The sequence below is a fragment of the Pan troglodytes genome, chromosome 4 (genome assembly GCF_028858775.2).
Source record: "Pan troglodytes isolate AG18354 chromosome 4, NHGRI_mPanTro3-v2.0_pri, whole genome shotgun sequence".
Taxonomy (NCBI): domain Eukaryota; kingdom Metazoa; phylum Chordata; class Mammalia; order Primates; family Hominidae; genus Pan; species Pan troglodytes.
The window spans coordinates 108,653,151-108,941,508 of NC_072402.2; the positions used below are offsets into that span (position 1 = coordinate 108,653,151).

General features: G+C 37.3%; 2 protein-coding genes, 1 long non-coding RNA gene and 4 pseudogenes across 11 annotated transcripts; 2 read left to right on the forward strand and 5 right to left on the reverse strand.

The window, feature by feature from the left end:
- Positions 1-29,873: 29,873 nt before the first annotated feature.
- LOC461988 (bcl-2-associated transcription factor 1-like) lies at positions 29,874-34,578 on the reverse strand (annotated as a pseudogene).
- A 30,637-nt stretch (positions 34,579-65,215) lies between these two features.
- Positions 65,216-67,880, reverse strand: LOC737142 (KICSTOR complex protein ITFG2-like; annotated as a pseudogene).
- Positions 67,881-94,771: 26,891 nt separating this feature from the next.
- On the reverse strand, positions 94,772-153,974 carry LOC107966608 (uncharacterized). Of its 3 annotated transcripts, XR_010156968.1 has the most exons (6): positions 153,736-153,947; positions 152,568-152,649; positions 100,714-100,851; positions 97,422-98,079; positions 97,253-97,302; positions 94,772-95,188 (listed from the first exon to the last, which is right to left on the reverse strand). It is a non-coding gene; the product is annotated as an uncharacterized LOC107966608 (long non-coding RNA). The 3 variants fall into 3 exon arrangements; XR_008548045.2 differs by lacking the exons at positions 94,772-95,188; positions 97,253-97,302; positions 152,568-152,649 and adding exons at positions 133,122-133,262; positions 134,336-134,561 and having other exon boundaries at positions 153,736-153,914; XR_010156967.1 differs by lacking the exons at positions 94,772-95,188; positions 97,253-97,302; positions 152,568-152,649 and adding an exon at positions 133,122-133,262 and having other exon boundaries at positions 153,736-153,974.
- A 52-nt stretch (positions 153,975-154,026) lies between these two features.
- TSLP (thymic stromal lymphopoietin) lies at positions 154,027-160,820 on the forward strand. Of its 4 annotated transcripts, none has more exons than XM_016953612.4 (5): positions 154,027-155,398; positions 155,930-156,066; positions 156,891-156,935; positions 157,515-157,649; positions 159,962-160,820. In XM_016953612.4, exons 1-5 carry the CDS (start codon positions 155,323-155,325, stop codon positions 160,088-160,090), a joined length of 522 nt encoding a protein of 173 aa, XP_016809101.2. In that variant the 5' UTR covers positions 154,027-155,322; the 3' UTR covers positions 160,091-160,820. The 4 variants fall into 4 exon arrangements, with proteins under 4 accessions (XP_016809101.2, XP_054540500.1, XP_063666607.1 ...); XM_054684525.2 differs by having other exon boundaries at positions 154,032-155,751; XM_063810537.1 differs by having other exon boundaries at positions 154,059-155,457; positions 155,940-156,066.
- Positions 160,821-175,499: 14,679 nt separating this feature from the next.
- On the forward strand, positions 175,500-213,810 carry WDR36 (WD repeat domain 36). 4 transcript variants are annotated; one of them, XM_517870.7, is made up of 23 exons: positions 175,500-175,945; positions 178,248-178,275; positions 180,405-180,505; positions 182,048-182,165; positions 183,897-184,029; positions 185,646-185,700; positions 187,088-187,220; positions 187,479-187,654; positions 187,999-188,119; positions 188,597-188,662; positions 189,359-189,445; positions 190,595-190,740; positions 193,508-193,622; positions 194,108-194,273; positions 194,490-194,598; positions 196,392-196,471; positions 202,326-202,433; positions 203,807-203,904; positions 204,307-204,452; positions 207,124-207,243; positions 207,427-207,508; positions 208,926-209,113; positions 210,052-213,810. In XM_517870.7, the coding sequence occupies exons 1-23, from the start codon at positions 175,616-175,618 to the stop codon at positions 210,199-210,201; spliced, it is 2,856 nt and encodes a 951-aa protein (XP_517870.2). In that variant the 5' UTR covers positions 175,500-175,615; the 3' UTR covers positions 210,202-213,810. The 4 variants fall into 4 exon arrangements, 2 of the variants coding, with proteins under 2 accessions (XP_517870.2, XP_016809100.1); XM_016953611.3 differs by having other exon boundaries at positions 208,926-209,006; positions 210,052-210,296; XR_010156969.1 differs by lacking the exon at positions 207,427-207,508.
- Positions 213,811-234,481: 20,671 nt separating this feature from the next.
- LOC100615197 (proline-rich nuclear receptor coactivator 2-like) lies at positions 234,482-235,205 on the reverse strand (annotated as a pseudogene).
- A 36,778-nt stretch (positions 235,206-271,983) lies between these two features.
- LOC461990 (small ribosomal subunit protein eS1-like) lies at positions 271,984-272,868 on the reverse strand (annotated as a pseudogene).
- Positions 272,869-288,358: the final 15,490 nt, after the last annotated feature.

The following is a 288,358-nucleotide window of genomic DNA, read 5'->3' on the forward strand; positions in this document are numbered from 1 at the left end:
TGTTACAATTAATAAACCAATATTGATATATTACTGTTATTAGCTAAATGTCATACTTTATTCCTATTTTCTTAGTTTCTACCTCTTTTTCTGTTGTAGGATTTTATCCAGGATACCACATTACATTAAGTCATCAGGTCCCCTTAGGCTGTGACAGTTTCTCAGACTTTACTTCCTTTTGGTGACCTTAACAGTTTTGAGGATTATTGGTCAGTTATTTTGTAGAATGGCCATCTATTGGGACTTATCTGATGTTTTTCTCATGATTAAACTGGGGTTATGGGTTTTGGAAGGAAAACCACAGAGGTATTGTGCTATTTTTATTATATCACGTCAAGGGTACATGCTATCAATGTGACTTTCCACTGTTGATGTTGACCTTCATGACCTGGTTGAAGCAATATTTGTCAGGTGCCTCCACTGCAAAGTTACCCCTTTTTCCCTTTTCATGCTGTATTCTCTAGAATGTGCACACAAACATTTTTTTAAAGAAATGCTTTCCTCAATTCAGCTCCAGTCCCTTACATGGATACTTCATTTAGCAATAAACTTTACAGTTTTTTCAGTCCACAAGACTTAGAAGTCACTTCAGCAAACATCTGTTGTGACTTGAGCATGCCCTTGGGGGTCTCGCTCTTGAACATTTATGAAATACCCCTTTCAGCCATAAGGAGTGTGCTCCCCAAGGACTTCAAAGAAATGCAGTTTCTCTCCATCATTTTTCACCTTTCCAGTTCTGCCATGTTTCTGTGACAGCTGAGTATCCTCTGTAGAGTGACTCCCAGGAATGCATGGCTGGGCACACAAGTAGACCCTTCCTAGAGGCCTGTCCCTCCCACCCTTGCACCACACCTTCACTCTGATGCCTCACAGAACTGCTGACGTCCCAGCTAGAGGCCCACCTCTCAGTGCCAGGGTGTGGCCAAGTCCCCACTGCCACCCTGTCTTGTGGACCATAGGATCTCTCCACCATCATGGTTTTTGGCCGCAGCTGAATTTGGAGTGGACTAAATCAAGTTAAATCAATTTCCTCTCTTCTGCTGTGCCCTGGGAATTGTAGGGTTTATTCCTCTTGCCACTCTTGCAGCAAACTGGTTCCATTTCTTTCTGCCTTGTTAACCATCCATCCTCACTCATTGACACATTTTTCTCTTCTCTACAAGATATTATTGATACCCTTTTAACGCCTTGTCAGGAAACTTGTGAGGAGCAATATCAAATTATTTTCTGTTTCTTTGAATTTCCTCAGAACTCGGCCAAAGCTGTTTGGCCCCTCCTCCTCTTCATCCCTTAATAGTCACATGCATGCAGTAAATCCTACAGAACAGCCATAAGGTCCCAAAGCCCAGGATCAGTGGAAATGGTCTCTGGATTAATCAAGTAATAATTTTCAGGGGAATAAAGTATGTTTGTATGCTGGCCCTCCTTAAAAAAACATTGTTCATTAAAATCTGACATCTCTGTGGCTGAACTAAATGTATGAGCCTCACCCTCACCCCAATAGCAACTTGATATTGAGAACAAACAATTAACCTCTTGTGTGCAGATAATGCTTTTATGGTCTCATTCTGTGTGTGGTCTTAGCAAATAGTTGGCCCTTTTATCTAATGATTGTCTACAGAGAAAAATATAATTGTATTTTGTTTGACTAAATCACAGGTTAAACTTTTCAGTTTTTGGATTATGGATAATAATCTCATGTTATCGAATCGCTTTGGCATACATAGTAATTTCCAGGTTATTGTTGAACACATATTATAAGCAGTAATGTTCTTAAGTATCCTTTAGGTGTTTTATGGTGAACATATGGGCTGAATTTGCCACCATGCTATGTGAAATCTTCTACTTCTGTCAGATATGAACCTCTGTGGCTCACCTAAATCTGCAAGATTCTATATGTACCCTATGGTTGGGAAGTCCTCATATCTCACGTGTCCAAAACAGGATGAAATAAGGATTTCCTGCGTTCTGAGAATCTTAGTGGTTTATGGGAGTGACATGGGATCTAAATTGACCCCTTCCTGCTAATTTGTCCTACTGCCTTTTAAGAAAAGCATATCTGAGATCATGTTCAGCCTATTTCTGGGGACTTTAAAAATAGCATACCAAGTGTATAAGGAAGTAGCAGTTTTTTACAGTTGGGTGTTAAACGTAAGCAGGTTTTTGAATTTATTTTCATACCTATTATCAACATATAGCTTTTACCCATTCATTCAGTCCAGATAATTTCAGAGAATTTTAGAAACATTTTGTTAACTGTGGAACGTTAGTTAGGTAATATAACTTTATGAAAAATATCCAAAATACTTTTTTTCAGTAGGGTTTTCTTTGCCTTGTGAGCGAAACATAAATGTCTAAAGTTGATAAAACGTTTTTTAAAAGTTTATACTTAAGGAATTAGACATATTCATGTGTCTTGTTGAAATATTCAATTTAATTTTTCTTTCAGATAGTTTTAGGTTTAAAACGTAATTTCTCTGAAGTTTTAATGTTGAAGGCTCACAATTGGGTTATGTTCGAATCACTCCTGGCAGGATTTCTAGATAAGCCTCTTGATTCTCTTGATTTATTGTAACTCCATGTTACCTTTGCCTTGTCCTTGAAATTTCCAGCTCCTTGTAAACTAATATTATTTTACAGTGAAAGTGAAAGAGGTTTAAAGCCAATGATTTTTTACTAAATTTTATTTTGAATTAATTTTAAGTTTGCAGAATTGCAACAGTAGTTCTCATATATAATTCACTCAACTTCTACATTACATAGCCATGATGTATTTATCAAAGCTAAGAAATCAATGTTAATACAGTACTATAAACTAAACTTCAGACTCTATTCTGATTTTGCCACCTTTCCCCCCTAATGTCCCTTGTCTATCCCAGGATGCAATTCAGAACCGCCCACTACGTTTAGGTGCCACATCTTCTTAGTCTCTTCTCACCAAATAGAGTTTCTTGGTCTTTCCTTGTCTTTCACACAATTTTGAGGAGTTCTGACCAGGTATTTTGTAGACTATCCCTCACTCTGTGTTTGATGTTTCCCCATGATTAAACTGAGGTTGTGGATTGAGGGAAGAAGACCATAGTGCTCTTCTCGTTATACCATTTCAGGAAGTACGTGATATGGACATGACTCATTACAGGTGATATTAACTTTAATCACTTGATTAAGGTGGTGGGTGCCCAGTTTTCTCCATTCTATAGCTACTATCTTTGTTTTTCCATATTCTATTTATTAAAGGAAAGTCACTCAATCCAATATGCTCTCAAGGGAAGGAAAATTAACTCCACCTCTTGGAGAAAGCAGTATCAAAGAATTTGTGGACATTATTAAAACTTCGTAGGAGGTACTTTAAGGCTGTGCAAATATCCTGTTTCTCCTTAAAACTGTGCTTTCTAACATTAGCTTCAGCTGTGGATTTTCCCTGCTGCAATTATTCCAATGGTGTTCTAATGATGATTTTCTATTCCCCTCTACATTTACTAAGTAGAATTCTTCTGTAAGGAAAAATCTGTTCCTTCTTCCCCACTTATTCATTATTTATTTATATATTCAATCACAAATTTATATAAATAAGGACTCTGTGAGGTTTATTTTATCTTCTGGGTTATAATTCTGTGTCATTTTTATATATTACATTGCCCAAGTTTTTCCAGCTTTGGCCATTCCAGCCATTTCATAATGGCTCCTGTGTCCTCTTGATGTACCCTTACTTTTCCTTTTTCCTTTTCTTTCAGCACTGCTTTACTTTCTGGCACTATAAGATGCTCCAGGATCATCTTATATTTTCCCTGTCCCAGATTAAAGTCAGCCATTTTTCTAGGGGGTCTTGGCTTCTTTTATTGGAGAATGACATATAGAAACTATAATCTAAGCTTTCGGTGTTTTTGTTGTTACTAGAGTGTGTCACTTTTTAAGGCCCTCTTAATAGAGAGACCTAGGAAATTTATGCATGTATACCAACCCATATATACACACATATCTATGCTTATATAGTTACACGTTAATATGCATATATTCATATAACTGTGTATCTGTTAAAATAAATGAGTTCATTCCGACATCTCCAACTCTAATGCAGCACCAGAGGGTTCATTCTAGCCTTCCCCTGCACCTCTCCAGCTTATTGTAACTTCTTTCTCTGGCAGTGAGAAACCTGGCTCTCATTATCTACAATACATTTGTTTGTTTGTTTATTCCGTATACAAATTGAGTAGTTTCCAAATTTCCAACACATACTACTGTAAAAAACAAATATACCAACTAGAGTACTGTGTTTGTAAGGAATTCTTTTTCTGTCTTTAGCTATATAGTATTTAGTCCAAACACTATTTTCCAAAGATTTTTAGGTTGGCCCCTTTGTTCCTCTGCCCTTGCTGTGAAATTATGTCATATATTAAAAACACAGTTAAATTCATTTGTCACAGACTGGGTTCTTACAAAGTATTGGTTGATTTTTTTTTAATTCTATAAAGTTCCCTCTTTAAGGTATACACTTCTATAGGTTTTGACAAATGCATAGATTAATGTATCCACCACGGCAGTGCCATATAGATTAGGTCCCTCATGCTAAAAGTCCCCTGTGTGTTTGGAGCCCACCATTTTCAAATATCATCTGATAGTACAAGCCTTGTTCTTAGACAGAGTTCTAATAGTAGCTTGAAGCTCAAAAAGCTGTACAGTAGCAAACATGCTTCACAAGAGTAAAATAAACAGAAAAATGAAGAACAAACATATTTCACAAAAATAATGGCCGAGTTTACCTGAAAATGAACTAAGATTCCACTGATAAGATTGTGTTGACATGTTTCTTGTTGGCCTGTGCAGTGGAGAATGCTCTAAATAGGACCTTAGGTGGTATATACACATTCAGGGAACTGCCAGAGATAACAATTTTGATCCACAGCTTTCCAAATTAATGTATACCTGATTGAAGTCTGGGAAGCTGATTCATAAAACCTAACTTCTTAATCCTCTTTTGTTCCCCTATTCTTATTGTCTAGATTCAGCTGCTTCTCATAACTGGTTTCCCTCAGGCAACTATCTCCTAACTGTAAACCCCCTTCCCATATACTCTCCAAATTTATCTTTTGAAAATGCTCATCTGATTATATTTTTCCCTAAATAAAAAACTCATGCTAGTTTGCCATCAGGATGATCTGCACACTCCTTTACATGGCCCACATATCATTCCCACCTGACACTTCTAGTCAAATCTGTGCACCTTGCAAAGCCACTCTGAACACACAGAACTCTTTCCCACCCCCCACATGATCTGCTTCCTCCTCTATGTCTTCCCTTTTTTCTTCTCTCTTTGAAAGCACTAACCCATCCTTCAAAACCCAATCAAATTCCACTTCCTCTGGAATCTTTCACCACTTCTCAAGTGAATTCAATTCTTTCCTTCTTTCTGTACATCCAGGGTTTTTTTTTTTTAATACCATGTCATGTTGTTTGTATTTGTTTATATTTGTCTTTTTGCAAAGTTTGAGCTCCTTGAAGGAAGGATACTGCCCCACACCGTTGGTACTATCCCTAAGACCTAGAAAGTGCATGGCTTATTAGCTGGTATTTGGTAGATATTTGTGGTGTGAGTGAATGGTTGTTAGGCTAGAATGTGAATTTAGACAATCATACCAATGCCAAAAATAAATTGGCAGAACTGCCTGGAAGGCTTTCATGGGCCTGCTAGTTCATTTTCTTCCCTTAGGTTTCTTGTTAAATCAGATAAATGAGAACTGGATGATCATGGGATAGAATATTAAGGCTTAAAAGTCAGCTCCATTGCAAAAGTATATCTAACAAGAAGTCCAGAAACACAGTAGTCACTCAGAGATGCTCTCTGTTGCATCATTCTGCACCTTATGGTGTATTATATACCATTGAACTAGCTTATAATTACTTTTAGCATTATTTTCTTTTAATCTGAGATTAAAGGTAGAAGATATCTTAGTCTAATCAGCCACATATTAAAATCATCTATTAGAATGTGTTATTTTAGAGAAGATTTTAGCAATGACTTACCTTGAACATTTCAAGTCAGGCTAATTGAAACAAAAGATCATATTTTCTTACCTTGTCTCGGTTAATTTCGGTCTTCTAGAAAGCTGCAGTCTCTTCCTCATACACGTTTTTTTCTATTTGTGAGTTAAATAAATGAACATTTATTAATGTTAAATAAATTCAACATTAATTGAATGTTTAAATTATTCCCGCTAAATTTGACTTTATTTCAGTCAAGTGTTTCAGCCTACATAGAGCCCTTTGGATTCCAATACTTTCATGAATCCTATTAAGATTCCTTTCATAGCTTTGTATCACTGCATATTTGATTCCAAATATCTGATTTCTATATCTTCTTCTAAACTGTTGATAAAAATTTTGAGAAGCATAGAGAAAACAATAAAGCCTTATGGAATATACCTAAAGATGTTTCTCAAATCATTTTGGAGCATTATTTAAACTGGTATAACTGCATAACCAGTAATGAACTCATCTGAATCAGCAATCCCCAAAGGGTAGAGAAATTGTGTTGTTTCAAGTATTGCCCACGGGTGCACACATAAGTCTCAGCAAGAAGTGGGAGCATGTGTGAATTTTAGAACTCCGAAAGTGATTCTGATCTATAACCTCTACCTACCAGTCTCCCACCAATTCAATAAGACCTTCATGTCCATAGTAATTGTTCAGAAAAATGTAAGTCCTCACACTTTTATCAGTTAAACTATGTAAATGAACAATTTTTTAAGTTAAAAAACTTCATATTATTTCTGGGTCACAAATACTGCCTGAGATACATGTTCCTATGGACAAGGCATTCCACACTCTATAAATTTTAAATTTTAAACATATATTCAGTCACGTGTACATGTCCAATGCTAACAGGTTTCTATGTTCTCTTGTGCACTGGACACAATATCCTTAGAGTGCCTAGGTTTGGAGAGCAACTCAGGGACTCCAGAGAGAGGCTTCAGCTTTAAAAAAGAGGCCTATTGGGCAGCCAACTTTGCAGGGGGAGAAATCTACTAGCACAAAAGGAAAATGAAGAATACCATGATTCATCCTGTGATTTCAACACAGAGAGATAATGTATTTTCCTGGCTCTAGGTCTTCTGAAATGATCTGGGACTAAGTGCAATATCACCACTGCTTCCTACAGAAACTGTTACACACCAAAGAAAAAAAGTTTTACATGAGAAAATGACACTATCTGAGGCTAAATTAAAACATAAATTGTGATACATTTAAAAATCGCTAAATATTTTTTAATGCACCACGTAGAATCTGTTTTTCAAGGTTTGGAGACATTCAGTGTGAGGCAGGAAATTCACCCTGGAGCTTCTCCATCCTACTTCTGATCCTCAACAAACACACACTAATGGGAGAACCACATTATTTTCTTGTCCAATTCGATTTCATCAACAACCCCTAAAATTCAAGACTAAAAGCAAATACTGCTCTTTGCTATGGCTATACATTATCAAAAAAGAAGATACCCCCATGCTGGTGGGTCTTCCTGGGTGACTGTGGGCAATACCTTGGCAGTGATGTAACTTTGAGCCCCTTTCACTCAGCCTTAGCAAGAGCACAGAGTAACCCTGGCTTATCCTGCTTCCTGTGCTATTTTTTCCTAGGAGTTATTTTTAGCCAGTTATTACTTTTGAATACTGTTATGTTAAAAAATGTTACTGCCTTCTGAATAGGGCCCCCCAAAGTAGTCTAAACATCCATAAACTCATCAAATCTTCCACCACCTAATGAAAAAAGTCACCAACATAACTGGTTTATGATATCTTTTGCATTATTGCTTGTGTAATATTTAAATTTTCATGCATATTAACTTTGTCTCTAGACAAAATTGGACTAACTCTTTGGATTAGAGACCATACATTATACTCATCTTAGAGCCACAACCACAATGGCTTCTAGCAGAGCAATATAATACTATTTGATAACTATTTTTTAGGAATGAGCCAATTAATTAATACTACCCATTGGTTTTATTTAGTAGTTGTCACCATATCTCCCACATCCTGAATATTCACTTTTTCCCGTGTGTATGACCTGAGACAGATAAGAGGATAAACAAGTGGGATCTGCAGAAGGCTGTGGGTCTTATACACGTGACTGCAAAAATACTCACAGTACTCCCTTTTATATCCTCATCCCCTCCCTACAACATGGGCCTCTATGTGGGGTCATTGTACTCAGGTTGAGTAGTGAGGTAAACATTTATTTAAGGAAGCTATGAATAGGCCTCAAGATTAGAGAGATAGATAGTACACTCTGCCCAAATTGATCTTCAGGTGAATTTACATATTAGATAAATATTTCACTTTTTTAAAGAAAAATTTTAAACGTTTATTGTGCGTACAAAATAACAATTCATGAACCAGGAGAATTCAACCCAAGGTGATAAGAAGCTCCACTCACAGCAATTATAACATAGTTTATAAAACATAAAGGAGGAAGTATTTGACCTTTTCTGTGGCTGGCTATTTTTATCATTTTGTTAAGGCAACCAGAACTCTTCAAGCTGAATGTCTATAGCTGATGGTTTAATTTCACTGACCCATGCTGAAAAGGACATAAAGCTTGTGTTTATGATTTTGTGTTTTGTTTATGCTTAGAGCTAGTATTTCTGGGAAATCAGGATGATGTAAGTTTTGGCTGTGTGGTTACAGGTGTTTGGCTTTGGGGTATAGCTACACTGTGGTCTCCATTTTTGTTTTTTATTAATGATATATAGAGTGTTAAAAATTAAAACTCAGAAAATTTTAAAATATCAACGTTTTACAATAATAATAAACCTATTTGATTAACATAAATAGCACATTTTAGGAAAAATAACTATATTTTTCCAAACAAAAAATATCTGAGAAGAGCAGCATTGTTTTATATATCATAACTGTCTTTAGAGTCTAGCTTAATAGATAGTGGCTGGATTCTCATATCTACTTCTGCATTCAATCTAGTTTTTTTTTATTTCCAGCTTTTAAGTTCAGGGGTACATGTGCAGGATGTGCAGGTTTGTTACATAGGTAAACTTGTGCCATGGTGGTTTGCTGTGCGGATCATCCCATCACCTAGGTATTAAGTCCAGCATTTATTAGCTATTCTTCCAATGCTCTTCCTTCTGTCACCCACCCACTCTCTGACAGGCCCCAGTGTGTGTTGTTCCCCTCCATGTGTCCATGTGTTCTCATCATTTAGCTCCCACTTATCAGTGAGAACACGTGGTGTTTGGTTTTCTGTTCCCGTGTTAGTTTTCTGAGGATAATGACCTCCAGCTCCATCCATGTCCCTGCAAAGGACATGATCTCGTTTCTTTTTATGGCTGCACTGTATTCCATGGTGTATATCCACCACATTTTCTTTGTCCAGTCTGTCAGTGATGAGCATTTAGGTTGATTCCATGTCTTTGCTATTGTGAATAGTGTTGCAATGAACATACCCATGCATGGATCTTTGTAATAGAAGAATTTATATTCCTTTGATTATCTATCCAGTAATGGGATTGCTGGGTAGAATAGTATTTCTGCCCATAGGTCTCAGAGCTATCGCCACACTGTCTTCCACAATGGTTGAACTAATTTACACTCCCACCACCAGTATAAAAACATTCCTTTTTCTCCACAACCTGGCCAGCATCTATGGTTTTTTGACTTTTTAATAATAGCCATTCTAACTGCTATGAGATGGTATCTCATTGGGATTTTCATTTACATTTTTCTAATGATCAGTGATGTTGAGCTTTTTTTCATGTAATTATTGGCCGTATGTATGTCTTCTTTTGAGAAATGTCTGTTCATGTCCTTTGCCCACTTTTTAATGGGGTTGGTTTTTCTATGTGAATTTAAGCTGCTTATAAATGCTGAATAATAGACCTTTGTCAGATGGATAGATTACAAAGATTTTCTTCCATTCTCTAGGTTGTCTGTTTACTCTGATGATAGTTTATTTTGCAGTGCAGAAGCTCTTTTGTTTAATTGAATCCCACTTTTCAATTTTTGCTTTTGTTGCAATTACTTTTGGCATTTTTGTCATAAAATCTTTGCCACATCTACCCTTCGAGTGGCATTGCCTAGGTTTTCTTCTAGGATTTTTATAGTTTTGCATTTTACATTTAAATCTTTAGCACACCTTGAGTTGATTTTTGTATAAGGTGTAAGGAAGTGGTCCAGTTTCATTTTTCTGCAAATGTGTAGTCAGTTCTTTCAGCATCATTTATTAAACAGGGGATCCTTTTCCCATTGCTTGTTTTTGTCAGGTTTGTTGAAGATCAAATGGTTGCACATGTGTGATCTCATTTCTGAGTTCTCTATTCTGCTCCATTGGTCTATGTGTCTGTTCTTATACCAGTACCACACTGTTTTGGTTACTGTAGCCCTGTAGTATAGTTTGAGGTCAGGTAGCGTGATGCCTCCAGCTTTGTGCTTTTCACTTAGGAATACTTTGGCTATTTGGGCTCTTTTATGGTTCCATATGAATTTTAGAATAGTTTTATCCAATTCTGTGAAATATGTCTGAGACTTTGCTAAAGTTGCTTATCAGCTTAAGAAGCTTTTGGGCTGAGACAATGAGGTTTTCTAAATATAGGATCATGTCATCTGCAAACAAAGATAGTTTGACTTCTTCTCTTCCTATTTGAATACGTTGTTTGTTTCTTTGTTTCTTTTTTTTTTTTTTTTTGAGATGGAGTCTTGCTCTGTTGCCCAGGCTGGACTGCAGTAGCACAATCTCGGCTCACTGCAACCTCCACCTCCTGGGTTCAAGCGATTCTCCTGCCTCAACCTCCTGAGTAGCTGGGATTACAGGTGTGCACCACCATGCCCAGCTAATTTTGGTATTTTTAGCAGAGATGGGGTTTCACCATGTTGGTCAGGCTGGTCTTGAACTCCTGACCTCAGGTGATCCACCCACCTCAGCCTCCCAAAGTGCTGGGATTACAGGCGTGAGTCACCGCGCCCAGACTGAATGCCTTGTTTTCTTTTTCTTGTCTGATTCCTCTGGCCAGAACTTCCAATAATATGTTGAATAAGAGTGGTAAGAGAGGGCATCCTTGTCTTGTGCTGGTTTTGAAGAGGAATGTTTCCAGCTTTTGCCCATTCAGTATATTGTTGGCTGTGGGTTTGCTCTTATAATTTTGATGTATGTTCCTTCAATACCTAGCTTATTGAGAGTTTTTAACATGAAAGAATATTGAATTTTATCAAAGACCTTTTCTGCATTTATTGAGATAATCATGTGGCTTTTGTCTTTAGTTCTGTTTATGTGATTAATCATATTTATTGATTTGCATATGTTTAACCAACCTTGCATCGTAGGGATGAGGCCTACTTGATCATGTTGGATAACCCTTTTGATGTGCTGCTGGATTCAGTTTGCCACTATTTTCTTTTTTGTTATTATACTTTAAGTTCTGGGATACATTTGCAGAATGTGCAGGTTTGTTACATAGGTATGCATATGCCATGATAGTTTGCTGCACTCATCAACCCATCATCTACATTAGGTATTTCTCCTAATGCTATCCCTCCCCTAACCCCACCCCCCACCCTCTGACAGGCCCCGGTGTGTGATGTTCCCCCTCACTGTGTCCATGTGTTCTCATTGTTCAACTCCCACTTAAGAGTGAGAACATGCAGTGTCTGGTTTTCTGTTCCTGTGTTAGTTTGCTGAAAATGGTGGTTTCTAGCTTCACTATTTTGTTGAGAATATTTGCATCAATGTTCATCAAGGATATTGGCCTGAAGTTTTCCTTTTTTGCTGTATCTCTGCCAGGTTTTTGTATCAGGATGATGCTGGCCTCATAGAATGAGTTAGGGAGGAGTCCCTCTTCCTCAATTTTTTGGAATAGTTTTAGTACCAATGGTACCATCTCTTCTTTGTATCTCTTGTAGAATTCAGCTGTGAATCCATCTGGTCCTGGGATTTTTGTTGTTGTTGTTGGTAAGCTATTTATTACTGCCTCAATTTTGGAACTCATTGTTGGTCTATTCATGGATTCAGTTTCTCCCTGGTTCAATCTTGGGAGGTTGTATGTGTCCAGGAATTTATCCATTTCTTTTAGGTTTTCTAGTTTATGTCCATAGAGGTGTTTATAGTATTCTCTTATGGTTGTTTGTATTTCTGTGGGGTCAGTGGTGTATCCCCCTTATCATTTCCGACTGTGTGTACTTGAATCTTATCTCTTTTCTTTTTCATTAGTCTAGCTAGTGGTCTATTTTATTTATTTATTTATTTTTTCAAAAAACCAGCTTCTGGATTCATTAACTTTTTGAAGGGTTTTTTTGTCTCTATCTTCTTCAGTTCAGCTCTAATCTTGGTTATTTCTTGTCTTCTGTTAGCTCTGAGGTTTGTTTGCTTTCGCTTCTCTAGTTATTTTGGTCGTGATATTAGGTTGTAAACTTGAGATCTTTCTAGCTTTTTGATGTGGGTATTTAGTGCTGTAAATTTCCCACTTAATACTGCTTTAGCTGCATCCCAGAGATTCTGGTAAAGTTCTCCTTAGTTTCAAAGAATTTTTTATTTCTGCCTTAATTTTTTTATTTACCCAAAAGTCATTCAGGAGCAGTTTGTTCAATTTCCATGCAGTTGTATTGTTTTGAATGAATTGTTTAATCTTGAGTTCTAATTTGTGCTGTGGTCCGAGAGACAGTTATTAATTCAGTTCTTTTGCATTTGCTGAGGAATATTTTACTTCCAATTATGTGATGAATTTTAGAGTAAGTGTCATGTGGCAATGAGAAGAATGTATATTCAGTTGTTTTTGGTTGGAGAGTTCTGTAGATATATATCAGGTCCACTTGATCCAGAGCTGAGTTCAGGTCCTGAGTAGCTTTGTTAATTTTTTGTCTCAAAGATCTGTCTAATATTGTCAATGGGATGTTAAAAATCTCCCATTATTATTGTGTGAGAGTCTAAGTCTCTCTGAAGGTCTAAGAACTTGCTTTATGAACCTGGGTGCTTCTGTGTTGAGTGCACATATATTTAGGATAGTTAGCTCTTCTTATTGAATTGAACTCTTTACCACTGTGTAATGCCCTTCTTTGTCGTTTCAAATTTGTGTTGGCTTAAAGTCTGTTTTGTCAGAAACTAGGATTGTAATCCCTGCTTTTTTCTGTTTTTCATTTGCTTGGTAAATGTTCCTACATCCCTTTATTTTGAGCTTATATGTGTTTTGGCATGTGAGATGGGTCTCTTGAAGACAGTATACCAATTGGTCTTGGTTCTTTATCTAGCTTTCCATTCTGTGTGTTTTAATTGGGACATTTAGCCAGTTTACATTTAAGGTTCATATTGTTGTGTGTGAGTTTGGTCCTGTTATCGTGATGCTGACTTGTTATTTTGCAGGCTTGTTTATGTGGTTGCTTCATAGTGTTGCTGGTCTGTGTGTTTTTGTAGTGGATGGTAATGGTTTTTCCTTTCCATATTTAGTGCTTCCTTCAGGATCACTTGTAAGGCCAGTCTGGTGGTAACAAATTCCCTCAGCATTTGCTTGTCTGAATAGGATATTATTTCTTCTTCACTTATGAAGCTTAGTTTGGCCAGATGTGAAATTCTGGGTTGGAAATTCTTTTCCTTAAGAATGAATATTGGCCCCCAATCTCTTCTGGCTTCTAGGGTTTCTGCTGAGAGCTCCACTGTTAATCTGATGGGCTTCCCTTTGTAGGTGACCTGGCCTTTCTCTCTGGTTCCCCTTAACGTTTTTATTTTCGTTTAAACCTTGGAGAATCTGTTGATTATCTGTCTTAGGGATGATCTTCTCATGGAGTGTATCTTACTGGGGTTCTCTGCATTTCCTGAATTTGAATGTTAGCCTGTCTTTCTAGGTTGGAGAAGTTCTCCTGGATAATATCCAGAAGTATGTTTTCCAAATTGGTTCCATTCTCCCTCTTTCAGGTACTATAGTCAATCATAGATTTGGTCTCTTTACATAATCCTGTATTTCTCAGTTTTTGCTCATTCATTTTCCCTTTTCTCAATTCTGTCTGCCTGTCTTATTTCAGAAAGTCTTCAAGGCTCTGTGATTATTTCTCCACTTGGTCTACTCTTGCTATTAGTACTTACGATTGCATTGTGAAGTTCTTGTAGTATTTTTTCATCTAAATCAGGTCAGTTATGTTCCTCTCTAAACTGGGTATTTTGGCTGTCAGCTCTTATATTGTTTTATCATAATTCTTAATTTCTTCGCATTGGTTTACAACATGCTCCTTTAGCTCAGTGAAGTTCATTCTTATCCACATTCTGAAGCCTACTTCTGTCACTTCAACCATCTCAGCCTCAGCCCAGTTCTGAGCCCTTGCTGGAGAGGTATTGTGGTCATTTTGAGGAAAAGGGGCTCTTTGGCTTTTTGAGTTTTCAGTGTTTTTGCTTTCTATCTTTGTGAGCTTATCTACCTTTGTTCTTTGAGGTTGCTGACCTTTGGATGGGTTTTTTTGGTTTGTTTTCTGTTTCTTTTTCTTTTAACAGTCTGTTCACTCATCTATAGAGCTGCTGTGGTTTGCTGGGCATCTACTCCAGTCCCTAGTCACCAATTTTTTTTTGGTACCTGAGAGTTATCACCAGGGAAGGCTGTGAAACAGCAAAGATGACAGACTGCCTCGTCCTCCGGAAGCTCCATCCCAATGGGGTACTGACCTGTTGCCAGCCTGTATGCATCTATAGAAGGTGGCTGGAGAACCTGGTTGGAAGGTCTCACCCAGTCAGGAGAAACAGGATCAGGGATTCACTTAAAGAAGAAGTCTGGCTGCTTTTTATTATAGCAGCTGTGCTAATGTCGTAGCCTGCCCCACCCCCCAAGCACTCCATCCTGGGGAGAAATTAGAGTTCTGTCAGTCATAGAACACAGGTGGGGATGGCTGAAGGTCCCAGCTGGAAGACCCTCCACACAAGGAAGAGGGGAATGGGTTCCCACTTAAAGAAGCAGTATGGCCATGCCTTGAAAAAACAGTCATGTAGTGCTGAGGAACTGCATCTGCCCATGTCAGCTTGAACTCTCCAAAGCCTGCAGGCTGGAACAGCTGAGTCATCCCACCAAACAAGGTGGCACCCATCTGCTCTCCTGGGCACTCCATCCCAGGGACAGAGCAGATACATGCAGGTGAGGGTGGCTGGAAGGCTTGGCTGGGAGGTCCTGCCCAGAGAGCAGAAATGGATTGGGGACCCCTTAAAGAAGTAGTCTGGCCATGATCTGGCAAAGCACCCATGCTACACTGGGAGGACCCTTCCTCGTCCAGTTTGGACTCTCCAAAGCCCACAGGCTGGAACAGCTGAGCTAACCAAACCACTGAGATGGCAGCCTGCCCCTCCCTGCAGAGGCTTCATCCCAGGGAGAGATCAGAGCTCTGTCTCTTGAGAATCTGTAGGGATGACTGGAGGCCCCCAGCTGGGAGGTCTCACCCAGTGAGAAGAAATGGATCAGGATCTCACTTAAAGAAGCAGTCTCGATAGAAGCCAAGATGGCCGAATAGGAACAGCTCCAGTCTACAGTTCCCAGGGTGAGCAACGCAGAAGATGAATGATTTCTGCATTTCCAACTAAGGTACCAGATTCATCTCACTGGGGATTGTCAGACAGTGGGTGCAGGACAGTGGGTGCAGCGCACCAAGCCTGAGCCGAAGCAGGGTAAGGCATCGCCTCACCCAGGAAGTGCAAGGGGTCAGGGAATTCCCTTTCCTAGCCAATGAAAGGGATGACAGACGGCACCTGGAAAATCGGTCACTCCCACCCTAATACTGCACTTTTCCAATGGTCTTAGCAAACGGCACACCAGGAGATTGTATCCTGCGCCTGACTCAGAGGGTCCTATGCCCACGAAGCCTTGCTCATTGCTAGCACAGCAGTCTGAGATCAAACTGCAAGCTGGCAGTGAGGCTGAGGGAGGGGTGCCCGCCATTGCCATGGCTTGAGTAGGTAAACAAAGTGGCCAGGAAGCTCGAACTGAGTGGAGCCCACTGCAGCTCAAAGAGGCCCGCCTGCCTCTGTAGACTTCACCTCTGGGGGCATGGGATAGCCAAAAAAAAGGCAGCAGAAACCGATGCAGACTTAAATGTCCCTGTCTGACAGCTTTGAAGAGAGTAGAGGTTCTCCCAGCAAGCAGCTTGAGATCTGAGAATGGACAGACTGCCACCTCAAGTGGGTCCCTGACCCCTGAGTAGCCTAACTGGGAGGCACCCCCACAGCAGGAGCAGACTGACACCTCACATGGCCGGGTACTCCTCTGAGACAAAACTTCCAGAGGAACGATCAGGCAGCAACATCTGCTGTTCACCAATATCTGCTGTTCTGCAGCCTCCACTGCTGATACCCAGGCAAACAGGGTCTGCGTTGGACCTCCAGCAAACTCCAACAGACCTGCAGCTGAGGGTCCTGACTGTTAGAAGGAAAACTAACAAACAGAAAGGACATGCACACCAAAATAATATCTGTATGTCACCATCATCAAAGACCAAAGGTAGATAAATGATAAAGATGGGGAAAAAACAGAGCAGAAAAACAGAAAATTCTAAAATCAGAGCACCTCTGCTCCTCCAAAGGAATGCAGCTCCTCACCAGCAACGGAACAAAGCTGGATGGAGAATGACTTTGATGAATTGAGAGAAGAAGGCTTCAGACTATCAAACTACTCCGAGCTAAAGGAGGAAGTTTGAACCCATGGCAAAGAAGTTAAAAACCTTGAAAAAAGATTAGACGAATGGCTAACTAGAATAACCAATGCAGAGAAGTCCTTAAAGGACCTGATGGAGCTGAAAACCATGGCACGAGAACTACGAGATGAACGCACAAGCCTCAGTAGCTGACTCAATCAACAGGAAGAAAGGGTATCAGTGATGGAAGATGAAATCAATGAAATGAAGCAAGAAGAGAAGTTTAGAGAAAAAAGAATAACAAGAAATGACAAAGCCTCCAAGAAATATGGGACTATGTGAAAAGACCAAATCTACATCTGACTGGTGTACCTGAAAGTGACGGGGAGAATGGAACCAAGCTGGAAAACACTCTGCAGGATATTATCCAGGAGAATTTCCCCAATCTAGCAAGGCAGGCCAACATTCAGATTCAGGAAACACAGAGAATGCCACAAAGATACTCCTCGAGAAGAGCAACTCCAAAGACACATAATTGTCAGATTCACCAAAGATGAAACGAAGGAAAAAATGTTAAGGGCAACCAGAGAGAAAGGTCGGGTTACCCACAAAGGGAAGCCCATCAGACTTACAGGTGATCTCTTGGCAGAAACTCTACAAGCCAGAAGAGAGTGGGGGCCAATATTCAACATTCTTAAAGAAAAGAATTTTCCACCCAGAATTTCATATCCAGCCAAACTAAGCTTCATAAGTGAAGGAGAAATAAAATACTTTACAAACAAGCAAATGCTGAGAGATTATGTCACCACCTGGCCTGTCCTAAAAGAGCTCCTGAAGGAAGCATTAAACATGGAAAGGAACAACCGGTACCAGCCACTGCAAAAACATGCCAAATTGTAAAGACCATCAAGGCTAGGAAGAAACTGCATCAACTAACAAGCAAAATAACCAGCTAACATCATAATGACGGGATTAAATTCACATATAACAATATTAACATTAAATGTAAATGGACTAAATGCTCCAATTAAAAGACAGACTGGCAAATTGGATAAAGAGTCAAGACCCATCAGTGTGCTGTATTCAGGAGACTCATCTCATGTGCAGAGACACACATAGGCTCAAAATAAATGGATGGAGGAAGATCTACCAAGCAAATGGAAAACAAAAAAAAGCAGGGGTTGCAATCCTAATCTCTGATAAAACAGACTTTAAAGCAACAAAAATCAAAGGAGACAAAGAAGACAGTTACATAATGGTAAAGGGATCAATTCAACAAGAAGAGCTAACTATCCTAAATATATATGCACCCAATACAGGAGCACCCAGATTCATAAAGCAAGTCCTTAGAGACCTAAAAAGAGACTTAGACTCCCACACAATACTAATGGGAGACTTTAACACCCCACTGTCAACACTAGACAGATCAATGAGACAGAAAGTTTACAAGGATATCCAGGAATTGAACTCAGCTCTGCACCAAGCGGACCTAATAGACATCTACAGAACTCTCCACCCCAAATCAACAGAATATACATTCTTTTCAGCACCACACCACAGCTATTCCAAAATTGACCACATTGTTGGAAGTAAAGCACTCCTCAGCAAATGCAAAAGAACAGAAATTATAACAAACTGTCTCCCAGACCACAGTGTAATCAAACTAGAACTCAGGATTAAGAAACTCACTCAAAACCACTCAACTACATGGAGACTGAACAACCTGCTCCTGAATGACTACTGGGTACATAACGAAATGAAGGCAGAAATAACGATGTTCTTTGAAACCAATGAGAACAAAGACACAACATACCAGAATCTCTGGGACACATTCAAAGCAGTGTGTACAGGGAAATTTATAGCAATAAATGCCCACAAGAGGAAGCAGGAAAGATCTAAAACTGACACCCTAACATCACAAAAATTAAAAGAACTAGAGAAGCAAGAGCAAACACATTCAAAAGCTAGCAGAAGGCAAGAAATAACTAAGATCAGAGCAGAACTGAAGGAAATAGAGACACAAAAAAACCCTTCAAAAAATCCATGAATCCAGGAGCTGGTTTTTTGAAAGGATGAACAAAATAGATAGACTGCTAGCAAGACTAATAAAGAAGAAAAGAGAGAAGAATCAAATAGACACAATAAAAAATGATAAAGGGGATATCACCACCGATCCCACAGAAATACAAACTACCATCAGAGAATACTGTAAACACCTCTATGCAAATAAACTAGAAAATCTAGAAGAAATGGATAAATTCCTCAGCACATACACCCTCCCAAGACTAAACCAGGAAGAAGTTGAATCTCTGAATAGACCAATAACAGGATCTGAAATTGAGGCAATAATTAATAGGTTACCAACTAAAAAAAGGCCAGGACCAGATGGATTCACAGCCAAATTCTACCAGAGGTACAAAGAGGAGCTGGTACCATTCCTTCTGAAACTATTTCAATCAATAGAAAAAGAGGGAATCATCCCTAACTCATTTTATGAGGCCAGCATCATCCTGATACCAAAGCCTGGCAGAGACACAACAAAAAAAGAGAATTTTAGACCAATATCCCTGGTGAACATTCATGCAAAAATCCTCAATAAAATACTGGCAAACCGAATCCGGCAGCACATCAAAAAGCCTATCCACCATGATCAAGTGGGCTTCATCTGTCGGATGCAAGGCTGGTTCAACATACACAAATCAATAAATGTAATCCAGCATATAAACAGAACCAAAGACAAAAACCACATGATTATCTCAATAGATGCAGAAAAGGCCTCTGGCAAAATTCAACAACCCTTCATACAAAAAACTGTCAATAAATTAGGTATTGATGGGACATATCTCAAAATAATAAGAGCTATCTATGACAAACCCACAGCCAATATCATACTGAATGGGCAAAAACTGGAAGCATTCCCTTCGAAAACTGGCACAAGACAGGGATGCCCTCTCTCACCACTCCTATTCAACATAGTGTTGGAAGTTCTAGCCAGAGCAATCAGGCAGGAGAAGGAAATAAAGGGTATTCAATTAGGAAAAGAGGAAGTCAAATTGTCCCTGTTTGCAGATGACATGACTGTATATCTAGAAAACCCCATTGTCTCAGCCCAAAATCTCCTTAAGTTGATAAGCAACTTCAGCAAAGTCTCAGGATACAAAATCAATGTGCAAAAATCACAAGCATTCTTATACACCAATAACAGACAAACAGAGAGCCAAATCATGAGTGAACTCCCATTCACAATTGCTTCAAATAGAATAAAATACCTAGGAATCCAACTTACAAGGGATGTGAAGCACCTCTTCAAGGAGAACTACAAACCACTGCTCAATGAAATAAAAGAGGATACAAACAAATGGAAGAACATTCCATGCTCATGGGTAGGAAGAATCAATATCATGAAAATGGCCATACTGCCCAAGGTAATTTATAGATTCAATGTCATTCCCATTAAGCTACCAATGACTTTCTTCACAGAATTGGAAAAAACTACTTTAAAGTTCATATGGAACCAAAAAAGAGCCCGCATTGTCAAGTCAATCCTAAGCCAAAAGACCAAAGCCGGAGGCATCATGCTACCTGACTTCAACCCATACTACAAGGCTACAGTAACCGAAACAGCATGGTACTGGTACCAAAACAGAGATATGGACCAATGAAACAGAACAGAGTACTCAGAAATAATGCCGCATATCTACAACCATCTGATCTTTGACAAACCTGACAAAAACAAGCACTGGGGAAAGGATTCCCTATTTAATAAATGGTGCTGGCAAAACTGGCTAGCCATATGTAGAAAGCTGAAACTGGATCCCTTCCTTACACCTTATACAAAAATTAATTCAAGATGGATTAAAGACTTAAATGTTAGACCTGAAACCATAAAAACCCTAGAAGAAAACCTAGGCAATACCATTCAGGACATAGGCATGCGCAAGGACTTCATGTCTAAAACACCAAAAGTAATGGCAATAAAAGCCAAAATTGACAAATAGGATCTAATTAAACTAAAGAGCTTCTGCACAGCAAAAGAAACTACCATCAGAGTGAACAGGCAACCTACAGAATGGGAGAAAATTTTTGCAACCTACTCATCTGACAAAGGGCTAATATCCAGAATCTACAATGAACTCAAACAAATTTACAAGAAAAAAACTAACAACCCCATCAAAAAGTGGGCGAAGGACATGAACAGACACTTCTCAAAAGAAGACATTTATGCAGCCAAAAGACACATGAAAAAATGCTCACCATCACTGGCCATCAGAGGAATGCAAATCAAAACCACAATGAGATACCATCTCCCACCAGTTAGAATGGCAATCACTAAAAAGTCAGGAAACAACAGGTCCTGGAGGAATAGGAACACTTTTACACTGTTGGTGGGACTGTAAACTAGTTCAACCATTGTGGAAGTCAGCATGGCGATTCCTCAGAGATCTAGAGCTAGAAATACCATTTGACCCAGCCATCCCATTACTGGGCATATACCCAAAGGATTATAAATCATGCTGCTATAAAGACACATGCACACGTATGTTTATTGCAGCACTACTCACAATAGCAAAGACTTGGAACCAACCCAAATGTCCAACAATGATAGACTGGATTAAGAAAATGTGGCACATATACACCATGAAATACTATGCAGCCAGAAAAAATGATGAGTTCATGTCCTTTGTAGGGACATGGATGAAGCTGGAAACCATCATTCTCAGGAAACTATCGCAAGGACAAAAAACCGAACCCCACGTGTTCTCACTCATAGGTTGGAATTGAACAATGAGAATACATGGACATAGGAAGGGGAACATCACACATCGGGGCCTGTTGTGGGGTTGGGGGAGGGGGGAGGGATAGCATTAGGAGATATACCTAATGGTAAATGACGAGTTAATGGGTGCAGCACACCAACATGTCACATGTATACATATGTAACAAACCTGCACGTTGTGCACATGTACCCTAAAACGTAAAGTATAATTTAAAAAAAAAAAAAATCAGTCTCGCCATGATCTTGCAAAGCAGCTGTCCTGTGCTGAGAGGACCATTCCTCGTCCAGACAGTTTGGACTTTCCAAAGTCCACAGGCTGGAACAACTGAGTTGACCAAACAGCAGACATGTGGCCCACCCCTTCTTCCCAGAGACTTCATCCAGTCTCAGGCCGACTTCACTCTCTTGATAGTGGCTGGCTGGAATTCCAAGCCAGTGAGTCTTATCTTGAGAGGTGCCAGTGGAAGTGGGGCCTGCAGAATGATGCTGCTTGACTCCCTGATTCAGCCCTCTTCCTAGGGGTATGTGCAGACTTCCTACCTTGCGTCAGTTGCAGGCATGTTTGTTGGAGATCCCAGGGCTGGAGTATGTAAAGCTCCTGGGTCTCTGCGCAAGCCTGAGCAGCTGTTCTGCCAAGACTCCCCACAGCTCTGTGTTTTGGATCCAAGGCCTTGGTGGCATGGGCTTATGAGGGGATCTGATCCATGGATTACAAGGATCCATGGGAGAAGTGTGGTTTCCCAGGGTCGCACCATTGGTCACCGCTTCCCTTGGCTGGGGATGGGGGTTCCCTTGGCTCCATATCACTCCTGGGTGGGTCATTGCCCCACCCTGCTTTGCTTTGTTTTCCATGAGTCGAGTTGTTTCCCTGAGCAGTCCCAATGTGAGTACTTGGATATTTCAGTTGAAGGTGCTGTATTCACTCGCCCCTTTCATTCCTCTCTATGAGTGCCTCAGACTGCAGCTGCGTTCTAATCGGCCATCTTGGCCCCATTCTCAACATTTCAGTTTTAAATATCCAACTCCTGCCCAAGAGCAATTGTTTTCAAACTATCCAAAGAGGAAGTCTCCTATCTGATTTTCCCCTTGCTTTTCTACTACCTTGGTCACCTACCCCACTTACAGCTACTTAAAATTACCATCTAAACTGTCCGTAATTAGTGTACAGGACTCCACTTAAAACCTCTAAACTTCAGAATAGTTATCCATACAATATCTGAAAAAATACCATCCTTTAGGGAGATTAGTCATCTATTATTATTTTAAAATAAAATTAAGATATATAAGAGAAAAAATATTTTAAACTGTAAAACCTAAAACGTCAAACTTCTGATGAATGACACATTGTCCAACAGAAACACATAGTTTTGACACTTGGGTAATGTATGCATCTGATTCAGGAATATTTAATATACAAAGTACAAACACAGGAAAGTTATCTTATTCACATTGCCTCAAGAGGCTGACCTTCTTAAAAGTGTTTCATGATAATGAAATGTTAATAAAATGAAATGCTTCTGAAATTTTGCCTTTTTATTCTGTACTGAAACTGAAGGTCACTTATCTTTTCTCCCAGACAAATTAAAGTAAGTGAACACTGCCGCTTCCCCCTTGTTAAGTCTACCCATCTTCATCCTACGTCATTATTAGCTGCAGTGTCCTTGGTCCTGTAGAAGAACATCTAAAGAATTTGGACTTTTGCTTATTTTCTTAGGTATTTCAGTTTGGGCAAAGTCAAAAGTGACTTGAAAACCTGAGCCATGTGTGAATTATAGGTTAAAAAACAACCTGCTTATAATGGGTCTAAGGAGGAACAAAGACCTCCTCAGGTCTGTGTGCTGCTGCGTGGGCTTGCTATTCCCTTGCAGCTCCAAGAAGTGTTGCACAAATTCCTTGAAAAAATCACATCACACTACACTTGCCATTAAGAATTGATGACAAGTTTAGAATTTTGAGCTTCTTAGGAAAAATGCTTTGTAAGTAAATGTAAATATTCCTACAGTGCATTACTGTGAGATTGGCTGTCTAATCCCTCTCCCATTTTGGAAACTGCTTTCCCTTTTCCCCAATCATATGCCTGTAGGAAGAGACCCATTACCTCAATACTGAGTGATGGTCTGGGATTTAGCATTTTATTTAAAATGAATCAATAAATTTCTACCCTGGTATTTTGTAACTGGGAGCTAGAATTTAATCATAACATATACTCCATGTGTCAATTTTCTTCCCAATTTACTGTTATCTATCTCAAGTCTGTGTACAAGCAGGATTTTCTCATGTATTTCCTTGCATTGTCCACATAGCCATTACATCACAGTTCTCACAGTAGTCCACCTTGATATTCCTAGCTCCTTCCTAAGAAAACTTCGCTTTCCTGCTGGTCACCTCCCATATGCCTTGATGTAGTCACCTTAATAATGTACTCTGTCTCTGCACTGGAACCAGCAAAATGGTTAATCTGTTCCAGATACATTTTCTGTACTGCCTACTCTTTAATCCCATGCAGCATTGCTACATAAGGTTGAACAGCTATATTGGCCTTTACAGACAGATTGAAGTAACTAAAGAACATTAAAACATAAAAAGGGAGAAAATTAAATAATGTAACCTCTACCACAGTGTTCTGTAACTCCATATGGAGATGTCCAGACCACAAAACCTACAAAGGTGATCATTCAAAAATATGAATAATCTAATTATGTTACAGATGATTTATTTTGGATCAAACACATATTCTGATAAACTAAATGTGCTTAAATATGTCTTGTGTCATTGAACATTGTAACTAGGAAGGTGCCTCTGATACTCAAGAGGGTTTTAGACAATGGCAAAGGAAGGTGAGGAATGGTTTCTCATGCTTGCAGCAAATACTCTTGTAGGTCACTCCATATAGCTGAAATCTGGGTCTGCTGGCCTATGAACCCCTGTGGGACTAAGGAATATGTAGGTATCTGCTCTGTGTTCTATACCCATCCTGGTCTCACATGACACATTTTCTCATTTCTTCTCTAGACAGATATTTTTTAAGCTAAGTATAGATATTTAGTTAGTAAGTATAGAAGCTAGTAAGATATTTTGAAGCTAAGTCTGTGATATTTGTTGACTGTCATATGCTGTGTACACCATCTAAAATAAAATAAAAGCAATCAAGAAGTTTAAAATGTATAGGGTAGCCTCTCATGAACACCTTTTTCCCTAACCTTATGCCCCCCTTCTCAGGTCTGTATCTCTGTCTTTCCCTTTTTTTTTTTTTTTTTTTTTTTTTTTTTTTTTTTTTTTGAGATAGAGTCTCACTCTGTCACCCAGGCTGTAGTGCAATGGCGGGATCTCAGCTCACTGCAATCCGCCTCCCAGGCTCAGCTGATTCTCCTGCCTCAGCCTCCTGAGTAGCTAGGATTACAGGTGTGTGCCATCACGCCTGGCTAATTTTCAGGTCTGTCTCTCTTTATGATGCTACACACACCTTTTGGGATACTATGTCCCTACCGATAGGAAACCTTTGCTGTATGATGCATTTGACTTCTCTCTGTGGAATATTTTTACAGGTCTGAGTGATTCAGCCTAAAATAACAACCCAAGGGTTCTAAAAGTCTTTGTACCAGTGGTTGTCACAGAACTTGTCCAATTATCATTCTAATTTCCAGTAGGTAGTGGTGGAAACATACACACTCACATGTATATATGGAAAGTATAAATATTGGTTTTTATAAAACAGCTTAATTTCAACTCATAAGGAAGAGAAGAAATGTTCTTACCAGCCACAGGCTTTGCAAGGCTAGCAATCTCACAATGACATACTTAATATTGTCATTATGTAGATCAGTGCTAATTCCTTTCCTTTATCCCCAAATTATACTTTCAGTTTTATCCTGTTGTATCTGCTGGGAATGGAAAACAAACTCATTGTCAAACACATATCTCTTAAGGGCTGTTCCTTTCACTGTACGAAGTTCCAGTAAAAGCTCTGAAATTTATTATTTTAAGGTCTAAAATAAATTTTTGTCTAGGAGATATCCCGCTTAGATTGTCTTTTCCTTCTTCCTTTTCCATGAGGGAAGGGGAACATAATATCTTTCAATTACAAAGTTACACTTAGGAATTAGTGAGTGGTCATGTTTTCTATCACACAGAGCAAGTCAATCTATAGAAGTAAGGAAAAGAGTGAATGGACAGAGGAAAAGAGCCATGAGGCATTGTAGAGCCTGGGACTAGCAGTTCTCAAGACCCAGCTGTACTTCTGCCCTTCTTAGGACTGGACAGTTCTCTTCCTTTTATTTCACCAAGATATCATAGTATCTCTCCAATCAATTTCCTTACTAATTAAGGTTAATTCAAATTTGCTATATGTCACTTGCAAGCAAAGGAAACCTCAGTAGAAGACAAAACTAATCAAGGAAATGCATTGTGGCCTCATACCATTTGGTCCTATTTAAGAAAAGGTAAACATAATGATTTAGATAGGTGTTGTAGCATGCTAGCTCAGAATGTGAATATGGTTGCTTCCTGTGCATTTTGCTCCCTCTTAACATTTACTGCTATCCAAGAGCTGGGTTTCCTCCTCTTGCCTATAACAAAGCAGATGGAAAGTCAAATCCAAAAGGAAGATTCTGATATCTAGGCTTGCAGGGCCAACTTTCCCATCTCATAGACTAGAGGAGTTGTCGGAGGGTAGCACAGAAGTAGAGTATCTCCAACATAGAGCAAAGAGATATGGAAGAATAAAACCAGCGGTCTTCGAGGAGGGAAGGAGAAGGAATACTATCTGTCACAAATACCAATAAGCAGAGTGGAAGGAAAAGCAGTTACCAAATGGATTGAAGAATTGGCACAACCTATGTCATCAACCTAAAGAAAACCGAGGGTTCAATAGTCTTGGGAACTTCCTAGCCCCTAAACAGGAGGAGGGGCATTTTGACACCTTGTATGAGGATGGAGGCATGCAGGAGAGCATCTTGCCCCTGATCAATGGGGAACAGAACAGAACCAGTTGGATGTATCTGTATATTGGGACATCAACCAACACACAACTCCTTTTACAGAGGACAGCCAGTGCCCAATGCAAAAAGAAGAACCCAAGATTTCAACCACTTATTTGTGAAACTAAAATCTTGCACAACAGAAAACTTAGAGTTTACCCCTGAAAAACTACAACTTCCCAGAAAAAGAGAGAGAAATAAATAAGAGCTGTTTTCAAAACAGAAACCTACCAATTCACAGTTGGTTTCCGCTTCTTACGTTTCTGTTTTCCTGATTATCTTTACTACCCACTGTCATGGAAGAGTTAACTATAATATCAATTATTCAGACATTGAAAGTCTAATCTCCTTCCTTCATCCTGCCTTTCTTGGGATTTCCCAAGGCCCCTTATTTACTTGTCATCTTGAAATAACACAAACATAGAGTTTTGTGAGATCATTCAAAGCATGGCTTGCTCTTCACACCACCAAGGGCAATGAAACCACATGGAATCTCCCCATGCGACAAATTTCTACTTTGCTGTGACTTATATAATTTGTATACACAGTAAACAGGAGATATCACAGCAAGGTCAACCTTGCTGATACTACTGAAAGGTCTGTATTTCAGCATCTTAATTTATTAGTGGCAAGTTCCTCGGAGCTCTAGATTTTATGCTGGACAACTCCTCCTTTTCCAAAAATGACATCTGAACTCTTTTGTTTACCTCTCTTTTCCTGCCAACTATTTTTCTCTACAAACTTTCTTTCTAACTTAGATCCCTGGAGCCTATTACCCAAGATCAGCAGCCTAAAGACCATGTTTATTCTCTGTCCTGAGGCATTTGTGTTGGTGGCCAGAAGAGTGTCAAGAATGGTTTAGTTGAGCTGATCCTACGTATGGGAAAGTAATAGGAAAGATGGTAGCACGTTGTTAGAGCAGGTAGTCAGACAGACATGAGCAGGCCAGGAGAGGGACCCCCACAACCAGGAATGTCAGGCAACCATCAGGGGATGGTCAAGAGGTTGTTAAACTGTTTCTCTAAAATAATAATTGGTTGCAGCCAGTGTCAGGGAAAGGCAGTCTTCCAAAAAAAAAAAAAAAAATAGAAAACTGAAGCTTGTGATCAGCAGCTTCCAGTTAAGATCTCAGGAGTTTAATGAGCAGCCTCAAGAATGAGCACTAAAAGGCAAAATTGCAGAGTTTAACTGGTCTATAACTTTCTAGGAACACATGATTGGTAAAGGAAAACACCTCAAATGAGCATGTGCACAACTTCAGTAAACACACTGTGCATGCAGCCCCACCCCAGTGCTGCCAGGCCACTGTGCATACGGACAGCCTGCCCAAAGAAAAAATCAAGGGAGGAGAGACACAAATCCAAGAACCATGCCAGTGTATAAAACCTCAAGTCAAGTGTCAAACAGCGAACTTGGAGTTCTAAAGTTACCTGCTTGGCCCTTTTCCAAGTGTACTTTACTTCCTTTCATTCCTGCTCTGAAACTTTTTTTTTTTTTTATGTCTAACCAAGTAACTGTTATGTACTTATTTGTATACAATAGAAGGTCATGAAAATTCTGTGTTGGGGATCACATCCCTGTTGCTTTCACACATAAATAAGTATTATTCTGAACAGGAGAATATTAGTTATGTCCTGATTAATGCAATACATACTTCCTTTGGCAGGTATTTCCTCTGCTTTAATAGACAATTTCATAAAGACATGATAAGGTTGGAAAATCACACAATATTAAGGATCTGAGGACCATAAACATCACATATGTTAAGTTTGCTTTTAGTTTTGTTTCCAACAGCTCTTACCCAATGTCCCTGGCTGTAATCTAGGTGCCAGAAGCATTGCAAATCCTTGAAAGTGTTTAAGATGAAAGAGCAATACACTTAAGATCTTCAAAAGTTTACATTAACAGAATAAGCATTAGCTCCTTTTAACACACACAACTAAATTAACAAATGAAATGTGTCTACTTTTATATATGCCCATAAAGCAGACAGACTTAACATTGAAATTTACTATTTTAGATTTTCACTCCTTTAAGAGCTATCAATATAGACACAAAAGATAATTCACATTTGAAAAATTATCTACCTGAAGAGTAGAACCCTTAAGAGGAAAAAGAAAAAGCCATTTTACAAAGTGCAACTGAAATAGGGGAGAAAATAAAAGTTAGATCAATGTGGCAACAAGCTTCCTGCCAAAACTTTTACTGGTGACATTTGAAAAATAATTTTCTTAAAATACTATTAATGAACGTAAGTTTTGTTTCTCTATTTTTACTAATAGTTACACTACAAACTAATGCTCAGCTCAAATAAATATGTAAGATATGAAATCAGGTACTAATGTATCAACTTATTCTGCAGGATAAACCTCCTCCATACCAACCCCAGGATTACAGTTTTTCTTCTGTTTAAAACTAGGATGTTCAGTAGAAATGGGGTTTCCATTTGCAGAATTATTACAAACCAGTTTCCTCTTGCAAATAGCTAATATCTAAGACCATGACTCAAACTATCAAAAAGGAATAGAAAGAGAACACTCAGTTTTGAATGCAAATAGAAAAGGCTCCTAAGAATGTTATTTATAGGCCACTGCTTGCTTTCAGTAAAAATAACATTTTCTTAAAACTTTTCAATCTAATTTTTAATAGCTTGTACTTTGTAGCTATTGGCAAAGCTTTTTTATTCCTTCTTAAGTATTTGCTTAAGTGTTAAACTAGCTTAGTTTACCAAAGTAACAACTTTTTTTCTGTGGTATACTTCAAAAATTAGTCACCCTACAATGTAGTGTGTTCAAATTAAACAGATGTATACAGTTAAAATAATTAGTGTAGTCTCTATAAACAATTTCTGTTCTGGGATTTATATGTAGAGCTAACGTTTGCTTCAGAATAAAACATTGACAAACAGGGAAGGAAGAGAATCAGAACTTTCACAGAGCTGTACTTGACCATATCTTATAGACAAAGCAGAATTACAATGCATGTAACAAAAACGTTAAAAGTTTTTTTTTAAGTTGATAGTTACAAATATGGTATGCAACAATTTTCTACTTTATTGCAGTACAATTTTCAACATACAGTCTACTATTTCTCAAGATATTTGAAGACTTAAAACAAAATTCCTATAGACTACTTGCAAACAGTAAAATTTAAGTAAAATGCTTACATTCTTATTTGAAAATGAAAATCAGGTAAAAAATATGGTGGGTACAACTTCTGCTCTGCTGTAATCTTACTTCATACTTATTATTCCTTTTCTTCCTTGCATCTGTCATTCTTTTCTTCATTATTTTCCATGGTCTCTTCTTCATCTCCAACAATCCCATCCCCTTGGTATTTGTCATGAGTCCATTTAGGACTGCTACCTGATTTTTTGAAGTTACAGCACCCTCTGCCACGTTGAAAAGTACCACTACCTCTTCCTCTTTTGGTCTAATAATCCACACCATCATCTCTGTCATGATGCAAGAAATACTTCTTGCTCTTTGGGATATATTCTGGATCCCATTCCTCTTCCTTCGGTCTCTTTTAAAAAGTAGTATTTGAGTAGTATTTGTCCCAGCAAAAACTCCTCTGTCTCTTCCTCTGCCTCTAATTCGAAAAAAGGTTCCTCATGGTTGGCTAACTCCTGCAAAGCCTGAGTATTCTTTCATTTCATGGTGAGTTTTAAATTCTTCTTCTCTTTCCTTCTTACTCGCCTTTTCTTCTCTAGAACTGGGAGAAGAAGGTGATGGTGAAGAGGATGAAGATCGAGAATGATCTTGCTCTCTATTTTTATGTTTACTGTCATCTTTGTAAGATTTGTATTCCTTGTAATCTTTTGGAGTTTTTTCCTGCTTTCTTGATCCACTGGTTTCCCTGGGGCCCTTGGAATTTCCCCGTTCTTTACTTCTTTCTTTTCTACGGCGATCAATGTCATGCTGAAGGTCAGCAGAGTCACACCTTAATTTTTTTTTATCTCCCTTTTGATTTTCTTCTTTAAAAACTCTCTCGTCCCCTGCTAAATGGGTATGCTTCCTCAGGGTACTTGGTGAGATGTCAATTCTCCTGTGTATTTCAGGGCTCTTTTGCCGAGTACTATGTTCTTCAGTGGCTTCCTGATGGGAAGTAAACCGCTTGTTTAGGGTCATTGCAGCTGACCTGAAGTATTGCTCTTTAACATGATGAACCAAGAACACAATGTGTTAAATAAATGACTCTGAAGTGCTTTTGCTGGCCTGTGGCAACTTAATGTGGTCAAAGATGGATGAGAATTCTTGCTCCTTCTTGACAGAATGGACAAGTGTACTAGCAAGCCGCCTGTCTTTAGTCAAGGAAGCAGGTCTGTTAGAATCATCAAGAGGAACAGGTGCCATTTTGAGTTTGACTTCAGGACGATGAGAATCACTTGCTATCATTTTGATCCTAAGTGGGCTTTCCTCTCTGAAGGTAGACTTTCTCATGCATCCAGATTCTTGTGTAGAGGCGGATTGTAATCAAAGAGGTCTTTGAGCTTTTCAGACTTTACCTGCTCAGGTGACTGAGTTTCTTTCTTTACTGTTATTCTTTCAGAATTTTTGTCTTCCTCTTTGTGCTTATCTTTTGTAGTGCTAGGCCTTTCCACTACATATCCAGCTTCTTTAAGTTCATAATTTTTTCCTTCTCTAAATCCACCACTTTCTCTATTGCCTTTCAGTGAAACTTTGGACTTCTACTTGAGTCCTTCCTCCTCAGTATTCCGGTGAGATGCAGTAGCAAAACTTTTACCTTGATCTGTGAGGACTGACTTCCTGAGCTGTCTATAATCCTCTGTCTCCTCTGTGCCATCCCCTTCTGAATCATTAAACTTTGTTTTCCAGACTCTTTATCACTGAAGTAATCTAGAGCTTCCTGATCTTCCCATTCTCCCTCTGCCCTCCCTTTCTCTGATCCTTTCTCTTTTGAAGCCTCTTTATCCCTGGCATTACCCCTATCAAGCAGGAATACTCTAGACTCTTCATCTATGAACCTTTTTAAGAACTTCCCAGTCTTTGCAGTTTCCTGATCTCCATTATCAGGATAAAATGAGGAACGGCCCCTAGACTCATCTCTTGGAGCATTCTGTGGTGCGATTGTCTTTGCAGGACTTCTTCGTGAAGGGATGTGATGAACTGGACTATTCTGAGAAGGACTGTATGGACTAGATCCATTTCCAACAGAACCAGACCCAGACCTTTCAGGACTATGCTGAATGGATTTTGAATGCTGAGAAGGAGTATTTTTTGCAGAGTGAACTGTACTGAGCATGGGAGCATCAGAGCAAGATGAACTCTGACTAGGTGGTGTAGCAATAGGTGAAGGACTATGGGGTGATCTAGGACTATTATTATAAGCTGTAAGGCCAGGCCAAATATCACCGGATGTGGCTGATGACTTACTAAATTCATCGATAGACTCAGATGGATCATGTTCAAATGTATCTTTCAGTTCCTCCTGTGATTTAGTTTTCAACGGACTCTCTTCTTGGGGTTCCCCTTCAGCTTTTTTGGCTTGTTTTTCCTGAGACCCTTGTCTTTTAGAAACAGGAGATTTTCTATATGGAGATGAAGAACGAGAAGAGAATGATCTTGGAGACCTAGAAGAGCTATATGACCAGTGAGATCTGCTTCTGGATCTTTGAGAAGAAACGGATCTTCTTTTTGGACTCCTGGAATGTGAACGACCTCGTCTAGGACTCCTAGAGTGCCTTCTATTCCAGACAGGTCTATAACCACCTAGATGATATCTACCTCCTCCTCCTTGATAATACCCTCTACCCCTTCCTCTGTACCCATAAGGTCGCTTCATTCCTCTATTATTTCTGTACTCACGACGATCATCTCTAGAATACATACGATCTCTACTCCAAGACCTTGAATATGTTCTGGAACAAGACCTAGAACTGTATCGCTTCTTTCTAGAATGAGATCTTGATCTTGATCGAGAACTAGACTGTCATCTAGACTTTGACCTTGAAGAATGTGATCTAGAATTGGAGCGACCCGTTTCTTTTCTCCTTGGGTTTATGTAGGATCAAGGAGTCAAGTGAAATCTTTGAGATACTGTAAAAATTCTTCCTGGAGAGAATACTCTGAGAAATTAAACTCTAAATTCAAATTCCTCACACACTGAATCGCGGTTCCGGGGATTTATTTCCATTGCAACTACACAGCGGCCATTTCCCAGCTCAAGAAAGCGAGGAAAACCATAGAGGCACCTTTGACGCGCTAGCTCGGCTCTGTCACTTCCTCCTGCTCTAAAACTTTTTAATAAACTGTCACTCCTGCTCTAAAACTTGCCTCAATCTCTTCCTCTGCCTATGCCCTTCAGTCAAACTCTTTCCTCCTAGGAGGCAAGAACCAAATTGCTGCAGACCTGTAGGTATTCACCACTGGTAACAATGTGACATTATTTTCCCGTGGTTAACAGGAGCATATGGGAAAATACAATGCTCTCTGAGCTAGAAGATATGGGTTCTCTTCCTCAATCTACTACAAACCAGCTGTGGCCTCTAGAAAAGTGTGAAATTTCCCTAGGCTTCATGGAATCATATACATTTTGAGCTAGAATAACCATCACATTTTGTCATTGAGACCCAGAGGCCTAAAGTGATTTGCTTGAACTCTTACCACTAGACAAAGGGAGAATAAATTCATTCCAAAGCACGTAAAGGCTTGGAGGTGACAGAGTATGATTCATTTAAAAAACAAATCTCTTGTTATTCTGCCAACAGCCAACTACCTGAAGTCAGATTGGGCATGAAGGCCAATTCCATTAGTTATGAAACTTGGATAAATGTTTTGCTGCATGTGATAACAAATGAGTAACTGAATTCTCTAAAATATGTTTAAACTTACCTAGGTTAACATTCAAGTAAAATATCCTGAAGACTGTGAGAAGGTTTCTAGTGCCCATGAAAAAACTGAACCACCAATGCACACATCACAGATTTCAAAATGGGAAAATGAATCATCAAAGGGAAGGAGTTCAAGAAGAAAGTCTAAGACAATACTGAATTTTGATAGGCAGAAGCAGAAACTCTCAAGAAAACTAGAAATCATTATCAGAAAAGTAATAAAAAGAAAGTAACCAGAAAAGAAAGCAATCAAAAAGAAAGACAGAATCTACATTTGCTGGGCATTTACCATGTGTCAAGTATCACGTTTTACACTTTCTTGTGTTTTCTCATATAATATTCAAAGCAACTTAAGAGGTTCAGATGGTCAACCTCACTTTGTAAATGAAAAACATAGTTAAGAGAGGTAAAGTGACTTGTCTAAGGTCACAGCTATTATCTGGCAGAGCCATTATTCAAATTCAGATTCGTCTGTTTGACGCAAAATACTATGGTTTTGCACAATAACTCTCTTGCATTTAGAGCCAGAAGGGGTAGAACTGGTTAAACACTGGTTTAACTTTTTTTATTTCTTGTTGATATTTCTATTAATAGCATACAGCTCCTTTCTTCTTCAAAATATGTTTATATACTTATTCAATCTTTCTTCTTTTTCCCTCTGTCCATCTTCCTAAACATACCTGCATTTTTATATTACTCCTTTATATTTCTCCAAAAATTATTCTTTCTTCTTCCTCCTTCTTCACTCATTCAAGATTTAGTAGCTTGGACTTCTTTTTAAGAAAAGAAGATACTATAACCATATTGACAGTTTAGTAACATTATTCTGAATACAATAATCTCAACAGTGACTACAAGTAGAATATTAGACAGAGGGATATTTCTTTTTATACTCTTCCTGAATGCTATTAAACTCTAAATGTTTGAGTTTCATGCTCACCAAGATAACATCAGTTCTTTTCCTGGCTACCTGATAGTCAGGTATGTCCAGAGATCCTTAGCCTGTTTTCCTTGGTTTCTGCTAAGTAAGCTTTTAGACTGCTGTATTCTCCCTACTTCCCTCTTTATGCAATTTCTCTTTCATAATCCAAATTCCCACTATTGCTCTCATTACTCAATCTTTCTTTAGGAATTCCCATTCCAAGATTAATAAGCTAATATCTTCATAATCTTTACTTTGTAATTTCCTCAGTGCTTATAATTTACTATAGTTTAGTTCTTCCCAGGGAAAATGGCTTCCATGAATTGAATCATTTTCCAATATTCCAAGCATATGAAGACCCTAGGATGGCATCAGGATCCTCCTTCCTCTCCACCACCATTTCTAGACAATTACTCTTCTCTTCTCTTGTTAAACCTCACCTCCAACCCTTTCTCAGTCATTCTCACTTATTATTTATTAAAACCTTTGGCCTTTCCTTCATCTTCAAATCCTGTCATCACCCTGAGGAAACACATAACTGATTTATCTTAAATTTTTTCTGTTTAGATTTCATCACCTCCTTATACCTAGGGATCTCTTCTTAGCTCTATTTCGGGCACTCGCTTCCATGAACACATTCTGGGCATGGTTGTCAAATGCAGCTACTTCACTACTGAAATAATAAATGTAGTACCTTTAGGCCGGGCGCAGTGGCTCACGCCTGTAATCCCAGCACTTCGGGAGGCGGAGGCGGGCGGATCATGAGGTCAGGAGATCGAAACCATCCTGGCTAACATGGTGAAATCCCATCTCTACTAAAAATACAAAAAATTAGCCAGGCGTGGTGGCGGGCGCCTGTAGTCCCAGCTACTTGGGAGGCTGAGGCAGGAAAATGGCATGAACCCGGAAGGCAGAGCTTGCAGTGAGCCGAGATCGCACCACCGCACTCCAGCCTGGGTGACAGAGCAAAACTCCGTCTCAAAAAAAAAAAAAAAAATTAAATAAATAAACGTAGTACCTTTAAAACAACACTTTCCTATCCTTCCAACTTGCTTTGTCTTTTACACCCAACACATCATCAAGATCTTTGTTCAAGTCTATCAATTCCTCTCATTTTGCCTATCAATCATTCTTCTCTTCTCTCACTACTGTCCTTAAATTGGAAAATTATGTTGACCAGACCTAAGGAAAAAAACATGTAAATCTGAAATGGAGTTTTCTTCCCTGGGAGATAACAAGCAAGTTAACGGCAACTCCTTCAATTTCTCTGGCACCAAAGCCACGGGCCCTGAACTCTATTTCCTGCCTTCCCTCCTGCACAATACAAGAATTGTGTGATAAATTCTATGCTTTCTTGTCTTTGCAAAGAACAAACACCTATAATTACCCATTTTTACTTTTGTATTATCAATGTCTAGATTAAGCTCTTCACTGGATTAATCCCAACTACAAGCACATGTGACCTTCCATCTTTCACCTTTAAACATCTCGGGCCAGGCGCAGTGGTCGTGCCTGTAATCCCAGCACTTTGGGAGGCCAAGGCAGGCAGATTATGAGGTCAGGAGATTGAGAGCATCCTGGCTAACACGGTGAAACCCCATTTTTACTAAAAATACAAAAAGTTAGCTGGGTATGGTGGCAGGCACCTGTAGTCCCAGCTACTCGGGAGGCTGAGGCAGGAGAATGGCATGAACCCAGGAGGCAGATCTTGCAGTGAGCTGAGATCATGCCACTGCACTCCAGCCTGGGCAACAGAGCGAACCTCTGTCAATACAGTTGACTTCGTCCATCTTAAGACACTTTTTTGTCTTAGTCTCTGTGACTATGTAATCTCATAGTTTCCCTTCTTTCTCCTTTGCTCTCATATTCTCCTCCTCTAGGTTCCAAATATTGGAAAGCCTTGTATCTTCGTCCTAGGCCCTTTTCTCTTTTTAACCTAGATACTCTCCTGGGGTAATCTTACCTACTGTCATGATTTTAAATACCTTTCATAAACTAAAAACTTCCGTAACTTTATTACTAACCCCTGACATTTCCTTTTGGATTTCAAAGAAGCATCTCAAACTTAAAATTGCCAAACCACAGCTCTTGATTTTCCCCTTGTGTATTAAAGGGTTAACTCAGCTGACCTGGACTGCTTAAACCCTGCACATTTCAAAGATCTTCAGGTCTGGTTCCTGGGATGTACCTCTGAGTCCTTGGAATATTCTGCCTAATAAGAGTGTCTCTGTATACCTGGAGCCCTGGGACATGCTATATCAGCCTGAACTTGGTGGGGCAAGGGTGAAGGCTGGACACTGAATAACCAAGCCATGTGGGTGCCCCATGACTATGTGAATGAACTTGTCCAACCCTGGACACAAGGCTTAGATGAGCCTCCCTGGTTGGCCATACTTTATATGTGTTATCACACATCATTTATGGGAGAACTAAATACTGTTCATGTAACTCCACTGGGAGAGGAAAAGTAGAAGCCTATGCCTGGTTTCTCCTAGGCCATACTCTATGCTCCTTTTTCGTTTGCTGATTTTAATCTGTATCTTTTAGCTGTAATGGATCACTGCTATGAGTGATGATAATAACTCATCTGATTTTGGGGAGGCCTTATGGCAAATCACGGAACATAAGAGTGGTCTTAGGAACCCCCCAACACATCTCTGAAACTTATTTCTCCCCATTTTTCTCATAGTAGTAATTACCATCATGTACACCCACTTGCTCAAGCCAAGAATCCTCAGATAACATCATTGAATCCTTTTTTCTTATCCTACACGTCTAATCTATCACCAAGTCCTTATGGCTCCAGATTCAAAATACATCCTGAATCTATGTGCTCCTCTCCATCTCAGTTATTACCATTCCAGCCCAAGCCACAAGCCATATTTTGCCTAAACTATTGCAGTGGTCTCCTAGATGATCTCTTTGGTTCCACACTTGGAACCCTACAATTCATTCCCCACGAAGCACAAAGAGTGACCCTCCATTTACATTCCCCAATGGTTTCTCCTTGCACTTAGAGTAAAATCCAAACAGCTTTACTTGACATACAAGCCTATATGATTTATCCTATCTATATAATCTTCTACCACTCTTCTCACTCACACTGCTCAAGCCTTTTAGCCTTCTTTCTATTCATCCAACATTCCAAACTCATTCCTGCCTCAGGTTAGTTATACCTATTTTTCACTGGCCTGAAATATTCTTCCTTAATATTACAACTTGGCTTAACTATTGAGAACTCAATTTGAATGTCACCTCCTGAAATTCCTTTCCAGGCATATCTAACACTCCCCATAAGAGCACCATCACTCTTGGTCACATATTGTTGTGTTTTTCTTAATCATTTTTATCATGATCTGAAAGTCCCTTTTATTTTTTTAGTGACTTCTTGTACATTATTGTGTCTCCTCAACTATAATATGTACACCATGAGAGCAGGGGTCTTATAGTCTTATTCTTGAATAGAGCCTGAAATTTTCCAATATGTATTTGTTGAATGGTAGCACTTAGCCTACCATGGAAGTTAGAAAAGAGAGTCACAAGGGCAAATATTGATGATACCTGTTCAAACCCTAACTGGGTAGGATAAATTTAATTACAAATTGTGGTATATCTCTCATTTGCAAGATCATCCCTACAAAGAAATATATGTGTCAGGCTACATTTGTCTGATTCAGATAGATGTATCTAAATCTCTTCCTTCTAAGTCCACGCTTTTTAACTAGATCTTCACAGACAAAACGGGTGATGGCCTTAAGCTATTGATGGCAGCGGCGGCCCATCTGGAGTGGCTGCTGCCAAGATGCCAGCTGCAGTGGGGTGGGAGGTGCAGCCAGGGCTGCATGCTCCCAGTAGCCGGCAGGAGCTGGGAACAGGTGGAAGCCCCGCCCCCTTCCAAGTTGGAGGGGCAGGAGTCCCGCCCTCTCGGGTGCAGCTGCAGCCGGCCACCTAGCCATGGCTGCAGACCCAGGCATCTCTGCACTCTCAGTGGCCCGGGAAGCCCCCACGTCCGCGCAGGCTGGGAACTCCCACTGCCTGGCCTCTCCCTGCTCCCAGCGCCCACTCCGATTTCAGACCAAAGTTGTGGCCAAGCCCAGGTGCTGTCAAGACCCTGCCAGGTGTGCGTGCACTCAGGGCAGCGCGGACAAGCCAGCCCCCTGCTGTCTCAGGCACCGACAAGCACGAGAGGGAGGCCAAGGGGGTGCTGAGTGTGGTTCCGCAAGGGCTTGCAGGTGGTGTCCCTCGGCACAAACAGCCTGGGGGCTGGGGATGGCAGGTTGGTGGCCGCCAGAGGCAGACAGGCTCCTGGGCAGAAAAGGACAGGTCCTCGGTGAAGCCCCACCTTCAGGCCTCAGATGGCCTGAAGCCTGGGGGCAGGGCTGCCAGTTCCGCCGCCTGAAGTGAGAACTTATGGTGCTTTTTCTGGTCCCACCGATGGCCACCCATGGACCAATCAGCATGCACTTCCACCCCTCTGAAGACCACAGAAACCCCAGACTCAGGCAGACTCAGACAGAGGCCGGGACGATCTGCCTGCAGAGAGGAGCTATCCAGTATGGGTCTCCTCTCTGCTGAGAGCTGAACAAACATCAGGACACCCTGCCTGTGAAGAAGAGCTACCCACTGCAGTCTCCTCTCAGCTGTTCTGTCGCTCAATAAAGCACCTCTTTGCCTTGCTCACTTCACCCTCCACTTGTCCATGTACCTCATTCTTCCTGGATGTGAGGAAAGAACTCGGGACCTGCCAAATGGTGGGAATGAAAGAGCTGTAACACAAACAGGGCTGAAACACACCCCTTGCTCACCACATTGCAAGTGACAAGGAGAGAAGAGAGAAGGTGAGAAAAGCTGTGGCCCTTCAAGAAGCCCAGACCTAGGAGCTCCCCGAGCCAGAGCTGTGACACCCACTTTTGGGCTCTGCGGTTCCTGGCATCTCCAAGCTTCTGGGCACCACTGCATTTCCCGGTGCCAACCACCGAAGCTGCTTGCAGAACACCTGGTTCAGCCACAGCCATGCAGGGAGCCGACACCCATGTCAGCACCTGAAGCTGCCCACCCTGCCACAACCAGCATACCTGGCTGTGCTTAGTGGCCAGACCCCATGCTCGCTTGCTAACACACCCCTTGCCACTCCGCTCACTTTTGCCAGGTGTGGGATCCAGGCTGGTAGCATGAGCCAAGAGCAGCCTGCCAGGCCAAGTGGGCAGAACAAGCCCAGCAGGCCCAAGCAAAACTTGGGTGAGGTTTCTGGCCAGAAGAGATACTCCAAGGATCCTGTGACACTATGTCACATAATTCATATAATAAATTAATCTATATTCTGATTTTGTAAGAATGTAAATAGTATTTTTCTAATGGGATATAGCTGATATTGTCTATAATATTTGAATTTTTATTTCATCCTTCTTGACACTCTCCATGCTCTAGTTGTTGAATTCTCTCTTCTTCTCTGGCCTCTTGCCTATCTCCACTTTATCATTTCAAGTCCTAAATTAGAAAATAGGATTTCAGTTCCTGGCCTTCTGAATTTCTCAATCTATACTCCTTCCTACACATTACTCATCATTCCTAACTCAAAGGTCTCAGTTACACTCAGACTTCAATAAAGACCAAACATGAATCTGACTCACTTTGGGAACTTAATAAATTGATGATGAAATCAACTTTTATTCTAATATGTCTAGTTTTCATGTCTGACTAACAAACATTTCACTCAGATATTTTGCCATTTTGTTCACCTTCCACTGTTTCAAAGTTAAATTTTCATCATTTCTCAAAATTGACATTTTTCTTTCTGAATTTTCCTATTTTTCTTAAAGGTGACTTTTTTTCTTCAATTTCTTAGGTTTGAAAGTATGCAGTCAATCTTAACTTCTTCCCCTCTCCATCAATCATACTCCTAGAACTAAATAGAGTTTACCCTTAAATTGTTCAACTTAAGAATCTTTTTTTTTTTTTTTTCTGAGATGGAGTTTCACTCTTTTTGCCCAGGCTAGAGCGCAATGGTGCAATCTCGGCTCACTGCAACCTCCGCCTCCTGGATTCAAGCAATTCTCCTGCCTCAGCCTCTCAAGTAGCTGGGATTACAGGCATGTGCCACCATGCCCAGCTATTTTTGTATTTTTCGTAGAGATGGGGTTTCTCCATGCTGGTCAGGCTGGTCTCAAACTCCTGACCTTAGGTGATCCACCCACCTCGGCCTCCCAAAGTGCTGGGATTACAGGCGTGAGCAACTGCACCCAGCCCAACTTAAGAATCTTTAATGAAAGAACTACTTTTAGAGGTATGGGCAAGTTGCAGAAATAAACTAAAGATAGTGATGGATTTGGAGACTGTCAATAGTAGGAAGCTTTTAATAGCTCTAGAGATAAAGGGCCAGGGATCAGAAGCTCGATGAGACCTTGAACTGTGTAGAAAGGACCACCCAATAGCACTATCCTTATAAAAGGATATAGTCATTGCCAGAGTATAGATCCAAAGTAGGGAGAATACAGGAGGAAAGACTCCCATCTTTATCTCCTTCCACCCTCAACTCTATTGTTGCTCCTCCCACTCAATGAACCCAACTGGAAGCCAGGTGGCATGGGAGCCCAGGTGAGGCAGTTCCTCCGGGTCAGTCTTCCATGGCACAGAGCAGAGCAGAGAAGGAAAATAATGGAGAAGAAGGGGAAGAAAAGTCAGAACCTTCTATTTTCCCACTTCATTCTTATACCCCCAATTTTAATGTTGCATCAGTTGCTAAATATGAATAGTCTTCCTTTTAAAATACCTTTTTAAAAATAAATACTTTTCTTTATTTGCAATTCTATTGCCATACTCTTTTATAAGCTCAGATCACTTCACTTCCAGAGCACTAATGTAGTTTCTTTCCTGAAAAAATCCAAACTACATACCACTACCAGATTGGTTTCCTTAAAGCAGACCTTATTCATGTTACTCTCTGGGTCAAACACTTTTGCTGAGTTTCTCTGCCTGGGTCTTCCTGGCAGAGAAACATCTCCATACAGTTTTCTAGTCTTAAATCTCATTCATGACCAACACTTACTAATTAATCACTTACTATGTTCCAGACACTTTCCTAGGTATTGGAATTCAGAAATACACATTTTAAAATGTCCTAATCTCCTGGAGCTTTATCTAGTTGGGAGAGACAATAACCAACCACACAAAAATGCATAAATTATACTAGATCTTAGAAGATAATAAATCGTGCAGAAGAGAAATGAGGAGTGTCAAGGAATCCTGTAATTACAAAGTTGATCAAGACAGGCCTCATCAAGTAGAAGTCATCTGAACAAAGACTTGAAAGGCATATTGGAGTAAGTCACATGAATATCTAGAAGAAAAGCATTTGGGACAGAGGGAACAGCAAGTGCCAAGGCCCTGAAGCTGATGAATGTCTGGCAGGTTCTTGGACTGGCAAAAAGACAAGACTGGCTGGCATGGGAATGAGTGAGACAAAAACTGGAAGGAGATGAAGTCAGAGAGGTGATGATGACCAGCTCATGTACAGCCTCGTAGGCCATTATAAAGAATGCTCTACCCTAACCACACTGGTCAACACCTACATTTTCCACATGTACACAGCCATTTCTGCTTCCCACAGATTGCCTTGTCAGGATTCCTGGACTGGAAAAATTTTCTTATTTCAGTCTGTTCATCTAAAGCCTACAAGATCCAAGTCATAGCTCCCTTCCTTTGTAATACCTTCCATGACTACTGCAGTCTACAATGACTTCATATTTTATCTCACAGTTGAAACTCGATGTATTAGTCTTTTACATGGACACAGGGAGGGGACATCACAGACCAGGGCCTGTCAGGGGGTGGGAGGCTAGGGGAGGGATAGCATTAGGAGAAATACCTAATGTGGATGACAGACTGATGGGTGCAGCAAACCACCATGGCATGTGTATACCTATGTAACAAACCTGCACGTTCTGCACATGTATCCCAGAACTTAAAGTATAATAAAAAATATAATAAAATAAAATATCTCCCTAACTTGTCTATGTCTTTGTGATAACATCACAGCTTGAGGATGATGATAATGATTATGTGAACTCATAATGATCGTGATGGTTGTACCAAGAGCAACAAGGAATTGTTGCTTCCTTGACATTTTAGTTTTTGTCTTCCTACCCTTCCAATGAGAGGTAAAATTATTCCTATAATTGGAGTTAATACGAAAAATGCCTGACATCTAATATGCATGTAATAAATAGCAACTTTTGTTATTCATATCCCATAATTATTTATCACTATTATTATATCTAACTTGGAAGTGATGAAGACCAACTTTTTTTTTCATTGTTAAAAATACCTTCTAAATATGAGTGATTATTTGACTAATTCATGGTGATTTCTCTTTAAGTATTCACTAAATAGCTGAACTACTCAAGCCCCACTAAATCATAGGCAAGCTTTGTATATCTCTTGTATTAGTTCATTCTCACAATGATATGAAGAAATGTCTGAGACTGGGTAACTTATAAAGGAAAGACTTTTAATTGACTCACAGTGCTGCATGGCTGGGGAGGCCTCAGAAAACTTACAAGCATGGTGGAATGGGAAGCAAACACGTCTTTCTTCACATGGCAGCAGGAGAGAGAAGCACATAGCAAAGAGGGGGAAAGTCCCTTATAAAATCATCAGATCTCATGGGTACTCACCATCATGAGAACAGCATGGGGGAACCACCACCATGATCTAATCATCTCCCATGAGGTCTCTCCCCCAACATGTAGGGATTACAATTCAGATTACAACTCAAGATGAGATTTGGGTAGGGACACAGAGCCAGACCATGTCATTTGTATTCTTATTTTACTCTTATTATATTTATTTTCACAAATTTATCTCTTGCCTTCTCAACTAAACAGCAAGATCATGGGCAAAATCTTATGTCTTGTGTATCTGTGCACGCACCCCAGCATTTCACACTGCAAGTATTGTAGAATGGGTGTGGTAAAATGGAAGATATTCTTGGTCCACGTTCTGTGTATGTTTTCCACAACATCCTCACTTCTCTGTTGAGGGAACCCCAAAGGAAAATAATTTACATAGTGAATTAATATTGTTTTTATCAACTTCAGATGAGGTCGACTCCTATTATATAAGCCAAAACTGGCTTTTTGCCATGCTGGTCCTTCCAAGAAGTGGCAGGTGATGGCTTTTACCTACAGCAGGGGTTTGTCCGGCCCTAAGCTGGTTGGTAGTAGTAAGAAGATATCTTATTTCTATTTTTATCTTAGATATGTTGGAAGATGGGAAAAACAAGTATCAAGATATTTGGTAAAAAACAAAAACAAGAATATTAGACTTCTCAAGGAACCAGAAAGGATAATTTTTCTCATCTCAGACCCTAAGCATGACCTTGCTAAATAAAAGACTACAGAAAAAGGTTGGCTTACAGTTGAGTAAACTTAAGGCTGAGAGAAGTAAGAGCTCATGAAGTATCACCAGTTAGAAGGAGGTAAAAACAGGTAACACAGAGCTCAGCTACTGTGACTCCTATTCAGTGTTCTTCCTATGCCCTCTCAGTGTCTCTATGTAGATGGAGCAATGGCACATAAGCAACACACTAGTTGGTTTCAAAAAGTTAATTGTGCTAAAAGGAAGCACATTAAATAGGATTTTCATATTACTACCTGAAATTACAGAAGCTTACAGTTCATGATAAGAATGATATTCAGATTATTTTAAACCAATTTCCGTAACTATACCTTATTAGAAATGAATCATGGTGCAGGTTCTTTTTTTTAATTTAAAAAAAAAAAAGGTTTTAGGTGGACAGACATCCTGAGATACTCTGTGAATTACTGTTATCAGATATGGCATTTTGAGCCCAGAGTTCAAACAGACCTTAAAATCTCTTCCACATGAATATAGAATTTAATTATTAATGAAAATTAGCGGGGGAGACAACTTGATCTTCAGATAACTTGCCCTTCGATGTTATTGCAAGTTAGTAAATTAGCTAAGGGCTAATTCATATTGTTCCACAATTATCTCCATTGGCCTCATTTTCTTATGCTCCAAACACCTTACAAAAGGTAACAGTTTATGGAGATTTAAAAGAGAGTGGTGGACATTTATTGTGTTACCCATTCCCAGATGATAACATTACTCATCTTGTTTTGGGAAGCTGCTTCTCTTCCACTCCAACCCAGCGGTTTTAATAAGGCCTGTGTTCCCTCACACCCAGTAACTACATGAGCCAAGCCAGATCCCTTAAAGTCCTGTAATTTCTAAAAAAAAAAAAAAATAGCTAAAGAAAGCTTCTTATTTTTTTTAGCAACAAATGTGTACGTAGCTGATGGTCCTGGTTCTAGACACAAGGAGGAATCTTTCTGAGAGTGGCTTCAACTAAGAAGAAAGCAAACAGAGACAGTAAACTGCCCTTTTTGTCCAAGCTTGGGTTTGTGTTGGGTTTATTTACTTGCAACCAAATTAATGCAAACTACTACTAAGAAAATGCCTTAAATCATAAATACAACTTTTTTCAAGGCATGAGCTGAATGTTTTGTATACTGTTATCATTATTTCCACCCAATGCAGCATCAAGCACATAGTAATTGCTTTTAAAAATTCTTGTCAGTGTTCACTAAAGAGAATAACTCTAACTATTTGAGGCCACAAGATAGATTGCTGCAGCCTTGGAGAGAGAGAAGGTATTTTGATCAGGAGGAAAAGAGTGTGTCCCTCAATTCATTCTGCACAAGCAAATCTTTAGGCACAGTCCTGGCCCTAGTAGTGTATGGTCAGACCTTACCAAATACAACCTACAGTTTCAAATCATAGTCTTGTAAATAAAAAAAGACTCCTTTTTAATAGAAAAGCTCCTCTTAGGTTATTAACTTGATATAAACTTTTCTTCTCTTTGGCTAAAACTGGTTGATGTCAGGATGTCTATATTGAAAAGAGATATTTAAATTTTATTTAAAAACTTGGGATACATGGTAAATAAACATGGCTGCTGTATGATTTCTCTAACTGGGAATACACAGTATGATGAGCTAATGACTGGGAAATAGCCTCACAAGATCAAATCCTGAAGAGGTCCGTGACCACTGACTAAAACATGTTTACAGAGGCCATTTATGAAGAAGATTATCTCCAGATCAACATCCTCAGCATCTGACCTTTATTCTTACTCCCATTAAAGGCCTGTCTCCAGCACTTGGCTTCTTGCCTCATCACCAAATGCATACTGATTTTCCAAAAGATAAATACTTATAGCCTAAGAAACACATGTGCTTTGCAGAATGCAGAAAGCTAATGGCTAGACATTACTAGTGTTTTAATTTGCTGAGAGCTTCAGGAACTACTTTAACAGACATCGTCTCAACCTCATATTATTTAAGAACCAACAGGAAACAAAACAATGTCACTAATGGAAAATAGAAGTACAAAAGTGTAGTGATGGAAAAAAAAGAGGTGAGAGATTGTGTTGATAAGTGAGAAAATACACTGCACAATAATAGCAGCTACTGAGCGATTATTGCATGGCAAATACTGTGCCTCAAAAACTTCACAATATATGTAGAGTTGCCCTCCTTGAAGGGAGGAGAGAACTGCAGGTTAAGGTTAAATGATTAGTCAGAGCACCATATAATTAGGAAGTGGCAGAGCTGGGATTCAATCCAGGTGTGTGCCCAACTTTTAATCAATTGTTTAATTGCTCTTATTCCCTGACTCTGCAGCAGACTACTAGCACCTTCTATTCCTTGCCTCTTAGTACCAATTTTCCATTTCAGATCCTTCTAATTCACAGCCTAGGTAGTTTTCTACTTATAACGCTCCTTTTGAATCCCAAATGTTTCCTAAATGAGCATACGTGTCTTCTACTCTGTCTACATTCCTCATCAAAACAGAAAGGAAATGGGTTAAAGAATTTTAGGTATTGGTTTAATCTTTGCTGTTACCTCCTCATCTAACCATATACATCCACAAACATATACAAACACACGGACACATCCATCGGACCTCAATTGACAGGATACATTTTTGGCAAGTGAGACACACAGCTGGAATAGTAGTAGCAGTAGTTACAGCTCTCTGTCGGAGCACGATAAATGATGGGGACCTCAGACAAAGGGTCTTTCAAGGTCAGGTGTGGCTCCAGTAGAACGTAAAGGACTACTTTGCCATTATACTGGTTGTGCTCCTTGACAAATATCTCTCTAAAATGTCCATCATTCCAACGTCTAAGAAGTACAACTAGAGGTGCTTAATAAATAGGTGAGGAGGGAATGAAAGAATCTGAGATGCATTTGACCTTTTCTTAAGCCTGTGCTTCAAATGGAGTCCCAACAAGAAAAAGATGGTTCACTCCAAGAGGTTAACTGACGGAGGAGACCTTATTACCTAACACAGAGGTACCCGGGGACTTTCAAAAGCAAGAAACTTCCATTCCTAGGCCTGAGATCAAAAGGAGAAATGATCTTACAGGAGCATAAGGAGAGTTGAAGCCAGGAAGGGACCCACATGACAGAACCTGCCATGGTGGAGGAACGTAGAGGAATGCAGCTTTAACAGCAGAAGGGCAGAGAGTGAGCAGGAAAATACACATAAGATTAACCTCTTACCTGCATTTCCCATTGTTCAAACCTGAGCAGAAGCCAGGGAGTAAGAGAGTCCAAGTGATATGATCCATCAAGGTCAGACTTTCAGAGCACAGAGCAAAGACAGAGACTGGATCTAAGGAAGGCCATATTGGAAAGGCAGGGGCAAATACAGAGTGACTATGCTTTTGGTGGGGAAATGAGTCCTTATTTTATTATCTAATGTATAAGAAGAATAACAAAAATATTCTTCATGAAATAATAACATGTCAGATTTCATCTTCTAAGGTTGGCAACTCTTAAGTTTTTTTCTGCTATCCCCAGATAACTCTCTCAAAGAAACTGCATATTTAAAGATAGGCCAGGGACAGCCTAGGGCTGATGGTGAAGGACACAATTTTCACCACTTTTCTCACTCTGTCTTCTGTAAAAGGGAGTTGTCTGACTAAGGAAAACAAGGAAAATTAGAGAACAGTGTGGACAGAGATTTGCAGGACGAAGGAAGTTTCTCATCAGAATGTTTCAGGGTTTGTAAGAAAAATCAGCAGTTGAAAACGTGACATGAATCCAGTGGCACTAAAAGTCTTTACTATTGACCTGCTACATACCTGACATCCCTCACAGCTATGCCTTCCTTCCGGTCCTTTATATACACATGCTTTTTAAACCAAGTTTTTAACCACAAATCAATAAGATTAAAAATAAATCATCAGACATTTAATGAAGTCATGATTAGTTATCAACATGATTACTAATATGCACTGGCTCAGCAGAAAAACATTTATTCAGAGTGAGATTTTGAACAAATTGGTTTTGATAAGATAGGAGGCTGAGATGAGTATTCCCAAGAGAAGATATTTGGAATAAATACCATGCAGAAAAATGAAAAATTGAAGTAGGCCTTTCACTCATATGGTAATTTTTATCATCTTGTTTTTCTCAGACAGTATTTCTCAAATCAAGTCAAAAGAGTTTCTCTGACCAGTAACAACATGTAAAAATATCTTCTGCTAACGTGAAGTCATTTTTTAAAGGCTAGTACAGTCATCTACTTAAATCTGTCTGCCTGAACCACTGCCAATGATACTCCTTTATCCATGGTGATAAAACCGATTAACAGTGCTTTAGGGGAAATTCTCTCCAAATTTAACTAAGGCACAGAGTTAGGGGAGTTGCTATCCCAGTGCCAAATTGGGACTGAGAGCAGAGGCAGCTCTGAAGCCTCAGAACTACATCCAGACAAAGCATGGCTGTGGGAGCATCTGAAGGTGTACCCCAGGGCATATCTTCCCTACTTCCTGTCCTCAAACAGACCTGCCAAGACACTGCACCCCAGGCCCCACACACCTTCCCTGCCCCATCATCTCACCTGAGCCCTTGCCAAGAACAACATATTGTCTTTTTCATCCCATCGGAAAATTCTTGTTTATCAAATCTGAAAAATTGTGTCTTTGGAAGGTACATACATTCTGTCCTACATAAAGACTATATACTGATAATAGTTTCTGATGGATAGAACAGGACAATCCCAAAATTCCTATAGCAAGCAGGAAGTGTGATGGCAAGAACAGAGAATAGGCCCAGGACAGGTAGTTCAGAGGAGGACTACAGCAGTTATCCTATTCCACCATATTCTTGGGATGCTTTCCTGAGAAGCAGGTATGGAGAATGGGAAGAGGCTGCCAGACTTCCCCTGAGGCAGACTTTTACCTATGAGCTGACCTCCCATGGTGGTGATGAGAAGGGCCAGAACACAGATGAGCTGCCTCCCATCCATGCTGTCTGCCCAATACAAGGAGCCTCAACCCACACTGATCACAACACTTCAGATGTGTCTGATCGGCAGCTAGGAAGGCCCAGTTACTTCTCTATTTCAAGTTACTCTGCCTCTGTTCATGCAGCTTAAGCTTTCATTACCTTTTTGGTAAATTGCAAATTCATAGTGCTTTCCCTTCCAGCCAATCAAATCTTCAACATGTAAATGTTTTTACTGGGTCAATTGACACATTGATAAATTGAAGTTCGTAACTGTTCCATGGTTAAGAAAACATTGTTAAACATCTCTGAAGTTTGGAGAAATTTAGTTTGTATGATAATAAAAATAAAATGCTCAAACTCTTGGATGTTTCTGATTTTTAAAATATTACTTCTGATACATACTTCTAATTGACACTAAATATTCATTCTATGATTCCTTAGTAATCAAAATATAGGTCTCAGTTGAACACTTAATAGAAGATTCTATTTCTCATCTTCCCTTGCAGCTAGATTTAGTCATGTAACCAACATCTGGCCAATAAAATAAAAGTGAAATGTTATGTGAGACTTCTTGTAAGTCTCCTTTAAAAAAAAAACTATGGATATAATGGCTAATGCTCCAGCCACCATCTTGGTCCACCATGCAATATGCAAAAGAAGCCTAGAGCAGGAAGTCAGAAGGAACCAGGGTTCCTGATGGCCATGGCACTGCTCTACCAGTCCTGTGCGCCCTACCTCCAGACTTGCAGATAAATAAAACTATTGATTACTGAGGATTTTCTGCTGTATGCAACTAAATCTAACCCTAACTAATACAGAACCCTTCACCACCACCATCACCAAATATGGAGCACCTTTACTTTTTTTAAGCAAAGGTTTTTACTCTGCTTGTTCCTATATGAGAAGCCACAGTAAATTTGACATTCTGCCTGGGGTAACATTTTGTAGGGAGAGCTAGATCATGCTTGGCAAGGCATTTGCCCAAAGTTGTTCTTGGGTCAAGCAACTCACCACAGCCATACTTCAAATTAGTTTATACCAATCATTACCCTATATTACAATCCATTGATTTGTCTTCAATTTCTAAAGTACAATTGTTTAATCCTTTCCTTAGATAAATGTAACACACACATCCTGGCCTCTACCCACAAATATTTGCAAGGACATGGCTGGATGTTAATACTGATCAGAGTTCGTGGCTATTGTCCATGTTGGCATGAGCAGTCAATGGCAAGAAAGGAGTTATCAGACGCTGTAAACTGTGCTTTTCACCTGAGTAAATAGTCTCTGATTTCTAGACCTATTCATGCAGATGCTTGGAACTGTAGTGCCAGCCTAGAGAAGTGGCAGCCATCACTGGGAGAAATAAGATTAGGAGAAACAAATAGGAAATGGGAATATCAACTAAAGGTTTGCAGCCAGCTTTCTCTGGTTGCCTCAGATTCTAGTTTTCCCAGAAAGGTTATATCTGGGTGAGCACCTGAATTTGTTTTCTATTTAATGGTCTATCCTTTTTTTAGTCATAAAATAAATATGGGAAGTCAAAGTCTACACCATTCCTTCTGAATCACCCCGATCCAAATGTCATTGGTGATGATGTTAATTCAATATTTGAGTTAGGCTAAAAGACACTGTTTAAATCATACTCATCAGATTATGACTTGGTGTAGAGGAATTTAAATATCCCTGCAGCAGCATAACAGAAAATAAACTTCTAATCCTGCCAAGTGAAGGCAAACTGCTCTTGAGAATTAAAATGTATCGTTCTTGAAAAGAATATTTTCACTTACCAACTAAAGGTGATTTTAGATATTTTCCTGATTAAAAACCACATCAAGCACACACAGCCTTATGTTTGGCACAGTTTTCTTTAGTTTCCTTAATTTCTTAGTTAATGCTTTACCTAGGAATATTCATGGCCAAATGGGAGGATGAATAGAATGCTGTTGGGAAAGATCAGCACCCACTCAACCTCTCGATCCACCTATTTCCCCAATTTCCCTACCGGAGTGCCCACTTCCCCAGGAATCTGAAACTGCTTCATATTTGCATTTTGGTGAGTTGCTCCAGACCTTCAAATTTGGTGTAGCTACTTGCCAGTGCTCTGCACTGTATGAGTTCTACTCATTCAGGAGGGCCACCTTCTCTAAAAACATAAAAATTAATTATAGTAATATACTCAGGAGGGGGTGAATTATCCTAAGAAATTTCTTTAGTCCTCTGTATAGCACAACCTTGTAATTGAAGTACTTTTTCTCCATATCCTTCGATGATCAGATTAGTCCTCATCAGAACCAAGTTTCCTGGAATTAAAATTAACTTTGTAATTCCTGAAATTCTCAAATATTATTGTTTTTATTAAATGTCTATACTAAGTTTTAGAATGTAAGACCTCCCTAAAGACTTGCAATCTTGTAACACTTCTGAAGGAAAAGGATTTTGGAATTATTAGGCCAACTCTCTTAAAATTTAGATAGATGAGAATACATGTTAAATACATGTTAAAAAACCTTAAGCAGTGATTTTTTTTAATGAAGTTTTAAGCATCTCTGCTTAATGGTTTGGTAAAGAAAGAACATCTCCCTTAAGATTTTCGACCTCTTTTTCCTGGTGTTCTTTCTCAGTCTCAGAAATTTGGACTGTTCAAGTAAACAGTCTACCACGATGTTGGTTCTGGTTTCTGCACTTCAGTAGTTGCTATTGTTGCCAAGAGTATCATTTTTCCAGTGCTGCCTCAATCTCCTTTGTAATCTTATTGATTCAAAACTAGGTTTACTGACGATTTGAAGTGCTAGTATTACACAACCCATTAGCCATATTCAGCCACATTATCTCCATTCAGACTAGATGACTGCTATGTAAACAGCAAAACATTGACTACTTAAAGTCTTTCTCATCATTCTTTACACTAGCCCTGTATCAATCAAAAGCTATACTAAATCTCTGGTAACAGTAAAGAAGCCAATTTCTCTGCATGTGAATGAGAATCAAATTATACGGGTGACTGAGGAAACCTATTCTGGCTGATGTGAATAGTAGATATAAATGCAGAGATTCTCTTTACTGGCTTCCCTGACTCCTTATTTTATAGTTTGTTTTTGTTTTTGATTTTTGTCTAGGGTTTCCCTACATCACTAAATTTCGACCATCATAAACTCATTTACGAACTTTACATATAAACAAAGTTCTAGTTTCCTAAAATGTACCCAACTCTTACAGGGCCACATTCATGGGGGTTTTCTTACCAAGATTCCCTATCATCCTAGTAACAGACTCTCCAGGGATTTTGCTATCTGTTAAAACTTGGCCCTGATAGTTACATTTCAGAGAGCCCCTGGTTTAGGAGAGACAGACAAATCATGGATATAACCTGGTTTCTCTCGCCCTCTTTTAAGGTGATTTGCTTATCTCATTTATACCTAAGTTGATTGACAGAGATTGTATCTGATGATAACATTTCCTTTCTCATTAAGGAACAAAGATGTTTATTTCCATTATTTTCTGACAGAGATATAAAATAAGCAGTAAAAAATATACTGACATTAAAATGTATTGACAATACATTTTACAAAAATGTATTGACATAAAAAGTTTATTTCCATTATTTTCTAACAGAGATATAAAATAAGCAGTAAAAAATGTATTGACATAAAAATGTATTGACAATACATTTTACAAAAATGTATTGACAATACATTTTACAAAAATGTATTGACAATACATTTTACAAAAATGTATTGACATAAAAAGTTGATTGACAGGTTGTATCTGATGATAACATTTCCTTTCTCATTAAGGAACAAAGATGTTTATTTCCATTATTTTCTAACAGAGATATAAAATAAGCAGTAAAAAATGACCCTGATAAAGCATAGAATGTTAAGGCAAAAGAATATTGCATATACTTGTCCTGTATCTTAGTTATAGCCTACAGAAATCATCCTTATCTTGTGGAAATAGAATGGCTTAATCCACGCCTTCTTGACTATTTCTTAATATTTTGCTAGGTCCATAGGCTCAGCGTGTAAGGAAAAATTGTAACTTGCCATGATGGCCACAAAATCCCCTTGGTTTGCTGAGGCATGTCTTAAGGTCCCATAAGTTGTTGAGTGCCTAATTTCTTAGCTTTCCTCTACTACAAATCTGAACCAAGTAATAAATAGAACAGAAGCCAAATGTGAGTTAAAATTTGTTACCCATTTTATTCCTTTGCAAAGTTGAATTGTAGGGTATATCTTGGGATTGGTAGCGAACATAGAGACCTCTTACCACCTTTTATAATTTCAAGCCTAGATCTTGAAGTTCACATATGGGAAGAAGTGAAACACAGAGCATCTTGAGCATATCAGACATCAAAGACCTAAGGGAAACAAGGATTCTATCCTGTCTGAACCTAAGAATGAAGAGAGAAATCCATCAGGCTGGAACATAATTGTCCAGGTGCTAACCCCACTCAATCAGAATGAGGCTCTTGTCAAATTGTGTGTGCCTCTTGACAAAGAGACAGTAATGAAGACAGTAGGTAGAGGGACCAGAAGCATTTCACTAATACTGACTCCACCTGGGCAGTAAAGTGAACATTTTCTCTCATCTATGGAAATGCGAGATGCATTGCACTAAACCATTTTCCCTAACAAAAGAAGAACAAAGCAGAGTGTTGGAAGCCAATGAGTTAAGAAAATGAAATATCAAGTAGGCTGAGGTGCAACTTGCAAAGAACAAAGGGATACCAGAGGTCAATTCTATTAGATATTAACAGCATGCCTGCTGGCTTTGGGAAAAAAAAAAAAAAAAAAAAAAGCTGTAAATAGGTGGCCAGTTGCAAAATCTGGTCAGAAAAAGTTTTGTTGGTGGTTTTTGTTTGTTTCTTGTTTGCCCAGACACAGTACAGTTTATTTTGTATGATTGCTGCTTGAATTTGAATAACTTGAGCAAGGCATGTTTCTCTACTGCCTCAGTCACCATCACTTCTTGTTATCTATTCCAGGTTCAATCCACCAATATATGTACTTATCAAACTTCCATAGGCATTGGAATTGGTGACTGTTTGCCTTTAATGAAACGTACTACCACGACAGAAACTTTTATTTATTATGCAATACAACTGGTTTTCCCTGTTGACTGAAGAATTCTTTTACTCAATATATTAGATTTCATCTTATTATTTATAAATTATTCATAACTCAATGTGTTGTTCTAGTTTATGCAGTGAATACATACTGTTTTTAAGGAAGGCCTAAACTTACTTTTCCTCCAAGAAAAATGATAATCTACACCACTGCCCATTATCAATGTCATAAAATAATGCTCACAAATTACAAAGAATGATTATTAACTCCTTCCTGCTCCTGGAAAGAAAAGTCAGTTATTTGGGTCTCAAATGTTACCTTCCCTTGCCATGAAATGCCATTAGTCACACAGAATGTGGTAGTCAAAACCTTTTTTAGCAAACATTTAATGCATGGTTATTACATGGTTATTAGTGCTATAATAGTAAATAATTCCAACAGATTTCCTTCTTTTGACTGCAGACATTTGCCAGTATCAATCAATATTTAAAATGAAAGAGGGAATATCCAGAGCCTATAAGGAATTCAAGTCAACAAGACAAAAACAAAAATAACCCCATTAAAAAGCTGGCAAAAGACATGAACATTTTTCAAAAGAAGATGTACAAGCGGCCAGCAAACATATGAAAAAATGCTCAACATCACTAGTCAGAGAAATTCAAATTAAAATGGCAATGAAATACTATCTTACACCAGTCAAAATGGCTACTATTAACAACCCAAAAAACAATAGATCTTGGCATAGATGTAGAGAAAAGGGAACTCATATACTGTTGGTAGGAATGTAAATTTGTACAACCTTTATAAAAAACAGTATGCAGATTTCTCAAAGAACTAAAAATAGAACTACCCTGATCCAGCAATCCCACTACTGGGTATCTATCCAAAGAAAAATAAATCATTTTGTCAAAAAGACACATGCATTTGCATGTTTGTCACAGCACTATTCAAAATAGCAAAGTCATGGAATCAACCATGTGTCCATTGATGAATGACTGGATTTTAAAATGTAGTATGTATATCATGGAATACTATTCAGCCATAAAAAAGAATAAAATCATATCTTTTGCAGCAACATGGATGGAACTGAAGGCCATTATCCTTAGTGAAATGACTCAGAAACAGTAAGTCAAATATCACATATTCTCACTTGTAAGTGGGAGATAAACAATGGGGACACACAGACACACAGAGTGTGAGAGAAAAAGAAGATAGAAGCAGAAACAAGAGATAGAGGGGAACAAGTCATAGTTGGATGACAGCTTTCCACTTTTTCATTGCACTGCAGTATTCTGTTCTGTCAGTTCCCCAGATATCTGTCTAATAATTTCTACTTTTTTAGTTTAAACCAGCTTGCTTTGTTGATTATTTGTGATTAAAAGGAACTTGAGTAGGACTTCATCATTTTCCTGCTCACAATATACTTTATTTTCAGGTCCAGTACTCAGAAGGAAGTTAATCCGTTTAAATGGTAACTCTATACACCAAAACGACTTTTTATGCCATGGAACTTTACAATCAGAAAGAGAAGAATATGTCATATTCAGTTTTAATCTGAAGAGCTTGACACAGTTCTTGGCACATAGTAGGCCCTTAAAACCAGTTTCTGAATGAAAAGAATTGGATATGTGCTCATCAAATTTACAGATAACCCAATGGTGAGAATTCTCCTTTGGATTTTGTGGAGTAGGATCCGAAGCTAATCTCATAATTCACTGAAAGAAAAAGAAAGCTATTAGACAACAGCTTTCTCATGTTACCAACACCAATCTATAAACCAATCTGAATCTGTGCCTATCCTCTCTGAACTTCCCCCAGTTTCAATGGAAGACGAGTCCTTCCTGTCATTAAAACCACATAACTCCCCCTAGGGGTCCCTCCTCAGACTTCTCTCTGAAAAGCTGGCCACTTTTTGATGAATGTTTAATTGCACTCTCTCTACTGGATCATTATCATCAGTTTGCACACATGCCCTTTTGTCTTAAGAAGCACACAACTACACTCACACACTAACTTGACTTCATATCTTTTGGAGTTACCTACTTGTTTCTCAATTCTCTTCATGGGAAAACATTAGAAAATTTTCTATACTCTCTGTCTACTTTTCTACCTAACTTTCACTCTTAAGCCATTGCAATTGGGCTCCATCCCCAATGCTCTTTGAGACTTCTCATCAAAATTATCAACAATCTTCCTGTTACCAATCCAAAACATGATATTTTTTAATTTATTCAATAGCAATTCACTTAGTTGACCAATCCCTCCATCACATTCTGTGACAGTACATCATTTGTATTTTCCCACCATCAGTAGCAACCCCGAGCAAGCTCCTTTATTGGTACATCTGATCTACCTGACATCTAAATTTTCGACTGCTTTAGTATCAAGTCCAGGGGTTCTTTTTTTATCAACCTATAAAAAAAGTGTTCTAGTTTGTGTTATTCAATGCCTACTGACAATATCCATCAAGAAGCATTAGCTAAATGGATGAAATCGTTATACTCCCTGTATAACTCCCTCTTCTATCTGTTGCCTTTGCCATTAGTTCTGACAGTGCAGCCAGATCTGTGGGTATATGCTAGATCAAAAAGAAACACTTTTAAACTGTCTCTTGAGGGAACACTTATTTTAGGGATCAGTGAAAGACAGTGAGCTGAGCACTAACATCTACAGTTACCATTACAGGCATCAGAATTTTGAGGCAGCAGTCAACATCAAGAAGGTATCCAGAGGTAGAGCAGAGAAAAATATCGGATGGTCATGACAGTCAAGTGTTTTTTTCCTGGGAATATTTGAGATCTCCCCAGGGTACTTTCTGAAATATGTGAAGAATTTTGAAAGGGAGGCTAGAGTGTCAGCAATTTCTATGGTGGATAATAAAAATGAGCAAATAACACAACTGAAATTATTGCCACCCCTACCTCTTGATTAGTATGGCCTGAAACATAATGATATATCTCTTATTTAAGTTCTTCATCACTTGATTATACTTGCTTGAATCTCTGACATAAAGCACAGTTCTGGTCAATTTGCTTTGAGATTGCAACATATTCAACAGCTAATATTAGATTTTATAAATCTAATTCTATTATTCTCCTTAACTAAAAGAGCTCTAAATATCTATCACATCCTTAACAATAATAAATATTTTGGTAACAAATATGGGCTTGAAATAGTTGTTGGTATTATTAGAAACAACACCAAGAATTTAAAAGCAAACAATAAAAAGTTTATATTTTAGTAAGTTTTATTTACAAATTATAAAACAAAGCCTAACAAATCATACCACTAAAGTTTTTTAGTGTGTAGGAAGATTCAGTTACCAAAGATCCTTGACTTTTCAGATGAAGGTTTAAAAGGATACTTGGTGTATTAGTCCATTTTTATGTTGCTGATAAAGACGTACTCAAGACTGGGCAATTTACAAAAAAAAAAAGAAAAGAAAAAAATGGTTTAATGGACTTACATTTCCACATGGCTGGGGAGACCTCACAATCATGGAAGAAGGCAAAGAGGAGCAAGTCATGTCTTACATGAATGGCAGCATGCAAAAAGTGAGAGTTTGTGCACGGAAACTCCTGTTTTTAAAACCATCAGATCTTGTGAGATGTATTCACTATCACGAGAACAGCACGGGAAAGACCTGCCCCATGATTCAATTACCTCCAACTAGGTCCCTCCCACAACATATGGGAATTCAATATGAGATTTGGGTGGGAACACAGCCAAACCTTATCATTCCACCCCAGCCCCTCCTATATCTCATGTCCTTATATTTCAAAATCAGTCATGCCTTCCTAATAGTCCCCCGAAGTCTTAGCTCATTTCAGCATTAACTCAAAAATCCACAGTCCAAAGTTTCATCTGAGACAAGACTAGTTCTTTCTGCCTATGAGCCTGTAAAATCAAAAGCAAGTTATTTACTTCCTAGATACAATGGGGGTACAGGCATTGGGTAAATACAGCTATTCTAAATGGGATACATTGACCCAAAACAAGGGGATACAGGTCCCATGGAAGTCAGAAATCCAGCAAGGCAGTCAAATCTTAGAGCATCAAAATGATCTCCTTTGACTCCACGTCTCACATCCAGGTCACGTTGATGCAAGAGGTGGGTTCCCCTGGTCTTGGGAAGCTCTGCTCCTTTGGATTTGCAGGATATAGCCTCCCTCACAGCTGCTTTCACAGGCTTGTCTTGAGCGTCTGCAGCTTTTCCATGCACATGGTGCAAGCTGCCAGTCGATCTACCATTCTGGGGTCTGGAGAATGGTGGCCCTCTTCTCACAGCTCCACAAGGCAGTGCCCCACTAGGGACTCTGTGTGCGGGCTCCAACCCAACATTTCCCGTCTGCACTGCCCTAGCAGAGGTTCTCCATGAGGGCCCCACCCCTGCAGCAAACTTCTTCCTGGGCATCCAGGCATTTCCATACATCTTCTGAAATCTAGGTGGAGGTTCCCAAACCCAATTCTTGACTTCTGTGCACTTGCAGGCTCAACACCACATGGAAGCTGCCAAGTCTTGGGGCTTGCACCCTCTGAAGCCATGGCCTGAGTCTACATTGGCCCCTTTTAGCCATGGGTAGAGCAGCTGGGACTCAGAGCACCAAGTCCCTAGACTGCACACAGCCCAGGGATGCCGGGCCTGGCCCATGAAACCACTTTTTCCTCCTAAGCCTCTATGCCTGTGATGGGAGCAGCTGCTGTAAAGACCTCTGACATGCCTTGGAGACATTTTCCCCATTGTCTTGAGGATTAATATTCAGCTTCTCATTACTTACATGTATTTCTGCAGCCAGCTTGAATTTCTCCTCAGAAAATGGGATTTTCTTTTCTATCACATTGTCAGGCTGCAAATTTTCTGAACTTTTATGCTCTGCTTCCCTTATAAAACTGAATGCCTTTAACAGCACCCAAATCATCTCTTGAATGTTTTGCTGCTTAGAAATTTCTTCCAGCAAGATATTCTAAATCATCCCTTTCAAGTTCAAAGTTTCACAAATCTCTAGGTTGGGGGCACAATGCCACCAGTCTCTTTGCTAAAACATAACAAGAGTCACTGTTGCTCTGGTTTCCAACAAGTTCCTCATTTTCATCTGAGACCCCTTAAGCCTGGACCTTATTGTCCATATCACTATCAGCATTTTGGGAAAAGCCATTCAAGAAGTCTTTAGGAAGTTTCAAACTTTGCCACATTTTTTGTCTTCTTCTGAGCCCTCCAAACTGTTCCAACTTCTGCCTGTTACCCAGATCCAAAGTCGCTTCCATAATTTTGGGGTATCTTTTCAGCAGCACTCCACTGCTGGTACCAATTTACTGTATTAGTCCATTTTTGTGCTGCTGATAAAGACATACTCAAGCCTGGGCAATTTACGTAAGAAAGAGGTTTAATGGACTTACAGTTCCACATGTCTGGTGAGGTCTCACAATCACGGCAGAAGGCAAAAAGGAGCAAGTCATGTCTAACATGGATGGCAGCATGCAAAAAGAGAGAGCTTGTGCTGGGAAACTCCTGTTTTTAAAACCACCAGATCTTGTGAGACTTATTCACTATCACGAGAACAGAATGGGAAAAACCCACCCCCATGATTCAATTACCTCCCACTGGATTCCTGCCCCCGCCAATAACATCTGATAATTCAAGATGAGATTTGGGTGGGACACAGCCAAACCATATCACTGGGATGGTTTGAGTTTGAAATGCCTATCTTAACCTCTCTGTTGCCGATCACTACATTTTTACCACCTACCATGTCCCATTATTACCACCTCCCTTAACCCACAAAGACGTAAGGGAAAGGGGGCCAAATAGAAAATAGAAAACAAGAAGAAGAGCTAGTGTAAGACTATTTGTAGTCCCTAAAAATAAAGGAGATACCTTTAAGACTTAAGAAAAATAGGATGGGAGGGGAGGCAAGACAATGAGGTGGAAGTGGAAGAAGAGGGAAAAAAAGAGTTAAGACAGGAAATAAATCAGCAGGAAAAATGAAGAAAAGAAATAGAGGAAAAAGGAAAGAAAGTAGAAGACTGAGAATATTGGTAAGAGGAGGCTGATAAATGGAAAGGAAAAATGAAAGGAAAGGAAGGTAGAGAAGGAGAAGAAACTTTAGCAATCTCTAATGCAAAACTTTAGCAAGAACATAAATGCAGAATTCCACTGGTGTCTCTGTGGGAACAAGAGTAGTGAGAAATGTGAGTTAATAAGGTTATGTTTGTCACAGGTCTATTCTTGGAAATTGTACTCCAATATGTATATTTCAGTTTATAATCTTAGTCATCCGCTTGAAGAGACAAAATAAACCACAGCACATTTATAGGAAACTGTTCTGTCCTGAGCACCATGAAAAAGAATTGTTGTCCACAGTAACCATGAAAACCAAAATGAAAAAAAAAGTATAGTTTTTATTACATTATTGGGTGTACAACTCCTGAATCTTAGTCTGAAATCCAATGAAACCCACTGGACTGTAGTAAAATAAGAACAACAAAGACATAGGGACATTTTTATTAAGTTAAATGTATACCAATTGAAGTAAGGTCCATAGTTTTCAGAATGTGCCCTTTCTATTTTTTTTTTGCCAATTGATAAATAAAATTTTTATATCTTATTGTGTACAACATGATGTTTTGTAATATGTATACATTGTGGAATGTCTGGATTGAGCTCAATAATTAAAAATAGAATTACCATATGACCCAGAAATCTCACTCCTGGGTACATATCTAAGGAAATGAAATCAGTATATTGAAGAAATAACTGTACTCTCGTGTGCATTGCAGCATTATTCACAATAGCCAAGATATGGAATCAACCTAGGTTTCTATCAACAAATGGATGGATAAAGAAAATGTGATACACACATACACCCTGAAATACTAATCATCCTAAAAGGAAAAGGAAATCCTGTCATTTGCAACAATATGGATAAACCCAGAGAACATTTCAGTCATTCTCCTTCACAACTGTAATAAAATCCACACTGCCATGGTTTATAAGACCCTTCTTCATCTGGATCCCATACTCTCTCCCCTTATTTACTGTACTGGCACTTGTTCCTTGGGCCCAAGAAGGACCTTAGATCCTAGTTCTCTCCACCCAACAAGCATGCCCTCGCTCAAGGATCTCTTCCATAGAGTTGCATTACTGACCCCTCACATAATGTATACCCTTAACCTCAAATACATCAAATCTCATTATCCTATTTTATTTTCTTTAAAGCTTTATCACTATCTGGAAGTATTTTGTTCATTTATGTAGTTTCCTTGTTAATCCTCAGCATCCCTCAGTAGAAGATAAAATCTATGAGGCAATGACCACTATTCTTAAATTCTATAACAATGTTTGACCCATAATAAGAATGGAAGATATATTGATTGAATGAATAAATGAGTGAAAAAATTAACCATAACCAAAAACAAACATTTAGTAATAATTATTTAATTATTCATTGTAAAGTAATGAATGTACATGGAATTAAAATTTTAAACATCATAGAAGCCATTAAATTTAAAGTAAAATTGAAATAAATAATTAAAGTTAATTTCTCTCTCCCCATGCTTTGCTCCTGGTCCCTTTCTTACAGGTGGATTTTTTAAAATGTTTTCCCTTTTTGGTTTTTATTACCTCCATTAATCTAAATAATATCCTTATAACTGTATGTTTTGAGTTTTAAACTTTCCTGGGTGATTACTAAACTTTATTAGAGATTATTTACCTGATTTAAATCTGGGAACAATTTGTCCCAGTGTTTGGGTTTTAGCGGGTAACACACGGACAGTTCTTTAATCAATTCCCTCATTTCCTATTTCTCCTCCCACATCTGTTATCCTGCTCTCATTATTTGCTGTTTTGTGGTGGTATTTCTCTGGAAGGAAAAACATTCTCACTTCTGTTTCAGTCATTCCTTCTGTGAGCTCTGGGGTACAGCTCCCTGTGCTTTAGTTTAGTCACCACTACCAAACCATCTACTTTTTATCTTCCTGAAATGTGCCAAACTCTTTGACCCACTGATGTCCCCTAATATAATTCTCATCACTTTTTCTTTATAGTAATTTCAATGTGCTTCAAAAGGAAAAAAAGTTTGTTTTGTCTATCATAATTAATGAAAAGTTATCACATAGCAAACATTTACCAATAGCACTTATTGATGAAATTCATTTCCCAAGTAATTCTTATGCACAAAGAACACATCCAAATTCAGGAAACAAATAAGAAAAATTCAAAAAAAATCCACACCAAGACATTAAAATTGGCATATGGATACCAAAACATTAAAATTGGCAATAATCAAGACAAAGTTTTGAAAGTAGCAAAAGTAAAACAACTTGTCACATACTAGGGCAGCACCATAAACCTCCCATGGATTTCTCAGCAAAACATTGCTGGCCAGAAAAATGTGGGACTTAAATGCTGAAATAAAGGAAAAAAAATAACCTGACAACCAAGAATATTATAGCTGGAAAAACCATCTTTCAAAAATAAAGCAGAAATAAAGATTTTCCCAGACAAGTAAAAGCTGAGGAAGTTCATCATCACTAGACCCACCTTAAAAGAAATGCTAAAGGGAGTTCTTCCAGTTAACATGAAAGGATGTCAAACGGATATATGAAAGTATGTAAAATTATAAAACTTACTGAAAGAAGCAGATATAAAGAAAAATACAGAATACTGTAATATCATAATGGTGGTGGGTAAATCACTTTTAATTCTAGTATAAAAGTTAAAAGACAAAAGTATTAAAAATCACAATAAATAAAAATATGTTAAAAGAAACAATATGAATAAAGGTAACTTGTGACAATAATAACAAAGTATATGTATGAAGGAGAGAAGTTAAAGTATAGAGTTTTATATGTGATTGAAGTTGAGTTGTTTACAGTTTAAAATAGATTGTTATAACAATAAGTTGTTTTATGTAAGCCTGGTGGTAACCACAAAGAAAACATCTACATAAATGAGAAAGAAATCAAAGCATATCAATACCAAAAACTCAATGTAACATAAAGGAAGACAGCAAGAGAAGAAAAGGTACAAAAGAATCACAAAACAGAAAACTATTAACAGAATGGCAACAGTAAGTTGTTCTCTAACACTCACTTGAAATGTTAATGGAATGACCTCTTCAATCAAAAGACACAGAGTAACTGAATGGGTAGACAAAAAGATTCAACTATATGCTGTGTTCAACTGATTCACCTGAGATTTTAGGAGACACATAGGCTAAAATTGAAAAGATAAAAATATGTGTGTGTGCATGCACATGTGTGTGTATATGTATATACGTATATATACATATATATATATACGTACACATACGCACACACATCCTATGCAAATAATGACCAAAAGAAAGCATGGTGGCTATACTTATATCAAACAAAATAGACTTTAAGTCAAAAACTGTCTCAAGATAGAGGAAAACATAGAATGATAAAAGGGTCAACTCACCAGGAAGATATCACAATTATGTGTGTGCATATATATATATATATATATATGCACTAAACATCAGAGCACCTAAATATGTAAAGCAAACATCAACAGAAATAAAAGGGAAAACACAGAAACACAATAATAATAGGAGACTTCAGTACTCCACTTTCAATAATGGGTAGAAGAGTTAGACAATCAATAAGGACACAGGTGGACTTGAACAACATGTTAGACTAAATGGGCCTAATAGACATATACAGAACATTCCATGCAACAGCAATTGAACATTCTTGCCAAGTATACATGCAATTTTCTCCAGGATAGATCATGTTAGGTAACAAAACCAATCTTAACAGACTTACGAAGAGTCAAATCATGCTGAGTTTCTTTACTGATCATGATAGAGTGAGACTAGAAATTAATAGCAGATGGGAAACTGGAAAATCTATGAATATGTGGAAAGTTAAAACATACTCTTGAATAACCAATGGTTCAAAGAATAAATAAAAAGTCAAATTTAAAATATATTGAGACAAATTAAAACAAAAACACAACATACCAAAACGTATAGGATGCAGCAAAAGCAGTACTAAGAGGACATTTATAGCAATAAACATCTATATTAAAAAGAAGAAAGATTTCAAATAAATTACCTAACTTTATACCTCAAAGAACTAGAAAAACAAAATAAGCCCAAAGGTAGGAGGAGAGAAATAATACAGATTACAGCAGAAATAAATAAAACAGAGAATAGAAAAATAATAGAAAATAGCAACAAAATAAGATTTGATTTTTTAAAAGATAAGCAAAATTGACAAATCTTTAGTTAGATTAAGAAAGAGAGGGATTCCAACAACTAAAATCATAAATGAAAGTGGAGATATTATAACAGATGTCTCAGAAATAAAAATGACCATAAGTGACTATTATGAACAATTATATGCCAACAAATTGGATAACCTAGAAGAAATGCATAAATTATGATAAACATATAACCTATCAAGACTGAATAATACATAAATAGAAAATCTGAACAGATCTATAAATAGTAAGTAAATTGAATTAGTAGCCAAAATCTTTCTAATAAAAACAAAGCCCAGGACCAGATGACTTCAAGTGTTGAATTCTATCAAACATCTAAAAACTTAACATTAATCCTTCTCAATTCTTCCTAAAAATCAAAGAACACAAAACACTTTCAAACTTATTTTATGAGATCAGCACTACCCTGATACTAAAGCCAGGCCAAAAAAAAAATGATATTAAAAAAAGAAAACCACAGGTTAATATGTCTGGTTAACATAGATGAGAAAAAATCCTCCACAAAATACTGGCAAACCAAATTCAACAACATATTAAAGGTATACTCCATGACCAAGTAACATTTATTTCTTGGATGCAAGGATAGTTTACCATATGCATATCAATAAATGTGATATACCACATTAACCAAATGAAGGGCAAAAACACACGATCATTTCAACAAATGCAGAAAAAACATTTGACAAATTTCTTTTTTTTTTTAATGGCCCAAGATATAATTCTGATTGTGGTCTGGATCATAAGTCTGCAGCACATTTTAAATGTATATTGTCTTACAGACAATAAGGTATTTTATGGGGGAATGGGTGGGTGGAAAAATGGGAACAGGGCTTCTGAAGCTGATACCTGAAGAATATGGCAACATGAGAAAGCACTGACCCAGCTGCTTTGGTAAATGGAGGAAAATCATCTCACAGTTGTTAGGAACATGGATAAGACCAGATTGTAGATTGCGCTGAAAGACCCCTCAAAACAAAACAATTTGCCATTCCTTTAACAATTACTAATATTAAGAACTTGGAATTGTGCCATAAAAGACAGAGCTTAAGATGGGGTGGAGCCCTTACCTCCACTGCTCCCCTGGGCCTAAAGCCTGGTTTCCTTATGGGTATTGGGGCCACGCAAACAAGTCTCTGTTTTCTACACAGTGAAAGTGGGGAGTGGGACATGTCCCAGATGATCTGGAACAAGGCCAGGGTCCTATGACCTTGATGGTGTGATGGGTGAGGTCCATAAGAAAATGGGCAGAGGGTCAACTTGTCCCTTCTTTCACCAAAAAGACCGTGAGGTGTATAGCTTGTGGTCACCCTAGGGCTGCTGCCATCTTTCATGCCCAGAGTCAAATCCTGCATTTCTGTAATGTGTATTCCCTATCCTGCCAATATCAAAGATACCTTGAGGAGGTAGGGTAGGGGTTCAGAAGAATCCTTCACCAGCTGTGAGGCAAGTAGAGCTAGGTGGGATCCTGGAGGCTTGAGGGAACACACTGTGGTGGTTGGTCGGATGGTAGAGTGTTTGGTGAAGCAGGGCATGAGCCACAGGGAGGTTGTCAGGATCCACGCCCAGCTCCTGCAGCAGGCTATGGTACTCAGGCTTGGTCTCCAGTCATTCAGCAGATTGGTAGACTCCATCCATTCCAACTGCACCTCCCAGTACACATAGATCTTCTGGTTGAAAGTGACATATACGAGGCAGGAGCTGTTGCATCCCTGGGCAGGCATACAGGCCTGCACAGAAGGCACGGATATTTTCATCCACTTAGAAGTGGACGACGGTGCGATTGTGATCAATAATATATGTCTGTCCATCACAGGCACATGCAACTACCTCCTCATGCCCATTGCCGGTGACATCCCAATTTCTCCAGGGCGAAGAGCTGGTGATCCACCTGCGCTGACCACAACAGCTTGTCTGCTTCCTCCATGAGCTTCAGCATCCCATCCAGTGTGCTCACGGCAAAGATGCCAGAGCCACTACTCTCAGTGCCATGGCCTTGTTTGTTGTTGCCAGTTAGGTGAGTGGAGATATTCTTGTTGTGGATATGGCCAGATGTCTGGTGCAGTACCACATCTCGGGCAGCTAGGATCTCCCTACTGCCATCCATGACCCCTTCAGAGGCAGGAGGGGACCCTGTGTCCTTTTTCCACATACACGTTAGAATTGCATAAGCACAGCCTGGCTAAGACACCATCAGTTCAGGAACACCCAGCGGCCCCAGAGTCACTGAGAGGGTGTCCACCTGACCCTCCAGCAACCACTTCTTGAGGGACACCAGCTGCCCAGTCAGATGTTCAGGACCCTCACCTAGCTCCTCCCAGCGAAAAGCTCACACCACACAGTCTGTGTAGCCCACCACCACTCACAACACCCATCTCCGTCTGTGGGCATGAAAGACACAAATTTCAACACTTTTTCATGATAAAAACTCTCAACAAGACAAGAAGATAAGAAAATAACCTCTTTATAGCAGCATGATTTATAGTCCTTTGGGTATATACCCAGTAATGGGATGGCTGGATTAAGAAAATGTGGCACATATACACCATGGAATACTATGCAGCCATAAAAAATGATGAGTTCATGTCCTTTGTAGGGACATGGATGAAATTGGAAATCATCATTCTCAGTAAACTATCGCAAGAACAAAAAACCAAACACCACATATTCTCACTCATAGGTGGGAATTGAACAATGAGAACACATGGACACAGGAAGGGGAACATCACACTCTGGGGACTGTTGTGGGGTGGGGGGAGGGATAGCATTGGGAGACACACCTAATGCTAGATGACGAGTTAGTGGGTGCAGCGCACCAGCACGGCACATGCATACATATGTAACTAACCTGCACATTGTGTACATGTACCCTAAAACTTAGAGTATAAAAAAAAAAAAGAAAAAGAAAATAACCTCAACATGATACAGGTCATATATGAAAAAATGCAGTTAATATTTTTCACAGTGGTGAAAAGTTGAAAGCTTTCCCTCTAGGGAAATAAGGAATAAGACCAGGATGCCTACTCTTGTGACATAGTACTGAAAGTCCTAGCCAGAGCAATTAGGGATGACAAAGAAACAAAAAATCTCCAAATCAGAAAGGAAGCAATAAAATTAACTCTGTTTGCAGGTGGCATGATCTTATCTGTATAAAACCCTAAAGATTTAACATACACACTCAAAATATAAAATCATAGAACTAGAAATCAAAGTCAAAAATGTCGGATCATGCAAAATCAACATATAAAAATCAGTGATATTTCTATACATAAACAATTAAGAAAACAACTCCATTTACAATGACATAAAAAATAAACTACTAAGAAATAAACTTACTTAAGGAGCTGAAATACTTATACATTAAAGACAATGAAATATGGATAAAAGAAATTAAAACACACACAAATAAACAAAAATACGTCCCGTGTTTATTGACTGCAAAATTCAACATTGTTAAAATATCCGTATTACCCAAAATGATTTACAGATTCAGTGCAATCCCTATTGAAATCTCATTGGCAGTTTTTTCCAGAAACAGAAAAAAAAAATCAAAAATTAATATGAAACCACAAAAGACCCAAATTGCCAAAATGGTCTTGAGAAAAGAACAAAGCTAGAGGCATAACATTTTCTGATTTCAAAATGAATTATAAAACTAAAGTAAGATCAGAGGAGCCAAGATGGCCAAATAGGAACAGCTCCGGTCTACAGCTCCCAGCGTGAGTGACGCAGAAGATGGGTGATTTCTGCATTTCCATCTGAGGTACCAGGTTCATCTCACTAGGGAGTGCCAGACGGTGGGCGCAGGTCAGTGGGTGCGTGCACCGTGCCTGCGTGAGCTGAAGCAGGGCGAGGCATTGCCTCACTCGGGAAGCGCAGGGGGTAAGGGAGTTCCCTTTCCTAGTCAAAGGAAGGGGTGACACAAGGCACCTGGAAGATCTGGTCACTCCCACCCGAATACTGCACTTTTCCGACGGGCTTAAAAAACGGCGCACCAGGAGATTGTGTCCAGCACCTGGCTCGGAGGGTCCTACGCCCACGGAGGCTCGCTGATTGCTAGCACAGCAGTCTGGGATCAAACTGCAGGGCGGCAGCGAGGCTGGGGGAGGGGCGCCCGCCATTGCCCAGGCTTGCTTAGGTAAACAAAGCAGCCAGGAAGCTCGAACTGGGTGGAGTGCACCACAGCTCAAGGAGGCCTGCCTGCCTCTGTAGGATCCATCTTTGGGGCAGGGCACAGACAAACAAAAAGACAGCAGTAACCTCTGCAGACTTAAGTGTCCCTGTCTGACAGCTTTGAAGAGAGCAGTGGTTCTCCTAGCATGCAGCTGTAGATCTCAGAACGGGCAGACTGCCTCCTCAAGTGGGTCCCTGACCCCTGACCCCCGAGCAGCCTAACTGGGAGGTACCCCATAGCAGGGGCAGACTGACACCTCACACGGCCAGGTACTCCAACAGACCTGCAGCTGAGGGTCCTGTCTGTTAGAAGGAAAACTAACAAACAGAAAGGACATCCACACCAAAAACCCATCTGTACATCACCATCATCAAAGACCAAAAGTAGATAAAACCACAAAGATGGGGAAAAAACAGAGCAGAAAAACTGGAAACTCTAAAAAGCAGAGTGCCTCTCCTCCTCCAAAGGAACGCAGCTTCTCACCAGCAACGGAACAAAGCTGGATGGAGAATGACTTTGACAAGCTGAGAGAAGAAGGCTTCAGACGATCAAATTACTCCGAGCTACAGGAGGGCATTCAAACCAAAGGCAAAGAAGTTGAAAACTTTGAAAAAAATTTAAAAGAATATATAACTAGAATAACCAACACAGAGAAGTGCTTAAAGGAGCTGATGGAGCTCAAAACCAAGGCTCAAGAACTACGTGAAGAAGGCAGAAGCCTCAGGAGCTGATGCCATCAACTGGAAGAAAGGGTATCAGTGATGGAAGATGAAATGAATGAAATGAAGCAAGAAGGGAAGTTTAGAGAAAAAAGAATAAAAAGAAACGAGCAAAGCCTCCAAGAAATATGGGACTATGTGAAAAGACCAAATCTACGTCTGATTGGTGTACCTGAAAGTGACGGGGAGAATGGAACCAAGTTGGAAAACACTCTGCAGGATATTTATCCAGGAGAACTTCCCCAATCTAGCAAGGCAGGCCAACATTCAGATTCAAGAAATACAGAGAATGCCACAAAGATACTCCTCAAGAAGAGCAACTCCAAGACACATAATTGTCAGATTCACCAAAATTGAAATGAAGGAAAAAATGTTAAGGGCAGCCAGAGAGAAAGGTCGGGTTACCCTCAAAGGGAAGCCCATCAGACTAACAGCGGATCTCTCGGCAGAAACTCTACAAGCCAGAAGAGAGTGGGGGCCAATATTCAACATTCTTAAAGAAAAGAATTTTCAACACAGAATTTCATATCCAGCCAAACTAAGCTTCATAAGTGAAGGAGAAATAAAATACTTTACAGACAAGCAAATGCTCAGAGATTTTGTCACCACCAGGCCCGCCCTAAAAGAGCTCCTGAAGGAAGCACTAAACATGGAAAGGAACAACCGGTACCAGCCGCTGCAAAATCATGCCAAAATGTAAAGACCATCGAGACGTGGAAGAAACTGCATCAACTAATGAGCAAAATAACCAGGTAACATCATAATGACAGTATCAAATTCACACATAACACTATTAACTTTAAACATAAATGGACTAAATGCTCCAATTAAAAGACACAGACTGGCAAATTGGATAAAGAGTCAACACCCATCAGTGTGCTGTATTCAGGTAACCCATCTCACATGCAGAGACACACATAGGCTCAACATAAAAGGATGGAGGAAGATCTACCAAGCAAATGGAAAACAAAAAAAGGCAGGGGTTGCAATCCTAGTCCCTGATAAAACACACTTTAAACCAACAAAGATCAAAAGAGACAAAGAAGGCCATTACATAATGGTAAAGGGATCAATTCAACAAGAAGAGCTAACTATCCTAAATATACATGCACCCAATACAGGAGCACCCAGATTCATAAAGCAAGTCCTGAGTGACCTACAAAAAGACTTAGACTCCCACACATTAATAATGGGAGACTTTAACACCCCACTGTCAACATTAGACAGATCAACGAGACAGAAAGTCAACAAGGACACCCAGGAATTGAACTCAGCTCTGCACCAAGCGGACCTAATAGACATCTACAGAACTCTCTACCCCAAATCAACAGAATATACATTTTTTTCAGCACCACACCACACCTATTCCAAAATTGACCACATAATTGGAAGTAAAGCTCTCCTCAGCAAATGTAAAAGAACAGAAATTATAACAAACTATCTCTCAGACCACAGTGCAATCAAACTAGAACTCAGGATTAAGAATCTCACTCAAAACTGCTCAACTACATGGAAACTGAACAACCTGCTCCTGAATGACTACTGGGTACATAACGAAATGAAGGCAGAAATAAAGATGTTCTTTGAAACCAATGAGAACAAAGACACAACATACCAGAATCTCTGGGATGCATTCAAAGCAGTGTGTAGAGGGAAATTTATAGCACTACATGCCCACAAGAGAAAGCAGGAAACATCCAAAATTGACACCCTAACATCACAATTAAAAGAACTAGAAAAGCAAGAGCAAACACATTCAAAAGCTAGCAGAAGGCAAGAAATAACTAAAATCAGAGCAGAAATGAAGGAAATAGAGACACAAAAACCCGTCAAAAAATTAATGAATCCAGGAGCTGGTTTTTTGAAAGGATCAACAAAATTGATAGACCGCTCGCAAGACTAATAAAGAAAAAAAGAGAGAAGAATCAAATAGAGGCAATAAAAATGATAAAGGGGTTATCACCACCGATCCCACAGAAATACAAACTACCATCAGAGAATACTACAAGCACCTCTACGCAAATAAACTAGAAAATCTAGAAGAAATGGATAAATTCCTTGACACATACACTCTCCCAAGACTAAACCAGGAAGAAGTTGAATCTCTGAATAGACCAATAACAGGATCTGAAATTGTGGCAATAATCAATAGCTTACCAACCAAAAAGAGTCCAGGACCAGATGGATTCACAGCCAAATTCTACCAGAGGTACAAGGAGGAACTGGTACCATTCCTTCTGAAACTATGCCAATCAATAGAAAAACAGAGAATCCTCCCTAACTCATTTTATGAGACCAGCATCATCCTGATACCAAAGCCAGGCAGAGACACAATGAAAAAAGAGAATTTTAGACCAATATCCTTGATGAACATTCATGCAAAAATCCTCAATAAAATACTGGCAAATCGAATCCGGCAGTACATCGAAAAGCTTATCCACCATGATCAAGTGGGCTTCATCCCTGGGATGCAAGGCTGGTTCAATATACGCAAATCAATAAATGTAATCCAGCACATAAACAGAACCAAAGACAAAAACCACATGATTATCTCAATAGATGCAGAAAAAGCCTTTGACAAAATTCAACAACCCTTCATGCTAAAAACTCTCAATAAATTAGGTATTGATGGGACATATCTCAAAATAATAAGAGCTATCTATGACAAACCCACAGACAATATCATACTGAATGGGCAAAAACTGGAAGCATTCCCTTTGAAAACGGGCACAAGACAGAGATGCCCTCTCTCACCACTCCTATTCAACACAGTGTTGGAAGTTCTGGCCAGGGCAATTAGGCAGGAGAAGGAAATAAAGGGTATTCAATTAGGAAAAGAGGAAGTCAAATTGTCCCTGTTTGCAGATGACATGATTGTATATCTAGAAAACCCCATTGTCTCAGCCCAAAATCTCCTTAAGCTGATAAGCAACTTCAGCAAAGTCTCAGGATACAAAATCAATGTACAAAAATCACAAGCATTCTTATACACCAATAACAGACAAACAGAGAGCCAAATCATGAGTGAAATCCCATACACAATTGCTTCTAATAGAATAAAATACCTAGGAATCCAACTTACAAGGGATGTGAAGGACCTCTTCAAGGAGAACTACAAACCACTACTCAAGGAAATAAAAGAGGATACAAACAAATGGAAGAACATTCCATGCTCATGGGTAGGAAGAATCAATATCGTGAAAATGGCCATACTGCCCAAGGTAATTTACAGATTCGATGCCATCCCCATCAAGCTACCAATGACTTTCTTCACAGAATTGGAAAAAACTACTTTAAAGTTCATATGGAACCAAAAAAGAGCCCACATTGCCAAGACAATCCTAAGTCAAAAGAACAAAGCTGGAGGCATCACACTACCTGACTTCAAACTATACTACAAGGCTACAGTAACCAAAACAGCATGGTACTGGTACAAAAACAGAGATATAGATCAATGGAACAGAACAGAGCCCTCAGAAATAACGCCACATATCTACAACTATCTGATCTTTGACAAACCTGACAAAAACAAGCAATGGGGAAAGGATTCCCTATTTAATAAATGGTGCTGGGAAAACTGGCTAGCCATATATAGAAAGCTGAAACTGGATCCCTTCCTTACACCTTATACAAAAATCAATTCAAGATGGATTAAAGACTTAAACGTTAGACCTAAAACCATAAAAACCCTAGAAGAAAACCTAGGCATTACCATTCAGGACATAGGCATGCGCAAGGACTTCATGTCTAAAACACCAAAAGCAATGGCAACAAAAGCCAAAATTGACAAATGGGATCTAATGAAACTAAAGAGCTTCTGCACAGCAAAAGAAACTACCATTAGAGTGAACAGGCAACCTACAAAATGGGAGAAAAGTTTTGCAACCTACTCATCTGACAAAGGGCTAATATACAGAATCTGCAATGAACTCAAACAAATTTACAAGAAAAAAACAACCCCATCAAAAAGTGGGCGAAGGACATGAACAGACACTTCTCTAAAGAAGACATTTATGCAGCCAAAAAACACATGAAAAAGTGTTCACCATCACTGGCCATCAGAGAAATGCAAATCAAAACCACAATGAGATACCATCTCACACCAGTTAGAATGGCAATCATTCAAAAGTCAGGAAACAACAGGTGTTGGAGAGGATGTGGAGAAATAGGAACACTTTTACACTGTTGGTGGGATTGTAAATTAGTTCAGCCACTGTGGAAGTCAGTGTGGCGATTCCTCAGGGATCTAGAACTAGAAATACCATTTGACCCAGCCATCCCATTACTGGGTATATACCCAAAGGACTATAGATCATGCTGCTATAAAGACATATGCACACGTATGTTTATTGTGGCATTATTCACAATAGCAAAGACTTGGAACCAACCCAAATGTCCAACAATGATAGACTAGATTAAGAAAATGTGGCACATATACACCATGGAATACTATGCAGGCATAAAAAAGATGAGTTAATGTCCTTTGTAGGGACATGGGTGAAATTGGAAATCATCATTCTCAGTAAACTATCGCAAGAACAAAAAACCAAACACCACATATTCTCACTCATAGGTGGGAATTGAACAATGAGAACACATGGACACAGGAAGGGGAACATCATGCTCTGGGGACTGTTGTGGGTTGGGGCGAGGGGGGAGGGATAGCACTGGGAGATATACCTAATGCTAGATGGCGAGTTAGTGGGTGCAGCGCACCAGCATGGCACATGTATACATATGTTACTAACCTGCACATTGTGCACATGTACCCTAAAACTTAAAGTATAATAATAATAAATAAATAATAAAAAAATAAAGTAAATAAAACAGTATGATACTGGTATGAGACAGATATGTAGACCAATGGAACAGAATAGAGAGCTGAGAAGCAAATCTGCACATACGCCACATCTATCCACATATAAAGTCAACTGATCTTTGACAAGGGTGCCAAGAATACATAATGGGGAAATTTTAATCACTTTCATCAGTGGAATTTGGAAAAAGAATAAAATTGGACTCTTTATATCATACACAAAAGTCAAATCATACACAAAAATCAACTCAAAATGGGTTCAATGTAAGACCTGATACTACAAAATTCCTAGGAGAAAACGGAGGGAAACCCTCATGACATTGATCTAGGTAATGATTTCTTGGCTATGACACAAAAAGCACAGCCAAAAAAAAAAAAAAAAGCAAAAATACACAAGTGGGACTACACCAAACTAAAAGCTTTTAATCAGAGTAAGAGGCAACCTATGGAATGGAAGAAAATACTTGTGAACCATACATCTGATAAGGGGTTAATATCCCAACTATGTAAGGAACTCCTTCAACTCAAATAGCAAAAAGGAAAAATAATGCAATACAAAAACAGAAACCCTGATTAAAAAATAACGAAATACTTAAACAAACATTTCCCTAAAGAAGACATACGAATGCCCCACAGGTATATGATGAGATGCTCAGCATCAATAATCATAAGGGAAATGCAAATCAAAACCATAATGAGGTATTATCTGACACCTCTTCAGATGGCTACTATAAAACATCAAAAAAAGAAGAAAACAACTGTTAGTGGGGGTCCTCGCATGTTTTACAAGGAAATGTGTGGGCTACAGGTGTATACTTCCTGTTGGACCCATAGACCTCTACCCCTGTAGGTTTGGATATGGTTGGAAATGAGCTACAGCCGGGCTCTCTAAAGAATGCAGGTCTAGAGGATTGTATCACCTGGAAGACACTCCAAATTTCAGACAATGCTTAAGTAGAAGATAAGGGGAAACTAGCAGTGAAGCAATAAATATTTAAGGATTACAGTGCCTACAATTTAAGCACTATAAAGGGAAGCAGAAAAGAGCCCTTGTAATAGCATATTCTGGAATTAAGTAATATATAGATATCAGTTTAGAGTACCATAAAGAAGAAGTAGAAAGAAGATTCAATAGACAATGGAAAAGAGATGAAATTCTTGTATTAACTAGAAAAATAATGGAATCTCTGCCCATTAATACAACCTCCACTTGCAGATTTAAGCAAAGAATCTCAACTCTCATTATAATGAAAAAGTCTGGGTCTATTTTACCTATTCAAAAATGCAAAAAGGTAAATAAAAATTAAAAATAAGATATGGAGAAAAAATTAATGTAAAGCAAAATAAACTGCTTTCTGTAGGGTCAAAGAAGTGTTTTAGAAAATGTATTACAGAAGTATCTAAAAGAAAATTTTTGGAACTTATTGACATTCTAGAAAGAGTAAAAGAAGACTTGGCCTTTATAAAATTGGGAAAAGAATATATAAAGGGAAAATATTAAAATAAAAAGTAACAAAATAAGATGAAGAGAAGATGGGTGTGATAAAGAATAATTTCAGGAATTCTAAAGCCACAAGGTAACAACTAACCTACATTGGAGGCAGTTGTAAAATTAAAACTTAGGACATAATGGTATTGCCTAGGTTGTCTTTCAGGGTTTTTATAGTTTTGGGGGGTTTATATTTAAGTATTTAATCCATCCTGAGTTAATTTTTGTATATGGCATAAGAAAGGGGTCCAGTTTCAATTTTCTGCACATGGCTAGCCAGATATCCCAGCACCATTTATTGAATAGGGAATCCTGTCCCCCTTGCTTATTTTTGTCAGGTTTGTTGAAGGTCCAATAATTACAGAAGTGTGGCCTTATTTCTGAGTTCTCTATTCTGTTCCATTGGTCCATGGATCTGTTTTTGTACCAGTCTCATGCTGTTTTAGTCAGTGTATTCCTGTAATATATTTTGAATTTGGGTATTGTGATACCTCCAGCTTTGTTCTTTTTGCTTATAATTGCCTTGGCTATTCAGGCTCTTTTTTGGTTCCACATGAATTTTAAAATAGTTTTTTTTTCTGGTTCTGTGGAAAATGTCAATGGTAGTTTAATAAGAATAGCATTGAATCTATAAATTGCTTTGGGCAATATGACCATTTTAATATTGATTCTTCTTATCCATGAGCATGGAACGTTTTTTCATTTGTTTGTGTCATCTCTGATTTCTTTGATAGGCAATACCATTCTGGACATGAGAATGGAAAAGATTTCATGACAAAGATGCCAAAAACAATTGCAACAAAAGCAAAAATTGACAAATGAGATCTAGTTAACTAAAGAGCTTCTGCACAGCAAATAAAATTATCAACAGAGTGAAGAGATAACCTACAGAATGGAAGAAAATTTTTGCAAACCATGCATCTGACAAAAGTCTATTATCCAGCATCTATAAGAAACTGAAACAAATTTACAAGAACAAACAACCCCATTGAAAATGGGCAAAGGACATAAACAGACACTTTTCAAAAGAAGATATACATGTAGCCAACAAGCATATGAAAAAAATCTCAACATCACTGGTCATTAGAGAAGTCCAACTCAAAACCACAATTAGATACTATCTCACACAAGTCAGAATGGCTATCATTAAAAAGTCAAAAAATAACAAATGCTAGCGAGGTTTTGGAGAACAAAGAATGCTTATATATTGTTGGTGGGAGAGTAAATTAGTTGTGGAAGAGTCTGTAGATTCCTCAAAGACCTAAAAACATGAATACCATTCAACCCAGCAATCCCATTACTGTGTATATATCCAAAAAAATATAAATTGTTCTACCATAAATTTGCACACATATGTTCATCGCAACACTATTCACAATAGCAAAGATATGGAATCAGCCTAAATATCCATCAATGGTAGACTGGAGAAAGAAAAAGTGGTACATCTGATCTTCGATAAACCTGACAAAAACAAGCAATGGGAGTTTCTTTGCTGTGCAGAAGCTCTGTAGTTTAATTATATCCCATTTGTCAATTTTGGCTTTTGTTGCCATTGTTTTTGGTGTTTTAGACATGAAGTCCTTGCGCATGCCTATGTCCTGAATGGTATTGCCTAGGTTTTCTTCTAGAGTTTTTATGGTTTTGGGTCTAACATCTAAGCCTTTAATCCATCTTGAATTAATTTTTGTTTAAGGTGTAAGGAAGGGATCCAGTTTCAGCTTTCTACATATGGCTAAACAGTTTTCCCAGCACCATTTATTAAATAGGGAATCCTTTCCCCATTTCTTGTTTTTGTCAGGTTTGTCAAAGATCAGATGGTTGTAGCTGTGTGGTATTATTTCTGAGGGCTCTGTTCTGTTCCACTGGTCTATAACTTGGTTTGGGTACCAGCACCATCCTGTTTTGGTTACTATAGCCTTGTAGTATAGTTTGAAGTCAGGTAGCATGATGCCTCCAGCTTTGTTCTTTTGGCTTAGGATTGTCTTGGCAATGTGGGCCCTTTTTTGGTTCCGCTACCATCAGAGTGAACAGGTAACCTACAGAATGGGAGAAAATGTTTACAATCTACTCATCTGACAAAGGGCTAATATCCAGAATCTACAAAGAACTCAAACAAATTTACAAGAAAAAAACAACCCCATCAACAAGTGGGCAAAGGATATGAACAGACACTTCTCAAAAGAAGACATTTATGCAGCCAAAAGACACATGAAAAAATGCTAATCATCACTGGCCATCAGAGAAATGCAAATCAAAACCACAATGAGATACCATCTCACATCAGTTAGAATGGCGATCATTAAAAAGTCAGGAAAAAACAGGTGCTGGAGAGGATGTGGAGAAAGAGGAACACTTTTACACAGTTGGTGGGACTGTAAACTAGTTCAACCATTGTGGAAGACAGTGTGGTGACTCCTCAAGGATCTAGAACTAGAAATACCATTTGACTCAGCCATCCCATTACTGGGTATATACCCAAAGGACTATAAATCATGCTGCTATAAAGACACATGCACACATATGTTTATGCAGCACTATTCACAATAGCAAAGACTTGGAACCAGCCCAAATGTCCACCAATGATAGATTGGATTAAGAAAATGTGGCACATAAACACCTTGGAATACTATGCAGCCATAAAAAAGGATGAGTTCATGTCCTTTGTAGAGACATGGATGAAGCTGGAAACCATCATTCTCAGCAAACTATCACAAGGACAAAAAACCAAACACCACATGTTCTCACTCATAGGTGGGAATTGAACAATGAGAACACCTGGACACAGGAAGGGGAACATCACACTCTGGGGACTGTTGTGGGGTGGGGGAAGGGGGGAGGGATAGCATTAGGAGATATACCTAATGTAAATGACGAGTTAATGGGTGCAGCACACCAACATGGTGCATGTATACATATGTAACAAACCTGCACATTGTGCACATGCACCCTAGAACTTAAAGTATAATTTAAAAAAAAATAGTCCAAAACATTTCCCCCCCCAAAAAAAACAAGCAATGGGAAAAGGATTCCCTATTTAATAAATGGTGTTGGGAGAACTGGCTAGCCATATGCAGAAAATTGAAACTGGACCCCTTCCTTACACCTTACACAAAAATCAACTCAAGATGGATAGAAGACTTAAATGTAAAACCCAAAACTGTAAAAACCCTAGAAGAAAATCTAGACAATACCATTCAGGAAACAGACACAGCAAAGATTTCATAATGAAAACCCCAGAAGCAATTGCAACAAAAGCAAAAATTGACAAACAGGACCTAATTAAACCAAAGAGCTTCTGCACAGCAAAAGAAACTATCATCAGAGTGAACAACCTACAGGATAGGAGAAAGTTTTTGCAATCTATTCATCTGACAAAGATCTAATATCCAGAGTCTACAAGGAACTTAAACAAATTTACAAGAAAAAACAAACAACCCCATTAAAAAGGGGACAAAGGTCATGAACAGACACTTCTCAAAAGAGATATTTATGTGGCCAACAAACATATAAAAAAAGTTCAACATCACTGATCATTAGAGAAATGCAATTCAAAACCACAATGAGATATAATCTCATGACAATCAGAATGGTGAATATTAAAAAGTCCAGAAAAAACAGATACTGGCAAGGTTGTGGAGAAAAAGAAATGCTTTTACACTGTTGGTGGGAGTGTAAATTAGTTCAACCATTGTGGAAAACTGTGGTGATTCCTCAAAGACGTAAAGGCAGAAATACCATTTTACCCATTGGTGTTCGATACCCAGTAATCCCATTAGTGGGCATACACCCAAAAGAATAGAAATTAATGTATTATAAATATACATGCACACGTATGTTCATTGCAGCAGTATTCATAATAGCAAAGACATGGAATCAACCCAAATGCCCATCAATGATAGACTGGATAAAGAAAATGTGGTACACATACACCATGGAATACTATGCAGCCATAAAAAGGAAAAAGATTATGTCCTTTGCAGGGACATGGATGGAGCTGGAAGCCATTATCCTCAGCAAACTAACACCAGAACAGAAAACCAAACACCACATGTTCTCACTTATAAGTTGGAGCTAAACAATGAGAAGACATGAAGGGGAACAACACACACTGGAGGCCTATTGGGAACATGGAGTGGAGAGGAAGAGCATCGGAAGGAATAACTAATGGATGCTGGGCTTAATACCTGTGTGATGGGTTGATCTGTGCAGCAAACCACCATGGCACACGTTTACCTGCGTAACAAACCTGCACAGCCTTCACATGTACCCCAGAACATAAAAGCTAAAGAAAAAAAAAGAAAATATAGTACATCTATACCATGGAATACTATGCAGCCATTAAAAAAGAGAGATTATATTCTTTGCAGGAATGTTTGCAGGAACATAGTTGGAGCTGAAGGCCATTATCCTCAGCGAACTAATGCAGGAACAGAAAACCAAATACTGCATGTTCTCATCTATAAGTGGGAGCTAAATGATGAGAACACATGGACACAAAGATGGGAACAACAGACACTGAAGCCTATTTGAGGGTGGAGGCTGGGAGGAGGGAGAGGATCAGGAATAATAACTAATAGGTGCTAGGCTCAATACTTGGGTGATGAAATAATCGTTACAACAAACCCCCATGACACAAGTTCACCTGTATAACAAACCTGCACATGTACCCCTGAACTTAAAAGTTGAGAAAAAAAAAAAAAAAAAACTTAGGACAATTGAGTCACTGAACATGAGAAGCTTTCTAAGAAGACAGAAGAAAAATGAAAAGAAATTGAAGCAATAAAATAAAATAGTAGGTTATTCTATTCAATAACTCCTGCAGCAAAACTGAAATTAGAGAATAAATGTTAAAAATAATGAAAATGCTAAAACTGTATTCAGAAGGAAATTCAGAGCATTAAAAATTTTTCTTAAACACAGAGTACAGAAAATAAGTAAAATTTGAGAGTAGAAGCTAAAGAGTAACAGAACAAAATACTGTATGCTAATTTTAGAAATCAAAAAGTAAAAGATACATTACAAAAGTCATTTGTGGGAAAATTTATTATACCAAGATAATGTAGAATTTTTAATTTATACAAACTTGGCTCTCATAAAATAAAATATTAATGTAAAATATTTTTAAAGAATAAAAAATGTACCTACAAAAAGCAGAAAAAGAACTAAGAATTAAATGCTGAGTATATAGTAGATTAAAAACAGAAACAGTAGGATAAGTATATAAACTCAAAAACTTGTTCCTTTAAGAAGAAAAACCACAATGTGAAATGGCAAACTTAATCAAAAAAAGAACGAAGGCACTAATATATAACAATTAGAATAAGAAATACAGGGATAAAAACTATCATTTATGTGCAGCTGTCTACGTACCAGAGACTTTGTTGAGTACTTTACAATCATTAGAAAATTTAAAACTACAACCTTATCAGGTAGATACTTGTATTCCAATTTTCCAGAGTAAACTGAGCCTCAGAGCATTAAGAAACTTGTTCTAGCCACAAAGCCAGGAAATGATAATGCCATTATTGGAATCCTAGAAGACTTGTAACTTGCAATATTGACCACTATGGAGATTAACACCAAATTAGAGAAAGTTATTTAAATTATGAGAGAATCCTGTGTGCAAGTCCACTGAAAAATCAAAAACTTCAATGAAAAGAATACATTTCTTAAAAAAGTAAATTTTCAAAATTTACAGAACATTTGATAAAAAGATCATCTCAAGTCAAAACCAACCTTAAAACCTGCATTTTAAATGCTCTAAATCTATGTATTGTTAGGAATAAATTCTAGAATGCATTTAACTGGTCAATCATCCTTAGCCTATTTATTCTCTTCCAGAACAGAGAAAACAATGAAAAACTCCGTGATTTGTATGAAGCCAACATAATTAGCTGTATCATAGACTAAACATAGGTACCACAAAAAAGGAGAATGAAGGTAAACATAATTATGAATATTTTACACAGAATTCACAAATAAAATATTAGCAAGTTAAATCCGTAGTGCAAAGCTTGTCCAGAAAACTGTTGGCAGGTGTGCAGGGGAGTAGTAATTTATCTCAGCCCATGAGGCAACAGGACAAGGCTTGAGCAGCTTGAGCCCCAACACCTTTTGCCTCAGACAGTGATGATCTTGGTGGTGGGTTCAAAGATCTGAGCTGAGTGAGTGGGTGAGATGAGGGTGGCATGCCCAGCTGCTGTCACAGATGAAAATCAAGATGAGGGATGAGCTATACCTGGCACTTGCTGCTCTGCCACAGCTTGCTGAGCATGGGCAAGTTGCTGCTTTCACTGGACATCTACTTCAGCGGTCAGATGACTGCTCAGGGATGTGTGTCCCATTCCTAATGGTGACAGAGAATCCCAGGGGCACATTTCTGGGCTGTGGACCCATATGTTTGTGGCATATGCTCTCTCTAGAGGTCTTTAAACTAATGATGTGATGTTCTTATAATGCGGTAGTTTCTCCAAATAAAAGCTCCACCATGATTTTGAATACTGTTAAAAAGTTTGGTTGGATTCAAAGCCCACTCACATTATGGTAAGAAATGTCAACATTACATTTATCAATGAAATAAAGGAAAACTTTAGCTTGAAATATAATTTCAGTGGTTACAATGTAAAACATTTCAGTGGATGTTAAGTGTGTTTTAGAATGTATTACCTGCCTATGTTAATAAAGTTTTTTGTTGATGATGACTGCTGTGGTTTAAATGTTTGCATTCCCTCCAATATTAATGTTAAAACTTAATCCTCAATGTAACAGTATTAAGAGATGGGGCCTTTACGTGGTGATTAAGTTAGGAGGGCAGAGCCCTCACTAACAGGGTTAGTGACTTTATAAGGAATGGAGGGAACTAGCTAGACCCTTTTGCTCTTCTGTCTCTTCTGCTATCTCAGGACTCAGCATTTGTCCCCTATGGAGGATGTAGGAACAAGATGCCATCTTAGAAGCAGAGGCTAGGCCCTCACCAGACACTGAAACTGACATTATCTTGACCTTGGATTTCCCGGTCTGAAGAACTGTGAGAAATAAATTTCTATTCTTTATAAATGAACCAGTCTCGGGTATTTTGCTATAGTAGCACAAATGAACTAAGACAATGACCTACAAAAATTTAAAGAGAACAAAACCAAGCCTTCATCAGAAAATTATGTGTAATGTTTTCAAGCACAAATGCTAGTACATATTTACAATAAAAGTTATGTCCATGGGAGCAAGATAAACTTCATCATAGTAAATTCAGAAATAATTTATTTGGAAGTTGGAAGTTTTAATTCAAATTTAAGGATAAATATGATTATATTAATATCATTTATTATAAAAATATAATTTTTTTCATATTTCATATAGGTGACCTCCAACCTCCTGTAGTTTACCTTGGGCTATCATACAAGTACTACTATTTTCTATGTGTGCCCTGACCCTAAGACAGGATGTATAAAACGTTAGTAGTAAATTAAATGAATCATAATAATAAATCACAATAAGATGTATTCCCAGTAATAGAACTATTAGAAAATCAGCTATAACATCTACATGTCAATGAAGAAAAGTGCTGTCTGCCTTAAATTGGCAAGATTACAAATAATGACCATGTGCAATTTGGGATCCTTGTGACAAAACAACCACCATGACACACTTTTGTGTACTACCTAGCATTTCCAAGATTTCAACTTAAAATAATAATTGAACAAGAAAACAGATATCTATGTTCAAGGTTGTTCCAATTTTTAAAACAACTAAAACTTGAAAAATTCAGTGTCCAACAATAAGAAACTAGTTAAAGGTGACACACCCATAATATTAAAACACTGTACAGCCATTAAGAGACATCAAGTAAATGTGTTCAAGTTATCTTGCTATATTAAGATATTCCAAAACATAATGACTAAAAACAGCAACAGCATTTCTTTCCTTACAAATATGCAATTTGTTCAGGGCTCATCAGAAACGACTCTGCTCTACTTAGAGTCATTTCAGGTGGCTAAAATGTTGGGGACCGAAAACATCATGTATCTCTGGTGATTGGCTGGTATAAGCCAAGCATTTGAGAGCTGGAATAGCTGTGGCTCCTTGGGCAATTCTTTCTTTAATATGGTTTTTCCACGTGTTCTCTCCAGCATGTCTGTTTCAGAATAGCCAGACTTCTTACATTGCTGACTCAGGGATTCCTGCATAGGTACATTTTCCAAAAGAGAAAGAGCCAAACAGAAGCTGTGTCACCTTTTATGACCCAACCTCAGAATTAACATGGTATCATTCTGCCATATAATATCCTTTAGAATCAAGTCACTAAGTCTAGCCCATATTCAAATAGGAGGAGAATTAAACTCTAATTTGTGATGGGATGGGATGAAATGGAAGTGTCAAATAATTTATGAAAATGTTTTAAAACATCAACAAGATGTATATTTATTGACTTCCTAAAAAGTTATATATTATGAATAAAAATGTAACAAATACATATGCATGTTAACTGCTACATATGGATTTATAGATATATATGAATGTGTAAATATCTAGTAAACTAAATATAATCTCAAGGTTATGCACCAAAGAATTAGGAGTCTTCATATGTGGGTGGGAAGCTCAAAAGGCAAATTCACTTATTTTGGTTTCTCTGTAATTCTAATAGATATATACCGCTGCAAAATTTAGTAACTATAAATAATAAAAGAATTGAGCAAAAATGTGAAGCATATCTCAAATAAATTTTTTAACTTTTTTAGAGTCCTGAAATAGTCACCTTCTTTTCAACTGCCTAAAACCTGTAAAGAAGAAATTCTGCAACAACAGAGGAAAAGTGTGATAAGAATCCAAGCAATTTTATTTGTTTAAATCTTCAGCCCCTTTTCCATATTCATGGTAGGCTCATATCGAATTCCCAGAAGTCTTATTTTTCAGGCCTGAGAAAGCAATATTGGCCACTGTAGTGGGTTGAATTATGTTCCCCCCAAAGATACATCTAGTCCTAGCCCCTGGTACTTGTGAACGAGACCTTATTTAGAGACAGAATTTTTGCAGGTTTAATTTAGTTAAGGATCTCAGCAGATTAGCCTGGATTTAGGGTTGTCCCCTGATACAATCACTGGTATCCTTGCAAGAGAAAGAAGAGAGATTTGAGATACAGAGAGGAAAGCCATGTGAAGAGAAAAGCAGAGTTTGGAGTGATGAGTCTACACACCAAGGAACACAAAGGACTACCAGCTGCTACCAGAAGCTAGGAGAGGGGAAAGAAACAGATTCTTCCCTAGAGCCTCTGGAAGAAAGAAACACCAATAATACCTTGATTTTTTTATTTCTGGCTCCAGAACTGTGACAGAATAAATTTCTGTTGTTTGAAGCTACCCAGTTTATGGTAATTTATTACAGCAGTCTTAGGAAGTTAATACAACCACCATTATATCCATATACGTCATATCATTGTCAACTTCAAGATCCCAGTAGGCTGCTCTGTAATGGAAGACAAAGAGCCTGGGAAAATTTAATCTGCTCATTAACCAAGGGAACAAGAGAATAACAGGGATACACTCTAGATAGGACAGGCCTGCTGCAGCATGCCTGAAGCTCTAATACATGCAGGCTGCCTAATTCTCTTTAATTTTTACATGTATGTAATAGTTGTACATATGTATAGGGTACAGGTGATATTTTGATAAAAGCATCCAATGTGTAATCATCAAATCAGGGTAACTGAGATATTCATCATCTCAAAGATGTATCATTTCTTTGTGTTGGGAATATCCCAAATCCACTTCCCTAGTCATTTTGAACTATACAATAAATTATTTTTAACTTGAGTCATCCTATTGCACTACCAAACACTAGATCTTATTCCTACTGCCTGGCTGTATTTTTGTACCCATTAACCAACTCCATCTTAGCCCCCTCTCCCCACAACCTTCTGACACTGTGATAACCATCATTCCACTCTCTACCTTCAGAAAATCAAATATTTTAGCTCCCACATATGAGTGAGAACATGCAATATTTCCCTTTCAGTGCCTGGCTTTTTTCACTTAACACAACGTCCTCCAGTTTTCACTAAATACAAAATTGTTGAGTGAGTGTCTGAGAGGTAGGTTCAGAGTTCTGTTTCTTTGAGCATCTACTCAATCTTTAGCACCATAAAATACGCCAGCTCTTATTCAATTAATTATTTGGGAAAAAATATATATTCAATCCTCACAAGGAATAGAGTGGTATCCTAAAGACTGAAAAACACTTTGAATAGTTTTTCTTAATATATACTTCAACAGAAGTAGAGAAAAGAAATAAAAAGGACAAAAGAGACAGAAGCTAGGAATAAAAGAAGGAGGAGAAAATTAAAGAAGAGTAACTTGAGGTATTCTTAGTAATTAACTATATTCTCTGGTCTAATATATTAAAATTTTACCTTTCTAAGACTACCAACAATTCTGATGGAGAGAGAGGACAAAGCACTATAAATGCTTAGGCAAACTTTCAACAAACATTACACAAAGTAAATTTTCCAGTGTCAAAGAAACATGCTTTTTCCCTAGGATTTGTTCCAAAAGATGACCCTATTCAGAACTGTAGAAAATAAAAAGTTCCTCTTCAAATTTCTCTTCTTGTTAAAGAATAAATCATAAGTGTTAGAAATAATAGTTTCTTTTAAAGACTAACTTTATGCTGGACATGCTCACAGGCACATAGTACATTCTATGTCCTTGTACTTTAACCAAGATATCTATGCTAGACATGCTCACAGGCATGTCCCAGCTCACAGCCTATGCCCCTTCCTTATTTAGGAATGTTATTACTCTTCTAAGTCCTTTTGTAAGGAACTTCCTCTTTTCCTTTGTCTGTCTATTGCCTTTACCTATTTAGAAAAGTTTTAAATTATTAGCCAATTGGGTTTTAGTTTAGATTGTGTGGTCTGGCTCCAGCCAATGGAGACAGGACACAGTAGCAAGGACAAACTGCATACGAGATAAAAATTACTTCCCTCCTTTGTTCAGATGTGCTCTCGCCATTGTTCCATCTGTGATGAACACCCTTTCTGCAGAAAGTAAAGATTGCCTTGCCGAGAGAATTAAATTTATGTTTGAGTGCTATTTCTTTGTGGCACTGGGAAACAAGCATTCTGTTTCTAAATAAACATTTTACATATAACAAGAACCAACTTGCAAGTTTCAGGTCTGTTTCATGCAGATCTGAGTAGTTGGGAAAGTGTTTCAGGTTCCCTCCTCAAATTTCTTTTATTGTACTCTCTCACCATGGTCCATTTTTTTCTGACCTCACAGCCCAGTAACCAAATGTATATTTAGAAACCAGGATCTCCCTTTGCACTGTATCTTCTTAAACTGTCTGCCCAGGAAGATTTTCCAAGTTAGGATCTGCCTGGCCCAATTCTTGCTTCCCATCACTTCCAACAAGCATTAGCTGTCACATGAGTCAGTTCCCTCTGGGTCTTTTTCTTTACTCAATGACATCCAGAGGTAAAAATAAACTCACATCTCTGATGATGTAAGGGAATTCTTGAACTCTTCACTTTGTCTTCATATGGTCAACCAATGGATGAGATTAAGAGTTTGTTTTGAACCATGTGGAATTTGAGACACTTATGAGACATTCATGTTAAGGTACTTAGTATACAGCTGAAAATGTTGGTCTCAGGAGAAAAGCAAAAAGTAAGATATTCTTTTGGGAGTTGATAATTAGGCAGTAGCTAGAATCATAAAACTGGATGAAATCAACAAAAAGAAACCACCTGGGAAGTCCAAGGAAGAATTACTGGGAAAACAAACATGAAACAAAAGTGAGAGGGGATGGGCGAATTACTGAAACCTATGGAGGATAGACCAGACAGACTGAAGTGAGCTAGGAGATTGTGTGTCAGGGAGAAGAGAATGTCAAGAAAAAGGGAAATTGCCAGCAGAATATAATGCCCACAGATGGATCAAGAATGCTAAGAAGCAATGATTTTACAATTGGCAATGTGAAATTTGAAACTTCAGTGAGAACTGTTTTTCAAAAGGTATTGGCTGGGTGCGGTGGCTTACGCCTGTAATCCCAAAACTTTGGGAGGCCTAGGCGGGTGGATCACAAGGTCAGGAGTTCGAGACCAGCCTGGCCAATACGGTGAAACCCCGTCTCCACTAAAAATACAAAAATTAGCCAGGCATGGTGGCAGGTGCCTGTAGTCCCAGCTACTCGGGAGGCTGAGGCAGGAGAATCACTTGAACCCGGAAGGCAGAGGTTGCAATGAGCTGAGGTCGTGCCACTGCACTCCAGCCTGGGCAACAGAGTGAGACTCCATCTCAAAAAAAAAATAAAAAAGATATTAATAGAAGCCAGAGAATGATGCTTGACACATGAATTAGAGTTGAAGTTGAAAAGAAAAATGTGGATTAGAAGTTGAAGTTATTCATTTAGTAGTAGTGGAATTAAGAGGAAAATTTTTACAATGTTAGAACTTGTTTTCTGGTCTGGAAAAAAGGCAGTAGAAAAGAAACAATTGATATAAAAGAAAGAAGATATAATTGACAGACAGAGATCTTGGAGCAACCAGAAGACACATTGAAGAATTTGAGGAAAAAAGACAAGGAGTGAGGGGATACAGCCAAGAAAATAATAAATTAGGAACTGAAAAGCAGGAAGGGCAAAGTTATCCAACGGCTATGGCCTCTTTTTTCAGCAAAGGAAAGGAAAAGTTTAGCTACTGAGAAAGAGATATACAAAATAATGGGACTTCTGAGGTATTTTGGAATAACCATTAAGGGAAATGACCAGGAGTAGGTCCAGAATTTCCAAAATGTAAGAGAGTTGAAATTCATAAACATGACATATACAGATTGTGGGATTTTCCTTTTACTCGAAGAATCCTAAAGCTTTGTAGTAAGAACAGAAAAGTAAGCAGCTCCTAAGAGCCAATGTGCAGTGTGGGAGAATAAAAGTTATTCATCATGAAATAGGCATTTTGGTCTTTTTGGGCTACTGCAACAAAAATATCATAAACTGGGTGGCTTACAAACAACACACTTTTATTTATGACAGTTTTAGAGACTGAGAAATCCAAGGCAACAGCAGACTTGGTGTCTGGTAAGGGCTATTTCCTGGTTCATAGATGGCACTTTTTTTGTAGTGTCCTCACATGGAAAAGAGACTAGCTAGCTCTCTGTGGTCTCTTTTTACAAGAGTGCTAATCTCAATCATAAAGGCTTTATGCTCATGATCTAATCACCTACCAAAGATCCCACCACTTAATACCATTACCTTAGAGGTTAGGATTTAAATCTATGAATTTTTTGAAAATACAAAGCTGCCACAGGGTTGAGGCCACCACAGAGAGCACCTACTAGGGGAATGCTCCTTGGAGCTGTGGGGCAAGGCCACTCCCATTACCTCAGACTGGTAGGACTGTCTGCATATACAAGTCCAGCCTGGGAGAGCCACAGGCACATGACTCCAACCCTTGAGAGCTGGGATGAGGGCTGCACCTGGAAAGCCATGAGGGTAAAGGCTGTCCAGAACCTTGAGGGCCCAACCTCCACCTCGCCGTGACCAGAAGGTGGAATATGCAGTCAAACAAGCTTATTCTAGAGACTTAAGCTTTAACGTTGTTTGCCCTGTTGGGATTTACAACTTACTTGGGACCTGATACCCTCTTCTTTCCTATTTCTCCATTATGAAATGGGAATGTCGTACACCTGTCTCACCATTGTATTTTGGAAGCATGTAACATGTTTGATTTCATAGTTCACGGATGGAGAGAAATCTGCCTAAGGATGAATCATACCTTGAGTCTCACCCATATCTGATTTAAATGATATTTACACCACACTCTGAACCTTAGACTTTTGAGTTGACTGAGTTAAGACTTTTGGGGCTATTAGAATAGAACACATGCATTTTGCATGTGAGAAGGACACGAATTTGGTGGGGCAGGTGGTGGCAGTGGTGCAGAATGTGAGTGTTCGTGTTTCCCCTCCAAATTCATGTTTAAATCCTAACCCTCAAGGTGATGGTATTAAGAGGCAGGGCCTTTGGAGTGATTAGATCACCAGGTCATAACCCTTGTTATTGGATTAGTGTCCTTATAAAAGAGATCACAGAGCTAGCTAGTCCCTCCCACCATGTGAGGACACGGTGAGAAGACATTATCTATGAGAAAGCAAGCCCTCACCAGACACCAACTCTGCTGGTGCCTTGATCTTAAACTTCTCAGTCTCCAGAACTGTGAGAAATAAATGTTTGTTGTTTATAAGCTACCTGGTTTATAAAATTTTTGTTATAGCAGCCCAAACAGACTAATTCAGTGGGTCTTCACTCGAGTTGAAAACGACATCAAATCATAAAGGGAGAATGGGTTGGAAGGCTTGCAGATTCTAAGAACTCAAGAGTTCAATAAATTTCATTCAAGACTTATTCACTATTCATCTACCACATGCCATACTCTGTGCTAAATGCTAGAGAAATAGTAGAGTCCCTCTAGAGATTTACAGTCCAGTAGGAGAAATGGACATAAAATGTAGTGCCAAAATGAAAATATGTTTGCAGTATAACTTGGAACCAAAGTTAAGAGTTCTTATTTTACCTTTGGAAGTGAGCAGGAAAGTGAGTTTAATAGAAACAAAAAAAGGGAAAAACTTGAAGGACAGCAGTTCATAGTTGCAAAGTTCCTGTCTCTACAAGGCCCTTAAGGAGCATACCTAGAGACAGAACTTCTAGCAGCCTAGTGGGAGGATTACCTGAGATCAGAATCTTTGATACTATATGACCAAGATCTAGCTTAAAGATTGTTTCACTAGCTGCCTCTGATGCAGCCCATTCACTAATATGTCAAATTTCACAAATACATCAAATCTCACTATCAAAAGAAAAGAATGACAGCTAATATCTATTATTTACTATGTGATAGGCAAGATTCAGAGTGGCATACAGATATTTACTCATTGAATATTTACAATAACCCTTCACTATTATAATTATTACTCCTATTTTATAAATCAGAAAATTGAGTAACAGACAGGTTAAGTAATTTGTCCAAAGTTCACACAGCTGGTATGAGGCAGAGCCAGTATTCCAACCAAGGTACTTTGGTCCTCAGCCTATGAATTAGCAACTCTGCCTCTCAACTTACCATATCGAAAACTGAGACCAACAATAAAATATTTCCAAAGCCAAAGAGGAATTTCCAGATACTGCAATTTCAGTGAGACTAAACTGAAATTGTTCACTCATCAACAATTTACGGAATTTCTGAAATTCTTTATCACAATACTCAGGAGTTTAATTGAGAAATAATATCTAATTACTAATTTGCTTTCCAAAAAAGATGATTCCTGCTAGTTAACATTGTTTTGTTGAGTAAGGTTTGCAAATTTAGGCTACATTACAGGAAACCACGGAATTCTAGGAGAGGCAAAAGTCTACCACCCATCTTTCTTTTTCCTCCTTTCTCTAGTCAGTCCTCAGCCTTTTCTCTAAGTATCTGAAGAATAACTTAACATTATCAATTTGATGAGGTGGTAGCCTCCCTGGACAGCCTGTATATGTAAGCTTGACCTACATCAATGACCACAGTTCATCACTGGACACTTGGTCCGCATGGAAACTGAGTGCTTGTTTGACAAAGTGACTTATTGAAAACGTACTTACTGCATTGGTCTATCCATACATCAAAGTTCTGAAGCTGGCTCCTAGGAAGGAATGAGCACCATCTGCCTGAGGCAGACTCACTTCGAGACTCCGAACCAGAGCAACAAGAAAAGGAATATGCTGTGGGCCTGCCGGCCCCCGGCTTTTCACCCTTCCCATCCCACCTCCTCTTAGGAGGAACAGCTGGCCCCTATCTTCAGTTCATTGTAAGCCTAATGAAAATACCAGCTGCCTGAAATAAACAAAACCTATAATTGGCAGCGGTACACTTATCCCCACTCACCTGAGTCTTCAACCCATGTGCACCCAACAAATAGCCCTCAGGGATAAATGTCTGCCTGATTGGGTATTTCTGGCTGTGGAGTGAAAAGAAGAAATCATCAGAGCCTTAAAGTTTCTTGGGGTCTTACCCCTGCTCTCTTCCCTTGTTAATATAGGAGAAAGGACACAATAGGCACATACCTGTTCACACCACCACTTCTCCAGCCTAAGGGAGTAAGGATTTGCCTCTCCTCTCCCATGTTCTCTCTGCCAATGGTACTTCACATGCGAAGAGTTTTTGTAACAGTTTGTGTAACAAGTTTACTCAAGTAAACTTGAGTAACAGTTTACTTTCCTATGGAAGTGCTAGAATTCATAGATGTTCTTCATCAAGCATGCTTTCTAATGTTTTCCAGTCAATGATAAATTGGAAATAGGAAAAGGAAGTTTGAACTCAATTCTAAACAACAAGGGTTTTTCCGAGAGACATATGTAGAAACAAATTTATATTCAAAAGTAAAACCATTGGTCGGGCGCAGTGGCTCACGCCTGTAATCCCAGCACTTTGGGAGGCCGAGGCGGGTGGATCATGAGGTCAGGAGATTGAGACCACGGTGAAACCCCGTCTCTACTAAAAATACAAAAAATTAGCCGGGCGAGGTGGCGGGCGCCTGTAATCCCAGCTATTCGAGAGGCTGAGGAAGGAAAATGGTGTGAACCTGGGAGGCGGAGCTTGCAGTGAACCGAGATCGCAACACTGCACTCCAGCCTGGGGAGACAGAGCGAGATTCCGAAAAAAAAAAAAAAAAAAACCATTGGCAGAGCTATTATTGCCTGTTCTCAGGAAATTTAATTTTTTAATTATTTTCCCACTTACTGTGGTAATCTCTTTGACAAACTTTCATATACCCTCACTTTCAAGCCAAGGTTTTTGAACCACACTATTGAAATATAACTATGATAGAAATAGTAAACCTGTCATTTTTTTTTTCCAGGATGGAGTCTCACTCTGCTGCCTAGGCTGGAATGCAATGGTGCAATCCTGGCTCACCGCAACATCCACCTCCCAGGTTCAAGCAATTCTCCTTCCTCAGCCTCCCGAGTAGCTGGGATTACAGGCACCTGCCACCACGCCCAGCTAAGTTTTGTATTTTTAGCAGAGACACGGGTTTCACCATGTTGGTCAGGCTGGCCTTGAACTCCTGACCTCAGGTGACCCAACTGCCTTGGCCTCCCAAAGTGCTAAGATTACAGGTGTGAGTCACTGCGCCTGGACAAAACTGTCAATATTTTTATTTGGCTTTCTTAGTTGGAAAATTAAAGGAAAATATTCATTTTCTAATTTTCTTAATTTTTCCCCTTAAGAGACTTGGTGAGTGTGAGGTTATTACTGTAATAACAAATATCCTTTTTCCTGCTGTGGCCTTATTCCAATAATTAAGATCCCTTCCCTTTTTTTCGGAATCGAGAAGAATTTTCTAATTGGCAAAGGGTACTACTGCCTGTGGCACTACTGAGTACAATGTCACGGCAATAGGCCATGTATCCTAGCAATGTAAACTGAATAATAATATAGTGACTGGCTGAAAAGGCATTTTGTTTGGGGCATGCCGTGGACTCTCCCAAATAGCTAAGGAGCATAATTTTGATAAATTATATAGTTTTATTGTTATTAACCTCTGTGAAAAAACATTTGATTTTCTTTATGCAAAATAGATCTACTCAGATCTTGGAGGGGAAAAAATTGTTCCTTCAATTACACATCAGTGGAAATTATGAAAACTTTGGGAAGAAACCAAAAGAAAAATCATTCCAATAAATCCAACTTTTTTCTGTTATTTTTAAAATGAGTAATGTCATTTTGAATTCCCAAATCAGAGGGCATGTACTTTGGAGAAAAGAAAGGATGAAGATAATGATATTAGCAATTTCCTCTGAGTCAGAAAACTTTAAAAATTTTAGATAATTAAAGAGCACCTCAATACAGAATAAAGAATAAAAGGATGTCCTGTGTTTGGAAAAATTTTATTTTAATCTTAGATGAAAAAACTATATAAAAATGTAGTTCTAAGCCATAAAAATAAAGGAGTTCCTAAAGCAGTATCCATCACTTCTTTTCTTCAAAGTTCGTATAAGAACCTAATAAAATTGGCCTATCCCTTCTCCAAATACCTGTTGCACACATTTACTCACCTGTTCTCTTAGTACCCTATACTAGTCTGTTATTCTCAAATTGTTTTGAATGTGTAAACCTAACCTCTGCAAATTACAAATTCTTTTAAGTCAGGGGATGTCACTTCCAGGGGATGTCTCACAATATCTAATGTTAGCTATATAATGAGCATTGTGCTAAGCATATTTATGACTCATTAACCCATTCTTACCTCATGTAAAATTCCTTTTTAATAACTTCCACATCCAAAGTGTTATGTGTGAAGATAAATACATGGAAAGAAATCGCATTTTCACCCTGAAGCCCCTAAGGATCAATCAGTTCTTGATCATCACTGTAATAAATTTAGCAAGTGTAAACAACTGTGTGTCTTCTCATTCATTCAAGCTTTTAGCATCTGGTTCAATGTCCTCCTTTCACCCAAACCCTTGCCAGCAACTTGGCTGATATCAGTGTGTACATGAATGACCCAGATGAACCTTAGCGTCTGTTTTTTAGGGTAATTCTCATGATATCTAATGTTAGCTATGTAATGAGCATTGTGTTATGCATATTTATGACTCATTAACCCATTCTTACCTCATGTAAAATTCCTTTTTAATAACTTCCACATCCAAAGGGTTATGGTGTGAAGATAAATACGTGGAAAGAAATCGCATTTTCAGCCTGAAGCCCCTGAGGATAAAATAGTTCCTAGTCATCACTGTAATAAATTTAGCAAGTGTAAACAACTGTGTGTCTTCTCTTTCACTCAAGGCTTTAGCATGTGGTTCAATGTGCTCTTTTCACCCCAAGACTTGCAGGCAATATCAGTGTGTACGTGTATGACCCAGATGAACCTTGACTTGGCTGATATTAGTGTATACGTGAATGACCCAGATGAACCTTAGCATCTGTTTTTTAATCTCTCATTTCCACCATCATAATTCCACATTAGTAAACTACTTCCATAGATAGATATGTAAACTTATTATCTTATAATTATCAACTCTTGAAACATTAAATCTTTCAATTCTGTAATTATGATCTCAGACCAATTCAGTTTCTTCAGGCTGATTTTCCCCATAAACCTTTCCAATCCTCTATTTTCTCCCATTCCTCTCTCGTCTTGTCACCACCTTTCATATATACCCTTGATCATATCATCTACCTACCTCTTCATCCTCTATATTGCCAATATTATCATCTTTCTCCTGTTACATTTCTCTGAAAAATTCAAATCTGGACCAATGTGAAAAATTCATCTGCATCAGATTTGCAGAGTATTGTTGCTAAAAATAATACAATATTATATTACAGGTTGTTGCAACTACAAATTCATGCTCCTTGACCTCAACTAGAAATTCTACACTGGCCAGAAGTGTTTCTCTATTTAATTTTACTTCCTAATCCTCACATCATCAACAACTACAATAATATGGTGAGTTCCTATTATTTTTCCTGCCCAAAATAGTACCCTTCCTTCTTCTAGGAAATTCTTTTTGAATGGGAGATGGCACCTTCTTACAGATGTCATACCACTATCTGCTGTGGAGGGTTCCAAGTGGGCACCTGGGCCAAGCTTAAACAGTTTTAGTTTCCTGTTTACCCAGAAATATTTGATTGATACAGAAATGAAAATATGGCCAAAGCAGATAAAATGCAGTTCCTCCACAGATACTTTTTTTAACTAGAAGTGAAAAAGAAGAATGGTAAGGAAAAAAAACAAAATGAAAAGGGTAAGAGAAAAAAGAAGGAAGAGAACCACAATCACAGTAGAAATGTATAAATACGTTCACATCCATAGTGACCTCTGAGAGCCAGAATCCAAACCTAAATATCTCTGATGTGCAGCCAGTTCTTTTTTTCTCTCTCTCTCTTTTTTTAAATTACATTTTAAGTTCTGGGGCACAAGTGCAGAATGTGCAGTTTTGTTACCTAGGTATACACGTGCCATGGTGGTTTGCTGCACCCATCAATCCGTCACCTACATAAGGTATTTCTCCTAATGCTATCCCTCCCCTAGTCCCCCCATCCCCCGACAGGCCCCAGTGTGTGATGTTCTCCTCCCGGTGTCCATGCGTTCTCGTTGTTCACCTCCCACTTATGAGTGAGAACATGTGGTGTTTGGTTTTCTGTTCTTGTGATACTTTGCTGCAAATGATAGTTTCCAGCTTCATCCACGTCCCTGCAAAGGACATGAACTCATCATTTTTTATGGCTACATAATATTCCATGGTATATATGTGCCACATTTTCTTTATCCAGTCTATTAGTGATGGACATTTGTCTTAACCACTATCATACAAACACTCACAGCTCTCCCTATGCTTCCTACATGCCACCACCCCTCTCACTCAGAAGATGACCTTGAGTCCCATTTTAAACAGAAAATATACGTCATAAGAGGGGAACTCCTGCAAGTTCCTGCCACTACACTGGCACAGGTTTTCACGTCCACACCCTTTACTTCATCTCTATTTGATAGGATGAGAGAGAATCCCTCTCTCAGAGGCTCATCACCCCAGTGCTCTGTTTCTAGCCGGCCTGCTCAGCATTACCTGCTCCTTTGATTATTTCTGTTCTCTCCTATGTCCCCAGCCTCATTTTCATTACGCCTTTTCCCTGTCAGTATAAAATCGCACTCAAATCTTGCAATTCTTAATTAAATTTTTTTTCAGCATATCCCCATCCAAATACTATCCTGCTGTTTTCTTTCCCAAATGATCAAGTCCTTTTTCTTTCATTTGGCCTCTGGTACAGGAAACTAGATTAATCATAATTTGTCATTCATGATGATATGTGGTCATCATTTCAAGCCTGGTGATTTTATTTAGTTGATTTCTTGCTTTTAATTCTGTAATAATCTGCTTTGAAAGCACCATCTCAAACAAGAGTCAATTTCTTCAGATAAGCTCTTGCCTCTCCATCCCAGCCCCCTGGCTTTCCCCTTTCAAGCTGCCATCCTCCTGAGTCCTATGTCATTCAATCCATGGCTTTCCTTTTAATATAGTTTTACTGTATCTATGTATTCTTAAAAGTATGTTGTTTCACTTTAGTTGTTTGACCTTATAGAAAGAATGTCATTTAATATTATAATGCCAAGATTTATCTCTTTTTAAATGCCACTCTGATTCATTTATTTTGAGTGCTATATGGTATGCCACAGCATTTACTGTTTATCAGGTTAAGGAATTCTATTCATCTTTTTCTAACTTATGAAGAGTTTCAAAATGATGAATGGATATTAAATATAATCAGATGTTGCCTCTGGTTTCTTTTAATATGATGAGGGGTTAGACATATTTATGGATTTTTTAATATTAAACCTTCCTCATATTCTGGGATAAACCAAAATTGGTTATAGTTCTTTATTAGTTTTAGACACTGTTTGACTCTATGTTCTTTGTATTTATATTAATAAGTGAAACAGCCCTGTAATTTCCCTTTTCCACAATGTCTTTTTATTTTTGGTATCTGGGTTATTCAGACCACATAGAAGCAGCTTGGAAGAAGCTGCTCTTTGCTATTGTCTGGAAGAGTTCCTCCCCAGTAATTCTGTGCTGTGGAATGCTTTGTTCTATTCCATTCATCAACTTGTCTCCAAATACTCCTTTCAGATTTGTTGACATTTCTTGTCCGTTAATGTCCTCTGCTCTCATATTTACCACTATATATCGAAACAGAAGATAATCCTCAAGCAATTAATTTATTGCTGCATACTATTGCAGAACATTAGTCAACGGACTAAATCTTAAACCAAGCCCTCTGGAAATTTGCAGTGCTTAACTTCAGACGGACAAAAGAGTGCAGGTTTCACATCTCATGAATTTACATATCCCATGCAGTTGCAAGTGTTCTGCAATATATACCACCTTCTTGGGCTGAAAAGTTAAAGTTTGCAAGTATTTTTTGTAAATACAAATAAATATTTTATTTTAAAAACTATTTCTTTATATTTCAGCCACATGGGCTTCAGGAGAGTTCTGAGTTAGAAATTTAAAAGTATTTTCCCCTAACAGTCTGCCACCAGCCCCCATGTATTTTATAAGGATTAGTATTCGCTCCCAAACTTTTTGTTTGGGGGCACAGGAAAAGATTGGCCAGAGTTTCAAATTTTTCCTGGAACAATTATTATTCTTTTCATTTTTTCAACTTGTATTGAAGGTCCTGATAGATAGGGGAGACAAATATTTGTGCTTAGTCAACAATTTTATATTCATATTTTCTTTATTTACAATTGGTACCTTACCAGTTTAAACTAATTCCTGATGATGTGCTGTATTCTTTTTCTACCACCTGCTGTAGAAAATAGAAATAATATCTTACATCCAGATGACATGGATTTATTGTATGAACTAAATAGAGATGATCTCAATTCAAGTACTACCAACTAATTACTGTAATAAAAATAGCCTTACCTGGCCCCTTCTTTTTCAGCCAGGGAACTATCCTACCTGTGCAGAAACTTGTTGGGTTACACACATTCCTCTGAGCCAAGACCAGCTTCTTCAGCCTCTGTCCCACAGTAGATCCCATGGGAGCCCAGTCTATTCTGTAGCCTCTCCTGCTGCAGTTGGAAAACTTTCCATTTGTGCAAGGACCTGCTGGGAGACACATGCCCACTTGAGCCAGTGTGATAGGCACAGCAGCCTCCATTTCACAGTAGATCCTGGGAGAGTATAGTCTCAGATTTTGCTCCTCCTTTTGAAGTTGAGGAATTACACCACTGGTGCAGAGACCTGCTGGGTGATGCACGTCCATCTTAGCCAAAAAGATAAGCCCATCAGCCTCCTTCCCACAGAAGATCCTGGGAGAATCTCAGTCTCAAACTCCAGTCTCTCTTACTGAATTTGGTGAACTATTCCACCTACTTAAAGATCTGCTGGGAGGCACACCAATCTGAGCCAGCGGGACAGTCTTCTGGACTCAGGACCCTGGCCAGCATCCCCACACAGACTCAGTATCCTACTTGGTTCTTCCCCAGGTCCATCTGGGCCAGAAAGCTGCATCAACTTCAATGTCCTTGCAAGACTTGGAATAAGCTTGGGCTTAGAATGTCTTCTAGTGCTGGGACAACTGGAATGGACAGAGAATCAGGGAACACAGCAGTCAGTATGTTTAGAATCCCTGAAAGGCCCTCTAAAGAAGGACAGACACAAACAAAGCCAAACTGTGAAGACTGAAATAGATACCTAATCCCTCAATGTGCAGACACGATTGCATGTCTGCAACTAGAAAATTCAGGGAAATATGACCTCACCAAACAAACAAATTAAGGTGCTAGAGACTTACCCTAAAGTGATGGAGAGGCATAATCACTCAGACAAAGAATCAAAATAGCTGTTTTAAGGAAGTTCAGTGAACTTCAAGAAAACAGAGAATAAATTTATAAATTTATCAGAGAAATTTAACAGAGATTGAAATAATTTTTTCAAAAATCAAACACAAATACTAAAGCTGAAAAACAAAGTGAGGAACACCTATGGTAGAAATATTTCTCAGGTATGACAACGTCCAAAAGCCTAATTAAGGATCAAGTAAAAATTGGCATTCTTCTTAGTATGTGGTTTGTATTTAGCCCATCAACACTGCAAGTTTTGCTACTGGGCTTGTTTCTCCCTTTGTTTTGTTAAAGGGAAGCTCAGAACCACTATCATGTCTCACTTCTTATCAGATATGTAGCATCTTTGTTGTATGAACTTTTTATACCAACTGTATCCCTGGTATATCTTAATTTCCTATCTTGATTTAACCTTCATTCATCTTTATTCACCTGTTTATTTTTTATTCTACTGTAGTTTATTTGTATGTAAAAGTCACTTTTCTTCTTTTAGGGGAAAAGGATAATATAAAACAAAACAAGGATCTCCACACAGGATGAAATGCAAGCAAACAGCTAAACTGCATCACTAGCTCCACTGCCCTCTCTAACCCGATATCTGAACTAGAGTGACTACTATAAAAACAGAGGTCTCAAAAAGCTTTCATTCTACATTTGTTCTACCACTTACTCAGAAACTTTTATGATATACCTACTGTGTGCCAGGCACCCTGATAATTGTTAAGTTTACAAAAATATGTTTAAGTTTATGGTCCTGGACCATCCACCCCCAAACCTCAAATTCAAATAAGAAAAGCAGATAAATATACAGATAAGTGTAACAGAGTGTGTAAATATAATACTTTAGTAATAATAGAATGAAAAGCCTCAGGTGTTCAGAGAAGTACAGAGAACTATAGGTACAAGCTAGCTGACCACCCCTGCAAGGTGCATTATTCAGTAAATAGTCTACCTCTAGAGTTGAAATGTAAGGTAATTGGCATGTACATCATATCATACTATCTATGCTGAAGTAATTTAAAGTAAATCAGACATTGTAAGATGTATTGTCTCTTTTGCCCTACCTTGATTTCAGCTACAGATACATATTTCTCCAACAGGAAGTTTACTCACATAATGCATTCCTTGGGATTTGGCCAATTTTAGACTTGGCCCTTTACCCCACTCTTTCTATAAGGAAAGAAACAAACTCCTGTCCTTGCTCTGTTTCTGTTGTTTTTAAGCATGCTCTTGGGGGGTCTCATTCTTTACTCTCAAAGTATATCCCTTCGAAACAAATCTATTGCTCCTCCTAAGGAGAATCCTGATAATTCATATAAGCATTTTAACCCAGGTCTGTATGATGTTAGAGCCTGAGATTTTAATCTTTCCTTTATGCTAGATCATCTGTATTATATTATTTAATATCAAGAAAATATATGACTGATAAGACTTGAGATGTTTAGTAAAAACTTGATTAACAATTATCAATTCAAGAACAACTATACCACTGAGTTTTAGAAGGGAGATGAAATATAAATAAAATAATTCTGGAGGAGTCCTTACTGTCTTATTTGAATGGATTTGTCATTTGTCATAAATATGTATATTTGAAATAACTTTAGAATAGTTTCAAGCAGCATGCCAACAAATGGAATTTAAGGAAATTGTAATTACAGTCCTTTCACTTAGCAGATTAATAATTTTGAGTAAGGTATATTTTAATTAAACTTTAAGTTCTGGGATACGTGTGCAGAACGTGCAGTTTTGTTACATAGGTATACACGTGCCATGGTGGTTTGCTGCACCCATCAACCCGTCATCTACATTAGGTATTTCTCCTAATACTATCCCTCCCCTAGCCCCCCATCCCCTGACAGGCCCCGGTGTGTGATGGTCCCCTCCCTATGTCCATGTGTTCTCATTGTTCAACTCCCACTTATGAGTGAGAACATGTGGTGTTTGGTTTTCTGTTCTTGTGTTAGTTTGCTGAGAAGGTTTTATGTTTCATTTGCTTCCTCTGATATTGGTAAGTGTTCTCACCTCCTTAACTAGTGTGAGTATGGAGATTCTATAACTATAACCAGCAAGGAATAATTAACCATTGGTCACCTTAAAACTATATAAAATAAGAATGAGGGTTTCTCTTTGGAAAAGTGGAATTTTTAACGGGTGGGACTTTACATTTCATATCTTTCAATCCCTTCTTTCACCTATAAGGAATCAGAGAAGGAAAGGAATGCCTAACAGTAAAGAGCTGGGTTAGAATAACTTTTCAATTTACTATACTGACCTTGAAACCCGTATCTATATCATTCAGCCTCTTCATACATCTTAGGTACAGGTGAAAGTGTAGTTTAGATGACATATGACCAAATGCTCTGACTTACCTTTTAGCAAACATTTTAGAATCCAAGCATCCAAATGAGGGCCTGCTGTCATTGGAGGTTCTAAATTCATCCTTACAATGCCCTTGACTTTCATGGTTCTCTCTCTCTGAATTTTTTCAGTCCCCAGTTGGCTCAGCTCTATATAGAAAAAATACACACAAGTACATCAGGCTAATCGTGCAAAACCAAACCTAAGTGTGGTGATTAATGTCACAAGTTTACTGACTAATTCATTCAATAAATGTTTATTCAGCACCTATTATAAACTTATTTATTGTTTGTTCCCCATTATCCTTCTTCCTTTTCTAACATCTTTTCTAACAGCAAAGGAATTTCTTTTGGAGGAATGACCTCTTTTCTATCTAATACAACCTGGTTAGATTCTAATTAGCAGCCTTTTCTCCTTAGGGGGAAAGTAGGCATATCTCAGGCAGGCCATCAGATGTTCTTTCCTATAATTTGAATCTTTGGCAAAGAGTCTAAGATATTGAAAGTAGTTGGAGTTCCATCTTGACCAGTGGCAGCATTCTTATCAGTGGCTAATGGATCATTAGTCCTCATCTCCTGTCAACAACATGAGCTCTGAAAATCCTCACTGCAATTTAGCTTTTGCTTATATTACCCATAGTTGTTTTCTCTTGTTTGTAACCAAAGAACTTAGCTGATAAATTACCTATCGTGTATTCACTACTATGTTAGATGCTAAATACTAATGACAGAAAAAGAATATAAAGTAATTAAAACACAGATCCCTATCCTTGAAAGATCTTTCTGTACAGTTTTAAGGTACAATACATGCATATAAGAAACAAATACAAAATGCAAGAGGTCACTAATTACCAAATAGACTGTTTCAGACAATGAGAGTTGTTGGAGTCCAAAGAAGACAGGGAAGATCAGTAAAGGGTAGGCCTTAAAAAATAGGTATTAGATGTAATAGCAGAAGAAAAGGGAAATGACCTTTTAGAAGTGAATGGTCAAATACACGAGAACTTTGAATTCAAAATGAGCAAAGTGTGTTACAAGAGTAGTAAGAATTGTTCTTCAATAAGATGATAATCTTCTCAACAATATAGGATCGCTTTATTTAAAGGAAATGAGTAAAGCGAGAAACTGAGGACCAACAGCGGTCTTGAGGAATGAAATGCTCACAGAGGGTACTGGAAGGAGGAAGCCAGGAGCAAGCCAGCAAAGGAGTCTAATACATGAGAGATGAGAAAGCAAAGAATCAAGGACATTTGAACTGGTCTTTCGACAAGCGTTTAACTTCTCTGGTCCTCAATTTTCTCATCTGTAAAATGGGGGCAATCATGGTACCACCTTAAAGGGTGTTGTGAGGACAAGGTTAGTTATTAAAGTACTTACAATATTTGGGCTAGATTAATAAGTAATACAAATCTGCATTTTCAAGGAGAGTATGACCTCTGTTGCTCAAGCCTCCAAGAAGTTCAAGTACAAGTCAAGAAGTGCTCCTGGATTTAGTTTCTTGTTCATTATTGACTATCACGAAAGTAATTTTGAGACAGAATGTGACAATTGTATAAAGAGAGAGTGAGTGCTGAAAAAATGGAAGGTGTTGGATTTTTATTCAAAAGTTTGATAGTGAAATGAGAGAAATCATTTTATAAAGAGCAAGCAAGTACGACAACATTCCAAAGGCAAGGAGGAAGGGAATAAGGATGAGAATATATTGAGTTTCAACCTAAGATTTTCATGGAAGTCAAAGAAAAATCCAGGACACAGAGTAGTTTATCTCAGGGAATTGATTGCTTCTTCTGTGTGTGAAGTAAAAGTATGTTAAGAGTGAAAAGAATGCATTGAAGTGGAGAATAAAATATATAATGAAATTCAGGACCAATGGACAGAATGTTATCAGGAAAATAGAAGAGGCCAAATTTTGTGAAGAGGCCGAATTTTGCTTGTGAAGACAAAGTTACAGAAAGCTGTAAAACACCAGAAAATGGCAAATCTTCGTATATCTTATTGAGACATTCTACTATCTTAAGAAATTTCAAGTTCAAGTGCTCCCTAAACACTATCCTAGGGTTGAGTCAGGAAATCATTTCTATCCAGTTAGGACTTCATAGAACTGGATATCCACCCAAAAATATATATTCTAAAATTGCTTATCTCAGAAAAGATTTTAGTTGTTATTCATAAGGTGGAGTTCCAGCATATACAAAGTTAACTTACATAGATTTGGCCATTACATCCTTTGTAAAAATAATTATAAATTCTGTCATTCCATTATATGAGCTTAAGCTAAAGAGTGAACACAAAAAGAGAGCTATGTCCCAGAGCGTTTCTTACAGCAATGAGCTGTCATTTTGCTAAGTAATATTCTAGTTCACACAACGTGACCTGTAAACTCTAGCCAACTTCTCTTCGGGCACTTAAACATACACACACACACACACACACACACACACACACACGCACGCACACAACTTTTTTTTTTTCCTGCTAGACTGCAATATTTGTTGCTCTTGGCTTCCTGGTATCCAAATGCTCTCCCACCCCTTGTTTGAATCCTGATCTCCCTTTGGGTGGAATTTCCCCATGATTAAGTTTCTCATGGGAGAGCATTTCCTATCTCTTGTTGCTCATGGTTTATCCCACCAAAAAGAAAAGAAAAAAAAAAACCTATCTTTGACTGCTTCCTGGTACAATTAAGCAGTGGACAACATCACCTGAGCTCAATCCACTAGAATTTGTAATCAGAAGAAAAGGATGCAGAGACAGAATAGCTATTTGAAGTCCCAATCTATTACAGCAGAAGTACTGACGCACAGACCAGAGTCTATCCATGCAGCCTGGCCTTTGAATGCCTCTTGGTTTTTGCCCATTTATCAAATCCTATTGCCTGTTGATTCCCAGTAAAGGATAATCTCTTGATAATCTTCTAATAAACAACTCTTTTGCTTAAAAAATGTCAGTGTCATTTTTTGTAACCTGTAAACAAAAAATAATAAAAACAATACTCACTGACACTCTAAAAGAAGAATTGACCACGTTGAATCTATTGAGAGGCAGAACATCAATATCACAGGTGGCAACTGCTTAGGAGAATTTCAGATGCAGTTTTGACTATGAGATTTTGCCTTGCATGCTGACATTGGAACCTAACTTCCACTTACTAAGTACCTCTACTGCAGTATCACATATCACAGTGAAATATTGGAAGCAAACTAAAAGTTCTACATAGGAAATTATCTAAAAAATAAAAATCCATAGGCTATATATGGATTATCATGCAACTATTAAAATTGTATTATTAAACAATATAAAATAACATTTTAAATGTTACTGTTATTACCAAATCATTTGGCTAGTATGACCCCATATTTACTCATTATTATCTTTAGAAAAATGACTGAATATTATATGTATTGTAGGTTGATGAGTGATTTTTTCTTTACATTTTTATTTATGTTTAAGTTTGTTACAATTAACATATATTGCTTTTGTAATTAGATCTTCAGCACTCTAGCAATGTTATTGTAAGTAAGTAAGAAAAGCCCCTTGTAGTATCTTAGTGCCTAATTTTTTTCTCTTTTATATTCTTCCCAAATAAATCTTTACTTTTCAATCCATCTAAAAAGAGTGAAATTTTCTTTTTTTTAATTATAACTCAAGCTATGGAAGATTAAATTTATGAACTATATTTTTTACAATGTATTAGTTTGGTATAAACATATTTAATCAAGCTATTGGTTAAAAAGCTTATTTTTTGCTTTTAGTTTTATTTCAGGAATTAAGACTCAGAAAAAGCTCAGCTTTAGATAGAAATTTCCTCATTTGGTCATTCTTTGTTTCCTACATAGCAATCCAAATGACACATATCTTAGTAATCTCATGCCCACATACAGAACTCAGAAAACCAATTTTTTTACAAAAACAATATTTAACCATGGCTGAAAATAATTTTCAATGGGCCATATCCTTAGCAGGTCTTTAGAATCTTACTAATCTGTTCTCATTGTTATTATTGATGTTTTTGGTATGGGCACCCAACCCAGAGAAATATTCACCTGTAGTTCTGCGTGCTACATTTTATCACTGATTTTTAGTAGAAAAAAATGGCTGCACACAATAATTATTTTATATTAATTATTTACTTAATAGGGTGATAAATGTCCTTGTTGCCTCCATTTATCAAGTAGAATTTTCACAAAATCCTTGTTCAGTGAGTATATAATCCTATTTTACAGATGAGGAAAGATAGGACCAAGAAGGTCACACAAGTAAGTGGTGGAATATGGTCTACCTATCAGTCTTTCTGCTATAACTTACTGATTTGCAAACTATCTATTCTCATAATTCATTCCAGAGCATGTAATGGAAATTGTTGAACCATACGTGTAGTAGAAGGTGGGCACAGTTGGCCATTCGACTTGGGTCTCAGAACGCAATACTTTAGGAAACTCCACCAGGGTCCACAGTTCGGTCTTTCTTATCCATGTGTCTGCAACTTATTGAAGCAACACCTCTATATTAAAATTCATTACAAACTAATGAATGGTGCTGAAATCAAGAGTTAATTAGAATAGAATATAAAGAATCATCTAGTAGAGCAGGGTGTAGTGGCATTTGCCTGTAGTTCCAGCTACTCAGAAGACTAAGGCAGGAGGATCATTTGAGCCCAGCAGTTAGAGGATATGGTGCACCCTTATGGCACCTGTGAATTGCCACACCAACCTGGGCAACATAGTGAAACCCCATCTCTAAGAAAAGAAAAAAGAATTATCTAGCATAGACTAGGATGTTAGAATGTATTATATTATGAGACATTTCAAGTCAGTGAACATATGATGGATTATTTAACATATTTAAGATATACTAACAAGTATATTTAACAATATATTAATGATTTAGGAAAAGTAGTATATTACTATTCCAAATCAAAATATATTTTAGAAAAATTGAACATACAGGCATTTAAAAATATTAAGAATCATAAAAGCACTAGAATAAAACATAGACTGATATTTCTTAAGTGGAATAGTAAAGACAGAAATCATAAAGTTTAAAAGACTTGTAATCAAAACTACAACTTATAAAGAGACAAACTGAGTAAAATATTTGTAGAAAAATGACAATGAAAGAGTTGCTATCCTTATGTGTGAAAAACGTTTATGAAATTAAGAAACAATCCTCAGGTAAGATGAAGCTGCGAGATAATTTTCACATACCCACATCCCCCAACACACACACACAAACTTTCTGCTCCAAACATGTCAATAATTGATCAAATATTTTTCAATATAATAAAAAAGACATAGCTTTAATTTTTTTTTAAAGGTAAAATGTCATTGTAGTTCAAAGACAGAACCAAATACCAAAGGAGCAAGTGGGGCTAAAGTCTTCTGGACTCTGGGTCTGGACACAGGAGAGGAGATGGCTGAAGTGACATTCCCGTGAGAAAATGAAAACTCAAAGTGACCCACAGAGACCCGGGACCAGCATTAAGTTCATTGCTTGGCAACTGGACAGAGATTAGGTTTTCTTTGTATACAAAGATAGACTTTTTAAAAAGTTGTTGCCTTTATGCAAGGATATTGCTTTCATAAAGGTTTTTAATGAGGAAAATAAGAGAAAGCACAGATGACCACCTTCCAGCTAGAAGTTGAACAAACCTAGTCATAATCTAAAATGGGACAGGAGCTTTAAACCTTGGATGTGACCTGGTTTAGGAGTGAAAGCTTCATGGAGCTGGAAGGAGTCAACTCACAAATAACCTCAATATTATATTGAGACAGGTAAATATTCAAGTATGAGTGAAAAATGAGAGAAAAATGTTCCAATCAAGATAAGTCTGCATATTGCACTTTTGTTACACATGAAGAAAATCCATAAATACAGCCAAGAAAATAAACTAGATTAATTTATCCTGATAAAAAGGAAATAAAGCAATCCAAAAATGATTTTAAAGTAAGTGTTCTGTGGTATTTAGGGATAAAATAAAACTAAAGGGAAAAGGAAGATAATATGACAAATAAACTAATACAAAATATAAATGGATATAAATATAGCTATTAATTGAAATAGAGTATACTGAAATAAACTCTGAATAGAAGTCAAAGAGAAATTAATCAAAATGGAACACAGTAATAATGAATTTACCAAGAAAAGATCACAGTGAGATAAAGAAATTAAAAGTTATGAAAAAGCACTTAAAATATCCTAATGAAAAACATTTTAATAAAAATTCCAACAGAAGAGAACAGAGGAAATGACAGGTTTATAACATTCAAAAATATAATGCTAAGAGTATTTTATAAGAATGTGAATATTCACACTAAAAATGCATACTAAAAATCATAAAGACTACCAGATTACAAGAAAAGCTTTGTCACAAAGGGATGACTTCGACTCAAAGCAGACATGTCACTAGCAACAAAATATAGAAGGAAATTAGTCATAGATTCAAAGTGGTAAGTTAAAATAACTGTCAACCTAAAGTTCTTCACCTGAAGAAGTTATTATTTTCAGTCAATGAAAAATAAATATACTTTCAGGCTTCCCATGTAAGAAACTCTATTACCCACACAACTTTGCTGAAAGAATGATTACTAAGGGTCCCCATTAGAATGTTCATTATAACATTGTGTGTAGAAGTAAATATTATAATGAACTGAAGTATCTATGGACAGAAAAATAAATCTTACAAATATGGTATTGAACATTACATAGCAGTGAAAATGAATGAACTAAAACTTCATAAAATCATGGTTTTCTTATTGAGATCTTAGAACAATTGCTCTAAAGTTAAAGACGGATTCTTTCAGAACTACAGGTAAATATTTCTCTGGGTTGAATGCCCATATCAAAAAACATCAATAACAATGTAAGTACCGCGCATTAACTGATAGCGTGACTGGAACTCCAAAAACATCAATGACAATAATGAAAACAAATTAGTAAGATTCTAAGAGATTTATTGAGGATATGGCACATTGAAAATTATTTTCAGCCATGGTTAAATTTATTTTTATAAAAAATTGGTGTTCTATTTTCGATATGTGGGCATATGAATACTAAGACTTGTCATTTGGGATGCTATCCGGGAAATACAAGTAATCATAATTCTTAAGCTTATAAGTTATTTGATTATAAGTTAAAAGTAAGCTTTTTTATTTCATTCTTGCATTTAATCGTGTAAAAATTATACATGAAATGAAAGTTTATTACATATTCAGAACTATGATAGAAGTATATGAACATTCTGAAAGGCCAGTAAAGCTGCCTTTAATATTTAGCTTTGAGCTTTTTTTTTTAACCTAGGTAAAAAGAAGTCAGTCATACAATTCTCACTATCAAAAAGGAAGAAAAATACCAGTGCCTCAACAGAGCAAAATTTTTCCGGTACTGAATTCTAAAGAAAGTTTTCTTCATGGTGCTCAATATAGGTAAAATTAAAAATGAGAATAATGTTAACAATGAAATGTGTGTAGAAAATATAGTAGAGAGTTTTCAATATTATTTCCTGTACTCATCTTAAAAAATGAAAGAAAGAAAGGAAAGAAGGGAGATAGGAAGGGGACGAGAGAGGGAGGAAGGGAGGGAATGAAGGGAGAGGAATAAAGGAAAAAAAGGAATATAATTGTGCATTTTAACATAACTACAAGAGGAAAAAGTCATACTCTTAAGGGATAGATCAGTGAAAGCAATTTTGCAAAACACTAGGCTCCCACTGCCCAAATATTTCCTGGTAGTCAGATTTAATTGAAGTATATAATTTAAAATCCATAGAGAAATAGAATGAGTAATCTTAATTCATATACCATAAATATCACTTCTTTTTTATATGAACTGAAGAGTAGACAGTACAAAGCAATGACTATTATTCAGGGTCAGGTATGTGAATATTTTTGTTGCTACTTAAAGTCAATTTTGTATGCTGCAGAAAGTACAGGAACGTGTAATAAAATAAAAGGAATTACAAAAACTGAGGAGACTATGGAGACTTTCTGCTGATGCAGATCTCAAGCTTCTTCCAATCGTGCTTATATGTTTGGGAAAATATTTCAGTGGAATATAACAATAAGACAAAAAACAAATTTTCTTCTTATTCTTTTGATAGAGGCAATAATGAAGCTCAGGGGGCTACGTAAAAATGCACAAAGTGTGTCACATCTTTATCACTGTCTTGATTGCCAGGATACTCGATAATTACAACTAAAATGACATTCAGAACTGCCGTAAAAATACCTCCAATTTCCCCTCGTGAGTTTTGTCCTCAATTGAGTTTTCTGCTTTAACTACAAAATTCTGTCAGGGCTGCTTGTTTTGCATGCCCGAGTCTGACTGTAATAATCAGGTATAGCACCCCAATCCCACTGCTGATACATCATAATATAAGAAGGTGATCTTCGACCTTTTGAATGAAAGCCAAGAACATTTTATTACACATGCTTAAATACAATGAACTATGCAGACTCTGAGATGAGTTCTGATAATCCATTCCTAGTTTACTCTCATGAAAAAATACCTGGAACACTTTACAGTGTAGTTAAGGAAATACTCTCCATTCTAAAGCTCCTATTTCAAATTAAATGACATCTTATCCCATGTCATTCCCAGCTGATAGTCTTTTCCCAGCTGTGCGAGCCCCTTTTTGCTCAATATTAAGTTCTTACTGAGTCAAGTTTGAGAACTGCTGTCATAGATTGTGTAGGAATACACTAGGAAGGATTTCCTACACAATCTATGACAGCAGTTCTCAAACTTGAGCAGATGTCAGAATCAAAGATTCATTAAAACACACACTACCGGGCGTCACTCCTTTAGTTTTTTATTCTGTAGATCTGAGGTGAAGCCTAAGAACTTACATTGTCTACAAATCTTTTGATGATATTGATACTACTGGTCCAGGGACTACTTTGAGTTCACAGAATGTGGACTGCCTACTCTATGAATTAACACAAATGGCTGCATTTTGATACACCTCTTGGCTCCCACTAATCTCAGAACTTTGGGTGCATGTTCTCAGTATAGCTACATTATTTCCTGTAAGATCAATGTTTCCTGTATTTGGGGGACAGAGAATTTAAAATTTTAAATGCTTAATTGCCAAGACCGAAACTAGCTGCTTGAAATTCAAGACGAGAACTCCTCCTCAGCTATTCAGTACCACGGAACTTAAAATATTCAGCAATATCACCAAAAAGCTGTCCAAAGTTGTCTGTCTCCCTTGAAAGCTCAGGGTTAGGATCAATCTCTTCATACCCAACACAAAGTGGTTTGCATTGAATTTAAGAACAGAGGAAGAGAAATCTTCATTTGCCCACTAATTTATTCATTCAAGAAATGATTTCTATTATGTGAAAGCACTGAGCTTTGGCAATAATGAAGAGATGAACAGGACATAAATGTCGCCTGCCTGTGTGGAGCAGACAGTGTAAGTGTAATAAACGTACTGTCAGAAGAAATAAAAACAGCTATGGGAACACACAGCAAATAATTCTGACCTGCTTAGAAATGCCCTTCCTCTGGAATGATGTTTCAGTTGAGACCTCAAGGAAGAGTAGAAGAAAGCTGCTCAAAAGTGGGCAGAGGAAACAGCACGCGGGTGGGCCCAGAGTCAAAAGTGCTCAGTTGTGCTTTCTAAAAATGAAAGATGTCACTGTAGTGGAGGATGGGAAGAAAAAATAAACAGATAAGAAGTAGAAATAAAAGAAGCTCAGAGCAGCTAAAGAGAGAAGGAGGGAGAACAGCATAAATTCAAGCTGAAGAAATCATCAAGAAACAAGTGGGGGGCCTTGTCATCCCTGTCACTTTATCCTTGGGAATAGCCTTGGGAATCTGGACTTTATCAGGAAGATGAGGAGACACAGAAATATGCAGAGTACACAAAATAGGATCTTCGTTTTATAAAACCTTTCTGGCCACTGTGTGGAGAATAGGAAAGCACCACAGAGTTAACGGAAGAGAGGTGTCATGTGAGTAGCCTTCCTTGCCTGCAGCTCAAGCAGCCATGAATGCATCATTATCCTGGACAAAGTTGTTTTGAGTCCACTTAGTACATGTCTGCTGTGAACCTGAGGCAGGAGGTCCTCATCTTTATCCTAATTAGACGTAAGCCAAGTTCACTATTTCGGCCCTGAGTTTCTCATCATTGAAGTGGAAATAATGATATCTGCTATATTAGATGACAAACAAAATTCCCAGAGATAGGTTATCTGAAAGAGCTAAATATCTCATCAAAGCCTATTCAATTAGTTCAAGTGTTTAATGAGATTTGGCTATTTTATTACTAATAAAGAATCATTTGGAAAATTTTGTCTCGGGGCAGGTAAACTTTGCTCATGATAGCAATCTTATTATTGGTTATAATAACAAATTCAAATTAAAACATTTCATAACCCACATTAAAGAAATATTTCCAAAATCACACAGCCCATGCCATAGATTTACAACTCCAGTGAACAAAAATATCCCCTTCCTTTCTCTTCTGCCCCATCTCCCTCCTACCTCCTTTTTCCCCAGTTCTAAATTAGTAATTCAAAAATATGATTATCTAAAATATTCTCCACAAAGAGTGGCTTAAAAACAAAACAGCAGTAACTTCACTATAGCCTCTTTTTCTTTCCTTCACAGTTTTGAACCATATACAAAAATAAACTCCAAAATATTTAAAGAGCAGAAAGCCGGATTCATTAGAGTAGAATTTTAGCATAACTTTCACACTGAGGAGGTCCTTGTTTCTCTTTAAATTAAATGCTTGTTAAATTAAGCAAAGTATCCATCATACTAGGAATACTGGCTAATAGAAGCTCCCCAGTCCTGACAAGAAAAAAGAATAAAGAAATTTTTGTTGTACATAATATTGAAGATTTTTTAAAATTTGCATTCTAGAGAGTTTGCGGTTCATATTGTATGAGGCAAATTGCTCTAGAAAAGTATTATTATCTCAGTAAGCCAAGTCATGGAGGTATTAACCACCATACAGTAGGTGGAGAACTATATTACAGTAATATAATAACAATAAACACAGCCATTATTGAGTGTATACCATGTGCCACACACTGTACCTGATATTTTCTCATTTATCTCTTATAGCAATATATGGTGAATGTATTATTATTTCCATTTGTGTGCAAGGAAACAAACTTCAGAGATAAATCAAAATTCTCAACATTGCACAGTTATTGAACAGTACAGCCAGAAGTTAAACCTAAAGATGACTTCAGAGCCCACACTCTTAACCCAGAGTGATCGCCATGCTGCCTTTCTGATTTCTAAGTCATCCCATTAGAGCCAGTAAACCTTAGAGCCAAATTTGAAATCACTGCTGATCACTCAACAAATAGTTTTATCTAATAAACTTATCACCTCTATCTAGACTCAAAAATGCCTAGCATGAGAACAGAGAACGTGAAGACTTACAGTCCAGGACAGATGACCCTCACTTTTGAGGCCACTAAGTGACATCTGAAACATAACAAGTGTCCATCTCTGTTGTTATGGTCTAAATGTTTGTGTCTTTCCAAAATTTATATGGTGGAATCCTAACTCCCAAGACAGTGGTATTAGAAGCTGGGACCATTTGAGAGGCCTATCCCCTATGAATGGGATTAGTGCTCTTACAAAATAAGGCCAAGGGGACTGGGCACAGTGGCTAACGCCTGTAATCCCAGCATTTTGGGAGGCCAAGGCAGGTGGATCACGAGGTCAGGAGATCGAGATCATCCTGGCTAACACGGTGAAACCCCATCTCTACTAAAAATTAAAAAAAAAAAAAATAGCTGGGCATGGTGGCGGGCCCCTGCAGTCCCAGCTACTTGGGAGGCTGAGGCAGGAGAATGGCATGAACCTGGGAGGCAGAGGTTACAGTGAGCCAAGATCACACCACTGCACTCTAGCCTGGGCGACAGAGCAAGACTCCATCTCATAAATAAATAAATAAATACATACATACATACATACATAAGGCCAAGGGAGTTTGCTCACCCCTTCTACCATGAGGACACAGTGAGAAGGTGCCATTTATGGGGAAGTGGATCCTCACCAGACACATAATTTGCCTAAGACTTGATCTTGGACTTGCCAGCTTCCAGAAGCATCAGAAATAAATTTTGGCTTTTTGTAAGCTACCCAGCTAACGTATCTGTTATAGAAACTCAAATGGACTCAGACAGCTGCCACAGCACCTATTTTTCCTCCTTTTATTTTGTAGTTTCTGACCATGGTCACATCTCTTCTTTTCTTCTTGTTTTTCACACCCTCCCAACATACCCTTTAATTCTACCATTGCCAACCACTGTGTTAGACATTCTAGAGAAAAACAAAATCAGAATACAGAGTTTGTTAATCCTATTCTAGAGGTTGCATACTCAAGCAATTTGACACTGATTTAGACTTCTATAATTTAAATTTGTGCTCATTCAGAAAGGGCTTGACCTGATGACCACTTTGGCAATCATAGGATCTGCTAAACATGTGAAGAGCAAAAATATGATAATTGATAGTGTCCAGCCTGCAGAAGAAGATTGTTTTCAAGCCTCAAAACACTCATTGTTAGCAAGTTTTTTATTTGCTGAATTATTTATCATCTCATGTTTTTTATTATATCATATGTTTAAAATTAGTCTTATAAGAATCTAACTTTACAAATTCAGATTGGCATTTATTATTCACTGCTCCAACATGTGTCTCCTTTTGGTTATTACAATTTATGCTGCTTCTACCTTACACTGCCACAGTAGGTCACGACTAATTTTGGAGAGATGGGTGGGTAAAAATGATTCTGGGGTCAAATAAGTTTAGAAACTCTAATTCAAACACAAATTAAAGAGGTCCTTTTTATTGTAAAATTAATCAGGCTCTTAAAATATCAGTGTGTGCCATCGTTCTCCAAAAAGGATGTATTTTACTAGTTTTGCAAACTTCATCAGCCACAAGGGAAAAAAATTAAATAGTACCTTGAGAGATTGATATTTCACAGAATACACTTAGGAAATGCTGCCTAGGCCAGGCACGGTGGCTCACGCTTGTAATCCCAGCACTTTGGGAGGCCGAGGCTGGTGGATCACGAAGTCATGAGTTCAAGACCAGCCTGGCCAATACAGTGAAACCCCATCTCTACTAAAAAATACAAAAATTAGCTGGGTGTGGTGGCGGGTGCCTGTAATCCCAGCTATGTGGGAGGCTGAGGCAGGAGAATTGCTTGAACCCTGGAGGTGCAAGTGGCAGTGAACCGAGATCATGCTACTGCACCCCAGCCTGGGTGACAGAGCTAGACTCCATCTCAAAAAAAAAAAAAAAAAAAAAAAAAAAAAGAAATGCTGCCTAGAGAATTATCAATGGTGACGATAAACATAATAATCATTATAAGTCCCCAAAATTCTCTCAGGATCTCCCACCAGAGATTCTTGAGAACATATGTAAATGCCAGTGATATTCATTGTCCTATGTTCTCTGCAGATTCATTTACCTCTGTCTTTGTCCGTTTTCTTTTGTTTATAACAGAATACCTGAAAGTGAGTCATTTAAAAAGAAAATAATGTATTTATTACAGTTATGAAGGCCGGTAAGACAAGGTAGAGAGTCTTCATCTGGTGAAGGCCTTCTTGCTGGTGGGGAACTCTGCTAAGTCCCAAGGCAGCGAAGGTCATGACATGATAAGGGGGCTGAGCCTGCCAGCTCAGATCTCTCTTTATGTTCTTTTAAAACTGCCAGCTCCATTCCCATGATAACCTACTGATCCATTAACCTATGAATGAAGTAATCCATTCATCAGGGCAGAGCTCTCATAATCCAACAACCCCTTAAAGGCCCCACCTTTCAATACTGCAACATTGGGGATTATGTTTTCAACACATGAAATTAGGACCACATTCAAACCATAGCAACCTCTTAGGGCAAGCTCGGGAGTTTTTTTTAACATCAAGAGGCAGGAAGGTAGTAGAGACCTTAAGTAGTCCTGTAGTTTTTATCTTAGGACTGAATATTACCTTAGACTCTAAGGATCAGACAAGGCAAAAGATTCTAAGGGAATCATAGGGATTAAGGAGTAAAAGAACATACTTGTGAGGAGGCAGTGGTGAAAAGAGGAGGGGAGAAGTGTATTTGATGCTATGTACCATTCACACTTATTTATTTATGTATTTTGAATAGGTTCATACTTACAAATAGTACCAGATTTGAAATATACAAAGAAGTACATAATGAAAAGTTAGTCTCTTTCTTCCCCATTTCCTCCAGCTACCCTGTTTCCTGTTCCCCTTACAAGAGTTATCAACTATTACTACTTTGTTGTGTATCCCTCCAGAGATACTCTATGTTTTAAGCAAGAGAGAGATGACAGACAGAGAGACAGACAGACAGAAAGATTAGAGACAGAAAGACAGACAGACAGATAGATAGATAGATAGATAGATAGATAGATAGATAGATAGAGATAGATACATAGGTACGTAGATAGGTAGGTAGATAAATAAAGTTGCTGAGTTAACTTTGATAGCTAGCTAGATAGCTAGCTAGCTAGATAGATAGATAGATAGATAGATAGATAGATAGATAGATAGATAATAGATTATTCTGGTCTACTCAAGATGGTTCCAAGTGATGGCTGTTGTCACAGATTAATTATTAATAGCACTCTCTTTGATTTTGAAAAACACCCTGTTTGGACATATTTATGTATAAATAAGCATACAATTTAGTCACACAAAAGGTAGCTACTGTGTACACTGTTCAGAAAGTTGCTTTGTTGCTTTTCTTCATTTAACTGTGTGTTTTGACAATGTACCCAAAAAAGAAAATATTGAGCTGCCTCTTTTGTTTTTGTAGCTGTGTAAAATAATCTTACCCACTGCATAGGTGTATCATAACATTTTAACTAGTCTTCCTTTAAGGGATTTACATTATTTCTAATCTTTGATTCTTATAATGGTAAAATTCATTTATTTGTGTATAGGTCATTTTACACAAATACGAGTATATATGTAAGGTAAGTACCTAGGAATAAAGTTGCTGAGTTAACTTTCATAAATATTGTGAAATTACCTTCCATAAGGTTGTAAACAAAGACACACCTAATTAGTCATATGTGAGAGTGACTTTCATCTGTACTCACTAATACAATGTTAGCAAATGTTTTTTCTTTGCCTACTTGTTGAAAATGGTGTATTAGTAGTTTTAAGTTGCATTTCTGTTAGTATGAGTGAAGTTATACATCTTTTCAAATATTTTGAGAGACATTTTCAATAATATTTCCTTTGAAATGTTTGCATCCTTTACAAATTTTCTTACTGATTTGTAAGAGCTCATGTTTTAAAGAAATCTTCATTTGGTGATGAATTTAAAAACATTTGCCTTAGTTTGTTCCTTGCTTTTGATTCTGCTTATGGTATTTTTTTGTATTTGTATTTGTATATATTAGAATTATTTTATTCTATGGCTTCTGGAGTTTGCATCATATTTAGAAAGGTCTACACCACTCTAATATTATAAAACGTTAACTCCTATTTTTGTGGTGCTTTTATGTTCCAATAATTTTAATCTAATATATAACATTTTACATGTACTAAATATTACAGAAAAACTGAGTGCTTAAAAATTTAAATATATGAGCTATCAAAGAAAACTTGGGGAACAAAAGTAATAAAAGCAGACTAGCCCTATAAGATACTGTAATACATTACAACTAGGAACTGCCATGGGCCAGACCAATCACACAGAATAAAAATATCTAGAAGAGGGGTGGAGCCAAGATGACAGAATAGGAACAGCTCCAGTCTACAGCTCCCAGCGTGAGCGATGCAGAAGATGGGAGATTTCTGCATTTCCAACTGAGGTACCGTTCATCTCACTGGGGAGTGCCAGACAGTGGGTGCAGGACAGTGGGTGCAGTGCACTGTGTGTCAGCCGAAGCAGGGTGAGGCATCGCCTCACCCGGGAAGCACAAGGGGTCAGGGAATTCCCTTTCCTAGACAAAGAAAGGAGTGACAGACGGCACCTGGAAAATTGGGTCACTCCCACCCTAATACTGCACTTTTCCAACAGGCTTAACAAATGGCATACCAGGAGATTATATCCTGCACCTGGCTCAGAGGGTCCTACGCCCAAGAAGCCTCACTCATTGCTAGCACAGCAGTCTGAGATCAAACTGCAAGGTGGCAGCGAGGCTAGGGGAGGGGCACCCACCTTGCCAAAACTTGAGTAGGTAAACAAAGCGGCTGGGAAGCTCGAACTGGGTGGAGCCCAACAGAGCTCAAGGAGGCCTGCCTGCCTCTGTAGGCTCTACCTTTGGGGGCAGGGCACAGACAAACAAAAGGCAGCAGTAACCTCTGCAGACTTAAATGTCCCTGTCTGACAACTTTGAAGAGAGTAGTGGTTCTCCCAGCACGCAGCTTGAGATCTGAGAATGGGCAGACTGCCTCCTCAAGTGGGTCCCTGACCCCCCAGTAGCCTAACTGGGAGGGATCCCCCAGTAGGGGCGGTCTGACACCTCACACGGCTGGGTACACCTCTGAGACAAAACTTCCAGAGGAACAATCAGGCAGCAGCATTTGCGGTTCACCAATATCTGCTGTTCTGCAGCCACCGCTGCTGATACCCAGGCAAACAGGGTCTGGAGTGGACCTGCAGCAAACTCCAACAAACCTGCAGCTGAGGGTCCTGACTGTTAGAACGAAAACTAACAAACAGAAAGGACATCCACACCAAAAACCCATCTGTACGTCACTATCATCAAAGACCAAAGGTAGATAAAACCACAAAGATGGGGAAAAAACAGAGCAGAAAAACCTGAAACTCAAAATCAGAGCACCTCTCCTCCTCCAAAGCAATGCAGCTCCTCACCAGCAACGGAACAAAGCCGGATGGAGAATGACTTTGACGAGTTGAGAGAAGAAGTCTTCAGAAGATCAAACTACTCTGAGCAAAAGGAGGAAGTTCGAACCCATGGCAAAAAAGTTAAAAACCTTGAAAAAAAATTAGATGAACGGCTAACTAGAGTAACCAATGCAGAGAAGTCCTTAAATGACGTGATGGAGCTGAAAACCACGATACGAGAACTATGTGATGAATGCACAAGCCTCAGTAGCCGATGCAATCAACTGGAAGAAAAGGTATCAGCGATGGAAGATGAAGTGAATGAAATGAAGTGAGAAGAGAAGTTTAGAGAAAAAAGAATAAAAAGAAATGAAAAAGCCTCCAAGAAATATAGGACTATGTGAAAAGACCAAATCTACATCTGATTGGTGTACCTGAAAGTGATGGGGAGAATGGAACCAAGTTGGAAAACACTCTGCAGGATATTATCCAGGAGAACTTCCCCAATCTAGGAAGGCAGGCCAACATTCAAATTCAGGAAATACAGAGAACGCCAGAAAGATACTCCTCGAGAAGAGCAACTCCAAGACACATAATTGTCAGATTCACCAAAATTGAAATGAAGGAAAAAATGTTAAGGGCAGCCAGAGAGAAAGGTCGGGTTTCCCACAAAGGGAAGCCCATCAGACTAACAGGTGATCTCTCGGCAGAAACTCTACAAGCCAGAAGACAGTGGGGGCCAATATTCAACACTCTTAAAGAAAAGAATTTTCAACCCAGAGTTTCTTATCCAGCCAAACTAAGCTTCATAAGTGAAGGAGAAATAAAATACTTTACACACAAGCAAATGCTGAGAGATTTTGTCACCACAAGGCCAGCTCTAAAAGAGCTCCTGAAGGAAGCACTAAACATGGAAAGGAACAACCAGTACAAGCCACTGCAAAACATGTCAAATTGTAAAGACCATCAAGGCTAGGAAGAAACTGCATCAACTAACGAGCAAAATAACCAGCTAACATCATAATGACAGGATCAAATTCACACATAACAATATTAACCTTAAATGGAAATGGGCTAAATGCTACAATTAAAAGACACAGACTGGCAAATTGGATAAAGAGTCAAAACCCATCAGTGTGCTGTATTCAGGTAACCCATCTCACGTGCAGAGACACACATAGGCTCAAAATAAAGTGATGGAGGAAGATCCGCCAAGCAAATGGAAAACAAAAAAAGGCAGGGGTTGCAATCCTAGTCTCTGATAAAACACACTTTAAACCAACAAAGATCAAAAGAGACAAAGAAGGCCATTACATAATGGTAAAGGTATCAATTCAACAAGAAGAGCTCAGTATCCTAAATATATATGCACCCAATACAGGAGCACCCAGATTCATAAAGCAAGTCCTTAGTGACCTACAAAGAGACTTAGACTCCCACACAATAATAATGGGAGACTTTAACACCCCACTGTCAACATTAGACAGATCAAAGAGACAGAAAGCTAACAAGGATATCCAGGAATTGAACTCAGCTCTACACCAAGCAGACCTAATAGACATCTACAGAACTCTCCACCCCAAATCAACAAAATATACATTCTTTTCAGCACCACACCACACCTATTCCAAAATTGACCACATAGTTGGAAGTAAAGCACTCCTCAGCAAATATAAAAAAACAGAAATTATAACAAAGTGTCTCTCAGACCACAGTGCAATCAAACTAGAAACTCACTCAAAACTGCTCAACTACATGGAAACTGAACAACCTGCTCCTGAATGACTACTGGGTACATAATGAAATGAAGGCAGAAATAAAGATGTTCTTTGAAACCAATGAGAACAAAGACACAACATACCAGAATCTCTAGGACACATTCAAAGCAGTGTGTAGAGGGAAATTTATAGCACTAAATGCCCACAAGAGAAAGCAGGAAAGATCTAAAACTGACACCCTAACATCATAATTAAAAGAACCAGAGAAGCAAGAGCAAACACATTCAAAAGCTAGCAGAAGGCAAGAAATAACTAAGATCAGAGCAGAAATGAAGGAAATAGAGACACAAAAAACCCTTCAAAAAATCAATGAATCCAGGAGCTGCTTTTTTTGAAAAGATCAACAAAGTTGATAGACTGATTGCAAGACTAATAAAGAAGAAAAGAGAGAAGAATCAAATAGACAAAATAAAGAATGACAAAGGGGATATCACCACCAATCCCATAGAAATACAAACTACCATCGAGAATACTATAAACACCTCTATGCAAATACGCTAGAAAATCTAGAAGAAATGGATAAATTCCTCAACACATACACCCTCCCAAGACTACACCAGGAAGAAGTTGAATCTCTGAATAGACCAGTAATAGGCTCTGAAATTGAGGCAATAATTAATAGCTTGCCAAACAAATAAAGTCCAGGACCAGATGGATTCACAGCCGAATTCTACTAGACGTACAAGAAGGAGGTGGTACCATTCCTTCTGAAAATATTCCAATCAATAGAAAAAGAGGGAATCCTCCCTAACTCATTTTATGAGGCCAGCATCATCCTGATACCAAAGCCGGGCAGAGACACAATAAAAAAAGAGAATTTCAGACCAATATCCTTGATGAACATTGATGCAAAAATCCTCAATAAAATACTGGCAAACTGAATCCAGCAGCACATCAAAAAGCTTATCCACCATGATCAAGTGGGCTTCATCCCTGGAATGCAAGGCTGGTTCAACATACGTGAATCAATAAATGTAATCCAGCATATAAACAGAACCAAAGACAAAAACCACATGATTATCTCAATAGATGCAGAAAAGGCCTTTGACAAAATTAAACAACCCTTCATGCTAAAAAATCTCAATAAATTAGGTATTGATGGGACGTATCTAAAAATAATAAGAGCTATCCATGACAAATCCACAGCCAATATCGTACTGAATGCGCAAAAACTGGAAGCATTCCCTTTGAAAACTGGCACAAGACAGGGATGCCCTCTCTCACCACTCCTATTCAACATAGTGTTGGAAGTTCTGGCCAGGGCAATCAGGCAGGAGAAGGAAATAAAGGGCATTCAATTAGGAAAAGAGGAAGTTAAATTGTCCCTGTTTGCAGATGACATGACTATATCTAGAAAACCCCATCGTCTCAGCCCCAAATCTCCTTAAGCTGATAAGCAACTTCAGCAAAGTCTCAGGATACAAAATCAATGTGCAAATATCACAAGCATTCTCATACACCAATAACAGACAAACAGAGAGCCAAATCATGAGTGAACTCCCATTCACAATGTCTTCAAAGGGAATAAAATACCTAGCAATCCAACTTACAAGGGATGTGAAGGACCTCTTCAACGAGAACTACAAAGCACTGCTCAATGAAATAAAAGAGGATACAAACAAATGCAGAAACATTCCATGCTCATGGGTAGGAAGAATCAATATCGTGAAAATGGCCAATCAAGCTACCAATGACTTTCTTCCCAGAATTGGAAAAAACTACTTTAAAGCTCATATGGAACCAAAGAAGAGCCTGCATTGCCAAGTCAATCCTAAGCCAAAAGAACAAAGCTGGAGGCATCACGCTACCTGACTTCAAACTATACCACAAGGCTACAGTAACCAAAACAGCATGGTACTGGTACCAACACAGAGATATCGACCAATGGAACAGAATAGAGCCCTCAGAAATAACGCCACGTATCTACAACTATCTGATCTTTGACAAACCTGACAAAAACAAGCAATGGGGAAAGCATTCCCTATTTAATAAATAGTGCTGGGAAAACTGGCTAGCCTCATGTAGAAAGCTGAAACTGGATCTCTTCCTTAAACCTTATACAAAAATTAATTCAAGATGGATTAAAGACTTAAATGTTAGACCTAAAACCATAAAAACGCTACAAGAAAACCTAGGCAATACCATTCAGGACATAGGCATGGGCAAGGACTTCATGTCTAAAACACCAAAAGCAATGGCAACAAAACCCAAAATTGACAAATGGGTCTAATTAAACTAAAGAGCTTCTGCACAGCAAAAGAAACTACCATCAGAGTGAACAGGCAACCTACAGAATGGGAGAAAATTTTTGCAACCTGCTCATCCGACAAAGGGCTAATATCCAGAATCTACAATGAACTCAAACAAATTTACAAGAAAAAAACAACCCCATCAAAAAGTGGGCGAAGGATATGAACAGACACTTCTCAAAAGAAGACATTTATGCAGCCAAAACACACATGAAAAAATGCTCACCATCACTGGCCATCAGAGAAATGCAAATCAAAACCACAATGAGATACCATCTCACACCAGTTAGAATGGCAATCATTAAAAAGTCAGGAAACAACAGGTGCTGGAGTGGATTTGGAGAAATAGGAACACTTTTACACTGTTGGAGGGACTGTAAACTAGTTCAACCATTGTGGAAGACAGTGTGGTGATTCCTCAGGGATCTAGAACTAGAAATACCATTTGACCCAGCCATCCCATTACTGGTTATATACCCAAAGGGTTGTAAATCATGCTGCTATAAAGAGACATGCACACACATGTTTATTGCAGCAGTATTCACAATAGCAAAGACTTGGAACCAACCCAAATGTCCAACAATGACAGACTGGATTAAGAAAATGTGGCACATATACACCATGGAATACTATGCAGCCATAAAAAATGATGAGTTCATGTCCTTTGTAGGAACATGGGTGACGCTGGAAACCATCATTCTCAGCAACCTATCTCAAGGACAAAAAACCAAACACCACATGTTCTCACTTATAGGTGGGAATTGAACAATGAGAGCACATGGACACAGGAAGGGGAACATCACACACCAAGGACTGTTGTGGGGTGGGGGGAAGGGGGAGGGATAGCATTAGGAGATATACCTAATGCTAAATGAGGAGTTAATGGGTGCAGCACACCAACATGGCACATGTACACATACGTAACAAATCTGCACGTTGTGCACATGTACCCTAAAACTTAAAGTATAATAATAAGAAAATTTTAAAAAAATCTAGAAACAAATTTAGAGCCTAGAAAATTTTATGATTTTTTAAAATGTTCTAAGAAAAATCTAGAAAACAATAAAATTATTTAATATATAGTGGAGCTGGCGTTTCAAATTAGTGGTAGTAAACTGGATATTTAATTAAGTGTGTAAGGTCAGCTGGGTAAAAATGGGAAAAATAAGCTGATACCAACCCAAAAAAATTTTAACTGAAACTACAAAAGTGGTAGAAAAAATAATAGGTGTTTGTGTAAGTATGTGTGCATATACACACACACCATCTTAGCTAGACAGGCTTTCAGCTTTTTGAAATCATGAAGCGAAAGATTATTAAATTTGACCTTTTTAACAGTTTTATTGAGGTATAATTTATATACAAATAACTGCACAGGTCCAATGTGTACAATGTGATGGTTTTGGGCTTAATGCAAACACCATGATACCATTAGCACAATCAGAGTAACAGACATATCCAACACTTTCCAAAGTTCCCTTTGTGTATTTGTTGCCTGTTTGTTTAGTTTTGTTTATTTATGATTAAAACACTTAACATAAGATCTGACTTCTTAATAAATTTTGAATTGCACATTAACTATTGTTAACTATAGGCACTATGTTTTGCCGCAGATCTCTAGAACTTATTCAGCTAGTTTAATTGAAACTTTATAACAATTTAACAAGTCCCCATTTTCCCCACTCCCCCAGTCTGGGGAAGCCACTATTGTATTCTCTGCTTCTATGAGTTTGACAATTTTAGATGCCTTATGTAAGTGGAATCATGCAACATTTCTTTTTCTGTAACCGGCTTATTTCACTTAGCATAATGTCCTGTAGGTTCATCCATGTTGGCACAAATGGCAGGGTTTCCTACTTTTTTAAGGCTGTAAAATATTTCATTGTATGTGTATATTGTACCGTATTTTCTTTATCCTTTCATCTGTCTATGGACATGTCCATTGTTTCCATATATTGACTATGGTGAAAAATGTTACAATGAACATAGGAGTGAAGATATCTCTTTATGATCCAGATTTTAATTCTTTTGTATATCTATCCAGAAATAAGATTGCTATATCATAAGGTAAATTTATTTTTAACTTTTTGAGGAACCTCCATACTGTTTTCCATAGCTGCTGGACCATTTTATATTCACACCAACAGTATTTAAGGGTTCTAATTTCTCCACACCCTTACCAACATCTGTAGCCTTTGCTTTTTTATAGTAACCATCCTAGCAGGTGAGATGATATCTCATTGTAGTTTTGACTTGCATTTGTCTTCTTATTAATGATTTTGACCATCTTTTAATATACCTGTTGACCATTTGTATGTATTCTTTAGAGAAATGTCTGTTCAAGTCTTTTGCTCATTTTAAAATTCGCTTCTTTGCTATTGAATTGAAGGAGTCCTTTACATTTTTTGGATATTAACTCTTTATCAGATACACTGTTAGCAAATATTTTCTTCCATTCTGTAGGGTGCCTTTTCACTCTGTTCATTATGTCCTTTGCTGTGCAGAAACTACTGGTGGGAATGTAAAATGGTGCAGTCACTATGGTAAACTATATGGAAACTCTTCAGAAAATAAAAACCAGAATTACCATATGATCTACAATTTCCACTTCTGGTATATATCAAAAAGAATTGAAAGCATGTTCTCAAGGATATATTTTTACAGCCATATTCATAACAGCATTATTCATAATAGTCAAAACGTGGAAGCCATCCAAGTGTTCACTGACAGACAAATGGCTAAACAAAATATGATATATCCATAAAAATAGAATATTATTCAGCCTTAAAAAGGAAAGGAATTCTGTGCGTGCTACAAAATAGATGAACCTTGAGGACATTATGATTAGTGAAACCAGTCACAAAGCATAAATACTGTATGATTCCACTTCTTTAAATCATCTAGAGTAGTCAAATTCATAGAAACAGAAAGTGGAATAGTGGTTACCAGAGGCTGCAGTTTGTTTGTTTTATTTACGGGAGATGAGGACTTTTTGTTTAATGAGTATGGAGTTTTAGTTTTATACAATAAAATATCGTGGAGATTGGTTGCACAACAGTGTGAGTATACTTAAAGCTACTGAACTGCATACTTAAAAATGGTTAAGATCGCAAATGTTATGTGTATTTTCCTACAGTTAAACACAAAAAAATAAAAAATGAAATAGCAGAATTCTACTAGATATCTATCATGTTGGAAAAAACAAAAGTCTTGGTGATAGTGTAGGGAAGTGCATACTCCTGTATACCGTTGATGTGAGTATAAATTGTTGTACTCTTCTGAAAAAAAGAAAACTTTAAATATATATTAAAATTTTAAACATATATGCCTTTTTAGAATTTTTTTCCTAGATATGTTTAGCACTTCTGCTTTTTAGAATTGTTCCCTAGATTTGTATAATAATTCCAGTTCTCAATGATAAATGTAGAAGGCATTCATTTCAGTAGTTAGTTAGAATTAAAGTTTCTAATGAAAGATTAGAAACTGTACATACTCACCAGCACAAGATTGGTTACATAAATATGGTACACTTAGGCAATTGAATATCATACAACTTTAAAAATAAGGAGTATGGCTGGGCACGATGGCTCATGCCTAAAATCTCAGTGCTTTAGAAGGTCAAAGCAGGAAGATCACTTGAGACTAGGAGTTCAAGACCAGGCTGGGCAACATAGCAACACCATCTCTACAAAAAATTTAAGAAATTATTTAGGCATGGTAGCACATGCCTGTACTCCTAGCTACTCAGGAGGCTGAGGCAAAAGGATCACTTGAGCCCAAGAGTTTGAGGGTACATTGAGTTATGATCACACAACTGCACTCCAGCCTGGGCAATAGAGTGAGTGAGACCCTGTCTCTAAAAAATAAAATACATTTTTAAAAGGGGAAGTGCATTATGTTCTTTTGTGAACACATTGCCAAAACACACTGTTAAATGAAAAGAGCAAAGCTCTGAACAATGAACATAGTAGCTACCATTCATGCCAATAAACTATATGAATTTGTATAAGTAATATGCCCAACTAGGGTATTTTTTAGAGTAAAAGGGGGGGCATATTGATCGTTACTCTGTGACAATAGGCATCACTTGGAACTGAGCAAACCAAAATATTCTCTGTCTCTCTTTAGTTTGCTAAAACACAGAATATCTCTGCAGGGATATACAACAAACTAATAATAGTAGGTGACTCGCAATGGGAATAGGAAAATGGGTTATTAGAAGAAATGGGAGAGAAAGATTTACTTTTCAATTACACTTCTTTGTATTTGAATCTGATATCATCATATTGCTGGTTCAAGTCATACAAATGTTTGGTTTTCCAGTGCATATAAAATTCATGTTTACAAGCAATGGGGAAAGGATTCCCTATTTAATAAATGGTGCTGGCAAAACTGGCTAGCCATATGGAGAAAGCTGAAACTGGATCCCTTCCTTACACCTTATACAAAAATTAATTCAAGATGGATTAAAGACTTAGACGTTAGACCTAAAACCATAAAAACCCTAGAAGAAAACCTAGGCATTACCATTCAGGACATAGGCATGGGCAAGGACTTCATGCCTAAAACACCAAAAGCAATGGCAACAAAAGACAAAATTGACAAATGGGATCTAATTAAACTAAAGAGCTTCTGCACAGCAAAAGAAACTACCATCAGAGTGAACAGGCAACCTACAAAATGGGAGAAAATTTTCGCAACCTACTCATCTGACAAAGGGCTAATATCCAGAATCTACAATGAACTCAAACAAATTTACAAGAAAAAAACAAACAACCCCATCAAAAAGTGGGCAAAGGACATGAACAGACACTTCTCAAAAGAAGACATTTATGCAGCCAAAAAACACATGAAAAAATGCTCACCATCACTGGCCATCAGAGAAATGCAAATCAAAACCACACTGAGATACCATCTCACACCAGTTAGAATGGCAATCATTCAAAAGTCAGGAAACAACAGGTGCTGGAGAGGATGTGGAGAAATAGGAACACTTGTACACTGTTGGTGGAACTGAAAACTAGTTCAACCATTCTGGAAGTCAGTGTGGCGATTCCTCAGGGATCTAGAACTAGAAATACCATTTGACCCAGCCATCCCATTACTGGGTATATACCCAAAGGCCTATAAATCATGCTGCTATAAAGACACTTGCACATGTATGTTTATTGCAGCACTATTCACAATAGCGAAGACTTGGAACCAACCCAAATGTCCAACAACGATAGACTGGATTAAGAAAATGTGGCACATATACACCATGGAATACTATGCAGCCATAAAAAATGATGAGTTAATGTCCTTTGTGGGACATGGATGAAACTGGAAATCATCATTCTCAGTAAACTATGGCAAGGACAAAAAACCAAACACCACATGTTCTCACTCATAGGTGGGAATTGAACAATGAGAACACATGGACACAGGAAGGGGAACATCACACTCTGGGGACTATTGTGGGGTGGGAGGAGGGGGGAAGGATAGCATTAGGAGATATACCTGATGCTAAATGAGGAGTTAATGGGTGCAGCACACCAGCAGGGCACATGCATACGTATGTAACTAACCTGCACATTGTGCACATGTACCCTAAAACTTAAAGTATAATAATAATAAAATTAAAAAAAGAAAAGAAATATACATATACAGTAAAAAAAATTCATGTTTACACTATACTGTAGTCTAATAAGTATGTAATAGCATTTGTTTTACAATGCACATGTTAATTTAAAAAACACTTTATTGCTTAAAAAATGCTAAGAATCATCCAAACCTTCAGCAAATTGTAACTTTTTTGCTGGTGGAAGGTCTGGCTTTGATGTGGATGGCTGCTGACTGATTAGGGTGGTGGTTGCTGAAAGGTGGGGTGGCTGTAGCAATTTCTTAAAATAAGACAACAATGAAGTTTGCTGCCACTATCAACTCTTCCTTTCACAAAAGATTTCTCTTTAGCATGTGATGCTGTTTGATAACATTTTACCTACAGTACAACTTCTTTCAAAGTTTGAGTCAATCCTCTCACACCCTGCCATTACTTTATCAACTCAGTTTATGTACTATTCTAAATCTCTTGATATTTCAACAATGTTCACAGCATCTTCTTCAGAAGTAAATTCCATCTCAAGAAACCACTTTCTCTGCTTATCCATAAGAAGCAACTCCTGATTCGTTAAAATTTTAACATGAGATTGCAGCAATTCAGTGACATCTTCAGGCTCCCCTTCTAATTATAGTTCTTTTGCTATTTCTTCCATATTTGCAGTTACTTCCTCCACAGAAGTCTTCAACCCCTCAAAGTCATCCATGTGGGTTCAAATCAACTTCTAAATTCTTACTAATATGGATATTTTGACCTACTCCCATGAGTCACAAATGTTCTTAATGGCATCTAGAATCTTTTTCAGAGGTTTTTCAATTGACTTTGCCCAGATCCATCAGAGGAGTCACTATCTATGACAGCTATAGACTTATGAAATGCATTTATTAAATCACAAGGCTTGAAAGTTGAAATTACTTTTTGACCCATGGGCTGCAGAATGGATGTTGAGTTAACAGGCATGAAACAATTAATTACATTGTACATCTTCATTAGAGCTCTTGGGTGACAAGGTATATTGTCAGTGGGCAGTAATATTTTGAAAGCAATCTTTTTATCTAAGCAGTACATCTCAATAGTGGGCTTTAAATATTCAGTAAACCAGGCTGTAAACAGTTATGCTGTGATCCAGCCTTTGTTGTTCCATTTATAGAGCTCAGGAAAAGTAGATTTACCATCATTCTTAAGGGCCCTAGAATTTGCAGAATGATAAATGAACATTGGCTTCAACTTAACATCACATGCTTCATTAGACCCTAAGAAAAGAGTCAGTCTGTCCTTTGAAGCTTTGAAACCAGGCATTGACTTCTCCTCTGGAGCTATGAAAGTCCTAGATGGAATCTTCTTCCAATAGAGGGCTGTTTTGTTTCCATTGACAATCTGTTTAGTGTAGCCACCTTCATTAATTATCTTAGCTAGATCCCATTTGTCTATTTTTGTTTGGATTGCATTTTCTTTTTCCCTTCCTTCCTTTCACCCTTCCTTCCTTTCTCTTTCTTTCTTTCTTTTTCTTTCTTTCTTTCTTTCTTTTTTCTGTTTTGACAGAGTCTCTCTCTGTCACCCAGACTGGCATACAGTGGAGTGATCTCAGCTCATTGTGACCTTAACCTTCCGGGTTCAAGCGATTCTCCTGCCTCAGCCTCCCAAGTAGCTGGGACTACGGGTGCATGTCATGGTGCCCGACTAATTTTGTGTTTTTAGTAGAGACTGGGTTTCACCATGTTGGCCAGGCTGATCTTGAACTCCTGACCTCAAGTGATCTGCCTGCCTCAGCCTCACAAAGTGCTGGGATTACAGGCATGAGCCACCGCACCCAGCCTGTATTTGCTTTTGAGGTCTTAGTCATGAATTCTTTGCCTAGACCAATGTCCGGAAGGGTTATTCCTAGATTTTCTTCTAGAATTTTTATAGTTTCAGGTCTTACAGTTAATTCTTTAATTGATCTTGAGTTAATTTTTGTCCAGTTTTATTCTTCTGCATATGGCTATCCAATTTTTCCAGTACCATTCACTTTCTTATAACTCATATATTCACTGGAGCAGCACTTTTAATTTCCTTTAAAAACTTTACATTCACAATTTGGCTGTTTGGTATAAGGGGCCTATCTCAACTGTTGGCTTTAGACATGCCTTCCTCGCTAAGTTTAATCATTTCTAGTTTTGAAATTAAAGTGAAAAATGTGCGACTCTTTCTTTCACTTGAACATTTAGAGGTCCACGTTGGGTTGTAATTGGCCTAATTCCAATATTGTTGTGTCTTAGAGAATAGGGAGGCTGGAGGAGAGAGAGAGAGAGATGGGGAAAGACCAGTCAGTGGAGCAGTCAGAACACAAACATTTCTTGTTTTCCATGTTATATGGGTTCAGTGTGGTGGCCCAAAACAATTATGATAGTAACACCAAAAATCATTAACTATAGATCGCCATAACAGATATAATAATAATGAAAAAATTTGAAATATTGCAAGAATTACCAAACTGTGACACAGAGACACAAAATGAGCACGTACTGTTGGAAAAATTGTGCAGACAGACTTGCTAGATGTAGGGTTGCCACAAATCTTCAATTTAAAAAAAAACATAATATCTATGAAGTACAAGAAAGCAAAGTTCAGGTCTTTGCTTGAAACAAAGACATGAAACAAGGTATGTCTGTATAAGTCTATTCAAAAATAAACAAATGAAATGGCACATAAACATCAAATACACCTCTACTCCCCACCTCACCACTGCCTCCTCACAGTTATGTTCTCTCACCTTTTGATCCCAATAATTCCTAGGAAAATTTTGCTTTTCTTCTGAGATCCCCATCTTTAGAGACTGAAGCAACATTCAGTTCCTTAACTTATAGGACCATTTAAGATCTCTAGCACCTTCCAAAATTTGCCCTAGGAGGTGAATTGATTTACAAAGAGGGTAGGATGATGGTTTTACTCTACTCCATCTTAACTTTTAACTCTATAATCTGAACATGTTATTAGGTTTCTGTGCATGATGAACAATATATTAGATAATACTACATGGAAATTCCTAGCAAAGCTCTGACACATGGTAGGCTCCCTGGAAATTTTTTTTGGAAGTGAATTGAAGGTTATATGTACATGTACATATATGCTGGTCTTTGGCAAGTGTTTTAGAGTAAAACTTAGTTACTTGCTTTTGTTTTTTACGAAGTTGATATTTCCTGTTGTGACCACCACTGAATTTAGTCTCTCAGACTACCCAATAGAAGTGGGGGAAGGGTGTTGCTTACTATGTAAGATTGCTCTAAAATCAAGGCACTAATAAAATGCATTTGGTACCTCTATACAATGACTCACCGTGCAGCCCTTAAAAAGGTTTATATACATATCTGTAACGAAGAAAGATGTTCAAGATCTTAACATCTTGATGTTAAAAAAAAAAAATTAAGTTGCTGAAAGCTATGTTTAGCTGAGTTCCATTTGTTTTCAATCTAGATCTTATCTCTGGGGCCAGTGGTCCCCAGTCGTTTTGGCACCAGGGACTGGTTTTGTGGAAGACAATTTTTCCAAGGCACGGGGGATAGCTTTGGGATGATTCAAGGGCATTACATTTATTGTGCACTGTATTTCTATTATTATTGTTACATTGTAATATAGAATGAAATAATTGTACAACTCACCATAATGTAGAATCAGTGGGAGCCCTGAGCTTGTTTTCCTGCAACTAGACTGTCCCATTAGGGGCTGATGGGAGACAGTGACAGGTCATCAAGCATTAGATTCTCATAAGGAGTGCACAACCTCAAATGCACAGTGCACAATAGGGTTTATGCTCCTATGAGAATCTGAGAATCTGATGCTGCCACTGATCTGATAGGAGGCAGAGCTCAGGCAGTAATGCGAGCCGTGGGAAGCAGCTGTAAATATATATGAAGCTTCGCTTACTCACTCACCACACGCCTCCTGCTGTGCAGCTCAGTTCCTAACAGGCCATATACCAGTACAGATCCATGGCCTTTGGGTTGGGGACCCCTGCTATGGGGCACACACATACATAGATATTTTCTGAAAAGCACATACCAAAAAGACATCAGACATCATTAACCTGTGGGGAATGGCACAAGAAATGTGAATTAGAGAATGTGAAAGGAAATTCGTTCCTTTTAGTTGTATCTTTGGGTCCTAATTTGTTACTGCGAAAGGAATGATTATTTTTACACTTAAAAAAATGTTAAGTAAAATTATTTTTTTAATTAAAAAGCTACATTTTGGTTCACAGACTAGGAAAAAAAAGAGAATTTGCAAACCCTAGAGCTTAGAAATGAAGAAGGGCCTTAAATCCTATCCCTCCAAATGATACTTAAATCACTTTCCTGCTAAGAAACTACAGCTTCTAGAGTAGGCTGTCCTATTCTTCTATGGTTCTGAATTTGAGAAATTTCATTCTTCTTATTAACCAACATCAGTTACTCTGTTTTTCCCAGGTATTAGTTATAGTTCTACCCAGTAGGTTTACTGTAAAAGGTTTTTTAATTAAAAATGTAAAAAATTGGAAACTTTTTTGAATATTTGAAGGAAATGAGCATGTTCCTTAGAGTTTCTTCTTTATCAGCTACAGAATTTTAAATCAAAGGACGTTTTTACTTTTCAATTTCTTCAGCTCCTTCTCTGTCTCAACCTTTACTCTCCAAATACCCCTGAGAGAAGAGCTCAGGGACCTAAGTCAAAAGTATGTCTACATCACAATTATCAAGCTATTGCCATTGTCAGCCGGACTAAGGTCAATATTATTGGGTGAATTTGTCTGCCTCTCTTCCCTCGGGATAATAAATCCTCTCCCTAGAAATTCTTCACCAGTTGGATTTATAGTGGCCAGCTTCATCAGGTCATAAGACATGGTGAGTCAGTAAATTTGACAAAATTTAGGCATAGGGTATGACAACATTTCATCTCATTCCCCCTGCCCAAGTTACTATCTTAAATAAAAATATTTTAGATGCTTCACTGAAGTTCAAATCATTATGTTTATCAAATTTTGTAAGTTTTGTAACCCTAATGATAGAAATGTAAAGATGCTTAAATCTTATAAATTTTAAATCCTACTGAATCTTGCTGACTTTTAAGGATCACGACTCCCTTCTGTAAGTTTTACAAACAAGCATTTTACAAAATAAATTCAACAAAATCAAATAAAACCAAAGAGTCAACTAAAATAAGAGCAGAAAAGAATTCACTGGATTTCGTGGTTAGGGATCAATATTTCCCTAGACCAAGAAATTTCACTGGGGGAGTATGGTGGTAGTCCTAAAAGTTGCTTACTCAAAGCTCAAGAGATACCAAGGAAAGATTCTTCTCTTGAGAAATTGATTCTGAAGGGAAGGAAACATAGTTTGATGGTTAGAGAAAATGTTTGTTTGTTGATTTGATGGGAAATATCAAATAATTATATATTGTAAATTATACGAGAGAAGCCAATAAGGGAAAGAGAACAGCAAGCAGAGAAAACAACTAAAGAAGGGCTTGTCTGGTATTACAAGTCAAGAAAACAGCCTTGAACAGAAGAAACCATTTTATTTCCAGAAGCCAGGATGCAGAATGGGAGTGAGAATGATGAGGCAGATGATTCGTTTCTAGAAATAACTAATTTAATGCACGTCTAAATTTACTTTGGGCTTTAGGCTTCCTATTGATAATTCTATAGGTACCTTTATATATCTCCTTATACGGTCTTGTTTCCCTCTTCCACATATACTCTTATCAAGAAGAGTAAATTTTTTATTCTGAATAAAGCAGGAAGATAAGAATTTTAACACTGACCACTCCAAAGGCAATGAAGGCAAATGAAGCTAAGTATTAGAGTATGGAATCATATAGACAAGTGGACTCTAATATAATTGAAGCTTATCATAGAAAAACCTATTTCCTTAATATATACCATATAGGTGTTCCTAAACTGGATTATACTGGGAAAGAAATCAGTTGTACTCACTCTATCTCATCCAAAACAATGCAAACAATATAGCAAGATCCACATTCTCAACTTACTGTCGCTTGCTATCAAAACAAGAGGCAGCTGAGTCTGCAGAGTTTTGTGTCTCTATATGCAGTACTTGAGCGGACCCATCTCACCGACTGTGGAGGCAACTCATGAATGCTGCTCACAAGTGTCACTCCAGAACTTCTGATCTAGGGGTAAAGCAAAGCAACAGATTCCATTGAGTAGAAAATAGCAAAGGAGTTAGCTGAGATGCTTCATGAAATTCTTTAATAATGGAATAAGATCCTGGTCAGTGGTCTAGGATCTAGTAAGCAGCACCACCACTTATGGCTTGCTGAGCACCACACAGCAGACTCTAAATAGGGGCGTCCCTGGCAGTAGGCAAGTTTCTAGCCCCTTTAAGTAGAATATCAGAGATAGGTAGAACATCAGAACTCCAGGGCTGTTGGAAGACATTCAAACGGTTATGAAATTATGTCATGTAATAATCATCCATTTGTTCGAGGATACAAATTTCAGTCCTCAAATGAAATGGTAAAAGAAGCAGATCCAAGATGTTTATAGTGTGAGGCTTAGGGTTAAGAACTATGGGAAGTAGAAGACAAAAATTCAAGCCTAAGACTAGAGAGAAGTAGGTCCATGACCTGAATGAAGATGTGTAGTCCCATGACTTGGCTTATTGTTCTCCATGTCTGACATGGTTTGACTTAATTCGAAGGCACTCCAAATGACAAGGATCACCTGAGGGTGCTGAGGAGCATCAAACTCCAGGCAGGGGAACTCTGAAACATTTGTTCTTAACCACATCTCAACAGATCTGCATTAAGGAGACTCTGCTTTTGACAGAACTCTAATTAGTTAACTATGTGTTAATTTAGGCCACAGAATACCTCACTGTGAATTATATGGGAGGTACACAGGAGAACCATATGCACCTCATGAATAAGTCCCTTTTAAGTCCCACAGAACTAAATTTTGGGGCTCTAATTAGCTCTCATTATTGACAACAACTACATGTTACAGAGTGAGCAGGAAGTGATCTTTACATTGGAGATAAGCCAAATTAGGAGAGAGTGGGAAACAGTGTGAATACTTCTTGGCTTCACCAATACTTCTTGTTTTCAACTTTTCACTCCATAAGCTTTTAACCAAGCAGTGAAGGAGGAATGTAACTGTGTATCACATGTCACCAAAACATCAGTAACAATAAGCCTGATTTAACTTTTGGAAATCACACAGAATTACAAAATTGAACACCCACTGAGCTCATCAGGAGTGCTAATCCAGACAGGATAACTGGAATTCCTGTTTTTCTCTTTTAGCCAACACCTAAATCTTGCTGCTGATGACTCCTTGCCAAGATTATGAAGCTGAACCTGCCCCATCTTTCTGGTGCTCATCCCTGTATCCTCAAAGTTGTTCAGTACTTTCTGTTGTTGTGCTGGTGTGCATCACACAGAATGTTTCGTCCACTGAGAAAGAGTCATCTGTGAAGCAGAAATTCACAATTCCATTAAACTGCAGGGTGGGCAGGGAATTGGTTATATCAGTACATTACTAGGGTCTCATCTATTGCTTCAACATACTTCACATTACCCTGATTATTTATTCAACCTGGTGCTTGCTATCTGAGACTGAATCCTCTCTAGGTCTTCTCAGAACTTTTGATTCTAGCTTCTGGGATTTCCCTGGTCCTGAATCATATTCTATCTAATTAAAAAAATTCTTCCTATGAGTTCTCTATCACCATGGGAGAAGGCTTTTCCCTAGAGTTAACAGAATGTGAATCAGAACTGGGTAAATCCCTCTGGATTAGAGTGAATTTTTATCTAAACATTTTTTGAGTATGTTATTTTTTTAAACCCCCCGAACATGGAAAAATGAAACTTTTGCCAACATTGTCAGGAATGGAGCTGAGTTTGGGTGGTGGCAGAGCAAACAGGTCAATGTGAGGGAGAGAAGAATTAAGAAGTTTCATAGGATTGCCCAACTGGACAAGACTTCATGACTTCACTTCACTCATTCAGCAAGGATCCCAGCATCTGAACTTCCTGAACATGTTGCAAAATTCCTTGTGTTGCCCTCACCTTTCTGAATGTATAAGAATCATTTATGGCCGGGCGCGGTGGCTCACGCCTGTAATCCCAACACTTTGGGAGGCCGAGGCGGGCGGATCACGAGGTCGGGAAATCGAGGTCATCCTGGCTAACACGATGAAACACCGTCTCTACTAAAAATACAAAAAATTAGCCAGGCGTGGTGGCAGGCACCTGTAATCCCAGCTACTCGGGAGGCTGAGGCAGGAGAATGGCGTGAACCTGGGAGGCGGAGCTTGCAGTGAGCCGAGATTGCACTCCAGCCTGGGGGACAGAGCGAGATTCCGTCTCAAAAAAAAAAAAAAAAAATCATTTATATTTGATAGAGTGCATTTCTTCCTCATTTTTCCATTTAAGGAATGATATACTGACTTTCCTCAACAAATAAGAGCTTCCGGGGCTTTCTGCTCTTAGACTTTTTTTTTTTTTTTACTTTAAGTTTTAGGGTACATGTGCACATTGTGCAGGTTAGTTACATATGTATACATGTGCCATGCTGGTGCGCTGCACCCACTAACTCGTCATCTAGCATTAGGTATATCTCCCAATGCTATCCCTCCCCCCTGCCCCCACCCCACCACAGTCCCCAGAGTGTGATATTCCCCTTCCTGTGTCCATGTGATCTCATTGTTCAATTCCCACCGATGAGTGAGAATATGCAGTGTTTGGTTTTTTGTTCTTGTGATAGTTTACTGAGAATGATGATTTCTAAATATAGAATCGTGTCCATCTGCAAACAGAGACAATTTGACTTCCTCTCTTCCTATTTTAATACGCTTTTTTCTTTCTCTTGTCTGATTGCCCTGGCCAGAACTTCCAGTACTATGTTGAATAGGAGTGGTGAGAGAGGACATCTTTGTCTTATGCTGGCTTTCAAAGGGAATGCTTCCAGCTTTTGGCCCTTCAGTATGATATTGGCTATGTATTTGTCATGAATAACTCTTATTATTTTAAGATACGTTCTATCAATACCTAGTTCATTGAGAGTTTTTAACATGGGGATGTCAAATATTATCAAAGGCATTTTCTGCGTCTATTGAGAGAATCATGTGGTTTTTGTCATTGGTTCTATTTGTGTGATGAATTATGTTTATTGATTTGTGTATGTTGAACCAGCCTTGTATCCAGGGGATGAAGCCCACTTGATCATGGTGGATAAGCTTTCTAATGTGCTGCTGAATTCGGTTTGCCAGTATTTTATTGAGGATTTTCGCATTGATGTTCATCAGGGATATTGGCCTGAAGTTTTCTTTTTTTGGTTGTGTCTCTGCCAGGTTTTGGTATCAGGATGGTGCTGGTCTCATAAAATGAATCAGGGAGGAGTCCCTCCCTTTTAGTTATTTGAAATAGTTTCAGAAGGAATGGTACCGGTTACTCTTTTACCTCTGGTAGAATTTGGCTGTGACTCCGCCTGGTCCTGGGCTTTTTTTTGGTTGGAAGGCTGTTTGTAATTTCAGACCTTGTTATTGGTTTATTCAGGGATATGACTTCTTCCTGGTTTAGTTTTGGGAGGGTGTATGTGTCCAGGAATTTATCCATTTCTTCTAGAATTTCTAGTTTATTTGCATAGAGGTGTTTATAGTATTCTCTGATGGTAGTTTGTATTTTTGTGGGGTTAGTGGTGATATACCCTATATCGTTTTTTCATTGTGTCTATTTGATTCTTCCCTATTTTCTTCTTTATTAGTGTAGATAGTGGTGTATCTATTTCATTAATGTTTTCAAAAACCAGCTTCTGGATTCATTGATTTTTCTGGAAGAGTTTTTCATGTCTCTATCTCCTTCAGTTCTGCTCTGATCTTAGTTATTTCTTGTCTTCTACTAGCTTTTGGATTTGTTTACTCTTGCTTTTCTAGTTCTTTTAATTGTGATGTCAGGGTGTTGATTTGCGACCTTTCTACCTTTCTGATGTGGGCATTTAGAGCTATAAATTTCCCTCTTAACACTGCCTTAGCTGTGTCCCAGAGATTCTGGTACATTGTCTCTTTGTTCTCATTGGTTTCAAAAACCTCTTCTTGTCTGCCTTAATTTCATTATTTAACGCTGCAGTCATTCAGGAGCAGGCTGTTCAATTTGCATGTAGTTGTGTGGTTTTGAGTGAGTTTCTTAATCCTGAGTTCTAATTTGATTGTACTGTGGTCTGAGAGACTGTTTGTTATGATTTCGGTTATTTTGCATTTGCTGAGGAGTATTTTACTTCCAATTGTATGGTCAATTTTAGAATAAGTGCCATGTGGCACTGAGAAGAATGTATATTCTGTTGATTTGTGGTGGAGAGTTCTGTAGATGTCTACTAGGTCCACTGGATCCAGAGCTGAGTTCAGGTCCTGAATATCCTGGTAAATTTTCTGTCTCGATGATCTGTCTAATATTGACAGTGGGGGTGTTAAAGTCTCCCACTATTATTGTGTGGGAGTCTAAGTCTCTTTGTAGGTCTCCAAGAACTTGTTTTATGAATCTGTGTGCTCCTGTATTGGATGCATATATATTTAGGATAGTTAGCTCTTCTTGTTGAATTGATCTCTTTACCATTATGTAATGCCCTTCTTTGTCTTTTTTGATCTTTGTTGGTTAAAAGTCGGTTTTGTCAGATACTAGGATTGCAACTCTTGCTTTTTTTTTTGGCTTTCCATTTGCTTGGTAAATTGTTCTCTATCCCTTTATTTTGAGCCTATATGTGTCTTTGCACATCAGATGGGTCTCCTGAATCCTGAATACAGCACACCGATGGGTCTTGAGTCTTTATCCAATTTGCCAGTCTGTGTCTTTTAATTGAGACATTAGGCCATTTGCACTTAAGTTTAATATTGTTATGTGTGAATTTTATCCTGTCTTCATGATGCTATCTGGTTATTCTGCACACTAGTTGATGCAATGTCTCTTTTTTTCTTTTTTCTTTTCTTTTTTTTTGAGACAGAGTCTCGCTCTGTCACCCAGGCTGGAATGCAGTGGTGTGATCTCAGCTCACTGCAGCCTCTGTCTCCCAGGTTCAAGCGATTCTCCTGCCTCAGCCTCCTGAGAAGCTGGGACTACAGACACATGCAACCACATCTGACTAATTTTTCGTATTTTTAGTAGAGATGGGGCTTCACCATGTTAGCCAGGATGGTCTCAATCTCCTGACCTCGTGATCCACCTGCCTTGGTCTCCCAAAGTGCTGGGATTACAGGCGTGAGCCATCATGCCGAGCCCGATGCAATTTCTTTATATGTCATTGGTCTTTATATTTTGGTGTGTTTTTGCAGTAGCTTGTACCAGTTTTTCCTTTCCAAATTTAGTGCTTCCTTCAGGAGCTCTCACAAGGCAGGCCTGATGGTGATGAAATCCCTCAGCATTTTCTCCTCTGAAAGGATTTTATTTCTCCATTGCTTAGAAGCTTAGTTTGGCTAGATATGAAATTTTGGGTTTAAAATTATTTTCATTAAGAATGTTGAATATTGGTCCCCACTCTCTTCTGGCTTGTAGGGTTTCTGCTGAGAGATCTGCTATTAGTCTGATGTTTTTCCCTTTATAGGTGACCTGGCCTTTCTCTCTGGCTGCCCTTGAGATTTTTTCCTTCATTTCAGCCTTGGAGAACCTGATGATTATGTGTCTTGTGGTTGATCTTCACGTGGAGTATCTTAGTGATGTTTTCTATATTTCCTGAATTTCAACGTTGGCCTGTCTTGCTAGGTTGGGGACGTTCTCCTGAATAATATCCTGAATGTGTTTTCCAAATTGGTTATATTCTCCCTGTCTCTTTCAGGTACTCCAATCAATCGTAGGTTTGCTCATTTTACTTAGTCCCATATTTCTCGGAGGTTTTGTTTGTTCCTTTTATTCTTTTTCTCTAATCTTATCTGCATGCCTCACTTCAGCAAGATGGTCTTCAAACTCTGATATCCTTTCTTCTGCTTGATCAGTTCAGCTATTGATACTTGTATATGCTTCACAAAGTTCTCGTGCTGTGTTTTTCAGCTCCATCAGGTCAGTTATGTTCCTTTCTAAACTGGTTATTCTAGTTAGTGGCTCCTGTAACCTTTTAACAAGGTTCTTAGCTTCTTTGCATTGGGTTAGAACATGCTCCTTTAGCTCAGCAGAGTCTGTTATTACCCACCTTCTGAAGTCCACTTCTCATCCTCCATTCAGTTCTGCACCTTTGCTGGAGAGGTGTTACAAACATTTGGAGGAGAAGAGGCACTTTGGTTTTGTGGGTTTTCAGGGATTTTGTTGTTGTTGTTGATTCTTTCTCATTTTCATGAGTTTGTCTAGTTTTGATCTTTGAGGCTGCTGACGCTTGGGTGAGGTTTTTGTGGAGATTCGTTCTGTTGATGCTCTTGTTTTTGTTTTCCTTTCAATGGTCAGGTCCCTCTTCTGTAGGGCTGCTGCAGTTTGCTGGGAGTTCACTTCAAGCCCTATTCATCTGGTTCACTCCTGCATCTAGAGATGTCACTCAAGGAGACTGGACAACAGCAAAGATGGGTGCTTGCTTCTTCATCTGTGATCTTTGACCTATATATAGTGTGGGTACGGTGGACAAAGGGGTAATTCACTTCTCAGGCAGGAGGAGACAGGACCATGGAGATTTTGTCACGTTACTCAAATTGGCATGCAATTTAAAACTTATCAATTATTTATTTCTGAAATTTTCTATTTAATATGTTTGGACTATGGGCAACTGAAATCACAGAAAGAAAAATGGGGATAAGAGGGAACTATTGTAAATTGATCAAAATCACATAGCTAGTAACTGGCAGAGCTGGAATTAGAATGCAAGTTGTATAACTCTAAAGCCTGCTCTTTATATGATACTATGCTAGTCTCCCTGAAGCCTTCACCTGAGTACTAATCAGTGCATGCATGTGAGGATACTACCAGATGCCAGGAAAAGAATCAGCCAAAAGAAGCAGCGGGGACAATCAGCAGTGTTAACATAGGACCAGGACTAATATGTGACCAAAGTGGAAGTGATTCATGAATCATCAGGTAAGGTACTCATAAAATTGTTGCCTTTGTCCTGGGAAAAATTTAGCCCTAGACTGCTCAGCTTCTGCCTAATAAAGCTTAAATTCAAGTCTCAAAAGAAGAAAATGGTCCTATCAACTTAATTACGTACCCAAACAAATATTGATACAAAATAAAATATTTTGGGCCCAAGCTGTCCAGCCTCCCTAGCTCCAGCAGGGGAAAAATAAAATATTTTTTTATCAGTCACAAGACTATCAACACAAAAAAATAAAATATTTCGTATCAATCACAAGAATATCAATACAAAAATATCCAACTCCTAACAAGGTAAAATCCACAATATCTTACATCCAATACAAAAGTATCAGGAATGCAAGAAAGAAGAAAACTACCACCCACAATGAGGAGAAAAATCAATCCCTAGAAGTGAATTCAGAAATGAGAGCAATGGTGAAATTAGTAGAAAGGACATTGTAATAAATAGTCAATTTAACTGTATTCCATATGTTTACTAAGACAGAGAAAAGATTGAGCTTGTTAAATAGAAATATAGAAGATACAAAAACTATCCCAAATCATACTTATAGAAATAAAAAATGTAACATCTGAAATTTACAATATACTTGATGACATTAATAGTGTATTAGAATCTGCAGGAGAAAAATTGGTGAACTTGAGGATATAGCATAGAAGAAAACCAAATTAAAACACAGAGAGAAATACTGAAAAAAAAAATGCATAGGGAACCAGTGAGCTGTGCTACAACTTCAAGCGGTCAAATTTATATGTAACTGCTGTTCCCAAAGAAGAGAGGACAGAAAAAATATTTGAAGAAATAATGGGCAAAAATTTTCCAAATCTCATGAAAGCTGTAAACTCACAGATTCAAGTTCAATATAACCCAAGCACAGGAAACATGACAAAAATGACACAAAATCACATTGTTTAGAAAATTTAAAAGTGATGAAGAAAATAATCTTTTTTTTTTTTTTTTTTTTTTTTTTGAGATAGACTCTCACTCTGTCGCCCAGGCTGGAGTGCAGTGGCACGATCTTGGCTCACTGCAAGCTCTGCCTCCCGGGTTCACGCCATTCTCCTGCCTCAGCCTCCTGCAGCTGGGACTCCTGCCTCAGCCTCCTGTAGCTGGGACTACAGGCGCCCGCCACCACACCCAGCTAATTTTTTGTATTTTTAGTAGAGACGGGGTTTCACCGTGTTAGTCAGGATGGTCTCGATCTCCTGACCTCGTCATCCACCCGCCTCGGCCGCCCAAAGTGCAGAAAATAATCTTAAAAGCAGCCAGAGGAGGAAATAAAACATATGTTAACCCTGGGTCATAAGATGTCAGTAGATTCCTTTTTGGAAATAATACAAACCATTAAACAGTAGAACAAGATCTTTGAAGTATTGAAAGGAACAACCTTCTATACACAGCAAAATATATTTGAAAATTGAAGGCAAAGAAAAAGACTTTTTCAGACATACAAAGAGTAAAAGAATTCATTCCCTTCTTCACTTATGAAGCTTAGTTTGACAGGGATGCCCTCTCTCACCGCTCCTATTCAACATAGTGTTGGAAGTTCTGGCCAGGGCAATCAGGCAGGAGAAGGAAATAAAGGGTATTCAATTAGGAAAAGAGGAAGTCAAATTGTCCCTGTTTGCAGATGACATGATTGTTTATCTAGAAAACCCCATCGTCTCAGCCCAAAATCTCCTTAAGCTGATAAGCAACTTCAGCAAAGTCTCAGGATACAAAATCAATATACAAAAATCAGAAGCATTCCTATACACCAACAACAGACAAACAGAGAGCCAAATCATGAGTGAACTCCCATTCACAATTGCTTCAAAGAGAATAAAATACCTAGGAATCCAACTTACAAGGGATGTGAAGGACCTCTTCAAGGAGAACTACAAACCACTGCTCAAGGAAATAAAAGAGGATACAAACAAATGGAAGAACATTCCATGCTCATGGGTAGGAAGAATCAATATCGTGAAAATGGCCATACTGCCCAAGGTAATTTACAGATTCAATGCCATCCCCATCAAGCTACCAATGACTTTCTTCACAGAATTGGAAAAAACTACTTTAAAGTTCATATGGAACCAAAAAAGAGCCCGCATCGCCAAGTCAATCCTAAGCCAAAAGAACAAAGCTGGAGGCATCACACTACCTGACTTTAAACTATACTACAAGGCTACAGTAACCAAAACAGCATGGTACTGGTACCAAAACAGAGATATAGATCAATGGAACAGAACAGAGCCCTCAGAAATAACGCCACTTACCTACAACTATCTGATCTTTGACAAAGCTGAGAAAAACAAGCAATGGGGAAAGGATTCCCTATTTAATAAATGGTGCTGGGAAAACTGGCTAGCCATATGGAGAAAGCTGAAACTGGATCCCTTCCTTACACCTTATACAAAAATCAATTCAAGATGGATTAAAGATTTAAACGTTAGACCTAAAACCATAAAAACCCTAGAAGAAAACCTAGGCATTACCATTCAGGACATAGGCGTGGGCAAGGACTTCATGTCCAAAACACCAAAAGCAATGGCAACAAAAGCCAAAATTGACAAATGGGATCTCATTAAACTAAAGAGCTTCTGCACAGCAAAAGAAACTACCATCAGAGTGAACAGGCAACCTACAAAATGGGAGAAAATTTTCGCAACCTACTCATCTGACAAAGGGCTAGTATCCAGAATCTACAATGAACTCAAACAAATTTACAAGAAAAAAACAAACAACCCCATCAAAAAGTGGGCGAAGGACATGAACAGACACTTCTCAAAAGAAGACATTTATGCAGCCAAAAAACACATGAAAAAATGCTCATCATCACTGGCCATCAGAGAAATGCAAATCAAAACCACTATGAGATATCATCTCACACCAGTTAGAATGGCAATCATTCAAAAGTCAGGAAACAACAGGTGCTGGAGAGGATGTGGAGAAATAGGAACACTTTGACACTGTTGGTGGGACTGTAAATTAGTTCAACCATTGTGGAAGTCAGTGTGGCGATTCCTCAGGGATCTAGAGCTAGAAATACCATTTGACCCAGCCATCCCATTACTGGGTATATACCCAAATGGCTATAAATCATGCTGCTATAAAGACACATGCACACGTATGTTTATTGAGGCACTATTCACAATAGCAAAGACTTGGAACCAACCCAAATGTCCAACAATGATAGACTGGATTAAGAAAATGTGGCACATATACACCATGGAATACTATGCAGCCATAAAAAATGATGAGTTCATGTCCTTTGTAGGGACGTGGATGAAACTGGAAATCATCATTCTCAGTAAACTATCGCAAGAACAAAAAACCAAACACCACATATTCTCACTCATAGGTGGGAATTGAACAATGAGATCACATGGACACAGGAAGGGGAATATCACACTCTGGGGACTGTGGTGGGGAGGGGGGAGAGGGGAGGGATAGCATTGGGAGATATACCTAATGCTAGATGACGAGTTAGTGGGTGCAGCGCACCAGCATGGCACACGTATTCATATGTAACTAACCTGCACAATGTGCACATGTACCCTAAAACTTAAAGTATAATAAAATAAAAAATAAAAAATAAAAATAAATAAATAAATAAATAAAATAAATAAAGAATTCATTCCCAACATACCTGCACTACAAACAAATATTAAAGAAAGTCCCTCCAGCAAAAGAAAAATGATTACCAGATAAATATATAGATTTACACAAAGGAATTCAGGACATAAAATTCGTAACTACAGGGGTAAATATACAAGGTAAACTTTTCTAATTTAAAAAATCTCTTTAGAAGATAATTGACTATTCAAACAAAATAATAATGTAGTTTATAAAAGTTGTAGAAATAAAAAATATGACAGCAATTACACAGAGGCCAAGAAAGAAGAAAGAGATGTACTTGTTTGTAACATATTTAAGCTACACACAAAGTGATATAATATTACTTGAAGGTGGACTGTGACAATATAAAGATATGTGCTTACTGTTAACTCTAAAGCAGCCACACAAAAACAGACCTAAAACTAATAAGCAAATAAAGGAATTAAGTGGAATTTTAAAAACGACTGAATTAATTTTTTAAATGGAAGAGAAAAAAAGGAAACAAAGAAAAGATGGGGAAAAATCTAATAGCAAGATGATAGATTTAAACCCAATTTATCAACAATCATATTAAATATAAATGGTCTGAATACTTCAATTAAAAGTAAAAGGCTTTCAGATTGTATTTTTAAAAAGCTCCACAGAAAATCATGGTAGCTCTCACCTGTAGTCCCAGCACTTTGGGAGGCCAAGGTGGGCGGATCACCAGAGGTCAAGAGTTCAAGACAAGCCTGGCCAACATGGCGAAACCCTGCCTCTACTAAAAAATACAAAAAGTAGCTGGGCATAGTGGCAGGTGCCTGTGATCCCAGCTACTCAGGATGCTGAGGCAGGGAGAATTGCTTGAACCTGGGAAGTGGAGGTTGCAGTGAGCCAAGATTAATTGCACCACTGCATTCCAGCCTGGGCGGCACAGTAAGACTCTGTCTCACAAAATAATAATATTAATAATAAAATAAAATTTTTAGAAAGCCCTACAAAACACTAACTTTAAATGTAAGACATAAATAGGTTAAAGACAATGTGTGGATAAAGATATACCATGCTATCATTAATCAATAGCAGACATGTGTTTATTAGCATTAGACAAACTAGATTTCAGAATAAATAAAATTATCAGGAAGAAATGTTAATACAAACTACGATAATTAAAATAGCTTCATATTGACCCAGGCATACCTATATAGCTATAGACATATATGATAAGGCACCTGTTGAAATCAATGGGGGAAAATAAATTATTCAAGAAAAATATTCAAATAAAAATTTGTTTTATAAAAGGTAAATGCCTGTCTTATATTTTAGCCCAGAGTTAATGGGAGATCAAAGATTTAAATGTAATAATTAAAATAATGTTCACTACTGTGAACAAAAATGGTTTCCTTGTTGTAAATACAAATAGGTAAGGCCTTTCCAACTATGACACAAAAGAATCCATGGGAAAAGTACTTAAGAATTTAATTAGATTTAAAAAAAAATCTTCATAGCAGAAACCACTGTAAGCAAAGTCAAAAACAAATCACAAACATATAGGTAATATTTGCAATTCATTTGCTAACAAAGGGATAATTTTCCTAATTTAAAAATATCCCCTTCAAATTAGTAAGGAAATTTCCAACAACCCTTTAGAACAGGGGTGTCCAATCTTTTGGCTTCCCTGGGCCACATTGGAGGAAGAAAAATTGTCTTGGGCCACATATAAAATACACTAACACTAATGATAGCTGATGAGATAAAACAAAAATTGCAAAAAAAAATCTCATAATGTTTTGAGAAATCTTATGAATTTGTGTTGGGCTGCATTCAAAGCCATCCTGGGCAGCATGCGGCTTGCAGGCTGCAGGTTGAACAAGCTTGCTTTAGAACATCCAGCAAAGCATTTAAGCAGACAGTTCACATAAAAAGAAATACAAGTTGTCCTTATGCATATATAAACTAAAGATATTTACTATAAACTCTAAAGTAACTGCCACAAAAAAGTCAACTTGACTCATAACAAAATAAAGTCAAATTACAACAACACTGACACATAAGTTTTACTCATCAGTTTGGCAAAACCAGTAAGTTTGATAACATCTTATGTTGACAGGGAACTGACATTTTCATGATATTAGACAATTTTACTGGTATTTCTATAAATAGATATTATATAGTCAGATGATAGGTAGATAGATAATATCTATCCAAGTTAAAAATGAACATACCTTTTAACCTAGAAATTTTACTTGTAAGAATTTATGTTACAGATAATTCACACTTGGATAAAATGTACTAAATGATGAGTGAACAAGGTTATTCACTGAAGCATCATTTAGAATAGCAAAGATTAAAAATAATTTTATAAAAACAAGAAAGTTAAATTTTGATATATTTTAAACAAAGGAAACTATAAATCGCTAAAAATTCTTAAGAAGCTCTTGATAAAATAATATGGAGCAGTATCTAAGATACTATTTGAAGAAAAAAGAACTCAATAGTATGTAACAATGTTATCATTTTTGTGAAAATAGTAAGTAAATAGATATGTATAAAATTTTCTGGATATGTAAACCTATGTATGTATATGCATACATGTATACATATGTATATAATATCTCTGGAAGAATAAAGGATAGCACTTATATAAACTTTTTTAAACCATATTGTTTTCAAGCACATATTTCTAAAAATAAAATTACAGAGACATACATGGTACTGATAAACACCAAATTCAGAGTAGCAATTAACTTTGGAAAGGAGTAGTAATAATAGGATTATGCAATGATACACAGAGCCTTCAACTGTTCTGTAACTCTTTTGTAGGGTTGTCATTTTCATATAATTTCAAGCTTGAAAAATAGTTAAAAGACAAGAACAAATAACTTTCATCCATCCTTTACCTATGTTTTAATATATTTTTCATCTCTCTCTCTTCCCTCTTTCTTTCCTCCCTCTCTCTCTCTCTCTCTGTCTCTATCCACACAGACCAAAAAAAAAAATACTTTATCTCTAAATGATAACAATGATTCAATGACCAAAATCAGAAAATTAAACATTGATTTAATATGATTAGCTAATCCATGGTCCATTGCATCTGTAATGTTATATTTTCTATAAAAAAAAAATGTGAAGCAGCCTGGCCATAATTGTTCACACCTGTAATCCCAACACTTTGGAGGGTCAAAGTGGGTGGATCACTTGAAGCCAGGAGCTCTAGACCAGCCTGGGCAATATAGTGAGACTCTACCACTACAAAATATTTTTTTTTAAAAATTAGCTTGCAATGGTATTCTGTGCCTGTAATCCTAGCTACTCAGGAGGTTAGGCAGGAAGATCCCTTGAATCCAGGAGTTTGAGGTTGCAGTAAGCTATGATTGTACCACTGCACTCCAGCCTGTGTGAGAGAGTGAGACTCTGTTAAAAACAAATGTTAAAACTGTTGGAGTTTATTAAAGGGGATGTGGACGTTTTATAATGCTACAATTTTCTGTATCTTTAAAATAGTTTCCATTGCCTAAAAAAATAAAGATAATTTAACCATACATCAAATGATGTTATCTAGCTCATGTTTTAATCAGCCATCAATAAATATGTATTTTCTATCTATGATGGAGACCATTTTCCTGGCCTCCAGGGTCTGGTCCCTAGGGTTCAGTTAAGGCAATTATTTCCCTCATCAAGTCAGATAGATATGAATGTTATGGACTGAATGTTTATGTTCCACCAAAATTCAAATGTTGAAGCCCTAATCTCTTATGTGAACGTATTTGGAGGTGGGGCCTTTGGGAAGTAATTAGGTCCTAAGAGTGAAGCCTTCATGATGAAATTAAGAAGAGACACCAGAGAGATGATCTCTCTCTCCATCATGTGAGGATAAAGCAAAACTAAGGCCATCTGCAAGCCAGGAAGAGAGCCTTCACCAGGACTAAGTGGAGTCTGCCTTGACCTTGGACTTCCAGCATTCAGAACTGTAAGAAATAAATATCTGTTGTTTAAGACACCCCATTTATGGTATTTTGCTATAGCAGCCTGAGCAGAATAAGTCACCTAGCCTCACTCTGCAACGGAAAAATAATGACTCGTGAAGATTGTCACTCCAAACCCTTTGCAAAGGAAGATACAAATGCCCAAGGCTGCTCATTACATAATTGCTCAGGAACACTGTTTCTCAGGTGTACACGATGCTGCACACTTCCACTGAGACACCTAGTGGTAGGCAGTTCTGTCTATCTGAAAATAAAAAGCAAAACACTATGCTCAGTGTTTTGCATTTTAACTCATAAAATATAAAATTGGTTCTCTCCCCAAATGCTCAAAGGCTTTTGTTTATTCTAACTCCTCTTTAAATCATGCCAATGAGGAATACAAACAAAACAGACCGTGTAAGCACATTGCCCTGGGTCAAAGTCAGCATGAAATGCTCTCATCTCCTAATCTTTGTACTAATTGACTACTCACTAACCTACTATATTGTTTTAATTATTAATTCTCATGGCTCTTTTAAAATCATTTATTTATAAAACAAAATATTATAGGACATTATCTGAATCTTCAGATTTATTCCACTGCAACTAATAGTTGTTCAATAAATATTAAATATAATTGACTTACATTAAGATATAATGAGTGTAGGCAATGTGCTAGGTCCTAAACACAGATACAAATGCAGATATAAACATCATAATAGGAATTCAAATGCATGGATTGGAAATTATCAAGATCATTACAAAACGATTGTTCTCTATAAGAAATCCTTTCAAGAAGAGTAACCAACAAAAAAGCTCTAACTACAAAAATACAAAATTACATGGAAAAGGTAATGCAATTCATTGTATCAGAGAAGTTTGGGGGTTTGGGGGAAAGCAGGCATTCTTCGTTGAATTAAACAACAATGGAGCTATAAATTAGCACATCCTTTTAATAGGAATAACACCCACACTACAGTTTTATAAATCTCTTCTTTCCAACCAGTGAGAGTAGCCTATACTCTCTGAGGTAAGAAGTCATTGAGTTTCTTTCCAGGTTTTGTAAAATCGCAAAGTAGGAAATATTTATTAAATATCTTTGTTTTAAATGCTTATCTTCTTTTCAAATGCATTTTTGGAATAACTGTTCTTTAAAGGGGATTTGAGCCTTTAGAACTGTTAGGAGCACATGAGGAAAGACTTGGGAACTTAGGAGTATAATTAATATTCTTAGGAGGTACTCGATATGAGTTATGAGTTCATACTACAAATGTTGAGGAACAAGAGCTATAAGTCAGAACAAAATGGGAGGCGGAATTCTGTTTGACTGAATGACTATATTGGAGAAATTGCAGGTTTGGGGCCACACTGTGGGACCCTTACATACTGTTGATAAACTTTTTTGGTAAAAGTCTTGTAAACACTACAAGAGAGTCAAAACCAAACCTAACATAAGGCTGAGTGGTATAATTTCCTAGAGCAGAGATCTGTAAACTTTTTCTGTGAAAGATGAAATAATAAATATTTTAGGCTTTGCAGGCCAGATGGTTTCTGTCACAACTGCTTAACTCTGTCCTTGCAGCACAAAAGCAGCCAAAGACAATACTGTAATAAAAGAAGGGTGGGTTTGGATGTATTTCAATAAAACATTATTTACAAAAGCAGATAGGTAAGCAGAATTTAGCCTACATATGCTGGGCGCGGTGGCTCACGCCTGTAATCCCAGCACTTTGGGAGGCTGAGGCAGGACAATCACTTGAGGCCAGGAGTTCAAGACCAGCCTGGCCAATATGGTGAAACCCCATCTCTACTAAAATTACAAAAATTAACCCAGCATGGTGGCGTGGACCTGTAATCCCAGGTGCTCAGGAGGTTAAGGCACAAGAATCTCTTGAACCTGAAAGACAGAGGCTGCAGTGAACTGAGATTGTGCCACTGCACTCCAGCCTGGGCAACAGAGCAAGATCTGTCTCAAAAACACAAACAAACAAAATAATAGAATTTAGCCTACAGGCTGCAGTTTGCTAACCCCCTGCTCTAATCTCTGAAAATCTTTTCTAGGTGATATACCCACATGAAGACAGTCCTCAGGCCAAACTCATAGATCCCAATTCTTTGCTATCCATTTATCCTCTTCTGAACTTTCTAGAGTCTCCTTTTCTGTTTCTTCCTCCCTCCACCCCCACATGTGTCTGGAATTGTCAGGCAGCTTTTTCTCAGAAGCGCCGAATGGCTGTATGGGAAGAAATTAGACCTCGATGAGACAAACAAAATGATTATTAGGGACTTGCTTTGTTTAAGAGAGGAAATACACTTGGGGTGATTGCTTAACCCAGAGATTATTACTGAGAAGAGTGGGACTCACAAAAGAGGAGACACCTGCAGGGCCTCAAACACTCCAGATGAGAAATAAGCTGAGGGCTACCCCTTGACTCACATAATGGTTACTGTGTAAAAGATCTTTTTATACATAAACAATGTGTCTAAACTATGAAGCAAATTACACAATAGAGTCCAGTAGGTGAATAGATTGCTTGCAAATCCTGGTTGGCAATATTACTAGGAAGAGAGGAAAACAAAGAAAATGGCAGAATTTTTTATAACTCATCTTTCACAGCTAGAAGCTTTTTTTCTAACAGAATTTAATGAAACATTAAGAGCCACGGTTTCCTGCGCAAGAGTTATAGAACTGGTATGATGCCACAAGGCAGACATAAAAGATTAGGAAAGGAATGTTACCTGATGGCTGCATGTGACGACATCCTACTGACTCCTGTGAATGACTGCATCAGTCAGGGACCCACAGGAAACAAGGAGCATGCTCAAACTGGGTAATTGTGGGAAAGTTTACTAAGGAGACTCTTTACAAAGGACATAAGCTGGAAAATCAAGACTAATCATATAATTTATTGTTGAAACTGTGCCACTTTTTTTTCACAGTACTTTGAGTTGTTGTTTTAGGAATGGTGCCACTTTTGAGGGTGAAAGGAAGCTTTATTAATAAATTATTTCAGGACAATGGGTATAAACTGGGTCTAGGACAGCCAAACCATAACTTTTGCAATAGTGGTGTATCCCAGGCTAGCAAAAATAAGGAGCTGTTATCACCTCTACCCCTACAAGGACAAAGGGAGGAAACAGTTACCAGAACCTGGCAGGCAGCAAGATGAAAAGTTTAACAAACAGGAACTGTGGCCCTCTATAAAGGAAAGCATCCAATCTACAGTGAGCCAACAGCTGGAGAGTGGGTGAATTAAAATCCGAACTTCACTGTCTTACTACTTTCTGATCTCTTGCCAATATCTCACATTAGGTGAACCCAACCAGAAGCTGGAGGTCAGGGGAGCCTGTGGATGCAGTCCTTATGGGTCTGCTTCCAAGGCATAAAGCCACATAGGGAAGGACAGAGATTAGACCTAAAGGGGAAATTAGAAGATATCCAGCATAGTAAATATCCTTGCAGAGTATCCAGAACTGAAACTATCTTTTAGCTCTGACTTCTTCCAAAACTTTTTTTGAAGCATTCTAAGAAAGCTCAACTCCTATATTCTTCTTGAACAACCTTCTCCCTATTCATGTCCTGTTATGTTGTAGAAAAACAGTAAAGTAAGCAAGAACTTGTTTTACCCCCACCGGCTGGGAGTAAGACTGTTTCTTCACAGAGCAATGAACGTAAGCATGAGGTTTACATGAATATATTTAGTCTCCTCACTCTCCATTTCAAAAAGATCTGGGAACATTTCACAGCCATGGGCTGATTATGCAGGTATCATCAGCCTGGGAATATAATGAAATAAAAAAGTTGTTTTTCACATTTGTCATAGGAAACTCCTTCACCCACTTTCTGGTCCACAAATGTTCCCAAGAGATCTTAGGAGAACTATGGAGTCTGGTGAACCACATCAATGATTCAGACCAACAGCAAATCTGCATGAGTATAAACATAAAATGCAAAGGAAACAGGCAAAATAAATATCACTTTCAGAGGTGAACACTAGCCACTTCTCCTTACATAAATACCATGCTTGGCTATAAACAATTAAGGTAGAATATGAAAAAAAGAAACAATGTCCACCTCTGAATGTGTGACACTCTCTTTTATATGAGCATATGAAAACCAAGAAGTAGAATGATTTTATGACTTATGTCCTGGAGGATCCAGAGCAATACACTTTACTTTCAAGACCAAAGAACACCCTTCTGCTAGGGAAACTCCATTATTACACCCTTTCTAAATCATTACCAAGCTTAAGCTGTGTCATTGACTTTTCTTAATCCAAAGAGACAGATCTCCCCCATCTCATCAATAACCTCTCTGATATCCCTTCCATTTTTAAAAATCCCATAATTATATTATTGAATAAGGTAAAAAAAAATACCAATCTCCTTTTGGCAACTATTTTTCAAATCCAAACTGAGTTTTGCATGAGTTCTAGGCTACTTTAAATATTCAGGACAATTCAAGGAAGAGGAGGAAAGACATAAATTTAAAAAGAAGGAGGGAAAGAATAAGGGAATAAAAGAAGGAGTGGGAAACAATAACGAAATGAAAGAAACAGTGAGAAGCATTATTAAAACAAGAAATAAAAGTATTAAGAAAATTAATGAATGATTTATCTTTTTAGTGAGGGTAGGAGAAAAGAGAGCTATGTCATGGATCATTTTCTGGTCCATCACATGGGTAAGAGTATTGCCTAAGCTTCCTGAGTAATCACAGAGTGTTACAAATGATCTCACTTCTATTTCCATATGGAAGACACACCATTCTTGACCTAACCTAGGATTTCCCAAACTACGTATGCAGATACTGTTCACTCCTTCATCATTTGGACAAATGAAAAGAGAAGGAAAACAGGAAGCTTTTCAGCTCACCCTGAATTTTCACAGATGGCCCGGTCTGAATTGTTGCCCCAGGTGAGACATAAGCAGATTCCAGGAAGACAGCAGCAAAGAGCTAGAAAAAGAAGTATTTATAGAGAGGTTCTTTCAATGGAAAAGAATTTGCTTCCTGACAATGATCTTCATAGAAGGTTAATATGCTTAAGCACATTGAGAATTCATTGAATATCTATTACATGTAGTACAGAAGACAGCCCTATTGTGGTTATGATGATGACCATAAGCTTAAGAAAAACTGGCTTTCATGATGAATTTGTGTGTGGTAGAGCTTGTCATAGTCTACCCCTTGTAGTGGCAGTTTAGAAGCTCAAAACTCACTTTTGAGATCAATTGTTATAATTCTCCAGTTTTTAGTAATGCTTTTCTATAGCCTTCCCTGCACCTGATTCTAACCGCCTTATTCCTTTGCTCCATTCTCTTGTCTCACCTTGACTGTTTTTTTACCTTTTGACACCAATGTATTTATTGCAAATCACTTCAAATGCTACTGGAAAGGTAAATAGTGAACAAATGAACTGCTATAAAACATTACCTACTTTTAAAGAACTCGCAATCTAATAGAGAGATAAGGTTGAAAAACATTATTGAAATGTTAAGTAATCTATAGAAGCCATAGAAAGAAGTCCAAAATAGATATGGCTTACAGGATAATGAGGTCACATCCTGGTAGGAGACCACTTTTGGAGACATCAAATAAGATGAACATGGCAAGACATGAAAATCTAACATCTCCGATTGGGAAGAAAAAAGCTCAGAGCATGTTTAGCGCATATTACCTTCAGATACTGTTTGCTGGAAGCCTAGGAAAATGAAGGAAATAGGGCTGGAAAGACAGCTTGGAGCCAACGCAGGAGGGATAATTGTAATCTCAAAACAACCTTGAGTAGGTTGTTTTGCCATAACTTTTTGAGCAGACAAGTAATATAATCCAGGTGATCTAAGAGGTCACATAATTACAGATAAGGAAATTGGGGGCAACACGAACAAGTGTTTAGCAATGTTTTAACAGACAAAGAGACACCTGGGATGCCTTAGAAAGAGATACCCTGCCTACCTCATCTGAACAAAGACTCTACATATATCATAGACACAAGGGGTTTTTAAAAGAGGAAACAAAAAAAGGGAGGCAGCCTGGTTATACCTCCAGAAGAATGCAAGTCGAAGCTCAGTGCAGGCTGCTTTCTGTTGTTCTTGCCCCCATCAGCAATCAAGAGATGAAGCCGAAGGTTCTAGTGGGCACTCACACTCTCTGGCCCTACAGCAAGCCACTAGAGGGGAAGGCATGTCAGGTGAGGGTGACAGAAGCAGCCACCATGCCCTTTCCTTTGTCTCTTGGAGCTATCCCAGCCCAGTGAAGAAATCTAAGTTTAGCTCCTGTCTGCCTATGTAATAATGTCCAGCTGCCGACCAGAATAATCTCTGATGTCACAATAGATTAATCAGGTTTTGGCATCATCCCACAATACCCTGAGAAGTTGGTGATGGGGGAAGAGTGGACTTTTTTTTCAAAGAATGCTGTGGTGACTCGAGTACAACACATGAAGAATTCCAGAAAAGAGCCATTTTTGAAGTCAGCGGTGAATCAGAGGTTTTCTGACCCTCTCGAGTGCCTTCTATGAAGAAGAGTTCAACTCTGGCTCCAGTTTGTCCCCTACTCTTTTCCCGAATCCCTCGACATTCCTTGCTCTTTTCCCCAGGCACCGCATGGCCTGTGACATTTGCTGGGACTCACACACGGCGTCCAACCTCCTTTCTCCGAGCGATGACTCCTAGGAAGTTCCCAAGGACGGGAGCGATGCAGGCTCCGACACGCGAGGGCGGGGGGCGGGGGTGGGGGATGCGATGGACGGGGGAGCGGAAGGGAAAGAGAGAGAGAGGGGACCTGGGTGTAGAGAGGGCCCAGGGCCGCATGAGCCAAGCCAGGGAGGAGCAGGGGGTTCATCTCAGCAACCTGATCGGTGTCGGCCTTTCCCTCCCTTCAACCCTCCATTGGTGTTGCTGGAACTCGGAAGACTGCTAGACAGACATCCTCTAGGGCACTCTCCCTGACTCACTTTGCTGTGCTTTTAAGCACTCTTTTCTGGATCAACAAGAGTTTGCTAGTAAAAATCTGAGCCCGCCATCTCGATGCTTCTCCTGTCTCTAAAACTGGTGCCCGGGCTGAGGCCCCAGGTGACAGACGTTTTCCAGTCTACGCTGCGCGGTGCTAAGCCTCTGCGAGGCAGAGCGCACTAAAGCGTGCGCCGCCTCCGGGAGAGCTGAGCTCAGGACAGCATCCTCTCCGTGCGGTCGCCGCTGGGCACCCAGCAGCGCGGTCTGGCTCCGCTTCTTGTGTCGCTGGCCTTAAGAGTGGGACTGTGAAGGTGGCTGGGCGCTGGAATTTGTGGTTTTAAAAGTTCTTGACACCTGCTAGAAAGTGCTAGAGGACTCTTCAGCCCCTAAGGTGCCCCTAGTCACCAAGAGTAGGCGCTTTTCCTGAAATTGATATGGGAAATTTGAAAAGTAGGGTTTTTGAGAACAAGCCACATCAGATCTTTCCCCACTTATTTCAACCTCTTATCGTTCCTGCCCCTAAGGTTCTGGTCACGGTTGCACATTTAATGCTTTCACATGGAAGTGCTGTTGAAGACTGAGACTGCACCCCACCCTCCAAAGCATCCCATAAGCAAGCACAGTTTCTTACTAGCCAAGGAGAAGGGAAAGCACTAGTTGAAAGTGGCCACAGGAAATGCTCAAAGATGTTCAGAATGCATGGGACATATGCAAGGACTCCAAATCCTTACAGTGGCTGCTGGTTTCAGAAGGTGTTTCTCCCAAATAGAAAGGATTGGTCACGGAAATGCCCTGTAGGAGAAAGACACTGGTATCCGTTTCTTAAAGGACATTCACACTTATGAAGTGTTTAGGGCAAAGCAAAAAGGAGGAAGATGAGGGAAATTCCTGATGACTTTACTGATGTTAAAATTCCATAGATTTAGCTACTCCTTTTTTTTTTTTCCTTTCACATCATCAATTCAGAATTCTATAAAGGAAGAGAATGACATGGTAGAAAATCATTGGCCTAGGAGAAAAGAGCCCGTAGGCGTTTAGGTGTTATATAGTGCAGCCAGAAAGCTCTGGAGCATCAGGGAGACTCCAACTTAAGGCAACAGCATGGGTGAATAAGGGCTTCCTGTGGACTGGCAATGAGAGGCAAAACCTGGTGCTTGAGCAGTGGCCCCTAAGGCAGGCCTTACAGATCTCTTACACTCGTGGTGGGAAGAGTTTAGTGTGAAACTGGGGTGGAATTGGGTTTCCACGTATGTTCCCTTTTGCCTTACTATATGTTCTGTCAGTTTCTTTCAGGAAAATCTTCATCTTACAACTTGTAGGGCTGGTGTTAACTTACGACTTCACTAACTGTGACTTTGAGAAGATTAAAGCAGCCTATCTCAGTACTATTTCTAAAGACCTGATTACATATATGAGTGGGGTAAGTGAAGAAACTTTTTTAAAACAAATGTATTTTCATCAGAGGAGTCGGCATACACACACTCTACAATTTAACTTTGTAGGAAAGAAAAATAATTTAGAAAAAATCATGGCCCCACATTTTGTCAAGAATTCTTACAAGTGATATTCAAATATCTAATCTAAAATGATCATCTAGAAATTGGCACATTCTAAGTGTGCAGATGTTGATGAGGAGCAGGTATTGATAGCGCGTTATGCGTCGAAGGATGTCTATCCTTTGCTAAAGTGTTGCTCTGACTATGCTGTAAACAGCAGGAGGTAAGAGCTTAAGAAAGAGGAGTAAAAGAGAGATAATTCTCATGAGCTAAACTGTAAGGATTGATGCTGTGCTCCAGGTCTCTCCAGTGTTTTAGATGTTTCAGGATGCTATTTATTACAGAATATGGTGTACTTGGAATTTTTTTTAACATACAGTAGTAATCATTTTCCTGATTAACCTAATTTCTAGACAGAGTTTGCATTCATGAATGGCCACAGTACAGATGCGGACATCCAAAGAATGGCATTATTACTCACAAGCATAGTGCTATGTGCAGTTGTGGCTTGAGGGAAGGGAGGGGGGAGGTCGCCCTCTGAGACCTGAACCTTTTGGTGTGGTTTCAAGCACTAACCAGCACTATCTAAAGACTATTTTCACTGCCTTGTCAATGACACAGGAAACAGGACCTGAGTGGAAACTGTTTTCAGGGCAACTTTAAAGCCTGGGAGCAAAGGGTGGAGGGATGATTTTCCTTGTGGACTTAAAAGTCTGTACCCTCTTTGTCCTGTTTTTCTTTCTTCCAGACCAAAAGTACCGAGTTCAACAACACCGTCTCTTGTAGCAATCGGGTGAGTAGAGTTCAGTGCTGCTGGCTTTCACCAGGGAGACGCCAGGCATTTTGGAGAGGGAGTATCCTGCTGTGTGCAGAACCCCGAGAGGTGCCTGGGCTCCGGGACGCCGCCGCCGGGGGAAAGGGGACATCTGGGCTGTCAGCGCGGGGCTGCGCCTAGCTTGGGACAACACTTCTGTTCCAATTTAGGGAGAGGAAGTCTCTATCCGGAGGAAAGGCAAATTGGGAACTGGGACGAGGGAACGTTGTCAGGGGCACCACCTGCTGGGGTCCGGCGCCTCCGCGCTCGGGCTCGGAATTTTGGCAGCCTCCGCCCCCTGGAGACTTGGGAGGAGCGAGCGTGGGTGACAGTCTTTTCGCGACGAGTGCCCTCCGCCACCCTCGCCACGCCCCTGCTCCCGCGCGGTTGGTTCTTCCTTGCTCTACTCAACCGTAACCTCTTCTCTCTGACTCTCGACTTGTTGTGTTCCTCGCTCCTCCCTGACCTTCCTCCCCTCCCCTTTCACTCAATTCTCACCAACTCTTTCTCTCTCTGGTGTTTTCTCCTTTTCTCGTAAACTTTGCCGCCTATGAGCAGCCACATTGCCTTACTGAAATCCAGAGCCTAACCTTCAATCCCACCGCCGGCTGCGCGTCGCTCGCCAAAGAAATGTTCGCCATGAAAACTAAGGCTGCCTTAGCTATCTGGTGCCCAGGCTATTCGGAAACTCAGGTAAGCCCGAAGCCTCAGACGCTTGCTGTACCTTGGGGCTAACCTCAAATTAAACTGGGGCTTTGGTGCAGAAGTCGTTCTCTTATTTTTATTTAGGTTTTATCTTTCGAAGAGCAAACGAGCCGGGTAAAAGTGGTAGGATGTCAGTTAGACCCACGTTGATACCCGGAATCAAACTCACCTATTTCTACGGTTCTGATACTGTTTTGGCTGAATTATGGTTCTAAACCTTAGGGCAATGTTTCAAGCTATGATGAGTGAGCCTTCTATATCAGAATGTTTTGATTGCTGGAGCATAAGAGTATGGCTGTTAAAAATGCCAATTCCCAGGTACTCAACCCAGACCTTCAACATTAAAATCTCAGATTTTGGGGCTCCTTAAAAGATTCTTGTCCAGTCCAAAGTTTGAGCAACACCTCTTGTTCTTATCACTTAATTATTGTGTGCTTATTTGCTAAATGTGTAATTACATTATACATAAAATCTCTATCCTATGTTTGCTTAATTGCTTGTGTGGGCGCTATTGCTGTCTCTTTACATATTTTTGCACATGTAGTTATCTGCATTTGAATGCTCGTGTAGCATTAAATATGGAGATAGTGTAGTGGAAAGTTAGGCATAGGAACTCTGGAGACAACCTGCCTGACTTTGAATCCTGGCCCTATAACTTCTGTGAAGACTTAGTTAAATTACTTAGCCTCCGTGTACTGTAGCTTCATGGGTAAAGTAAGTATCATATCAGTTAGTCTTATACAGGTTGTTTCTGAGGATTAAATTAGTCAACACATGTAAATGCAGTTGGAACAGTGCCTGGCACATAACAGGCACTCAATATTTATTTCAGTCAGCAAGTAGAGGATTTATCTTCATGGTGACAAGTTTAAGGAACAGAGAGAGACAAGTGCAGATATGTTTGATTGCTCCTTATTAGCCTAGTGGACTTTATATGTCTACAATCTAGGTAGATGGACACGACTGTCCCTTTTTTTTTTTTTTTTTTTTTTTTTTTTTTTTTGAGACAGAATCTCGCTCTGTTACCCAGGCTGGAATGCAGTGGCACAATCTCAGCTCACTGCAACCTCCATCTCCTGGGTTCAAGCCTCAGCCTCCCGAGTAGCTGGAACTACAGGTGCCCACCACCACGCCTGGCTAACTTTTGTATTTTTAGTAGAGACGAGGTTTCACCATATTGGCCAGGCTGGTCTCGAATTCCTGACCTTGTGATCTGCCTGCCTCGGCCTCCCAAAGTGCTGGAATTACAAGCATGAGCCACCATGCCCGGCCAAAACTGTCACTTTCTAGAGGTTGAGGATTGAAGCCATAGGGCTGATCTGGGTTGAGCTTGAATTAGAAACTCAATACCAGACAGCCATATGGGAAACCTATTTGGCTTCATGCCTTCTTATGAAGGAGACCCTGGCAAATCTGCAGATGGCTACAATAAAATTCATTTAAATAAGAGCACAAACAAAAAGCTAGATCAAGTTCTTGGACAGCATGTGAGAAAGGGAGAGTTTGGAGAAATTTATTTCAGTCCCTCCCAAGCCCAAATGGAGAGTCTAAGACTAATAATAATGATTTTGCAGATTTTTTTAAGATTTGTGCTTAATAACCCTGTGACTTTATTAATTTGCATACCATGTGTCTAGGAGGCCCAGTGTACTACTCAAAGGTAATTCAGATAAAGGTATATACTGCACTCCTCTTTAAAATAAGCCCTCAGATGTCTGTGACACATCTAGACAATGGGGCAGGGGAGGGGGAAGGATGGGGAGCAGGAGCATGCATTTTGGGTCCAAAAAATAGACTAGGTTTATTGAATGATGTCTATAAACAGGTATAAGATAGCTCTTGCCCATGAGGAACTTGTGATCTTGTCAGGGAGGTCTTGAAATCAGCAATTTATTCATTTACTTAATCACTCAACAAATATTCAGTGTTTCCTATGATTAAGACACTGTATTCAGTGCTATGGGGAATACCTATGATGCAATATAAAGAAAAGCATGTTAAGTGAGAGCCAAGTTAAATGACACACACTCTTAAGCACTGGAAGAGTTTCCAAAAGCAAGGTCTGAGCAATTAGTGGAGGCTTTTTGAAGGAGGTGGTGCTGGGCCTTGAAGCAAAAGTAGGTGGGTACAGAAACAGGAAGGCATTCCCCTGGAAAAGGCACATGCTAGCACATAGTAAGCAGGTGCTTTGGAGACACACTGAAAGATGGATTTGCATAGAGAAGGCAATTAAACCTGCTCTCAACAGTTACTAAAGATAGTGAAAAGTAATTTTGACTATTGATTCTTATATTCTGCAGATAAATGCTACTCAGGCAATGAAGAAGAGGAGAAAAAGGAAAGTCACAACCAATAAATGTCTGGAACAAGTGTCACAATTACAAGGATTGTGGCGTCGCTTCAATCGACCTTTACTGAAACAACAGTAAACCATCTTTATTATGGTCATATTTCACAGCACCAAAATAAATCATCTTTATTAAGTAGATGAAACATTAACTCTAACTGTGACAAAGAAGACCACAGATAGTTATCTTTTAATTACAGAAGAGTTTCTTAACTTATTTTTGTAAGTTTTTATTGTGTAAGTTTATAATGCAGGGGAAGTACTACTCCTCAAATGTTGAGGGAAGCTTCCATAACATCGATGACTGACTTCATGGCAGTAATTCTCAGCTGTAGTTGCATAAGCATTGCTCAAGAGGAAAATCCAAAAGTGCAGCAGGAGAACTCTTTTCCCTGAAAAAGTAAAAATATTGAACTCAATGATAGCACCTAAACTTACATTTAAAAGACAGATATTCCTTCTACATGTAATGACACTTCTTGTGTTAAACTAAAAATTTACAAGAGAAGAAAGTGAAAGCAAATGGGGTTTCACAAATAGTTGTAAATATAGTGAAGCAATTTGAAATAATTTTCAAGCAAAATATTGTGAAAGTATTCTAAGCCAAGTTTTAAATATTATCTAACAGACAAGAGTGGTATATACAAGTAGATCCTGAGAAGTACCTTTGTTACAGCTACTATAAATATACATATAAATTATAGAATCTACTTTAATTTATTTTGTGAACACTTTTGAAAATGTACATGTTCCTTTGTAATTGACACTATATATTTCTTAATAAAATAATTCTCAAATTTGTTTCTTATGAATCATCTCTCAAATCTAGTTAGACAATTTGCACACATACTTTTCTAAGGGACATTATCTTCCTTCAGGTTTTTACCTCCACTCATCCTTAGAGCCCACTGACTGCTCCCCTTTATACCTGTTGGCCCTGCCTATAGGAGAGAATATTTGGAGATAGGCAGCTTCAGGATGCATTGCAATCATCCTTTTCTTAAATTATGTCACTAGTGTTTTATTTTTTCCCCTCTTGAACTTTCCTCACACCTGGAAGAAACAAAGTAGGAAAAAGTGAACAGGGGATGTCAAATCGATTCTTGAATTCCCGCTGCAAGCTAGAGCCGCAGGCACCCTCTCACTCAATTTCCACTCAGAACCCTATAAACACCAGTGGGAAGGGCAACCCACTGCACGTGGGAATGCACTGATTTTTCCTAGGAGTAGACATGTTCCTCTAATTACTCCCTGAGGGTTAGTTGGGGCTAAACCATGACAGAAGTGGGGAAGTTCAATGTCCTTAAATCCATCTTACTTGCCAACAGGTAAGAGGAAGCTTACATTATATGTCCAGTCCACATTTAAAGAGCACTTACTGTGGAACAAGCCTTCAGCCAAACAATGGGGATAGAAAAGTAGGTAAGACTCAGCCTTTGTCCAGAGAAGCTCAGGGTGTAGCTGAATAGGCAGTTTCTTTTGTCCTGAGGAAAATCAAGACATGCCTGCTTTCTAAAAATCTTCCTCTGAAGACCTGACCCAAGCCCTTAAATGCTATTGTAAGAGAAATTTCTTTGTCTATTAACTCCATTTTAGTAGGGATTCACTGACTAGATTTTACTGAACTATGAAAATAAATACACATAATTTTTCACAAAATTTTGGGCCCAATTCCCCTAAAAGAATTGAGGATTAGGGAGAAAGGAGACAACTCAAAGTCATCCCATTAAGTGCAGTTTCTTTGAATCTTCTGCTTTATCTTTAAAAATTCATATAATTTATATATTTTATTCTATGTATTCCATAGATATCTTAATGTAAAATTAGTCATTTAAATTACACTGTCAATTAAAAGTAATGGGCAAGAGATTGCATCATACTAATTTAGTAAGAATGTTCCCAAATGTTGTAACAATGTGGATCATACATCTCTGGTTTTTTAAATGTATTGAGGCTTTCTTGGTGGACTAGTATAGTATACGGTCAGTTATGTCAATGTTTCATGGTCAATAAAAAGGAAGTTGCAAATTGTGATTTAAGCATATAAAGTTGGTTATATACATACTGAGACTACATTGTTAGTTATGCTATTTATATAATCTATATTCTCACTTTTGTCTCCTTCATTCAGAGAATAAGAGAGCTGTATGAAAGTCTACTGCTGGCCGGGCGCGGTGGCTCATGCCTATAATCCCAGCACTTTGGGAGGCCAAGGTGGGCAGATTTCAAGGTCAGGAGATCGAGACCATCCTGGCTAACACGGTGAAACCCTGTCTCTACTAAAAATACAAAAAAAATTAGCCAGGCATGGTGGCGGGCACCTGTAGTCCCAGCTACTCGGGAGGCTGAGGCAGGAGAATGGCGTGAACCTGGGAGCCGGAGCTTGCGGTGAGCCGAGATTGCGCCACTGCACTCCAGCCTGGGCGACAGAGCCAGACTCCCTCTCAAAAAAACAGAAAAAACAAGAAAGTCTAGCGGATATAATTCTTTGTTTGTTTGTATCCATAAAGTTTTGCTTTCCTGTTACTGAAACCATTTTTATCCAATGCCTAAAAAATCAATGGAGCCATTTATTGATCATTATACCCTTACCATTACAACATTTCCACATCTTATTTGCCAAGTAATCTATGCTCTCTATTAAACTCTTTCTGGGTCTCTTTGCTTTTGATATTTCTCATACATAGCATGTCATTTTAGTGTGTGGAGGTGAGGAGCGAGAGGGAGTGGATGAATTCCAAACAAAGGCATGTTTACTTTTAGTGCTGTTGCTGCATTTTTAAGTTTTCTGTTTTCATAGCTCCACATTATTTGTATAATTTTAACCTAAGAACAGATCTTTACATTTATTCCTTTTAACCATTTCTTATCGGTTTTTGTCCTATCCCCTCAGCATGTTGATATCTTGAGAGTTTGGCTCTTGGTTCTATTATTACATAACTCTCCCTCATAGGCTTTCTATTGCTTAATTCAGTTTTTGAAAAAGTGTTGACCAAGGCAGGACTAAGCCCTCCTTACCATCAAAGGAGGCAAATCTATAGGCTGGTAAAGTTATTTGTCAATGTTCTTTGTTAAAAAAGAAAAAAAAAGTTCCTTTAACTTTTAAGAATCAAATATCAATTTTTTCATTCTATCCATATCAAAATAAAGGTGAGGGGAAATTTATCAAATGCTTTACTGAAGTCAAAACATACTAAGCCCATATCAAACCTACAGATCAAATAAATTTATCTAAAAATGGGAATTTTAAAACATTTCAATTATATTCCTTTCTAAATCTTACAAGCCAACTCTCTGAGAATTATACCAGACAATAACATTAAACTGATCTGATTTTTTAGTATTCTCTCCTTTTTATTATTCAAAAGTACTAGGTTTTCTCAAATGTTTTTGTTCTAGCTGTAGCTTTGAGAATATCTCTTGGCTTTTGTCTGGCATTGCACTTTGTAAATACACCTATACTTTTTGATACTCAGTATTTACAGATTACCAAATAATATAGTTTCACTGATGATTATCATGCAAAAGTTATTTATATCTAAACACAAAGGATAATAGCTCATATACAAAGTTAATTGCAAATTGAATTTTTTGAGTCTCAGGTTCTACATTTCTAAAATAAGGATGATGCTTCATGTATTTTAGGGTTATTATTAGAATTAAAGTACATTATAAAAATAAAGTCCTTGGCAAATGGTAAGGAAAATACTTTAAATTTACTTATTTGAATGCCTATTTGTAACCATTATAAAGATTAGGAATAAAGACTGTTACACAGCCTGTCAGTAACTTTATTTTTAGTTTTCTGTCTAGGACTGCTTTGTGGCAATAGAAAGAAGGTTGAAAAGTTTAAGCACACAGTTATTGACAGCCTAGCAATTTTGAACTCTACCAAGATAGCAGAGTTCATAAGACAGAGTACCTCAGGTAAGAGGTGCACAGAGAAAGAAGCTCAGAGACCTGTAGGTATATCTCTTGAATATTTAGCTGAGTACTTTTCAGCACATGGCTGAAAACTCACATGACTATGAGAAAACTACCCAACACTGGGGAATGAATTACTTGAAAGGTTAGAGAGAATAGTGTCCATTACTTACTGAAAGCCAGGAAAATTGCCTATTTTCATCCACTAGACTGGAATATCTCACAACTCATTAGGCATTGGGTAGGGCACTCAGGATAGTCTTACTTTAGTAATTAATAATAATTAGCCCAAGGCTAATTGCTGCAATAATCCCGCATTAGAAATCTTAAAAGTAAGACTTGAAAGAATCAAACTGTTTCCAAGTAACTTAGCTGAATCCTACAATAAACTTCAAGAATATCTGTAGAAATAAAAAATACCTAGGACCCAAAAAGGAAAATTCACAATATTTTGTATACAACTAAAGATTATCAGACATGAAAAAAGTGAGAAAATATAACACATGATAAGGGGGGAAAGTGAAACTGATTCAGAGCTAACATCGAAGTTAGAATTAGCAGACAAGGACATTAAAATGGTTATTGTAAAATGGTTATTGTAACTATATTCAATATGTTCAAAAAGTTAAATATAGACACAGAATACATAAAGAAAATCCCAGTCCAACTTCTAGATATGAAATCTGTAATGTGTGAAATGAAATGCACAGTGAATGGTAATCATGAGAGATTAGATGTTGCAAAAAATAAGATGAGTAAACTTGAAGACATACCAAGGGAAACTATCCAAAATAAAACACAGAAGGAAAACAATAACTTAAAAATGAAAAGACCATCAGAGAGCTGTGAAACAACTGCAAGTGCCTAATATACATCTAATAAGTCTCTTAAGTAAAGAGGTACAGAAAAAAATATAGGAAGAAACAATGGTAAATTTCCAAATTTTAAAAAATTCTAAACCCACAGTTCCAAGAAGCTCAATGAAGCACAAGAAACAGATAAAACTACACTAATGCTCATCATAATCGAATTGCTCAAAACCAGAAAATCTTAAAAGCAGCCAATGGAATTGTAAAGACCTTCAGCATGTTCTTCTTAGGATTTCCTCTCCAGAGCGCTTCAACCCTTTCTCCTGTACTTCGTATATAGTATTTCATGAACAATATCATGATATAAGTAGAAAAAAATTTTACATTGGTTGGCCTTAATTATTGATTTCTACCTGTTAGCTTCTGTTTAAGTAGGAGGGTGGGAAGATTCTTTTCCATTCTCCGCTATTCTTGAAGTAGAGACAAGGATTGTCATAAATGAAACCAACACTTACTGAGTAGTTTTATCAGTTATTTTTCTTATACTACCTTATGAAATATTTGCAACAATCCTGTGAGCTATGTGCTATCCCCATTTTACAGATGCAAGAAAAGGCTCAGTGAGTGAAATATCCATTGTAGCACAACTAGTATGTGTAGCATCTGGCTGATTCTGAAGTGCACACTTTCTATTACTTGAGATTAAAGTTTGAGATTTTAAAATAAAAAATGCCTTCCACTAAGTGGAAATTATCCTCATTACCTAACTAATAGATATTGTAGTTGTCTCCTCAACATGGATTCTACCACTTCTTAATTTTGCATCTATTTCCTCACCCACCAGAGGGCTTTAGGGATTGATCCCAGCTCCTGGGATGGATCTGGATTAGTCTAACCTAGTATGGGTGTCCCAATATCCTTGCTTTGAGTTAATAGAGGTAACCAGGCTAATATTGATAAGCATATTGGTAAGCAAGTACCTTGACTCGGGTCTTATTCAGGATAAACATATAGCCACCTTTGGTGATGAACAATAAGCATAAGGTTTTTGAGGGGAAACCCTGAAAAAACGTTTCCTCACTTTAAAAAAAAAAAAAAAGGCAGTAGAGTGATAGTCTTCCCCTCTCATGAGATACAAACAAAGAAGCATACAGTGGCAATTACAATTAGCAATTATCCTAAGACCAGGATTGAGATGAAGCCGTGAATGGCAGAGAAACAAGAAGGGAAGAGCCTGAAGCTTTAAATATATAATTACACAAGTAGATTAATCAACCTTACCCTCACCCTCCTTTTGATTTCCAATTCCATGAGCTACTTAAGTAAAGGTTTTGTTTTTGTTTTGCTGTGTGGGTGGTTATTCTTACTGATTAATGCTACAACTTACCTGAATGCCAAGACAAGGCAAATTAATCTTGATTTAATTTGAAGTGGGAATAAGGGATGAGCAAGATGAAGACAGGCCCCAGTATCTTAGGGAACAAGCCAAAAATTATGACCTGGGATGGTAAGGATGCAGGAAAAGTAAACATGTAAAGAGGATGCCATTCTTTGGCATATTTCACATTGTTTCCTCCTGTGGCTTGAACATGTGTCCTATCCAAAATTCATGTTGAAGCTTAAATCCCCATTGTATTTGGGGAAGTGATTAAATCCTGAGGGCTCCACCGTCATAAATGGATTAGTTCCTTATAAAAAGGCTGGAGGAAACTAGCCTAGTCTCTTCTGTTCTTCCCATCTTCTACCATGTGAGAACACAGTGTTCACCCCCCTTTGCCCTTTCTGTCATTTCTGCTATGTGATGACACCTAGACAGTGCTATATATGAGGAACAGACCTTCACCAGACACTAAACCTACTGGCACTGGCACCTAGATCTTGGACTACCCAGCCTCCAGAACTGTGAGAAATCATTTCTGTTGTTTACAAATTCCCCAGTCTCAGGTATTTTGTTATAGTGGCACAAATGGGCTAAGAAACTTTCTATAAACAACGCTCATGTCAATAGATCATTGCCTTGGCAATTGAAGCTGAGATGCCACTTTTCAAGATGGTGCTCATAAATGCAGTATTTGTATGCCCCTATACTCTTCCCTCTTCTACTCTCCCTTCTGCTAGCTATTCTTGTGTGGAAGAGAGTGGCAGGGCATTCCAAATTGTATTGAGGATGAACTTAGATTGTGTTTGGAGCAGATATCTTAGATATAAAATTTATGGAATGATTCAGGGTAAATATCAAATGGATGTGGAGTTTGAGGAAGATTTGGTAATATCTTTTTTTTTTTTTTTTTGAGACAGAGTCTCGCTCTGTCACCCAGGCTGGAGGGCAGTGGCTCGATCTTGGCTCACTGCAAGCTCTGCCTCCCAGGTTCATGCCATTCTCCTGCTTCAGCCTCCCAAGTAGCTGGGACTACAGGTGCCCGCCACCACCCCCGGCTAATTTTTTGTATTTTTAGTAGAGACAGGGTTTCACCATGTTAGCCAGGATGGTCTCGATCTCCTGACCTCGTGATCCGCCCGCCTCGGCCTCCCAAAGTGCTGGGATTACAGGCGTGAGCCACTGCGCCCAGCCAGTAATATCTTAAGAGTGTAGACCATACTTTATCTTGGTACTATATCTACCACATAATAGTTCTCAATAGATACGCTGAGTAAAAGAATGAAGGAATTAAAATGAATTAAACGTTAAATACGTGTTTCCCAAGAATAAGCTGTTTTAAAGTCCATCATGAGTCAGAAACTGAATTGGCAGCAGCAACTATCAGATAAACTATCTGATTGCTGGCACCTGCTCTGTGCAAAAGGGAAAAGGAAACTATCAATCAATGTCATTGCAACCTATCATTATTCTTCACAGCTTCCTTTTTCTGAGACGGAGTCTCGCTCTGTCGCCCAGACTGCACTGCAGTGGTGTGATCTTGGCTCACTGCAACCTCCGCCTACCGGGTTCAAGTGGTTCTCCTGCTTCAGCCTCCCTAGTAGCTGGGACTACAGGCACATGCCACCACACCTGGCTAATTGTTTTTTGTATTTTTAGTAGAGATGGGGTTTCACCATGTTAGCCAGGATGGTCTTAATCTCCTGACCTCATGATCTGCCCACCTTGGCCTCCCAAAGTGCTGGGATTACAGGCATGAGTTAGCGTGCCTGGCCCACAGTTTCTTTTGAAACAACCCTATGCCTTCTTTTCCCCAAAAAATGCAAAATGAAAAAAAATTAAACTTGCATTTATTCAATCATCAAACATCCACTGAGCCTTTATTCTGTGTCATCCTTGGACACACAACTAAGAACATGAATAATTTGGAAACCTTAACATCATATTAGAGGATATTTGTCATTTGTGAACCTGTGGCCCAGTCCTCACTTTCCGTAACACAGCTTTAATACTTCTATAAAGTATAACAAACTATGTTTTTTTATTTTTAGATGCTAATTTTCACACATTTCTCCAAAATTCACATAAGACTTTTGCTAGGTTGTAATCAGAAGGCAAAAAAACACCAAGTCTCACTGGCTTGCAACAACAGTTAATTCTCACTCACATTACAAACTGGCAACCTCAAGTCAGCTGCAGGCTTTGTCTACAGACCTCATTTCAGGACCCAGGCTGAAAAAGCAGCTCCAGTTTGAGACATGCCTTTCTCTTTTGGCAACAGAAAAGAGCGAGAGAGTTAGTAGAAATAGACAATGACTCTTCAAGCATCTGCTGAGACTTGGTGTTTGGTTTTTTGTTCTTGCGATAGTTTACTGAGAATGATGATTTCCAATTTCATCCATGTCCCTACAAAGGACATGAACTCATCATTTTTTATGGTTGCATAGTATTCCATGGTGTATATGTGCCACATTTTCTTAATCCAGTCTATCATTGTTGGACATTTGGGTTGGTTCCAAGTCTTTGCTATTGTGAATAATGCCACAATAAACATACGTGTGCATGTGTCTTTATAGCAGCATGATTTATAGTCCTTTGGGTATATACCCAGTAATGGGATGGCTGGGTCAAATGGTATTTCTAGCTCTAGATCCCTGAGGAATCGCCACACTGACTTCCACAATGGTTGAACTAGTTTACAGTCCCACCAACAGTGTCAAAGTGTTCCTATTTCTCCACATCCTCTCCAGCACCTGTTGTTTCCTGACTTTTTAATGATTGCCATTCTAACTGGTGTGAGATGGTATTTCATTGTGGTTTTGATTTGCATTTCTCTGATGGCCAGTGATGGTGAGCATTTTTTCATGTGTTTTTTGGCTGCATAAATGTCTTCTTTTGAGAAGTGTCTGTTCATGTCCTTTGCCCACTTTTTGATGGGGTTGTTTGTTTTTTTCTTGTAACTTTGTTTGAGTTCACTGTAGATTCTTGATATTAGCCCTTTGTCAGATGAGTAGGTTGCGAAAATTTTCTCCCATTTTGTAGGTTGCCTGTTCACTCTGATGGTAGTTTCTTTTGCTGTGCAGAAGGTCTTTAGTTTAATTAGATCCCATTTGTCAATTTTGTCTTTTGTTGCCATTGCTTTTGGTGTTTTAGACATGAAGTCCTTGCCCATGCCTATGTCCTGAATGGTAATGCCTAGGTTTTCTTCTAGGGTTTTTATGGTTTTAGGTCTAACATTTAAGTCTTTAATCCATCTTGAACTGATTTTTGTATAAGGTGTAAGGAAGGGATCCAGTTTCAGCTTTCTACATATGGCTAGCCAGTTTTCCCAGCACCATTTATTAAATAAGGAATCCTTTCCCCATTGCTTGTTTTTCTCAGCTTTGTCAAAGATCAGATAGTTGTAGATATGCGGTGTTATTTCTGAGGGCTCTGTTCTGTTCAATTGATCTATATCTCTGTTTTGGTACCAGTACCATGCTGTTTTGGTTACTGTAGCCTTGTAGTATAGTTTGAAGTCAGGTAGTGTGGTGCCTCCAGCTTTGTTCTTTTGGCTTAGGATTGACTTGGCAATGCAGGCTCTCTTTTGGTTCCATATGAACTTTAAAGTAGTTTTTTCCAATTCTGTGAAGAAAGGCATTGGTAGCTTGATGGGGATGGCATTGAATCTGTAAATTACCTTGGGCAGTATGGCCATTTTCACGATATTGATTCTTCCTACCCATGAGCATGGAATGTTCTTCCATTTGTTTGTATCCTCTTTTATTTCCTTCAGCAGTGGTTTGTAGTTCTCCTTGAAGAGGTCCTTCACATCCCTTGTAAGTTGGATTCCAAGGTATTTTATTCTCTTTGAAGCAATCGTGAATGGGAGTTCACTCATGATTTGGCTCTCTGTTTGTCTGTACAGGAATGCTTGCGATTTCTGCACATTGATATTGTATCCTGAGACTTTGCTGAAGTTCCTTATCAGCTTAAGGAGATTTTGGGCTGAGATGATGGGGTTTTCTAGATATACAATCATGTCATCTGCAAACAGGGACAATTTGACTTCCTCTTTTCCTAACTGAATACCCTTTATTTCCTTCTCCTGCCTAATTGCCCTGGCCAGAATTTCCAATACTATGTTGAATAGGAGTGGTGAGAGAGGGCATCCCTGTCTTGTGCCAGTTTTCAAAGGGAATGCTTCCAGTTTTTGCCCATTCAGTATGATATTGGCTGTGGGTTTGTCATAGATAGCTCTTATTATTTTGAAATACCTCCCATCAATACCTAATTTATTGAGATTTTTTAGCATGAAGGGATGTTTAATTTTGTCAAAGGCCTTTTCTGCATCTATTGAGATAATCATGTGGTTTTTGTCTTTGGCTCCGTTTATATGCTGGATTACATTTATTGATTTTCGTATATGGAACCAGCCTTGCATCCCAGGGATGAAGCCCACTTGATCATGGTGGATAAGCTTTTTGATGTGCTGCTGGATTCGTTTTGCCAGTATTTTATTGAGGATTTTTGCATCAATGTTCATCAAGGATATTGGTCTAAAATTCTCTTTTTTGGTTATGTCTCTGCCCGGCTTTGGTTTCAGAATGATGCTGGCCTCATAAAATGAGTTAGGGAGGATTCCCTCTTTTTCTATTGATTGGAATAGTTTCAGAAGGAATGACACCAGTTCCTCCTTGTACCTCTGGTAGAATTCGGCTGTGAATCCATCTGGTCCTGGACTCTTTTTGGTTGGTAAGCTATTGATTATTGCCACAATTTCAGATCCTGTTATTGGTCAATTCAGAGATTCAACTTCTTCCTGGTTTAGTCTTGGGAGAGTGTATGTGTCAAGGAATTTATCCATTTCTTCTAGATTTTCTAGTTTATTTGCGTAGAGGTGTTTGTAGTATTCTCTGATGGTAGTTTGTATTTCTGTGGGATCGGTGGTGATAACCCCTTTATCATTTTTTATTGCCTCTATTTGATTCTTCTCTCTTTTTTTCTTTATTAGTCTTGCGAGCGGTCTATCAATTTTGTTGATCCTTTCAAAAAACCAGCTCCTGGATTCTTTAATTTTTTGAAGGGTTTTTTGTGTCTCTATTTCCTTCAGTTCTGCTCTGATTTTAGTTATTTCTTGCCTTCTGCTAGCTTTTGAATGTGTTTGCTCTTGCTTTTCTAGTTCTTTTAATTGTGATGTTAGGGTGTCAATTTTGGATCTTTCCTGCTTTCTCTTGTGGGCATTTAGTGCTATAAATTTCCCTCTACACACTGCTTTGAATGCATCCCAGAGATTCTGGTATGTTGTGTCTTTGTTCTCATTGGTTTCAAAGAACATCTTTATTTCTGCCTTCATTTCGTTATGTACCCAGTAGTCATTCAGGAGCAGGTTGTTCAGTTTCCATGTAGTTGAGTGGTTTTGAGTGAGATTCTTAATCCTGAGTTCTAGTTTGATTGCACTGTGGTCTGAGAGATAGTTTGTTATAATTTCTGTTCTTTTACATTTGCTGAGGAGAGCTTTACTTCCAACTATGTGGTCAATTTTGGAATAGGTGTGGTGTGGTGCTGAAAAAAATGTATATTCTGTTGATTTGGGGTAGAGGGTTCTGTAGATGTCTATTAGGTCCGCTTGGTGCAGAGCTGAGTTCAATTCCTGGGTGTCCTTGTTGACTTTCTGTCTCGTTGATCTGTCTAATGTTGACAGTGGGGTGTTAAAGTCTCCCATTATTAATGTGTGGGAGTCTAAGTCTTTTTGTAGGTCACTCAGGACTTGCTTTATGAATCTGGGTGCTCCTGTATTGGGTGCATGTATATTTAGGATAGTTAGCTCTTCTTGTTGAATTGATCCCTTTACCATTATGTAATGGCCTTCTTTGTCTCTTTTGATCTTTGTTGGTTTAAAGTCTGTTTTATCAGAGACTAGGATTGCAACCCCTGCCTTTTTTTGTTTTCCATTTGCTTGGTAGATCTTCCTCCATCCTTTTATGTTGAGCCTATGTGTGTCTCTGCATGTGAGATGGGTTACCTGAATACAGCACACTGATGGGTGTTGACTCTTTATCCAATTTGCCAGTCTGTGTCTTTTAATTGGAGCATTTAGTCCATTTATGTTTAAAGTTAATAGTGTTATGTGTGAATTTGATACTGTCATTATGATGTTAGCTGGTTATTTTGCTCGTTAGTTGATGCCGTTTCTTCCTAGTCTCGATGGTCTTTACATTTTGGCATGATTTTGCAGTGGCTGGTACTGGTTGTTCCTTTCCATGTTTAGTGCTTCCTTCAGGAGCTCTTTTAGGGCAGGCCTGGTGGTGACAAAATCTCTGAGCATTTGCTTGTCTGTAAAGTATTTTATTTCTCCTTCACTTATGAAGCTTAGTTTGGCTGGATATGAAATTCTGGGTTGAAAATTCTTTCCTTTAAGAATGTTGAATACTGGCCCCCACTCTTCTGGCTTGCAGGGTTTCTGCCGAGAGATCCGCTGTTCGTCTGATGGGCTTCCCTTTGAGGGTAACCCGACCTTTCTCTCTGGTTGCCCTTAACATTTCTTCCTTCATTTCAACTTTGGTGAATCTGACAATTATGTGTCTTGGAGTTGCTCTTCTCGAGGAGTATCTTTGTGGCGTTCTCTGTATTTCCTGAATCTGAACGTTGGCCTGCCTTGCTAGATTGGGGAAGTTCTCATGGATAATATCCTGCAGAGTGTTTTCCAACTTGGTTCCATTCTCCCCATCACTTTCAGGTACACCAATCAGACGTAGATTTGGTCTTTTCACATAGTCCCATATTTCTTGGAGGCTTTGCTCGTTTCTTTTTATTCTTTTTTCTCTAAACTTCCCTTCTCGCTTCATTTCATTCATTTCATCTTCCATTGCTGATACCCTTTCTTCCTGTTGATGGCTTCGGCTCCTGAGGCTTCTGCATTCTTCACGTAGTTCTCAAGCCTTGGTTTTCAGCTCCATCAGCTCCTTTAAGCACTTCTCTGTATTGGTTATTCCAGTTATACATTCTTCTAAATTTTTTTCAAAGTTTTCAACTTCTTTGCCTTTGGTTTGAATGTCCTCCCGTAGCTCAGATTAATTTGATCGTCTGAAGCCTTCTTCTCTCAGCTCGTCAAAGTCATTCTCCGTCCAGCTTTGTTCCGTTGCTGGTGAGAAGCTGCGTTCCTTTGGAGGAGGAGAGGCACTCTGCTTTTTAGAGTTTCCAGTTTTTCTGTTCTGTTTTTTCCCCATCTTTGTGGTTTTATCTACTTTTGGTCTTTGATGATGGTGATGTACAGATGGGTTTTTCGTGTGGATGTCCTTTCTGTTTGTTAGTTTTCCTTCTAACAGACAGGACCCTCAGCTGCAGGTCTGTTGGAGTACCCTGCAGTGTGAGGTGTCAGTGTGCCCTGCTGGGGGGTGCCTCCCAGTTAGGCTGCTCGGGGGTCAGGGGTCAGGGACCCACTTGAGGAGGCAGTCTGCCCGTTCTCAGATCTCCAGCTGCATACTAGGAGAACCACTGCTCTCTTCAAAACTGTCAGACAGGGACATTTAAGTCTGCAGAGGTTACTGCTGTCTTTTTGTTTTTCTGTGCCCTGCCCCCAGAGGTGGAGCCTACAGAGGCAGGCAGGCCTCCTTGAGCTGTGGTGGACTCCACCCAGTTCCAGCTTCCAGCTGCTTTGTTTACCTAAGCAAGCCTGGGCAATGGTGGGCGCCCCTCCCCCAGCCTCGCTGCCGCCTTGCAGTTTGATCCCAGACTGCTGTGTTAGCAATCAGCAAGACTCTGTGGGCGTAGGACCCTCCGAGCCAGGTGCGGGATATAATCTCGTGGTGCGCCGTTTTTTTAAGCCCGTCGGAAAAGCGCAGTATTCGGGTGGGAGTGACCCAATTTTCCAGGTGCCGTCCGTCACCCCTTTCTTTGATTAGGAAAGGGAACTCCCTGACCCCTTGCGCTTCCCAAGTGAGGCAATGCCTCGCCCTGCTTCGGCTCTCACACGGTGCACGCACCCACTAACCTGCGCCCACTGTCTGGCACTCCGTAGTGAGATGAACCCGGTACCTCAGATGGAAATGCAGAAATCACCGGTCTTCTGCGTCGCTCACGCTGGGAGCTGTAGACCGGAGCTGTTCCTATTCGGCCATCTTGGCTCCTCCCGTCTCCCCTCTTTTTTAATTTAAAGAACATTTACAAATAATTAGCAACTTGTTCACTTTTAAGTCATACCAAAAACATGGCTGAAAATGTGCACTGCTATTGAGAAATCCGGGGTACAAATGAAAATACAAGTAAGTACAACATGTCAAGGACTAAATAACAAGCTCTCATTCTGTTAGCATCTGCCCCTTAATGATCTTAACATCCAAAGTGTTTGAGGCTGTGTGCCAAGAACTATAAAATAAATCAATATTTTTTTTGTTCAAGAATGTATGAGTCAGATATTCAAATTAGCTAACAAGTGACTTTTGTTTCATAATAAAATAATTACATTTTAGAACTGGAAGGAACCTGAGAGAGTACACTGATCTGTGTAGAGACAGACCCTCTTTATCTCTTTCAAGTACATTTACATTAGTAAATATACCCTTTTTATCCCTCTCAAGTACAAGTAGTTACATTAGTCACTCGACCCAAACCTTAATAGGCTGCCAAAACATTTTCATAAACGAAATGAAATGGAAATAAAACAGTAAGAGAAGAGGTTATTCCATATGTTGAACTTTGGTCCTGGGCTCTAAGCTCACCACTGTTTTAGTTAACGTTCACATGCTCAGAGATTGTTCCCCAAACCTACATCTTGGTAAGGCAGCTGGCTCCTGAGGAGTGAGGCGTCTTGACACCCACTTCACTGGAATCAGTCTCCTTCAGCATCCTAAGGCACTTAGCTCTAATGAACTGCCCAGACTCCCGTTTGCATTATGATAAGCTCCTCTTTAGAACCTCTACTGTCTGCTTTTGACAGCCGACCTCAAGGAATACTGACTTAATCCAGGAATCCCAATAACATTTAATATTTATCTTCCTTTTCTGGGAGGAATCTACACTTATCCAAGTTGCCCAAGTGAGCAGTTCCCTCCCCCCAAATAATTAGTTCTACTCCCCAGAGGGTCTGTGAGTGAATCCCTCTGTCACTTTTGAAATGTCCCATTATAGTTTTCATCTGTAAATATGTCAATATGTATCCAAAAGATGAGGATCTTTAAAAACGTAATCATAATGCTACTATCACATGTAAAAATGAAACATAATTCCTTAATATCATCAGATATCCAGTGTTTAAATTTTTTCAGTCTCATGTTTTTGTACGTTTTTAAATAATCACATGTTTAAATCGTTTGCATCTCCAAGGCGTCGACCTCCCCTCCATTCTCCTGGGCGTCGCGCTTCCCTCTTTGTTTCCCGCCCTTGCGGTTCCGTCGGAACCTAACGAGCTTCCTCCCACCGCAAAAGAGCTGGAGAACAATGCTAGGCAACGTGCTGGAGACCTTGGCCCTCGGAACCCAAGTCACGCCTCCCACGTGAGCTCTGGAGGGAGAACTTTATGTGTTGCACTGAGGGCAGTCTCCGGAAACGCGATTCGCAGCGGGCGCCGGAAGCGGTCTTGTGTCTGCAGCTCTGGCAGAGGACCGTTCCACTAGACACGCTGAAGGGACTGGGTACGTGTTTTCCTTCAGGACCAGAGCTGAGAGGAGCTGGGATCGCGGCGGCAATGGAACGGGCCTCAGAAAGGCGCACGGCCAGCGCGCTTTTTGCGGGGTTCCGGGCCTTGGGACTTTTCAGCAACGACATTCCACACGTGGTGCGGTTCAGCGCGCTCAAGCGCCGGTTCTATGTAACAACCTGCGTGGGCAAGAGTTTCCACACCTATGACGTGAGTGACTTCTTTTGTTAGCTTCCCAGGAAAACCACCCTCCTTGGCCCCTAACTCTGTCCTGGAGCAGTCCGGTTCTCCCTTCCCATTTACCACGGGCTTCCCTTCTTTAACCCCTCCCTGTCCTATTAATATTTCGCCATCCGGTCACGTCCATGTGCTGATTTGGCACTTGCAGTCCTCCTGGGGCGTGTTTCAGAGGCAGCCTGGCCAAGGGGAAACTGCTAGAGAACATCTCAGTTGTATGGCCGTAATATTTGTTCAGTGAATATTTATTGACCTTCCCTTGAAGGTGGAAACATAATTAAGACAAACCTCTACCTCTTGCATTCTTAATGAGAGAGAAAAACATGCACGCTATTACGTTATTGGTGACACGAGCTGAGTTAGAAATTCACTCTAGGTGGAATACATTGGGAGAACCGGAGATGGTGAGATTAATTACCGTTAGGGAAAATATCTAATAGCAATCAGTTATTTTCAAGTAACGCAAAGTGTCTGGCACTGTCGCTCTAAGCCTTGCAGCCGTTTCTTTGCAACATAGGTGTCATTATACCGTAGCACCTTTATATAATCTATTAAAGTAAATTTCAGATAAATCACTTGTTAGTGATGATTTTTTCTCCTATAACAGTTCATCGATCATTGTAATAGTGTCTCTTGTTTACTTGTTTCTTTTGTCTTCTCCGAAAGAATGTAACCTCTGTGAGAACAGGAACCTTGATGAGGAGGATGATAATAGTCAGTGTTAATTAAGTACTTTCTTTTCTGGAAAACAGGTAGAGATGTCTCTCTTGGAGGATTGTGAATATCAAATGGCTTATTAGCAAAAAGAGCTGGGAGGTAGGAACTAGTTGAGTTAGTGGAAAAGGAAAGTGAGGGCAGAGCTGAGGTGAAGAGCAATTGGGTTTCTCAGAGTCTAAGTTGGTAATGGAGACAGGGTGGGTTAGAACCATATTAATCATGTGAAAGTATTTAGTGTTACCATTCTCTGCACTTGTTCCTTGCTTGCTAACTTTTGCTTTTGCTGGTTAATGTTTTCTTCCTTGAAATGTAATTTTTCTGAGTTTATTACTGAAATAACTCTTGAAATCTTGTCTTTGGTACAGTGTCTTTCCTGACACTGCGTTACACACAGACACATGTGTTTTTCCCTATATTCTACTTCCAAAGAAACCCTGTGGTGAGGAGAGTAACATATTTGTACATTTTATAAAGTTAACAATTTACTTACTGTGTGTTGACATTTAGTCATAATAAAGATGGCTTTTAAGTTCTCCTCTAGTTCTAACACTGATGATACATTCGTAACATCATGGCATGTAAATGTTCTTTACCCAGACTGTACACTGCTCAGATTAACCAATGCATTGGGCTGTGACCTCTAAAACTGAAAATACTTGGGAGTAAAAAGAAAAAAAAAAAGGAGCTAATGAACCTAAGTCACTAATTGGGTCTACAAGTGCTCTATCCCATGACTATGGCTATATATGCTGTCCCCAGTCAGACTTCCTACAGTCCTACAAATTAGTTTCTTCTACAGGGGAAACTAGACAAGTTGTGAATAGGTGGTGGTAGTGATGGTAGTAGCTATCATGTATTGAGCAGTTATTATATGACTGGCCCCATTCTGTTTTACACAAATTTACTCATTGAATCCTCATAACAATCCCATAAAGTAAATAAATACCTGTTTTACAAATGAAGAATTTGAGGCACAGGGAGCTTATTTTTCCAGGGTCATACAGCTGGATCAGTAGCCATGATTGGGGTCAGCAAATTACAGTCTGTAAGCCAGTCTAGCCCACTGTTTGTTTTTGTATGACCCAGGAGTTACGAATGATTTTGACATGTTTAAATGTTTGTGGAGGCAGGCTGGGGGTAGAGAGAAGGATATTTCATGACATGAAAACTATGTGAAAATCAAATTTCAGTATCTATAGATAAAAGTTTAATATACTCATGCACATTATTTATCTATTACGTATGGCTGTTTTCATGCTACGGTGGCAGAAGTGAGTAGTTGGCAACAGAGACCACATGCATTGCCTGCAAAGCCTAAAATATTTAATATTTGGCCCATTATAGAAAACATTTGCCTACCCCTTCCATCACCACTCCTGGTGAAATACAGTTGAAAATATAAACTTTCCTAATAAAGAAAATTAGTGTCAGTAAGTGTCCTTCTTATGAAGGACAGCATAGCAAATATACGTATGAGGTTATATCTTAATCTTCAGGTGTTAGGTTATTATGATTATGTTTGTTAATGAAAATTTAACCTTTTTTCTTTTTTAAACAGGTTCAGAAACTTAGTCTGGTTGCAGTAAGTAAGTATGGACTTTATTCTGAATTTATGCACATCTAAACTTTTTTTTTATTTTGACATAAATGTGAGACTTACAGAGCATATAAGGAAGCCAGGGTAACATGTATGTCTTATAAACTTACATTATCAGCAACAAAAAAGGGTGCCAGGATAAATCATGTTTTGCTTTTAGTTGTTATGTATCTTTATTTTCTTTAATCTGGAACTGTTCTTTAGACTTTGTGCTTCATGACATTGACACATTGACATTTTTGAAGAGTACAGGCTCATTTAGAATGTCCTTCAGTTTGAGTTTTTTTGACATTTCTTCAGGATTCGATTTAGGTTGTACCCCTTGGGAGGAATCACAGTGAACTGTATCAGAAGGCACATGCTGTTAGTTGGTTCTGTTCCTGGTAGTGATTGGTTAGGAGGCTCTATTTTTAAGTTAGTGTTTTGTCATTTGTAACAAGTAAGTATCTTTTGGTAGTATGCACTGGGACTATGTAAATATCTTAGTACTCTTCAAAGTTATTACCTGCTGCTTTTATATTTTATGATGATACTTGCCTGAATCAGTTATTAGTGTGATGGTTGCCAAATGCATGTTGATTATCCTTAATCCAAAAATTTGAAACCCAAAATGCTCCTAAGTCTGAAACTTTTTGAGAGCCAACATGACGTTAACAGGGAAATATTCATTGGAACATTTCCGATTTCAGATTTTCAGATTAGGAACATTCACCTGGTTATGCAAATAGTCCAAAATCCAAAAAAATCCGGAATCTGAAACACTTCTGGTCTCAAGCATTTCAGATAAAGCATAGTCAGCCTATAGTGATTTTCTTTTGCCATCATTCCTTCTACTGTAAGGAAAAGTTTTCCCTTTTCTCACATTTTGGTATTTCTTTCCAATGGAAGGGTTTTTTTTAAACTATCTAATAGAATAAAACATATCTCAGGGCGGAGAGGTACTTGTTTTACCATCAAATATGGTTCTTGTGAGAGAAACAGAAGACCTACAAGGACTGTAATGTGTATGTGTATTAAACTTATATTTTAATAATAGATTAGAAGGCAGAAGAAAGGCATTGGAACTTAAGTTGAATACAAAAGTGAATGATAAACTTATAAAACAGGGTTATGCAAACAAATACTAATATGGAATTTGCAGCATGAAAAGTACAACAATCCTGTGTCTACTAACCCTCCTGCCCCAAAAGAGGAAATGAAAAGGTCAGTGTGAGCAGGATACTGAGAGAAGAATCATATGTCACGTGAGAAATGCTAAAGATTGATAGGCATATTTCCCTTGGAGAAGACTGTAGAAACAATATTGTCTTTAAATGTTTTAGGAATAGGCATATAGAATACCATATGTAATATTTTTGGGTTGGTCCAAAGGGTAGAGTTAGAGATTTAGATTTTGAGTTACTTTTAAAATTTTTCTGGAGTTATTAGTGAACTTGATGTTCCAGAAGATACTCACATGGGTTAGGCATGTGGCTCACGCCTGTAATCCCAGCACTTTGGAAGGCCGAGGTGGGCAGATCACCTGAGGTCAGGAGTTCAAGACCAGCCTGTCTAACATGGCGAAACCCTGTCTCTTCTAAAAATACAAAAATTAGCCGGGTGTGGTGGTGCACTCCTATAATCCCAGCTACTTGGGAGGCTGAGGCAGGAGAATCAGTTGAACCTGGGAGGCGGATGTTGCAGTGTGCCAAGATTGCATCACTGCACTCCAGCCTGAGCGGCACAGCAAGACTCCGTCTCTCAAAAAAAAAGAAAAAAAAAAAAGATGTTCACATGAAGACTGGATGACTGTCGTGTCAGAGCTTTGTGTTTCAAATGACAGTTTTTTCCAAATAACCTCAAAAAGCTTGTTTTCATTTCTCTAGGATTATGTTTTTATTTCTGCAAATCCTAGACATTCTCTTAGGGAAGGACAAGGTGATTTCCTATCCTTAGTTTGATAGTTACTATTAGATATCTAAAATATTTTAGTTAAAATTTTATACACTGATTCTCAACTTTGATCTTTATTTATATATATTTTTAAATTATAGCCATGAAAAATGTTATATGTATACTTGAGGTTTCTCTTTAACATCTTAAAAATCCCTGTTTCTTTCATTTTGTATTTTCTGCTAGGTAATTCTGTTCCACAGGATATCTGCTGTATGGCAGCTGATGGCAGATTAGTCTTTGCTGCTTATGGAAATGTTTTCTCTGCATTTGCCCGTAATAAAGAGGTTGGTATCGCTGAACTACTTGTTTGTCAGTCAGTATTTGTTTGTCATGATAGTGGAGGGAACTTTAATTTTGTCATTCTTTACCCAGCACACTCTGGAACTATACAGTATTCTTTTTTTTCTAATGTATATTCAGTTTTCTGGAGGAAGATAAATTTTCAGAAAAGGCTTACTTAAAACTGGTGCTTTACTTCAGTTTCTTTGCCAGAGATGAATATCAGAATTACTTGGAGACCTTCTTCAAAATTTTTTATGCCGTTAGTTCCCATCTCAGGAGTTTTCTGTTTTGTATATTTGTTGAGATAGGACGTAATGTGTATTATTAAGTGTAGTTTTAAAATACTTTCCTAGAAAATTCATATTTGTACCACCACTTTATGTGGATTGGTTATTTATTATGTATAACTTAGCTTATAACTCTTTTTCTAAAAATCAGATGCCTGTTCGCTGTTTAGAGAAAGCTAGATTCTATGTTTTCTCCACTGCTAAGGAAAGATCTTTTCTGGTCTAAATCTACCAGTTGGTTTCTGAATTTGTCCTGGAACAACTAGCTTGAGAAGTGACCTGGCCTTAATGGTCTAGAATGAAAGGAAATGTAGGAATGGAGATACAAAGATAGCCAAATGATAGTATCACTGTACTTGTCAGGGACTTGGAGTGAGGTGGTTCCCACAGTCTTTCATCATCACTTCCTGTGGCAGAGGAAGGTAACTTATCTGTAGAGTTCTTTAATGGAAGGTGTTCAGATTTTTAGAATTGGAAAAAATGTTCATTTTTGTATTGTTGTTTATAGTTTTCCCAGGGAGATATATGTGATTTACATGAGGAGACTTTATCCTATATGTATAACCTATATGTGGTTCAGATGTGGAGACTTTAATAAAGGACCTTTATGCACAGGTGTGGTCAGGGTTAGGGGAACAAAATAGGGGTGGGGAGGCATCAGACACTGTCAACTGTAGGAAGTTGTTACCACCCCTAAGGCCAAAGGGCCAAGGAGAGGAAACAGTGTTACTGGAATCTAGTGAGAACTGAAACCATGGAGAAGGGGCTATACTTATGGAGGGATCAGCTACTGTAAGGATCTCTGTCAAAGCAGAAAGGTATGGGGAAGAAGACCCTATATCCCCCTTTCCCATCCCATCTGAAAGCCAGTTGGTGATGGAGTCTTTAGAGATCAGCCTTCTGGAATATACCATCTCGCTAGGATATATGTAGTTGCACTGATTGAATTGGGTGAGGGAACTAGGTGTGTGTGCATGCCTCCTCTCTAACCCAAGATGGAAGGCAGAGCCTCAAAGGTCTCATTTCTTTGTTCTTAATGGACAGTTTACTTCCTTATTGTTGAACTGGCTGAGGGAGCAGATGAACATGCCTGGTCCCTTAATATTTATGTGTTCATCCTAACCTTGAATAATCAAAAGTTGGGGTACATTTCTTAACAGAAGCATCTCAGGATTAGCATGTTTTTGGGATAATATGAATAATATGACATGATGACTGAGTAATAATATGAAATTCTTTTAAATTTCGATGTTTTAGATAGTACATACCTTTAAGGGTCATAAGGCAGAAATCCATCTCTTGCAACCCTTTGGAGACCACATTATCTCTGTTGATACTGACGGCATTCTTATTATTTGGCACATATATTCAGAAGGTAAGAGTTAACTCATTTATTTGCTTTATCTTAGGGTAGTATGTGTTTAATTAAAATTTAAAATCTATGTAAACATCTATGCCAGAGATTTTGCCTGTAAATAGTAAGAAATTAAAAAAATCAAAAATCTTTAACGTGTAAGAAAAAAAGTTCTAAGTAAGAAAGAGATAAACAACTTTAGCAAGTTAACTACTTATAAACTGTTTAATGTGCTTACCTCAACTAATGTATTTTCCATTGCAGTTCTCCAACTTTAATGATTTGTTGTATTGTTTTCCCTGTGGAGTGAATATTGATGTATTTTCATACCTGAGTAATTCTTGGTTTGTATTTTCACCTTTTAGTAAAGGAGACTGTAATAGTAAACTTGATCTTGTAATCTGAAGGAAAATATACATCCATTTCCTAGGGATATGAGTCAGTTTCTTTCAACTGTGATAGCTTAGACAGTGGCTATGTTTATGGGATTATGTATCTTTAAACATGAAGAATTTATCCCTAGGATATCTACACCTTTCCTCAATAAAATACTGGGTTCATCATGAATTGAATCTTTTAAGTTCTTTAATCTGGTTACATTTTTAGCTTATATTGCCTCTTGGGTTTTTTTGTTTTTTTGGTTTTTTTTTAGTAAATATCCTGAAGATTGCATTTCTGGGAATTATTCCAGGTTCTTATTTCAGATTAGTAACCCTTTTCTTGTTTTGTTTTTGCTCAAGTAGAGGGAGGGAACAGAATTCCAAAAGTATTCCCTGTGCAGATAGAAGTTAAAAGGGCTTTAATTAGGTTACAGGATCTGGTTCTTACATTCCAGCAGACTCTCTTGAACCAGTATATTCAGGGAGCCATTTGTAGTGACTGACGAATAAAGGCAAGGATCTCTTAAAATAGCATTCAAAGTAAAGTTTATATAATTTTCACCTATACCTATACATCCTAAACTGTGGTACCCATACCCTGGGATTGTACAGCAGTGTGCCAGATAGTATGTGAACCTAAAGATTAAGTGAAATGTACCTTCTTTGATACACAAATTTACTGGAAAATAGAGTGGAACATTGTTTTAATCGTGGAGGAACTGTAAAGTGAAAAGCAGAATTCAAACATAGAAATTTTGAATGTAACCAAAGATTTCAGATAATTTTTTTATCTTGGAGCAAGTGACCACTGGCGATGCCACCCCCCACTCCACAGGGTTATACGTTTTTTTTTCTCCTTTATTAGAGATTATTTTGTGGAAATGTGTGAGAAGTACTCTTATTTCACTGAGGTGTGCCTTTTATTTTTGGCATTTTTTGAGTGGCCCATCAAACTTTCCAGATAATTGGCTCTTCATTCCCTGAAAGAGCTAAGTATAAGCACTTCACTTGGAATATTCACTCCTGTCTGTTGATCAAATTACAGAAACATTAATGCTAATCCTTAGGATCTTTTTTTTTTAACTTTATTATCCTTTTCTGTAAAGTAATTCAAAAGTGAATGAAACTTTTAATAGTATTTTTATTAGAAGTTACAGAAAATTTTTGACAGTCTAAATTAAATTACATTTACAAGTTGCCCCTCATTTATTTTATTTCTCAAGGAATGTTTATAGATTAGTATCTAAGTCTGTGGTTTATTTTAACATATAAATCTTTGATGTGATAGACTTACTTTAAGTGATAAATATATGGTTACATAAAACATTTTAAACTATTTTATAAAAAATATTTATAACTTTCACTTTTGTAGAAGAATACCTGCAGTTGACTTTTGATAAATCAGTATTTAAAATTTCTGCAATTTTGCATCCAAGTACCTACTTGAATAAAATACTTCTGGGCAGTGAACAAGGAAGCCTGCAGTTGTGGAATGTAAAATCCAAGTAAGTATTTTAGTTAGAAAATAATATAGTTGTCACCTTATCCTCATCTACTACTTCCTAATGCATACTTAAGTCTCATTTCTCCCTGCCCTTATATATTTATTTGGAGGGTTGTCTATAAATAACAGTTGGTCCCCTGTATCAGAGGAGTCAATTAACCTGGGATCAAAAATATTCAAGGAAAAATAAATAAATAATAATACAACAATAAAACATCACATTTTAAAGTAGTACAGTATAACAGCTATTTACATAGTATTTACATTATATTAGGTCTTATAAGTAAGCTAGAGATTATTTAAAGTATGTGCATAAATGTGTGAAAGTTATATGCAAATACCACACCATTTTATGTAAGGGACTTGAGCATCTGTGAATTTTGGTATCAGCAGAGAAGTTGGGGAAGTCCTGGAACCAATCCCCCACAGGTACTGAGATATAACTATATGTTTGCTTTTGGAGTTGTTGCTGGTGGCATCACATATGTGAAAGGTGGCATGTGATCCTGACACATGTTAGACAGCTTCATAAATGCTCACTGAAAAGTATGTACTAATGACCTAATAACTGTAAAGAATTGCTATAGAGAAGGCTCTAATAAAGATCTATGAGATCCATCGGAAAATAATAATAATGAGATTATTACTAGGGAGCTTCTGATTTTCCATACATGAAGATTTTCTATACATGAAGAAGGTAAAAGATGGAAAGGCAAATCAATAATTTAGTGCTAGCATTTAGAAATGATTTTTAGGGTTAAAAGTACTTCCATAATCTCCCATAGATATGGCAAATATCTAATATTGATGTAGCTAGAGGGCTGGATACATGATTTTGAATACTTCTATCCATTATGCAAACATTTATCAGTAGAAAAAGGTGGCAGCTCACACTTCTTTATATAGCATTTTAAAAAGCAAACAAAAATATTTGACCATCCAAATTGTTTTTTTCCAAAGTCCTTTTAAATTCAAAAGAGAAAATAAGATTATTAAAGGTTTGATGTTTTAAATCAGTGTTTCATTACAATTTAACAAATTCCATTGACTGCCTACTTTGTGCTAGGTTCAGTGATAGTGACTGAAATACTGTCTTTGCCCATTTACAGAATTTAATACATGATTTAATACTTTAATGATAATTATAATTTCAGATAGCTCTGCTCCATGGATGTGTTATCATTCATGACTTGCTTCTGAAATTGAGAGCAGCATTACTGTTGTCATATAACAGTCATATAACATGCAAATAATATTTTTATTAAAATATAAGTTATTCCCTTTCATGATGATGTTTCTATAAAGATACTGCAGTCCTAAATTTTTTTTACTGTAGCATGTAATATAACATGATTTTTACTCACGTATTTTTTTTCCACTTAGGACATTTAATTTCTTAATGAGGTGGCATAGCATAGTAGTTAGTTTGAGACCTAGAATTTGTCTGGACAATATTACTAACCTTGTGACATTAGCTTAATCATCAGAATAGTGTGTGGAAGAGTAAGAACTTAATAAATATCACCTATTATTATTTCACTTTTTAATGTGTAGCTGGTATTGTTTTCCTCCAAAAAAAAAAAAAAATACAGCTTTCAACTATTTTTCTTCTTGTAGTAAACTTCTATATACATTTCCAGGATGGAAAGTTGGAGTGACAGCTCTTCAGCAGGTTAGTATTTTTCTGTTAAGTCAAAGAGGAACAAAGTTAATAGGAAAATCCTTCAGTTTCAGGAATCAATCATAATTTTAGACGTAAAGACGAAACAATATATAGCTTAGTTTACCTTTAAAATTGTTAGCCTGAGGAAATAGTGTTTTGGAAATGTAAGTTAAAACAAGTAATAATGCCTTTGCCAATAACGCTTATTGGAGTCCTTTGTGCTTATAGTTTGACTTAAATCTGTGGTTGCTATGGATCCTTGTTTCTAATCATTTTGCAAGTATATGTAGTCCATTGTCTTGTGTAGACTGGAAATGAGTGTTCAGCAATGCAAGCGGTATTGTAAGTCATGTAGAGAAATTTGTCAAGATGTTGAGATTTATGGTTTGAAATAATTGGAGCCAAAATCCTAATGTTTGATTCGATGATGGACTATTTAAGAAATAACTGCTTTTTTTTAATGAATCTGCAAAATATGTATAAATAAATGAATGCATGTCTACAGCGAATCTTGTGTTTATATTGGCCACATATGTAGCCACTATACCCTTATCTTTTTCAGTATCCATTGTCTATACTTGCCCAATTTATATGTATTCCTTATCTTCTCTTGCTGTCATCAGCCTAGCTCCACTTTTGCCTATCCAGAAGACTTCATAAGTATCAGAGGATTAGGACCCTTGAGGACAAGGGATTATATTTGTTTTAGTATCTCCAATTTCTACACAGGGTCTCATGCATAGTAGACACTTGATGACAAATTAATAAAACATGTAGCCTGATTCCATTCTATAATGATATTGGACATTGATCTTTGCTAAAATAGAGAAATTCATAATAGAGCCTGTATGTAAGACTTGTACTATAGACCATTATAACCATAGAATATTAGAACTGGAACAGACTAATTGTAAAACTTTTTTTGCCTTTTCACATGTTTTGTAGGTTTTTCCTACTTTCTTGGATAAGCAATTCTTCACTTCCTTTGTAATTGGTTACATGTTGCCACACATAGCGCAAGCCTTTATGTTTTCTAGTTGTCTCCTTTTTCTGTTTCCATCCAGTCCAGTGATCTGTAGTGATTTTATACATAGCTTTCTTTTTCTGTTGTGGTTGTTTTCTTTCCAAAATCTTACCAGCTAGGTTTTGGGAATGAGGATGGGATGTTGACTGGCAGAATTGAAGCTGGGAAGTAATTTGGAAAAATCATTACTGAATACTTCTATGCTGAATAAAAAAGTATGCTTGAATGGTAATACTTGCTGAGTTTTTCTGCCATCTTTTAGAAGATACTTCATTATTTCTTTTGATAACACCTAATAAGTGATGAGTATCATCAGGATTATTAAAGCTATTTTGCTTAAGAAAGTAAAAGTTTGAATAATTTAATTTTTAGGCACCAGCCGTGGATGTTGTTGCTATTGGTCTTATGTCAGGTCAAGTTATCATTCACAACATTAAATTTAATGAAACATTAATGAAGTTTCGTCAAGACTGGGGACCCATTACTTCAATTTCATTTCGCACAGGTAACTTTTAACATACTTATTGATAGGAGTTAAGAACACTTAAAATTCATTACTTTAAAAGTCAATTTTTTTTGTCTTCTGGTAGCTTAATCTAATAGAAGTGAATGAATACTGGAGTAAAAGGCAAAGAAATATGAATAGATTATTGGTATATAGTTTTTTTCTAACTTTATGGATTAAAAGGGAAGAGAGAAGAATTCTTGTTTATTTTGGGGGATCTAGAAGTATTTTTCTTAATGTATTTTATTTTAATAACAGATGGTCATCCAGTAATGGCAGCTGGAAGCCCATGTGGCCATATTGGACTCTGGGATCTAGAAGACAAAAAATTAATCAACCAAATGAGAAATGCACACTCTACAGCAATTGCCGGACTGACATTTCTCCATAGAGAGCCACTTCTTGTCACAAATGGCGCTGACAATGCTCTTAGGGTATTATGATTATTGTTAACATCTTCCTGGCTCATCTAACTTACCCTTTGGGTTATTACAAGCTTGCTTTAATGTATCAGCTTTCAACCTAGAAGATGAAAGGAATATGGAATGAGATATTGGTATAGATGAAACAAAAAGCACAGCAGGTGACATGATTGCAGTGAAGCGGGAAAGAATTACAGTTTATTTCTCCCCCAATACCCACTCCCTCCCTTGTAGCTCCAGGGTCAGTGGCTTAGCAAGCACTACTCAATACCAGTTGATTTATGTAGGGGGTGATTTGACTACTTGCAGATCAGATGGAACATTGTAGAAGAACTGACGTTTTTATTTCTTGGCAGATATGGATATTTGATGGTCCTACAGGTGAAGGCCGACTTTTGAGATTCAGAATGGGTCATAGTGCTCCTCTTACCAATATCAGATATTATGGACAGAATGGACAGCAGATTCTAAGTGCAAGTGAGCTTCTGCTTCATACTATTAGTTTATTTCAGCAAGTATTGAGATGTGGGTGCCCAGTATGAGGTTTGATATTTACACATATTTAGATTCACATATCTCTTTGAGTGACTTAGAAGTCTGGGTAAAACTAAGAGTCCTTTTTGTCTACTTGAGAAGCACTATAGATGTTATTATCTATGCTTAATGTGTCCTTCTATTTACTAATCCTCAGAGACAGAATGGTTAGATTCTAAAAATTCTGTTAGTCTGCTGAAAATTATTAGTACCTCATTTTCATTTTATCCTTTGTTCTTACTAAATGGCATTCTATAAAAAGTTGAATATTTTAATGAAGTAGTTGCAATCTGGTTTTCCCTTTAAAGTGTCCCAAACTGTAACTTCAAGATTTTCAAATTGAATTTTATAAAATTTGTGATTCACATAGTCCCTTGTTTTAATGAAGCTTGATTAGGGATTTTCTGTGTATATCAACAGGTCAAGATGGAACTCTTCAGTCATTTTCCACGGTACATGAAAAATTCAATAAGAGCTTGGGACATGGTAGGTCCTCTACAAGACAAAATAAGCTGGTCACGAAAGAAACATTTCAACAGTCTATGAAACAACTGGAGGAAGTTTCATCAAAGCATTTTATTTTTTCTTGGATGAACTAGATAAACATGTATGGAAGAGGTAGTAAGATTCCTGGCATCAAAGTTGCTATAGAAGTGGTTGAGGTTCTGCTATAAGGTTATTGAAAAAAGTTAGACATCTTGGGTGGTAAAAACATACTGCTGCCACCCAAAAGATGTTCATGGCCTCACTTGAGCTATCTGTAGAGTGCACAGTTTTTAAAATGGAAGGTAGCTTAGAGAAAGCATCAAAGTAAGTGGCATCCAATATTTTTGCTTTAAAGCAATCATTTATTCTCTTTCCCTTTTCATGGTTTCCAGCCTTTGAAAGATTTTGTTTATTAAACAACAAAATCTTACTTGGTTTTATGATTACTAATTTTTAAGTTACTATCTTATACTATTCATGCATGTATATAAATTTTAAGATTATTTTTAACAATATCTAAAATAACTTTTCTTAGAATTAAAAAATAACAGTGGTAATAACATCTTTGTTTTGTTTCTGACTTAAATGGGAATGTCTTGTACTTTATAGTTACAAGACTGATAGCTTTTCTTTTATATACACTTTTTATTAAGAAGGATTCATAGCTATGTATGTTCCCCTTTCCCCCATCCTTAGGATTAATAAATAAAAAGAGAGTTAAACGTAAAGGACTTCAGAATACCATGTCAGTGAGACTTCCACCCATCACAAAGTTTGCAGCAGGTAAGTAACTTCAAACTGTGTTTTGAGAAGTTCTCCTTTGTCATTTATTTCCTACTGTATGCTATTTTATTTTCTGTTTTAATAAATGCTTTTACAAATATTAATAAGCATTCAGAAGGTAACCCCAGGTGCATGCTGGTCTTTTGTGAAGACTAAAAATGAGTTATTTTAAATGTGAACTTCTTATCTATTAACATCAGGCTTTGCTCTTCTGTATAACAGGTATTAATAATATTTGATTTTATAGCCTTTTTATTCTGTCATATGCCTGGTATAATGAAAGTCACTAATGTAAAAAGAACTGGAACAGCAGAGTATGAGAACATAGAGCTCTGACTAATTAAGATCTAAGAATACTGAGGTCTTAGTATACTATGTCATTTGACCTGTGCCACTTTCAAAGAAGTGATTTTAAGAAAAATATAGATAATGGGTTTGTTGCGTGAAATTTATCATGGGAAATTACTGTAGAGGCACCATTTCTATTTGAAAGTTGTTATTATGACCACCTTTCTGTTTTCTCAGAGCTTGAGTCATGTTTCTAAAAACATTTGAATCACATCACTCATCTGCTTAAAATTTTTTAGTGGCTTCTTAACACCTTTAGAGTGGAATCTCATCTCCTTAACATGACTTTCAAGACCCTTTGTAGTGTGGTCCTGATTGCCTTGCCCTACTCCTATCCCTCCCAAGAAGATACTACACTTACTTGCTGTCCTCCGTTTTGTTCATTTTTTCTTGTGCATGTTATCCCCCCCAAGTAATTTCTACTTGTTCTACTACTCCATCCAGAGAGCCATTTACTTTCCCCAAATCTCCTGAGTGGTCTTATAAGACACTGTCATACTTTATTATAATTTCTTCTGATTAGAATCTCTTGTTAGGTATGTTAATTAGCTTGATTTAGCCGTTCCACAATGTATACATATCACAACGTTATGTTCTATGCCATAAACACATAAATACACACATTTTTTATTTGTCAATTAAAAAATAACCTCTTGTTAGATTGGAAACATATTGTTATCAGATATTACCTGTTTGTTTTACCATTGTATCCCTAGTGTCTGAAATATTGGATGCCTAATTAGTAATAAATGAATAACAGAATGAAAAGTAATTTGATTTATGATTTTCATTACGTTTTAGAGGAAGCTCGTGAAAGTGACTGGGATGGTATCATTGCTTGCCATCAAGGTAAGCTATCTTGCTCAACCTGGAATTATCAGAAATCTACAATAGGCGCTTACTTTCTCAAGCCAAAAGAGTTGAAGACAGATGACATAACTGCAACAGTAAGTGAGCTTGTTTATAAGAGTATCTTCTCTTTAAAACTTTCCTATGGAAATCTTGTTATACTCAAGGTTTCTCATCATAATATTGATTGAAAAAACGTAGTTTAACATTTTAAAGCATTGCATAACCCAAAGCCACAAAGATTTGCTCCTGTGACTTCTAAGAGTTTTCTAGTTTTAGCTCTTGTATTTAGATTTATTCTCTCTGAATTGACTTTTGTGTATGGTATGATAAAAGGGGTCCAAATTCATTTTTTTGCATGTGAATATCCAGTTGTCCCAGCACTATTTGTTCAAAAGACTATTCTTTCTCCATTGAAAGATCTTGTTTCCTCTGCTGAAAGCCATTTGACCATGTATGTAAGAGTTTATTTCTGGACTCTGAATTCTCTTCCATTGATCTGTATGTCTGTTCTTATACCAGTACCACACTGTCTTGATTTTGATAGCTTTGTGGTAAGTTTTGAAATCAGGAAGTGTGACTTCTCCAGGTTTTTTGTTCTTTTTTCAAGATTGTTTTGGCTCTTCTGGTCCCTTGCATTTCCGTATGGATTTTAGAATGAGCTTATCAATTTCTGCAAAAAAAAGCAGCTATGATTTTGATAGGGATTTCATTTTGATTTTATAGATCAGTTTGAGTGTTGTCTCTGATCTATGAACATGGGGTGTTTTTCCATTTGTTTAGATCTTCCTTAATTTTTCATCAATATTCTGTAGTTGTTTGTATATAAGTCTTACACTTCTTTGGGTACATTTTTCCTAGTATTCTTTCTAATGTTACTGAAGTAGAGTTTTTTTGTTTTGTTTTGTTTTTGTTTTGTTTTGCTTTGTTTTTTTATTTTGGATTGTTCATTGAGAGTGTATCAAAATGCAGTTGATTTTTGCATTATTGATCTCATATCTTGCAACCTTGCTGAACTTATTAGTTCTAATAGTTTTTAATAGATGCCTCTGCTTTTGAAAATGCTTATTAAAAGTGTAACTCAACATTTGACCCTATTTTATACAAATTGCATTGTAAGTTTGTATATTCTATTCTCTGTAGTATGAAAATCCAGTCTTAAGCTTTTATGTAATTTTCTAAACCGTAAAGATTCTATCTTACGCTCCCTTAGGGACATTTACCTACGTAGTTTTGAATAATGGTTGTAATAGTAGTGGTAATTATAATCACAGGTAACATTTTCTGTGTGATTACTTTGTTCCAGGCTTTCCGTCTGGCATGGATTATTTCATATTTTCCTTACAACAGTCCTACAGCATGGTACATTGGTTAGCTGCTTTTTATGGACAGTAAAACAGGCTTTATGAGCAACATGCCTAAGATCAGTGAAGCGAGTAAGGGGCAGAGCTGGGATTTGAACCTAAGACAATTCATTCTAGAATCTATATTCTTATAGCCCATAGGGATCACTTATAGAACATTTAGTATGTGTGTATACTATGATATTTAGCTGGAGTTGAGTCATTTTTCTGACAGTCTCAGCTATCTGGAGCAAAGCTAGTAACCAATAAGTAATAAGCAAAAATACGTATAGAGAGCCTGTGCACTAAAGTACAATTTGTTACTCAAAGATAACATTCACGGTTTATTTATTTTTGCTTTGTTTGGCTTAGATAATACATTAGAATGAATAAATTAGAAGAAGAGAATGCCAGGAGCAGGCCAACTAAAAACAATAACTCCCCTAAAAAAATGTAAAGCAGGACAATGTAGGGCCTGTATTACTTGCAGGTTATAGCGTACGAGCTCCTTTAGTTTCCTGATTGTATAACTATACAACATAGCATAAACATTTATGAATTTTTCAAAATAGGTCAGCTTAATGTTTGTGTTTCATTTAGGAAGATAAAATGCTTTTTAACCATAGTAATTTCCTATCTAAAATACTTTTTTTTAAAGAAATCTTTATCTAGAAAAATGTATGTATGTAAAACATATTTATGTGATGCAATGTAAACATGTCATAACAGAGTGGTATGTCAAACTTTATGTTGCTTTGCTTAGTTAAATAAACCTTCATTAAATACTTTCTACTTAGTTTGTATAAGTCATCTGTTTAGATGTAAATTCAATTTAGATGTAAATTGAATTATCTCTTGGTGGATGACATCTGACTGACACACATTGGCAATCAGTTATTTCTCCAGCAGTGACCAAATATGTAGCCAGTCTCATGTTTTCAGTATAGGAAAAATATATTGACATAATATTGATATTTTAAGTATTAAAATGAGATTATATTATAGAACCTGCTTATAAACCAAATGTTTTCTCTGTAGTATCTTATATATTTCCTTCCTAATATGTCATAATTAAAATATTTTGGGCTTTTGCTTGGCCATTCTAACTAATGGTATGTTTTTGGTTTTATGTCAGCTGTGGAAGCAGTTACAAAAGGCAAGACAAAAAGAAATTAGGCAATGGAATGTTTTAACTTTGGCCTTTTTAATAAATTAAAAATTGAAGGCTAGTCCCATATATAGTTCTCTTGACTTTGTACATTTAAATTGAGTTAACCTTAGTTATGTTTTGTTTTCTTAGATAGTAATTCTTCATACTTTTTAAAGAATGGAGATAGAATCTAGCATATATTCTTATATACCCAAATATAATTACTTTATGTTAAAAAAACTAATGAAGCAATTCATTTATTGTGCTTTTGTTAAATAAAAAGGAACAAGTAGATAAAAAAATGCTTTGGAAAGCATAAAGTGCAATAAAAATGTTAGTTATTTTGTCATTTGTGGGTTTTTTTTCTTAAAGGCAGTGGATATAACTTCTTGTGGAAACTTTGCTGTAATTGGCCTCTCATCAGGAACTGTAGATGTATATAACATGCAGTCTGGCATACATCGAGGAAGTTTTGGCAAGGATCGAGGTAGAGAATTTTTTTCCTTGTTTTTTATTAATGTAGATAGATACAAGACTAGTAGTGAAAGCTGGCATGTATAATCTTTAAGTGCTGGGCATTTTGCTAAAGTTGAAGATGGGTTATAATCAACCCTATATGGCAGATACTGCAATTGTATCATAAGGACCATGTTGAAAGAGAAAAGTCATGGGTACCTAAAGAGTTAGGTGGATATTATACAGATTAATTTTTTTTCTTCTCTCCTTTAAGCAGAAAATCTTAACAAACTTTTCAAACCTATGTTGTATCGATCTGATTTCTGTTTTTTTACTCGAACAGTATTAATAATTAAGAATCTTCTTACACCCCTAAAATCCAGATTAATTTCAAGATTTTAAAGGATATTTAAGTGGCAGCTTACATATTTGAATGAAGGAATCACTGTGTGTATTGTTCAGAGAGAAACACTGCCAATTCTGATTTTTTTTTTTCTTTTGACATCTACCTTACAGCTCACAAGGGATCTGTTAGAGGTGTCGCAGTGGATGGATTAAACCAGTTGACAGTTACAACTGGTAGTGAAGGATTACTCAAATTCTGGAACTTTAAAAACAAAATTTTAATCCATTCTGTCAGCCTCAATTCATCTCCAAATATCATGTTGCTACATAGGGACAGGTAAACTTTTAATGATAATGGATTTTCTCTTTGATTCTTTTGGTAAAAGTCATAAAGTCACAATTTACCAAGTGGGAAAAATCAGACTATTTAATAAAGAACAACATTTGGCTTAATTTCCCCCAAAGTGTACTTGATTTAACAAAATTCAAGTGGAGGTGAGATTTTAGTTCAAGGGTTTTTTGTTTATTAAAACTGGTGCATTTATCTTGCTAGTGGCATTCTGGGACTCGCCTTGGATGACTTCTCCATTAGTGTTCTGGACATAGAAACTAGGAAGATTGTCAGAGAGTTTTCTGGACACCAAGGCCAAATAAATGACATGGTAAAACAAACTCTAACTAATAAAACTTGACTCATTTCTACTTTTGTTTGGGTGTGTTTTCCTTTAATAGCCTTAAAATCATTATATGAGGTGGTTATCAATTTTAATTTGCAGGCTATTTTTCAAAGATTTTAAAGGAAAATTTTGAATTAAAAGTTTAATATTTTTCAGGGAGTTGATGCGATCAAATTAAAGTATAAGTTTTAGAACTCATCTTTTTTTTCATTAACTCTAAACAAGGCCAAAGTATACTTTAGAGAATGAATGATCCATTGGTATGTATGTCATTCTTAACTTAATATTAAAATAGGCTGGGAGAACTCATTTCTGATTTACTATGTATGGAATGAATTAATAGTAGAAGACCATTTCCCTGGAATATCTGGTATCTGGTTTATTTTAGTTTAGTGCTATTTCTAGAGTTTACATATCTTAACTCTGAAAGGGTTTAATTAATAAAAATGTGCTTAAGTTTACTATTATGTTCTTATAATGGGATATATGATATGGAAAGAAGTAAACTAGTTTAAATAGCATATTTCATTAAAAAGAACTTTTAAAATAAATTTGTCACTTGAGGACCATATTAAGTGTATATTATCATCTTTCATCAATTGCAGATACCTTGATTTGCTTGAAAATAGAAAAAGTAAAATAAAAATAAAATCTTAATACTTAGTGACAAACCCAACAGCTGCATTTACTAGTTCTCACACCAAAAATCAGAATTTACTCCTTTCCTTCAAAATTGAAGAAAAAAAACGTGGTCAGGACATTGTGTTCTGCAGATAGGAGGCTGGCAAAATTATACATCAGCAGAATTTGTTTTGACAGCATCTGTAGAAATGAGGGTGGGATTGGGTTAATTGTGCTGAAATGGCACTTTTGAAAACATCTGTCAGTGTCAAGTTGCTCTTCCTATTTCTTTTTCAAACCTTACTTTCAACTTGTATATCTCGAGTTTCCCTGCTCAGTAATAAGTTATTCCCGTTAGTCAAATCTGTGAGCATTTATAACATGACTTTACCTCTCAGAATCATTCTTTCCCATCCTTTACTATCTGTACCACCCTTCTGTAAATTGATCTATCTATAACTTGAGATTTGAGTTCCCATTGTATTACTGCAGCCTGAGGAACAAATCAACATTTACGTATCCCAGTATCATCTACTAATTTAAACTGCTGGATGAACAGTCTGCTACAACTGTAAACTTTAAAGTTTTTCCTTTTGGGTCGTCTTTCACCTGTGATCTGGTTTGTGCCTCACAACCCTTAGGTACTACAGGCAGAGAGATCTATTATTTATCCATTTTCATAGCTAGAAAAAATAATGGGTGGCATAAGTAGTTTATTTAAATTTATTTTGAAATTCTGATTATTATAGTTTGTTTAGAAATAAAGCATTATTAAAAGAGAAAAGATTTTTAACTTAAGCTTCAAGAAAAGTAAGCCCTTATCACACACATAAACATTGTCTATAAATAAATAGAAGATTGTGATTTGAAAATTAATGCAGTACACTTTTTTAACTTTTAATAATTCATTTAAAAGTCTGATCTTTATCCAGATTCCAAATCAGTGGTATTTAGGAAGTGGTATTTTCTTTTATATAAAATAAGGCAGCCTGAATGTTAGTCAAATTAATTTTTTTATGAAGCCTGCATTATCTTTTCATTTATTACATTCTTTAAGGTGTTAACTATATATACATACACACATACATACAAATATATTCATATATATTTATATATAAATAATATATATATATATATATATTTTTTTTAATTTAAAGGCTTTTAGTCCTGATGGTCGTTGGTTAATAAGTGCTGCGATGGATTGCTCTATTAGGACTTGGGACCTTCCTTCTGGGTGGTAAGTTTATATTTCTAAATCTCTAACCTCTGTAAGATTTCTAAGTTATTTTTTTCACATGTGACTTTTACCGATAGTTAATGGGTTATATGCTTTTTCAATGTGACTATATTTGGAGATTTTTCTGACATGACTATATTGTATCCTTGGAGTGTTTTTGATAACTAAACAGCAGGTAGTAGTGTCATGAAACGTAATAGAAAAATGAAGTCTCTCTTAGGTTTTCTCATCCTGCAAAATTGAGATACAGAAGCGAGATGCCTAAACCTTAAGAAAGCTCATTTGACCTTTTTTGATACTCCAAAATAAAGCTCAGACTTAAGGATGGCAAACTTTTGAGTTTTTTTAGTTCATGCTGAATTTAGTTAAAAGGTCAAACCCCCTAACTTTTCCTTTTTGTATGTCTCTTCTGCTTCTCTGACATAATTCTTAAAAGAAGGCATTTTAGATAGTCTTAATGCATTTTCTGTTGCTTATAACAGAATATTGAAACTCGGTTATTTCTAAAGAAAAGGAGTTTATTTCTTACACTTTGGGGGATTGAGAAGCCCCAGGTCAAAGGGCCATATCTGGTGAGAGCCTTCTTGCTGGTGGAGACTCTGAAGAGTCCCAAGGTGGTATGGGGAATCACAGAGTAAGGGGACTGAGCGTGATAATGTAATAGCTTGAGTCTGTCTTTCTCTTCTTATAAAGCCACCAGTTTCCCTTTCATGATAATCCCTTAATCCATGAATGGGTTAATCCGTTAATGAGGACAGAGTCCTCATGATCCAATCACCTCTTAAAGGCACTCCCTCTCAATACCATCACACTGGGGATTAAGTTTAAACATGAGTTTTGGAGGGGACATTCTAACTATATCTTAAAGTGGTGAAAATGTGTGTCTTCGGATTTGGTTAAAACGTAACAAATGTTCAGAAATCTGTTTCATGGGTTGAAATTTGCTGCTAATCCAGGGCTTTAAAGAGAAAGTGGTATGAACAGAGGAGACATACAGAATGTGTCGGCTTTGTTGTTAAAAATTAAGTAGGTATAGATACCATTTAAAATCATCTCATTTAACATAGGATTGCTTAGATGAGTATGAAGAAAGGAAGAATTATGGGAATAGCAAAACATCTAATTTAACAGTAACATACCATTAGAGAAAGATAGGTGAGAAAAATGAGAAGGAAGGTGGTACTTTTTAATCTAAAATATTCCCAAATTAAGCTCTGTTCACTTCCTCTTCCTACTCAGGAATTGGATAAGCTCATACAGGAAAACAGTTTGACCTTTAGGAAGGAAAAACCCTGATGTCCTCAGTTCCCTTCGAGTTCAAAACAGGCCTGAGGCATACCTACCCATCTTGCATATACACTGGATTTGTAGTAAGCACAGCTAACGATTGTCACTAGTGGGTCCAGCTCTAATAATCAGGGACCTTTGTCCACAGGTTTGTCTCTTTCACTTAAAATAGAGTGAAGCAAAATTGAATTTATTGACTGTATCCTCCTTAGGCTTCAGAAAGTTCACTTAAAGTTGGTATTTCTTCAATTAAAAAAACATTTTGTTAAAGACACTATTAGAAATATTAGTGGTCTGTCACTTTCTTGGGCTGTTGCTATTTTCTAAAAGTTAATATTATATAATTTGAATTGCTTTAAAATAAGAAAGTTGTATAAATAGTAGAGTTGGCATAGTGCCTTTTTCATTTTCCTGTTTAATAGTTTTAGTTTATGTTAGTGAGAGAGAGAGATTATTCAGTAGTAGTAAATTGGCAATGTATTATAGGTGGTAAATTCGTCTTTGGAATGAAAAAATTAGGATCTGAAAGTAGCATTCAAAGCCACTAACCTTTGACTCAGCATTAGCCTTTTGCTGAATTTCTTATATCAGTAAAAAGTTGAACAGATTCAAATCTGATAGATTTTCAGCTCTAGTATCTTTATTTTTAGGTGAACAGGCAATTTTAAGTGAATAGAGAGGCATGAAGCTGGGTGTAGCACAAGAGCAAGAAGTGACCACATCGAATTGTTAAAAGAAAATGTAATAAAATGTACATTGATTGAAGAAAAGTATATTTTTATTAAAGAAAAAAGTTTTGGTTAAAATTTGAAGTGGACCAAATGAGAGAGCTTGAATAACTATCCAACAACTGCTGCTGCTTAATTGCAACTAAGCTAAGATTTACAATGTGCTGCTAGGCACTGTTTATGCTTTTATTTTTCATATCCTAACAAGTTGTAGGTACTATTACTGTTATTAGTCCCATTTCAAAAATGAGGAAGTGGAGGCTATTAGAGAAATTAAGTGATTTGCCCAAGGTGACTTAGTTTATAAATGACAGAGCGCAAAATCAGCACAGGAGAAATAGCTTTCTTAACAGTTATGTTATCATCTTTGCTCAGACTGTGTCTTGTTTTAAGTATGAACTGATTTGCTTGGAAAAAAAAAACATAATTAGTATGACAACCTTTGGAAATTCCTAGTTCTTCTTTCAATTAAATAATTTGAATAATGAAAACAAATTACATAGCCTGGAAAGTGAAGCTATCTATGAGTAAACCCTTGAGTGTATTAACATACAGGTATATCCATCTGGAATTGTGCCTATCGGAAACAAATTGCATGGGTATTAAAGTTTCCTGTAAAGTTTTTTTTAAAGTGCTGAAACATTTTTTATGTTTGTAAAATTTTCAGAGGAGCAAAGTTGAAATTTTTTATCTAAAATTATCATTCCTCTGCCACTACCACCACCTTTTATGTCTGGTTGTTTTTGATCTAATAGAAATTCAGATTGAATTCTTTCTTATTTTTTTTTTCTGAGACGAAGTCTTGCTCTGTCGCCCAGGCTAGAGTACAGTGGTACGATCTCGGCTCAGTGCAACCACCGTCTCCCAGGTTCAAGCAATTCTCCTGCCTCAGCTTCCCGAGCAGCTGGGACCACAGGCGTGTGCCACCATGCCTGGCTAATTTTTGTTGTTGTTGTATTTTTAATGGAGTTGGGGTTTCACCATGTGGCCAGGCTGATCTCAAACTCCTGACCTCAAGTGATCCACCCACCTCAGCATCCCAAAGTGCTGGGATTACAGCCATGAGCCACCGTGCCCAGCCAGATTGAGTTCTTTGAGGGGTGAGAAATATATAAAATTAAATAATCTTAATAGAATTTTTCATTTGTTCTGTCTCACCCCACCCCTACTTCCTGAGGAGAATTACATGAGAAGAATTGGAATAGAACATTGTTTTCAATTTCTCACTGAGGCAGAAACATCCCCTTCTTCCTTAAAGATTTCTGTGGAAGGTGATTTTAGCACTTTGGAAATAGAACATATGGAAGCAGTCTCCATTTGCTCAGAATAATAATCAGAAACAACCTTCTGAATGGTTATGCAGGGCTCTGATCTTGTAAATCTGATCTCTTAGAATAGGAATTGTTTTAATATTCTTTCAGAAAAAATTGTAAGGTACCTTGGGACTTACTTTTTAAGATTACCATGAAACTGTATGGTAGTTTTAGGTCTGGGATGAGCCTGTGCATTTATGTTTCATGAACTAACGTGGCAGTGTAGAATATGCTGTGTATGTGGAAACCACCTTCCTCAATTTGGTGGTTTTATATAATGGAAGTCCCATCTACCCACACACCACAGCTGTGGAAATGAAGTTACACAATGAAGTTGACAAGATAATTATAGTTTGAAGTAAAATAAGTTTGCTCAAGCAGTAAGCTTTTTAACAGATAGTACCTAAACATGTTAGGAAGTTTTACCCTTCACGTATGTAAACTTTTGATGAGTAATATTAAAACAAAGAAAATACCTTAAGATTTGAAATTGCCGTGTTTTAGGTTTAATCTTTATATGTGTTAGGATAATATCTTCATCTCTGGATTGTTTGGATTAAATGACTTAAATAATTTAATAGTGTATGGCATAGAATAAGTATTTAGCAAATGTTTTCTTTTCCCCAATTCCCTTGATTCCCAATAAAAGCCATTCTTGTGAGCTTTCAAAACAGACTTGAACAGAAATCAGACAGGTTATTTCTCCCTTCCCCATAATGGACAATTAAACAGCAGTCCTTTTCCTGAACACACTTTGATGTGTGTGTGTTTGTTTCCAGTGCTTCTAATTGTTGTCTTTTCTTTCCATCTTGCATTCATTGTTTAAGGTTTACATTTTTATTGGCTTTTTTAGCAAATTGAGAGAGGCGTTTTACCATGGGCAAGCAACTTAATGCCTCCCACTGGACAGTCTTCATTTACATTTGAGCTGCTCACAGTGTGTGTCCCATGAATCACTGATGTAGGCATACCCTCAGTATGTGTAAGCTGTTGCCCTGTTTTTGTGTTTTAGTTTCAGTAGTGGCTTTACTAGAATTTATGTTGGCTAACAATATAAATTGGGTAGAACTGCTTGGGTAAAAATCCTGACCCAGTTGCTTTCTACCTTGAGCGAGTTTTCAAATCTTACTGGGCCTCAGTTTTCTGGACTGATCCGCCTTAATAGGGTTTGTGAAGATTCGATTAGTTAGCACACTCAAGTGCTGAGGATACTTCCTCACACAGAACACTAAAAAAGTGTTAATCTTGTTCTTGAAATAATTTGTATTAATGTACATCTGGAACTTGAGTCATTTGTGTGTACCTTCCTATGGATAATATATTGGCTTCAGAAAAGCTGTAATTAAAAACCAGTATACTCTGCCTAAAGCTATTCTCGCTTTTAGCCAGCCTAAGGGGTCTTTCAGCAGGATTCAGATGAGTGTAGGCCTTTCTCTTTGCTTCTTAAATCTACCTCTTTTCACTTCCTGCTACCACCATCCTAGTTATCTTTGTTGATTGTTAGATGATTACTACCATACTGTCACCATTCTCTCTGTTCAGATATATTCTGCATTCTGATGGCAAGTTTTTATGGAAGTGAAGATTATGCCACTATCTCCTCTTAAGTGGTTAATGACTTTCCATCGATTATAAGATTAACACAAACTCAAGTGTTTGATGTGTAAGACATTGTATGCAGCCTTATGCTTATGCTTAATGGTCCTACAAAACTGCACTCCTCACTCTACACAATTGTATTTTCCCTTGCCTTATCCACCACATTTCTCTTAGCCAGGAAATGCTTTCTCTACTAGACATCAATATCCATTGAAATCCTGTCCATTTGTAAAGCTCCTCTCAAACATAAGTGTTCTCTGTGAAGCCCATTCTGAGTCTTCTACCTGGTTTGTGGTTACTCTCCCTTTCACCCCAACTTGTAAATCCCTTCAGCAGTTTAAAGCTATGGGACTAGTTTCCATAAATTGCTTTATGGTTCTTCTCTAGAGACTGAATTTTCATGGTGTTTCATGTATAGCATGATTACTTATTTGAAAAATAGGTACAGTTGCTCAAAAGCTTTTTTTAAATTACTATTCTTATTTACATCCATTTTGTTATATTACTTTCTCCTTTTGCCTAAGCTTTTCATTAGTTTCACTGAAGTAACAAAAATACAGAATACTGATAATTAGATTTATTTTAAATGTTATATCTTTAGAATTGTCTCCAAGTCAGTCTACCAAAATTTAGTATTCGAGAAAAACAGAAAATTTCCTCCTGTTTCCTCCCTGTTGTTGAAACTACTTCTCCAGTTAGTCAGTCTAGTTAATGTTGTCTTTCTCATTAAGTGAGATTATTTTCACATAGTAACTTAGTTAACAAAGCTGTTTATTAGTGGTGACTTTCTGATCAATGCTGGTGATTAAAAAAAAGAAAACATTTTCTGCATCTCTTATCCCTTATCTTTTTGGCAAAAATATTTTTGTGAATTATATCCTTTTTGGTAGAGTTCAAATACTTTTAACATGTTAATTATTTCTGTAGCCTTATAGACTGCTTTTTGTTGGACTCGGCTCCTCTCAATGTTTCTATGTCTCCTACTGGAGACTTTCTGGCAACTTCCCATGTGGACCACCTTGGAATTTATCTATGGTAAGTTCTTTCATACAGTTCTGTTTTGGGATGAAGAAGATTGTATTGTCAGAGAGTTAGAGTTGCTAAAATTGTCATTTAGGCTGTTTTTAAATGTATTAAATGGAAATGTCACAAGTTAACACAGATACTTAATTCACTGTAAGTCTGAGTGATTCCACATCTGCTTGATAATGTAGACAGCTTTGCTGAAGTATATTCTAAACCACATGATTGATTTTTGTCTGTTATATTTGGCTTTTATTTGCAGAAAGAATGAGTGATTTTTAAAAGTTTAGGAAAAGGGAGTCCCCAGCCAGGCCATGGTTTTCCTGCCAGTATCCCACAACTACTTTACGACCTTGGCCAATCCCTTCTGAACTTCAGCCTAGTTTGTATATAAAATAAGGCACAAGTATAAGCAGAATACTTTCTGAGATTTATTCTAGTTGCATGACTTTTATAACCGTGTAAAGATACTTCAAATTCTCTTTTGATGAACCTGTAAGGGACTGTCATTGCTCATAATAAATAGAACATCACCTGGGTTTAGAAAAAATTTTGTTTCTTTCCTAACTTTATACCTGTATTGGGTAAAAGAAAAAATTGATTTTTTAAAAAAGAAATAATTATAAAATGTTATAATTACATTTGAAGATACAAAGGGAATTTTAATATATAATAGAAATAGACCCTGTTCACCTTAATTTGTAAAACAGATTATGTTTTAGAATCCATGAGGCTTCAACAGTTTAGAAAAGAATAGCTATGAGCACTCACAGCAGGAGTATGGCCCTTCTCAATGAAGTACTGCTATTAATAACTTGAAACCTGAGATTCTCAATTTTTATTTTCTATTCCAGATTCATAAGGTGTGGGAAAAAGAACCTGTCCCCTAAAAGACCGGTATCTACATCTTGATTAGTCATCCATGGCTAGGGTGCAGGCTGAGTAGCAGAAATATGGCTACTTAGAGGGCCATTCTAGAGAAGGGGAATCTATGACCTTTCAGCAGCCACAAGAATATGCTCAGCATATTCGCACTCTGACTTACTCTCTGAGTTCATCTTTCCTTTTAATTTCCTTAAATAAAGGTTGATATATGTCAAAACAATATATGAAATTTACTTTACCTTATAAAATTATTATCTACTACTGATCTGTCTTTAATATGGTTTTGTACTACATCAGGAAAGAGACTCAATAATGTATTTACACAGCTTTGTTATGATGGCATCTATGACATAAGTCAAGGCATTTTTAAATTGATACAATCTATCTTTGAGGTATTTTTTAACTAATAAAAGTCTGTAGTCAAATTCAAGATTGTAGAGTGTTTCTCTGAAGAAACTTTTTATAATTTTTAAAATATTGCTTATGTTTTGATTTTTCAGGTCCAATATTTCCCTGTATTCAGTTGTTTCATTACGGCCACTTCCTGCAGATTATGTCCCTTCAATAGTCATGCTTCCTGGTACTTGTCAAACCCAAGGTAATTAGAAAATTGCAAAGTAATTTTTGAGGTGTAATATTATAAACCTAATATAGGAGATATTGCTACCAAAGGCAAAGTTTAGTGCATTCAATCAAAGTGTTTTTTAACTGATATAAAAGACTTTGAATGACTTCATGAATTTATGCAAAAATATAATTGATGTGGTATTGATAAGCTATCAAATAGTATACCATTGAAGAAGGTGTTTTGGGTCTAGTGATGGGAGTTTTAGTTAATATGAGAAAATAAGGAAAAGACAGGGATAAGTAAATGAAATAAATGAACAGTTTACAAGGCTGCATTAAATGAACATGTTATGAAATACAGATGGATTTGGAATGAATTAAGTTGCTTTTATATGATAAAAATCTTTTGTTTTACCTGAAAAATTTTTTTAAGATGTAGAAGTATCAGAAGAAACAGTAGAACCAAGTGATGAAATGATAGAATATGATTCGCCAGAACAGTTGAATGAGCAATTGGTGACTCTTTCACTTCTTCCTGAATCACGATGGAAAAACCTTCTTAATCTTGATGTTATTAAGGTAATAATTAATATTCTTTATAGACCCTAAGCATGCATCCAGAAGCATTTTTATTTTTTTAAGCAGAGAGAATTTCTCCTACATTGAGGGCATTAGAAGAGCAATTAATATGTAAGACAACACTGACAATGCTATTTAATCAAATATTGTTTAATATGGTATGATTATCACAAGATATTCATATATATATCAACTTTGAGAACACTCAGCAGACATTTGGATGTGGCAAAAGTTGAACCTGTAACTACAGAGCTATTGGAAACTGATCTTTTAAAATCCAGCCTAAGAAATCACTTTTATATAAGTTTCTAAAACGAGCGGGAACATATATGGCTATTATAACATATTTCTACTGCTAGTCATTTGAGAACCAGAGAAATTCCACTAGACTTTCATTTTATTAAGTTAACCCTTTATCTCACACCACACCCTGTCAACTACTGAAAGATTTTTAGAACTTGCTGTGTCAGGGCCAGGTACATAAGTTAACATGAGCTAGGTACTGAATAATGTACCTGGAGAGTGTGGTGGTGAAGAAAAAACAGCCCCTTTGTCCTTGAGGAATTTATGATTCTGCATGAAAAATGGACAACTATGGTATAGATTAGTATTTTTTTAGAGTATGTTTTATGATCCCCCACTAGTGAGTAGCAAAAACTACTGAAAGGAATACAATACAGTGAAAAATTTCAGGTTACCTTTTGATCATGAATGCAAGTATTGTTTGGTGAAACTTGAGTTGGTTAGACATACACATACACTAGATCTGCTGGATGTACTTAAGTCACAGTATGGGCTGTGGTAAAAAGTTTAAGAAACACTGACTAAGTAACTAATAAGTTGTAGTAATTATCCTTGTAACTAATAACACAAGAAAAGAAGTGTGTGTCTTGGGTAAGGAAAGAGAAGTTTTCACATTACATTTCCTCACAGAAGTTAAAATTGCTTCTTTTTACTTGCTAACTTTTTGAGAGATTAGTCATCAGCATAAAGGTGTGCTGTCTAGGAGCATGGTGTGGAATCTCTTCATCATGCTGTCCACACATCAGCTTTAAAGGGAGTACTTTATGAAATAGTTCAAATGCAAGGCATTAATAAGTACAAATAGATTAGTGTGAGGGGAGCAATCAGAATAATGCTTAACTAATTGAGCAGAGTTTTGGGGCCACTGTGGTCCTCACTAAGATATAGTTTATACTGCATAAAATCTTATATCAAAACATAAGTGGATTATCTTTATGATAGGAATATGCTAAAACCTCTAATATTTTTATTTTCTGCTGAATAAAAGAGAATGTACCAAGACTATAGTTTACATTTGTCCTGTGGATAACTTCTATTTTTGCTTTTCTTTATAAGACTAGATAATTTCCAGGGCACTGTGGAGTTCCTCCAAAGCCTTATGGTTTTAACAAATCAGTGACCATCCCCTTTCTAACTCAAGAATGGTGAGTTAGAATGGTAACTGTGACTCATAACAGTCTCCACCATCCTAAAGGGCTCTGTTTACACTACAGTTTGCAGTGCTTGTCCTGTGTTCATGTGATCATTTTATTTTATACCATGGCTTCCCTTTGGAATAGAATGTCTCCCTAGGGCGGCATAGCTCCTAAAGAATGGAAGAATAATGTGAGGTGAAATTGTGAGACTTCTTTATTAGGCACTTTACCATAGAAAGGCTCTTTCATCAAATGTTCCTGAGAGGTGGGGCACGGTGGCGCACGCCTGTCCCACTTTGGGAGGCTGAAATGGTTGATCATTTGAGGTCAGGAGTTCGAGACCAGCCTGGTCAACATGGTGAAACCCCATCTCTACTATAAATACAAAAATGAGCCAGGCATGTTGTACATGCCTGTAATCCCGGCTGCTCAGGAGGCTGAGGCAGGAGAATTGCTTGAACCCAAGAGGCGGAGGTTGCAGTGAGCTGAGATCGCACCACTTCACTCCAGCCTAGGCAATGGAGTGAAATTCCATCTCAAAAAAAAAAAAATGTTCCTGAGATACTGATATGTAGCAGTGTACTTACCAAAACAAAATTCTTTCAATGGAAATTTCAGTAGAGGTTTTGCTAATATAATTTTACTAGCATTTGAAATACTTATAAACCAGCAATCATGTTTTCTTGCATTTTAAAAGCACAACGTACTAAAGAAAAAATTCCAACAAAATAGAAAAATTAGAGCTGTACTTTGAAAGGAAATTATCAAATTACTTATAATGTCAGTCTGCTTCTGGCTCCAAAGTTCCTTTGGAGAGAAGTAATTTAAGAAACTCTTTTGTATTAAGCATTTATGTAAATTTTGCTTTCCATCCTGGTTTGTGAAAGAGTTTGTACTCAATACAAAAGGAAGTTTAAAATTACTTGTTATATCTTCATGTAAATGTATTCATATTTCAGGAAAATGAGCTGTGTTTGTCTTAGAACTTCCCCTGTGCCCTGTCACTTTTTTTCTGCCTTATCGGCAAGGGTGCTAGAGATCTGCATTGGGAAGCCCAAGTTAAGGATAGCTGTGATATTGGTCAGAAGAGATCGTATTTTAACATTCTTATGTGAAAGAGTTTCATTCCTCTTTTACTTTTTGGTATTTGTTTTAAAATTGATTTGAAATTAAATATGAGAAACTGTTGGCAAGATAATTCCTATTTTTCTTTCTCATTTTCTCTTAATCAGAAAAAGAATAAACCAAAGGAACCACCCAAAGTACCGAAATCAGCACCATTTTTCATTCCAACAATTCCTGGCCTTGTACCCAGATACGCTGCACCTGAACAAAATAATGATCCCCAGCAGGTAAAAAACAAATTAGAAGATTCTAAGTATATGGGTGTATGTTTGTATGTGTTTTCTGCACTTCTTTACCAAGACCTAGTTTTACAGATATAGGGTAAATTAATGATAGCTTTTAATTACAAACTATACATTTTTGGGTGATACTTGAATTATTTAAATAATGTGTATTTGTTTTTGTTTAAGTCTAAAGTGGTAAATCTTGGAGTTTTGGCTCAAAAATCAGATTTCTGCTTGAAACTTGAAGAAGGACTGGTAAATAATAAGTGTAAGTTGAATTATAAGATATTTTAACTAATATATTTAGCTTATTTTACTGTATATGAGGAGAAATTGAAGGAAATATTATCAGCGTTCTCAGTAGTTAAGATAGTAAAAATCAAAAGGATTGAAATTTTGGTTTTAATTTGACGTAATTTTAGCATTTATATTAAATAAGCCCACTAAACTCAAATGGTATTGATATTATAAAAATCTGTTGAAGATTTTTCATATATCTAACTTACTTTTTGCTATTGGAGATGGACACATTTATTGACTATATTTATAATAAGGAGATCCTTCTTGTTGTGAATTAAATGTAAAAGTTTTGTTTGTCGTTTTTGTAGCAAGTAATTCGCAAGTCTTTTGTTTTTATTTATAATTTGTAATTCAGCAGACTGCTTAGGTGATTTCATATATTCCTAAATTATTTTATTAAAAAGGAAATGTTTTAATCTGTTGTGTTAATATATTTAAATTTCGAAGGCTACAGTCTGTAGCTAATAGTGATTAGCCATAAGAACTGTAATCATTTAAAAAACTGTAGTCACTCTACTAATAATTTTAACTTGTCCTCTTGTTTTGATTCAAATGCTTTTGTTTTCATACCAAGATTACTTGAGTCCACATTAGCAAAAGTCAAAGAATGATACTGATGAGCCCTTGTAAATGACTTGTTATGTTTATGGGGAGACAAAGAAATAAAAACACTATTGTTTACTATATACTGAAGGATCTAAAAGTGATTAGACTTTTGTCATTGGTGATACTCTTTTTCAGAAAGCTAAAGCATAGTCATTGCAGTTCTCAAATGACTCATAAAAATAGCTGTAAGTGTACTGAGTGTGTTTTCCTAGGGTGCATATGAAACAATTCTTCTAGGGAAAAGAAGTAGGTTTGGGCTGGGTAAGAATAAGGGATGGGGTCTTCCCCCTCTGATTTTATATATTCTGTACTGTTAGTAATATATTTCCTAATGATTATGTACTTTTATAACTTTATAACAATAGAAAAGAAAAATTATTTTACCTCATCAGATTCCCAATGCTAACTACTATTAATACTTTTGTATGTATCGTTATAGGCTTCTTAATTAGGATTTACTCTGGGAGAAGATATATGAGCATTTTAAAATTCTAATGTGCCTGTTGCGAGGCATTTGATTTTCTTTATTAACAGGAAAAAGGTTTAAATTACAGAAAAAAAATGTGTTTTGAGTACTTTCTCTTATATTGGTGTTATCGTTTGTACTGATTTTCAATTATTTTGGATTTCATTCTACTACATAATATGAAAAAATTAACCCACAGGAAGAATTTCCTGTACCATTTAAATATATCCTATTTGGGGCATAAAAGGAAAACTGTAATTTTCTAAGTTAAATGATTATAATCAAGTCATAACTGGATTAAAATTTAATGCAGATGACACTGCTCTCAACCTTCTGAAAGAATCAGGCCCATCAGGAATTGAAACAGAGCTGCGAAGCTTGTCTCCTGATTGTGGTGGGTCCATAGAAGTTATGCAGAGCTTCTTGAAAATGATTGGGATGATGCTGGACAGAAAGCGTGATTTTGAGTTAGCCCAGGCATACCTTGCATTGTTTCTAAAGGTAAGTCTAATGTAAGACAGTACTGCCCAGCTTGTCTTCTTCTGGGGCAGTGCTATCTAACAGAACTTTCTGCAAAGATGGGTATGCTGTATATCCATCCTTTCCAGTATCATAGCCACTTGCCACATGTAGCTATTGAGTTCTTGAAATGTAAATAGTGTGATCAAGAAACTGGATTTTTAATTTTATAGAATTTTAATTAATTTAAATTTAAATAACCACATGTGGCTAGTGACTACCACATTGGACAGCTAGACAGTGCAGCTTGGGAGTCTTGTTTTCTTTTTTTACTCAACTGCACAATAATTTTGACTTTACCCCCTGACATTTTTATGCTATCTGCTTGATCCAATGTGCTGAACCATTAACTTTTCTTTTTTTAGTGGTTAGTTACATTTTGGAAGTTTTTTGTGATTATGAATAGAAAGTTGGGTTTGTTTGTTTGTTTTTCTACTACTGAAATCAAAATGTTCACTTCTATCATTATTAAAGGAGTTTTGATCATTTGACAATAAGACAGTTACTTTTATGATTAATATAGTGGTGAACTCATGTTTTGAGGGTCTACTTTAGTGGTATAATGTGTTGAAGGAGGTAGATGATGCCGATTTTTGGTGATAATAGATTTGATTCTTTATCCCATTTATACCTAAAATGAGTTCACTTGATCTGATTACTTAAAAGTATCAGGACTGTCCTTAGGTGGAGAGGAGTGATGACCACTTTAATTCTACCAAGGAAGTCACAGTATCATAAAGGACCTTATAATAAAAAAAGTTTGATAGAGGAGGGGAAAATGGGAGATAGTAATAAACCAGCGCTTAAGAAAACAAATATTCACCTAGTGTCTTTTGTGGTTCCTTGGTAGAAAAATTGAATCCAGATTAGGTAAAATTTTAATTTTCTTAAATGTTCAATCATCATATTTTTCTTTGCAGTTACACCTTAAAATGCTTCCTTCAGAGCCAGTACTCCTAGAAGAAATAACAAATTTGTCATCCCAGGTGGAAGAAAACTGGACCCATTTGCAATCACTCTTCAATCAAAGCATGTGTATTTTAAATTATCTCAAAAGTGCTTTGTTATAAAAATAAATTTGTGACTAAACAAAGACTTTCATATTAAATGGGTTCAATTGAACTCATTTCTTATTTTCCAAGTGTCAATGTGAAAAGAAAATAAATGCTAGCACTACTGACTAGTCAGTATATCTCCACTTTAAATGCTAAATACTTTCTTGAAATAAAATCGCACCTCCTGGCCAGGCGTGATGGATAATGCCTGTAATTCCAGCACTTTCAGAGGCCAAAGCAGGAGGATTGCTTGAAGCCAGGAATTTGAGCCCAGCCTGGGCAACATAGCAAGAAAGATCCCATCTCTACAAAAAGTTAAAAAAATAAATTACACCTGCCTTTTGTTTTGAAGACTTAAAGAATCTGCTCAAATGATTTATTTTCTGAGTCTCTTCACATTAACTTTTACATGATTTTTAAAAAATTATTACCTGCTTATATTTTTTGAGTATCTGTTTCATATAAAGAGATGCTGCATGTTCACTGTGAAGTATTGCTGAATTAAATTGAAAATGTCAGATAAAACTGATACATGATGTAGTTATAAAAATGCTGTTATGATATGAAGAAAAAAGGAATGCTTTTTTCCTCGGTGGCCTTTGATAAAAATATGAATGATTGACTCTCAGAGTTGGAGGATAAACTAATCATCTTCTAGCACAGCCCTGTTGTGTTGCAGGAGAGGAATCAGGCTAAAGTCTGCTGGTATTTCAGTGACAGATTAAAACTTTCTAACAGTGGCCTAGTGCTTTCTCCATTGTAATGTACTGAAAGGAAGTTGTTCATGGATCAGAAATGTGGGAGGCCCTTCCTTGCCCAAGGCAAGTCGCTGTAGATGGTTAAACTGATACCAAGGATAGGTAAGGGAAATTCCAAATTCCATTGGAAGATGGCCTTTTATTGACACTGCAGACATGTAGATAACAATAGTTTAATGTCCTCTGAAAAGGTAAAAATTCCATAAATCCTTGCAAACAATTTTTAGCAATATTGTTTATTGCTACCACAGCCAAGAATGGGTATTTCAAAGCCAGGGTTTTTTTTATTTTGTTTTTTTTTTTTTTTTTTTTTTTTTTTTTGGCTACACTTTTTTGAGGGGGACCTTTTAATTTGGGAAGAAAATGCTGAGTATACTTTTCTTTCACAACCATTGCAAACCCAGGTAGCCCTGGAGTTTTCTTTTTTTCTCATCATCATTTTGTTTTTTTTATGGTTCAAGACTTTTGCAATACATGAATTAAAAATAAGCAGTTCTTTAAAGCATAGCGGCCTAAAAACTATTCTTAGTTTATACACTCAAAAGTTGGGTCTTTCATGAAACACAGTGGTTTGAATATGAACACCAGTAGCATTCTCGTTCGTTGTTAGGGTAAGAGAGTTTTGTAGAATGATCTCCAAAAGAAGCAGTCCTCAAAAGGCATTTACCAGTGATATCTTTTAATATTCATGTTTTTATTTAATGATGTAAGATAGAATTAATAAACTGCTAAGGAAATAAGCCAATCTGGTTATTGTACTCAATTTCGTTTTTCTTTTAGAAATGTGTATTGACTTATTAAAGCCACTGACAGAAATGTTAATCATGACTTAAGTTCTAATTTAAAAAACTATTTTCCTCTTTCCTAAATACTATATTCTAAATTGGAATATGGCAAAATCCCAATATATAATTCTATACCTAGTAAAGATTGTAAATAACTAAAACAAAATGATAAGAGCTGTGAACTGAAATTGTATTGCTTACAGAAATCATGAACCGAATTTTCTTCTCTTTTTAAAGTGAGCATAAAGACTTAAGTGTATTGTTACCAGAGATATATTTAGATAGTATACATCATTTTGGCAGGTAATCTTCTAGAACCTTTCATGTACTGTTTCCATCAAGGGAGGGAAAGAAATAGAAAATATAATTTTATCTATATTTTCCTTAAAGTATATCAATCTGTGCACACTATCTTTCAGTTTTTTAATTACTCATGTAATATATGACTACATTTTGCTTGTGTGCTTTTTGAAAACCATCTTCAGTCCCAATATCCTCTGTAGAAGTAATAGTTTTAACTCTCCTAATCTTTTAGAGTGTTTTTATGAGTGTTTAATGTAGGAATGTGTATATATTATCTACAGCCACAGGAAATGTATAGTTACGATTTTTACATACATGTATGTATATTATTGTACAACTTGCTATTTCTACTTGGGAGTTTTTTATTTTGGTGCATTCACATTTACCTAATCTCTTTTGCACTGTCCAACAGTACTTTGCCTATAATAGACACTTAAGGAAGTTTTCCTTCTTTTTATTCCTTTATAATTACAAACAATGCTGAAAGGAACATCATCCTACATGAGCCCTTTTTGTACATATAAGGCTTTCTCTGTGGTATATGCTTAGGATTTGAATTTCAGGCCAGAGTATAACCATTTTTAATTTGAAGAGATATTTCCATTTGGGTTCCAGAATGGCTGTATCAAGTTACAGTTCCCCTGAGCAAGATATGAGCATCTGCTTCCCCATGTAATTAATGACACTTGCTATTGGATTTTTGTAATTTAATTACTCTGAAAAAATTATTTTGGTTTTAAATCAGAAATTTCTCACTAGTGAAGATGGACATATTTTTGTATGTTTATTTTAGAACATATAAACATTTGTTAATTGTCTTTTTCCTCTCATTTTTCTATTGAATGATTTGTCCTTTTATCTCATGGATTTGTTAGGAGTTCTCTTGTATTTTCTGTATTTTATGTCTGTTGCCAATGTTTTCTCCTACTTAGCTATTTGGCTTTAATTTTACATGATGTCTGTTTAAATAAATGTTTTATATTTGTATACAATCAAATTGATTAATTTTCATGACATTTCAGGATATAAAGCAAATTATTTTCTAAGATATTTACAGTGTACGTTTTCCTATGTTTACATGTGCTCATTTCACGTCATGTATTTTCCTCTACAACATGTTTCTGTGTGAGTAGTTAACATGTAGATCTTTAGAATTGATTTTTGTGAAGAGTGAAACAGTGCTGCTTCCAATATCTGTTCAAAATTCATTTATTGAAAAGTCCACTCATATGTCTGATTTGAAATGCTGTTTCATTATGTGTTAAATTCTTTCATTGAGCTCTTCCATATTCCTAATAAATGATGCATTACTTTGGTATGTTCTCAGATTTGGGTAAAGTCTTCCTCATGTTCTATAAAAATTTGTTAACTGCTTGTGAGCACATCTCTTGAAGTTTTGATATGGGTTGCACAACATTTATAGGACTGATTTGGAGAGACCGACAATACCGAGTGCAGTCCTCCCTAGTTCCAGGACCCCTGTGGATACCAAAATCCAAGCAATGCCCTGCAGATCATGGGACCTATGCATATGAAAAGTCGGTCCTTGTATTTGAGGGTTTTGCATCCCTCAAATACCGTATGTTTTATTTGTGTTTGGTTGAAAAAAGTTTGCATATAAGTGAAACTTAGCATTTCAAACCTATGTTGTTCAAAGATCATTTGTATTTCTCTTCAAGAACAATGAATGTCTTCATTAAATCATCTTTTGTGGGAGAGCTTTTGGTTTCATAGGTTTTCATATATATATATGATATAATAAACACTTTTTGACATTCTGGGAGTTTTACTTTTGTTACTATAAGGAAATATCCTTTTCTAATACATGTTATAATTGGTTGTTTCTGTTTGTGGTAAAATGACTTAATTTTTATATTCCAATCTGTCATGACACTGCAGAACCCTTTGTCAATACAGTCTTACTAGAAAATCCAAGAGAATTCTATCTTCTGCAATTGATGAGACTGTATTTCCTATGCAGTATTTGTGTACTTTGAAATTTTTGTGCATTAGAAAGTTTTATACTTTAAATACATGCCCTTTTTAAAGATAAAAGCACTGAGAATAGAAAATACATAGACTTAAATATATATTTTGTATTGCGTGAAAATAAATATGATTTAAAAGCTGTTGTAACCCCCAAAACATTTTAAGCCTTGAGAGTGATGTGACTGTGATCTGAGTCACATATGGCTACTTCTTTTTCTTAGATTATAGCCCATCAACTCACTTTCTTATTTTGTTTGTTCTGTACAATGACTAGAGATACTTAAATGATGTCAAAGACAAAAACCTCTTGCCTTCTTAATGACCTTGTTATAAATTTCCCCTTTATTATCCTGCTTCGCTTGGACCAGATGACAGAAAACCCACGAGTATTTCACCCTCTATAAAAAAATGTTAAATGTACCCTTCCCAAAAAGAAATACCTATAACCAATTCCTGTAACTATTTGCCAACCCTGTGTGAATAATGTTGTAATCCTGCTAAAGGAAACTTCTCTGTCTCTGCCTACATAAATGAAACCTTAACTTCGCTACTTTAGAATACTGACTCTGTATCTTTGGAGTTGATGTTTCCGGGTGGGCTATCCTCAAATTTTGCACTTGTATAAGCTCTTTAAATTAGATTCATACCCTTTTGATTATTTTAGGTTGACATAAAGAGCTTGTTAAACAAAAAATTGGGGAAGGCCATGGTTTTGCACTGAACTTCTGCACTGGGTCCCAGCAGACCAGAACAAACTAATGGAGCTGCTCATACTAAATGCCACATAATCAAACTGAAACTTCAAGGAAGCAGATAGATTCCAAAACAGACCATTGTTTCCTTTGAAAACAGATTTCAGTCTACCTGAGTCAGCACAATAAGGAAGTCACCTCTACTTTAATCCTTACAAAAAAGTAACCTGATGTTAACCTTTTTTCTCTATTTTTCTGTTTCCCACCTTATAAAACCCCTTGTTCTACTATTGTCCAGTGGGAGTTCTCATTCTACTTTATAGAATGAAGGGCTTCCCTGATGAATGGTGGATAAAAGGCAATTAAATTTATAACTATATATGTTGTAATTTTGTTTTCTGACAAGCTAAATTAGCATTATATAGTCAAATCAAAGTGCTCAGAGAGAGCCAGGTCATTGAGACAAGATTTTACTAATGTCTCTGCCTGCAAGGCCAATGTTAATATTTTTTAAATTATATTTTCTAACATTGTTTAGGACTCGACTGCAAATTACAGAAATGTTATGTTTAAACAGGAATGGAAATTTAAGAATTCAGGAATACTGGATTATCTAATAATCTTTGTTTTCAGGAATTTTTTTGTAATCTGTGACACTGAGAAATTCAAGAAATACTCTTTGAATTCTGCTTTTCTTTGCAGAGTGCTGCATTCCTTTGATTGTGTATTTCTTCTGCAACTAGTGCCTGCCAAAGGCAGTCAACAATCCACTTGATGTGCAGCCTCTTCCTAAAGTCCAAGATTGCACACTGGAGACTAAAAACCCTCCCTTCTGGGTCCTAAGTCTTCCCCTCACTTATGACACTTCCCTTTCTTCCTCTGAAGGAAGAGGAATCCTTCTGTTTTCTTTTTGTAATCTTTTCACCATCCTCCAGGGACAAAAAAGCTTCGCCCCACCCCCACACACCCCCACCTTCCTGTCTTCATGTTTCTTATAACTCTGTTATGCTAAAGGGAAGATTACATTTTCAGAGGATGGAAAGCTATCATCTCACTGAAAAATCCCATTTTTGAATTTATGAGTAGATTATGAGTATTTGCATAGTATTTCACCTTACAGCCCTGCAAAACAAAATGGTAGTCCCCTTCTAATAAGACAGTTGCGTCAAATAATCTCAGAAAAGGTGATATGTTTGGAAAGGCAAAGGAAGAAGACCACATCACCCTTTAAAGAATTATTCTTACACATTTTTGGTCATTATTAGCCTTATTTATGCTCTGCAGACTCTCTTGTTTTCTGCTGTTAATAGTTTGAGATCCTGAAAGTCTCAAGCCAAAATTGTTTCCAAGAGTAATCTCACTGATTCAGATATAAATTTAATACAATATAAGGCATATACCTTGCAGTCCTTCCCCCATTAAGGCTAAGCCATGGGACTTATTGCAAGGGAAAGGGAGCAGTGATATTAGAGACGGTCACAGTATAGGTCAGTAGTTCTCAAAGTGTGTTTCCCCAATTAGCAATATCAACATCACCTGGGAACTTAGAAATGCAGGCCCCACTGCATAACTACTGAAATAAAAACTCTGTGGGTAGGGGCCAGCAATATGTATTTTAACAAATCTCCTTTTTGGTGACTTAATATAACTGAACTTAGAACTGGAGAAGGGAAAAAAGAAGGCTATGAGGCATAAGGTTCTCATCTATGTTCCCACTTGGTTCTAGGAAGAAACCTGAATGAAGGAAAGTGAGCAAAAGGGTTAAAGACAGGATTTGTAGGCCCTGGCCCCAGATCTAGAAGTAAAAGGGGAAGTGGGGATGGAGGATTAGTTGGAGAAATCACTGGCTACATTAAGTGGAACTCCAGAGTTGTGGGGCTAGGTCCTGACTCCCCTGGAGGAGACTGGTTCACAAGCCCTCTATCCTGACACATGGTGGCCATAGTCAAGGGGTGTGACTTAGGTGGCGAGAAATGACTGTGACAGCTCACAGAGTTTCCATGACTGTGGGTGACACCGGGAGGGATCTGGAGGTTTCCACCTGCTCCCTGAGGGGAATGAGGGAGGCAGCTGGGAGTAGAATGCCAATAGGCCTGCCATAGAGCCCCAGTGGCAGAGTGTGGACACACCATCCTGGCCCAGGGCCCAGCTGGAAGATAGGCAGAGACTCAGGGCACAGGCTAAGTGGGACCGTGGTCCTGATCGGGGGAGGTGAGAAGAGGGTCTAGCAACACAGAAGGCACTCACACATAGTGAACCTTCCTTTGTGAGGAAAGAAACAGACATGGTAGGGAATTTGAACATAAAATCTCACAAAATATTTATCCAAAAGAGCCTAGGCTAATGTGAAAGAGACTGAGATACTTTTTAATTGGTAATTTTGTTCCCCACCCTAAATCTAGTAATATGAGGGCTCAAGATGAAATTTAATCATTTTGATATATAAAATATTCTTTAGGGATCTTTCTTTCAGTATCTGTGTACTATATGCTGAATTTCTCAATTCCAACTATGCTAATTTCCAATTCCAGCTGAATCTACTAAATGTCTCTGAAAAGGTACATAAAATATTCAATACTTAGTTTTATCTCTGTGTTGTTAAAGTGATTTATTGACACTGCAGACATGTAGATAACAATAGTTTAATGTCCTCTGAAAACACAAAAATTCCATAAATCCTTGCAAACAATTTTTAGCAATATTGTTTATTGCTACCACAGCCAAGAATGGATATTTCAAAGCCAGGGGTTTTGTTTTGTTTGGCTGCCCTTTTTTTCCCCCACTATCTCTGGCTAAATTCCAGTCTTTACTATTAATTTATTTTTTCTCATTTGAACTTTCCAAGTGTGATGTCTGCCTCATAACTCTGGCCCTGTTTCCTCACTCCTGGCCACACTCTATTCTCTAGAGTAAATATGATGCAAGCCCATTGGGTGACTGAATGGTGGGTGAGAGTGAGTTATCGAAGCCTGGACTCACTTAACCATGTGGATTTAGTTTACAAGAAGCATCATATACCAAAAAAAGGAGTCACATACCCGACAGCCTCCCCACCCAGCTCACAGCGCTGTGATCACTCCTCTTTCCTTCCTTCAATCATTGATTTATTCATTCTATCTTCAACAAATACTTAGCTCTGACCCTGTCTCAGATGCTGTTCTATGCTTTTGAGATACTTTAGAAAACAAAACATATAAAAATCCCGGTCCTGTGAAGCTTGTATTTTAACTCATTATTCTTTTATATTCTTTTGCTTAGCCTTTTGCCTTGCTCTCTTTTAGAACCAAGATAAAGAAGAAGATGTTTCTAGGCCTTCACACTCTGCAAAGAGTGACTGCCAGGAGTTTCTCCCTTTATTTCAAAATGTGGCATACATGGGTGTGTGTGTGTGTGTGTGTGCACGCACACGTGTGCGCACGTGTTTGTGTGTGTGTACAGGAATTCCCAAGTAGCCTCCATACGAAAAAAAAAACTGCCTGCATGCTGCTTCCCTACCATTCTTGTTTTAACAAAGGGCTTGGTAACTTAGAAAAGCAGTGCATATGAAGAAATAAAACAATTAAGGAGGAAAAAAAACTGTTTTTTTTTTTTTCCCTTGGAAGACTCCACCTCTCCATTCTCTGGCTGATAATAGATGGCCAGGCACAGGGAAGCAGAGACTAGGAATTAGCCTTGTAGTTTGTCAGACGTGGCTCCTGGAGCTGAGGGCCACCCCCCAGGGGCCTGGGTGCAGTTTTAGCTCTTGGCACACTGCGTGGAAAGGTGGAGGCAGGGGGCAGAGATGAGATGTTCATCTCTGTTGCTGTGGTGACAAGGAGGTGAAGTGAAGGTACTTCAAAAATGTGAGCTACAATACCTGAGGAAAAAGGTGCCTGTGGAACTGTGTGCTTCTCTCAACCTGTCCCGTTCCCTCCTAAATAATCGTGTATGGGGTATGGCAAGATGGAGATCCCAACACACATGAGACAGGGTCCCTGACCCCCAAGTCCAGGAGATGAGCCTTGCAGGAGGAAAGGCAGCACACATCTGCCTTCTCGGAGCCAGGGCAGGCTGCACAAAGAGGACAACTGCCATTGATCTTGAACAAAGGGGGTGGGAGGGGCATGGTATTACAGAGAGAGACAGGACAGCATTCAGAGATGAGGCCATGAGAAAGGCAATAGAAAGTCAGGGATGGCCAAAGTCATGCCAGCTGCTACCTCTGGGAATGTGTGGAGGTCAGTGGCCCTGGAACTGGGTACAAAGGAGACTTTATCTGCAATGTTTTGTGTAATTTTAAATTAAACAAAATAAGATAAAATATCAACAACTATTGATTCTAGGTGTTGCTGTCTATATATTTTCGTACTCTATATTTAGTTTAGTTTTTTTATTGTATTTCAATCTTTTTTTTTGTCTAGCTTTTCAAATAGAATGTATTTACACATCTCTAACCATTCATCCATCCATCCATTCATGCTACTTCGTAGATATATCTTGTGTGGCTGACCAGATCTTATTTCCTCTGGAAGGTGGCCTTTGGAAGCTGCAATTGTGTTTGCCACCCAAGTCACTGGACCTTTCCCAAAATTCCAGGCCACCACTTGACCTAACCACATTCATTTGGATGCAAGTCCCTGGCATTGGGTCTTTATGAGGCGCAGATGGTCTCCAGGTCAGCACTGAGCCCTGTCTCTTTCTCTCTGTGCCCAGCTGGCATGAATTGGAAGGCAGAGGAACCGAGGGAGTTCTGAGTCACCTAGTTTGACTGAGTCAGAAATTTCTCCAGGGAGTGGTAGAAAGGGTGGCTCTTGGCAGAAGAGATCCTCATCTCAATGGTGTGGTACTTGCCTGAGATTTCCCAGAAAGCACGAAGAACATCAGGGTGGAGAGTTTCACTCTCAACGACAAATAGAAATAATCCACTTGATTCCACATGAACTAAGTGTTGAAGAAAAACATAATCTCACATTAGCTTATCTCTTTACCCTTTACCAGAACTCAAAGATGGAAATTACCATTCTCATCCTGCTGGGAAATGACAATCATGCAGCCAATACACCATACTTTGTGTCACTTGAAACCAGTTTTATCTATAAAAAAAATACTAATCCTTAAAATATCATTCCTTTATGAAACACAAGGCCTTTTTTTCTCATAGCCTTTGTTGTAGCAAAACTCCTCAATAAATAGCACTGCCCAGAGACAGTTAGGGTAAATTTAGATCATGCAGGAAAGTGTCTCTCACTGTTTGCCTGCATCTCTAATGCCCTTGATGGGTTGGTTTCCTCCTTTTGTGCCAGTGTGGAAGTCTCATTCCCATTGTCTGCCATCAGCTAAATGTCCAAATTTGCTATAGAGCCCATCTCAATTTTGTGCACACAAGTGTTCCATAAATACCTAATTTAGTGGTTTTCTAAGAGTTGTCTGTCCAGTGTTCCCTAGGGGTCCTTCAAATATTTCCAGATGGTCAGCAAAATATGATTAAAAACTATTTTCATAAAACTGTGTTTACTCACAGTATTTCAAGTACAGGAAATATCAACAGATATAATTAATGTCACACTGAGATCCTCAATAATTTTTTAGAAAGTGAAGGGCTCCTGAGACCAAAAATGTTGAGAATCATTGCACCAATTGATTGGTTAGAGAAATACATAGCCTTACCAAGAGGTGCTAGCATATACTAATACCCAATGCTTATCTCTGAAAATGCCTTAAATCTGATGTTCCAAGACATGGAATATGAATCAGTACTGCTCTTGATCCTCTGAGAGAGCCAGTGAGGTCAGGGCTGGTCTCAGGTTTTAAAACTCCATTCAACCTCAGATTTAGTTGGATCAGCCACCTATTGAGTTCAATTAGGACTAGATGGCAAACTTTAGAATAAAACAATTAGGTCATAAACAAAAATTTTTTAATTAACATAATGAAATGTATTACTCAGAACCAGTTTCAGTTATTTTCAGCAGAAACTACTATTTAAGTACATTAAGGGTTTTTCCAAGTCCCTTGAAGACTTCGTGGCTGAGAACTACGTCTAGACCATCCCAAGGTTCACATGGCTGATACTGGCCCTAGATACTGGAACCTCTGTCCCTGATGCCTCACTGAACAGAGTCCACACAGCATCTGCTTCTCCATGGCACTTACAACTCCTATTGTAATGTTAGTGCATCCATATTGTAATGCATAAGTAGCGCATAACATATTGTAATGTTAGTGCATTAGAACAGTCTAGGGCTCAGGCCTATACCCAATGCTGAGAGATGAAGGTTTTGGGTTCTGTGTTCAGGAAGCAGAGACTGTAAATGGGGAATTCCCCAAGCATAGAATAGTGTTCACAAAGTGTTGGGAGTCAAAAGTAGGACAATCCTCCCCTTGGCTGCCCAGCTTTGCAACACACTGGGAAGTTTTCACACTTAAACTTCTAGTAGCAATAACAGCAGCAGCTATAATAAAATACTGCCCTTCACAGAGCGAAAAACATCTTGCTCTGTGTTTTCCTAAAAGGAGAAACAATTCTCTATTAGTTAAGAATATTTTCTCAGCCAGTGCAATGTGGTGAAACCCCATCTCTACTAAAAATACAAAAAATTAGCTGGGCGTGGTGACGTGCACCCATAGTCCCAGTTACTAGGGAGGCTAAAGCAGAAGAATCGGGAGGCGGAGGTTGCAGTGAACTGAGGTAGCAGCCACTGCACTCCAGCCTGGGCAAAAGAGTGAGACTCCATCTCAGAAAAAAAAAAAAAAAAAAAAAAAGAATATTTTCAAGACCAAGTAACAACTTAGTAACCTTGATTTTCACAAGTAGGAATTAATTTTTCTCGTACATCAAGAAATCTAAAAGTAGTTTTTCACAATGTTGCAATTACTCAATGGTCCTGAGAAAGACACAGGCTTTTCTTCCCCTACTTCCTCTGCTTCATTTTTACAACAAGACTTTTTTTCCTTATGTGTGTCATTTTACAGTCTCAAGCTGGCTACCACAGCTCTATACATCAGACCTCAGAAAACCTAAATCAGGAAATAAAAGAGGCATGGGAAAGATACCTCTGGCCACTATCTAAACACAAAATCAGGATTCTGTTAGAAAGAAAGGGAAAGCAGAGCTTGCTGTTACATCGGCAGTAGACTCTGTCTTCTAGTTCATAAGGCCCAATACTCCTCTTACACCATTCACTATCTATAGAGATAGTTTTCATGCATGTTATACATGGGATGGTTTAAACTAAAGACATTTTAATGTATACTTTATCAATGGCAAAACATTTTGGTGTGAAATAAAACAAGTTGGTACAAATACTCCAACTTGTTCTGGCTTGGGAACCTGGTTCAGCATCTCTAAGTAGCTGTAAGAGTTGAATGATGCTTCTAGAATTGGAAGTAATATGGCTCATAGAAAAAAGGTGACATTAAAACCAATACCACAGAAATACAAAAGATGATTCAAGGCTACTATGAACATCTTTACGTGCACAAACTAGAACATTAGAGGAAATAGATAAATTTCTGGTAATATACAACCCTTCTATATTAAATCAGGAAGAAATAGAAACCATGAACAGACCAATAACAGGCAGCAAAACTGAATCAGTAATTTTAAAAATGTCCGCCCACCAAAAAAAAGAGCCCAGGACCAGATGCATTCACGGCTGAATTCTACCAGACATTTAAAGAAGAATTGGTACCAATTCTACTGAAACTATTCCAAAAGAAACAGGGAATCCTCCCTAAATCATTCTATGAAGCCAGTATCAACCTAATACCAAACACAGCAAAGGCCATAACAAAAAAAGAAAACTACAGACCAATATCCTTGATGAGCATAGAGGCAAAAATCCTCAGCAAAATACTAGCTAACTGGATCCAACAGCACACCAAAAAGATAATGCGTCATGACCAAATGGGTTTCATCCCAGGGATGCAGGGATGGTTTAACATATACAAGTCAATAAATGTGATACATCACATAAACAGCATTAAAAACAAAAACCATATGATTATTTCAATAAATGGAGAAAAAGCATTTGATAAAATCCAGTATCCTTTACAATAAAAGCCCTCAACAAAATAGGCATAGAAGGGACTTACCTCAAAGTAATAACAGCCATATATGACAAACCCACAGCCAATATCATACTGAATGGGGAAAACTTGAAAGCATTCCCCTGAGAACTGGAACAAGACAAGGATGCCCACTTTCATCACTTCTTTTCAACATAGTACTGGAAGTCCTAGCCAGAGCAATCAGGCAAGAGAAAGAAAGTACATCCAAATTAGAAAAGAGGAAGTCAGGCCAGGCGCAGGGGCTCCAGCCTATAATCCCAGCACTTTGGTAGGCTGAGGCAGGTGGATCATAAGGTCCAGAGATCAAGACAATCCTGGCCAACATGGTGAAACCCCATCTCTACTAAAAATACAAAAATTAGCTGGGAGTGGTGGCATGCACCTGTAGTCCCAGCTACTCAGGAGGCTGAGGCAGGAGAATTGCTTGAACCCAGGAGGCGGAGGTTGCAGTGAACCAAGATTGTGCCACTGCACTCCAGCCTGGTGATAGAGTGAGACTCCATCTCAAAAAAAAAGAAAAAAGAAAAAGAAAGAAAGAAAGAAAAGAGGAAGTCAAACTGTCACTGTTTGCTGCTGATGTGATTGTATACCTAGAAAACTATAAAGGCTCACCCAGAAAGCTCCTAGATCTGATAAATGAATTCAGTAAAGTCTCAGGATAAAAAACTCAATGTACACAAATTAACAGCACTGCTATACACCAACAACGACCAAGCAGAGAATCAAATCAAGAACTCAATCCCCTTTACAACAGCTGCAAAACAAAAAAACAAACAAACAAACCTTAGAAATATACTTAACCATGGAGGTGAAACATTTCTACAAGGAAAACTACAAAACACTGCTGAAAGAAATCATAGATGACAAACAAATGGAAACATCCAATGCTCATGGATGGGAAGAATCAATATTGTGAAAATGATCATACTGCCAAAGCAAGCTACAGATTCAATGCAATTCTTATCGAAATACCAGCATAAGTCTTCACAGAACTAGAAAAAACATCCTAAAGTTCATATGGAACCAAAAAGGAGCCCACATAACCAAAGCAATACTAAGCAAAAAGAACAAATCTAGAGGCATCACATTACCTGACTTCAAATCATACTACAAGGCTATGGTTACCAAAACAGTGTGGCATAAAAATAGGCAAGTAGACCAATAGAACAGAAGAAAGAACCCAGAAATAAAGCCAAATACTTACAGCCAACTGATCTTCAACATAGAATACAAAAACATAAATTGGGGAAAAGACACCCTATTCAATAAAGAGTGATGAGAAAACTGGCAAGCCACACGTAGAAGAATAAAACCAGATCCCCATCTCTCACCTTATATAAAAATCAACTCAAGATGGATCAAAGACTTAAATCTAAGACCTGAAACCATAAAAATTCTAGAAGGTAACATCAGAACAACCCTTGTGGACATTGGCTTAGGCATGGCTAAGACTCCAAAAGCAAATGCAACAAAAACAAAAATAAATAAATGGAACCTAATTAAACAAAAAGCTTCTGCACAGCAAAAGAAATAATCAGCAGAGTAAACAGACAATCCACAGAGTAGGAGAAAATATTTGCAAGCTATGTATCTAACAAAGGACTAGTATGAAGAATCTACAAAGAATTCAAACAAATCGACAAGAAAAAACAACCCCATCAAAAAGTGGGCAAAGGACATGAATAGACATTTCTCAAAAGAAGATGTACAAACAACTAACAAACACATGAAAAAATGCTCAACATCATTAATCATCAAGGAAACGCAAAATCACAACCACAATGAGATATCTACCACCTTACTCCTGGAAGAAGGGCCATAGTTAAAAATCAAAAACAATAGCTGTTGGTGTGGATGTTGTGAAAAGGGAACAAGGTTACACTGCCGGTGGGAAAGTTAATCAGTACAACCACTATGGAAAACAGTATGGAGATTCCTTAAAGAACTAGAAGTAGAACTACCATTCGATCCAGCAATTCCACTGCTGGGTATCTACCCAAAGGAAAAGAAGTCATTATACAAAAAAGACACATGCACATGCATGTTTATACCAACACAATTCACACAGCAAAGATATGGAACCAACCTAAGTGCCCATCGACTACGAGTGGGTAAAAAAATGTGGCATATATATATATAAAATGTGGCATATATATATATATATATATATATATATATATATAATGAAATACTACTCAGCCATAAAAAACGTCTTTTGCAGCAACTTGAATAGAGCTGGAGGCCATTATTCTAAGTGAAGCAGTAACTCAGGAATACAAAATTAAATATTGTATGAGGATGCAAAGGCCTAAAAAAAGATTGGTAGGGGAGAGAGGGATAAAATACTATATTTTGGATACAGTATACACAGCTCGGGTGACAAGTGCACTAAAATCTCACTAAAGGTGCACTAAATCACCACTAAAGAACTTAACCAAAAATGACCTGTACTCAAATAACAATTGAAATTTTAAAAATGAAATTTGAAAAAAAGAAGAGTCCAGGCACGATGGCTCATGCCTGCAATCCCAGCACTTTGGAAGGCTGAGGTGGGCGGATTACGAGGTCAGGAGATCAAGATCATCCTGGCCAACATGGTGAAACCCCGTCTCTACTAAAAATACAAAAATTAGCTAGGTGTGGTGGCACATGCCTGTAATCCCAGTTACTCGGAAGGCTGAGGCACAAGAATCGCTTGAACCCAGGAGGCGGAGGTTGCAGTGAGCCAAGATCGCGCCACTGCACTCCAGCCTGGGGACAGAGCGAGACTCTGTCTAAAAAAGAAAAGGAAAGAAAAGAAGGTGACAGTTGTGAGAGTGACCCTACTCTTTTCTATAAGCTTACTAAAGAGCAGCCCGAATTCCAGGCCTCTCCCGACTTAAGGGCTGGCACCGGGTGGTCTCAACTGCTCTCGACCCCTGGTCTCAACTCTACTGATTGTCACTTATGAGTAAAGTCCCTAATAAAATAATTGTTAAAACAATGGAAAGATAAGTTAGATTCTGGGATGTTTTGATGCTATGGCGACCTTGAGGTTGGAGGGCCCTCTATTGATCCCATACTCATTCAGCAAGAAGAATTAAGGCCAATCTCAGGCCTAGTCTAGGATGTCTGAGGAAAGTATTGATGAGTCAGTCTTTTCATCACCTCATCTGTCGGGATGAATAGCCTGTAAAAATTGTTATTTATGGACAAATTGTATATATGTATATATTTCTAATGGACTTTATTTTTAGAGCAGTTTTAGATTCACAGCAAAATTGAGAGGAAGGTACAGAGATTTCTCATACCCCCCCCCAAACAAGCACAACCTCCCCCATTATCAATACCCCCACCAAGGTGGTAAATTTGTTATAGCTGATGAACCTACACTGACACATCATTATCATCCAAAAATCACACTTTAAGGATTTTTATCTTTATCCTCCGAGTAAAGATATTGAAGAGTGTTCATCAAGAGGGTGCTATCATTAGGTCCGCATTTTAAAGAGTTCAATGATTGCAGAATGAAGAACAGATTAAAGTCTAGTGAAATGAGAATAAAAGCAGGGAGACCAATGAGGAATTTGGGGAAGATGATGGTGTCTTGGATCAGGCGGTAGAACAGAGAGAGAGAAAACTGGATGTATTCAAGGGCTATTTATGGATTCGACTGTAGCATTTCACAACATACTACTGATCATATAACAAGGGGCTTGCAGTTTTAGTTATAACAATTAAAAAATAAAGTATAATACAATAACATACATGTTTTTTAAGCCATCAAAATGTTGTGGATAGGAAGTAGTCCAAAGGAACCCTATTCCAGGGAGACAAGTGCTTCCTAGAGAATGAAAATCAGTAGGCATTACCTTCCCTAGGGGCAACTACTGAGTCAGGCGTGGGTTGGTGAGGATTGGGCCTGATTCAAGCAGGGAGACTCTTCCTGCATAAGGTGCAGTCAGTGGAGTTTTAAATGTCTGTGTGTGGGTTAGTGAGACCAACTAGAATCTGGAGGAGTTTCAAGGCCAAGTTCTCCCGCCCACCGATTCTCCCTCGGGAGACTTGTGTGAGAGGATGTGGTAGCCCAGTAATCTGAAGGCTGGATAGTAAGTCATAGAGGGAGTTCTTGGCAACTCATTGTGCTGAGATCCCAAAGGCTTGCCAAAGGGAGGGACTTGTAATACATACAGGACTGATCTTGCACTGAGGACATTTGAAACCAGAGATAAATTGAAACTATTAGAAGTTGAAGAAAATATGAACAAACTGGATGAAAAGATGGAGAATTTTAACAGAGCTATTATAATTTCCTGACAATGACTAAAATAATATTCTAGAACTGAAAAATAAAATATAGATATTTTATTAAATATCTAAGTTAGTAAATTCATTGACCAACCTCTTCCAGTCCTCCCTTTCCCCTTTCCTCCCAGCCTCTGGTGGCCACTATTCTACTTTCTACTTCTGTGAAATCAACTTTAGATTCCACATATGAGTCAGTTCATGCGGTTTCTCTTTCTCTCCCTGGCTTGTCTGAATTTATGCCCTCTCGGTTTATCTATGTTGCCACAAACGACAGGATTTCGTTCTGTTTTATAGCTGAATAGTATTCCACTGTATGTATATATGCCACATTTTTTTTATCCATTAATCTGCAGATGAGCATTTAAGTTGATTTCCTAATCTTGGCTATTGTGAGTAATGCTGCAATAAACAGGCGGTGCAAATGTCTCTTCAACATACTGATTTCATTTCCTTTGGATATGTATCCAGTAATGGGATTGCTGGAGATGGTACTTCTATTTTTAATTTTTTGTGAAATCTTTATACTGTTTTCCATAATAACTGTACCAATTTATATTCTCACCAATGGTGTATAAAAATTCCCTTTTCTCTGCATCTTCGCCAGCATTAGTGACTATACCAAATAACAATATAGTGCATATTACAAGATCGCTAGAAGATTTTTGAACTTTGCCACCACAAAGAAATGATAAATATTTGAGGTGGTTAATATGATAATTACCCCAATTTAATCTTTATACTATGCATATATGCATTAAAATATCAGGTTGTACTACATAAATGTACAGTTATTATGTGTCAATTATAAATTTAAAAATTAAAACATTCATTGGATGGATTTAACAGTAGACACAATATAGAAAATAGTTTGAACTAAATAGTAATAGAAATATGATATATCATTATGTATGGGATGCAACTAAGAAGATATTTAGGAGGTAGAAATAGACTTGGTGATAGTTGAGAGGTGGATAATAAAGTCAACTCCTGGGTTTCTATTTGTAGTACTGGATGGATGATTGTGTGATTGTTATTCACCACGATAAGAAATTGTGTGTGTGTGTGTGTGTAAGAGAGAAAGAGAGAGGTGTGCACATGCAAATGCAAGGAGGTAATTGAGGATGAAGTGAGGGTAGTTGAGTTTGAAGTGACTTGGTGGTTTCTAAATAGATGTTCCCACTCCCCAGATTGCACTTTTCCTACTTCTGCACTAGACATCAAGACTTGAATTCTTTCTCTTATGGGGAACCTCTTCTGACCACTAACCTTACCCCAGGATGGGTTAAGTGTTCCTATTCGGTGTACTCAAAACATCCTACACATAAGTCTCATAGTAATTTTATATTTTTTATTAAGTCATGTTGTTATAAAACTATTTGTTTATTTATCTCTTACCTTAGAGGTCCTTGGAAAACAGAAATGCTGTTTCTAGCATAGAGTAAGTGCTCAGTTATAGTTTGTTGAGTAGCACTGGACTGTGAAAATCAAATTGAGGTATTTCCAGACATACTTAGGGCACTCAAAATCTTCACATCTCCTGCTTCTAAGTAAATACTAAACTTGAGAGTTATAGAGTAGAGATGTTTAGGTGAAAAAAAATACTGAGACAGTATCACAAGATCACAAAATTTTTGCTCCCAAAGAAGCTTACAGTTAGAGTTTCCCAATTATAGTAAAAAGAGAGACAGAGAGAGATATTAATAAGGGATTTATATTGTAGCCTAAATTCTAAACTGCCTACACTTTGAACTTACAGTTGGAAAGGTATGACATCAGACGACCTTGGAGTCAGAGACACTTGGCTTCTAAGCAAAGCTCTGTCACCTGCCAGCTAGGCAGCTTTTGCTTATCTGAGTCTCAGTTTTCTCCTCAGTAAAGAGGAGATGAAATTAATCCTGCCCCACAGGGTTTTTATGAGTGGTGACCTCTTCTTTTCTCAACTCTGAGAGGTCCAACCCTCCTGGGCAGGGCAGCAATCTGAGAAATAGGTTAGTATATGAAACCGATGCCTGGCCAAGTCACAGAGGTCCCTCTGAGTGAGCCTTTGTCTTTTTCCAGAAAGAACCAATAGAAAATTAGGTTTGCAATGCACACAGAGTCGTCAGACATTCAAGACTGATTGTATTTCTCACAATTATAATTCCCTCTCTTTTTGTTCCTTCTGATTTCACCCAGGTTCTTATCCAATGTCTTCCTGGTAGTGATCAGTACCATGCGATGTCCCAGTTAGCTCTGTACATCCACTTCTTCATATGCCATTCATTGTACTGTGTAGGATGGTCTGGTATCTCAAGTCTTTGTTGATAACTGTACTCTCCTTCCTTGGTGATATCCTTACCTATTCTTGGTATTCTTCCCACTGCAGGCCAACTATATTTCACATCTGTGACACACAGAAAACCAGAGATTGTCTTTCCATTTTGCTCTTGTAGACATCAGCTGTTGTCAACATCAGTTGATCTATGTTATCTGTCCTTGACTTTTGGGGGTTTTTCTCTGTTTATTTGTTTTGTGTAAGACTTTATCCTCAGATTAACTGCTTATTTCTAAAAATACTATTTAGTTTAAACTCAGTAAGATGCATTTTTACCTAATTTAACTCACGACTTAATCTTATCTCACAATTTACATTTATTTGATCTCGTTTGGCCATTCCAAAAAAATTATCTCATTGAATTCTCCAATTACTTCAGAGAAGTGAAGTAGTTTGAAGGTGGTTTGGCCAAGATGTCTATCTAGTTATTGGTAGACAGACTTTCTGACTCCAAAGCCCATTCCACTTAAGGAAACTGGTAGAGTATCATTAATAATAAACAAGGCTATTTTTGAACATCATATAAACACTGGAGTATCCCATCTGGCGTTATTTAGTACTGGCAGGCTCTTCTTCTTCACACTGGGGTAAGGTCTGTACTTGCACAGATAAATAAAATGTCCTATTAATTTTCTCATTAACTGGAGAACCCTTTTGCTGACATGTTACCTTCATAGAAAAGACTGTGAAAAATTCACATCCAATTGCCTTCTAGACCTGTTTGTTTTGGAAGTGTATCAAAGAGCCTGGCTAATGGAGAGCAAGACTCATTAATTACTGGCTTTGATCTCCTTTAGTGCCCAACACTCCTTACTATATTCAGGAGTATTGAATTCTTTGGAAAATGACTTCCTGAGACCTATTCTTCACATTACTTCCAATGGAAAAAAATTGCAGCCAGCCAGAAATGGATTGTTTGGCTACAGTCTGCTCAGTTTTCAAGAAGGTAATTGAAACTTCAGGATCCTTAACTTAGGGAAAGTGTTGGCAAGTCTGTCAGCCACATCTGTGATAGCCCTTTATTTTCCTTTCTAACTTTTCTTCTTGAAGTTTAATTTACATATATCACAATGTAATATTAAGTGTTCAGGTCAATAAAATTTGACAATGGTAAATATTCATGAAACTATCAAAGCATTTCCATCACCCCAGTACGTTCTCTTTTGCCCCTTTCTGGTCAGTTCCCCTACCCTCCACATACTCACCTCAGAAACAACAACTGTGTGGATTTTTTTAACTGCAGATTAGTGTTGGCTGTTCTTGGACTTCATGTACATAACATTATATGGTGTGTAGTTTTTTTGTGTCTAGCTTTTTTCATTCAACATAATGTTTTCAGGTTCATCTATGTTGTTGTGTGTATTAGTAGTTGTATTAGTTTGTTCTCATATTGCTATAAAGAAATACCTTAGGGCCGGGCGCGGTGGCTCACGCCTGTAATACCAGCACTTTGGGAGGCCGAGGCGGGCGCATCACAAGGTCAGGAGATCGAGACCATCCTGGCTAACACGGTGAAACCCTGTCTCTACTAAAAATACAAAAAATTAGCCGGGCATGGTGGCGGGCACCTGTAGTCCCAGCTACTTGGGAGGCTGAAGCAGGAGAATGGCATGAACCAGAGCTGCTCATCAGGTTACCTGGCAAGTGACACTGTGGTTGGGGGGAATTGTCCCTGGAATAGCTTGCCTGATGGTGTGCTTACAGGCTATCATGCATCAAAGTATTTCCTACATGCCACCAGAAACTGAGAGAAAGAATATTTCAAAAGCTTGGAACTACAAGCATATACTTCAGACAATTAATTTTATCTTTGTATTCCTTTGTAATGCCTTACATCTTTTATTAGCCTTTCTCTACAAATCATGTTGTGTAATTCTTAAGTCATCAGTAGTAATGACATTCATCTTCCTTTTGTAGGTTTAGACCTGCAAGTTTCAAACTGTAGGTTTTATGTCCTTTGCTTTCCCTTTCTTTCCTTCTTCCCTTTTTATGTCTCCCTTTTTCTTTCTCTCTCTTTCCCTTCCTTCCTTCCTTCCTCCTTTCTTTCCTTCTTTCTCTTTCGTTTTCTTTCTTTTTCATTTCTTCCTCTCTTCTCTATTTTCTTCCTCTCTTTCTCTCTTTATTTTCATTCTTTCTTTTTTCCTGTCTTTTTCTTTTCTTTTCTTTTCCTTCCTTCCTTCCTTCTTTCCTTCCTTCCTTCCTTCTCTTTCTCTTTCTCTCCTCCTTCTCTTTATTTCTGTTGGCTCTCCTTGCTGCTCTTTCTACACGGTTGATTTTTAAATGTTTTAAGGTGGTTTGATGGGATAAGTAAGTATAGCAAAATAGTATTTATGAAAATAGGTGAAAAAGAAAAATGGAAATCATGAGTGGAAAGATAAGCTGTAACTAGGAATGGGGCTGTTACAATATTGCACATCACAGAGACTTCCTTGCTAAAGACGAACTTCAAACTTAGTTCTAAGCCATCTTGCAGTTAACATAAAAAGGGAAAACTGATCAGTCACCATATCCCCAGCTCTTGAGCACATTGCTGATTTTAACAAAATTGGGATTCCATTAATAAGAAATAAAAGGAGAAAGTTTATTGGGTAGAAAACTAGTGGCTTCTACCACATTCTACCCCTTTGGCTTTGTAATATTCATACACACTCTTCCTCTCATAAATAGACTACCTTCTCCAGCTTCTCCCTGAGAAATACCACACCATTGTCTCATCCAGTTATTTCATTCACTTCAAAGATAGGATCTTTTGTAATGTGCTTTCTGCTTTTCATCAGGTCTCGAAGTGGCTCCTCATTATCTGTCGAGCAATAAGGTTAAAGGGAGGTTATAAGTCTTTGTTTGAAAAAAGGAAGAACAAGAAACACAGCAGTCACTGGCCCACATAGCACATATCAACCAATTATTGCCAGGCAGGAACAATAAGGACTCCCTACTCTAGCAGTGAAATAAATTTCTTGGCTAGCCACATTTGCTAGGGTCCTGTTGTTGATTACTCTCTATGGCCACTCGAAAAGAGACGCGGAGAGGACAACCTTTCAGTACTGCACAGCTTCCACAACTCATTTCTGTGGGTGAAATGTGGGGGCTCCGTTATTTCTTTATTAATTGATTGATCATTTGATGTTGGATATTTCTTTTTTGGGGTGTAAAACATTTTTATTATTTTAATTTTATGCTTCAAATTCATGTTATGTACATTAAGTATCATATAAACTTGTCTTTAGGATATTAATATTTTACTTGGGCAATATTATTTTATCTGAATGTATTCGGAGAAATACAACTTAGCCGTCTGCCTATAAACATCACGAAAGATGAAAAATTGGAAAACAGAACATTAACAATTGGAAATATTAAATTGACCCTCATACCTTTTTTCTTTAAACTTGCTATTTGGTTAACTTATATTTAGCATTTACCCTTGAGATTGGTAAAACATGTTATCAATGTATTATGCAAGAGTTTACATCTTTTGCATAAGTGGCCCCCTGGGTTACCCTTACTCTTGACCAAATAAAAAACAAACACCACTGGCACCGTACATAAACTATCTTTGTATCATAGGTTGCAATTCTTGATAAAAGCCAAAACAAATATTTGAGGTTGGAGGTACCACTTAGTAGTTTTTCTCTGGGCTTAGAGAAGGAAAAAGAATAGTCCCCTGCTGCATTTTATATCTCTTAAAAACAGTGGTTCAGCAGCCTAAACCTTTTTGGTTATAAAGCTTATTACACTAAGGTTTACTTTGAAATATAGTTTACAACCAAATCAAGTATAACATACATACACTGGTAGTTCAGCACAAGGGCAAACTTAAAAAAATATTATTTTGGGCCTTTAAAATTAGGCCATAGTATAAAAAACAGTCCATAATCTTGCATTCAGAAAATTCATATTAAATATTTAATTTCTGTAGGATAAAGGCCAAGAAAATTTTACACATGCATCAGTTTATTACACGTATTTACATGGCTCTTTCTTCCCTAGGTACTTACGACTTTCATATTATGCAACTGCCCCAAGCAAGCTTCCTCTCTCCAAAGCGTGTTTTGCAGGAATGATGACTCCAGATCACTTTCAGAATAGGTTGTGCAGTGTTGTAATACAAAAATATATTTTGAAAGCTATTGAGTGACCATTAAATACTGTTTATATAAAAGATGGTTTTGGTATATTGTTGGCAGACCCTTACTGACTATATTTAAGAAACAGGGCCATTGGAGTATACTATGCCTCATTCTAACGAGTCCCGAGTGCCCTTTCCACCTTCACCACTGTACAATTTACTAAAATGCAACTATTAAAAACATTCACATTTTCCTTTAGGAGTGCATCTGGTTGTTGGCTTATTCCTAGTTTGGGTGTTTCTAGAGACTAAACTTTCAGTTGTTTACCTAGTCCTCAGTCCTTGTATGTTTTAGATAAATGTTTATAATCTGATTCACTAACTTTCAAAATCTACTGATCCATGAATGATAAACTTAAATCACCATTTTCCCCGAAGAAGCAAAAGAAAAAGTTGATTCCTTTACCACTCCCCACATCTAAACTTGAATGGTTTCACTTAAAAGTTACTCAGTTGAGAACACTTAATATCAAGTACAATTATTAATTTAATTACTTTAAGTTGCACTGATGCTACATTACATCACAATGCACATAAAACAAATGAGGTGAAGTCTAATTATATATTTTACATTAATTAGCAATTCTACTCTAATAGATTAATTCCCTGGTGAATTTGTTTCAGACCAACTGACAATTATCTGTAAACACAACTAATTTTTTTTTTTTTTTTTTTGATGGAGTTTCACTCCTGTTGCCCAGGCTGGAGTGCAATGGCATGATCTCTGCTCATCGCAAACTCCACCTCCCGGATTCAAGCAATTCTGCCTCAGCCTCCTGAGTAGCTAGGATTACACGTATGCACCACCATGCCCAGCTAATTTTGTACTTTCAATAGAGATGAGATTTCTCCGTGTTGGTTAGGCTGGTCTCAAACTGCCGACCTCAGGTGATCTGCCCACCTCGGCCTCCCAAAGTGCTGGGATTATAGGTGTGAGCCACCGCGCCCAGCAACACAACTAAATTTAAACATCAGTACTTTATCTTATTTTATACCTGTACTTTAAGTAAGGTTTTAATTTGAAATATCATTATTTCCTTATCTGAAGGAATAAAGGAAACAGGAACCCAGTGGAATGATAGTTTGGGAAGAACTCTTCGTGATGGCAGCTCAATAAATTTGGCTCCAGTATAGTTGTGATTCGCTTGAGATTTAAAAAGTAAGCTGGGGCCCAGGCGCGGTGGCTCATACCTGTAATCCCAGCACTTTGAGACGCCAAAGCAGGCGGACCGCTTGAGATCAGGAGTTCAAGACCAGGCTGGCCAACATGGTGAAACCATGTCTCTATTAAAAATACCAAAAGTGTCCAGGCATGGTGGCAGGCACTTGTAGTCCCAGCTACTCAGGAGGCTGAGGCAGGAGAATCTCTTGAACCTGAGAGGCGGAGGTTGAAGTGAGCCGAGTTGGCACCAGTGCACTCCAGCGTGGGCGATAGTGTGAGACCCTGTCTCAAAAAAAAAAAAAAAAAAAGTAAGCTGGGACCTGATAAGCTAGAGCTCCAATTTTGATTATTTGGGAAATTTTTATTCTTCCCCCCATTTTGCATGACCTGTTATGCAGCTGCTAATTAATTCCACCCACATCCTCTTTCTTTTTTCTTATGAACCATCTTCTGGGAATTCTGATCCTTGGTCTTCTATTAAGTTGCTTTTGGTTCTTACTAATATTTCTAGATTGAGGGGCTAGAATGTTATACCTGTCTCTACCCCCCATCTTCAGCTTTTTTGTCACTTTTCGGTCAGCTTTTTAGAGAGCAGGGTTTCCAATACCTGTCCTCTTCCTTGCTGCCAAGCTCAAGATAATAGATGTCACTTTCTGATGGATCCTTTCCTTTGTCTCAGTATAGAAGTTCTCATAGGTCGATCTGCTAAATGCAGCCTAGGAGCTGAGGCCAACATCTGAGTTTCCTCAGTACACAAGTCTGAGAGAAGTCTTAGCAACCTCAAGCTCAGAACTATGGCGGCAGTAGCTCCCTCTCCATGTCAAAGCCTTCCTGCCTTTCCAGGGAGAGGCATGGACCAAAGCCCATGGGCACTGAGGAGTGAACTGCTGCCCACCCTGGTGTCTGCAACCCTACCTCCTCCTTCTGCCTCTACTGACCTGATATTTCTTTAGAAATACAGTTCCTTCCGAAATTTTGTAGCCTTTCAGTCTATTCAATGCCACATGTGAGCAACCATAGCCAAAGATAGTATGGACTCATAATATTAATGTCTGAGAAATATTGTTTCCTGGTCACAGGTCTTCATTTTTCACACATAGTCTTTCCTTTTACCTTCTGTCATCAGCAATGTGAAATCACACATTTGGAGGAAAAGCAACACCCTTTAATCTCTATTTACCAGCAGGTGTGCCTCCTTTGTCCAGCAGAGACCTGGAAGAGAGAGCTGGGAACCCAATACCAGCCCCTGCTAGGGCTGCTGCTTCAGCTCTGACGTGAAAGGCTTCAGTTTAAGGTAGGAAAGCAATGTGTTTTCGTCACAAAGCTGGTAGACTTTTATCATATAGGCTTCTCAGACATCTTAGATTGCAGGCCACAAGCCCGCACCTGCTCTCTTAGCTGTCAGAATGACTAGCTTTAGTATGAATTCATTTCTTTCAAGTAGGACTTTGCAAAACTCAGCAATAAGAAGCACACACATTTTAAATTTTTCTATTACTTCCCTTGATGCTGCAGCTACAATAAGCACAAAAATATAAATATTTAATAACCACATTAAAAAGGTCATCAACTTCGCAGCTTGTAATGGGTGAGACCTGTCTACTTCTCTACCTTGTATTCCTGGAGATTTCACATTTTTGTTCCTTTTACTTGCAACATCCCACTTTCAGGTACCCCATTTTGCATCAGAGGAGAGGGCGCAGGCAAGCAGTAGAAAACCCACTACAGTGGCTTAACCAGATGAGGTTTTTTTTAGTCTGTGTAGGCTGCTGTAACTAAGTACTCTAGACTGGGTGACTTACACAACAGAAATTTATTTCCCACCGTTCTGGAGGCTAGGGAGGCTAAGATTAAGGCGCTGCTCTTTTCAGTTCCTCAGATCTCTTTTTCTTCTTCTAAGACCACCAGTCTGATCAGATTAGGTCCCACCCCTATGACCCATTTAACCTTAAATACTTCCAAAAGGACCTATCTTCAGTCACATGAGGGGTTAAGAATCCACATAAATTTTGTGGGGACAAAATTCAGTCTGTAATGGCTTTCTTTCCAGAGCTAGGGTAGTAGGTCCATGAAGCCATTGCTGTTCCAGGCTCCATCTGCCTCCCTACCTTCCTGTCTTTAGCATGTGGCTTCTGTTCTAATGGCCACAGGATGCCTATTTTACATTTGCCCACCTTACTGGCAGAAAGTATGAAGAAGAATTGCATGTTTATCCGGAAGCAAAATCTTTCCCCAGAAATTCCCAGCAGACTGTTGTTATCGACATTCCATTGATGAGAACTGTTTCATGTAGAGGCCCCTAACTGAAGGGCATGGGGTGCTAATTGAGTTTTGTAGCTTGGGATAATTTTTCTTGGAACAAAATTTGAATGCTGTTAGTAAAGGGGAAGAGGCTAATAGATATTGGGAAGATAAATCTCAGGGTTTGTTATAGGGCTCCTCCAGATAGGCTGATTATAACACAAGCATTATTCAGTACAATTAAAATAAATCAGGAGCGGGGAGGGCTCCTAATATTCTGGATTTATAAGTCTTTGAAATTTTAGTTTAATCCACAGAATTCTTTTAAAGTTTCCTCCAAAACATTTTTTTTCTGTATTTCTATTCTCCACAAATATTTTTTTCTGCATCAGAACACAATTTGATTGAACACTAACTCTGATATTCAGAGACAGCATCAGATTTTGGTCACTAGTACTAGCCTTTATGTAAGAACCAAGATTCCTTGGAGGATAGTGGAATCCACGTATTGGACCCAGAAAAATTATGTTTCGCTGAAGTGAATGATAAACCGCTTCTGGGCAGAAGCACTGTTACTCTCTCGGAGTCCTCAACATCTCAGGAATGAGCTGCAATACCACATTGTGCCAGTAGATGACGACACCATCTAACATGTGAGGACTCCTTACCCGAAATCCCTTAAATTTCAAGCATCGAATTAGAAATTATTTTCTGTCATCAAGTATGTTAGTTTGACTTCCTACCAGTTGATTTTAGAAATGAGAAACATATATTGAAATAGTAACATGAAATATCAGAATTTGGTTGTGTATTTGTCTTTCAATTAGTGGTAATTTCTGCAAAATGAAAATCATCTTCAAGGCAATGCAAATGATTTATTATAGGCAAGCAGAAGTTTCCAGGTGAACAAACTGTTTTGTGAAGGAGCCAGAGGAAAACTGATTAGATGAGTTTAACTGTTGTGGCCACAAAGTCTTATGGCAGCCACTGGTTTTCAATCTTGGCTGAATATTGAAATATATTTGTACTAACTGCCCAGATTAAATTGAAATAATGTAGGCAGTTAAAAAAATACCTGTCTGGTTCTTAACTCAAAAAACGCTCATTTAATTGGTCTACAGTATGGTCTGAGAGTCAAGCCTTTTAAACGCTTCCCAGGTGATTCTATTTTGCAGCCCATATTGAGAACACCTGCCCTTGGCTTAAGGCTCCCATCACCCCATGTTGCAATTAGTTGCTTAAAGAGGCCGATCTCACCCAAATGCAGAGTTGGTGATTATCTACCAGGTGTAATCTGTGAAACTAGGAAGGCCCCTGCTCCTCCTTAGGAAAAAAGCCATGGTGTCTGCACATCTACCATCATGAATGCATTTCTTCGTTGCAGAGAGAGATGGTAAAACAAACCAATCACAAACTAACAGAAAAATTCAGGAGAATCACACTCTGAGCTTTATTCAACATTTCTATTAATTTGTTTTAATTGTGTTTCAATGAATGTTCTTTGTGTGAAAGGGACATAAGGGAAGAGAGTTTTGGAGTTTGACCATGTCGAGGAAGAAGTGAGCAAATGCTAAAGATTTGGGCATGGCTCAAAGAGGATAGGCTCAGTAGGACCCAAAGATCAAGTTGTGGGGCCACTGGGGAGCTCAACAGACAGAATACATTACAGAACACAGGGAGACAATATAATCACTTCTTTAGTTAATCCTCAAAACAGCCCTACAAGAGAATACTAGCATTACTTCTTTCTTTCTTTTTTTTTTTTTTAATTTTACTTTAAGTTCTGGGATACAGGTGCAGAATGTGCAGGTTTGTTACATAGGTATACATATACCATGTGATTTGCTGCACCTATCAACCCATCATCTAGGTTTTAAGCCCCGCATGCATTAGATATTTGTCTTAATGCTCTTTCTCCCCTTGCCCCCCACTCCTCGACAGGCCCTGGTGTGTGATGTTCTCCTCCCTGTGTCCATGTGTTCTCATTGTTCAGCTCCCAATGAGTGAGAACATGTGGTGTTGGGTTTTCTGTTCCTGTGTTAGTTTGCTGAGAATGATGGCTCCCAGCTTCATCCATGTTCCTGCAAATGACGTTAACTCATTCTTTTTATGGTCGCATGGAATACATACAGTATTCCATGGTGTATATGTGAAATACTGGCATTATGTCTACATCACATATAAGGCAACCCAAAAAACAAGAGTGTGTTTCAATAACTTGGCCAAGGTCACTGTACTAGTCCATTTTTATGCTGCTATAAAGAACTGCCTGAGACTGGGTAAATCATAAACGAAAGAGGTTTAATTGACTCACAGCTCCAAAGAGCTGTAGAGGCCTCAGAAAGTTTACATCAGGGCAGAAGGAAAAAGTAAACACGTCCTTATTCACATGGTGGCTGTAAAGAGAAGAATGAGAACCGAGTGAAGGGGGAAGACCCTTATAAATCCATCAGATCTTATGGGAACTTACTATCACAAGAACGGCATGGGGGAAACCGCCTCCATGATTCAATTACCTTCCACTTGGTCCCTCACATCGCACGTGGGGATTACAGAAACTATAAAATGAGATTTGGCTGGGGACGCAGACAAACCATATCAATCGCTTAACTGGTAAGTGGCAGAGCTGCACCATTTGGGGTTCCAACCAATGCATTTCACCCTTCTCATTCATGTTTGCTGCCCTTATGAACTGAATGCCTTCAAGTCAGTTAGCTATATTTCCTTATTTATTATTTGGAAATGTTAATGCCCCTACATCTTAGAGTTGTACTGAGAAATACAAGGTACAACATATTTAAAAGTGCTCAGAGCACAGCACGAAGGTCACACTGTTTAGATCCCAGTGCCGTGCGTCCTGTTATTATCTTTCTGACACTTAGACATTGCTGCCTCTCTAGACTCATTGCTATGATCTGAATATTTTGTCTTCCCAAAATACATATGTGAAAACTTTATTTTATTTTATTTTATTTTATTTTATTTGACCTTTTCTATGTTTAGATATTTAAAAAAATTTTTCCGTAAGACATTGGGGTACAGATGGTATTTGGTTACAGGAGTAAGTTCTTTAGTGGTGATTTGTGAGATTTTGGTGCACCCATCACACAAGCAGTACACACTGCACTTTATTTGTAGTCTTGTATCCTTCGTCCCTCTCCCACTCTTCCTCCCAAGTTTCCAATGTCCATTGTATCATTCTTATGCCTTTGCATCCTCATAGCTTGACTCCCGCATATCAGTGAGAACATGCGATGTTTGGTTTTCCATTCCTGTGTTACTTCACTTAGAATACATATGTTGATATCTTAATCCTCAAAGTTATGGTATTAGGAGATGGAGCCTTTGGGAGATGACTAGGTCCTTAGTGCAGAGCACCCTCATCAATGGAATTAGTGCCTTTATAAAAGAGGCCCCAGAAAAGCAAAATGGGTAACTGAGATGATGAATATGTTGATACGTTCATCTGTTCCTTGTAGTAACCATCTTACTATATATGTATCCTACAACATCATGTTGTATGACTTAAATGTGCACAATAAAATTATTTTTTTAAAAAGAAATAGTTCCATTCAAATAAGTAATTTATATTAAGTAAATATAAAAGGCCCCAGAGAGCTGCTTTGTTCCTTTCGCCATTTGAGGACATAGCTAGAAGGTGCTGTCTATGAATTAGAAAGCCCTTACCAGACACTGAACCTGTTGACACCTTGATCTTAGACTTCCCAGCTTCTAAAACCATGAGAAACTAATTTCCATTGTTTATAAGCCACCCAGTTTATTTTGTTATAGCAGCCTGCACATACTAAGACACCCAGAAAACCTCCAAAAATTTTAAACCACTTAAATAATATGATTATTTAAACAAAGAAAAGCATGAGCAAAAAGTCTGAAAATTTTATTCATTCACTTATTAGGCAAACATTTAATAAAAACCTGATATATACTAGCTATTCCAGTAAGGATACAGAGTTAAAAGAGTCATAGATTCCACCTGATATTGTTCAGCTGTGTCCCCACCCGAATCTCATCTTGAATTGTAGTTCCCATAGTCCCCATGTGTCAGGGGAGGAACCCAGTGGAAAGTAATTGAATCATGGAAGTGGTTACCCCCATACTTCTGTTTTCATGATAGTGAATGAGTTCTCACAAGATCTGATGGTTTTAAAGGGACTTTACCCCGCTTTACCTGACTCTTCCTCCTGCCGCCATGTGAATAAGGACAAGTTTGCTTCCCCTTCTGCCATGATTGTAAGTTTCCTGAGGCCTCCCCAGCCATGTGGAACTGTGAGTCAATTAAACCTCTCTCCTTTATAAATTACCCAGTATTGGATAGTTCTTTACAGCAGTGTGAGAAGAGATTAATACACTACCTACAAGGAGCTTATAGTAATAGCTCAGGCAAATGAATACATTGTAATTTCAGAATGGTGGTATAAAATAACATATTTTCTAATACATCTGATATACTACTGTGTTAATCAGCGTTCTCTAGAGGTACAGAATTAATAGGAGATATATATATATAAAATAGGATATATATATAAAATAGGATATATATAATAGAATATATATAATAGGATATATATAATAGGATATATATATACAATAGAATATATATAATAGGATATATATATATATATATATATGTGCGTTTATTAAGGAGTATTAACTCACATGATCACAAGTGAGGTCCCACGATAGGCCATCTACAAGCCAAGGAGCAAGTAAGCCAGTCTGAGTCCCAAAGCTGAAGAACTTGGAGTCTGATGTTTGAGGGCAGAAAGCATCCAGCATGAGGGAAAGATGTAGGCTCAGAGGCTAAGCCAGTTTAATCTCTCCATGTTCTTCTGCCTGCTTTTATTCTGGCCACACTGGCAGCTAGTTAGATGGTGCCCACACAGATTGAGGGTGTGTCTGCCTCTCCCGTCCACTGACTCAAATGTTAATCTCCTTTGGCAACACCCTCACAGACACACCAGGAACAATACTTCGCATTCTTAAATCTAATCAAGTTGACATTCAATATTAACCATCACAACTATTCAGAGTAACTCATAATAACTAAGGTTTATTGAGTACTTACTATGTGCCAGACATTGTGCTCCATGCTTTATGGTTTTAAATTAATCCTCAGAAATTCCTTATGAAGTAGGTGTCCGCAATATTTCCACACGGAAATGAGAAAACGAAAGCACAGAAAGGTAAAATAACTTGTTGAAGTTCTTACAGCTAGGAAAGGGTAAAAACACATCTGGATCTAGACAATCTGACTCCAGAACCTGGAAAGAAGCATCTAAGTGATACTGGGAGGATCTATGTGAGATGCTAGGAGGCCATGAGCTTTGAATATATGCATATTTTCATTTTTAGAGCCCTCAAACAAGTTTGTGTATTGAAATCCTGTGATATAAGTGTTTGCTATCTTCATTTTAGTATTTGTTGAAGCATTTGTTATCTTAATTTTGCATTGATTCTTCCACATCCACATCTGAGAAATGATAAAAAGGAGCTGTGGTGTGGGAAGCCCCTAGAGCTACAATATAAGCACTAAAAGAATCATAAAGGTCAAGGTCATAAATGGAATGTTTATGACTAACATAGATGTTAGGTGCCTCAATGAAGAGTTTAAAATTGAGGCCAAATTCAGTTTCAGGCCCTGATATGAGCTCTGATAAGGTGGGGTGATGGTGGGATGGGTGATTCTCTGTGTCTATTGTGCAGTCTGTGCCTAACGGACTGGCCCATGTGCTGTGCTTTAGGATCTTTGGTTATGTCAATTATATGAAGACATGCTTTTTGACATCAAAAGTAACCTTTCATTGGAGTCCAAATACAGGCCTACGTATTTCATACTTGGTGATGGATTTGAGTGGTGTTCAAATTCTCCCACCCCAAATACCTAGTTAGCCCCACTCAGTAATTCAAGACTGAAAATTTATCATTAATGCTCTTGTTGGTTCAATGGATTGCACCTTTTAAAATGTGAACATCCCTCCTAGAGGGGAAAGATCACTTTTTAGAATGTTGTCAGTTATTGAATTGGTTTAACACTCTCTTCCTAGTCAGGTGACTAAATGCTTCCCCAAAAGAAAAAAAGAAAGCAGAGGCTTCTTATTTACAGATGTAAGTGTGAACTGAAGAGTTAAGAAGAGTATTAACACAGAGAGGGAAGGGATTTCTTTTAGTTCATTTTGTGTTGCTATAAAGAAATGCCTGAGGCTAATTATTTGACACACAATTCTGATGCCTGGAAAGTTCAAGACTGGGCACGTAGTGAGGGCCTCAAACTGCTTCCACTCATGGTGAAAGGTGCAAGGGAACCAGTGTGTGCAGAGATAACATGGCAAGAGAAGAGGCAAGTGAGGGGGTGGGAGGTACCAGGCTATTTTTAACAACCAGCTCTTGTGGAAACAAACAGAATGAGGCTGGGCACAGTGGCTCACACCTGTAATCCCAGCAGTTTGGGAAGCTGAGGTGGGCGGATCACTTGAGGTCAGGAGTTTGAGACCGGCCTGACCAACATGACGAAACCCTGTCTCTACTGAAAACACAAAAATTAGCTGGGTATGGTGGTGCATGCCTGTAATCTCAGCTACTTGGGAGTCTGAGACATGAGAATTGCTTGAACCTAGGAGGCAGAGGTTGCAGTGAGCCAAGATTACACCACTGCACTCCAGTCTGGGCAAGAAGTGAGACTCTGTCTCAAAACAAACAAACAAAAAACTCACAGAGTGAGAATTCACCCTTCCCTAAGAAAAGGCATTAATCCATTTATGAAGGATCTGCCCCCATGACCCAACCGCGTCCTAGGAGGCCCAACCTTGAATATCAAATTTCAACATAAGGTTTGGAGGGGACAAATATCCAAACTATAGGAGGCACTAGGGCCAGAAAGCTCATTCCACAATTCTGCCCTGAACACCTGCAAAGGCTGATGTCATGGGGACTAAATTCAATTAAGGAAGGCTTTCTCTTTCACTGAGGAAGTGACTACATAGAAATAAGTGGATATCTTGCTGCCATTCTTTTCCATTCAGTCTATTTGCTATCCAGTAGCCAGAGTAATTTTGATGAAGTATAAATGGAATTATGTCACTCCTCTCTTTGAAATCTTTCAAAAGCTCCAAGTTGTCCTTAAAATTAATTACTGCAGATATCCTTCCCATGGCCTGCCAGGCCTACTTGATTCTCTGCCTGTTTCATAAATCTCAGTTTACACCAGTCTCTTTCTTTGCACTGTAGTCTCTATCGCAAGTGTTCAATAAACATTTTTAGTGCTAAATTATCGGAAAAATAAGTGTCTGTCCATCTATAAAAATTACTGACACTCAGACACTGGGCCAGCTCAGACACTCAGCTTCTTTCCTGCTTCATACCCCTTTTCCACCTTTATTTCTGGCCCCTGCCCCTTCTCCTGTCCTGCCAACCTGGAAGTCAGTGTACTCATGTTTGTTTTTATTATTTACTTATCTAAAAAAATAAAATAAGACTAATCACTAGCCTATGGGGGGATTTTTACAGCTTTTACCCTTCCTCTGTTATTCCCCAGTTCTGTCTTGGTACCTGTTTGCTGATCTTTTCATTGTTATCTCTCTTTTATTCCCCTTATGGAGGACCCATAACTCTGCCAGTCCTCCTGCTGTGACATCTAAGCTAGCCTGCTCCTCCTATAGGCTAGTAGCACTACTGACTTTGCCTTATCTCTCATTCCAAAAGAGCACAAATGCAGAGCCTGCAGACACAAATGCAAATCCCAGCCCAAATGCTTATTAGCCATATAAACCTGAGCAATTTCCTTAACCTGGCTTGAGTTTTCTCAGTTGGAAAAGGAGAAAATAATTGCTTTTCAGGATTGTTGTGAAAATTAAATGATAGAAAGTATAGAATATCACAGTACCTAGCACGAAGAAAGTCTTCAATAAATTTGTTTCCTTTCCTTCCTACTCAAACCAACTGGTCTTGTGTTCCACTGTAGGGTAGACGCTATTTGGTTCATATGTCTGTTCAACATCTATTCTTCTTCCTGAAAACAACCTGATTTCCTTTTGGTAGATTTATCTATGCTGTACAGTTCTGGTGGGGCTGTACATTGGTAGCCTTATTCTCTGTGAACTTGATCCAAACTTGTCCCGTTAATTCCTTTACCCTTAGGCCTAAGAAAAGACACATGGATAGAAAAAAAAAAAGGGTGTCTGTATAGCCAGAGCTGCTCTTGCATCTGGTCCTGATTCCTCTCTGGCATCCAAACTTGGGTTTCCAGCCTCTGGTCCATTCCATAAAGTGCTTGTTATCCCTTTAATACATTCCCTATATTGCTTAAGTAACCCGAGTTGTTTCCTGTTACTTGCAAATGAAGACTCTTATCTGAGAAGTATTCCCCTGTGAATCTTTGAAGTCTCATTACATTTTACCTTGTTTTGTTGTAATTTGTATATTTGCAAGGCCAGATGCTATCTTTTAAAAGTTTGTTCACATATTTTTTTCTCCCACAAGACCTTTCTTAATATGTCTACTTGTTAATTTTTCTATTATTCAAACTATGACTGATGGTATTAATAACCAAGAGTCATTATTTGAATATAGATCTCTCATTTTCCTTTCAAGACTCCAACAGAATTAAATCAACTTTCTTAGTAGAATGATAGCTGGCTGATCTAACTAGTTTCATTAACTAAACTCACCAGAAAGACATATGCAAACTGCCTACCAGGTAAAGATATTTAAACAAGTAAGAGGTCTTCTCAATATACAACGCTTTACATTCCCAAAAATAACCAAACAAGGGAGACAAGGATGTCAGATTGAAGGGTGCTTAATGGAGTCTTTCAGGGATTTCCTCCTGGAAGGTCAAAGAACACTCTACATATGTGGCAGCCCAACCTACCTACACACAGGCTCTGAATGAATAATAGATGCTTTATATGCAGCCTCCTTGACCTTGAATTTATTATTTCCATTCTATAGGTAAAGAATAAATGGCTCATGGAAATTCAATGACTTGGAACACTGTATTCTGAATTTATCAAGGTCTCCAAATCCTGATCTTTTTCCACCTAACCTCATTAAAATGTTGATTAATGATAAGAGTTAGCAGAGGCTAAAAGGAATCATCATAGAGAGTGTCAAGTGAAGACTGAATTCTAATACCAGCCCTGCCACTGTCCAGCTACTTGGGTCACCTTCGGGCAGTCACTCAATTTGTTACAGGCTTTAGTTTTATTATTTATATTAGGTTGAAGTCTATGAAGTTGCTGTTTTTGCAGGTTACAAAAGGTCAGAGTTCAACAGTTTGAGTAAAATGAGACTGTAGGATGAGTATAACAACATGATTTGTTTTTGTCTATTATTTTCCATAATTACAATTTGTGCTATGATCTAAATGTGTCCTTCAAAATTCATATGTTGATACATAATTGCCAATGTGATAATATGAATTATAATATAAAAAGATAGAGCCTTTAGGATGAGATTAAGTTATGATTGTAAATGGAATTACTGACCTTATAAAGAGCTGGAGGGAACTAACTAGGCCCTTTATTGCCCTTCTGACTTCTGCAATGTGAAGACACAGCATTCATGTCTTTTGTCCGTTTGCCCCTTCTGCCATGTGAAGATGCAACATGAATGCCTCACTCACCATACCCTGAATCTGCAGGCACCTTGATCTTGGACTTCCCTATGTCCAGAACAGTAAGAAATAAGTTGTTATAATAAACTACCTGGTCTCATATATTTTACTATAGCAGCACAAACAGAATAACACAATTTGGTAACCACCATGGTCTCTATGAAAAATTTTGCCATGATTAATGGTGATGACATTGCAAGGTCAGGCAAGTCAGTTGATTCCTTGGGAGCTGCATTACTTAGTATTGACATAGGATGATTCCACCCAACCAGAAGCACAGTATGATAATTTTCTATTGTTTCTATGCAATACATCAAGGCTTTAAAACTTGCATACCGAAGGCAAGGAAGCAGTGAATGCTAGAATAGCACACTGAAATCTTACTTCATGTGAAAATTTAAAATAAGGATAAACAGGAAGAACCCAGGGAATTGATCTGAATTTCATTTTCCTTTTGCCTTTTATGCCAATTACAGGACCATTTCCAGGAGTGGCTGTCTCATGGAAAGCCCATGAGTCTTTTGTTGTAATCAGGACAGGAAGCCTAATGCTTTAGGATGCTGTAATTATGTTTTCCATGAGTGTTTTCTCAGGGGGCTGGCTTCAGAACTCAGAAAATTCTCCTCAAGGAAATGAAATTGTTCTGATTTAAAACTCATGGTTTCCACTGAAACTCGAGTGGTCTTTAGCTTCAGAAGTTTAGGACAGGAAGTGATGGGTAGAATTGAATAAACCTGAGGGTGAATGAAGTGGGAGATGCCATCTTTTAACTGTTACAAAGAGAGTCCAACTTGACCGCTTCCTATGTGTAGAAAGTTGGCATTATTGGAAAGTCTTCAGCATGGATGTCTGGTTAAGACAATGTAATCTAGATGTCAGCTGGGACATCTAGAGATCTAAAAAAATTATGATGCTGAGTTCTTCATCCATTTCTATTGCAGTGTAACAAACTATACCAAAATGTAGTGACTTAACACAACCACCATTTTATTTGCTCATGATTCTAAGTGTCAAGAATTCAAGCAGGCCTTACTGGTGACATTGGCCAGGTCACTCAGTCAACTGAATTAAGTTAGTTCCTTAGAGGTCCAAGAAGGCTTTATTTACGTATTTATATGTTGTATTTTTGTGCTTCTCTTGTATCCTGTTTCTCTTCATATGTGTAGCTTGGACTTCCTCACAAAATGGTGGTCTCATGGTAGCATGATTTCTTATATGGTAGCTGGTTTCCAAGGAGAACTATTCTCAGTAGCGAAGTCAGAAGGCAGGGATCTCTTAAGGCCCAGCCTTAGATGTTATATCGCATCACTTCTGCTTCAGGTCATCCAGCCGGATTCAAGGGTATGGGAAACAGATCTCATTTCCTAATGGCAGAGTGGGAGAAGTAACATTGCAAAAACGCATGTAGAATGAGAAATATTGTTAGGGCCATCTTGGAAAAGATAATCTACCACACTTGCCTTATGAGAACCTAAAGCCATTCTCATTATTTCTCTGATTTCTTGCTGCAGAGCACTTCATGGGAATGACTGAAGGCTTAATTGCAACTGCACGGCAATTCCATGTCTCCCTCTGCTTCCCCAGCTTCCTCTATGAGACTGTGGCTGAGACCACTCCCTCGTAAGCTTCCTGCACACAATTCTCCACCTCAGATTCTGTCTCTTGGGAATTAACCTAAGAAAAATGTTTTTGTGTATTTTTCCCTAGTGAGAGAACTGCTCTTCTGTCAGAGACATCTCTTTATTCTCTAGGAAGATAAGCACTAGGGTAGGCATGCAAAGGAGTCATTTTTGAACATCCAAATTAGAGTTTTTCAATCTATATCAGGATAATAATATTGAAATCCAGTATTTGTTGTGTGAGAGGAATTGTAAATTTCAAATTTTCTTTGCACATTTTATTTTTATATATGAAGAGACTAGCTGGATGTGATTCCAGATTTTAGAATTAATTTAAAGAGATAATGTAGACAGAATGCAAGGAGGGTTCCATTCACACAGAAAAGAAAGTCAGAAAACAGTGTGACTCCCTCCTGGACCAAGACCCTGGAATGTGGTTAGTATCCCCAGAAAAAAATGGGACAGTCCCAGAGATAAGTGGCTTACTCCTTGCTTTTTTGGAAGACTGGAAAACTTCAAACTGTTTTGTAGATAATTGATTAGTAACGGCTAAGGGAGAGATTTAGGTAAAGAAACAGACAAAAGTACTGCTCTCTGAGTCTGTCTTTGCTCTCATGCACAATAAAAGGTGTCTGCATTTCCTGCAATCTCCCATAGGGAGCTCAGTGTTAGGCAAGCAGCAAAGCTGATATTGCAAGGGAGTGAAGTTGTCATTATTTCTTTATACATCTGAATAGTGGAGTATAGTCATTCTATCGACAGATGCAATCTCTGCCTCAAGGTTTTTACAGCCTACTTATTCATATTTATAGTTAATTTCAATGTTTTAGGGCAATTGCTAAGCTAGAGATAGCCACTGTGTGCTAGTGGATCACAGAGGAAGAACATTTGTACATCACTGGGGACCCTGGTTGAAGATGGTAACTAAGTTGAGTTCTGAAAGATGAGTAAAAATAGCTAGAGATGGGTTGATAGGTGCAGCAAATCACCATGGCACACGTTTACCTATATATCAAATCTGCACATCCTGCACATGTATCCCGGAACTTAAAATTCAATTAAATTAACACTTTAAAAATAGCTAGAGGAAAGAGAGCAAACCAGGAGCAGTGGCTCATGCCTGTAATCCCAGCACTTTGGGAGGCCGTGGCAGGAGAATTGCTTGAACCCAGGAGTCCGAGTCCAGCCTGGGCAATACAGTGAGATTCCATCTCTAAAAACAGAAAGAGAAAGAGAGAGAAGACATTTAATACACACAGGGCAACTAAACAAAGGCACATTGGGAACAATAAACTAAGAGCCCAAACTGAAGTGGTACCTTTGGATTTAGAGAAAGAAATAGTTCAATGGGGTATAAATAACATAATTCAGTGATTTGTTGAATTTGGAGAGCAAGAGAGAAGGAGGAGTCTAGGACAACCCAAGGTTTGTATTATTAAGAGAAATGGTAAATTTGTGAGTGTGTGTGTGTGTGTGTGTGTGTGTGTGTGTGTTAGCATACGACTAAACAGCTTTAAAAAGATAACTGACAATAATCCAGTAGCTTACCTGAGATAGGCCTTTAAATACAGCTTCTTACACCTTAGTTCAAGGTCAGCATTCCAGGTTGGTGGGTAGCTCTGCTTCTTATTCAGTAACCCAGGTTCCTAGGTTGCTCTTTCATTCCTTAAAGCCTTGTCATCGTCTGCATTGAGGCTGGGTTCCATAGATTCCAGATGTTGCAAAGAGGAAAGAAAATGAAACATGGAAGAAACAGGTATGGACATCTTAAGTCTCAGAGCTGGAAATGGCACACACATTTTTTCACATTCCTTTGAGGAGAAATGAATGTGGTCACAACTAATGTCAAAAAAGACTGGGAAATTTTGTATGTCTGGGAACGTCTATGTCAACTTGCAATTCCATTTCTATGAAGGAGGAAGATAATGGATTTTGGTGGACGGTGAGCAGTCTCTGCTACAGTTAAGTAAATGAAGGTGGCTAAAGAGGTATATTTAAGAGCCATTGAACTATGAGAGTAGATGAGATCACAAGAGTGTGTGTGCAGATCAGAGAAGAGAGCAAAGAAGGAAGCAGCAACACGTAGAAGAGGAGCTCATGAAGGAGATCACAAAGGACTGTACACAGATATAGTAGTATATCCTTATCTTTTTTGCTTAGACATTTGTCATTCTTTTTGCCTGCTCAGCATCTAAGCCTTTTTCCTATGTTTGAAGAATTCCTCATCTCATACATTTTGATAGGAGAAGCCATCTCCTAATATAGAGGTTGAAGATGCTACGTATTTCTCTCCCAGCCTTCCTTGTATTGAGAGTGTGAGCATGTGATGTAGCTCTCTAATCAAATGCATCTGTAAGTTGCAAGCTAGTAATGTAGAGCGTGGGAAACTCGAGAACCCTCTGGCAGCAGCGGTGGTTGCAGTGAGATGGAGTTTTCAGGACAGCCATGGCAGTCATGCTATGGCTGTGTCCAGAATCCAGTGCTAGTGATATTGGCAGTACAAACTGAAGTATTTAGTGCATATGTCAGTAATGATGATATTGGTGTTCCAAGCAGACTTCTGCTGGATTATTTTAAGTATTGTTTCTGCCTGCATAGCTTGTGAGCACCTTCTCCATCTTCCTCTGAGATTCTTAGATCAATGCAAGATTATTACAATAAATTCTTTTTTTCTTAAATAACCAGAATATCTTTCTCCCGCAATTAAGAACTATGGCAATACATCTCTTAAAACACACACTTTTGGTTTTTCCCTTCTATTTAAGGGTCTTGTGAATACGTTTCAAAATATTGTCTAAGAAGAAAAGCATCTGCTTTTGAGAAAACGTAGAAGATTTAAATTTCTCGAGAAAAATATGGATGTGCATAATTTAGGCGCTGGGACACAGGTTGTGGTAATAATCTATGGTTGGTTACAAAAACCCCTACCATAATCAGGCGGGCAAACCTAGAAATCATTATGATTTAGAAAATGTTCTAGGTTTTGTTTCCAGTAATACAAGGCTGGTGGTTTTGTTAAATTGCACGAACACCGGTTTAGATCTCAAGAGAAACTGTACATGTACTTTTAGCAGTGATTAAGTAATGGGAAGTGCAGAAGAAATGTTAAGCTATCAGTTCTTAATAATGCAAATTTCAAACACGATTTTAAATTTGTTTTCCAGGTCAGGTGACTCTTTTGTAAATTAACCTATTCTCATTGGAATCAGTTACACATGTTATATTATATTTCTAATATAAACCAGAAATCTGACAGCACTATTTTGCATTAGGGTTATTTTAAGTGACTTATTCTTTATGCCCTTTCCTCCTTACCTTCTCCTAACCCTCTTTTCTGCCTCCTTTTACCAAGACCTTCCTAAGTGAACATCAACTTCTCTATTCCACATTCCCATCACTGGTCCTAGGTTATCCAACCATCTTTTCATTTTTTACTTAAAGAAATAAAAACATTTTGTGGGTTTGAGTGTACATTAAAATTTGCTTATCAAGGCAGTCTTAGCTTTGAGGTCAGGGGATTTTACTAAGCTTTGTTTTTGAGCAAAAAGATGAGGTACAACTAGGAAGAACTGTACTCATTAAACAAAAAAAAATACTAAAAAATTTTTAAAAACTTTAATTTTTAGCTAGTGCTACCCTGTGTCTGTGAATTTCAGGGCTGGAATTTAGCCAACCCCTACTTCTCTTATATGGAAATCAGAATATTATTTTTCGGCTATAATGCTTAAGAGTGGAACTGGGCTGATGCCCCAGGGTGCTGAATCGGTATTTATTGTTGATTTAGGCTGCCTCCTTTCCTAGCAATGAGGTTGGGGTGGGGCTTCAGTCCACAGAACAACAGCCCTGAGAGAGTTTGAACCTGTCACACACACAGCTTTTGAAGCCCCACCCCCAAGCCACACCCCCATTTATTTTGTCCTCTAAGCCTTGGAATGAGGTCAGAACATGTGGCAAACTTCAGAGCTGATACATAGAACCATGTTGTTTTGATTCTCTCCAGTCCACACCTCAGTTTTTTTCTTTACCTAGGCATTTCTGTTATCTTGAGAATTTACTGAAAAAATGGTTTCGATTCTTAACTATCCCCCAAACTCCATTGATTTCCTAGTTATTTCTAATGCTTATTTTTATTATCTGAAGACACTTGGAAAGGGTTTTTAAAAACAGAAATAGGCTCCCAGCAATTTGTTTCCACCCTGTTAAAGACCTTATTAAGTTTATCTCAATTTGCTGGCAAAATCAGAGCACAGACTCTGTAAAACTTATCAACACACCATACCAAAACAAAAACAAAAACAAAAACCACCTAATAATAATGTGAGTTTCTTTAAAGAGCCATCCACAAGTAGATAAACTAGGGGAATAAGTTAATACCAACAGGGACTTAAGCCTTCTTCCTACCTCGGTGCTAGAATCTTGAGATAAGACTGATGGTCTGTTTTTTGTTCTTGAGTGGGTCAATGCTGAAGACATTGAAGAGTCACAATAATTCAGTATTGTTGGAATATCATGCAAGATAATGTTCTTAATAAAAGGAGAAATATAAAGATGAAGGAAAGTGAGTGAGAATGATAAGAAGAAAGGCACAATGAAGGAAAGTAAAACTAGGAGAAAAGAAGAGAGCAAAAAGGAGCAGCAGCAGAAGGAAGGAGATGGGCAAGAGAAAGAAAGGAAAATGTTAAAAAGATGAGAACTGTGTTCTCGTATAGTTCCAGATGCTAATTTATCTTCTCACTAGCCCAGGCTGCCTTGCATAATCTCTAGAATGGAAAGAATTGGCCTCTTTTATGAAATAATCCCCAACTCTGTCCTCAGCCTGCCTTTGTGGTCTTAAGCAAATAAGGAGAAAATCAGCACAATTTGTTTGGGTCTTTGTCATTACTCATAGGAGAGTCTGGTTTAGAGACATGTAGGATCCACACAGTTATTTCAAATCAAAGTAATCTTATTTCTGAACTTTTGGATGTAGACTGTGCCAAAGCAGGGTTGAGTAACGTATCTGATTAATTGTAATGATCTGGCTCATTCAGACAAGAAAACTTGTATCTCCTACACATTAGACTGTTGTTTTGAGTGCAGTTTTTGGAAATATGTTGAACTGATGAGGAGGCAGGTAATAACGCTCCTATTTTCAGCCTCAGGCTTAGTAGCTGTGTAGGTTAGGGAAATTTACCTAACATGCCTGGTTCAACTGAACATCCATAACATGATCAAGTTGAATTCATTCTGTTCAGCTTGAACATTATACAACTGAATGATTTAAGACCTTTCTTGAGACTCCTTACATATCTGATTTGTGAAGACACAGGTCATATGGAGATGAACACAGTAAGTATACAGTGTCCTAGAAAATGTGGGGGTTAAGAGCACAGGTTACAGAAGGCCTAATTTAAATCCTAACATTGTCACATAAACTTAGACAGGTTATTTATCCTATTTCACCTTAGTCCTTGAGCATTAAGATTTTTAAATGATTAAATATAGCTAATCCTAGTTCAAAATCAGTTGTTGAAAGGATGCAAATAACTTGACTTTCCTCTGACCTGCATACTTAAAAGATTACTTTTAAGTAAATACCCAAAGGAATAGATTACTGGGTAAATACCCAAAGAAATAGAAATCATTCCATTATAAAGATGCATACACTTGTATGTTCATTGCAGCACTCTTCACAATAGCAAAGACATGGAGTCAACCCAAATGACCATCAATGATAGACTGGATAAAGAAAATGTGGTAGATAGACTGGATAAAGAAAATGTGGTACATATACACCATGGAATACTATGCAGCTGTAAAAGAGAAAGAGATCGTGTCTTTTGCAGGGACATGAATGGAACCCATAATCCTCAGCAAACTAACACAGGAACAGAAAACCAAACACCGCATATTCTAAGTGGGAGGTGAGCAACGAGAACACATGGACACAGGGATGGAACAACACACACTGGAGCCTGTCGGGAGTAGTGGGGTGGGAGGGAGAGCATTGGGTAAATAGCTAATGTTTGTGGGACTTAATACCTAGGTGATGGGTTGATAGGTGCAGTAAACCACCATGGCAGACATTTACTTGTGTAACAAACCTACACGTCCTGCAAATGTATCCCGAAACTTAAAATAAAATAAAATTTTAAAAAATGGTTACCCTTGCTCTCTCTACTTTCTCCTTCCATTTCACTATAACATGGAGCTTCCACCCCACTGCCACATGGTAGCTAAGGTAATTGCTGCCCTTGCCAGCATCATCCTTTATTTTATTATTGTGAAATTCAAGACAGAATTTCTTTGTCTTTGTGTTATTTTTTTGTAGCATTTGCCAGTCTTCTTTTTTAAAAATATTCTCTCAATTTCTGAAACACTATTCTTGTCAAGTTTTCCTCTGATCATTCCTTCTCTATTAGTTTTAGTCTCTCTTCTATAAATGTTCCCCTAAATGTTGGTATGTTTTAGAGTTCTTTCCGAGGACTCATCACTTTATGTACTCTCATTAGAATTCACTTGGTCTCTGGGCTCCAATAACTGTCTCCAGTCCACACTTTTTCCTGAATCCTTTGTCTATTGGGCAGCTGAACCTAGACACCTCACATCTTACAAACACAAATGTGAAACAGTACTCATTATTTCCTATAAAAATGTGTACCTCTTTTAAATTCTTTTCCCAGTAAATTCTCCCAGAAGACAAAACAGAAACCTGAAATTCAGCTGTGACTTCACCTTCCCTATCTATCCCAGGACCTATATATTTCATCTCTTTAGAATGTGTAGGGTATGTTTACTCTCCCTCTCTACTGCTATCATTTCTTTTTAGATTACTTCACCAGCCTCCTAAGTGACCTGTTTGTCTCCTCATTTTCCAACACATCTCCCATTTGAAAGATCATTCTTGCCTCAGACAAATCTGTTCTGTCAATCCCCTTTTGAGCATAGAAGATCCTCCTCCATGATTTGAACATTGACTCAGCCAACTCCTCCCTCAACAGTTGCTTCCTCTCCTACATTCCCCATTCCCACTCATCTGAACTACTTGGGGTCCTCGCCAATGAAGCATATTTTTGAATGTCACTTAGCTGAATGCCAGTTAGCACCTTTGTCCCTCAATCTTGTGATTAACTCCAATTTATCTTTTGATGAGTTAAGGAATAATTTGCTCTGAGAAGACTCTACCCCAACTCTTTGCTGAGCTACTGAATTCCTGTTTGTCTTTTTTCACAGAACTTCTCACAAACTGTATATTTATTTATTAATTTAAAATTTTCTCTGAGAGAGAAGGCCGTGTTACTACTCACTATAAAAGTAGTAGAATCCCTAAGTTTAGTCTTCCTCAGGTGAAATACAGTCTCACTATGTATATAGAATCCATCTGGATCCCTCTGAGGTGCAATTCTGGCAAGTACAGCAAGAGAAATCAAAGCAACTGTGCTAATGCTCATGCTCCTTGTGGTGTGAGCGATAAAATCCTTTCTGACATGCAAACCTTGTGTTTTCTATAAAGCATCTATGAAACCAGTAATCAGTTGACTTAGTAGATTGTAAGTAGGGCCAAGCCAAATCCCAGACCCAAATATTTTCTTTTTAATTTTCAATTTTATTTATATATTTACTTAAGAAAGGGTCTCACCCAGGCTGGAGTGCAATGGCGTGATCTCAGCTCACTGCAGCCTCGACCTCCTCGGCTCAAGCAATCTTGCCACCTCGCTCCCAAGTAGCTGAGACTATAGGCATGGGCCAACACACCTGGCTAATTTTGTGCATTTTTTGTAGAGTCAAGGTCTCACTATGTTACCCAGGCTAGTCTCGAACTCCTAGATTCAAGCAGTCCTCCCATCTCAGCCTCTCAAAGTGATGGGATTACAGGCATCAGTCATTGTGCCCGACAAACACAACTATCTTTTTTTAGGCAAAAGTTTTTAACTGTGAACTCAAATTATTTAATATCTGTATGACTACTCATGCTATTTTCTCTTTAGCGAGCACAGTCTCTGCCTTTCAGGGAATTTATTTATTTTATCTATGTTGTTGAATTTACCTAAACAAAATTGTTTATAATATTTTCTTGTTATCCTTTTATTTTCTGTAGAAAGTGAAGTGATGCTATCTATTTCTTTATCAAAACTGGTCGTTTGTTCTCTCATTTCTCCCAATGACTCAAAGTAAACATTTACCAATTTGCTTTATCTTCTCAAAAAATTCAACTTTTTAAAAATTTCAAAAGGTTTTTGGAAAACAGGTGGTGTTTGGTACATGGATAAGTTCTTTAGTGGTGATTTCTGAGATTTTGGTTCACTTGTCACCCAAGTAGTGTAAACACTACCCAATGTGTAGTCTTTTATCCCTCACCCCCTCCCACCCTTTCTCCCAAGTCCCCAAACTACATTGTATCATTCTTATGCCTTTGGGTCTTCACAGCTTAGCTCCCACTTATGAGAACATGTGATGTTTGGTTTTCTCTTCCTGAATTACTTCACTTAGAATAATGGTCTCCAGTTCTATCCAGGTTGCTGCAAATGCCATTATTTCATTCTTTTTCATGGCTGAGTAGTATGCCATGGTTATATATATATCACATTTTCTTTATTCGTTCACTGATTGATGGGCATTTGGGCTGGTTCCATATTTTTGCAGTTGCGAGTTGTGCTGCTATAAATGTGTGTGCAAGTACCTTTTGCATATAATGACTTCTTTTCTTCTGGGTAGATACCTAGTGGTGGGATTGCTGAATCAAATGGTAGATCTACTTTTAGTTTTTAAAGGAGTCTCCGCCGGGTGCGGTGGCTCACACCTGTAATCCCAGCACTTTGGGAGGCCGAGGTAGGTAGATCACGAGGTCAGGAGATCAAGACCATCCTGGCCAACATGGTGAAACCCTGTCTCTACTAAAAATACAAAACTTAGCTGGGAGTGGTGGCACGTGCCTGTAATCCTAGCTACTTGGGAGGCTGAGGCAGGAGAATCACTTGAACCAGGGCGTCGGAGGTTGCAGTGAGCCAAGACAGTGCCACTGCACTCCAGTCTGGCCACAGAGCGAGACTCCGTCAAAAAAAAATAAAATAAAATGAAGGAGTCTCCGTACTGTTTTCCATAGTACTTGTACTAGTTTACATTCTCACCAGCAGTATAAAAGTGTTCCCTTTTCACCACATCCATGCCCATCTATTATTTTCTTATTATGACCATTCTTTCAAGAGTGAGGTGGTGTTGCATTGTGATTTTGATTTGCATTTCCATGATCATTAGTGATGTTGAGCATTTTTTCATATGTTTGTTAACCATTTGTATATCTTCTTTTGAGAATTATCCATTCCTGTCCTTAGCCCACTTTTTGATGGGATTGTTTGTTTTTTTCTTGCTGATTTGTTTGAGTTCCTTGTAGATTCTGGATATTAGTCCTTTGTCAGATGTATAGATTGTGAAGATTTTCTTCCACTCTGTGGGTTGTCTGTTTACTCTGCTGATTATTTCTTTCGCTGTGCGGAAGCTTTTTAGTTTAATTAAGTCCCATCTATTTTTGTTTTTGTTGCATTTGCTTTTGGGTTCTTGGTCACAAAGTCTTTGCCTAAGCCAGCGTCTAGAAAAGTTTTTCCAATGTTATCTTCTAGAATTTTTATGGTTTCAGCTCTTAGATTTAAGTCTTTGATCCATCTTGAGTTGATTTTTATATAAGGTGAGAGGTGAGGATCCAGCTTTATTCTTCTACGTGTGGGTTGCCAATTATCCTAGCACTACTTATTGAATAGTGTGTCCTTCCCCCACTTTATATTTTTCTTTGCTGTGTCAAAGCTTAGTTGGTTGTAACTATTTAGCTTTATTTCTGGGTTCTCTATTCTGTTCAATTGAGCTATGTGCCTATTTTTATACCAGTAACAAGTTGTTTTGGTGACTGTGGCCTTATGGTACAGTTTGAAGTTTGGTAGTGTGATGCCTCCAGATTTATTCTTTTTGCTTAGTCTTGTTTGGCTATGCGGGCTTTGTTTTGCTTCCATATGAATTTTAGGATCAGTTTTTCTAATTCTGTGAAGAATGATGGTGGTATTTTGATGCAATTGCATTGAATTTGTAGATTGCTTTTGGCAGTATGGTCATTTCCATAATATTGATTCTACCCATCCATAAGCATGGGATGTGTTTCCATTTGTTTGTGTCATTTATGATTTCTTTCAGCAGTGTTTTGTAGTTTTCCTTGTAGTGGTCTTTCACCTCCTTGGTTAAGTATATTCCTTAGTATTTTAATTTTTTGCAGCTATTGTAAAAGAGGTTGAGTTCTTGATTTTATTCTCAGCTTTGTCACTGTCAGTGTATAGCAGTGCTACTGATTTGCATACATCGATTTTGTATCCTGAAACTTTACCAAATTCATTTATTAGATCTAGGAGCTTTCTGGATGAGTCTTTAGGGTTTCCTAGACATACAATGATATCATCAGCGAAGAGTGACAACAGTTTGACTTCCACTTTACCAATTCAGATGCCCTTTATTTCTTTTCTTGTGTGATTGCTCTGACTAGGACTTCCAGTACTATGTTGAATAAAAGTGGTGAGAGTGGTCCTCCTTGGTGAGAGTGGGCATCCTAGTCTTGTTTCAGTTCTTGGGGGAAATACTTTCCACTTTTCCATGTTCAGTATAATGTTGGCTGTGGATTTGTCATAGATGGTTTTTGTTACTTTAATGTATGTCGCTTCTATGTCAATTTTGCTGAGGGTGGTAATCATAAAGGGATGCTGGATTTTGTCAAATGCTTTTTCTGTGTCTATTGAGATGATTATGTGACTGTTATTTTTAATTCTGTTTATGTGGTGTATCACATTTATTGACTTCCATATGTTAAACCATCCCTGCATCCCGGGTAGGAAACCCATTTGATCATGGTGGATTACCTTTTTGATATGCTGTTGGATTTGGTTAGCTAGTATTTTGCTGAGGATTTTTGCTTCTGTGCTTTTCGGGGATACTGGTTTGTAGTTTTCTTTTTTTGTTATGTTCTTTCCTGGTTTTGGTATTAGGATGATGCTGGCTGCAGAGAATGATTTAGGGAGGATTCCCTCTTTCATTATCTTTTGAAATAGTTGTCAATAGCATTGGTACCAATTATTTGAATGTCTGATAGAATTCAGCTTTGAATCCGTCTGGTCCTTGACATTATTTTTGTTGACAATTTTTTTTTTTACTGTTGATTCAACCTTGCTACTTGGATTGGTCTGTTGAGTTTCTATTTCTTCCAGGTTTAATCTAGGTGCATTGCATATTTCCAGGAATGTATCCATCTCCTCTAGGTTTTCTAGTTTGTGTGTGTACAGGTGTCCATAGTAGACTGAAATAATCTTTTGTATTTCTGTGATATGAGTTGTAATATCTCCTGTTTTGTTTCTAATTGAGCTTACGTGGCTCTTCCCTCTTCTTTTCTTGGTTAAGCTCACTCATGATCTATCAATTTTATCTTTTCAAAGAACCAGCTTTTTGTTTTGTTTATCTTTTCTATTGTTTTTTGTTTGTTTCTTTCAATTTCATTTAGTTCTGCTCCGATCTTTCTTATTTTCTTCTACTGGATTTCAGTTTGATTTGTTTTTGTTTCTCTAGTTCTTTTGAGGTATGACCTTAGATTGTCTATTTGCACTCTTTCAGACTTTTTGATGTAGGCATTTAATGCTATGAACTTTCCCCTTAGCACCATTTTTGCTGTATCCCAGAGATTTTGATAGGTTGTGTCACTATTATCGTTCAGTTCAAAGAAAAAAATTCAACTTTTGTGCTTATTAATTTTCTCTCTTTTTGTTTTCTATTTCATTGATTTCCACCCTGATCTATATATTATAAGTTAATTTACATGAAAGGAGTTGGCTGCTTTTGAGGCTTGCTTTAAAGATCTCTCAGACTAGGCTGAAAGCAGGATTATTCTAGGGCTGATTTAGCCTCACTACTAAAGCAATAACCTTCTGATGACACCAACCAATGACCCATACATTGGAAAATCTTTCCATTCTGGTGGATGGAAATGAACACTAATTCTATCCTTTTTTATTTTTAACATGAAAATTGTTTTGCCTACTTTTTTTCAGTGATTTATTACCCAGACTTAGGTAGTTTCCTCACATGCATGCATAGATCAATACTCAGCCGAAGATTCAAGTGGACCCCTCTAGAGATCTTAGAGGTCTCTTTCTGTGAAAGTCCTTTCTTCCTGTGTTTCCCCCAACACATTCTAACTGCTTTGGTTTTAAAATTCCAACCCTTTATCCTCAACTCAATATGATTGTGAGGGCTCTCTGTGTTCCCCCTCTGTGAATGGCACATTGGAAATGTTCTCTAGAATGAGGTGGATTACTTAGTCTTTTGGATTCATTTTTCATATTTCTAAATACAGGAGATGCACTGCTTGCTTATAATTAAGGTGAAAAGGCTTCTGTCGTCCTTCCTTAAAGTTTAATTTATGCAACATTGTGTATGTATTATCACCCTAAATAAATAAATCAGTATTTCTCAATTAGTAAAATATATAATTTTATATTCCTTAATTCCATGAAAGGCTATCAGCCCATGTGCTAGGTCCCAGCTCTCAGACTGGTATAATTTAACAGTATTTAATTTTCTTTTGTACATGGCTCAATAAATCAGGGTTAAATTCTGATATTTCAGGTATTAGGCACAGCATTCTTTGCCACTGAGATGTAAAGTCTTCCTGGAAATTCCCATGCAACTTCTCAGGAACTAGTTCTAATTGCTACCATCTCAACTGTGAGCAGGTTTGGGAAAGCAGTTCTGTTTTAAAGGCTAAAGTTCTTATTTGTCTCAAAGAACTCCCAACTCCAAATGTAGGGATAATTACATCCCCCATACATTTAATGTGCTTCAATTAAAATTATTTCATTACAAAAATTTACAAAGTTGCAGTTTAAAAAATTTCATCTAGGGAAGATGACAGTTGGCAGGAGCAAGGTAATTTATACAGCATAAGCCCAACCAATCTCATGGCAATCATGGGTAAGCATGGGTTCTGCAAATAAAATATGTGCCTTTAAGAGTGTCATCTTTTCGGCCAGGCACAGTGGCTCATGCCTGTAATCCTAGTACTTTGGGAGGCCAAGACAGGCGGATTGCATGAGCTCAGGAGTTCAAAACCAGCCTGGACAACACAGTGAAACCCCGTCTGTACTAAAAAATAAAAAAATAAAAAAAATTAGCCAGGTGTGGTGTTGGGCGTCTGTAGTCCCAGCTACTCGGGAGGCTGAGGCAGGAGAATGGTCTGAACCCGGGAGGCAGAGCTTGCAGTGAGCTGAGATGGCGCCACTGCACTCCAGCCTGGGCGACAGAGCAAGACTCCATCTACAAAAAAAAAAAAAAAAAAAAAAAAAAGTCATCTTTTCTTTTCTAAAACTTTAACTTTTCCCCAAATCAAAGTGGCATTAGAATTTACAAAGTTCACAATTTAGCACAGGTTAAGTTAGAGCTACAAGTGCTTATTCCAGTAACACAGTGTCATTTTTGACACAGAACATTGACCTGCATATGCCAGTTGCTAAAAGAAGATGGATACATCCATCTTGTCTCACTAATGTGAGAAGGAAAAGGATCAATTGTATAAGGTTTACACAGCAAGAGCCACCCAACGCTTCCAAGTACTTCCTTAGTTGAGAGGCGCTGGTACCACAAAGGCTTTTCCATCACTATTCTGAGATGTATGTCATTAGATCCAACTTTGGAACTGTAAGCATTCTGCATAGTTTTTTTTGACAGCCCAAAGAGTGTATCGTTACTTTTTTTTTTTTTTTTTTTTTTGAGACTGGAGCACCAGTAAAAAGGAGTATAGTAAAGCACTAGGTACAAGTCCATTGTTTTCTATATTTTTTCAACATTGAATAATTTTTCAATGCGTAACAGATCCTCATGATTCAAAAATGAAAACAACACAAAAAGGTATATATTGAAAATTACTGCTCCCCCCTCATCCCCCAATCACTTTCACTCTTCCCCCTTCTCTGTCTTACTAATTTCTTGTGTTATCTTTTCAGTTGTTTTTAATGCAAACACAGCAATTTTAAGTATGCATTTTTTCTTTTTAATACAAATGTTAGCATAACATATAGCATACTATGAACTTTGCTTTTTGACTTCATAATATAGTCTTGAGATATTTTCACCTGAATATTGATATAGTATTGAGTAGTATTTTTTTATTTTTTAGAGACAGAGTCTTGCTATGTTGTCCCAGTCTGGCCTTGAACTCCCGGTCTCAGGTGATCCTCCCACCTCAGCCTCCTCAATAGCTGGGACTACAGGTGCACACCACTGCACCCAGTTTTGAACAGTGTTACTTTTTATGTGAACATATCATACTTTAGTTAACCAGTCCACTCCTGATGTACACCTGAGTTGTTTCCTATCTTTTGCTATAATAAGCAATGCAGCAATAAAAAATCTTACACATACTTTATTTGGTATGTGTTCTAGTTTAGCTGTAGGATAAATTTCCAGAAGTATGTCTACTAGGTCAAAAGGCAAATGCATTTATAACTTTGACAAATAGTCATATTTCTTTGTAAAGTGTTTGTACAATTTCTTACTCTTACAAATAGACTGGCTTTGCTCATAGCTTTGTCATCAGAATGTTGTCAAATTTGTATTTTTTACAACATAATAAATAAGTCATATTTTAATGTAGTTCCAATCTACATTGCCCAATTTATTAGTCAGCTTAAATAATTTTATATGCATAATAATAAATTATGTTTATTTGTGTGAACGCCATTTTTTTACCTGCTTTTCTATAAATTTATTGACTTTTTCTTATTTATATTAAGAAATATTTATAATTAGACAGATTGGCTCTTTTAACATAAGTCACAAATATTTATTCTCAGAAAGTCATTTATTTGGGGTTTTACTTATGGCATATATTTACCAGGCAAGAGGTTGTTTCTTTTTAATTTAGTTGTTCTTCTATAGTTTCTGAGTGTTAAGTCCTAGGAAGTCCTTTCCAAATACAAGGTTATAAAGGAAGTCTTCCATCTACTTTATACATATATCTGTACACATATATATTTACATACATTTATATATATACATATATTATGTATATGCATGCATATGTATATGTATGTATATGTACATGTATGCATATGTATACGTACATATTATATATACATATATTTATATATGCATATACACATATATATTTATACTTATTTATATTATATTTATATAATTATACATTATTAATATATATTAATATATAATATTTTATATATTTATATTATATATTTATATATTATATAAATATGTTATATAAATATAATATAAATATACATATTTATATTATATTTATATAATTATATATTATATAAAATATATATTATATAATATATATTTATAGATATTTATATTATATTATGTATGTATAAATATATATACATATATACACATATATTTGTATATATACATATGTATTTTTATATATACATATATACATTTTTATATATACATATGTACATTTTTATATATACATATGTATATATAAATTTTATATATTTTTTATATATACATATGTATATATAAATTTTTTTATATATACATATGTATATATAAATTTTATATATTTTTTATATATACATATGTATATATAAATTTTTTTATATATACATATGTATATATAAATTTTTTATATATACATATGTATATATAAATTTTTTTATATATACATATGTATATATAAATTTTTTTATATATACATATGTATATATAAATTTTTTATATATACATATGTATATATAAATTTTTTTATATACATATGTATATAAATTTTTTTATATACATATGTATATATAAATTTTTTATATATACATATGTATCTATAAATTTTTTATAGATACATATGTATCTATAAATTTTTTATATATACATATGTATCTATAAATTTTTTATATATACATATGTATATATAAATTTTTTATAGATACATATGTATATATAAATTTTTTATAGATACATATGTATATATAAATTTTTTATAGATACATATGTATATATAAATTTTTTTATATATACATATGTATATATAAATATATAAATTTTTTTATATATACATATGTATATATAAATTTTTTTATATACATATGTATATATAAATTTTTAATATACATATGTATATATAAATTTTTTATATACATATGTATATATAAATTTTTTATATACATATGTATATATAAATTTTTTATATACATATGTATATATAAATTTTTTATATACATATGTATATATAAATTTTTTATATACATATGTATATATAAATTTTTTATATACATATGTATATATAAATTTTTTATATACATATGTATATATAAATTTTTTATATACATATGTATATATAAATTTTTTTATATACATATATTTACATACATTTACATACACATATACATATATGTATGTGTGTATACATATATATATATATTTATATATATATGAGGGAGTCTTGCTATGTTATCCATGCTGGAATGCTGTGGTTATTCATGGACACTATATATGTACATATATATATATATCTCTATACACACACATATATATATATAAAATATATAATATATTTTTTTTTTTGAGAGGAAGTCTTGCTATGTTATCCATGCTAGAGTGCTGTGGTTATTCATGGGCACAATGATCACACACTACAGTCTTGAACTCCTGGGCTCATCCTCCTTCATCCTCTTCATCCTCCAGACTGGCTGGGATTACAGGTTTGGACCATCACAGGCATCTCACATACTTTTATTTTTGTTTTACACTTACATATTTGATTTATCTGAAATTTACTCTGGTGCTTAGTTAGAGGCATGGATCTTACTTTATCTTTTCCAGATGGCTTCCAATTGCCCAAGCACCATGTATTAGACAGTCTTTTTTTGACTTTTTGATATATAACCTTTATGACATATTAAATCTAAGCATGAATGTAGCTCTATTTCTGAACATTTTATTTTGTTCTATCAACAGAGGAGAAAGTGGGAAGCAATATGAGATAACTACTAATATATCTGAAACTATGCTAAATATATTACTTGTTATTGAACAGAGAAATATGTTAGGAGACGGTCTTTCTGAATAAAACAAAAAGCTAACCGTATAGAGTTTGGGGAAATATGAAGGTTAAGAATTGGCTAATTTTCAAAACTGAGAAATTTTTAAGGATTGGCTGACACTTAGCATGGAGTTTAGAGAACAAGTGACTTTCAGGGTGGGTTTACTGAACCAGAGGTGTGATTGATTGATTGATTGATTGGAGATGATTTAAATCAGTGCTGTGGTTATTTATTTACACAGTACTATAGACTAGGAACAATCAAATTTGGAATGTAGGAAGTTTGTCTCCTCTGTTCCATTTTCTGTTCATCTATTCATGTTATGTCCTCATTCCAACCAAGCCCGTCATGTTGTACAACCATAAGTCTCATGGGTCTATTCATGAAAATTTCATGAGTGAGGTAATTTCATAATCACATGAGCCATGGATAGTATGTCTGGTTCCTTAAAAACTTTGGTGAATTTATTTTTAACAGTTCTGTTTTCACCTTCTATTTTCCCCATTGATTCTGGGTAGTATGGGCAGAATTAGGTATTGCCGAATCTTTAGGGCTTTACAGATTCACTGAAAATATAGTTTATAAAATACGTGCCTTGTTTCTGTTCATAGGTGAGACTATTACAAACCTAGAAATGAAGTCATGTAAATATGTCTTGCTGCCAATTATTTTGCCAGTTTTTGCACAAAAATTATGCACCTATCAATCCTGAAACGGTACTATATACAATCACTAAAATATTTTAATGGAATAAATACTTTTTTTTTTTTTGAGATGGCGTTTCAGTGTTATTGTCCAGGCTGGAATGCAGTGGCACGATCTCGGCTCACTGCAACCTCCGCCTCCCGGGTTCAAGTGATTCTCCTGCCTCAGCCTCCTGGGTAGCTGGGATTACAGGCGCCTGCCACCACACCCAGCTAATTTTTGTATTTTTAGTAGAGATGGGGTTTCACCATGTTGTCCAGGCTGGTCTCGAACTCTTGACCTCTGTTGATCCACCTGCCTCCCAAAGTGCTGGGATTACAGGTGTGAGCCATCACACTAGCAGAGTCAGTACTTTTCACCTGAAAAAGATCAAGCTAAAAAATATATATATATATACACACACACACATATATACACACATATATGTGTGTATATATATACACGTATATACATATATGTGTGTACATATATGTGTGTATATATACCCATATGTACATATATGTGTACATATATATGTGTATATGTGTGTGTGTGTGTGTGTGTGTGTGTGTATATATATATATAGTGTCTCTAATGGAGAGAATGTTATCTTTTGTCTTGTCCAGCTTTTCTTACTCTGTAGTCTTGACAATTGAACAGGGAACTCTGTTCAATGGGGATTGACCAATATGGGACTCTTCGGAGTAATCTTAAGTTTATGATATTTCAGGTTTGCTGTTATGTACTACTCATTCATCTGGGTTTCATCTTTATAAATTTTATCTCTATGTCTACTTCTGTTACATTTTTATGTAGGTTAATATGTTTAAAATTATTTAATTTTATTTTATGTTTTACTGTCAATTTATGGAGTTTTATATGACAGCAACGATAAATGCATGTGTTTACATACATTTTTCCACTAGAAATCTTCCCATAGTACTGTAATTATTACTTTATCTGTCTCAGACTAATTAAGAATCCTCTGAGAGAATACCTATGACTTATTCATTTTTGTATAATTAAAACAATAATAAAATATGAAGAATAAAATAATAATATAGTGATAATAAAATTTAGACAATGAAATAGTAATAAAATTTAGCCCAAGGTAAACCACCATAGGTTCTCACTAGATTATTATTATTTTAATTAACTTGTATACTGCAAAATACAGGCACAGCTGAGAGAAGGAACTTTTTAAAGGCTGCAGTGATAGGAAATCTTCCACCAGAGTGTGTTGTGCTTTAATTAAATTGTTTGGATCTGACAGGGGGGTGAAAGTTTTTCTATTCAGTTCTCATTATCCATTTTAATCCATTTATTCTCAATATAAGCAACTTGCTTAGATTTGAAATAAGATTAAATCTTACCCAGAAAAAAACAGAACATGGCAACAGAGTGAATTGCTGTCATTTTATGTCAAGTAAAATAAATTTCATTTCATGATGATATGTGGTACACTATAATAAATTCTCAACCCTGTTACTGCCTGTTTTCCCAGCAAAAAAAAAATAAACATTCTATTCCAAGAACTGCTTTCTACCCACAAAAAGTTGTTCATGAAATAATTACCTCTTCCTCTCCTCAAAATCATTGGATTGATAAAGTTTCCGTACAGAAGCCTTACATCCATTCGTTGCAATGTTCTTTGCGTTGGCCTTCATTCAATACAGAAAGTGAGAGAACCAAATTTATCATAAATGGAGCATTCTTATGTACATTTATACTGACATTTATTGACTCACAGAAGAGAATCCATTTGATGTTAAGAATAAAATAACTGACCATATTTTCATTTTACCACTCAATCCAAAAACAGTAGTTAGCAATGCTAGGAAAGTGGATATTCCAGCTGTCATAAAGATAAAAATCTTAATACTGACTGCTGATAAAACTCTAAAATTAACATTTCTTCCATCCCTCTGTCTTTCCTTCGTTCCTTCTCCCTCTCACACAATCCCTCGAAGGAGTAGTACTTGATAGACAGTTAAAAAATTAAAGTACAAAGGTATATGATAAAAACAGGTTGATGGCTCATCACCAGTCTCTTGTCTCTCTCCCTATAGGCACCTGCTGGGGAACATCCAATTTAATGTGAATCATTCTAGATATAGTCTATGCTATATATGTGCATATACACAGATGTTAAATTTTTAATTTTTCTCAAAGGTTTGCATATCACACATACTTTTTGAACCTTCATTATCACATAATAATATACATAGGAGAGTTTCTATTTAGGAATATTTATGTTTAACAGCTGTGACTGCCATTGTGTAGATGTAGCAGCACTGAACATATATCCTACTGGTGAAAATTTGGGTGGTTTTTACTTTTATGTTACTACAAACAATGTGGTAATATATATTCTAGTATATATTCTTCGTACATAAGGGATAAATATCTGCAGAATAAATTCCCAAATGTGTAATTGCTGGGGAATGAAGTATGTATACTTACTATTTTGAGAGACATTTCTAATTTGCAAGTTTATAATCCCACTGAATGTATGGATGGTCTGGGTTCTCCATACCACATATGTTATCAAATTTTCATTTTTTCAGTCCTGATTGAAAAATCTGGACTCTTTTAGTTTTATTTTGCATTTCTTTATTTTAAATAAGGTCCAGCATTCTTTCATTATTATAAGTGCCATTTCGATTTGACTTTTTATATTCTTTACCTATTTCTCTATTGCACGGTTGATTTGTACAAGTTTATTATATTAATGACATTTGTTCTTATTATCTTTTGTGCTGCAACTATTTTTTCCTAATTTTTAGTTACTGTTTGAACCAATTTATGTTAAAATTTTTGTTTTTAGGAAGCCAAATATATCTTATTTTAATTGCTTCTGGTTTCTGTTTGATTGTTAAGAGAGAGAATAAGAGTTCAAAATGTTTCTCTTATTTTCTTTTAGCAATCTTTAGTAACCTCAACTACCTTTTAAAATCCACGTTACACAAAAAATGCTTTACCTGGGATGTATTTGGCTCTAAAAAGCGAAGTATGAGTTCAACTGTCACTATATCTATAATTTACTTTGAAGTGTTTTTTTGCACATATAGTATGATACCATGTGTGTTACTTAGCTTATGCTATATTGCAGATGAGCTAGTGTTACATCAGAAAACCAGTACTCCTGAGGAGCAACCACAGGCTCTTCTGTTATCCCAATCTCCATCAAGCCATGCTTTTCCAATTAGTATATTGGACATCAGAAATTGTTTTCTATTGATAAAAATTCTATTGAAAATTTTTACCTGCTCACTAGCTTGATGAAAATTAGAAATACAATCTTATTGATGAAATTAAAGGTCTTTAAGATATATAGATAGGTCAAAAAAATTTAGAGTCACTCTCTACTCATGCATGAACAGGATTTAAGAATACATTGAGGCCATACTTTGCACCTTTAGGGATGGAGCTAGAGCCTTGAATCTTGAAACAGTTCCGGATCCAGCCATTGGTTTAAAAGATTGGTTGATGCTGATTATATGATGCTGTTGATTATATGAGTAGCAAAATCTTTTCTCATGAATGTTGTCAGGTCTACCTCATGTGTATCTTTTAAGGAAGTTAGTGGTTAGAGCACCTCAAACTTTAGTCAACTGGACTTCATCAAGTTTACAGAGCAGGTCATGGATTGTTTTGTGCTGTTTGCTGTTTTTAATCAGCGTTTATATGTGGAAATTTGTTTGCTTTCTAACCAAAGGAATACCTGACTTTGTCCATCTCCTCAAGGGTTTTCAGTGGCTACTGTTATGTATCCAAACTTAGCTGTACATACTCAATAAGCTTGAGTCAGCTGGTCACAACTTAATTCATTACTGATAGTCGTTTTCTTGCTCTAATCTCAGCTGCTAAGTAATTCATATTTCCCTGCTGATTTGAAGGGCCATATTTATCATATACTAAATTCCCATAGACATTTGAGTCTGTTTCTGGATTCTGCATTCTGTTTACTCAATCTATGCTAGCATCAATTTTTTAATTTATATTTTAGCTTATTTTTGAGAATTTTCTGAGTTATTTAGTACAACTTTATTTTTTCATGTAAGCAAAGAATATTGTCTCCCCCAACCCCTACCATAAAAAAATCCATTGGCATTCTATCTGTCTATCTATCTATCTATCTATCTAGCTATCCATTTATCACTTGTATAGTGCTTACCACACACTAAGTCTTAACTCATTTTCATAATAACTCCGTAAGGTAGGTTTTATTATTACCCTTATATTATAGGTGAGCCACAGAGAGGTGAAGTAATTTAGTTGTGAACATGCTAAATTTACAAGCTAATATAGAAGTCCTTATAATTTTTAGTCTTCTTAACCAAAAACAAGTAGGTATTTCCACTTACAAAAGTTTTCTCTTAATTTTTAAGGAAGCTTTATAGTTTTCTTCCTATAGATTGTATACACTTCTAAAGTTCATTCTTTAGTGGTAACTGCAATTTTTTCATCCATTATATTCTATAACGGACTGTTGCTTACATATGTAAGTCCAAAACCAAAAGGCGACTGCTTTTTCAGTGTTAGTTTCCTATCCACTTAGAGGATTACACTCTCTTATTATGGTTTCTTGAAGTACAATTTTATTATCTAGAAATAATATTTTTGCTTTCTTCTTTCCATTGTTTATACCTTGTCTCTCTGGTGGCTAATTAGGTCAGCTAGCACATCCAAAACTATATCAAATGTTCTTTGAGTAGGAAATCTCACTGCATGATTTTAGCTTGTTTTGAAAGCTCTTTAAGAAGAATACTCGTAGATATTTCAAGGTCTTCTCACTACATTCTGTATAACCCAATTGCATGGATTTTTGTTTTGTTTGTTTGTTTGCTTGTTTTAGGATTGTAACTCCAGAACCTAGTTTAGCCTTTAGGGCATACATACATGCTGACCAAATGTTTATTGAATGCAGAAGTCAGTGAACGGATGAATAAATGGCATAGTTATCTAAGGAAGGTATTTACTGGCGTATTTTTATTAATCTTCCTGAGTACTTTTCTTATTAAGCTGTTTCCTTTGTGTCAGACTTTTTGCCCTCAATGTTCTTTTGCTTTTACAGTTTTTATGTTTTTCCTGCTGTCTGGAATCTAACAGTGTATTTTCCAAAGACCTCACTAACCTGAACCTGTTCTGCCTATCCAAACCTAATTTGTACCATTCTCCTAAATGTTTACTTTTCTCTGTGAGGCCAGTCTCTACTGTGCCATACAAAACACAGTAGGCTCATTCCCATTTTAATGTCTTCAATCTGGGTTCCCTTTCTGGCTTCCCATTATTCTCCACATCGCTATGAATAGCCTAATTCTACCCCCTCTTCATACTCTTAAGTTCAAGGGCCATCTCTCTCATAAACGTTCTCAATTTTCCCAGCATTTATTCTCATGCCTTTTTCAAAACACCTACAACATTTGTGGTCAATACTGAATACCCTAGTAGATAATTATGTACTGTTTTGTATTGCTGTCAGTGATTCATGACTGTTCATCTTACTACCCAAGGTAAATTCTTAAGGACAGTGATCTTACGCTGTCCAATATCCCCCCCCCAGCATCTTGCACAATGCTGACCACAGAGGAGAGTGGAGGTTGCAAACTGGTGCCCATAAATAGATAAATAACACCCATAACCTTGATTTACTTGGCTGAAAATATCTCTTGAAAAATTGAACAGGAATGCCTTAGTCTGTACTTGTTTTCTTCTCTTCATCACATCTTCTCTATCTCTATCTTATTTAAGCTTCATTTACACACTTATGTTACCTGCATGGCCCTGTAGACAAGTTTTGTTTGTGATACTCCAGGGTTTCAGCATGCATTGGCTGAAAATACCTCTGTAAATTTTTAGAATGATAATTCAGGCCATCTCATAAGAACCTGTGATATCATTCTCATAATTTATATGTCAAACATATCAAAAGCCTATTCAAATGAACAAAAACTATAAAATATATGAAAATCAAAATATACCAAAATAACACCTAGCTGAGTACACAGTGTTAACAATTTATCCTAAGAGAAAAATTATGGAATATCTAATTGTAGAGCAAGATATGTATATACATATATATATATATTTTTTTTTTTTTTTTCAAATAGCACTTTTTATTTGCCACTATTTGAAGTCTGAACTTTAAACAGATTCTTGGACTGGTGGTTCATATCCATCAGCTCGTTCAACTTTAGCACCTGTCTCGTCCCCAGTGGCTTTTCCAGAACTACTGCCTTCACCATGAAGCTCCATGAGCTTTCCCAATTCAAACTTGGGCTTCTTCAGCATTTTTACTTTTCTAACGAAGACATCATGGAGAGGATAAATAGGTTGGCAAGCCTTTTCTATGTCTTTTCCAATGCTGTCTGGAATCAATTTATTGACCACTGTAATTTGTCTGCACCTCTGGGTCTTTCAAGTCATTTGTCTGCACCTCTGGGGTCATGATTTCCATCATCTTCTTCCGGATTTGGCGGACCTGTTGGTGCTGAGCATAAGAGGTCTTCCGTATCTGATTGTTGCGTTTTTTAGTAAAACCAACACAGAACAGACGAAGCAAGTAACCTTCGGTAGTCCTGACATCAACATGAGCTTCAATCATTGTCTGCCATTTTTTGACCATGGAACACATTTTATCACGGGTAAGATCCATGCCATGAAAGTTGGTCAGGCAGTTTTTGCCCTGAACATCTTCAGTAATCAGCTTGAATTTTCTAAATGCAACTTCATCATTCTGCAAATCAGCAAGACTCACTTCAAACACACGACCCTTGAGACCATCAGATGTAATTTTGGTTCCTTGGGTCCTGGTGACCAGCGTCTTTCCAATATTTCTTATACTGAACATAGCAGGTGCTTTCACATCATACCAATCTTTCTTAGAAAACGGATCAACCACTTTCTTCTTGGCTCCCTTTTTGCCGCCTTTCGTAAGGCGCTTGTTCTTGCCAACTGCCATGGTGCTGGTCAGAGAGCCAAAAAGGTGATATATTTTTATTTATTGATGAGGAGATATTCAAAAGGTATGAGGTTAAAAAAGTGAGGTTTCAAATGTGCAAGAAAATCTCACTTTCATTAAAAAATTTTATGTATATGTAAAAGACCATTAAACAAACTAAGCATAATTATATTTAGATAGTTGAATTATAGGTGATTTTAGTTTTCTTATATTTTTATGAAATGTTATTTTATCATGAATAAAATACAATGAGATGACAAAAAAAATTTGTCAAGTCTACTTCATGAGAAGGATGTTATTGGTAAAAAGATATATATTTGTCAAACCAAAATAAAATGGCCTCCTTATTGAAGAGATAAAAAAATCCATATAAAATAAAACTTACTGTCATTTATTAATTATAGGAAAATTTAGCCTTCCTAATAACAACAAATAATAGGTATTAATGAAAATGAATAATGTTCAACTATAAATTCATTAGATCTAAATACAGTATTTATTCTTTCATTTGACAGAGAGGAAGAGCATTCTAAAGTGCTTTTCTCATTTATTTTATAGTTTTTGTTCATTTGAATAGGCTTTTGATATATTTGACTTACATAAATTATGGGAGTGATGTCACAGTTCTTATGAGATGGTGTCAATTATCATTCCAATAATTCTACCCACCTCCTACCAATACAAAAAAGTACCAGAATTAAGAGACATAATAAAAATGTTTGATGGCATCCTCTTTCCCTTTTTTTTTCCTGGGATTTAATTTCATTGCATGAACTTTTATTTATACTATGATCTGGAGCAGAGTGTGTAGAAGGGGGCAGGCTAGAATATAGACCAACGTAGTAATCCTCTATGAAAGATTTTTGTTGAATTTACTTAAAAGCAAATTGTAAAACATTTTAAAAACTGGGGAACAGATATTTTAAAATAAGTAACTTACATTTTTACTTCTATAGAGCTGAGCAAAGGAATCAGGATGTAAAAGAAAAAAATTAAAATTAATATTATTATTTAAGACTATAAGCAATAGTTTAAATGTTAAAATAGATATCTGGAAAATATATACTTTAAATCTCACTTTAAACTTTTACTTAATGAATCATGAAACAAGATTATAAAATTCAACTTATGCTCCAACGTGGCTGTGTAGCCAACATGTGATATCTTTAGTTTGTATACAGATACTCTTGCCTTCCTCCTGCACCTCCAAGACAATCCAGCCAGAATCTGCTAGTTGGCTTTTTGCTGAAGCCATCAACCCACCAAGTAGGTGAGATCATTCCTCTGACCCCACTTCTTTCATGCTCCTTCCCCCTCCCAGAGCCAATACTATATAGAACAGAGACCTGCTAAAACCACTCTCTTTCCTCCCTTTATCTTTTCCTTCTTTTTCTCTCCTCAGGAAGTAAAAAGGCATGGGATTTTCGAACCTTGTGTCTCATCCATTAACAATAGTAAAGGAGAAAGGAGTAAGAAGATTTTTGCTTAAGGCAGCAGCCTGGCTTACAAGATTAGTTTCCTAACATCATCTCCTATTTTTGAAAGGCAGATGCCAAATATTACCTTATTTTTTCTGGGAAAACGAAAAAAGACTAACTAAGCAATTTTATTGGAAGTTCAGATTTATTGATACTTACATCGTTTAGCTTATGTTTTCTATTTACCATGGCTTTTCTTTTTATTAATTGCCTCATATTAGCATAATTTAGTTTTCATTATTTTACTTTTTCCTCCTCTAGAGATGTGAATGTTGTGTATTCTATTTTTATTCTTTTAATATTTTAATATTTCAGATATATATTTGTTTTTTAAGTTTCAAATTAATCAATAATTCTACCTACCTCCTATCAATACAAAACAAAATATTTTAAGTCTAATCATTTCTTTACAATCTTCTGAGGATGTGCTCTCACATCCTCATTGAAATTTGCTATTTTCTCTCTTTTTCATTTTAGCCAATTTGGTGGATGTATAGTGGTGTTGCATTATGGTTTAAATTTAAATTTGCATTACACTGATTGTTAATGAAGTGGAGCCCATTTTATATGTTTATTGATTATTTGAATATCCTCTTTCAGAAAGTATCTGTTTGTCTTTTATCTATATTTCTCTTTGGCTGGCTGCATTTTTCTTACTGGTTGGTAGGAATTGTATATATTACTAGATACGAGTCATCCCCAATCTATGACCTGTTTTTTTAGTAGTATGCACAAAAGTGATATATTTTTAATATAATCCAATGTATCTATTTCTTCCTTTGACTTTTTGTCCCAGTTTAATAAATATTTGCTTACTTCACAGACTTGAAGATATTCTTCCATGTTTTTGTCTAAAGGCTTTCTTTTGTTACCTTTTACTTTTAAATTTGCAATTCATCTGAAAGTGATTCCTGTGTATGGTGTGAGGTACAGGTCAAGATATATCACTTTTAATATGAATATCCAATTAACTAAATTATTTTTATGGAAAACACTTCAGTGTCATCTTTGCCAGAGAGTAAGTATGATTTTTTGCAATGTCCATTATATTCCACTGGTCAATTTGCTAATCTGTGTGCCAATACTACTTTTGTCTTAAGTAATATACCTTTTAATAGATATTAATATCTGGTTTTGCAATATCTCTAGTTTCATTCTTTAAAATTGCTGTGACTGTATTTAGCTCTTTGTACCTCTATGTGAATTTTGAAACCAGCTTGTCAGGTTTTTTTTTTTTTTGCAAATAAATAAATAAAATACTTCCTAAGATTTTGACTGGGATGGAACTAAATGTATATCCTAATTTAAGAAGAATTGACGTCAACATCTTTTCACCATGGAGTTTTCCAATCCATATGCATGGTTTATTATTCTTGTCATGCATTTCTTTTTTCTTTTTGAGACAGGGTCTTGCTCTGTTGCCCAGGTTGTGAATATGGCTGACTGCAGCCTTGACCTCCTGGGTCCAAGAAATCTTCTACCTCAGCTTCCCAAGTAGCTGGGACCACAGGTGCATACCACCATGCCCAGCTAATTTTTTAAAATTATTTTTGTAGAGATGAGGCCTTGCCATGTTGTCCAGGCTGGTCTTGTAATCCTGGACTCAGGTGATCCTCCTGCCTCAGCCTCCCAAAGTGCTAGGATTATATTTTATAGTTTTGAGCATAGAAATTCTTCCTACTATCTAATAAATGTATTCCTAGATGTTTGCTGAATTTTGATAATATCGTAAATGGTGCTATTTTGTTTTTCATTTTTGTTGCCGATATTTAGAAATAGAATTAAATCTTGTACATTGGTGTTGTATCTGGCAACCTTCCTATACTGATTTACTGGTTGTCTTGTGATGAGAATTAAATGAGATGGTGCCTGTAAACCACATAGCATTGTGCCTAGGAAGAGCAAGAGCTCAAAAAGTGTTAGGGTATTATAAGAAGAGATTTGTTAATTAGATTGAAGGTTAGTTACTGGGGTCCTTTCCAACTCTGAGACTTTATTATTCCGTCATTGTATTAGACTATGATCATAATTTATACTCTCCTAGTAGTATGCATCATAAACCACTGCTAAGGACATAATTCTGTGTGAAGAGAGAATTGTGAAGATTGTAGGTTACATTCTTTCTGAAAAATTATAATATTTTAGGGAAAGAAATCAAGTTTGAATGTTACCAATGGTAAGCTTAAGCAAGTAATATCAATGACAATGTAGTTGATGTTAATGGCAGTATAACAAAGCTTAATTATTGGTATCCGATTAATTAGCCATGTGATTTAAGTGGAAATTACTCATGCTTTTACATCCTCAGTCCCATTCATTATAATAATACCTGACTCAAAAATTTGTAATGAGGATTTTCTCTGTAATGAGCATGACAGTATCTGGCACAAGGCAGGTATTACAAAAATACTGACATTATTTATTCCAAGTATGTAGCTTGACAGAAAAACATATATGCATATATTTTAGAGCCAAAGTTGGAAATCAAACACTTCTATATTTCCATTTATAAAGACTGTTTTCTAATTCGATCAAAATTATGTTATTTCATACTATAATTTTATAATATTCTTTTCATAAGTAGTACTAATATTTGAAAAAAATCACATTTGGAGAAAACCTTGGAGATTAATTGATAAGCAAAGACTGATTATAAGGCTGTAATTTCATCAATGAATTCTTACACTGTGTCATAAGCAAAGGCATTAAATAGTTTAGTGTATCATTGACAACTTGAATAAAATTATGACATAAGTAATCCATTATTTGTTGTAAGGCAGGAAAAAATCACTTTTTAGAAACTGATTAATGTGATATTAACAAAAAAGTTCAACTGCAAATATAATAACAATTAGGATTATTATATGTAATTATATCATACTTGTTATAATTATTTTAATAATTATATAATTGTTACAATTATTTTAATAATTATATAATTGTTATAATTATTATAACAATTTTTTCCCTTTTGAAAGAATTGCATTTGGTATAATATAGAAATAATGAAGACTTAAAATATTAGTTAAAATTGTGTAGTATGCATATCCATTAAGACGTAAACGAGTAGTTCCTGATACTTTCTGTTTATTAGTTTTTATTTCTTAGCTTCAAGCCCACTCTTCTCTATGATCCTGGAACTGGAACTTTGGACTCTGTGTTTCTTCACCACCTGGCTTCCTGCCAAACTGGGGCTCCGGAGGCAGAATGCAAAACCAGAGGCAGAAAAGATTCTCTCCTTCCAGTTTTGTGTCCTGCTCCTGCAGTGTCACCACAGCAATTCTTCACCTTGGCAGCAGCAGTTTATTTCCTACACTCCCAGAGCCAGGCTCATTTGCCTCCTTAGAAATAGCAGCACCAGCTTGCAAGTGCTCCCTCAGTGGCCTTCCTGAGACTTGAGTCTCAGCTATGCAGGGTCCCTCTTCCACACTCCTGAGATACCAGAACCAGCTAGTCAGTTTCAATAACCTCAAGCTTTCCCTTCGTTATTCCAGCCCTAAAGATAGCAGCTGACTCTTAGAATTTCTGTATCTGTTACTTCAGTGTTTCCCTTTGCGTTCTCCAATAATTCCTTAACCAAATCCTTAAATGAAATTTACTCTGTTAAAATAACTACGGTTTCTGTTTTCATGACTGGACCCTAACCGATAGATTAATTTTTTTTATAAGGCAAAGAAAAGGTGCGCACATTTTACAAGTTTATTCATGTGACAGCAGTAAGCTATCCAAAATAGAAAAAAAATTGAATTGCATCCTAATCACTGGGATTGGGAGAGAAATGTACATTTGAAAAAATATAGATGTAATAAAAAGTGAAAACATGAAATGACTAAAATATTTTTTAGTGTGAATATCTACTAAGGCATAAAAGCCTGATTACTGAGTGTTACTGCTTGTTTTTCGTCCTTTTTGGCAAGCTATACATGTTCTCCTTTAAAAGTTTTTGGAAAATCCTCTTAATTGTAGCACTGATTATGCTTCACCTTACAGAACCTGTGTTTCTGTTCTTCAGCGTGGGTTTTGCAAGACCCCTGGTTGTCACTGCAGGGCTGCCCCTGGAGATCCCCACGTGCTGTATCTCAGGTTATACTCTCCCAAAGCTAGTTCCCTATAACCTTATGAGGTACAACCTCAGGGTCTGGTTTCAATTGCCTTTTTTTTTTCCTAATAAGTAATTTTTATTTTATGAGGCTAGGAAATTCAAGACAGAGAGGAATTAGAAGTACACAAAATCATTGACATTCTGCAAAGAGAATTTGCTCTAATAGATGCCTCTGCATTCAAGTACAATTTGTTACAGCATACTGCTAAAGAAAGAACTAGACTAAATGTTTCCACCTACCCATTAATCCAAATAGCATCTTCCTTTGTGAAATATCCATTCTCTCTGTTAGACCATGTGATCCTTCCACAGTGATATTAATAGGGCCATTCCTCTTTTGTCACTGGAAACAGTCTTCAGAAATGTGAACCATCGTTAAGTTTCAGTAGAAATGTTATTAGGGACCTGAACATTTGTACGTGAAACACTAATATTTTTCTCTTTGCAATTTCACCAAAATCTTTTACATTGCAGATTTTGTATAAACCCAATTGCTTTTAAGACTAAGTAACAGTCTTATTGAAAATAACAATAGTTATGGAAAATATTGAAATAGTCATATTGAAAATAACAATTATTTACTGTCCAAAATTTCCAGGAATAAAGGCTTCTGGTGGATTATAGATTATTCATTCATTTGGTCAGGCAAAGCACATAGTAGGGGGATAATAAACAAAAGCAAACATTCTGACTTCAAGGAGCTTATGAATTCCTATGACAAAGTAAGTCATGTGTATAAATAGAAATAATATAAATAAGAAAGTTAGTATGAAGATAAATATATTTGCTTTGAAATAGTGCTAAGGAAATTCAGATTCTGAAAAAATTACCTTTAATAAAGACAATGAGGGAATACTCACTGTTGCAGTGTTTGACTTGACCCTGAAACAGAGACTATGGGGGAAGGGCATTCCAGGAAGGGTGAATAGCACTTGAATAAAGGCATGAGACAAAATTGGAAAGTGTGAACATTTTAGAAGAAAAAAGGGAGAAAATATGTTGGCAGGGATGGTTGAAAAAAGAGAATAGAAAAGGAAAAACAAAAAAGTAAATTCACTTTTTTTTTTTTTTGCCAAAGGGTTGTGGATTAGTACTTAGCTGACATTCTGGTTTAACTTTGGTATATAACCCTGAGGTAATCATAACCATTGCCATAGTTATTTACCACAACCGTAACCACAATCACAATCATACCCATATTCACTGAATCTTTGTGAAATAACAGATCTGTGGCTCTTAACTCTATCAAACTAGACACCCCATTCACTGTTCTTTGATTAAATTTAGGAATATTAAAACCTGAAAATGACATACCTTTAAAATCAATATAATGCCCTAACTTTATTAAAAATAGAAAATAGTTCATAAAATTATATATAGATATGTAAATATTAAATAAGATTAAAACGGAAAATATACTGAGCAAGTTAGATATGTGCACTTGTTCAAAATGAACAAATTTGGATTAAGATAAATTAATCTGACACTTTCAGTACAAGAACACAGAAGAATCATACAGCAGAGGTACAGAAGACATAAAAATAAAAACCAGCATTGGGATATATAATAACAGGACTTATTTGTGTTCAATAAAAGTGAGCCTACCTCAAATGATATGGGGATAACAACAGATAATTATAGACGATTACCTCTGTCTCTGACACTGAGAAACAGGGGATAGAGGATGGACTGAAACAAACAGAAGCATCAAGGGCCATAGAGAGGTTGTGTGGTTGATTCTGGGCACAGGAAAATAGTAAGAGTAACAGGTAACTCCAAAAGAAATAATTTTAAGATATTATTTTCTAACCTAGATTTATTCTGAGCTATAATTTATAATTACATAGGAGGTCAATAATATGAAAATTAAAATAAAACTTTAAAAATAGATCCAGTAAAATTTCTAAATGATATTTGCCCCTGCTAATTTAAAAATATTTGTTCTAAGTCTGTCAGAAGGAGTCTCAATGTCTTCTGTTACATATTTGCACGTGAACTAAGCATTAGAAGGCAGGCCAACAATAGTAGTGTAGTGTATTGGCAACTCAAAATCCACTAGCAGTGTTGCTCTCCATAACGCGATTTCCTAAAATAATGGTCAATATTTCAGTTGTGTTTTTGAAAAGTATTCAAACCATGAGAAATAATTTGTGGTTATATTTTAAAGATTTTGTGTGTTTATATGTCAAGTGTTTTAAACTCAGCTAATTATAAACCATTCTTTCAATTGCATAAATATCTGTCAAGCTGTTGGAAAGTTGTGTTTATGTGAGACAATTCTTCAATGTGCACAACTGTTCCTTGCATTGCAGGACCCCTAACATTTCTCACTCTGTGCACTGAATGAAAGTAGCAACCACTGTTTTCTCTGCTTTTATGAGTTTGACAGCTATAGGTATCTCAAATACTGCATGATTTCATTCATTTATATGAGGTATCCATAATCATTAAACTCATGAAGCAGAGAATACAACAGTGGTTGCCAGATCTGGGGGTTGAGGAAGTGGAGAGTTGTTCAATGGGTATAAAGTTTCAGTTACACTAGCTAAGTAAATTCTAGAGATCTGCTGTACAACATAGTGCCTACAGTTCACACTGTGGTATTGTGCACTTCAAAAGTTGTTAAGAGGGTAGATCTCATGTTAAGTGTTCTTATCACAAAACATAAACCAAAAATAAAAACAAAGGAATACAAGGAAAGCTTTTGAGAGCTATGAGATGTATCTACTACCTTGATTGTTTTGATGGTATTATGGGTGTTTGCATATATCCAAACTCATCAAATTGTATACATAAGACATATGCAGTTCTTAGTATATTAATTATACCTCTGTAAAGCTGCTAAAAATAAATAAATAAGTGTAATTAGCAGTCCCCAGTCACTGTGATGACCCAAAACGGCCCTGCAGATCTACAGAATTCTCCCTAGGACATGGTAAAAACTTCACTGAAAATCACTGTTTATCTTAATTATCAGCTTGTTAGCATCAGACTCAAAGAATGAGAACTTTTAGCAATGATCTGAAAAATGGCTAAGTGATTTTTAATGCTCAGCGTTCACTGAAGCTACTAGAAGTGAGGCAATCAGGAGGAAAAAAACCACAAAATTTGTAATTCAGAGAAGCAATTATATTCTCATGTAATCGAACACATATTTTAAAAAGAGTTTGCCTCTAATTGCTGTATTCACATGATTTTAAAGTAATTTTGTGTATCTATTTCATAAGCATCATTCTATGTTGGCATTTTACAAAGGCAATCTTTCACGAAACATTGTATTGTGTAATTCTCAGTTCTGTTTTCTGTAAAATTAAAGGTCTCAATATGAACAACTGCTCTAGTAACTATCACGTATTTGAATCACAGTTGAGAACTACAACAATAACTACATCAGAATAAGGTCAGGAAATAAAACCTTAAAGTGAACAAATTTGGACGAGGAAGGGAGCATGGTAGGGAAATTGTCAAATCTTGAAAAATTAAGGGAACAGTGAGTAACTCGAGTAATGAAGTCGATCTTGGGAGCCCCTAGAAACCTGTCAGCCAAGCAGATCATTACAGCAGCAAAGGTAACTTTCATCAGCACCCACATCTTGGAACAGTGATTGTTTTAAAGAACCTGTGAACACCTGTTTTATACACTCATATAATGAGAAAAAAATGATTAATTAGCTGAGTGTTTCCCCAGACATTTACTTCATTAAACTTCATTAAAAATTTTTAATGAATGATATCAATGCTCTAAAAGAGAAAGTATGCTATCTTTTTCAAAATGTTTTCCTATTTAGTAAAGTCATACATGTTATTGCAGATTACTTTGGTACTCGGTATTGGTGAAGGTATTTTCTTACATGAGGAAAAACTTTATAGACAGAAAACTTCACCTTAAAGTGTTTCCCATAATGGAAATATCTGCCATAATTATGAACTCCTACAAGGTAGAAACCATTGTTGTCTAACCTACTTTGTGACTGTGCCATCTACTAGAAAAGAAACTGGGTTCAGGACAGCCTGTATTAATTTCTATCATAGCAATTATTTCCCATATTATAATTGCCTGTCTACTTGCCTGTTCATTCCCTCATTCCCAACAACTCTATTAGAAAATAAGCTTCTTTTCTACTAGAATGAATTAATTATTAAAGTGGCATATTAAAATTTTCCTCTAAATTTTTTGTTATTTTTATAGTTAAAACAGTTATCAGTGTTTTCGGCCATCATGTTATCTGATGCATACATGTATCTGCTTATTATACCTTCTTCAAAAATTGTGTCTTTTCTTTTATACAATGGCTTATTTTGTCTGAGCAGTGATTGCATTTTACAATTTTATCTTGTTCAGTGTATTTATTTCCCTCTGATTCTTTCTTATTACATTTTCCTGGTAATGTCTCTGCCTTTTTAATGTCTTTTTTAGTTTAGCACATTAGCGATATTTCTTACAAATAACATATAGTTGGGTTTTGTTTTTTAAACAAAATTGAGCAATTTGGTTCATTCATATTTAAAGTAAGAAGTTATATATTTTCTGCCATATTACTAAAGTTTACTATTTATTTTATTGTTTCCTTCCTTACTTTTACTTGTTTCTCTTGGTATGATCAAACCACTCTTCTTCTCTTTTTTACACTTGCTAATTTGGAAATTTAACTTTATTGAACTTTATCCATTACACTGGGAGTTACCATCTCATTTCAAGTACAAATTCTCACTTGTGATATAAAAGCAACTTATTAACTGTTCCAGTTGTGGACACTACTAGTTAACTAACTGATTCTCCTTTTTTTCTCTATTAATCAGAATGCAGATATTTCAGGAGGCAGGAGGTGTTGCCAACTTGATTGCCCTTGCTTTCTTTTGATTAGAAGTGGCCCATGGACCACTCCCTGGCTAATGATATGGAAGCAGAAATTTATTGGGTATGGCTCTAGGGAAAACAACTCTAGACTCAGCTGGCAATGTATTTTTGCTTTTTGCTCTTCCTCTCCTTTTTGCCTAAAATACAGATATCATGCCTAAAGGGAGTGCAGCCAGGTGATGATGACAAAAGCAACAAGAAAGAGGACTGAGTGGGAATGCAGGAGATTAGGCCCCTCTTAGCACCATGGAACTGCACTGGATGGCCTGCTTCCAGACTCCTGTTACGTGAGAAACACAAGCCCATTTTTAGTCAGATTTCTTGTTTTGTGTAGCTGAAGGTAACCCTAATGGAAACACTCCCCACTGACCAAAGCACCTCTAATCCCTGGCAGCCCCTCAAAAGATGAACGAGATGAATGTCCAAATTCCCTACTCTCTCCAAACAATGATTAGAATTCTTTTACTTCTCCTCCTTCTTCCTCATTCTCAACGCAAAGGTTACAGGGAAATATTTTGTGCTTTAATTATAAACTATTAATCTGTATTATTTTAGAGTTCCATTTTATTTCAAAGCCCTTTATTATTTCAAGTCATTATCTCATTATATAGAGAGATATATATTGCAAAGTTCACTTCTAGCCATCATTTTCTTTCTTCTTCACCTTTCCTTACATTATGATTTCTGTTCTGATTCATTTCTTTGGCTAAAGTGGTTTTTTTGTTTTTTGTTTTTTTAAGTATTCTCATTGGAAGAGATGTGTGTGGATACCATCTGTGATTTCTTGCTTATTGGGTCACAGATCTTTTCTCTCACTAGCCTGTGGATGTTATTTAAATGTCATCCAGCTTCAAGGATCACGATAAAAAATCTGATGTCAGTCTGTTTCATTTTTCTTTTGTAACTGATTCTTTCTGTTTTGAAACTTATGTTGTTAATTTTTTTCTTTATCTTGGACATGTTTTACCAGTCACTCCTGCTCAAAGTTAGTGAGAACTTTCAATTTGCAGAATCAAATCTGTCTTGAAGCTAGAGAATTTTTCTCTAGTATTTAATTATTGCCTCTTTTCTCTTGTTTCTCTCTCTCTTATGGATCTACTATAATTTACATATTTTGATTTCTAGATACTTTTTCCAAATCACTTTTCTCTTCCCTGAGGATTTCTATTGCTTTTTATTTTTTGCTCCATGTTTTGAAAGATTTCTACATTTTGATTTTCCATGACAATAATTTAATTCAACACAGTGCTCATTCTATTACACTGAACTTGAAAAAATTTTAAAAAACAGCTTTTTATTTCCAGGAAGTATATTTTAGTGCAGTGATTAAACGCCCTTAAGTGCTGTTATTATTTTGTTGTTGTTGATGATGTTAAATGTGTGGCCTCTCTCTATCAGCAGTTCTCTATTACTAGAAGCTACCTTTTTCCTAGGAACTACAAGCGTTGCTTGTTCTGGGACCCTAATGATTGATCCCTTAGGGAACTGGCTTTTACCATCTTTAGCACTCAGGTTGACCTACGTGGGTGCTATGAACATAATTTTTAAAAGGTGGCATGATGTGCTCTTGCGAGTCAGTGATAGATAAGCATGGCTTTCTCCCAGACAAGGCTCTCTCCTCCCCAGTTTCAACTGGTAGAGTCTGGCTGATGGAATAGGAAGTCAGTCTTCTTTTTGGCATATTATGCTCCAGGTCCTGTTCTAAACAATTTATAAAAATCAAAACTTTCAATTATAATAACTCTTTGATCTAGATACTACTATCTTCATTTTACAAAAGAGGAGTTAAGAAACTTGCCCAAGCTTCCACTGTGACAAAGTAATGGAGCCAGAACATATAAATCCCAGCAGAGCAGGCTTTGTTCATAACAATGGTTCTCAAACAGTATGAGGGCGTGCCACATGTGTGAATACCCAATAGGCATTCCAGGGCCAAGGAAACCAGCAGCTCCTCCAGAGCGACCAAGGCTCTCCAGGGGCCAAAATTTCAGGGCTCAGCTCCTTGCCTGAGGCCTGTTCACCGCCAGTCTTCAAGCTCTGTTGGTCAGAAAAGGAAAACATCTTGCACCCCTTCACTCCTTCAACACCCAGGAAGGGCAGAGGCTTTGCACACACCCATGACATACCCTGCCTCTTTGTCCAGCCATTGTCCAGGGAAAAATGTAGTTGGAAGCTAGGACAGAGTTTGAATAAGCTGGAAGCAGATATAGGCCTTCATTTTATACAAAGCTTTAAAGTAATCTTCTTGAGAGTGGCAACTGTTTTCATCAACTATTGCATTCTCAAAATCCAGAATATTGTAACATAGTAGTAGCTCAATAACTATTTACTGAATGAATTATAACAGGTCTTTGCCATCTGAGAACCATCATCCTAAAGCAGTGTGTAAGACCTAGGACTTTGTTCCCAAACTCTAACCTTCAGACCAATCCTCTTCTGAGTTTTTGGAAAGCCATCTCTGAAGTTGTTATCATCTTAGAATTGGAAAAGGGAAGCCTCTCTTCATTCTTTTGGTTATGAGTTTACAACAATAAAAAAGACTAGACACTTTCTTACAGAACAAATAAATGAATAAACATGTACATAGACAAGCTCTAGAACATTCTATGTGTGTGTTTATGTGTATGAGAGAAGATGATTAGAAGAAAAAGAAGAGAAAGATGAAGTTGAGGAAGGGATGGAAGCTGGTATAGTACAGCAACCATGCTCCATAGAGAAGAAAATGTTGCTTAGCAACTAGAGGTTTCAGGAAGGAAAATTCTCAATTCCAGTTGGAGAAAAATATGGAAGGTAGGTAAATATGTAGCAAAAGAGAAGGCTTTTCACATGATTGTTGTGATGAATAATTTGCTTTGAGAAATATGCTGCTTCTTTTCCTTTGCATCTATTAAAAACTTGGCTGTATCTCAAAGCATGATTACTAAATGGCCAAAATCAACGGAATGGCCAAACTGGAGGCCAGTTTGTCCATCATAGACAGATATTGTTAGGGACCAAAAAGGAATTTTTTTTTGCTACCTCACTGCTGTAACTGTTTTATCTTTTGATTTACCTTACTAATGCATGAACATATTCTCTCGGTAGAAGATTTTTAAAATACAGAAATATTGAGAGCAAACCCTGAAATGACCCCTGCAGTATGCCTTTCCTGGTTTCCCCTCCCAGATGGTACCACTGTTAAGCATCTGGTGTGCATACTTTTGTCGCTTCCCGTGCAATTACATGTATTTACATATACCTTTACTGACTTTTTAACACAAAGGGGATCGTATTCTACTACTTGAACTTACAAAAATATGATTGGAAAATTATTCATGTAATATAGGTTGGTTATATATGCCATATATCATATTCCTTTCGCAACTTTCCCCTAGTGATGGAAATTTTAGTGTTTCCAGTCTTGTACTAATACAATGAAGTTATGAATGGCCTTGAATGGACATCACTGGGCACTCATGAATGTATTGCTTGAGAATATATTGCTAGAGCCAGAATTGTTGGGCCAAGGAAATTTAAGATTTAGAATATATTCTTCCTAATTTCCTTACTTCACCAAAAAAGACTCTTATCTGCTGTATATGAACGTGTTGGTTTCCCTATATCCGTCCCAAATTTGACACTGTATGCCATCTGATAACTGAACAACCAAATACACACACACACAAACACACACACACACACACACACACAAACACACACACACACACAAACGATTGCCAGTGAGAATGAATATCTTTTACATGTTTATTGGCCCTTTTGTTTCTCGTTTTGAGAATTACCATCTGGCATCCTTTACTCATTTTAGCGTTGAGTTGTTTGCCTTTTCCTAAATTATTTATAGAAGTCTTTATACATTCTGGTTATTAATAACTTGTCTACTAAATGTGTTGCAGTAATTCATCTCTGCCACTTGTATTTTATCTTTTCTCTGTCCCCCTCCCCCATCCCCATTATACAGAAGTTTTTAAGTTTCTTAGGTGAAAATTGTTATTTATACTTTAGGTTTCTGGGTCGAGGTTTCACTTAAGACCTTTGCTACCACATAGCTTTAAAAAGTATTCTGTATTTTTCTCTAACACATTTCTATTTTTGCTTAATGTTTTGTGTTTTAAACCATCTGAAGTTTAGCAAAAGATGTGAGGCATAAATATTATATTACTTTATTTTTTCCATATTGATAGCTACTATTCCTACTATTTAATGATGACACAATGTTTTCCCACTACTTAAAAAACAAATTAATCATAAATTAAAGTCTTACATATACACGAATCTTCTTATATACTCTATTCAATTTTATTGACTCATTTTCCAATTTCTAAACTCTTCAAGTTTAATTAGTATAGGCCTAGTAACATGTAATTATATCTAAATAAAAGTCCTCTCTCATTGATAGTCTTTTTCAGATTTTTTGGCTCTTTTGTGGTATCTTCTCTTTCTTATGAAAGAGGAGATTATATAGCTAGGTAAATATATAATTAGATATGTATGTATATCTACATAATCCCTTGAGTTTTATATTCTAAGTCCTTATATTTTTCGATGAGATCCATTTTCTCACTGATATTGTTTGCAAAAAGAAGTGTTAGCTTTGCCTCTTTGTTTCCCATAGCAATGCCTCTTTTTTCTTTCTTGTATGTCTTCATTACACTGAGTACGCCATAGCCACAACAGGTACCCCTTTCTTTTCTTGTTTTTAGTGAGAATATTTCTCATATTTTTGCCATCAACTATAGTATTTTCTATAGATTTCATGAAAGCATCCTTTATTAGAAATATCCCTTTGGTCTCTGCTTGCTAATTTTTTGAATCATTAAAGGGTATTGAACATAATCTAATGGATTTTCTCCTTTAGTCTACTATAATGATATATACATTTATTTTCTAATGTTTTACTAGGTGTTCTGAAAAACCCTTGGTTAGACTCTCCCTTGTAAGTATACATTTCAAAATGTTCCTCTCCCTTTCCTACTAAAGAACAGAGAGGAACTTTACCATTTAACCAGTGTGAATAAGGAAATGGAACAATAACTGGTTAGAATTACTGCCAATACAGGCTGTACCAGGAGA

Excerpts from the sequence above, each read along its gene's own strand:
- TSLP (XM_063810537.1), top strand. The coding sequence starts at position 155,333 with ATGTTCAGAATGCATGGGACATATGCAAGGACTCCAAATCCTTACAGT. Across the intron at positions 155,458-155,939 it reads CCTGTAGGAGAAAGACACTG|GAAAATCTTCATCTTACAAC; the intron begins GTATCCGTTTCT and ends AGTTTCTTTCAG. Across the intron at positions 157,650-159,961 it reads CAGGCTATTCGGAAACTCAG|ATAAATGCTACTCAGGCAAT; the intron begins GTAAGCCCGAAG and ends TATATTCTGCAG.
- WDR36 (XM_517870.7), top strand. The coding sequence starts at position 175,616 with ATGTGTTGCACTGAGGGCAGTCTCCGGAAACGCGATTCGCAGCGGGCG. Across the intron at positions 202,434-203,806 it reads CACCTTGGAATTTATCTATG|GTCCAATATTTCCCTGTATT; the intron begins GTAAGTTCTTTC and ends TTGATTTTTCAG. Across the intron at positions 204,453-207,123 it reads TTAATCTTGATGTTATTAAG|AAAAAGAATAAACCAAAGGA; the intron begins GTAATAATTAAT and ends TCTCTTAATCAG.